Genomic DNA, 264,655 nt, shown 5'->3' with positions numbered 1-264,655 from the left:
TATGGACTGGATTCTTCAGCGTTTTGTCCAATGTAATGGGGTCACTCTTCCAGAGTACCACTTCACCGACCTGGACTACACCGACGATGTTGCACTCTTGGATGTCGCACTCTTGGATGTCACACTCTTGGATATCGCATCTAATAATCTGAGACACTCATTGGAACAGCTCAATTTTGAGGCATCCTGTCTTAGGCATACATCTCCTGGCAAAAAACCAAGCTGCAGAATCTAGGAGCCGGCACAATCCCTCCGGACCTAGACGTAAACGGCAAGAGAGTTGACACTTTCAGTGAGTTCGTGTACCTTGGAAGCGTTCAGCACACAGATAGAAGGGCGCTTCCAGACATCCTGTGAAGAATAGCACTGGCAGTCTCGGTGATGAGTTTCCTGGATAAACTCTGGCGGAGGCAGAACATAACACTCAGGACTAAGATTCGATTTTATCAGATCTGCGTAATGCCAATATTACTGTACGGCTCGGAGACCTGGACCTTGCTGTTACAAACGACTGAACATCTGGAGTCCTTTTACATGCGATGCCAACACCAGATTCTTTTGTGTCAATTGGTTTGACTTCATCAGAAACAATGAGATACAGGCTCACACGGGGCTTGAGTCAATCACAAAAACAATAACAAGGAGACGACTTGCACCTTTTGGTCATGTTGCACGCTTGTCAGAAGCTGTTCACGGTGCTCTAACCACAGCAATTGCTAGGAAAGTCAAGAGACGACCCCCTGCCGGATGGCGGAGGCCTCCTGGTTGTCCGCAACGCTTGTGGGTGCAACAGATAGGCAACGGTACCTCCTCCGACATCAACACTGAATGGAGCAATGCTCTTGGTCGTGGTCATTCTAGATCGGCGCTACGGATCCTCGTTGTTCAAGCGAGATAACTAACTAGCTATCTATGACATACAGTTACATCATGGTGTATTAAAGAAATCACTGAAAGGCAATTAGGATGAAAAGATCAAGAAAAGCTAGAAAAATTTACAGAATAAATCCCTAAAATATAACTTTTTATATTAATAATTTTAAAAAAAGGGACATGGTTAAACAATTAGTCAAAAACTAAATAAACTTTTTTAAGTTCCCATAGAAGAGACTGTAGTTACCCAACCAAACCTTTATTGAGGCCAATAGTAGGGCCTCAGAGTTCCAAAGTCAAGGCAGTAACCACTTAACCAAGTAGTTACCTTATAAGGGTATTGCGTTTATAAGGTAGCTACTTAGTTAAGTGGTTAAGAAAATTCCTATAGTGGGAAAAAGGTGAAAATCAAAGAATGCTGAAGCCCAAATAATAAGAAACCATCCATAAGATGATACAATAGTAAATATACACAAACCTACCTTTAGATAGTTCACAGGAAAATAAAAGCTTTCTCCAAAGAGGCTCGAACTCATAACACAGTATCCCAAGGCCAAAGTGCTAACCACTACCTCCACAACACTTTCCTAAGAAATTTTTCAACGAAACAGGCTAGTACTAACTACAATCTCTGAGCACAAAGCTAGCTAATCATAGCATTTATTAGCAGCCTGCCATATCAAAGACCATTTGGTTCCTGTTTCCTTAAGAGACATAATAAATACACAAATTTATTGATAAACAATCTGGATACCCTGGTTTTGATATAGAATTACCCTCCAAAACCCAGAGGTCCACTAGACTCAAAAGAGAACAAAAAATAAAGTGCAAAAACAAGACTGGCTTGTGCCCCAGCCTAAGGCCGCCTGCAGATGGCCGGGTCGGATCCCGACCCGAGCCCCTGCAGGGACCAGTGTGGCGCTCACCTCTCCCGCGGCTCCGCTCTCTGATGTGCTGGCTGCTGGCCCGGGAGTGACATTTCTGTGCGGGCCTCTGCGAGACCCGCACAGAAATAGAGTATGCCGGGATTTGTTTTCCGCGTGCAAATTGCGTCTGTCTGCATAGGATTGCGTATTGTAATGCAATCCTATGCAGGCTGTCAGGGGTGGAAATTCTGCAGGCAATCCCGCCGCAGGGGGCCTAACACTGGAAAAACAAGCCAGAAAACTCAACATGTATCTGTTGGTCTTGTTGAACACTAAATCATCAGGAATAAAAGTCTTTGAAGCATAACCAAAAAGACAGTCGTGATACAAAACAGAGTCCAAAAAATAGTAAATGATAGCCAGTCCTGATGGTGGACTGGCAGTGGGTAGAAAGACACTGACACAGTGGCCAGACACATCGTAAATAACCCTCACAAAAGACTGCCCAAAGAAGGGGTCTAGTGGACCTTGTGTTTTTTGGGGGGAATTCTATATCGGGACCAGGGTTTCCAGATTATTTATCAATAATATTGTGTATTTATTATGTCTCTTTAAGAACCAGTCGGTCTTTGATATGACAGGCTACTAACAAATACAATGCTTAGCTATCCTTGTTCCCAGAGATTGTAGTTAGCATTAACTTAATCATAGAATCATAGAATGGTAGAGTTGGAAGGGACCTCCAGGGTCATCCGGTCCAACCCCTTACTTAGTGCAGGATTTACTAAATCAACACAGACAGATATTTGTCCAGCCTTTGTTTGAACACTTCCATTGAAGGAGAACTCATCACCTCCCGTGGTAACCTGTTCCACTCATTGATCACCCTCACTGTCAGAAAATTTTTTCTAATATCTAATTTGTGTCTCCTCCCTTTCAGTTTCATCCCATTGCTTCTAGTCTTTCCCTGTGCAAATGAGAATAGGGCTGATCCCTCTGCACTGTGACAGCCCTTCAGATACTTGAAGACCGCTATTAAGTCTCCTCTCAGCCTTCTTTTTTGCAAGCTAAACATTCCCAGATCCTTTAACCGTTCTTCATAGGACATGATTTGCAGACCACTTACCATCTTGATAACTCTTCTCTGAACTTGCTCCAGTTTGTCTATGTCTTTTTTAAAGTGGGGTGCCCAGAACTGTACACAGTATTCCAGATGAGGTCTGACTTAGGAAGAGTAGAGGGGGATAAAGACCTCACGTGATCTAGACTCTAAGCTTCTTTTAATACATCCCAGAATTGTGTTTGTCTTTTTGGCTGCTGCATCACATTGTTGACTCATGTTCAGATGTTTCTCTTAAAAACATCTTAGGAATAACATTATGGTCTAGTGGTTAGCACTGTGGCCTTTGGATGCTAAGGTCCTGAGTTTGTGCCCCATTGTCTGTACTTACTCATCATCTTATGAATTGTTTCTAATTTGGGTTTCAGCCTTTTTTGATTATCACCCTTTTCCACCTATATGAATTTTCTTTTGGGCAGTACCTTTATACGGTAGCTACTTGGTTAAGGGTTCTTGGCTTTGGAAATCTGGGGCCCTGAGTTCAAATCCTATTATTTACTTTAATAATGGTTTGTTTGGGTAGCTACAGTCTCTTCTATTAAAAAAGGTTCTTTAATTTTTGACTAAGTGTTTAATTATGTCCCTCTTTTTAAAATAAATTATAAGTTATGTTTTAGGGTTTTATTCTGTGAATTATGATGTATTGAAGGGTTAAAATAAACTAAAAAATGATATATATTTGGAAAAAATTGAATAAGAGAAGGGACAGCAAGAGTATGGTAGTATGGTAGGCCAGTGTCTGTCTTTTAAACTGGTCAAGTTTGGCTACCTTTGTATCTTGTGAATACAGCAGTCCATGGCATGCCAACAACTTCTGGTGCTAGGGAGTCTATGTAGATTCTGACAGTAGCTTAAAGGGGTTTTCTGTGATATAAGAAAAAAAGTAAAAAAGGGCATACGATTCTTAACAACTGAATACTCTCCTGCAACAGTGGTTCCCTGTCCAGTGCTGTAACCCACCACACGGAACCTGTAAGAAGTGTCGAGCAGTCACCTGCTGTTCATTATGCACATGACTGCTCATTCCCTCACAGGCTCCGTGACATATTCTTCTAAGGCCACTGAAGCCTGTAAGTGGCTGAGCGGGTCCCAACTCAGATCTCAAATAAAGTGTAGCAAATCTGTTTCTGTGAATGGGCAAAGGTATTGTTCTAAAATGAATCTCCATCTAGCGGTATGGTTGTTTTTCATTGTCACATTCATTAAAAGGGTCGTCTGAGATTTCAAATTATGCTGGGTTAACACGGTAGAATGTTGGGCAAACGACGCCCAACATTCCTCCCCGCATATGCTAGCTCCTGTGAACCTGCGCAGGAGCTAGTATTGTAAACTCTCAGCGGGGAGGCAGCAGGAGATTTCTCTCCTATTGCTCTCCCGCCCCTCTCTATTGACATAACACAGTGGCTGTTCAGTACTGAACCGCCGCAATTTAAACTGAACAAGTGATGAGCTGATCATCCATCATTTATGCAGCATAAATGATGGACGACGAGCTGATCACTCCTCGCTCAATGTAACTAATGGCCGTTCAGTACTGAATGACCACTTTGTTATGTCAATAAAGAGGGGCAAGGGAGTGAGAGTAGAGAAATCTCCTGCTGCTGCCCCGCTCCCCTGCTGGCCGCTCCGTGAGTGAGCCAGCTATACTAACTCCTATGTGACAGCACGGGAGCTAGGACACACAGGGATAAGTGTCGGCATCGTTTGCCCAACATTTGTCCTGTGTAAATCCAGCATTAGCCAGACAGCAGGAAATGGGACAAAATGAAAAAGTGCAATGGGATAAAATGAAAAAAAAAAACCCAATTACTTACCCATTCAATTTCCCACCATTCCAATACCCACGTCCTGCTGGCCCCTGCTCATCATTATTTACTTTTCAGCAACAATGACATACTGTGCATTCACATGACCGCTAAAGCTAATCACTGGCCCTAGCGATCTTGTATCATACATTCAAGTAACACCAATGATATGCAGCACATCATTGCCACAGCAAAGTAAACAATGACCAGCAAGGGACCATTAGAGCAGTGGTGGATTTTTATCATATTTCCTGCTGTACAGCTATTTTTTAATCACATACAACCCCTTTTATTTCTTCACATCATGACTGACTATGCTTCCACGCTGCCAGGAAACAATTGTGTCCAATTTGTACAACCGCTCCAGTCCTTGGATCAGAATGTGACAATTGCTTCTAGTGGAAATACTGCGTAATTTGTAGCTGAAAGTTTGCAGCATTTCCGCCATGTTTAAATATACCAGCTTGAGGTATGCTGCCACATGAAGAGTGACCCCAGTAATAATAGTGTGCCCTATATAAGCCTCAGCAGTAATAGTGACCCCCCACAGCAGTCTCAGAAGTAATAGTGTCCCTTACATTCACCCCAGTAGTAATAGTAACCCCCACAGTGGCCTAAGTAACAATAGTGCCCCCTATATTGGCCTCAGTAGTAATACTATTACTACTGGGGCCAAAAGAGGGGACACTGTTACTAGATGGAGAAGTGCAGCTGCTTCAGGAGGAGAGAGAAGAAGCTCTGCAGGGCTTTGGGATTTCCTCAAAGCAGGAAGAGTGAGCGGAGCCAATGGGGGGTTTCCCCATAGCAGGGGGAGACGGAGCGGGACTATGTGTTAATCTCATTCATTTCAATGGGCTGTTCACTCAATCGTTTTCGGCCCTGCATCGCCCATTGAAATGAATGAGCAGCGGTTCCAGTGTCAGGGTCCCCACCGCTGCTTTCGGAGCTTCTGGCCGGCTGCCGGGCACTTGTCAAGCCAGCAAAGCATCTGTTGCTAGTGTTGGGGATTGAATTCCCCGCCTCCCAGCAAGTGATTGCTCTGATTGGCTGAGTCGACTGAGTGACAGCCTTCTCAGCCAATCACCGCCAGCGCTGAATGCCATGAATGGCTGTGATTGGAGCAATCCATGAATGGCTGTGATTGGACAGCGAGGTCACGTGGGCTGCCAGCGAAACTAGAAGCGGGCAACGAAAGTAGAGGGGCAATTCTGCGCTGAAGAATCAGCGAAACTGGAAATCGGCGAAGAAGAAGGCGATGAAAGTAGAGGTATGACTGTACTTGCCTCCTAAAATAACAAAGTACAGTTTAGGTGTAACTAACTTTCCTTTATATTGTACACATTAACATCCAAGATAAAGCAGGGATAACAATATATTTTAAAACATATGTTTCCTATTGGTGTCTAAAAACCACTCTAGTTAAAGAAGGTTTTCCGGGATTTTGATATTGATGGTTTATCCTTAGAATAGGTTATCAATATCAGATTATTGGGGGTCTTACTCCTGATATTTCTACTGGTCAACTGATTGAAGTTGCTCCTACAAACTCCTTTACTGATCATGTATTTATGGGGCATAGCAACATAATAGATTAATGAGTAAAGAGTGTCTGACACATCATAGAGCCTCTAGCAAAACTGAAAATTAATGTCCATCATTCAATTTTATAATTCCATGCTGATTACATTCATAATATATCTTTATAGGGGAATTCATGCAGCAACCACTAGAGGGAGATAACTACATATGGACTCAATGGAAGTTATCCAAATTTAAGTGCTGTGTGCTCCCCCAAGTGGTAGCAGTAGGTATATAACAGTATTATAGCAAGCAGGGAAGCAGTTCTGTTGCAGTTCTAATAGCAACAGAATGTGGCTCCCAGGGAAACGGCTGCTGTTAAATGTAGAGGTTTCATCTACGGTAATCTTCAAAATTACTGTATATGTTTCAACTGTGTACAAAGAAAATAAAAATCACCTGTTGTGAGCATACAGAAGGTTAGTTTAAATGCTTCCGTTTTGCTGTTTATTGCCCCTTTACATCTTTATTGAGCCACATTGGTTTTCTCCTATTCCTTACTCTTTTATGCCTGTAAGGAATGAACTGCTTACAATGAGTATTTAAGATGGTATTAAAAATTTCCAAAGCGGTTGATACTGTACCGCATAAAAGGTTGTTATATAAAATGAGAATGCTTGGTCTGGGTGAGAATGTGTGTAAGTGAGTAAGTAACTGGCTCAATGATAGAACACAGAGGGTGGTAATTAATGGTAGAAACTCTGATTGGGTCATCATTACCAGTGGGGTACCACAGGAGGCAGTACTGGGCCCTATTCTTTTAAAATATTTATTAATGACCTGGCAAATAAGGTTTAACATTGCTAAATAATAAGGTCATGCACATGGGCAGGAAAAAATATGTCACCATTACACTAAAAGGCGAAACACTGGATAAAACTGATATGGACAAAGACTTGGGGAGTTTAGTGTTACCTGTAAACTTTATTGGAGCAACCAGTGTCAGGCAGTTGCTGACAAGGCATATAGGATAATGGGGTGCATCAAGAGAGGTCTAGGGGCACATGACGAGAAAGAAGGTTTCTACACCAACATAAAAGATGGTTCTTTACTAGAGATGAGCGAACGTACTCGTCCGAGCTTGATATTCGTGCGAATATTAGGGTGTTCGGGATGCTCGTTACTCGTAACGAGCACCACGCGGTGTTCCGGTTACTTTCAGTTTCCTCTCTGAGACGTTAGCGCGCTTTTCTGGCCAATTGAAAGACAGGGAAGGCATTACAACTTCCCCCTGTGACGTTCAAGCCCTATACCACCCCCCTGCTGTGAGTGGCTGGGGCGATCAGATGTCACCCGAGTATAAAAATCGGCCCCTCCCGCGGCTCGCCACACATGCCTTGTGACTTAGCTGAGGGAAAGTGCTGCTGCTGGTGCTGCTGTAGGGAGAGCGTTAGGAGTCAGTGTAGGCTTCAAGAACCCCAACGGCCCTTCTCAGGGCCACATCTACTAGTGTGCAGTACTGTGTTAGCACAGTATTTTATTTTATTTTTGTCCAAAATTGGATCTGCAGAGCATTGCGCCCAGCAATAGGGACAGAAGTGGGGGTTAGGCAGGGAGAGTGTTAGGAGTTAGTGTAGGCTTCAAGAACCCCAACGGTCCTTTCTAGGGCCACTTCTATCCGTGTGCAGTACTGTCCAGGCTGCTGTTAGCAGTGTTGCATATTTTTTTTTCTTCTCAAAACCGGCTGTGCAGAGCATTGCACCCGGCATTAATACTACAGGGATAGAATTGTGTAGGCAGGGCCAGAAGACATTTATTATTCATTGAATACACGTAGTGGGGTCTTCCCTTTGCTAAAAAGGAAAAAAATTATATTTGGCCTGCCTGTGTCAGTCCTAAGGTCTCAGTGTACGTGTGTGCTGCGTGTACAACGTACAAAAATCAGACGCAACCAGCTACGCTTTACTGCAGGCTTGCGCCATTGTCTTTCCTGACTGGCAAATACCTGCTCTGCTAGAGTTAATAACTCTGCTACACTATAGTTGTGTGACACTTTTTGAGGGCCACACCACAGATATTAAACTTCTTGTTCATTGAATATACGCAGTGGGGTCTTCCCTAAGCTAAAAAGGAAAAGAAATTATATTTGGCCTGCCTGTGTCAGTCCTAAGGTCTGCGTGTACGTGTGTGCTGCGTGTACAACGTACAAAAATCAGACGCAACCAGCTACACTTTACTGCAGCCTAGCGCCATTGTCTTTCCTGACTGGCAAATACCTGCTCTGCTAGAGTTAATAACTCTGCTACACTATACTTGTGTGACACTTTTTGAGGGCCACACCACAGATATTAAACTTCTTGTTCATTGAATATACGCAGTGGGGTCTTCCCTAAGCTAAAAAGGAAAAGAAATTATATTTGGCCTGCCTGTGTCAGTCCTAAGGTCTGCGTGTACGTGTGTGCTGCGTGTACAACTAGAGATGAGCGAACACCAAAATGTTCGGGTGTTCGTTATTCGGAACGAACTTACCGCGATGCTCGAGGGTTCGTTTCGAACAACGAACCCCATTGAAGTCAATGGGCGACCAGAGCATTTTTGTATTTCGCCGATGCTCGCTAAGGTTTTCATGTGTGAAAATCTGGGCAATTCAAGAAAGTGATGGGAATGACACAGAAAAGAATAGGGCAGGCGAGGGGCTACATGTTGGGCTGCATCTCAAGTTCACAGGTCCCACTATTAAGCCACAATACCGGCAAGAGTGGGCCCCCCCCCCCTCCCAACAACTTTTACTTCTGAAAAGCCCTCATTAGCATGGCATACCTTTGCTAAGCACCACACTACCTCCAACAAAGCACAATCACTGCCTGCATGACACTCCACTGCCACTTCTCCTTGGTTACATGCTGCCCAACCGCCCCCCCTCCCCCCCACAGCGCACACCAAAGTGTCCCTGGGCAGCCTTCAGCTGCCCTCATGCCACACCACGCTCATGTCTATTTAGAAGTGCGTCTGCCATGATGAGGGACCGCAGGCACACACTGCAGAGGTTGGCACGGCTAGGCAGCGACCCTCTTTAAAAGTGGCGGAGCGATAGCCCACAATGCTGTACAGAAGCAATGAGAAATAGAATCCTGTGCCACCGCCATCAGGAGCTGCACACGTGGGCATAGCAATGGGGAACCTATGTGCCACACACTATTCATTCTGTCAAGGTGTCTGCATGCCCCAGTCAGACTGGGCTTTTTAATTCATAGACACAGGCAGGTACAACTCCCTATTGTGAAGTCCCTGTCGACCCACAGCATGGGTGGCTCCCTGGAACCCACCGGCGGTACACAGAAATATCCCATTGCATTGCCCAACACAGCTGAGGTAGTAATGTCGTGCTTAATGCAGGTGGGCTTCGGCCCACACTGCATGCCCCAGTCTGACTGGGGTTCTTTATAAGTGTACAGATGTAGTAAAAACTCAGTGTGCACCTACAGCATGGGTGGGTGCCAGGAAGCCACCGGCGGTACACAGAAATATCCCATTGCATTGCGCAACACAGCTGAGGTAGTAATGTCGTGCTTAATGCAGGTGGGCTTCGGCCCACACTGCATGCCCCAGTCTGACTGGGGTTCTTTATAAGTGTACAGATGTAGTAAAAACTCCGTGTGCACCTACAGCATGGGTGGCTCCCTGGAACCCACCGGCGGTACACAGAAATATCCCATTGCATTGCCCAACACAGCTGAGGTAGTAATGTCGTGCTTAATGCAGGTGGGCTTCGGCCCACACTGCATGCCCCAGTCTGACTGGGGTTCTTTATAAGTGTACAGATGTAGTAAAAACTCAGTGTGCACCTACAGCATGGGTGGGTGCCAGGAAGCCACCGGCGGTACACAGAAATATCCCATTGCATTGCGCAACACAGCTGAGGTAGTAATGTCGTGCTTAATGCAGGTGGGCTTCGGCCCACACTGCATGCCCCAGTCTGACTGGGGTTCTTTATAAGTGTACAGATGTAGTAAAAACTCCGTGTGCACCTACAGCATGGGTGGCTCCCTGGAACCCACCGGCGGTACACAGAAATATCCCATTGCATTGCCCAACACAGCTGAGGTAGTAATGTCGTGCTTAATGCAGGTGGGCTTCGGCCCACACTGCATGCCCCAGTCTGACTGGGGTTCTTTATAAGTGTACAGATGTAGTAAAAACTCCGTGTGCACCTACAGCATGGGTGGCTCCCTGGAACCCACCGGCGGTACACCGAAATATCCCATTGCATTGCCCAACACAGCTGAGGTAGTAATGTCGTGCTTAACCCTTTCCAATTCAATTTGTATATGGTTTTCCTAGGGGGCTTACTCTTTTTCTGCCGTTATACAACGGCGCTATATGCTGGCTAAAGCCAGTACTGCATGAGCTGACACGTAGGATAGGCTCCGACAGCAGAGAGGCTGGCAATATACAGTAAGAGAACCCCGACGGACGTCTACCAACAACGGAGCTGTACAGCCTTAAACCCTAATGTCTTCACAGGTCAGACAGTGGACTGGAAAGGGTTAATGCAGGTGGGTTTCGGCCCACACTGCATGCCCCAGTCAGACTGGGTTTCTTTATAAGTGGAAACAGATGCATTTATAATTCCCTGTGGACCCACAGCATGGGTGGGTGCCAGGAAGCCACCGGCGGTACATAGAAATATCCCATTGCATTGCCCAACACAGCTGAGGTAGTAATGTCGCGCTTAATGCAGGTGGGCTAAAAATTAATTTGATTACACTGTAGGCGAGGGCCCACAAAAATTGCTGTATCAACAGTACTAATGTACATCAGAAAAATTGGCCATGGCCAGCCAAGAGGGCAGGTGAAACCCATTAATCGCTTTGGTTAATGTGGCTTAAGTGGTAACTAGGCCTGGAGGCAGCCCAGTGTAACGAAAAATTGGTTCAAGTTACAGTTCCAACGCTTTTAAGCGCATTGAAACTTATAAAAATTGTTCAGAAAAATTATTTGAGTGAGCCTTGTGGCCCTAAGAAAAATTGCCCGTTCAGCGTGATTACGTGAGGTTTCAGGAGGAGGAGCAGGAGGAGGAGGAGGAATATTAGACACAGATTGATGAAGCAGAAATGTCCCCGTTTTGGATGGTGAGAGAGAACGTAGCTTCCATCCGCGGGTGCAGCCTACGTATTGCTTACGTATCGCTGCTGTCCGCTGGTGGAGAACAGAAGTCTGGGGAAATCCAGCCTTTGTTCATCTTGATGAGTGTTAGCCTGTCGGCACTGTCGGTTGACAGGCGGGTACGCTTATCTGTGATGATTCCCCCAGCCGCACTAAACACCCTCTCCGACAAGACGCTAGCCGCAGGACAAGCAAGCACCTCCAGGGCATACAGCGCTAGTTCAGGCCACGTGTCCAGCTTCGACACCCAGTAGTTGTAGGGGGCAGAGGCGTCACCAAGGATGGTCGTGCGATCGGCTACGTACTCCCTCACCATCCTTTTACAGTGCTCCCGCCGACTCAGCCTTGACTGGGGAGCGGTGACACAGTCTTGGTGGGGAGCCATAAAGCTGGCCAGGCCCTTAAAGACTGTTGCACTGCCTGGGATGTACATGCTGCTCGATCTCCGCACCTCCCCTGCTACCTGGCCCTCGGTACTGCGCCTTCTGCCACTAGCGCTGTCGGCTGGGAATTTTACCATCAGCTTGTCCGCAAGGGTCCTGTGGTATAGCAACACTCTCGAACCCCTTTCCTCTTCGGGAAACAGAGTGGGCAGGTTCTCCTTATACCGTGGATCGAGCAGTGTGTACACCCAGTAATCCGTCGTGGCCAGAATGCGTGCAACGCGAGGGTCACGAGAAAGGCATCCTAACATGAAGTCAGCCATGTGTGCCAGGGTACCTGTACGCAACACATGGCTGTCTTCACTAGGAAGATCACTTTCAGGATCCTCCTCCTCCTCCTCCTCCTCTTCCTCCTCCTCAGGCCATACACGCTGAAAGGATGACAGGCAATCAGCCGGTGTACGGTCAGCAGCGGGCCAAGCTGTCTCTTCCCCCTCCTCCTCATCCTCCTCATGCTCCTCCTCCTCCTCCTGTATGCGCTGAGAAATAGACAGGAGGGTGCCCTGACTATCCAGCGGCATACTGTCTTCCCCCGCCCCCGTTTCCGAGCGCAAAGCAGCTGCCTTTATGGTTTGCAGGGAATTTCTCAAGATGCATAGCAGAGGAATGGTGACGCTAATGATTGTAGCATCGCCGCTCACCACCTGGGTAGACTCCTCAAAATTACCAAGGACATGGCAGATGTCTGCCAACCAGGCCCACTCTTCTGAAAGGAATTGAGGAGGCTGACTCCCACTGCGCCGCCCATGTTGGAGTTGGTATTCGACTATAGCTCTACGCTGTTCATAGAGCCTGGCCAACATGTGGAGCGTAGAGTTCCACCGTGTGGGCACGTCGCACAGCAGTCGGTGCACTGTCAGCTTAAAGTGATGTTGCAGGGTGCGCAGGGTGGCAGCGTCCGTGTGGGACTTGCGGAAATGTGCGCAGAGCCGGCGCGCCTTTACGAGCAGGTCTGACAAGCGTGGGTAGCTTTTCAGAAAGCGCTGAACCACCAAATTAAAGACGTGGGCCAGGCATGGCACGTGCGTGAGGCTGCCGAGCTGCAGAGCCGCCACCAGGTTACGGCCGTTGTCACACACGACCATGCCCGGTTGGAGGCTCAGCGGCGCAAGCCAGCGGTCGGTCTGCTGTGTCAGACCCTGCAGCAGTTCATGGGCCGTGTGCCTCTTATCGCCTAAGCTGAGTAGTTTCAGCACGGCCTGCTGACGCTTGCCCACCGCTGTGCTGCCACACCGCGCGACACCGACTGCTGGCGACATGCTGCTGCTAACACATCTTGATTGCGAGACAGAGGAGGAGGAGGAGGAGGAGGAGGGTGCTTTAGTGGAAGAAGCATACACCTCCGCAGATACCACCACCGAGCTGGGGCCCGCAATTCTGGGGGTGGGTAGGACGTGAGCGGTCCCGGGCTCTGACTCTGTCCCAGCCTCCACTAAATTCACCCAATGTGCCGTCAGGGAGATGTAGTGGCCCTGCCCGCCTGTGCTTGTCCACGTGTCCGTAGTTAAAGGGGTTGTCCCGCGCCGAAACGTTTTTTTGTTTTTTTTTCAACCCCCCCCCCGTTCGGCGCGAGACAACCCCGATGCAGGGACGTACAGAAAGCTTACCGGAGCGCTTACCTTAATCCCCGCGCTCCGGTGACTTCTATACTTACCTGTGAAGATGGCCGCCGGAATCCTCTTCCTCCGTGGACCGCAGCTCTTCTGTGCGGTCCATTGCCGATTCCAGCCTCCTGATTGGCTGGAATCGGCACGTGACGGGGCGGAGCTACACGGAGCCCCATAGAGAACAGGAGAAGACCCGGACTGCGCAAGCGCGGCTAATTTGGCCATCGGAGGGCGAAAATTAGTCGGCACCATGGAGACGAGGACGCCAGCAACGGAGCAGGTAAGTAAAAAACTTTTTATAACTTCTGTATGGCTCATAATTAATGCACAATGTACATTACAAAGTGCATTAATATGGCCATACAGAAGTGTATAGACCCACTTGCTGCCGCGGGACAACCCCTTTAAGTGGACCGTGGCAGTAACCGCGTTGGTGAGGGCGCGTACAATGTTGCGGGAGACGTGGTCGTGCAGGGCTGGGACGGCACATCGGGAAAAGTAGTGGCGACTGGGAACTGAGTAGCGCGGGGCCGCCGCCTCCATGATACTTTTGAAGGACTCCGTTTCCACAACCCTATACGGCAGCATCTCAAGGCTGATGAATTTTGCTATGCGGACGGTTAACGTTTGAGCGTGCGGGTGCGTGGCGGCGTACTTGCGTTTGCGCTCCAACAGTTGCGCAAGCGACGGCTGGACGGTGCGCTGAACTACACTGCTGGATGGGGCCGAGGACAGCGGAGGTGAGGGTGTGGGTGCAGGCCAGGAGACGGTAGTGCCTGTGTCCTGAGAGGGGGGTTGCATCTCAGTGGCAGGTTGGGGCACAGGGGGAGAGGCAGGGGTGCAAACCGGAGGCGCTGAACGGCCTTCGTTCCACCTTGTGGGGTGCTTGGCCATCATATGTCTGCGCATGGTGGTGGTGGTGAGGCTGTTGGTGTTGGCTCCCCGGCTGAGCTTTGCGCGACAAAGGTTGCACACCACTGTTCGTCAGTCGTCAGGCGTCTCTGTGAAAAACTGCCAGACCTTAGAGCACCTCGGCCTCTGCAGGGTGGCATGGCGCGAGGGGGCGCTTTGGGAAACACTTGGTGGATTATTCGGTCTGGCCCTGCCTCTACCCCTGGCCACCGCACTGCCTCTTGCAACCTGCCCTGCTGATGCCCTTGACTCCCCCTCTGAAGACCTGTACTCCTGAGTAAGCGTTGCACACCAGGTGGGGTCAGTCACCTCATCGTCCTGCTGCTCTTCCTCCGAATCCTCTGTGCACTGCTCCCTCGGACTTACTGTCCTTCCTACTACCTCACTGCAAGACAACTGTGTCTGATCGTCATCGTCCTCCTCACCCACAGAAAGTTGTTGAGACAGTTGGCGGAAGTCCCCAGCCTCTTCCCCCGGACCCCGGGAACTTTCGAATGGTTGGGCATCAGTGACGATAAACTCCTCTGGTGGGAGAGGAACCGCTGCTGCCCAATCTAAGCAGGGGCCCGAGAACAGTTCCTGGGAGTGTTCCCGCTCCTGAGCAGGTGTCATTGTAGTGGAGTGAGGAGGCTGGGAGGAAGGAGGAGCAGCAGACAGAGGATTCGGATTTGCAGCAGTGGACGGCGCAGAACTGCGGGTTGACGATAGGTTGCTCGAAGCACTTTCTGCCATCCAGGACAGGACCTGCTCACACTGCTCATTTTCTAATAACCGTCTCCCGCGTGGACCCATTAATTGGGCGATGAATGTGGGGACGCCAGAAACGTGCCTCTCTCCTAATCGCGCAGCAGTCGACTGCGACACACCTGGATCAGGAGCTCGGCCTGTGCCCACACCCTGACTTGTGCCATCATATGCCTGCGCATGCTGTTGGTGGTGCCTCTCCAGCTGATCTTGGCGCGACAAAGGTTGCACACCACTGTTCGTCAGTCGACAGGCGTCTCTGTGAAAAACTGCCACACCGTAGAGCACCTTGACCTGTGCAGGGTGGCATGGCGCGAGGGGGCGCTTTGGGAAACAGTTGGTGGATTATTCGGTCTGGCCCTGCCTCTACCCCTGGCCACCACACTGGCTCGGCCTGTGCCCACACCCTGACTTGGGCCTCCGCGTCCTCGCCCGCGTCCACGTCCTCTAGGCCTACCCCTACCCCTCAGCATGCTGTATTACCAGTGATTTGATTTCACAGGCAGCTAATAGATTGGCGCAAGACTGCAGGCCAAATATAATTTTTTCCCTTTTTTGAAAACAAAAGGCCCCACTGCCTCTAGTGAATGTATAATCTAAGTTTAATAACTGTGCTGTTTTCCTGCTAATGTGTCACAGAACGTGAGGGTAGCAGAGTTATTAACTCTGGCAGAGCAGGTATTTTTTTTCCCAATTAAGGAAAGCAAATGGCGAAGCCAGCAGTAAACCGTAGCTGGGTGCGTCTGATTTTTAAAGGTTGCACACGCAGCCGACACGTGTCCACCGCCCTTAGGACGGACAGAGGCAGGACAAATAGAAATATTTTCCGTTTTTTTGCACCAAAAGGCAGCACTGCGTATATTCAATGAACATGAGAAGTTTAATAACTGTGCTGTTTTCCTGCTAATGTGTCACAGAACGTGAGGGTAGCAGAGTTATTAACTGTGGCAGAGCAGGTATTTTTTTTCCCAATTAAGGAAAGCAAATGGCGAAGCCAGGAGTAAAACGTAGCTGGGTGCGTCTGATTTTTAAAGGTTGCACACGCAGCCGACACGTGTCCACCGCCCTTAGGACGGACAGAGGCAGGACAAATAGAAATATTTTCCGGTTTTTTGCACCAAAAGGCAGCACTGCGTATATTCAATGAACATGAGAAGTTTAATAACTGTGCTGTGTCCCTGCTAATGTGTCACAGAACGTGAGGGTAGCAGAGTTATTAACTGTGGCACAGCAGGTATTTTTTTTCCCAATTAAGGAAAGCAAATGGCGAAGCCAGGAGTAAAACGTAGCTGGGTGCGTCTGATTTTTAAAGGTTGCACCGCAGCCGACACGTGTCCACCGCCCTTAGGACGGACAGAGGCAGGACAAATAGAAATATTTTCCGTTTTTTTCCACCAAAAGGCAGCACTGCGTATATTCAATGAATAATAACTGTGTTGTGGCCCTGCCTACACAATTCTTTCCCTGCAGTATCAATGGAGGGTGCAATGCTCTGCAGAGGCGATTTTGAGAAGTAAAAAAAAATGCAACACAGCTAACAGCAGCCTGGACAGTACTGCAGACGGTTAAATATGGCCCTAGAAAGGACCGTTGAGGTTCTTGAAGGCTACACTCACTCCTAACACTCTCCCTGCCTATGCAGCACTTCTGTCCCTAATGCCGGGTGCAACGCTCTGCAGAGGCGATTTTGAGAAAAAAAATTGCCACTGCTAACAGCAGCCAACACACAGCTATCAGTGGCCCTAATAAGGACCTTTGGGGGGTCTTGAAGCCTACACTAACTACCAATTCTTTCCCTACAGCAGCTCCGGTACAAACAGCACTGTCCCTCATCTAACTCACACGGCATCTGAGGCGAGCCGCGGGAGGGGCCGACTTTTATATTCGGCAGACACCTGATCTCCCCAGCCACTCACTGCAGGGGGGTGGTATAGGGCTTGAACATCACAGGGGGAAGTTGTAATGCCTTCCCTGTCTTTCAATTGGCCAGAAAAGCGCGCTAACGTCTCAGGGAAGGAAGTGAAAGTAACCCGAACACCGCATGGTGTTCGTTACGAATAACGAACATCACGAACACCCTAATATTCGCACGAATATCAAGCTCGGAAGAACACGTTCGCTCATCTCTATGTACAACGTACAAAACTCAGACGCAACCAGCTACGCTTTACTGCAGCCTAGCGCCATTGTCTTTTCTGACTGGCAAATACCTGCTCTGCTAGAGTTAATAACTCTGCTACACTATACTTGTGTGACACTTTTTGAGGGCCACACCACAGATATTAAACTTCTTGTTCATTGAATATACGCAGTGGGTGCTTCCCTAAGCTAAAAAGGAAAAGAAATTATATTTGGCCTGCCTGTGTCAGTCCTAAGGTCTGCGTGTACGTGTGTGCTGCGTGTACAACATACAAAAATCAGACGCAACCAGCTACGCTTTACTGCAGCCTAGCGCCATTGTCTTTCCTGACTGGCAAATACCTGCTCTGCTAGAGTTAATAACTCTGCTACACTATACTTGTGTGACACTTTTTGAGGGCCACACCACAGATATTAAACTTCTTGTTCATTGAATATACGCAGTGGGGTCTTCCCTAAGCTAAAAAGGAAAAGAAATTATATTTGGCTTGCCTGTGTCAGTCCTAAGGTCTGCGTGTACGTGTGTGCTGCGTGTACAACGTACAAAAATCAGACGCAACCAGCTACGCTTTACTGCAGCCTAGCGCCATTGTCTTTCCTGACTGGCAAATACCTGCTCTGCTAGAGTTAATAACTCTGCTACACTATACTTGTGTGACACTTTTTGAGGGCCACACCACAGATATTAAACTTCTTGTTTTTCATTGAATACACGCAGTGGGGTCTTCCCTTTGCAAAAAAGCGAAAACATTATATTTGGCCTGCAGGCTTGCGCCAATTTATTTCCTGCCTGGGAAATCAAATCACTGGTAATACAGCATGCTGAGGGGTAGGGGTAAGCCTAGAGGACGTGGACGTGGACGTGGCCGAGGACGCGGAGGGCCAAGTGAGGGTGTGGGCACAGGCCGAGCTCCTGATCCAGGTGTGTCGCAGCCGAATGCTGCGCGATTAGGAGAGAGGCACGTTTCTGGCGTCCCCACATTCATCGCCCAATTAATGGGTCCACGCGGGAGACCTTTATTAGAAAATGAGCAGTGTGAGCAGGTCCTGTCCTGGATGGCAGAAAGTGCTTCGAGCAAGCTATCATCCACCCACAGTTCTGCGCCGTCCAGTGCTGCAAATCCGAATCCTCTGGCTGCTGCTCCTCCTTCCTCCCAGCCTCCTCACTCCACTACAATGACACCTGCTCAGGAGCGGGAACACTCCCTGGAACTGTTCTCGGGCCCCTGCTTAGATTGGGCAGCAGCGGTTCCTCTCCCACCAGAGGAGTTTATCGTCACTGATGCCCAACCATTCGAAAGTTCCCGGGGTCCGGGGGAAGAGGCTGGGGACTTCCGCCAACTGTCTCAAGAACTTTCTGTGGGTGAGGAGGACGATGATGATGAGACACAGTTGTCTTGCAGTGAGGTAGTAGTAAGGGCAGTAAGTCCAAGGGAGCAGCGCACAGAGGATTCGGAGGAAGAGCAGCAGGACGATGAGGTGACTGACCCCACCTGGTGTGCAACGCCTACTCAGGACAGGTCTTCAGAGGGGGAGGCAAGGGCATCAGCAGGGCAGGTTGCAAGAGGCAGTGCGGTGGCCAGGGGTAGAGGCAGGGCCAGACCGAATAATCCACCAAGTGTTTCCCAAAGCACACCCTCGCGCCATGCCACCCTGCAGAGGCCGAGGTGCTCTAAGGTCTGGCAGTTTTTCACAGAGACGCCTGACGACCGACGAACAGTGGTGTGCAACCTTTGTCGCGCCAAGATCAGCCGGGGAGCCACCACCAACAGCCTCACCACCACCAGCATGCGCAGACATATGATGGCCAAGCACCCCACAAGGTGGGACGAAGGCCGTTCACCGCCTCCGGTTTGCACCGCTGCCTCTCCCCCTGTGCCCCAACCTGCCACTGAGATACAACCTCCCTCTCAGGACACAGGCACAACCGTCTCATGGCCTGCACCCACACCCTCACCTCCGCTGTCCTCGGCCCCATCCACCAATGTCTCGCACCGCACAGTCCAGCCGTCGCTAGCGCAAGTGTTGGAGCGCAAGCGCAAGTACGCCACCACGCACCCGCACGCTCAATCGTTAACCGTCCACATAGCCAAATTTATCAGCCTTGAGATGCTGCCGTATAGGGTTGTGGAAACGGAGTCCTTCAAAGCTATGATGGCGGCGGCGGCCCCGCGCTACTCAGTTCCCAGTCGCCACTACTTTTCCCGATGTGCCGTCCCAGCCCTGCACGACCACGTCTCCCGCAACATTGTACGCGCCCTCACCAATGCAGTTAGTGGCAAGGTCCACTTAACTACGGACACGTGGACAAGCACAGGCGGGCAGGGCCACTACATCTCCCTGACGGTACATTGGGTGAATTTAGTGGAGGCTGGGATAGAGTCAGAGCCTGGGACCGCTCACGTCCTACCCACCCCCAGAATTGCGGGCCCCAGCTCGGTGGTGGTATCTGCGGCGGTGTATGCTTCTTCCACTAAAGCATCCTCCTCCTCCTCAACCTCTGTCTCGCAATCTAGATGTGTCAGCAGCAGCAGGACGTCGCCAGCAGTCGGTGTCGCGCGGCGTGGCAGCACAGCGGTGGGCAAGCGTCAGCAGGCCGTGCTGAAACTACTCAGCTTAGGAGATAGGAGGCACACGGCCCACGAACTGCTGCAGGGTCTGACAGAGCAGACGGACCGTTGGCTTGCGCCGCTGAGCCTCCAACCGGGCATGGTCGTGTGTGACAACGGGCGTAACCTGGTGGCGGCTCTGCAGCCTCACGCACGTGCCATGCCTGGCCCACGTCTTTAATTTGGTGGTTCAGCGCTTTCTGAAAAGCTACCCACGCTTGTCAGACCTGCTCGTAAAGGCGCGCCGGCTCTGCGCACATTTCCGCAAGTCCCACACGGACGCTGCCACCCTGCGCACCCTGCAACATTGCTTTAATCTGCCAGTGCACCGACTGCTGTGCGACGTGCCCACACGGTGGAACTCTACGCTTCACATGTTGGCTAGGCTCTATGAGCAGCGTAGAGCTATAGTGGAATACCAACTCCAACATGGGCGGCGCAGTGGGAGTCAGCCTCCTCAATTCTTTTTAGAAGAGTGGGCCTGGTTGGCAGACATCTGCCAGGTCCTTCGAAACTTTGATCAGTCTACCCAGGTGGTGAGCGGCGATGCTGCAATCATTAGCGTCACCATTCCTCTGCTATGCATCTTGAGAAGTTCCCTGCAAACCATAAAGGCAGCTGCTTTGCGCTCGGAAACAGAGCCGGGGGAAGACAGTATGTCGCTGGATAGTCAGAGCACCCTCCTGTCTATATCTCAGCGCGTTCAGGAGGAGGAGGAGGAGGATGAGGAGGATGAGGAGGAGGGGGAAGAGACAGCTTGGCCCACTGCTGACGGTACCCATGCTGGTTGCCTGTCATCATTTCAGCGTGTATGGCCTGAGGAGGAGGAGGAGGAGGAGGAGGATCCTGAAAGTGATCTTCCTAGTGCGGACAGCCATGTGTTGCGTACAGGTACCCTGGCACACATGGCTGACTTCATGTTAGGATGCCTTTCTCGTGACCCTCGCATTCAACGCATTCTGGCCACTACGGATTACTGGGTGTACACACTGCTCGACCCACGCTATAAGGAGAACCTTCCCAGTCTCATTCCCGAAGAGGAAAGGGGTTCGAGAGTGATGCTATACCACAGGACCATGGCGGACAAGCTGATGGTAAAATTCCCATCCGACAGCGCTAGTGGCAGAAGGCGCAGTTCCGAGGGCCATGTAGCAGGGGAGGTGCGTAGATCGAGCAGCATGTACAGCCCAGACAGTGCAACAGTCTTTAAGGGCCTGGCCAGCTTTATGGCTCCCCAGCAAGACTGTGTCACCGCTCCCCAGTCAAGGCTGAGTCGGCGGGAGCACTGTAAAAGGATGGTGAGGGAGTACGTAGCCGATCGCACGACCATCCTCGGTGACGCCTCTGCCCCCTACAACTACTGGGTGTCGAAGCTGGACACGTGGCCTGAACTAGCGCTGTATGCCCTGGAGGTGCTTGCTTGTCCTGCGGCTAGCGTCTTGTCGGAAAGGGTGTTTAGTGCGGCTGGGGGAATCATCACAGATAAGCGTACCCGCCTGTCAACCGACAGTGCCGACAGGCTAACACTCATCAAGATGAACAAAGCCTGGATTTCCCCAGACTTCTCTTCTCCACCAGCGGACAGCAGCGATACATAAGCAATACGTAGGCTGCACCCGCGGATGGAAGCTACGTTCTCTCTCACCATCCAAAACGGGGACACTTCTGCTTCATCAATCTGTGTCTAATATTCCTCCTCCTGCTCCTCCTCCTGAAACCTCACGTAATCACGCTGAACGGGCAATTTTTCTTAGGGCCACAAGGCTCACTCATAATTTTTCTAAACAATTTTTAGATGTTTCAATGCTCTGAAAAGCGTTGGAACTTTAACTTGAACCAATTTTTCGTTAAACTGGGCTGCCTCCAGGCCTAGTTACCACTTAAGCCACATTAACCAAAGCGATTAATGGGTTTCACCTGCCCTCTTGGTTGGCCATGGCCAATTTTTTTCAGGTACATTAGTACTGTTGATACAGCAATTTTTGTGGGCCCTCGCCTACAGTGTAATCAAATAAATTTTTAGCCCACCTGCATTAAGCACGACATTACTACCTCAGCTGTGTTGGGCAATGCAATGGGATATTTCTATGTACCGCCGGTGGCTTCCTGGCACCCACCCATGCTGTAGGTGCACACGGAGTTTTTACTACATCTGTACACTTGAAAAGAACCCCAGTCTGACTGGGGCATGCAGTGTGGGCCGAAGCCCACCTGCATTAAGCACGACATTACTACCTCAGCTGTGTTGGGCAATGCAATGGGATATTTCTATGTACCGCCGGTGGCTTCCTGGCACCCACCCCTGCTGTGGGTCCACAGGGAATTATAAATGCATCTGTGTCCACTTGTAAAGAACCCCAGTCTGACTGGGGCATGCAGTGTGGGCCGAAGCCCACCTGCATTAAGCACGACATTACTACCTCAGCTGTGTTGGGCAATGCAATGGGATATTTCTATGTACCGCCGGTGGCTTCCTGCCACCCACCCCTGCTGTGGGTCCACAGGGAATTATAAATGCATCTGTTTCTACTTGTAAAGAACCCCAGTTTGACTGGGGCATGCAGTGTGGGCCGAAGCCCACCTGCATTAAGCACGACATTACTACCTCAGCTGTGTTGGGCACTGCAATGGGATATTTCTATGTACCGCCGGTGGGTTCCAGGGAGCCACCCATGCTGTAGGTGCACACGGAGTTTTTACTACATCTGTACACTTGAAAAGAACCCCAGTCAGACTGGGGCATGCAGTGTGGGCCGAAGCCCACCTGCATTAAGCACGACATTACTACCTCAGCTGTGTTGGGCAATGCAATGGGATATTTCTATGTACCGCCGGTGGCTTCCTGGCACCCACCCCTGCTGTGGGTCCACAGGGAATTATAAATGCATCTGTTTCCACTTGTAAAGAACCCCAGTCAGACTGGGGCATGCAGTGTGGGCCGAAGCCCACCTGCATTAAGCACGACATTACTACCTCAGCTGTGTTGGGCACTGCAATGGGATATTTTTATGTACCGCCGGTGGGTTCCAGGAAGCCGCCCATGCTGTCGGTCGACAGGGACTTCACAATAGGGAGTTGTACCTGCCTGTGTCTATGAATTAAAAAGCCCGGTCTGACTGGGGCATGCAGAGACACCTTGACAGAATGAATAGTGTGTGACACATAGGTTCCCCATTGCTATGCCCACGTGTGCAGCTCCTGATGGCGGTGGCACAGGATTCTATTTCTCATTGCTTCTGTACAGCATTGTGGGCTATCGCCCCGCCACTTTTAAAGAGGGTCGCTGCCTAGCCGTGCCAACCTCTGCAGTGTGTGCCTGCGGTTCCTCCTCATGGCAGACGCACTTCTAAATAGACATGAGGGTGGTGAGGCATTAGGGCAGCTGAAGGCTGCGCAGGGACACTTTGGTGTGCGCTGTGGGGGGGAGGGGGGGCGGTTGGGCAGCATGTAACCCAGGAGAAGTGGCAGTGGAGTGTCATGCAGGCAGTGATTGTGCTTTGTTGGAGGTAGTGTGGTGCTTAGCTAAGGTATGCCATGCTAATGAGGGCTTTTCAGAAGTAAAAGTTTTTGGGAGGGGGGGGGGCCCACTCTTGCCGCTATTGTGGCTTAATAGTGGGACCTGTGAACTTGAGATGCAGCCCAACATGTAGCCCCTCGCCTGCCCTATCCGTTGCTGTGTCGTTCCCATCACTTTCTTGAATTGCCCAGATTTTCACACAAGGAAACCTTAGCGAGCATCGGCGAAATACAAAAATGCTCGGGTCGCCCATTGATTTCAATGGGGTTCGTTACTTGAAACGAACCCTCGAGCATCGCGAAAAGTTCGTCCCGAATAACGAGCACCCGAGCATTTTGGTGCTCGCTCATCTCTATTCTTTACTGTAAGAGCAGTGAGACTATGGAACTCTCTGCCTGAGAATGTGGTGATGGTGAACTCATTAAAAGAGCTGAAGAGGAACATGAATGCCTTTCTTGAGTGTAACAATATCATGTGTCATAGTAAATGTTACCTGTTATAGTCACTGATTACCTCAGAAGGGTTGTTGATCCAGGGAGTTATTCTGATTGACAGACTTGAAGTTGGGAAGGATTTTTTTCCCTGAAATGGGAGAAATTGGCTTCTACCTTATTAGGGTCTTTTGCCTTCCTCTGGATCAACATTGCATGAAAATGGGCCGCACCAGATGGACATGTCTTTTTTAAGCCTAAAATACTATGTTGCTATGTAACACTGGTAGTGCTGAATGATCACAAGACCGTTATTTATTCCTCTTCTTCTGCACAAATATAACACTCATGCCTTCAGCCATCCACTGGTCTGTCAACTAAATGCAAAACTGTCTAATTTGTTGGCTCAACAACTAGTGAATTGTAAGCCTTATGGAGGTTTACAACACTGACACAGCTAAGATGAAGACTCTCCTAGGGAGAACAGCAACAGTGCTGAATTTTCTCTATTGGTAGATAATATGTCTAACCATTGGTTGATGTGCACCGCAGTCTTTAGCAATGTTACTGTAGATTTTTCTAGCTTCATACATGTCTTTAACACATCTTTTGAGGTCTTCTGAAAGTTTGAATCAAGGCATGGTTCAGTGACCAGGCTTTGTGTGCCTATAGCTAATGGGCAAAGCACCTGTGAAACCCACACGTCCAATTTTATCTATTTAAAGGTCATTAATATCTGATTGGTGTGGGTCCACTGCTCCACTTTTGCCATTTAGTTCTTGGAGAAGTCATAAACACGGAGTTTTACTCATTGTACTCAATAAAAAACACGAATGGTACTGTCTGTTATTAGATTGTTTGTCTAATTGTGAATTGGGTAAAAATCAGACCACATTTTATTAGCAATCAATGCAAAAATCCAGGATATTCTAAAACATTAACTTTCCTGGTCTTCCTGCACCGTGGGTTTACTCAGTGTTCTCAATAAAATACCTTAATACTACAACTATTGCATTGGTTAAAGGGGTTGTTTGGGACCAAAATATTGATGACCTATCTTCAGGATAGGCCATCAATATCCTTCGGCAGGTGTTTGCCACTTGGGACCCATGCTGATCAGCTGTTTGAAGACACTACAGTGCTCTTCGCAGGCCTATGGAGTCATGTTCATTTGTCATGTGGCCTTAGAGCAGAGCTGTCCCAGTTGAGGGAAAGCGACTGATCTGCTATACCGACTCGAAATGTACAATGTTGTTCATGATATACACTGGAGAGGTTGCAGCGCTCATTGTCTTTTCAAATAGCGGAGCAGTGGACCCACACCAATCAGATATTAATGACCTATGCAGTATATGAAAGTGTCTAAAAACTGGTGATAAATGTATTGCAAATCATGTAAAACAGTGTTCTGGTGCAAATTTGTGCCAAAAAAGTCACATTTTCAAAAATAAATCTTTCTGTTTGTGTGTGAAAATCCTGCCTACAGTGGATGTCCAGGATTTAAAAAAAAGTGTTTGCTCATATCCAGAGACAGCACCAGTCCTGTCCATGGGCCATATCTGGTACTGCAGCTTATCGCCATTCAAGCTTCCAGATCAGGGGATTGCAAACTGTCGCTCACATGGAAGATTTCAGGGGATGCTGGGAGTTATAGGTTTTTAACAGCTGTTGAGGCACAGATAGTAACAGATCACTCATTTAGATAGAACTATAATACAAAGGATCTATATATATTTTGCACACATTTATAAATTATCCTATATCTTTAACCAATGATATTAGAGAGGGCAATTTATTAAAAGCCGTGCATCTCTCAAAAAATATGTGCACTTGGTGTTGTCTGTTTGAACTCAGTTCAGTGCGCAATTTTGTTCGGGACAAGTGCACATTTGGGCACCCCATAGACTACTATGCGCCGACTGATAAACACTCGCGGGAAAGAGGCCTTGGGGGCTATATTTGCAAAGATCATAGAATGATAATACATTGCCTAATATATGGACAGAGCTCCAAACCCCCAAAATAAGCAGATTTAAAGGAGTTTGAAGCCCTGTATCAGAAAACCAGAGCTCCCACCGCTATAATGATAAGATATTAATAAACGAATCAGTGTAGAATTGAACCTATTTAGATTAAAAAAGTGAAATGATATCCCAGGGCCGACATTCACTATAAGGTTATTCCTAAAGATGTATGTAATATTCTTTAAAATGTTGGAAATTAAGACACAGTTGTTTGGCAAATTCCATTACTTTATGGGTATATTTGTGGCCTTTCAAGGATACAGTTAATCACTCCGATGTAAGAATTCAGATAATATTACCCTTTATTGTCCCAAATATACAATCAATATGGCAGGAACGCTAAAGATAATCACTGGAAGACATTAATATTCTATATACAAAGATGTTCAATACAGGTCATCCTTTCTTCACAATATTCCAGCAGTATGCATCTTTTTGCAAGTTTTCATTGTCCCATTGTGAATAACCCTCCTGAACAGCTTTTCTCATCACCATTCACAGTATTTGTAAGCCATACCTGGAATAACAGTGGCTCAGAGTCTCTGGCCACTATGAAAAGGATCTGATTTCTTCGTCCGATCTATGAGCTTTTTATTCCATTCAAACACATTGGTTCTGTCCTCTGAAATATTTTTTAGTGGTTTTCTGAAATGATCATACCTGAAAACCTAAATAATTCAGTGTTTGACTCATTTTACAGTCTATAAACCATCTATCCCGCCACTTCCATAGACCTCTATTAAATTATCCATCTTGCCGCCAGACCAGTACTACCTTGCATTGTCTTTCAATTTGATCAGTTCATTGGCTTCTTATGAAATGATTCCCTGGTCCCAAATGTTTGTTACAAAGTTCTTATTGATTACTTCATAATTTAGTCTTTAGTTGTTCCTTCACAGTTGCCGGCTCCACCCCTGAGTATCTTGGCACCGTTTTCTCGGGGCAAAGTTCCAGTGAATGCTTCCTCTTGGGTCCTTTTCAGGCTCAGAACCTCAGCCTGAAGTTGTGCTCTTCCCTCTTGTTCCTATGCAAAAGTTAGTTAAGATGCTATTAGAACATATTAGTACATTTAATGAATTTTCAATATCTCTATCAAGAGCTACATGTGTAAAGAATGAAAAGACGTTTAAATTGCACATATAGGGCTATTAATCTGATATATTTCATTATCAACCTGGAGCTGCTGGCATTTCAAACCCAGTCATTGCCATTCACATCTGTTTTCTGGTTGTGGACCAGTTAAATCTGGCAAGTGTAAAAAACAGTTCTATGAAATGTTTCTAAAAATGCTTTGATGGTAAACAGTATTGTGCACATACAGTTGCAAGAAAAAGTAAGTGAGCACTTCAAAATTATCTGGATTTCTGCATTGATTATTAACAAAATGTGGTCTCATTGTTAACTCAGTCACAAATACAGACATACTTGAGGAGCGTCACCAACTATGTTATGTCTTTATAAATACCTCTCCTTTTATTTCGAGTATGCTTGAGAAAGGCGCATGTTGGTGGCTAAATGCGTTGCATCCTTGTTCCCCATATTGGAATAAAGAACCAGTATATTTGACATTGGATTCTTTTCCTACTTGTTGGGCTCCAATTGTGGTGGGTGGGAGAAGAGTACCCTTTATTTCGTCATGTATACCCTCTCCTCCTTCATGTAAATTATATGGACTTTTATTTCTTTTACACCAACCCTTATGAGCACAGTTTTTTTTTATTTCTTGTGCATCATTCCTTACCGAATCTCTTTTTGATTTTTGGGTCCTCTGCTGCTCTTCATTTAGATTGAATGCCCTATGGGGCATAAGAAGTGTTGGCTATCTTACTGAGTACCAGGACTACAGGTGCTAGCGGGCTAGTCCCTTCTGGTTGTCCTCCCTGCTTGCGCCAGGTAAGCATTCATTTGCTTTTATTTTCATTTTGGGGCATTTCTGTGGCGCTGTCCTGCTCACATTTGATATGATCTGAAGAGGACTGTGCATGACAGGTATCCCAGAGATATTAATGAACTGAAACAAGAAAAATGGTCTAATATTCCTTCTCAACATTGTGCAAACCAACTTCAGAAAAAATTTGGTGGAGCTGATTGCTGCTAAAGGGGGATTTACAGGCTATTAAATTAAAAACGGTTTACTTATTTTTTCTTGCAACTGTGGGTATTTGCTCAATGTGCTCAATGAAAGACATGAACAGTACAACAGTTTGTGTGTTACTAGTTTAGTTAAAGTGTGTTGCTCTATGATTTTGACATTGATAAAAATCCAACACATCTATTAGTAATCAATGCAGAAATCCAGGTGATTCCAAAAGGTTCACTTGCTTTTTGCAATTGTACTAGTGATTTGTACAAGTGGTTCTGATCGAACCTCAAATGCTAGTTCTACTGGAGCCTAGCGCAGTGGAAAGTAAAATAAAAGACGTGCAGCAGTATGTAAGATTTGGGTATGTTCATTCATACTACTTTTTGATTCTTTTGGCCACTGTAGTTCTTTATCACAGTAACCAAATTACAGTTCCATTCAATTTTTTCAGGGTATGCTGATTTTTTTTGAAACATTGTATATCTGATTCTTTAACTGCAGATTTCCGTACATGTCACTTTTGCCTCCAATAACGAAAACTGCAAAACTGCAGAATTAAAAAATTTATGTAGGTCTAGGAACATTCACTACACATGAGTCTCTTCAGCAGTCTACTGTGGAGCCTTAGACATTCAATGTGTCACTATATAGTACCTCCATTTCTAACGCTTCTAGAGAAGAATACTCCATAATATGACATCCAATTGAATATGCCATGTTTACTGTCAGATTCAGAACAGCAGCACCCATTATACAGAGCTAGAATAAGCTTATATGCAAGGGTCTTAGACCGGAGTCCTTAAAGGCATTATCCAGGACTTGGAAAATGTAATAATAAGCTCATAAATTCAAAAAAACTGTATGGAATAAAGATGTTTCACTTACAAAAAAACTGTCTTTTTTTCTTTCTTTTCATGGCTCCATACCATCTGCTGCAATATTTCTCAAGGCACTACTGGATTGTGGGCTTGTCAGACCTCTAGCAGTGAATTCCAACCTGCTAGTCCTACAATTCATTGTGCCTGCTTAACACAACAATTCAGTAACTACTCACTAAACCTCTGGTGTGACTGCAATGCCCGCCTAATACTGCACCTCCTTCATACGTTACAAACAAGGACTGTGCATGCGCAGCCCCAACTTCAGTTGCCTACATTGCACAGTTGCAGCTCTACTGCTGGCCCACGTATGTGACATCATTAGTAATGACACTTACATTGGGCTGGAGGTATGAAAGCATAGCTCATGTGCCGGGTGATTTCTTTAGCGGTTTTAGAGGTGGAATCTTTGTGGAAAAATTTGACTCCCATGCAAATATACCCCAATAATCTGCGTTTTCCTTACCTTTTTAAGGTCTTCCTGAAGTTTCTTCAGTTTCATTTCCAGCTCTGTAACTTTGTCATTAAGATTTCTAGAAGCAAAATGACATTTTTTAGTCCGGTAAATGTCACCTGGACATGTGATTGTGTAAAATGTGTGAACCTGACAATTAAGGTGTTTGCCGCTTACCCTGATGCTGCTGGGAGTGAGCTTTGAGCTCCCAAATCATTTTTTATAGCTTGTACCTGCTCTGTAAGAACACAGAAAGTTTAACAACAAGTAATAATCTCTGTGTCTCATACTTACACAAGAATTAGTAGCATTGCTGGATGGATTTTATGACAGAACACCACACTGGTGCGGAGACATATGTACACATGAAATACTCTTCTCTATGGAGTAACAGTGTGATTATCAGCTTGGCCATATTACCTAAGCTACTTGGTTTTTGGACCACAAATTCACCAAGTACAAATCTGATCTTTTGGCCGGTTTAGGCCCCCTGTCAACGGGTGAGGCGGAATATCGCTAGCGATATTCCTCCGCCAGGGAGCAGGGAAGAGAACTGTCAGTTCTCTGCGGTGAGCCTATCTGACAGATAGGCTCACTGCAGAGAATAGTGGCAAATCACAGCATGCTGGGATTTGAGTCCCACGAGCAGAGAATCGCTATGATTCTCTGCTCATGGACAGGGAGCTGCGCTTTCCATAGGAACGCTATGGAAAGCATGCACTGCGTTACTCGCGGCCAGATTATCGCCGCGAGTAGCGCAATGCAAGATCGCCTGTGGACAGGAGCACTTAAGATGAGCGTATTGTAACACCTCCGTTATACAGATCTGTATTACAGACATGTTACAGATGATATTACTGTGTGTCACTATTTGATCAGCACTTGCTTCCGTATATTTTACTTTCTACTAAACAAATACTCATCCGTATTTGCCAAATAGAAAATAATAGCAATATGGATGCAAAAACAGAAAAAATAGATCACGCTGTGTTTAAAAAAATGATCATAAAAAATACAGCCATGTGAATAGGTACATAGAAAAACACGCAAAACATGGACTAAAATATATGCATGTCTAAAAGTAACCTTTACGGCATTAGAAAGTGCTTCTCTATCTTGATGAATTGACCCCTTAATTACATCATGGAGATTCGAGGTTTATATGGATTGGGGGGGTCAATCCCATTTCATACAATGCAGGTGTCAGCTGTCGGCTCATGCTGATTGCAGCTATTAAACCTTTGAATGCTGTTGTCAATTCTGATTGCGGCATTTAAATGCCCCAATCAGAAATCAGGGGTTCCGAATGCCTTCCCCCATGTTGGGATTGCGGACTATCATTCGGTTGAGAAGAGCCTTCTGAAGGCCCAGTGCTGCCATTGTTGATTGCCTTCTAAGCCCAGCCTGTGGCATGGCTTGATGGACTGCTTGTCATATTGTGGTATAATGTAGAAGTATGCATTATACTGCAGAAGCGATCAAACGATCTTAAGTTCGAGTCCCCTAAGGCGATTGCAAAAAAAATGTCTTTAAATATTAAAAAAATGAAAGGTAATAAAAATTTTTATAAAAAAAACTTTTCCCATATTTACAATTAAAAAAAAACAACAAAAAAAACATATTTGGTATTGCTGCATCCATAAAAGTCTGGCCAATCAAATTAATACATCGAACGTCATCAGAAAAAATAAACGTTGGAATCACACTTTTTTTGATCACCCTGTTGCTAAGTAAAAATGTAATAAAAAGCGATTATAAATTCATACCAATGGAAACTACAGGACATCCCGCAAAAAACGAACCTTCACACAACTATGTTAATGGGGAAAAAAATAATTTTATTTTTCCCAAAGATATTTTATTTTTTAAAAGTACCACAGCAAAATCAAAAATCTATATAAGGGCGGCTTCAGACGATATATATACGGCGTCTCTCTCTGCAGGGAAAGGAGGCTGGAAGAGCCGGGAGCAGTGCACTGAGCTCCAGCGCCCTCTCTGCTTCCTTTCCACCCCTTCTCCACCCCTCTGCACTATTTGCAAAGAGAGGAGGCAGGACGGGGGTGGGGCTAAATTCCGGAATTAGCCCCACCCCCGTTCCACCTCTTCTAATTGCAAATAGTGCAGAGGGGCGGAGAGAGGGTGGAGAGTTGGTGGAGATGGGGCAGGAGCTCAGAGCACTGCTCCTGGCTTTTCCAGCCTCCTCCCACTGCAGAGAGGGATGCTGTATATCGGCCGGCGTGAATACGCGGCCGATATACGGTAGTCTGAATAAGCCCTAAATTTGGTATCAAAGTAATTATACTGAATCGTAGAATAAAGTTATCATGTCATTTTTGCTGCAGTGTATACACAGTAGAAAATGGTGTAATTGCGTTTTTCCCCAATTTTCTCCACTTCAAATTATTTTAACGTTTTTCAGTACGGTATATGATATATTAAATAGTACGACTGAAAAATACAAAGTGTCCCACATAAAACAAGCCCTTAGACAGCGAAATTGATGGATAGAAAAAGGGTTATGACTTATGATCTTTTGAAAGTGCGGAGGACCATAAAATGGCTGCGTCCTTAAGAGGGTAATTTACAGAGCTGTGATGTATTTATGCCCCCTCTTCAAGATGTCTCACTTCTCTGTCACACTGAAAAATGTCTCATTTTTAACACCAGCCCTAATATTTTGCTAAGGCAGCCTCCGTCTTCGGAGCATGAAAGATTTGATAATCCGGCTGCTCTAACCAGAGACTCTTCAATCCGTACACTACATGCTAAGAAGTGGTGTACAGATTAACCCCTTAACTATCAGTTTTCATTTCTCTTCTTAATCCCCACGTCCCAAGAGCTATAACTTTTTACTATTCCGTTGACAGAGCCGTAATCAGTGCTTTTTTTGCAGGATAAAGCCCCTTTTACACGCAAAGATGAGCGAGCACCAAAATGCTCGGGTGCTCAATGCTCGAGTCGAGCTTTCCGTGATGCTCGAGGGTTCGTTTCGAGTAACGAACCCCATTGAAGTCAATGGGCGACTCGAGCATTTTTGTATATCGCCGATGCTCTCTAAGGTTTTCATTTGTGCAAATCTTCAAAACCTACGTAAGTGATGGAAACGACACAGAAACGGATAGGGCAGGCGAGGGGCAACATGCTGGGCTGCATCTTAGGTTCCCAGGTCCCACTATTAAGCCACAATAGCGGCAAGTGTGAAACCCCCCCTAACAATTTTTACTTCGGACAAACCCTCATTAGCAAGGCACACCTTAGCTAAGCACCACACTACCTCCAACCAAGCACAAGCACTGCCTGCGGGACACACCGCTGCCTCTTCTCCTGGGTTACATGCTGCCCAACCCCCCCCCCGCGCGCGCACAACCCTGCGTCCGCAGCGCACACAAAAGTGTCTCTGCGCAGTCTTCAGCTGCCCTCATGCCACACGCTGGCCTCATAGCCACACCACCCTCATGTCTATTTATAAGTGCGTCTGCCATGAGGAGGAACGGGAGGCACACACTGCAGAGGGTTGGCAGGGCCAGGTAGCGACCCTCTTTAAAAGGGGCGGGGCGATAGCCCACAATGCTGTAGAGAATCGATGAGAAATTGACGTTCGATTTTCATTCCAATCCTGTGCCACCTCCGTCAGGAGCTGCAAACATGGGCAGGAGTTACATAGCAATGGGGAATCCATGTGCCCACACAGTATTCATTTTCTCTAGGTGTCGCATAGCTCAATCGACACTGCAAGGGGAAAGCCATCTGCACTCTGCCTCCTACCCAAATCAGTCAGTGTCTTTGTGCCAGACAGGTCAAACACCGCGATGGGAACTAGGTGTGCACTAACAGCATAGGTGGGTCCTAGGCAAGCGAAGACATGAACAATAAATAAATCAGAGTGGCCAAACATGGCAGACTTGCACCGCGCCGACGACATAGGCCTCGAGCCACAGCTTCAGCAATCGTAGGCATGAAGCGGACTTCGATGCTAGTTCTTCTGTGACGGGCTCATTAAATCAGTTAGCTTTCCTTTCACCGCTCCAATGACTGGATTAGCAGGAAAAAGCTCCACAGCCCAAACCTGGTGTACTTGCACTTCCCCCGGGACATAGGCCTCAGCCCACACCCTCAGCAAACGCGGGCATGAAGCGGACTTCGATGCTAGTTCATCTGTGACGGGCTCAGCAAATCAGTTACCTTTCTTTTCCCCGCTCCAATGACTGCATTAGCCAGGAAAAAGCTCCACAGCCCCAACCTGGCGCAGTTGCAGTTCCCCCGGGACATAGGCCTCGGTCAACAGCTTCAGCAATTGTAGGCAGGAAGCGGACTTTCAGTGCACCCAGGACATAGGACTCTGCACAAACCCTCAGCAATCGCGGGCCTACAGCGGACTCCAATGCTAGCGTAGCTGTGAACGTCTCATTAGCGCTGTATCGCTCCTCTTGTTTGTCCCAATGCAGTGCCCCGGATAGCTGTGGTAACGTCAGATAAAATACAGGTTGGCTTCGGCCCACACTGCATGCCCGAGTCAGACTGTTTTTTTTTAAATTAATAGTCACAGGCAGGTACAACTACGCTCTGGGAAGTCTGTGTGGACCCACAGCATGGGTGGGTCCCAGGAAGCCACCGACGGTACATTAATAAATCCCATTGCAGTCCCCCGGATAGCTGAGGTAACGTGAGATAAAGTAGAGGTGGGCTTCGGCCAACACTGCATGCCCTAGTCAGACTGGGTTTTTTTTAATAGTCACAGGCAGGTACAACTCCGCTATGGGAAGTCTGTGTGCACCCACAGCATGGGTGGCTCCCTGGAACCCACCGGCGGTACATAAATAAATCCCATTACAGTGCCCCGGACAGCTGAGCTAACGTCAGATAAAATACAGGTGGGCTTCGGCCAACACTGCATGCCCGAGTCAGACTGGTTTTTTTTAATTAATAGTCACAGGCAGGTACAAATACGCTATGGGAAGTCTGTGTGGACCCACAGCATGGGTGGGTCCCAGGAAGCCACCGACGGTACATAAATAAATCCTATTGCAGTCCCCCGGATAGCTGAGGTAACGTGAGATAAAGTACAGGTGGGCTTCGGCCAACACTGCATGCCCTAGTCAGACTGTTTTTTTTTATTAATAGTCACAGGCAGGTACAACTCCGCTATGGGAAGTCTGTGTGCACCCACAGCATGGGTGGCTCCCTGGAACCCACCGGCGGTACATTAATAAATCCCATTACAGTGCCCCGGACAGCTGAGCTAACATCAGATAAAATACAGGTTGGCTTCGGCCTACAATGCATGCCAGAGTCAGTCTGGCCTTTTTTCATAGTCACAGGCAGGTACAACTCCGCTATGGGAAGTCTGTGTGCACCCACAGCATGGGTGGCTCCCTGGAACCCACCGACGATACATAAATAAATCCCATTGCAGTGCCCCGGACAGCTGAGCTAACGTCAGATAAAATACAGGTGGGCTTCGGCCCACACTGCATGCCTGAGTCAGACTGGGTTTTTTCAATTAACCCCTTAACGACTAGCCCATAGTGTTTTTACGTCCTCCCGAAGTGGGCTTTATTCTCTGAGGACGTAAAAACATCTGTACTGCAGAGAATAAAGCCCCTCGGGCTGTGGACGTGACAGCTCCATGCTGTCGGTGTCCGCAGGTTGCTGACAGCATGGAGCTGTCATCCCGGGCTGTTCGGAACCATCCCCCCCCCCCCGGCATTGCGATCGGCGCTATCCAATCGATAGCGCCGATCGCAAAAAAGTAAATAAAAGTTTGAAAAAAGTTAAAGATTCAGCTGCTCTGATGGATCAGATCCATCAGAGCAGCTGAAATTACTCACCGAGGTCCGCGGCACGGCTCCCCGATGGCCCGATGCTTCGGGCCCCGTAGCCGTCCTTCTGCGCATGCGCGCCAGGCGGCATTACGTCAGCCGCATGCGCAGAAGGCCCGGCGGCGTGGGAAATTTAAAATCTCCTGGCTCCCGGCTCCTGTAGGTAGCCGGGAGGCAGGAGATGTCAGCGGGGACCGCGGTGAGCGGTCCACGGTACCGCGATCGCCGTTATACAATGGATAACGGCGATCGCGGAAAAGTGCAAAAAGTGTAAAAAAAGAAGTTTCACCTCCCCTCATGGATCGGATTCATGAGGGGAGGTGAAAATACTCACCTCAGGTCCGCCGATGTCCTCCAGCCGGTGTTGGGACCCCCCCCCCGCTGGCTTCTGCGATGTGCCGATGTGGCGCACATGCGCAGAAGCCGGCGAGCCCGGCAAATTCAAAATCTCCCTGCACCCGGCTGTCACAGTTAGCCGAGTGCAGGGAGATATGACTGGGGACCGCTGTATGCGGTTTCCAGTCATATGATCATCGCTATCCATCGGATAACGGTGATCATATAAAGTTAAAAAGTAAAAAAAAATATGTTTTGTTATAGTTTTGTGAGAATTTTTAAAAAATCTTTAACATTTTTCATTTACAGTTTTTTAAAAATGTTATTTCATTTACATCCTACATTAATTTTAGTCCCCTGAGGGGACTTGAACTTGCAACCATATGGTTGCTTCTACAATATACTACAATTTTTTAGTATTGCAGTATATTGTATTTTACACCTTCACATTTAAAGGGGTTGTCCTGTGAAAGAAAGTGGGGTAAAGCACTTCTGTATGGCCATATTAATGCACTTTGTAATATACGCGCTTGCGCAGTCTGCTCTTCTGTTCTGTTGAATGGGGCCGCTCCGGCGTGCTCGCGCCGCACAGGTCTTCTGCGCATGTCGGAGCGGCCCCATTCAACAGAACAGAAGAACAGAAGAGCAGACTGCGCAAGTGCGTCTAATGGAAGGAGAAGAAGGCTTCGGTCGGCGCCATGGAGACGGGGACGCCAGCACCGGAGGGGGTAAGTGTATAACTTCTGTATGGCCAATATTTAATGCACGATGTATATTACAAAGTGCATTAATATGGCCATACAGAAGTGCGTTACCCCACTTGCTTTCACGGGACAACCCCTTTAAAGCTTTGCTATAAACAGCACTTAATATGGTTAAAGGGATCCCATCACTGGGTTCATGCTGCCTGAAACACAGGCAGCATGAACCCAGGACAGATATGTCCATTGCCCTCATGTAAGTGTTATTCTGAACACTGCAGCATTTCAGGATAAACACACTTAAAAGCTTACCTGTTTGACTTGGGAATGTAACTCTCGAGCTAAAGAGGCAAACTGCATTTGCTTCTCCCCACCTACAGCATAAAGACTGATTGATCCTCTCCATGCTTGTGTATAGGAAGAGAGCTGTTAGTCTTCATGTTGCAGTCAGGGACAGCCTGGTGTGACCACCTCTGTGACTCACTCCTGAGTCAAACAGGCAAACATTAAAGTGCTTTTATTCTGAATTGTTGCAGTGCTTCATCAAAATACTAACGACCACCTGTCCATCCGTGCATGAGTAATACGTGGGTTTGTGAGTGATTACATGCTCTGCCCCTGATCACATGGCGGTGATGTGATCAAAGGTCCTTTATCCCTAGTGAGGGAGTTACATGCTCCGCCCCTGATCACATGACAGTATCACAGGTTCCGTACGCACACAGCTGCTGTCCGGCCAGCTGTTTGTCAATAATCCATAGCAACTGAGGCTACAGGGGGTTTGTAGTCTGCCCATAATCTGCACAAGGATGACCGTCAAGTCACCGACATGTGATAAGGGGCAAAGCATGTAACTCCCTCACTGGCGATGAAGGACCTTTGATTATGCCACCATCATGTGATCAGGGCCGGAGCATGTAAGTCATTCACTCGGGATGAGCGTCACCACCATGTGATCAGGGTACTATAATTTCCTAATAATTACTAGTAATAACATGTACACAAGGGCACTGCCCATATCTGTCCAGGTTCCCTTAAAACACATGTCCACACTGGAAGAGTTCACCAGGTCCAGGGCAGCCATAGCAACCATTGTCACTCAGTGATCGCTTCACGTGGCAGATAAGGGGGGTCTGATGGTAAGTTGGAGGGAACCTCTCCTCCCGGCTGACAATTTATATGCCATATACAGGACTGACCACGCATGTAAGCGATCAAACAACTGCGATCAGAGCTAGTTCTGACCACGGCTGTTTGTGGTGGGTGTCAGCTGTCAAACAGCCATCAGGTATGCAGTGGGCTCGGCTGCCAAGCCCTCTTCGTGCCCACCCTGCAGGTACGTCACAGAGGGGTAAAGGGTTAAACATGGGAACAGTGATCTGCAGCATCTGGAAGAAGCTGTTTGCAGGGAGATTCACCAACATTATGAACAAAAGGGAAGAACAATTCTTGTTATTAAATATAAACAAAGTTTATTAAAGTCATATTTACAAATCAACTTCCCCTAAAAAAGTACAAGTACTCTTTAACTATATATTGTATGATTCATTCAATTGTATACTCTGACTTACTGATTTGTCTGAAGAATGGGCTCCACCTGAAATGTGTTACATATTCAGATTATTTATCCCCGTCCTGCCCCATTAAGTACAAGACCGTAGGAGGGAAAGGGTTTACGTGAAATGCTAGACACGTAAGCCATGCATATGGCGTGGGCTAAGGAGTCGAGCCCATGCCATCTGCAGTAACTGACTTCAGGGATCCCACTGCAATGGCAGGAATGGCAGAGCACTCTGATTCCTGCTGTTAATCCCTTACATGTTGCGATCAATGTTGATCTCACCATGTAAGCAGTTAACAGAGGGGGTCACCTCCCCCAGTGATGTCCTCGGCCCTCCGCCATCCAACTGCAGAGTGGCAATTGGTTGCCATAGCAACTAGACACCTGACAATTGCTTCTGGAATATGCCATGGCTTTTGAAGATAAAAGATAATATAATGCAGTACAGAAAAACTGCAGTGCATTATCTGAGTGATCATAGGATTGCAGGTTGAAGTACTCCTTGAAAATTAAATAATAAAAAATAAAACAAAAAATGCAAGGAAAGAGAATTACAAATATTTTAAAAATTTGGCACACTTTTCCTTGCTTTTTTTTAGAAAAAGGATTAAAACATATTTGGTATCTCTGCATTTGTAACAACCCATACTATAAATTGAACATGCTTTTTATACTGCACAGCAAAAACTGTAAAAAAAAAGGGGAAAACTGCCCAAATGCTTTTTTGATAATTTCACCTCCCCAAAAATTTAACAACAGTGATGAAAAATATAATATGTACCCCAAAATGGTACCAATAAAAACCCCAGCTTGTCAAACAAAAAACAAGCCCTAGAACACAGTAAAAAAAATTATGGTTCTTTGAATGCACAGATGCAAAAAAAAAAATATTTTCCAAAAAAGAGGTTTTTTTTATTGTGCAATAGTGAAAAACCGTAAGAAATACATCATTTTGGTATAGTCGTAATCATACCAACCTGTGGAAAAAAGTTATTTGGTCACTTATACTGCACAATGAATGTTGTGAAAGTGAAAAGACCCCAAAATTGCTGCATCCTTAAGTATCAAACTAGGTTTCAGCCTTAAAGGGTAAGTTTATTTTTACTCTTTTAAATAGTTATTCTACAGTGTTGTACAGAGACTATTATCAATCACTTACATTGGTCCTTGTCCCCATTGAGGCTCTCAATATAAATTTCAAATTAACCTATTAGTATGCCATTAGTATATTTGGAGAAAACCAACACAAAAATGGGGAGAACTCCATGCAGTTATTGCCCTTGGTTAGATTTGAACCCAGGACCCCAGTGCTGTGATGTAACCATTAAACCACCATACTGCCCTAAATGAATGAATCATCACAAGAGGATTCCCTTATGTACCAATGAATCTTTATTGGGCGCTCAGTCCCCATACATCTAGAATTTCCTATCAACCTTTAACATTTAGGCTGCCTGTCCATGGGCATTGCGATCTAGCTGACGGATCTCCGCGGTAAGCCTATATGCGATTTGCTGGCCTCGAGCGGAGAATCTCTATGATTCGCTGCTCGTGGACAGGGGGGTTGCGCTTTCCATAGCAACGCTATGGAAAGCATGCACTGCGTTACTCGTGGCCGGATTATCACTGTGGAGAACGCAATGAAAAGTCGCCCGTGGACAGGAGCCCTAACATTCAGTGGAGCACTTCTTGGTAGAAGTGTTTTCATGGAGCTACATTAGAAGGTTGGATACATTTAGCTGATAAATATGCAATATTGTGGATGTGCTAAATAATTTGTCACAGCAGTTGTTTCCCCAATAACATTGTGCTGTAAACGCTACACTTTATAAGGAAATAAAAACATTTCATACTGTTTTATAGACTACTATCTAAGTCACAAGATGTAATTCAGACCCTTAAGGCTTGTTTACAAGGGCGTAGAGCGCATTTCCGTCGCGTAAATACGTTGTGGATTTATGTGATCAAAAATCGCTTAGGGCTCCTTCACATGGGCGTATTTGCGCACGTTTTTGCATGTAGAAAAAAAAAAAGCTTGCGCAAACAACATAAATTAGAATCCATTGATTTGAATGGGTTTCCTCAGATTACTCGCTTTCGCACGCGCATTTCCGTCAGGCTAAAAAAAATGTGACATGCTCTACTTTTGTGTGCATATGCTCACCAAAGGCCCCATAGGAGTCTGTGGGGGTGCGCACAAACATGCATAAAAAATGGTGTAATTGAGCAGCGACCTGTCAGGATGCTATAACATTTGCAGCTAATTACAGGGAAGGCACGGCAGCCATTTTGAAAATTGTTTAGGATCATCTCATTTTTGGAAGCGTCCTCAACCAAGTTGAGATGGAAATGCACTCTGGGACACCAGAGGATGAACCCGGAACCACTGATTCCTGCTTCTAGGAACATTGTCTGCCATCTCATGTGACTAACTAAATCTACGCCAGAGTAACCAAGGCAAAAGAACATCCTCGTCATCAGAAGATGCATCTCCAACCTCAGCTGCTCTCTCAGAGAGAACCAGAATCACCCAGGACGCGCCGCATGCCTTAACTGTTTATGGGTGATTACAGGGGGCTGGGTCAATGATGACAGCATGAGGTAGCGCTAGCGTGTTTTCATAGGAAGCTATTGTGAACAGAAAAAAAAAATATATATATACAATGTTAGGCACGCAAAAGACAACATAGATGGGCCCACTGATATGCTGCACAAATATGTAGTGAACACACAGGTTTCCTGCATATTTGCACCCATTTACTTCAATGGCCTATAATGGTGTATGATATGCACCCAAACAGGCCATGCCACATATTTTTTTAACGTGATCATACATTGCGTAAAAAATACGCACATATAAACGAACCCACTGAAATCAATGGGTTCTATTCATTGTATATTATGTGCACAATAATTGCGCGCATAATACATGGTGTAAATACGCCCCTGTGAACGAGTGCTAAGAGCCTAAGTAGTAGGGAAGCAAGCATAGCAGATGTTACAGGACCCAGCAGCTGGAGGGCGCACTTTCACTGTTAAAGGAGGTGGGAGGTAGTCAGTGATTAGAGTGTTAATGTCACATGCAAATATTAATCTGGTCGGCTGAGGCGGAGAGAGAAAATAAATGTGCAGGAGAAAGAGGGGTGAAGTAGTGAATAATGGAACACTTAAAAGTCAAGCAAGAGGGGAAATGATGAATCAACTTAATGATGAGAGAAGTCATGGTGGAATAGGGCCTTATTCTAGCGTTTACTGTGGGTACCCATTATTCGGCCCCTGACTTTATCTGAAGTCGACTGATATTTAGTAACATCTCATTAACTAAGAGTCTTTTCTTAATTGCATACATTTATTTAAGCAGGAAAGCATTATTAAAAGGTACACTTATATATAAAGGTACCGCTAAATACAGTTTGCTCACTCCTTTGCCAAGTCCTAAAACCTAGTGTTTTAAATAAAAAATAGCAACTTACCCTCTTTAGACATGGCTTCCAGTATGCTGTTACAGGCCAGAGTGAGGTCAGAAATACTCTGCCATTCATCTTCAAGAGACTGTGGAGCTGGTGAGATCGCTGAGGGAAAACATATGCAAAATGCTTACAAACGGTTATATAAAGCTTGGAAACCAGCGCACAATTACTGTCCTCATATTTCTTGCCGAAAACAGAAGCAGATAATATCAGAGCAAAGTTGATACATACTTAAGTCACCTGCAAAGTAGTTTGTTTTCCTTATGTAAAACTGTATACACATATATAGTTAAAGGCTTTTGTAACAGCTCTTAATGGATCAATTTGACTTGTACTGAGTCAGGTTTTTGTTTTAATTTACTCGGTTACCCAGTGCCCCTTATCCAAGCTGAAGACTTTGCCACATATTTGAAATGCAAGATCACCAACATTAGATAAAACATGAGAAAACATCAACGTACAGAATCCACAACCCCTGTACACAACTACTCTGTTCTCCTATCATATAACTTGGTTCCTTACCATTACTGTCAGAAGCTTTACACACTATTCTCCAAATTATACCGCCCCACCTATGCCTTTGAGCCACTACCACACCTCATCCCCAATCTTACTACTGTGTTTCTCCCAACCCTAATCAACGTATCACTACCCAATGACTTTTTATCTTTATTAAAACATGCGACCAACACAATGTGACCAATGTGACTTAAAGTTGTCATCTACTCAAGTGAATTTAATGCAACCTATGTCATCACTGCAACATCAAGTACTCTCTATCTCCCTGCCAATAAATGGTTAAAAGTTGTTTCATTATCTAAAATCTGTTGCCTGGAGTCTCTTTCCCATCACCGGTATACTGCACTGAGGTACCGCACTAATGCTCCGGGAACAAAGACTACTACCCCCATTATTGTTTATTTATCCACTTTTTATATTTATAATATTTTTAACGTAATGGGTCCCTACCCATATACGGACTGGCGTCACTACAAACTAACATCTTCCCCAACCCAACTCTGTGGGTAGCAGGCTATAACAGCTGCCTATTTTATTTGTTTTTACCAAAAACCACATGTAACTTACCGGCCCAGATCACGATTATACACGTTTTAGGGGAGCAGCAGAACCACCATAGACAGCCATCTTATTCCCCGCTGTTTTACCCTTATTGTTAGTCAGTGCTCGGTCTAGTTCACTGCGTTCTCAACTCTTGTCAAAGTCTCATTTCAAGCATCTACAGTCTGACTTCTGATCCTCCTACTCCTCTGAAAGAGCCTTAACCAAAGTCAATAATGATCTGCTAACTACCAAAGCCTTACGACATTTTGCTCATTTAGACAAAAGGATTATTCAGAAAATCATTCAAATGAACAAAACTGAATGATATAGTTCAGTTTAAACATGGGTAAACGACTGAACGATGAGTGAGAATTGTGAGGCTCTCATTCGGGGTTCAGTTTCAGCCAACATAAAAGCCAGCGTCGGCTCGGGCACTTATTGAGCAGTTAAAACACTTATCTTCAGTATAACACATAGGAATGTGAAACTCTAAATGATAGTTGCCCAAGAACTGCACGATTCTTAATGTGAATCACCTGCTTGTTCTGTCAGCCAAACTCGAATCATGAGATTCTCGGCCCGTGTAAAAGAGCCTTTACTTCGCGCTCATCGTTCTAGACCTGCCCTCTGCTTTTGACACAGTTGACCACTCCCTTTTGTTATGAATTCTCTCATCCCTTGGCATCTCAGACTTGACCCTCTCCTGGATCTCTTCATACCTCACCAATTATACATGTTGTGTCTCTCATATACTTCTCTATCTATACCTTTGGACTGGAATGGCTCATAAAATCCCATGATTTTGAATATCATTTTTATGCCAATGACACTCAAATTTACCTCTCCGACCCAGATGTAACTTTTGTGCTATCCAGAATCCCAGAGTGTCTATCAGCTATATCCTCCTTCTACTCCCACTGAAGCCTTCAGTGAATTCATCATCTTTGCTCCATCTCACTCACGACCCCCACCAGACCCCACAGTTAATGGCTGCACAGTACCCAGTCTCTCAAGTCCTCTGACTTGGAATAAACTTTGATTCCGTGTTGTCTTTCAGGCAGCATATTCAAGCCCTTACCCCATCATGCTGCCTCTACCTTAAAGACATTTCTTCAATTGGTTTTTTGTCAACATAGAGTTAACATAAATGCTATCACATGCCCTCCTAATTTGTCGTCCTGACAACTACTACAGTATATCTTTCTCTGCGGTCTTCCATCAAACACTTTTGTGTTCTTCCACAGTTCTGACTTACACTACAGCTGTCAATCAGACCTGTGGAGCAGCTCAATGGAGAAAGTGGAAGGAACTTCCGGAAGAAGCATAGTTTTCTCAATGCAGGGTGTCATACCATCATTCACAAAGGAATGCCTAATCACTGCTCCACAGCCCCTGCATAGCACTATCAGCAGTTTTTCAGCATCAAAACTAACAAATTGCCTTTAAATACTGAAGGTAAGACACTCTTTTGGCAGTCTGTGCACGAGAAGATCAAATCTATGCCAGATAAGAGCTATCATTGATGCCAGTTTCTGGTGTTCATTTAGTAAAATTATTTGGTTGTGGGACGACTTTTTTTTAAAGAAGGGTTAGCATAATATAAAATTGAAAAAAAAAAAGCGGCAGCTCTGGGCAGCTTCTTACACATAACTGGAAGTCGGGGATATCATTTGTATTCATAGATAATATCAGTCTTTTGTAGACAGGAGTCACTGAGACAATCTGACCCTCTTCCAAGGATGGTAATGTTACTGAAACTATAGACTACAATTCCTGTATGGAATAGAAAATGCTATCTTTACCATTGTAATAATAATACCTGGCATACAAATGGGCAAAATACTGTACATGACCTTCTATCCAGGATAAGAGATATTGTGTCATAAAGTTGGCAATTGCAGCAGTATTTCTCGATGCAGCTACAATATAAAAGCATTAGCTCAAACGCTGAAAAACCGTCTGTGTAAGAGGGCCTTAGACACATGCCGGAGGAGTAGGCACAGCCGTAGGCCCTTATGCACATGGTAGCGCCATATGTAGAAGCTGAAGCGAAGGGACATAGAGTCCCTGCACCTCTGTACATGTCGCAATGTTACCAGTTTACTTCCATTTAAAAGCAAATGCTTCTATGGGAGAATACTTCTGCAACAAGGTGTCTGATGCAGCATGGCAACATTTTGTATCTGTCTATGTAACATTTTGCCAATTTACACCAAAAGAATTGTTCTTGCTGTCAAAAACTGTCAGTTATTACAGCACTATTCATGAATATGCCCCATTATGTATTCAGTATGATGACCATTGGTTGAAGGAAGAAGGGTTTAACTTGAACTGCTCAGTAGACACATTCCTACAGTACAACCAGCTGTACCCACAGCTCTGCCTGCATCAAAACTGAGTTGAATGGAAAGTAATTGCGCTCACAGTCTTGTTCGTGTTGGGGTGCGTTCACACATCGCAGATGACTGTTCTGTTCTGTTTTGGCTGTGGATTTCATGATGAAATTCGGCAGAAGTGTAAAGTACAATGTAAGTGTATCAGGTTTTTAAAATCCGCAGCCTGCTCTATTTGCTGCTGACATGGCACAAGTTATCACTGTGGAATTCATTCATTGCAATACAGTAAGGTCGGCTGCACACGGGCGGATTTGCATTGTGGAATCTGGAGTGGGCGTCTGCCACTGGATTACTCAGGAAATACCGCCCATAGCATGATATGGCAAAATGCGTTTTTCTCTATACGAGCGGATATCAAATGCGATTTTCCGCTCACGGAGGAAAGATCGCAGCATGTTTTATTTCTGTGCGGATTCCACATGGACAGCTTCCATTGAAGTCAATGTAAGCCGTCCGACCTGCGGGCCTTCCGCAATGACACAGCAGAAAGGTTGCGGGTACTCGCGTCATCGCCTAGCGACAATGTGGCAAGAGTTGGGATTTAAAAAAGTAAAAACTGTACTGTGCATGTCCGACAGCTTGCTGTGCGGACCATCTGCAGTACAGCCTGTAAAAGAAGAAAGTAGGTATGCACGGATGCCGGATGGGCACAGAGTCAGATTCTGACTCTTTTTTTTATGTCAATGGGTTCGTTCATATAAGCATGTTTTGCGCACGCATTTCACACGAGTGGAAAAAAAGTAGGGCTTGTTTCATTTTTCGACGTACCAGGGGCTCCATAGAAGTCTATGGGAAGTGCGCAAATACACAAGGGGAATCATTAACACTGTGAAAAATCCATGGAAAAGAACACATCTGGACCTCATTAGTCTAACTAGCCTTTTAATGCATGGAAAGGGTGCGTCACGCGTGTGTGCAAAAAGTACAGTAATATGTGCAGACACGCACATAAGTGTACCTCATCCTTCTCGTTCATGCACTAAAACGTTTTGCTGAGCGTTTTTGCACAAACGGTTGCCTGAGTAAGCCCTGAATAAAACAAAGGTTAAAATGTAGTGTTTAACCCCTTAGTGACCACCCTATTGTGTTTTTACGTCTTGCCATTGCAGGACGTGTATGGAGGAAGATAGCACTGCTATCTCCCTCCATACATTGCAGATGTCAGCTGTTTATTACAGCTGACACCTGCGGGTAACAGCCCCGTTCGGCCGTGCGGCTGATCGGGACTGCTAACCCTTTAAATGCCACTGTCAAATCTGACAGTGGCATTTAAATAGCCCGAACATCGGTCCCGTACGGCCCCCTCCCGCCGTTAGATCGGGGGAGCCATGCGGGTGTCATGGCAGCTGGTGGCTTAATAGGCTGCCTGTCAGAATGAAGTATGATGTAATGCTATGGTATTACATCATATTGCATGAGTGATCCAAGCATCGCTAGTTGATGTCCCCCAGGAGGACTAAAAAAAAAAGTAAAAATAAGAACACTAACATTTTATTAATTATTTTTAAAAAAAGTTATAAAAGTAAAAAAAAAACCCTTTTGCCATATTTAAATTAATAAAATCTAAATAATAAAACAAACATACATATTTCGTATCGCTGCATCCGTCAAAGTCCGTTCAATCAAAATAACACATTATTTGCGGCGCAAATGGAACGTTGTCCGAAAAAAATCCCGCCAGAAATGCGCTTTTTTGGTCACCCTGCTGCCAGGAAAAATCTAATCAAAAGCGATCAAAAAGTCCTATGTATTCTAGAATGCGACTAAACTACAGGATGTACCGCACAAAATGAACCCTCACACAACTATATCAACGGAAAAATAAAAGAGTTATTGTGCGCAGAAGATGGAGATAGAAAATTATTTTAAAAAATTAAATATCTTAAAAAGAATATATAAGTAGTACAGCAAAAAAAAAGCTATACAAGTTTGGTATCGCAGTAATTGTACTGACCCATAGAATAAAGTTACCATGTCATTTTTGTTGCAGTTTATGCACTGTAGAAACAAGACGCACAGAAAGATAGCGGAATGTCGTTTTTTTTCCATTTCTCTCCACCTAGAATTTTTTAAAGTTTTTCAGAACATTATATGGTACATTAAGGCTGGGTTCACACGGGGCGGATTTGCCGCGGAAATTCCGTGTGGAATTGCGCCGCGGCAAATCCGCATGCGGTCGCTAATCCCGGGATTAGCCAGCCATGTGGACGAGATTTCTCAGACCGCAGCATGTTTATTTTTTTTTCGGCTGCGGTTTTTCGCTGTGGCCAAACCGCAAGATTTCCGCCGAGAATCCGCCCTGTGAGAACCCAGCCTAAATAGTACCTTTGAAAAATACAACTCTTCTCAAAAAACAAGCCCTCATACAGCGACGTCGATGAATAAATAAAGGAGTTATGATTTTTTAAAAGCGGGGAGGAAAAAACGAAAATGGAAAAAAGCAAAACTGTGTGGTCACTAGGGGGTTAAATCACTTAACAACTCTGATATTGAGGGGACAACATGTCATTGAAAGTACAGATTTCTAACCACCCTTACATATAAATATCATTATTACTTTGGACGTATCACATAGATTTTGATTAAACAAAACCCAAAATATGATCTGATAATGTAGCTATACGGTAAAAACAGCCCGAAAATCGGAGTAGAGGTTCTCAAGTTATCAAAGAATAGAGAGCCATTATGCTTTATAATAGGTAGCGATTCCTCTGTAGGGCCGAGCAGAAAAACATTTGGCGCCAGCCACTCTTCACATGACTCCCAACATTCAGCTAGCAACACAGTTCCATGACACAAGTTTAGTCTTATTCAGTTAGCTGATAGAAGTGTCCTGGGTATCACGTGGCACTTGTCCTATGTCATCTATGCCTGCTGCTGAGGCTCTATTCACACCACGTTAGTTCTTTTCCAGCAAGCTACAATCGCTCTTTGTTGGACACAACAGTGCAGCATGGTGCAGTATTATATAATGCAACCTGAGTGACCCAATATAAGTCAAGAAAAACAAATATGTCAATTGCTGGCCTCAGTGGTCAGGAGAATGATTAATGTGATGTCAGTAAGGACCAGAGTGGCTGTGCTGGAGTGGAGCGACAGTTAAAGGGCAAGTAACGGTTATTTAATTATTTTACACCGTTACTTACCCTGCGGCAAACTCTTTTAAATCTTGGAAAAATACTTTAAATCAAAATGACGAAATTATAGTACTATATATAAGTACAGTACTGTACTTATAAACTTTTATACAGGTGTGGAAAATGCTGCAAAGAGAAATTAAATCAATATTGTGTGACCAACGCCTTCAGAACAGCATCAATTCTTCAGCAAAAAGAAGAACAAGAAGTCCTGGAAGTGCTGGATATAGCCCCACAGAGCCCTGATGTCAACATCATCAAGTCTGTCTGGGGTTACATGAAGAGACAGAAGGATTTGAACAAGCCTACATCCACAGAAGATCTGTGGTTAGTTCTCCAAGATGTTTGGAACAACCTTCGTGCCGAGTTCCTTCAAAAACTGTGTGCAAGTGTACCTAGAAGAATTGATGGCCTTTTGAAGGTAAAAGGCGGTCACATCAAATATTGATTTGATTTAGATTTCTCTTTTATTCTTTTTGTTCAATTTACATTTTTTTGATTAATAAGAAAAAAACAATTAACACTACTAATTTTGAAAATATTCATATTTTGCATCACCTCCTCCACATCTGCCAAAGGCCAGCTTCACACAAGCTGATTTTTACAGCAGAATCCACGGTCATCGTCCGCACAGAGGAGCCGCAGCAAATCACATGCTTTGAAAGGTATGTAAACTTGCGTATTTCGTGATAGGAGGAAAACTCGCAGCATGCTCTATTTTGCTGCAGACTCCACACGGACGGCATTCATTGAAGTCAATGGAAGATGTCCCACCCGCAATTGATATTGTGGATAGGCTGCAGGTACCTGCATTATCGCCTAATGACGGCACACGCAAAACAAATATTTAAAAAAAATCTGTACTGTGCATGACTGACAGTGGGCGTCTGTGGTCATCAGCAGTACAAAAATAGCAGGTACGCGGGGTCGCAGCTGGATTACGCTGCTTGAACCTGCATGCTGAATCTGGCCCTGCCGTGTGCAGCCGGCTTAAAGCTTTTGAAGAGGACAAGGTTCTTTGTTAATATAACTACACATAAAGCGATGATGACAGTAATATAATTTGACTTTACCGTTTTTGCTGTGTTTCTGAGTAGAGGGTGCAGGAGAGAAGGTCTCTTCATGTACAAGAGTCTCTGAATCACTCATCTCTGCCTGAGGCTCTTCAAAAGTGTCATCCATCATCTAGGACACAAAAATCATTAGCATGTACGCAGTACAATGACATTAGGGGTTTTATGTAATGAATGACTGTCCTACATTATCCTGACAGTGCATTCACAGGATTCTCGCACAAAACTTGCACTGAAATAGACCCCACTTTTTTTCAATAGGTCTATTCACACATTTGATTTTCTTTCAAAATGATGCTGCGAGATAGAAAAATTACAGCACACTCTATTTTTGTGCGAGTCCACAGAAATCTCGACTATTGTTTCCAATTGGTGGGGAGAAAAAATCACATCGCAATCGCATTAACATGTGACTGCTATGTGATTTTTAATTTCTCCTATTCAAAATACATGTGATTTTCACACCTGTGAAAGTCGCATGTTCAGCGATGTGATGCAATTTTCTTGCAAACTGTAACGCACTCACAGTAAACATCGAATTTTACAAGCGCGATATTGCAATATTGCACTCGCCTATGTGAATGCAGCTTAACTGTAGAAATGAACATTATGTAATGGAATATTTTCAGTACTATTGTCATAAATATAGAAATCAGGCTACAGTATCGGATTGGGCTACTAGGGGGTCCACCAATAAAATTCATTATGGGGGCCCACTCTAAAGCTACATGCTAACATTACCTGACCCCTGTTCACAAATTTTTGTCCACCACATTCCCCATGCACTTCAGTTGAAAGGTGGCTGCGTTTGTATGCAGCCCTGCATTGAAGTCTATGGAGCTGGAATTGGTGGACTTCTGTTCAGCCAATAGGAACAGATTCCAGACGTGGCATTTATGGCATGCCCTGTGTAAAGTGACACCACAAGTAACAGCTATAATGTGGCAGAAAACTGCACCAGTACGCAATTTTATTGCAAAATAGCAAAGCTTTCAAATAGATTTTTAATCACTGCACAGTTCTGCAGGCAAATAGCAATTTTATCCACACAGCCATATGGCTATTGGCAATCAATTTGAAAACCATAGCAATTTACAGTAAAAAAGAATATCAGTGGGGTTTTTGTGTGATCTCACCTTAAGGGCTCAGTCACACGGGCATTTTTACACTGAGGCCCTCTCAGTATTCTGCTGCCTGGACTGTTTCAGTCCTGGAGGCCCTCTCTGTAGTCTGTTGCTTGAACTGTTTCAGTCCTGGAGGCCCTCTCAGTAGTCTGCTGCCTGGACTGTTTCAGTACTGGAGGCCCTCTTAGTAGTCTGCTGCCTGAACTGCTTCAGTCCTGGAGGTCCTCTCAGTAGTCTGCTGGATGGTTTCTGTTCTGGAGGCCCTCTCAGTATTCTGCTGCCTGGACTGTTTCAGTCCCGAAGGCTCTCTCAGTATTCTGCTGCCTGGACTGTTTCTGTCCTGGAGGCCCTCTCAGTAGTCTGCTGCCTCTACTGTTTCAGTCCTGGAGGCTCTCTCAGTGGTCTGCTGCCTGGACGGTTTCTGTCCTCGAGGCCCTCTTAGTAGTCTGCTGCCTGAACTGCTTCAGTCCTGGAGGTCCTCTTAGTAGTCTGCTGGATGGTTTCTGTTCTGGAGCCTCTCTCAGTAGTCTGCTGCCTGGACTATTTCAGTCCTGGAGGCCCTCTCAGTAGTCTGCTGCCTGGACTGTTTCTGTCCTGGAGGCCCTCTCAGTAGTCTGTTGCTTGAACTTTTTCAGTCCTGGAGGCCCTCTCAGTAGTCTGCTGCCTGGACTATTTCAGTACTGGAGGCCCTCTCAGTAGTCTGCTGCCTGGACTGTTTCAGTCCTGGAGGCCCTCTTAGTAGTCTGCTGCCTGGACTGTTTCTGACCTGGAGGCCCTCTAAGTAGTCTGCTGCCTGGACTGTTTCTGACCTGGAGGCCCTCTAAGTAGTCTGCTGCCTAGACTGTTTCTGTTCAGGAGGCCCTCTCAGTAGTCTGCTGCCTGGACTGTTTCAGTACTAGAGGCCCTCTTAGTAGTCTGCTGCCTGAACTGCTTCAGTACTGGAGGTCCTCTCAGTAGTTTGCTGGATGGTTTCTGTTCTGGAGGCCCTCTCAGTAGTCTGCTGCCTGGACTTTTTCAGTACTGGAGGCCCTCTCAGTAGTCTGCTGCCTGGACTGTTTCAGTCATGGAGGCCCTCTCTGTAGTCTGCTGCCTGGACTGTTTCTGACCTGGAGGCCCTCTCAGTAGTCTGCTGCCTGGACTGTTTCTGTTCTGGAGGCCCTCTCAGTAGTCTGCTGCCTGGACTATTTCAGTCCTGGAGGCCCTCTCAGAAGTCTGCTGCCTGGACTGTTTCAATCCTGGAGGCCCTCTCAGTAGTCTGCTGCCTGGACTGTTTCTGACCTGGAGGCCCTCTTAGTAGTCTGCTGCTTGAACTGTTTCAGTCCTGGAGGCCCTTTCAGTAGTCTGCTGCTCGAACTGTTTCAGTCCTGGAGGCCCTTTCAGTAGTCTGCTGCCTGGACTGTTTGAGACCTGGAGGCCCTCTCAGTAGTCTGCTGCCTAGGCTGTTTCAGACCTGGAGGCCCTCTCAGTAGTCTGCTGCCTGGACTGTTTCAGTACTAGAGGCCCTCTTAGTAGTCTGCTGCCTGAACTGCTTCAGTCCTGGAGGTCCTCTCAGTAGTCTGCTGGATGGTTTATGTTCTGGAGGCCCTCTCAGTAGTCTGCTGCCTGGACTTTTTCAGTACTGGAGGCCCTCTCAGTAGTCTGCTGCCTGGAGTGTTTCAGTCCTGGAGGCCCTCTCAGTAGTCTGCTGCCTGGACTATTTCTGACCTGGAGGCCCTCTCAGTAGTCTGCTGCCTGGACTGTTTCTGTTCAGGAGGCCCTCTCAGTAGTCCGCTGCTTGGACTGTTTCAGTACTGGAGGCCCTCTCAGTGGTCTGCTGCCTGAACTGTTTGAGACCTGGAGGCCCTCTCAGTAGTCTGCTGCCTGGACTGTTTCAGTCCTGGAGGCCCTCTTAGTAGTCTGCTGCCTGGGCTGTTTCAGACCTGGAGGCCCTCTCAGTAGTCTGCTGCCTGGACTGTTTCAGTCCTGGAGGCCCTCTCAGTAGTCTGCTGCCTGGACTGTTTCTGTCCTGGAGGCTCTCTCAGTAGTCTGCTGCCTGACTCTTGCTTCAGAATGTTGGCCCTCTCAGTTTTGTGAGTTGGGGATATATTCTTATGTACCGCAAGAAGATTGGTAACGTGGGTCTCCTACATCATCATCAAGAAGACGAGGCCCAGGAAGGGAGGATACTAGATGCTTCTAGATGTCACTGCACTCAGCCAATGCATCCATATAAATAGGTAAACTAGCCAGGTCATTACATCGATGTATAGGCTTGCTGAAATGTTGTATGCTGCCTATGTGCTGTAGAGATAAGAATGTATGGTGCGGTGCGCCACTCGTGTACATGTGGGGGGCTGTTCACCTGTGGAAAGAATTGAGCCTGGGCTACATCATAACAGAAAATGTGAAATAGGCCAGTCAATTCTAGTAAAAAATGGATCTCACCACTTCATCTCTTGATGGATCTGGTTGAGGAATAATATCTGGTGGAGCCAAATCAGCTTTATTGAACCTTTGAAAAAAAATTCAACTAAATCATAAAATATAATCTACATTTATTACAATATAATGCAGAGTGATGACAGTATGTGCTCTATCGTGACACTGAACTAGTGAGAGCTGCAATGGGATGTGAGGGTCTTTATCTTGTGCTTTTCTTTTTCTTAACATGACATCTAATAATAATATAATACTAATCTTTATTTGTATAGTGCCAACTTATTCCATAGCGCTATACAGTCATTTTCCTTTATGTCCCTACAATTCAAGCAAATAGATTCTCCTTATATAGGCTGAATACACATTGTTTGCTCTGTCCATTTGCTGTATGCGTAGAAAAGCTACTAATAGATCAATTTATTCAGTCAAGGCAAAAAGAGCTGCTTTATGTTAATAAGTCATTATTAAGCTGTATAAAACAGCACAATAGACTACCTTGCTCTAAGAAGAGGCATCCCACATCCCAAGGTATACTATAAGATTTTGTTTTTAAACATGGGAGCCTATGGCATTCATTGTCAGCATCAGACGTGAAATCCTCCCGATGTATACCTATGACATACACTGCAAATGCAGTGTGGATAGACCCTAGCCCTGCCATGTATGCCAGTGATTAAGGATAACATGTAGCCAATACAAATACTAGTAATTAGAGATGAGCGAGCACACTCGGTAAGGGGGGCAGCAGGGGAGAGCGGGGGGGAAGAGTGAGAGAGATCTCTTTCTCCCCGCCGCCCCCCTAAGCACACTCAGAGGAGAAGGCAGTTACTCGAGATGAGCGATGCTCGCTCGAGTAACTGACCTTACCGAGTATGCTCGCTCATCTCTACTAGTAATGCAGAATTGGAGTTTCAGGTCACTCTCTTTTTGAAAAATTGCAAGAAAACCACTTTTGTTTTGGCTTTAGCATCCTAAAACATTGCAGTTGCAATGTTTCCATTAGCTTGTAATATTATTGTTGAGTGAATTACCAAGTAAATTTCAAGTATTTTCTAATATTCTATATTTAAGACATTGTGTTACCTGAACTCTGTCCTCTCTTCCTGAACAGATAAGGTGCGCAGGATGTTCTTAGTCTCCGGAGCAGTTTCTGCCTTTCTTGCTATCACATCTTCCTTCTCTATATCCCCTTCTGAGCGTCTCAATATTCTCTGTTCTTGCAATGACTTTACGTATAGCTCAGAGAAGCTCCTAAGGACCAAGCACAGTAAAGGTTAGGACCATGTGACGCTTGTAGATAGGACTCAGCTCAAACTGTAATTGTGCTGCTATTACCTGCGGGGCTTCCCTGCTTCATCAGGAGGCAAAGTGGTTACTGTCACTTTTTTTGCACGAAGGAAGAGGCTGCGGACATCATCAGGAGTCAATGAACAGAAAGGTTGACCACAGATCGCAACAAGCCTTGCTCCAGGACATAGTCCTACAGTCTCTGCCATGCTGAATCTTTCCACTTCTATCACAAAACCTCCAGAGTCGGCATTAAATCCAAGCTGCCCAAGACCATTCCTTAGTAGAGGAATCTCGCGTGTCTCACAGCCACCAGAGACAACCTGTAGGGAGAAGTACATCTAGAATTTCTAATGCTGATACGAACTGCAGATCAACTGACATCAAATTTGGTCATTTGTTCCATGTATTTTCTCTGATTTTTTAACCATTTTTAAGTATTTCTTGTGTCCAGTAGCATGTTAAATGAGGATTCCTGTTATGAAGATTTGGTGTCCAGAAAATTAAACATGATCACTGTGATAATTAATTTTTTATTGCTACCCACTGGTTTCCACTCATGCTAAATCATGTCACTGCTATTATTATGTACACATTTGTGCTCTCACCTCTACTCTGGTTTACTATGTAAATATTTGCTTGCCAGATTGCCTCTCCTATATTTCACAGCTTATTCACATTATGCTATATTAACCATTTGAGAAAATAATCTCAAGTATTAAAATACTGTGAAGGGGGAAAGAAGGAAAATAAAAGTTTGGGGGTTATAAATTCAATGTATGATCTTAGATCAGTTGAAAAACGAATTGTTTCTAATTTCAAATGGCACATTTACCCATCAGTCTCCAAACCTGGCTTTGGTAGAGAAGGATAATTTACCATGACTGACAATTTAGCCTTATACAGATGTATTAAAACGTTAATCTGTACAGAATTTTACATGTTTGGATGGTCTACTGAAGACATTATCATGTTGCTTATATGTGTGGTACCATTTGGATGGTCTGCAGAAGTCATTATCATGTTGCTTATATGTGTGGTACCATTTGGATGGTCTGCAGAAGTCATTATCACGTTGCTTATATGTGTGGTACCATTTGGATGGTCTGCTGAAGTCATTATCATGTTGCTTATATGTGTGGTACCATTTGGATGGTCTGCTGAAGTCATTATCATGTTGCTTATATGTGTGGTACTATTTGGATGGTCTGTTGAAGTCATTATCATGTTGCTTATTTGTGTGGTACCATCTAAACTTTCAAATACGACTGCACTATGCCCTTACAAATATAGACATTAAAAATTTTTTGTCCATACTGACACATTTCTCATGTAACTAAGTATCTGTTTGGCATAACTGCTTATGCTACAGCATAATGTCAGAATTGATAGCTGTTGCACTTTTAGAATTGATTCAACAATACAACCCTTTAACAATGACTAAACTGCATCATAATAGGCTTCCTGAAATGTATTTCCTGTTTTTATTACACAAATTTCCTGATTTCTACATTTGTAAAGGAGTTGTTTCCTAGAAAAAAAACTGAGCTGATGCTTTCCCATAATGAACACACAGAACATGGGAAATAAAGTCTACATGCAGTGGATAAGGAATGAGTTTGCTGATGATGCTAATTGTATGCCATCTAGGGCTGAATTCACAGTGTATTTACTGGGTCTATTCTCTGAAGCTCTCCTGATGCATACAAGATACGTATCTACACGGCCCCGTTAACCCAACAGAGGCCAAAATAGTGTTCTTTTAGCCGATATGCATGGAGACACCTTTTCTTTTTAGTTGTGTGGCATAGCATAGCCTGTATACTGTGTGGTATACTTTTTTAATAACATAGAGAATTATGGCAAACCAGGTGAGTGGAGAGGTGGTCACATGCATGGCCACTGCTCTTATTCACTTCTAATGGGCTGACAGAGATAAGGCTAATTTAGACATTATTGAGATTATCGCTCAAAATTCGCTCAAAAGCCATCTTTTGAGCGACAATCATTGTGTCTAAACGCGCGTCCATCGTGCACTTTTCGTGCACTATTCGTTCATCGCTAACTTTTTGCAAGCTGAAAGTCAGCGATTACTCTTATCAGCGCTGAGCTCTGAGCGGGATACTGCTGATACTATTCTTATCCAGCTCAGAGCTCTCACCGATAGCTCCGAGAACAAAGCAGCTGTCAGCACTCCTGCTGTTCTGGGAGCTATCAGCTGGATACTAGCTGATAGCTGTGAGAACAAAGCAGCTGTAGGCAGATGACAGCCCTCCTGCTGTCTTCTGTATACAGCGGCTGCCTTCATTTACACACTAATAAAACTCTTAAGTAGGTAATTAGCTACTTAAGAGCTTATGCAAAGTGATCGCTAAAAACAGTCACTCAAATAGCTGTTTGAGCGATTTTTGAGCGATCATCTTTCCGTGTAAATGGGCCCGTAGCCAAGTGCTGCACTCAAGTATTTCCATAGACAATGAATGAAGCAGTAGTCGTGCATGTTAACCACCATTCCATTCACTAAAAGGGACTTGGGGTGCACCGTTCTCAATATCGTAGTGGGTCACAGTGGTTAGACCCCTGCGAATAGGTGATTATTTTCGCAGGATAACCCCTTTAAGACCTCTGTTTGTAATCACTGAATGAGCAGCATCATTGTTTACTTTCAAAGGTGAATATCTGTCCTGGTCATATGGTGATCACACATGTAACGGCTCATTACATCTACAGGACAATTATCAGAACTCAGTCAGCATTTTTTCATTTGGAATGAAGCAGCGGGCACAGAACCTGTATATGTGAATTCTCATAAAATCCATGATAAAAGAAAATCATTTGGCTTGCCTATGTAAGTGACCGGTACCTCTATGAAGTGTTTATGAACACTGCCCGAGGTTTGGTGTTTTATATATATATATATATATATATATATATATATATATATGTGCACTGTGCTTTAAGCGGGTAATAGTGACGCTGTGTGTAATCTGTTCCTCTTGAGAGAACAGCGAAAGGGGCGATGCCCGGAGTGAATTGTTGTACGCTGTGAGAAGGAGTATCATTCAGTCTGCCAGTTCACTTTTGGAGATACTTCAGGAATTCATCTTGCAGACTATGTCCACTTCTGAACCCTCTACAAGGGAGCTAAGCAGCAAAACAGGGAACTAATACGTCTGCTACCTGCCTTCATAGAATGAACTGAACACCGCCCTCTCCATCACTCCTTCGCTGAACAGCTCCGAGAGTGTTATTCTGTTCAACACTGACCATTCTGACACTGGTGATCAGATTTGCCAAGTTCTTATATTAAAAGACATTTGTTGAGCATGCAATTTGGACTGTCTTTTACCATGTGGCCGCGCCCAATTACTTCTCCTCTGTCTATGTCATACCTGGTAGGAAGTAGAGATGACTAGGCTTACATGCAGAGGCATAACTGAAAGCTTCTGGGCCCCAATGCAAAACCTGTAACAAGGCCCCCAACTATAATGCTTCATTCATAGTACTGGGCTCCCTATGTGGAAAAGACAGGCCTTATGGGCAAGCGCATCCTCTGCATCCCCTACAGTTACGCCCCTGCTAACATATCAGCCCAGTGGTTCCAACTTACACCCTTCTGCCTACATGAGCTGCAGTGCCTTGACCCCCTCCTGTCCATCTACCCGAACCCTGTCTTGCTTGTTCACCTGCATATAAAACCAGTGACACTCACAAGTACAGTATTAGTCAATAGGAGGCTGTGAGTGCCATCTTAGGTGTTATTAAAACACAGATCCATACTTTGCATGAGTCGTAAATTTATACATATTTTCATCCCTTTTATCAGAATTCCTTTTGTTTGTGACAAACAGATTTAACTATAAATTCAATATATTGCCATCACGCTATATAAAATTTGCTTAAATTACTTAGAATTATTAATCTCTATAACATGTTAAACACTGTGATATTCTAATTCTCAAATGCATACAAGCTCTAACAGAATCACGTCTTTCATTTCCACATTCTGCCTTCCATAAAGGTGTGTGCTTACCTGTAGACGCTTGACAATGTGGTTGATTTCATTTTCCACTTCTGTCTCATTGCTTGCAATTGGGCAAATTGCTAATCTTCCTGCTCGACCATAGTAAAGATCCAGTCCCCCTTTAGAAGAGTAAGTCCAGCCAAGTACATCTCTGCATGAGCAATGGAAGCTGACTGCCCCCTCACGTTCCTTTTTTGGATCAACTAACACCAGCATCTCAGAAGATATCCCCAGCATATAAATACTTTCGGGGATGGTGACACTTACAGCTTTCACTGTCCACACCAACGAACCAGAACTATGGAATTCTGGAGGAACACTGTATGCCCAACGAGTTCCTTTTCCCCCTTTGTCTCCAGTGCCAGTGCTACCTGATCGATCCCTTTTCTTGGAAAGGCCTAAAATAGCTAGTTTAGAGGAGCATGAATCCAGAGTGGTGGTGGTAACATGATCTCGAGCCAAGTCCCTTAAGTATTCTTCCCTGGTTCTTGTAGCCATAGCTAGAAATTTACCTCCACGTTCAGCTGCATTCTCACCATTTACAGCTTTGGAAAGTAAAAAGTCTCTAAGTTCAGGAGAGTGTCGAAATAAGGTAGTGGGCAGAGGAGGTCCAAAGGATGGCGTGTCGGCAGTGCGGGTAACGGCAACACTATAGCTGGTATGATTGCTGCATGGATTGTGAACATGAACCACAATGAATACATGTTGGAAATGGGAACGAATAGTCTGTGGCGTAAATGGGAGGGCACCGGGTTCTTGGAAGACAATTGTTACAATGTCATTACCAATATGCCTCTTCCGAAGTAACTACAAAAACAGAAAATAGCATTATTTTCTCAAAAAAATCATTATAATCAAATTTCTTTAATCTATCACACAATAATTATATTTTACTCAGTTTATTTTACCAACCCAATAGTTATTGCCCCACTAACTAAATTAATGGTTTATTAAAAATATTTTAGGTTTCCCTGAGGCCCTTGAGAAATTCACATATAATATATATTTTAAGGGTACTGCACCATGTATAGCTATAGCATAACTGAATTTGTCAGTAAATAATATTTTTCTATAGTTTCTTCTATAGTGCACATAAATGAGGATGTTCTTTGTTAAGAAACATACTAGTTGTGGCCCTAATCTTATATCTGCATGCACAACAGGGCCCAAAACAAAAGGAGCAGCCATTCTCTTTCAGAACAGAACTTTTGCTTAAAGGTGATTTAGGCCCCATTGCCCACTTGTAAAGCCCTTGAGCGGCCAAGACGAAAAAGAACCCCCACAAATTACCCTATTTTGTAAACTAGACCCCTTAACAAATTCATCTAGGGGTGTACTGTGTATTTTAACCCCACAGTTTTTGAATGAATCTAAGCAAAGCAGATGGAAAAAAATTATGATTTTTTGGCAATTGTGTAATTTTTCAAAATATTTTTTTTGTACAGCACACATATGAATGTAGACTTTGACCCCAAAATGGATACCCCCGTTTGTCCTGTGTTCAGAAACATACCCATTATGGCCCATATCTTATATCTGTATGGACAACGGGGCCCAAACCGAAAAGGAGCATTAAACTTCAACTGTTTTTTAACTTTTACGTGATCGCCATTATCCGTTGGATAATGGCAATCACGTCACCAGGGACTGCTCACTGCATCCCTCGGTCACTGCTTCAGGCTTTAGTAGCCAGGAGCAAGGAGATTTTAAATTTCCCAGTGCCTTCTCAGCTTCTGCCCTTGCGTCCACCATTTTGCAGATGGGCGCATGTGCCGAAGCTCGGGAGAGGTCCGAGGATGTTGATCCACGTGATTGCTGTTATGTATTGTACCGCGACCCCCTGTGAAATCTCCGGGCTTTTCGGCCACGTTTGGTAGCCATAAGCAGGGAGATTTTAAATTAACCCGGCAATCCGTGGCTTTTGCACATGCATCTGCCATTTTGGCGACGGGTGCGTGCGCAGAAGCCGTGGTACGGTCTGCGGATAAGTCCGGGGGCCTTCGGTATGTAATTTCATCTCCCCTTATGGATATGATCCATGAGAGATGAAACTTGAACTTTTTAAACTTTTCTTTCTGCTTTTACAATTTTTTTTTACTTTTACATGATTGCCATTATCCATTGGATAACAGCAATCAAGTGACTGGGAACTTCATACAGCGATTCCGATCTGATCCGTGAGGGGAGCTTAAACTTTAACTTTTTTAAACTTTCAATTTACTTTCGTGCGATTGCCGTTATCCATTGGTTAACGGCGATCACATAACCTGCGGTCGCTCCCCGCGTCCCCCCATTACAGCTCCAGGTTGTCGGCTACCTCCGGCAGCCGACATCATGGAGCTGTCACGTCCACAGCTCACGTGGTTTTTAATCCCCAGAGCGAGCGTGTTTTTACAGCCCTGGGGATGAAAGTCCACTTAGGCAGGACGTAAAAAGACTATGGGGTGGTCACTAAGGAGACAAATAGCACTTTGAAAAAAAAAAATAGATGCGAATTAAAGAGGTGTTCCAGGACTAAACTATTGATCACCTATCCTCAGGAAAGGTGATCAGTAGTTAATTGGTAGGGGTCGGTCACTTAGGATCCCCGCTGATGAAATGATTGAAAAGGCCACTGTGCTTGGGTAAGTGTCACAGCCTCTTCTCAGGCATGTTATGTCACATTCCTCAAGTCACATGGCCTGAAAACAGCTCAGTCCTGTTCAACTGAATGGGATTGAGCTGCTTCTGTATATCAAGAACAAATCACTGAGGCAGAGGGATACAGAATAGTATTGCAATTTATTCACTGTGTGGATCCCTTAAAATATAACTTTTATGAAATAATTTCTAAAATTGTAATGCCTCACAGACACAACAAGGAACAAAAAAACAAAAAAGAGGACAAGATTAACCCCTTAACGACTGCCCCATCGGGAAACTAGAAAGTGGGCTTTAATCCTAGAGGACTTAGTTTTATGCATCCTCTTTGGATTAATGCCCACTTGCCTGAGGACGTGACAGCTCCATGCTGTCGGTGCCCGCAGGTAGCCGACAGCATGGAGCTGTCATCCCAGGATGCGGGCAGTCACCCCTGGCATTGTGATCGGCGCTATCCAGTGGATAGCGCCGATCGCAAAAAGTAAATAAAAAGGTGTAAAAAGTAAGATATTCAGCTGCCCTGATGGATCGGATCCATCAGGGCAGTTGAAAATACTCACCCGGCTTGTCGGCGGTGTCCCCCGGAGATCTGGTCCTCCCGGACCCGCTGCCGGCCTTCTGCGCATGCATGCCAGACGATGATGTCACGCGCACGCGCAGAAGCCCGGGAGCCCTCGGCAAATTTAAAATCTCCGGGCTCCCGGTTCCTGAAGGTAGCCGGGAACCAGGAGATGTTACTGGGGACCGCTGAGAGCCAATGGTAAATGCTAGGCTAACTAATGGGGATGAGTCTCGGTTAGACCCTAACTCACTCTAGCTTGTTGGGAGAGGGAAGACGAGACAGCATCTCCAGTCTACAATCCAGACTGGAACTTAACACCAAACCCCGAACCGACTAACCACAAGTCAGTCATTGTTGTAAATTAGAAACTTTAGGTGACCATCAATGGGTCACAAACCCCGAATCGCATAACTAGGGGTATATATTACAATTTCTCCCCCCAATTGGTCTCCAAAAGTGTAACATACATCCGTTAGGGTGACATTAAAGATTTTGGTGGTAAGGAGAATTCTGTAACTCGCTCGTCCAGTCAGGCTAGGGGCTGCCACTTAGTGGGCTTTAGTTTTTTGTTTTCATTTAATCTTGTCCTCTTTTTTGTCCTTTTGTTCCTTGTTGTGTCTGTGAGGCATTACAATTTTAGAAATTATTTAATAAAAGTTATATTTTAAGGGATCCACAAAGTGTATATCAAGAACAATCGCTATACAATGTATGGCACTGTGCCTAGTATGGACTGAAGCAGCTGTGGTGCTCACCTACTGCTGTCACTTTAGGCCGGTTTCACATGGGCGACACATATATGCTACAAATCGCATATATGTGAAGCCCATGCTTTCCAATGGATTCCTTCACATTAGCGATGTTTTGTAGGCAGCTATAACCCGGGTTGTTGAATATTGCCGCGATTTGCGAGGTTTTGTAGCCCATGTTTTTCTATGGAGCCCTCCTTTCTGTTGCATCGCATCGCACAAAAACGCGGTTTTCGTGCGGTGCGATGCAACTTTTATAGTAGTCCTACGCTAAAAGCCCTAAAATAAGCCCTAGCTGCGTAAAAAAAATACAATACCTAATCACCGCTGTCAGGTCTGCCACACGTCTCCTTTTCAGCTCCAGCAGACTTGCTTGAAGTTTTTACAAAGCGTTTCCTGGTTTGGAGGTTCAAAATCCCCTCCTCCAGGAAGCGCTGGCTGTCATTAGTTCTTGAGCGCCATAACTCAGCCAATCAGAGCCAGTGCTTGATGAACCAATCACAGCCATTCAATGAATGGCTGTGATTGGTTTATTGAGCACTGGCTCTGACTGGTTGAGCCACAGCGATCGAGAATAAATCAGAGGCAGTGCTTCCTGCAGGAGGGTTTTTTCAAACCCCTGACCAGGAATTGTTGCTTGAAGACTGAAGACAAGTGCCGGGGAGCTACAGAGAAGACGTGTGGCAGACCTGACAGCAGCTGTTAGGTGATGCATTTTTTTTACCTTTAATGCAGCCATAGCTTATTTTCAGGGTAGGGCTTATATTTCAAGACCCCCTAAAAATCCTGGCAAAAAGTAGCGCGACTTTGTAGCAACACAAAATAGCAATATTGCGGCGAGAATAACGCAGCAATATTGTAAAGAATACAAATGCGATATTACTGCGATTTTCTCGCAGGCGATGTTGCTGTCGCCTGTGTGAAAGAGGCCTTAATCCGCTGATTGCCGAGGATCCCAAACTGCAGCCTCCACAGATCAACCATCGATGACCTATTCTAAGGATAGATCATGAATAGTTCTGGAAAACACCTTTAAAGAGCAATTCTGAGAACAGCCTTAAATAGTAGCCATATTCCTTGTACTATTAGGATTAAAAAATAAACTGAACACTGAATGTGTTTCAAAACATTGAACAATTATTTCTGGCTACCTGCTGACTGTTGCTTGCTGTGAATGGAAGCATTGTTGAAACATGGAACATGATCTCATAGTCCTGGTAGCGGGTATACAGAGAGTGTGTGCCTGTACTGTCAGCTGTGAACAAGTAAATGGAATTAGTGAGAGAAGATGGAAAACTTGTTCTTGTGAAAATATGTTGTAAATGAGAACGCCTACTTTTGTTGTCCAGCTGTGCTCTGTACTTGTCAAACCCCTTTAGTTGGACTTTGTCTCCAAGTATGCTCAGGAACTCTTGGAAAGCTGGTCCCGCTGTCTCATTATTATACATCTCCTCCTCTGATGACTGTCCACCCTTGCAATACAAAATGCCAATCTTTCGCTGAAAGCTGAGCTGGAAGAAGTAAGATACAAGACTGATTTATTTGTTGTAAGGCTGATCTCACATTCTAGTTCATTAACGTCATCAGGAACCTAAATCTGCAGCTACAAATAAAACATTCCTTTGTCTGCATGTTGGGCTGCCCACACCAAAACTGGAGGGTCCTTCAACAGTATTTTGACAGAGTGGCAATTGATCCAGTCCAGGAAGTAAGTCAGAACTCCAAAACTCAAACTACCCATATATATTAGGTAGATATTGATTCATTTAGTCAGCAGCTATTCCTTACGTCTCCCCCATACACATGTATGCTTGGCTTTGCCAAGTGTGCACGTGCTTTCATTGAGGAGAACAGAATCAGCAACGGCCAGATTCTTCAAGAACAACTGGTTCTTACGCAGGAACAAAAGATTGACTATGTTGAAATCCACCCCCATACACATTAGATAGTTATCCAATCCCGACAAAATGACTGAAATCTAATGTTTTTGGGCACCCACACGTCTCATGCATATGGCTCTATTGCTGCATACCATTTTAAAATTGTACAGAGCTATAAAATGGTGCCACCTATTCCAGGGAGATATACAGAGTTTCTCATTCTTTTAAACGTCAATCAAATCAGACGAAAAATTGTGTTGTGTTCCCTCAAATACAGTATCACGACAGTACACCACATAAGGGAACTGTACTGTGGCAGCCACGGGTAACCCTGTGCTACCATAAAGCCTTCCACGCATGGCTCATCCAGGTGTATAGGGCTGCCTGTCCATGGGTGGTTTTGCATTGCGTTCCCTGCAGCGATAGGCTCACTGTGGAGATCCGTCTGCTGGCTCCTGCTCCCGGGCAGCGGCTCCCGTGGTAGAGCTCTGCCGTGGGATATCGCAATGCCATGGACAGGCAGCCTAAGGCTCCTTGTACCTGAAGCCAAAAATCGTTTGCATGAGTGCACGAGGGAATGATGACAAAGTTCGCTCGTTCCCTCGTGCAGCCAGTTAAAGAATGCAGATAAATAGTTTACATTTAGTTTGCTCGATCCGGTGTGCAGGTAATGTGAACAACTCAACGATCGCTATTTACATGTAATAAATCGCAAATGAGCAGACAGTGAACAACAAACGATAAGCGAACGAATTGTCGTTCATCATCCAATCGTTGGCCATGTTTACACTGAAGATTATGGTTCAAATTCGCACAATCCAACAATTTTTTGAATGATCACACTGCTACAAAAAAATGTTTTTTATTTTTTCTGGGTAAAATTTGTGTGTTTCTGGCGACTTCTTCAGATGACTGTATTTGAACGTGTTTTTGTGCACATTGCAAAGAGAATGGAAGCCATTCATGTCAATAGGTTCATTCTCATGAGCATGTTTTGCATGCACATTTCATTAGCACACAAAAAAATAGGTCCTGCTCTACTTTGCTGCATATTTGCGCACAAAGGGCTGCAAAGATGTCTATGGTAGGTGAGCAAATACTCACTCAATATGTATGCGAATGCGCAATAAGCTGCGTTATTCGGTGAAAAAAAGAGCACATCTGGATGTCATGAGGCTAAATATCCTTTTAAACCATGTGATGAGGGGTGTGTCGTGCGCATGTGGGAACTGGCCCTGCGTGCACAGAAAGCACAGTAATAAGCATTGATAAATGCACAAATCTACCTCATCAAACCTCGTTCACTGCACAAATATGTTGTGCTAAAGCATGCACAATCGCGCATATGGTTGTCTGAAGCCGTCCTTACTGAGTTTTGGGTGCTGATTCTAAATTTTGCTCAAATTTTGACTGTCATTTAATTGCAATTATATCTACACTTCTTTATTCTACTGTTAAGGTTATTGTCTGTAAATCTGTTACTATGTTTCATAACATAAATGTACTTATAAACAGTAAATCCTGAATAGGGTAAGATCCAAATACTAATGACGACCTGTCCGTCCATGAGTGAGTGGGTTTGTGAATGACCTACATGCTCCGCCCCTGATCACATGATGGTGACATCATAAAAGGTCCTTTATCCACACATCCTGTACGCACATGGCTGCTGTCTGGCTAGGTGTTCGTTAGTATTCCATAGCAACGGAGGCCACAGAGAGTTTGTAGTCCACCCTGTGATGACGTCACCGTCATGTGATAAGGGGTAAGCATGGAAGTCATGCATTAGGGATGAGCATCACCGTCATGTGATCAGGGGCACGCATGATGGTGTCATCCTCACAGGTCCTTGATCTCCAGTGCTATGCTGCTTTTGATCCCTGTTCTGTGGGATGAACAATGTATGTAGCAGTGCTGTGTGTAGCATGCATGTAGCACAGCTGTGTGCGCCAACTGAAACACTGGTACTATAATTTCCTAATAATTACTACCATGTTTCCCCGATAATAAGCCCTACCACCAATAAGACCTACCCTGATATTCAGTGGATTGGTGGGGTGCTTGAAATATAAGCCCTCCCCGGAAATAAGCTCTAGCTAGGCTACATGTAAAAAAAAAAATACTCACCTAGCCTACTGCGTTCGGGGTCCCTCGTGTTGGCCTGTGGCGCTGCTGCAGGCTGCCTTATCCTCCTTCACGCCGACAGAGAAGTTCTTCCTGGAAGTGGGGCTTGAATCCCTCGCTTCCAGCAAGCTAATGCTCTGATTGGATAATTGAGCGCCGCGTCAACCAATGAAAGCTGGCACTTGATTAAACAATCATAGCCATTCAATGATGTAATTTAATGAATGGCTGTGATTGGTTAATAGAGCGCTGGCTCTCAATGGCTGACGTGGCGCTCGATTAACCAATCAGAGCATTAGCTTGCTGGAGGTGGGGTATTCAAGCCCCGCTACCAGGAAGAAATGCTCTTCTGGCGTGCAGGAGGACACGGAAGCCTGCAGCAGCGACAGAGACCAGCGCAAGGGACGGGAACGCCGGATGCTAGGTGAACGCTGGCTGCTAGGTATTATAAGACCCACCCCAAAAATAAGACACTGTATCTCTTTTGAGGCAAAAATTAATATAAAACAGTTTCTTATTCTTGCAGAAACACAGTAGTACAGTTATATGCAGGACTTAAGATCACCAGATGGCGATGTATAATAAAGAACTTGCATAAGTGGCATGAAAATATGGGAAGTTAGATGCAATGTTTGCAGAAGTCACTTGTTTTTTTCTGTCCACCAGTGTTCTCGCTTGGAATATTCCAGCTGTAATTAGCCAGCAGCACAGGCATCCAATTTCATTCATACCGTTTTTCAATTGCACGTATGTCCTGGTGAAAACATTCACCATGCTTATCTGATAAATCACGGAATCTCTCGGGAAGTACTATTAGATAGTTTTGGTAAATGAGACCCATGGATTAAATGGTCAATACACTGTAACAAATTGGTACAATATTGAATATCCTACTTTCTTATGTCTAAAACTTCACTATCTTGCCTAACAGATACTCTTGGTTACCGTTTTGGATTCAGCACCTTGAATATAGGTAAGAACATTGATTTTTACACGAGAAACTATACCCTTATAACACAGTGTATTTGTCACATATGAAGGGATCCTAAACCCTTACTGAGACTTGGATGAGTATTTTTTCATTTGCTGGGCAAGAATGCAGTACACTCACTTACTACATAGACCAGATCAAATAATGTATGCAGTGAGATTCAAGTAATGGTAAAAATGATGAATAGAAATGGATATTGAGGATGCCACATACAGATGCAGGAATATTTTATTCACGACTCGATATAAGAAAATCATCTTGGGCATATAAGTTTCACAGCACATAATTACAGAAGTCCTACCAGAAAGAAAATATAAAACGCCTTCATTCTATATTATATCTTACATCTATACTGGGATATATGGTTGCTTGAAGGGAATGTGTCATCAGAAAATGACCTACTGTATAAATCAAGTTTTTATATCAAACCAAGAATTTGGGGTGATTTTTTTTTATTTGAGATGTCATGATCTATATTTAAAAATGAAATCTAAAAATTCTGCAGTTTCCACACTGATCATTAGACCTATTAATAGGCTTAGATATTTCCTGTTCTATAGAGAAAACCTTTCAGCAGTCATCACACATACAATTAAAAAGTAACACTTTTTATAACACAGGATTCACCATTAACACTAGATGGCAATCACAGTTTATCTACTCCCCTCTCTACACAATGACCTCTGTACATGCCACAGAACAAGTCTAGAACAGTCACCTATAGAAGTCAATGGGTTCCCTCATGTCTATTGTGTGAAGGGTCCATGTATCTATCTATCTTCATCTGTTTAGTTGGGACCCACTCTCGGACACTTTATGGATCAGCTCGCTCCATGCAATTCGTTTTGTACTGCTTCTTTAAGTTCAATTATTTGCATGTTGGTGTTGGCTTTGATTGTTTCAAGAAAGCGCGTTCTTTGGCGGCCAGGTCTTCTTTTGCCGACGATCACTCCATGCATTATTGATGTTTCTAATGAATTGGCTCCCATTATGTGGTCGAAGTATGAGAGTCTCGGTTTTGTAATTTTGGTGATGTGATCTAGGACTGTTTTGTTTGTGTTCTTGGTCGTCTGAAGAATTCGTAGGAGTTTCTTCCAGCACTAAAGTTTGAAGCCATCAATCTTCCTCCGGTCCATTTTGTTCAGTGTCCACCTTTCGCAGCCGTAAGTTGTGAATAGAAAGATGATTGCGTTGACTATCAGGCATTTTGATCCAATGCTTATGTTTTTCCAGATCTTATACATACTTAACATTGCGCTGCAACCTAGCGTGATTCGTTGTTTTATTTTGAGCCCTGATTCGACATTGCTGTCAATTATTGATCCAAGAAAGATGAAGTCTTGAACTGCTTTGATTTCTTCATTGTTGATTTTGATTTTTAATGTACCATTACCAGGTGTTGTCATGATCTTATTTTTCTTGATATTCAAGTTTAGGCCTCCTTTTTCACTTTCTTCTTTAACTTCTCGTATCGGTTGTTCAAGATCTTCCTGGCTTTCTGCCAGCAATGTTGTATCATCCTCATAACTGAGATTGTTGATGTTTTTTCCCCCGATCTTGGCTCTGATGTAAGATTCGTCTAAATTGCATTACCTCAAGATTGTGTCTGTATACAGGTTGAACAATGCAGGGCATAAGATGAAGCCTAGGCGTACGCCTTTCGCGATTCTCAACTATTCTATGTTACCGTTAGAGGTCCTGTGCATAGCCTCTTGGTTTGCATATAACGACTATATGAGTTGCCCCATTCATCTTAGGTATGGCCACAACTTGTCATATTCATAGCAATTGAAAGCTTCGCTGTAATCGATAAAGGATATGTACACCTCCTTCTAGTATTCCTGGGCCTTTTTACCTGAACCATCAGAGATTTGCAATGTTATCTCTTGTTCCTCTTCCTTTGTGAAAACTGACTTTTGCATCAGGGAGTTCCCGTTCCACTACAACTGTTATGCATTTTTGCATAATCTTGTGCAGTAGTTTGAGCATTTTCTTGGGTCACCTTTTTTTGGGAAACAGCACGAAAACTGACCTTGCCCAATCTTTTGCCCAAATCTTGTGATAGAGTGCTGTTAGTGCCTGAACTGGTAAGGGCTTAAGCAGCTCAGCAGGTATCCAATCAATTCCAGGGGCTTTCCAATTTGTTAGCTGATTCAGTCCTCACTCACGTCATCCCCCAGGATATCAGGTTCTAATTTTGTAAGTTCTTCTGTTTGTGGTTGATGGTTTCCACAATCATTTGCATATAATTCTTCTGTATATTCCCGCCATATATGCTTGATTTGGTCATGCCTGAATGGCCCATAAGGCTCTAAATATCTCTAAATATATGCAGCTTAGGAAAGATGGCTGCCCCACAGCCATTTACAGACAACAGAATAAAAAAAATTATAATAAAATAAAACATTAGAAAAATCGAATATGTCTCATTATCTGTTTTTTTTTTTTTTGTTTTTTTTAAACATAGGTAATACATTCCCTTTAAAGCTACAGGCAGACCTTTAAAAATAATGCATGCAACTGTGTATAGTTGCATTTAGGCTACACTCACACGGGTAAGCCTGATATTGGGCCAAGAAACACTATATCACGCTTGCCAATGTGCAATTTTCACGGCAATACAAAGCGTTTTTGATTAAAAATTGCATCACTTCTGTGAAATTGCGATCTTCAAACGTATGTTTGACTTTAATAGGAAACCCCATGTCACACTTACATGCACATGACATTACATGCGAGTGCCATGCAATGTCTTTCATGGTTCCATTGAAAACTGTGGGCGAGGCATTCTGAGGGAACAACCAAATCTACAACATGCCTCAATTTTTTCTCTCTCAATGCTGCGAGGAAAAATCGCTCATGTGAATAAATCAATTCAAAAGAATGTATTTCATATTTGCGTGAGTTTTGAGCGCATCACACACAACTCATGCAATAATCTTGGTCGCGAGAAAAGAGCTCTCAGTTGGCAACCACTTAACGGATCCATTTTTCTTTTCTGAAGTGAATTTGAACATGGTTTTAGCTTTTCTTTTCTTCTTATGGGTCCAAACGTTTACTGTGCGAATGTACAGTCTTATAGTTGGATACATCTACCATTGACTTAATATATATTTTTTGTGGTGTCTTGCAAAGTTTTTTTTATCCCACATACTACACGATAAAAAACTGTCTGAATGAAAACCTGTTAGATACAGTATATGCGCTTTTTGACATATTTCCCTGTAGTTGTACATGAACATTGCACAGCATATGTCTAGATACATTTGTTTTGTGTTCCATCTGTATACCACCATCTGTATGGTAAAACTTGGCCTGAATTGAGCCTTAGAGAATTCCTGAAAATTATGGAGATACAAATCTTGGCATAAATGTTTTATACCAGAGAATATATTAAATGAATATAAAAATTCTAACGTAGTAAAATTCCTTCCATTCAGCGCCAATGGTTCTGATTATCAGATGACCATAACAAAACTCACTATTGAGAGTAGAGAAGAAATGTATTGTCAGAAAATGATCTGCTGTATAAATCTGTTTTTTATGTTAAATGTTTTATTAAATTGTTGGTGATTTTTGTGTAATTTTTCATATTAGTATCTATTTGTAAAAATAATCCTGAAATCTTTAGGTTTTCACTTTGTCCACCTAGCCTCATAATAGAGCGACATTCTGTGTTCTGTAGAGATCACTTCTCAGTAGTCATCTCATTTATAGGCAAAATTACAATGAAAGGTGACACTTCATTATAACGCTGGAGAATGATAACATAGGATCCACCACTGACAATAGGTGAATGAACAGGTTAAAGGGGTTGTCCCGCGAAACAAAGTGGGTCTATACACTTCTGTATGGCCATATTAATGCACTTTGTAATGTACATTGTGCATTAATTATGAGTCATACAGAAGTTATCAGAAATTTTTCACTTACCTGTTCCGTTGCTAGCGTCCTCGTTTCCATGGAGCCGTCTAATTTTCAGCGTCTAATCGCCGGATTAGACGCGCTTGCGCAGTCCGGGTCTTCTTCTTTTCTCAATGGGGCCACTCGTGCCGGAGAGAGGCTCCGTGTAGCTCCGCCCCGTCACATGCCGATTCCAGCCAATCAGGAGGCTGGAATCGGCAATGGACCGCACAGAAGAGCTGCGGTCCACCGAGGGAGAAGATCCCGGCGGCCATCTTCAACCGGTAAGTAAGAAGTCACCGGAGCGCGGGGATTCAGGTAAGCGCTGTGCGGATTTTTTTTTAGGTCCCTGCATCGGGTTTGTCTCGCGCCGAACGGGGGGGGGGGCTGTTAAAAAAAAAAAAAACCCATTTCGGCGCGGGACAACCCCTTTAAGTGCCATTTAGATACAACGATTATCGCTCAAAATTTGATCAAAAGCAGTCTTTTGAGCGATAATCGTTGTGCCTAAACGCGCAGCCATCGTGCAGTTTTCGTTAATGATTCGCTCATTGTTGTCTTTCAGCTAGGTGAAAGACAACAATGAGTCTTATCAGGACCGTGTGCTGAGTTCTCAGAGGGATACCACTGATACTATTGTTTCAGCTGGTAACCCGCTCAGAGAACACAGTAGGAGTATGCAGAAGACAGCGCTCCAGCTGTGTTCTGCATACCCCGCTCAGAGCACTCAGCTGTATACCAGCTGAGTGCTCCGTGAACACAGCAGGAGTATGCAGAAGACAGCACTCCAGCTGTCTTCTGTATATCCCGCTCGGAGCGCTCACCTGTATACCAGCTGAGCGCTTTGTGAACACAGCAGGAGTATACAGAAGACAGCACTCCAGCTATGTTCTGCACACCCCGCTCAGAGCGCTCAGCGGGATACCTGCTGAGCACTCCGAGAACACAGCAGCTGTATACAGAAGACAGCGCTCCAGCTGTCTTCTGTATACAGCGGGAGCCTTCATTTACACACTAATGAGCTCTTAAGTAGCTAGTTAGCTACTTAAGAGCTTATGCAAGGTAAATGCTCACTGCTGTTTGAGCGGATTTTGAGCGATCAACTTGTGGTGTAAATGCACACAACGATTATCGCTCAAAAGATTGCCTTTGAGCGAATTTTGAGCCATAATCGTTGTGTCTAAATGGGTCTTTATAGTTCCCTTCCACAGACTTCATTGAGTCATCAGTAGACTACAGTCTCAGATGGCCTATGTGGCTGCTGTAATGCAAATCTCTGAACTGCTATTAACAGACCATCATAGCAGCTCAACAAAATTGCTGCTCTATTTACAGGAAATAGAATAAAAAATCTAATCAGAGGGTAAAAACTGATTAGATAACAAGAATATGTTTCAGTCTATGTTTCTAATTAGCAAAAATATCTTTCTTCCATTTAAAGACGAAAGCCAAGACTAGAAGTATGTTACTATAACTTTATTTAGCAAAGTCAGTCTCTGGTCTTGTGAACTTCCCCATTATAGTGCACTTGTGTTCCGGTATGTGCTTTATTTTCAGAATTTCTCTATTAGGGAATTTCAGACTGTAAAAAAAAAATCACTGTAAGGGTACATGCACATGGACAAATTAAAAGTTGCACCCGAGATTCTCAGGCGCAACTCACATCAGATAGCACTCTGTGTGCTGTCCAATGATATGCTATTCTCGTCTAAAAATCGAACAAGAATAGGGAATGCTGTGTTTTTTTCCCCCTGACTATTTGTAAAAAAAGCCCACGAGTACTATTTTTTGTCTGATTTTCGGACTGAAAAGATGAGCGAACGTACTCGTCCGAGCTTGATACTCGTTCGAGTATTAGCGTGTTCGAGATGCTCGTTACTCGAGACGAGTACCACGCGATGTTCGAGTTACTTTCACTTTCATCTCTGAGACGTTAGCGTGCTTTTCTGGCCAATAGAAAGACAGGGAAGGCATTACAACTTCCCCCTGCGACGTTCAAGCCCTATACCACCCCCCTGCAGTGAGTGGCTGGCGAGATCAGGTGTCACCCGAGTATATAAATCGGCCCCTCCCGCGGCTCGCCACAGATGCATTCTGACAGAGATCAGGGACAGTGCTGCTGGTGCCGGAGCTGCTATAGGGAGAGCGTTAGGAGTTATTTTAGGCTTCAAGAACCCCAGCGGTCCTTCTTAGGGCCACATCTAACCATGTGCAGTAGTGTGGAGGCTGCTTTTTGCAGTGTTGCACTTTTTTTTTTTTTTTGTATATCGGCCGTGCAGAGCATTGCGTCCTGCAGTAATTTTACATTGTCCAGGGCTAGTAGTGGTGAGACAGGGACAGAAGACATATTTAGTGTATATGGGCAGTGGGCCTTTCCAAAAACATTTGGGAAAAAAAATCTATTTGGGCTGCCTGTGACCGTCCTCAGTGTACTGGGTCTCTACTGGGGGTAGTTGTCCTAATTCATACGCAGCCAGCTAAGTAATACAGCAGGCTTGCGCAAAATTCTTTCCTGCCTCTGTGTTGCCTCTTATATCACCGCTGTATTCCTGTCCACAAGTGTACTGGGTCTCTGCTGGGGGTAGTTGTCCTAATTCATACGCAGCCAGCTAAGTGTTACAGCAGGCTTGCGCAAAATTCTTTCCTGCCTCTGTGTTGCCTCTTACATCACCGCTGTATTCCTGTCCACAAGTGTACTGGGTCTCTGCTGGGGGTAGTTGTCCTAATTCATACGCAGCCAGCTAAGTGTTACAGCAGGCTTGCACAAAATTCTTTCCTGCCTCTGTGTTGCCTCTTACATCACCGCTGTATTCCTGTCCACAAGTGTACTGGGTCTCTGCTGGGGGTAGTTCTCCTAATTCATACGCAGCCAGCTAAGTGTTACAGCAGGCTTGCGCAAAATTCTTTCCTGCCTCTGTGTTGCCTCTTATATCACCACTGTTTTCCTGTCCACAAGTGTACTGGGTCTCTGCTGGGGGAAGTTGTCCTAATTCATACTCAGCCAGCTAAGTGTTACAGCAGGCTTGCGCAAAATTCTTTCCTGCCTCTGTGTTGCCTCTTACATCACCGCTGTATTGCTGTCCACAAGTGTACTGGGTCTCTGCTGGGGGTAGTTGTCCTAATTCATACGCAGCCAGCTAAGTGTTACAGCAGGCTTGCGCAAAATTCTTTCCTGCCTCTGTGTTGCCTCTTACATCACCGCTGTATTCCTGTCCACAAGTGTACTGGGTCTCTGCTGGGGGAAGTTGTCCTAATTCATACGCAGCCAGCTAAGTGTTACAGCAGGCTTGCGCAAAATTCTTTCCTGCCTCTGTGTTGCCTCTTACATCCCCACTGTATTCCTGTCCACAAGTGTACTGGGTCTCTGCTGGGGGTAGTTGTCCTAATTCCTACGCAGCCAGCTAAGTGTTACAGCAGGCTTGCGCAAATTTTTTTCCTGCCTCTGTGTTGCCTCTTACATCACCGCTGTATTCCTGTCCACAAGTGTACTGGGTCTCTGCTGGGGGTAGTTGTCCTAATTCATACGCAGCCAGCTAAGTGTTACAGCAGGCTTGCACAAAATTCTTTCCTGCCTCTGTGTTGCCTCTTGTATCACCGCTGTTTTCCTGTCCACAAGTGTACTGGGTCTCTGCTGGGGGTAGTTGTCCTAATTCATACTCAGCCAGCTAAGTGTTACAGCAGGCTTGCGCAAAATTCTTTCCTGCCTCTGTGTTGCCTCTTACATCACCGCTGTATTCCTGTCCACAAGTGTACTGGGTCTCTTCTGGGGGTAGTTGTCCTAATTCATATGCAGCCATCTAAGTGTTACAGCAGGCTTGCGCAAAATTCTTTCCTGCCTCTGTGTTGCCTCTTACATCACCACTGTATTCCTGTCCACAAGTGTACTGGGTCTCTGCTGGGGGAAGTTGTCCTAATTCATACGCAGCCAGCTAAGTGTTACAGCAGGCTTGCGCAAAATTCTTTCCTGCTCTGTGTTGCCTCTTACATCACCGCTGTATTCCTGTCCACAAGTGTACTGGGTCTCTGCTGGGGGTAGTTCTCCTAATTCATACGCAGCCAGCTAAGTGTTACAGCAGGCTTGCGCAAAATTCTTTCCTGCCTCTGCTGTGCGTTCCGTAAGCGAAGTCAGCCTCCAACCACAGGCCAATAAGCGGCACATTTAATTACAGCATTCTGTTTCTGCACTACTGGTAATACACTATGCTGAGGGGTAGGGGTAGGCCTAGAGGACGTGGATGCGGCCAGGGACGCGGAGGCCCAAGTCAGGGTGTGGGCTCCTGATCCAGGTGTATCACAGCCGACTGCTGCGGGATTAGGAGAGAGGCACGTTTCTGGCGTCCCCACATTCATCTCACAATTAATGGGTCCACGCGGTAGAGCTTTATTAGAAAATGAGCAGTGTGAGCAGGTCCTGTCGTGGATGGCAGAAAGTGCATCCAGCAATCTATCGACCACCCAGAGTTCTGCGCCGTCCACTGCTGCAACTCTGAATCCTCTGGCTGCTGCTCCTCCTTCCTCCCAGCCTCCTCACTCCATTACAATGACACATTCTGAGGAGCAGGCAGACTCCCAGGAACTGTTCCCGGGCCCCTACCCAGAATGGCCAGCAATGGTTCCTCTCCCACCAGAGGAGTTTGTCGTGACCGATGCCCAACTTTTGGAAAGTTCCCGGGGTCCGGGGGATGAGGCTGGGGACTTCCGGCAACTGTCTCAAGAGCTTTCAGTGGGTGAGGAGGACGATGAGGATGAGACACAGTTGTCTATCACTCAGGTAGTAGTAATTGGAGTAAGTCCGAGGGAGGAGCGCACAGAGGATTCGGAGGAAGAGCAGCAGGACGATGAGGTGACTGACCCCACCTGGTTTGCTACGCCTACTGAGGACAGGTCTTCAGAGGGGGAGGCAAGTGCAGCAGCAGGGCAGGTTGGAAGAGGCAGTGTGGTGGCCAGGGGTAGAGGCAGGGCCAGACCGAATAATCCACCAACTGTTTCCCAAAGCGCCCCCTCGCGCCATGCCACCCTGCAGAGGCCGAGGTGCTCAAAGGTCTGGCAGTTTTTCACTGAGAGTGCAGACGACCGACGAACAGTGGTGTGCAACCTGTGTCGCGCCAAGATCAGCCAGGCAGCCACCCCCACCAGCCTCACCACCACCAGCATGCGCAGACATATGATGGCCAAGCACCCCACAAGGTGGGACAAAGGCCGTTCACCGCCTCCGGTTTGCACCGCTGCCTCTCCCCCTGTGCCCCAACCTGCCACTGAGATCCAACCCCCCTCTCAGGACACAGGCACTACCGTCTCCTGGCCTGCACCCACACCCTCACCTCCGCTGTGCACGGCCCCATCCATCAATGTCTGTCAGCGCACCGTCCAGCCGTCGCTAGCGCAAGTGTTGGAGCGCAAGTGCAAGTACGCCGCCACGCACCCGCACGCTCAAGCGTTAAACGTGCACATAGCCAAATTTATCAGCCTGGAGATGCTGCCGTATAGGCTTGTGGAAACGGAGACTTTCAAAGGTATGATGGCGGCAGTGGCCCCGCGCTACTCAGTTCCCAGTCGCCACTACTTTTCCCGATGTGCCGTCCCAGCCCTGCACGACCACGTCTCCCGCAACATTGTACGCGCCCTCACCAACGCGGTTACTGCCAAGGTCCACTTAACAACGGACACGTGGACAAGCACAGGCGGGCAGGGCCACTATATCTCCCTGACGGCACATTGGGTGAATTTAGTGGAGGCTGGGACAGAGTCAGAGCCTGGGACCGCTCACGTTCTACCCACCCCCAGAATTGCGGGCCCCAGCTCGGTGGTGGTGTCTGCGGCGGTGTATGCTTCCTCCACTAAACCATCCTCCTCCTCCTCCTCCTACGCAACCTCTGTCTCGCAATCAAGATGTGTCAGCAGCAGCACGTCGTCAGCAGTCGGTGTCGCACGGCGTGGCAGCACAGCGGTGGGCAAGCGTCAGCAGGCCGTGCTGAAACTACTCAGCTTAGGAGAGAAGAGGCACACGGCCCACGAACTGCTGCAGGGTCTGAGAGAGCAGACCGACCGCTGGCTTGCGCCGCTGAGCCTCCAACCGGGCATGGTCGTGTGTGACAACGGCCGTAACCTGGTGGCGGCTCTGCAGCTCGGCAGCCTCACGCACGTGCCATGCCTGGCCCACGTCTTTAATTTGGTGGTTCAGCGCTTTCTGAAAAGCTACCCACGCTTGTCAGACCTGCTCGGAAAGGTGCGCCGGCTCTGCGCACATTTCCGCAAGTCCCACACGGACGCTGCCACCCTGCGCACCCTGCAACATCGGTTTCATCTGCCAGTGCACCGACTGCTGTGCGACGTGCCCACACGGTGGAACTCTACGCTCCACATGTTGGCCAGGCTCTATGAGCAGCGTAGAGCTATAGTGGTGTGAAGGTATATATATATATTGCCATATGTGTTTTTTATGCTTTTATACCTATATGCAAGTTTTATTCAATTCCAAATGAGAAAAAACTTAAATGTCGCCTTAAATCAGATATGCCAAGGCTTTGCAAGAAGATGTTCTAGAAGTTCAGAGAAGATACCGAACCAGACGCAAGGACGCATGTACTTGGCCGATTTCCCAGAAGCGCTGGAACAAGATATCAAGATGTTCAAATGTATATGACTGTTATATGATTTTCACTGTCTCAGTCCGCAAATCCGGACTGCCCATATATGGTTATAAGCCCATCACCCCCTAGTGGTGAGAGGGCAGAGGGTATAAGATCTCATCTAATCTGTAATAAAGTGCGCAGTTTTTTTCTCCCGTGTGAGGAGCTAGACCAGACTCCTGTGTGTGGTGTCTCTTCTTACGGCCGGCAACGGGGCAAGTGGGGTGGACCGGATTGGTGTTGCACTTAGAATTTTTAACCCTCATAAATGGCGCAACCAACTGGGGCGGTAAAATCGGAGCTTACAGCGCAATTCACCCGGATCCACGCTACTGAGAAACCGTCCTACTGCAAACCGAGCCTGATCAACTCACTTAGAACTCCAGGTAAGACAAACATATATTTATGTTGTGTTTTACACTGCGAAGTCTTGCAGCAGGACTGACTATCTGTGGTTTGTGACCGGACGGGTTGGGTTAAGAGTTCTACACGGTAACTCGTGTGGGCTCCGGGTTTGCCGTCATGGACCACTGACCGTGATATGCGCACCAATGGCTCACCCAGAAACTAGTCTGTAGTCTATTTGTTGTTGAAGTCCGTAGTGTTTTAGCGATAGTGGAGATTGTTTGATTGTTTGTTGTATCTGCAGAATTTTTTTTCTCTCTTACTTTTCATTTGGTCTCACAGAAGGAGGAACCCTCGGTTAGTTTAGTTGTTAATGGTTTAGAGGAGAGGGAAGCACTCTGTAAGACAGGTCCCATTGACGAAGGAACCCTCGGTTAGTTTAGTTTAGTAGTTAATGGTTTAGCTGAGGAGAGGGATGTACTCTTTGGGACTGGTTCCATAAGAAGAAGATGCCTTCGGTTGTATTGCCATATATAAGGGGCTGACAATTCGGGTCAGAAGGATTCACTCTATGGAGCGTGTTATTATTTTTATTATTGTTGATGTTCTAATATGCGTAAGATCTTATTAAAGAAGATAGAGCCCCTCAAGGGCTGCCGCCGTGTGGATGAATCTGTAAAATGTAAGAAAGCTAATGAAAATGTGTGACACCGACCCGCATGGCAAATTACAAAATGGTGTCTGGGAGGAGGTCTTTAGGACCGAGAGGTGCCTTGGAAGACCAAGGTTTGCTAGAAGCAGAGAGAGAGACAGTCAGAGTAAGTTACGTATATACACATTATTTGTTTAAGAAAGTGTCCGTAAGTGAAATGTTGAAAAGTACAGTAAGTGATCAAGAGGGCGTCAGGAGAGTGTCTATTGAAGGTTATATTGGCAGTTAGGTAGGGGAGAGAAGTACAATGCACGTGATTTGTTGGCAAAGAAAGGAAGAAAATGTGTATAATACAAGATAGATAATAGATAATATGTATAATCCATACTAGGTGGATATATATGTGTATATATATATACTGTATGTGCAAATAGTTAACAGCTTGCTCTTAGGGGAGAAGAGGTTGTTGACATATAGCTGCGACTCTGTGTAGCCTTCCAACGTCAGGAAGATAACAGCGAGAGAGAAAATGTAATAACATCCTTGGTTAATATCTTGGCTTGCTTGCAATGAATTGAAATGAATTTAATTAGTTATACTGTCTTAGTAGGCAGGGAAATATAGTAATTTCTAATGTATATTCTTACTTATACAGGGGTTGAAAATGAATGTTGCAAGGTCCCAGCATATGTGTTAATTATGATTTCAAAATGTTTTTTCAATAGTTTGAGCTCAAAATTATTCAGTATGTGTTTCATAGTCGCGGAGAGATAAGAGGTTTGTTTTAAAAAAGGGTGGGGGCTTTCAGAACTCACTCCAAATTCAGGGTCACAGAAACTAAATACTTCAGCGTTTAATACAGCATATAATAGCTTCAGTAGATAAGAAATATAGAATGTATCAGCAAACTTTTTTTCACATAATTTGTCAAAAATAGCGCTCATTCACAATCTCATCTCAATAGAATTATGTATTTTATAAAAATTATAGCACTCACCTCGGTGTTTTTCAGCTGATGTATGTATGTTTGTCAAACTTTTTTTTTGTCCGTGCATCTGTGTGTACTGGTACACCTTCAAGGGGGGCGACGGAGCAGGCTTGGGAGCATGGATGGATGTGAGTTAGTGACCCGTGTTCAAGCTGTGGTGGAATGTGTGATGTGGAAATTGACTGGGGGTAAAAGTCCTACCCCATGCATGGGACTTTGCTTGGTTGAGATGTGGACGTGTAGACGGTTAAGCTGAAATTAAGTTGAGAAGACGGACGCAATGTGCCAATATTGAAGGGGTGGAGCTAGATGATGTAATAGTACGTAATAATGTTTCATCCCTCCTGCACAAGGGAGGGGGGAGAATTTTGAGCAGCTAGTTTTTTTTGTTTGTTTTTTTTTTTTTTTTCTCCTGTCTGAGATTTGATAAGAAATTGCAGGCAGGAACAGACTAATAATGAATTCACTTAAAGGGATATCACATTTCAAATATTAATAGATGTTTTGTAGATTATTCTTCCCCGTTGTAACTCATGTTTCTGTTATTGGTGTTAACATCTTACAGGCCTTATCTGCATCCATCAAATCTTTTTACAATGTTGTACTACCTTGAAACCGGGTGCTCTTGTTCCAATTGCGTACCCTGTTTCAAAGGGGGGGAGGAATAGGCGTAGGTGATCTAGGTATTGCAAGTCAGCCATTTTAGGTATTGCAAATCAGCCATTTTTAAATTTTTTGCAAGTCATTTTTACATTTTTAAATTTTTTGCAACAAGGTTCTGATCTTTTTGAAATAGAATATCAGCCTGATTGTCTAGCAGTGATGCAACAAGAAAATTTAAGTTTTAAAAAAAAAAAGTTACTCAAAGCCCTTGTTAATAATGCATATTTTGAGTTGTTTTTTATAGATGGTACCCAAGGTGATTGACGACTCCACACTGGATATACGGTGGTTACACAACAAGATGTCCCAAAAAGCAGAATGTCTCCGCATGTCGCAGTACAAGAAGCGGAACTAAAAGCACTCACAGAGGCGTGTAGAGTGGAGGAAGGTAAGACGGCAAACATTTACACTGACTCCCGGTATGCATTTGGCATAGCTCATGATTACGGCCCAACATGGAAGGCCAGACAGTTTTTTACCTCAGCAGGACAGCCAATTAAGAATGATGCAGCGGTGCAGTCTCATGGAGACCCTACTTCTACCTGACAAAGTGGAAAGCTCACACCAATTCCTACACCGGAGAAACAAGAGGCAACGCCATCACAGACCACACAGCAAAAGCAGCGGCCCTCAAGCCGTGGAAGAAAGAAGAAAAGAAGAATTTGATAATTTTGGACTTTGACTACACTTGGACTTTGATAACAACTTGACCTTTGATAAAAACTTGAACTTTGATTTGAACTTGGCCTTTGATATGCTAAAGACTTTACAGTTAAGAAAAAGACAAATGGACTAAAAAGGGACGGCGTATGGTGAACAGTCAACAGAACTTGTTTACCATAGTCCCTGTGCCTCATAATGGCCCAGCTGACGCACGAAAAGACGCACCTCTTAAAGCAGTAATGATGTCGATGCTTGAACAAGGACGAGTGGCTCCTTGGTTTTCTGTAGCTGCTGCATCATTTGTCCAGTTTTGCATGATCTTTGCCGTAAAGCAACAGGGCAGAAGTAAAATTTGCCACATCACACTTGCCTAGACCACTCTACCCATTTCAGGGATTGCAAATTGGCTACACTCAGCTCCTACTTGTTGGGAAGCATGAATATGTGCTTGTTGTTGATGTTAATGTTTTTCAGGTTGGAGACCTACTCTGTTACCAAAGTAAATAAGCAGGTAACCGTACAGAAGCTCATGAATGAGGTAATCTGCAGATATGGGGTACCGGAAGTGATTGAGTCAAACAAAGGTACACACTTCACAGGTGAAATAATGCAACACATCATGTCTGTTTTGGGTATTTTCCAGGCTTTTCACACACCCTACCATCCGCGGAGTAGGGGGAAAGTAGATACAAAAGGCAATAGAGGAAACGGGTAAATCTTGAATTGAGTGTCTTTCATTAGTTTTTTTCCTTAGGAGGATACATGCCACAGTATCAGAGTTTGGTGAATGATTTTCTTGTTAATTTTGTCATAGGCTCCTCCAAGGAATTGTTAGTAAGGTATTCTGTAGTCTCTGCTTTTCTCTCAGGTCCTACAGATGAGTGTCACAATCTAAAACCAGGTGACAGGGTCTATGTGAAAAAGTTTGAGCGAGAAACCCGGTTTAAAGGTCCTTACCAGATGTTGTTCACCACCCCAACTGCAGTCAAGCTCGAAGGAAAGCCCACTTGGATCCACACTTCGCACTGAAAGAACTAATGATCCTGCATATCCTTTACATGCTATAATGTGGTACAATTCCTCTAACACACACCTTTGACTACTGTACACTAGCCCCCTGTTTCAGAACAAATTAATACAATCGAATGTGCAATATGTAGACTACACTGAGGGTGAGAATCCAACACCGCATCGTGCTAAGAGAGAAGTTAACGTTCAAGATGGTAACTTTGACCCACATGTATCAATAGGAGTGCCAAGGGGGGTGCCAGATGAATTTAATTCTAGAGATCAGGTTAAAGTAGGTTTTGAGTCCTTATTTGCTTTTGTCACTGTTAATAATAATGTAGATTGGATGAATTATATCTTTTACAATCAGCAGAGGTTTGTAAACTACACCAGAGATGCTTTGCAAGGTTTAGCGGACCAATTAGGGCCCACTGCATCCATGGCCCTAAAGTGGCCCTGGATATGATTTTAGCAGAAAGAGGTGGGGTATGTAATTTCTTGTATGTGTATTATCCCTTTGATCAAAAAGAATATGAGTAAGGGACTGGATAATGTGACACCAACGTTTCCCTTGTTTGAAAAAGATGAAGAGCCAGTTCCGATAATGCCAACCACGTACGTTACCAGAAGAATGGAGAGATGGACTAGTACTGTGTCTGCCTCAGTCTCATAAGATGGACTGTCAGTGGACTTCCCATTTGCCTAGGGAAAGTGCAGAAGACCTTAGGTTCCGGCGAGGGCACACCCTGTGGGGTGTTAACTTGTACAGATAGAGGGTATGGAGGCCCGGAAATAAGCCCAGGGAATCCATGGCCTCCTTCTGAGGTGAGGTAGGGATCCCCTCCCTTTTATGAGTAGGGACTTACGAGCAGTGGAGAAACCCTGACGCAAGGGAGAGACGACCGAGGAAGAGTGCAAAGTCTGATGCTTGATCTCCATATTAAGTTTTTTAGGGGGGTTTGTGAGGGTATATATATATATTGCCATATGTGTTTTTTATGCTTTTATACCTATATGCAAGTTTTATTCAATTCCAAATGAGAAAAAACTTAAATGTCGCCTTAAATTAGATATGCCAAGGCTTTGCAAGAAGATGTTCTAGAAGTTCAGAGAAGATACCGAACCAGACGCAAGGACGCATGTACTTGGCCGATTTCCCAGAAGCGCTGGAACAAGATATCAAGATGTTCAAATGTATATGACTGTTATATGATTTTCACTGTCTCAGTCCGCAAATCCGGACTGCCCATATATGGTTATAAGCCCATCACCCCCTAGTGGTGAGAGGGCAGAGGGTATAAGATCTCATGTAATCTGTAATAAAGTGCGCAGTTTTTTTCTCCCGTGTGAGGAGCTAGACCAGACTCCTGTGTGTGGTGTCTCTTCTTACGGCCGGCAACGGGGCAAGTGGGGTGGGCCGGATTGGTGTTGCACTTAGAATTTTTAACCCTCATAGTGGAATACCAACTCAAACATGGGCGGCGCAGTGGGAGTCAGCCTCCTCAATTCTTTACAGAAGAGTGGGCCTGGTTGGCAGACATCTACCAGGTCCTTGGAAACTTTGAGGAGTCTACCCAGATGGTGAGCGGCGATGCTGCAATCATTAGCGTCACCATTCCTCTGCTATGCATCTTGAGAAGTTCCCTGCAAAGCATAAAGGCAGACGCTTTGCGCTCGGAAACACAGGCGGGGGAAGACAGTATGTCGCTGGATAGTCAGAGCACCCTCCTGTCTATATCTCAACGCGTTGAGGAGGAGGAGGAGGAGGTGGAGGGGCATGAGGAGGAGGGGGAAGAGACAGCTTGGCCCACTGCTGAGGGTACCCATGCTGTTTGCCTGTCATCCTTTCAGCGTGTATGGCCTGAGGAGGAGGAGGAGGAGGAGGATCCTGAAAGTGATCTTCCTAGTGAGGACAGCCATGTGTTGCGTACAGGTACCCTGGCACACATGGCTGACTTCATGTTAGGATGCCTTTCTCGTGACCCTCGCGTTACACGTATTCTGGCCACTACGGATTACTGGGTGTACACACTGCTCGACCCACGGTATAAGGAGAACCTTTCCACTCTCATACCCGAAGAGGAAAGGGGTTCGAGAGTGATGCTATACCACAGGACCCTGGCGGACAAACTGATGGTAAAATTCCCATCCGACAGCGCTAGTGGCCGTAGGCGCAGTTCCGAGGGCCAGGTAGCAGGGGAGGCTCAGAGATCAGGCAGCATGTACAGCACAGGCAGGGGAACACTCTCAGGCCTTTGACAGCTTTCTGGCTCCCCAGCAAGACTGTGTCACCGCTCCCCAGTCAAGGCTGAGTCGACAGGAGCACTGTAAAAGGATGGTGAGGGAGTACGTAGCCGATCGCACGACCGTCCTCCGTGACGCCTCTGCCCCCTACAACTACTGGGTGTCGAAGCTGGACACGTGGCCTGAACTCGCGCTGTATGCCCTGGAGGTGCTTGCTTGTCCTGCGGCTAGCGTCTTGTCAGAGAGGGTGTTTAGTGCGGCTGGGGGAATCATCACGGATAAGCGTACCCGCCTGTCAACCGACAGTGCCGACAGGCTTACACTCATCAAGATGAACAAAGCCTGGATTTCCCCAGACTTCTCTTCTCCACCAGCGGACAGCAGCGATACCTAAACAATACGTAGGCTGCACCCGCGGATGGAAGCATTGTTCTCTATCACCATCAAAAACGGGGACCTTTTAGCTTCATCAATCTGTGTATAATATTCATCCTCCTCCTCCTGCTCTTCCTCCTGAAACCTGGCGTAATCACGCCGAACGGGCAATTTTTCTTAGGCCCACAAGGCTCAGTCATATAATTTTTGTAAACAATTAAAGCGTTGAAACTTTCACCTGAACCAATTTTTATTTTAACTGGGCTGCCTCCAGGCCTAGTTACAAATTAAGCCACATTAACCAAAGCGATTAATGGGTTTCACCTGCCCTCTTGGTTGGGCATGGGCAATTTTTCTGAGGTACATTAGTACTGTTGGTACACCAATTTTTTGGGGACCTCGCCTACAGTGTAATCCAATTAATTTTTTGCCCACCTGCATTAAAGCTGACGTTACATCAGCTGTGTTGGGCACTGCAATGGGATATATTTATGTACCGCCAGTGGGTTCCAGGGAGCCACCCATGCTGTGGGTCCACAGGGAGTTGTAACTGCATGTGTCTACTTCTAAAGAACCCCAGTCTGACTGGGGCATGCAGTGTGGGCCGAAGCCCACCTGCATTTAATCGGACGTTACCTCAGCTGTGATGGGCACTGCAATGGGTTACATTTATGTACAGCCGGTGGGTTCCAGGGAGCCACCCATGCTGTGGGTGCACACGGAATTCCCATTGCGGAGTTGTACCTGCCTGTGACTATTTATAAAAAAACGCGGTCTGACTGGGGCATGCAGACACCTTGACAGAATGAATAGTGTGTGGCACATAGGTTCCCCATTGCTATGCCCACGTGTGCAGCTCCTGATGGAGGTGGCACAGGATTGGATTTCTCATTGCTTTTGTACAGCATTGTGGGCTATCGCCCCGCCCCTTTTAAAGAGGGTCGCTGCCTAGCCATGCCAACCCTCTGCAGTGTGTGTCTGCGGTTCCTCCTCATGGCAGACGCACTTATAAATAGACATGAGGGTGGTGTGGCATGAGTGCAGCTGAAGGCTGCGCAGGGACACTTTGGTGTGCGCTGTGGACACTGCGTTGTGCGCGCGCGCGCGGGGGGGGGGGGGGGGGGGGTTGGGCAGCATGTAACCCAGGAGAAGTGGCAGCGGAGTGTCATGCAGGCAGTGATTGTGCTTTGTTGGAGGTAGTGTGGTGCTTAGCTAAGGTATGCATTGCTAATGAGAGCTTTTCAGAAGTAAAAGTTGTTGGGAGGGGGGGGGGCCCACTCTTGACGCTATTGTGGCTTAATAGTGGGACCTGGGAACTTGAGATGCAGCCCAACATGTAGCCCCTCGCCTGCCCTATCCGTTGCTGTGTCGTTCCCATCACTTTCTTGAATTGCCCAGATTTTCACAAATGAAAACCTTAGTGAGCATCGGCGATATACAAAAATGCTCGGGTCGCCCATTGACTTCAATGGGGTTCGTTACTCGAAACGAACCCTTGAGCATCGCGATAATTTCGTCCCGAGTAACGAGCACCCGAGCATTTTGGTGCTCGCTCATCTCTAGTATCTACCCTACTTGAGGAAATAATTAAATGAAAATTCAGTTCATCAGCAGGTAACTCCCGGCTTTGTTTCCCACCTTCTACAAATTACAAATTGGTTGAGCAACTAGCAATTAGCAAATATTGCTGCAGACTGATAACTACCGTGTTTACCCGATAATATGCCCTACCCCAATAATAAGCCCTACTCCGATTTACCCTGGGGGGAGGGGGAAGGGAGGGGCTTGAAATATAAGCCCTCCCAAAAAAATAAGCCTTAATTAGGGTACATGTAAAAAAAAAACCAAAACAATGATATCATTCAACGAATCGCTGTGATTGGTTAATCAAGCACCGATTCTCATTGGCTGATGTGGCTCTCGATTAACCAATCAGAGCATTAGTTTGCTAGAGGCGGGGTATTCAAGCTTCACTTCCAGGAAGAACTGTTCTGTCAGCGTGAAGGAGCTTGGCAACCTGCAGCAGCACCGCAGGTCATTGCAAGGGACCTGAACGCCAGCTGCTAGGTAAGTATTATTACGCACCCCCCGAAAATAAGACACTGTGGCTCTTTTGAGGCAAAAATTAATACAAGACAGTGTCTCATTTTGGGGGAAACACAGTACTAAGGTTAATTTCACATCAGATTATCTTTAATACATGAACAAGCATTGCTAATGAATGGTGGCAGAGTGGTCAGGGAGTTATCCAGTTCATAAGTAAGCGACTGTCTTTTTACATGGAACGATATGTCGTTTGGTCTTCTGCATACAGAAACTGAACAACGAATGAGAAGTGAAAACCGTCTCGCTCATTATTCAGTCAGGGCATTTACACTGAACAATAACCACTCAGATTCTCAATGTCTCTTTGACATTATCGGGCTGCCGTGATGCAATTACAGAGGGCCAATGGGTTGCCATGGCAACTGGATGCTAGAGAATACTGTCTGGGTGTACTATTGCTTATGATCATTATTATTAGCAATAATGCATTGCAAAAATGAAAAGGTAAAGAAAAATGGGCCAAAAAATAATAATTTTGCTTACTTCCCCCTCTAAGAAAAAAAATAAAAAATTAAAAAGCCACATCCGTAACAACCTGTACAATAAATTAAACACACTTTTCATCCTGCACAGGGAATGCTATAAAGTAAATGTATAAAATAGTGCCAAAATGCTTTTTTTGTTCATTTTGCTTCACAAAAAATGCAATAAAACTTTAAAAAATCCATATGTACACCAAAATGGTACCAACAACAAAATCTATAGCCCTCAAGTAGCTCCATACATGGAAAAATAAAAAAGTTATGGGACTTTTAATGCAGCGATGCAAAAATATAAATAATTTCCAAAAAAGGGTTTCTACTGTGCAAAAGTGCAAAAATCTAATTCTTCTTCTTCTTCCTCCTCCTCCTCCTACAGAAGAATGAAGGTGGCTCAGTGGTTAGCACTGTTGCTTTGCAAAGCTGTGGTGTTAGGGCTCAGTCACACGGGTGACGATACGTGTAGATTAGCGGCAATACGCATGTATTTCCGCGCAGAAAAACGCTTGCACCGCAGACGTCCGTACTTGAAAAAAAAACAAAACATATGGGTGGCAATGGAGCTGGTTATGCGGATTTTCGTCCGCACACAGTGCGGGCATTTTTCCGTGCAGAAATACGTGCGGATCGTCGCCCGTGTGACTGAGCCCTTATATTCAAATCTGACCAAGTACAAGGTCTGTATGTGCTCCCTGTATTTGTGTTGGTTTCTTCTTCATAATAAGAATCACCTTTATTTATATAGTGCATACATTTTCAAGAAGAGGAATAGGTACTGTATGGCAGTCCTAGGTGTATTGGTTAAGTTTCGGTTGGGTTCAATCTAAATAGGACCAACCAAAACTTTGCTCAACATTAATTTCAAGACCACTAGTGTTTTTCAATGGAAACATATGCAAGAAAAATGGCCATAGATATGCAGTGACTTTTGGCCTAATGATCTTTATAGTCTTTAACCCTTTCCAATCCACTGTCTAAACTCTGAAGACATTATCATTTAAGGATGTATAGTTCCCATGTTGGAAGACGCCTGTCGGGGTTCTCTTGCTGTATATTGCCAGCCTCTCTGCTGTCTGAGCCTATCCAACGTGTCACCTCATGCAGGATTGGCTTTAGCCAGCATATAGTGCCGTTGTATAACGGTAGAAAAAAAGAGTAATCCCCCCTAGGAAAACCAGGATACAAATTGGATTGGAAAGGGTTAAATTCAATGGAAACCCCTGAATTCGTCACTGATATGCACAGACATGATTACCTATGAGATGCAAGATACCCTACTATGTGTGAGCAATACCGTGTTTTCCCGATAATAAGACCAACCCTGATAAGAAGGCCTACCCCGGTTTTCAGGGGAGGCTTAAAATATAAGCCGTCCTGAAAATACGCCCTAGCTAACCTGCATTAAAAAAATCAATACTCACCTGGTCTGCGACGTCCTGATGCCTCGCGATGGTCTCTGGCGGCACTGTGGCAAACAGAAGTGTCCTCCGTGCTGACATCTCGGCTTCTCTCTGGTGACAGGGCTTTGAATACCCTGGCTCCAGCAAAGCGAGCGCTGTGATTGGTTCGAGCGCCAGCCAATCACAGCCGGCGCTCGATCATTCACAGGCATTCAGTGAATGACATCACTGAATGGCTGTCATTGGTTCATCGATGTCAGCGCGGAGGACACTGCAGCTTGCCACAGCGCCACCGGAGACCATCGCGAGGCATCGAGACGCCGTGAATCAGGTGAGTACAAGCCCATCCTAGCCAAAAATAAGACACTGTGCCATTTTTGGGGGCAAAAATTAATACAAGACAGTGTCTTATTTTAGGGGAAACACAGTAATACTAGACATCCTAGATCTCTGATTTATTTTCCCCACAAAAGAGACCTGAGTGTGAGTAACAAACCGCATAGACAATAGATCGCCAACAATGTAATGTCTTAATTGAAGAAAAATGTCTGCACTATGGTCACCAAAATTATTTCAAAGAGCTCTAGTTCTGAAAAGCTTCAAAAACACTTACATACGTATGTTAAGGTCTGCTTGCATCTTGTTGTGACATCCGTTCATAGTGGAAACCACAGCACTGTGACAGATCAGTATTTTTAATGGTCGTTAGGTCAGTTGATGGACCCCACTGACTTATTACAGGGTGAGGTATATAGAGGTACAGAAGGATCCTACCGCTTTCTATTACTGCTATATTATTCGCAGAACTCAGATGGTTAATAGAATAGTATACATGAGGTTTATTGGCACTGCTAGCCGTCTTGTAAATATAAAGCACTTGGCTTGATTCTTACTAAAATATAAGTTCTGTGTATTCTGTATTTCCCCTTCTGTCTATGTGAATTTCCGCTGGATGATCTGGCTTCCTCTCTGGCAGGTTAATTAGCTTCTTGAAAGCTTCACTGTGTTAAGAACAGATGTGCTTGAATAAAGATCAGGCTGCATAATTCTGTAGACTATTTTGGCACTGTATACATGGAGCAGCAAAAAGTGCAGCATAATCAAACTATCCTTTATTTCCTTGCCAGCAGAAAAGAAAATATCCCATGTTTTTATTTAACGGGTGATGATAATGTGTGTATAAAATAATTCTAAAATGAACGTCCTTACAGATAAAGTCGTTACAATCAGGTGTAAGAGACACTATTTACTGCATGTAAGTATTACAATGAAAAGGGTAATACAAACTTACCCCCTGCTCATCCAACTTCAGGAGAGTTTCTGGTACTTTAGGAGAGTTAGAGGCTAGACGTAGACACTGCAGGTTAACTTCTGGTACAATGTGTTCAAGAAGCTTTTTAGGTGAAATTGCCCTAGAAGAATTGGGTCTTATGGATGAAGGAAAGGCTTCCTCTAGGATCGACCCTCGAAGCGTCTTCAACTTTAAACAGAAAATTTAGTGAATAGTTAAATAGTTCCCTAGCTTGTTAACTACAGCTACACCTCCAAGGACACATGCATATAAAAATTTTACGCTAGCCAAGTTATTTTAGTTTTTTGTGCTTCCAAGCAATAAAACATTTAAATGGGTACACACTTAAAAAGTAATGGCATATCACTAAGATTACTTTGGGGGTTTCCACTGGTCCTGAAAAAAAATTGATCACATAGCTAATTTAGCGCTGTCTACCCTGCTAAGTTTTCCCTAGCGATATGCCATCACTTGTATAGGTAGCACTGCTATTACAGTGACCTAGGTAAATAAGAATTCACTCCCCCAGCAGTTTAATATGAGTTCTGTTCATTCTGAAGAAAACGGACATTACAGTTTCAGACAAACAAAGGCCTTTTTTTTTAAAAAAAAAAGGCGGTAGCTCTGGGGCTATTAGGGCTACCAACATACTTTTCGTGTCCCTTTAACACTAAGACTATTGGCTTTAAAATGACAAAGAAACATAGAGCTGGGCCTTATAGAACCAGAGATACAGCTATTTAGTAGGGGATACTGTCAGTTTCAGTCAGTGTGTACAGTGCAGAAAGAGTGGGTGTGGGGCGACCAGCCAACGCAGAGAAGATCTGTCATTCTTCTGTACATCTCCTTGTCCCAGTGAAGGGGCACATGAATTTCTGTTTATCTTATCACACCCCCATGAGGACTTACTCAACTAATCTCAATTTCACCCAACAAATATTGCAGTCATTGTTGGCCATGGCATCCAAAACAGTTTTACAGGAAAAAAAATAAAAAACTTTTTTTCCCTTACACTTTAAATATTGAGAAAATAAAAAGAACAAAAAAAAAACTACATATAATTGTTATCATCACATTTATAACAACCCATTCTATAAAATACTACATTATTCATCCAGCACGGTAAAGTCTGTAACAACAACAAAAAATAGCCGTCTTCTGATCATTTTGCTTTCCCAATAAAAAATAAATAAAAAGTAGTATATACCTCAAAATGGTACCAATAAAAATTACAAGTTGGCCCACAAAAAAACAAGCCCTTATACAGCTTTGTTGACTGAAAAACTAATAAACTCTGGTCCTGGGATGTGGTGCCCACAGAAAAATTATTTTTGCAAAAAGTGGTTAATATTTTGCAAAAGTGGTAAAACAAAATAAAACCTTTATAAAGTTGGTGTTGTCATAATTGTAATGACCGGTAGAATAAAAGTAACAATATTCTAGCCACATGGTGAACACCATAAAATAAATTGCAAAAAACAATAGTGAAATTGCTTTCTTTCCATTGCCTCCAGCCAAATTAATAAAAGTAACTCTAACAAATTATTGTACCCAAAATTGGCCCCTATAAAACCTAGAACTGAACCTACAAAATACAAGGTCTCATACAACTATATTAATAGACTCTTAAGGCTAATATTAGTTATTACTAGAGATGAGCGAGCATACTCGTCCGAGCTTGATGCTCGTTCGAGTATTAGGGTGCTCGAGATGCTCGTTACTCAAGACGAGCATCACGCGGTACTCGTCTCGATTAAACGAGCACTGACCATTGAATTCAATGGAGCCGGCAATACAGCCGGCTCTATTGAAAGCAATGGGCTGCCGGCGTACGCGGGATGAATTGTCGGGAAGAGCTTAAATATATAAGCCCTTCCCTGCAATTCCTCTAGAAATGTGTAAAAATAAAAAATATATATATACTCACCTGGTCCCGGCAGAACGATGTTAGCCCATTGAATTCAATGGAGCCGGCAATACAGCCGACTCCATTGAAAGCAATGGGCTGCCGGCGATCGCGGGATGAATTGTCGGGAAGGGGTTAAATATATAAGCCCTTCCCTGCAATTCATCCAGAAATGTGTAAAAATAAAAAATATATATATACTTACCGGGTCCCGGCAGACGGAGTTCAGCGTGGCAGGCTGCAGTTCTCCTGAACTGCTCTGAACAGCTGTGAGTAGTATTCAGCAGCCGGGGATTTAAAATCCCCGCCTGCTGAATGAGATGCCTCTGATTGGTCACAGCCTGACCAATCAGAGGCATCCCTCACTCACACCCATTCATGAATTCATGAATGGGTGAGTGAGGGCTGCCTCTGATTGGCTTAGCGCAGAGACAGCTGAGAGCTGCCCCTGAGCCAATCAGAGGCAGCCCTCACTCACCCATTCATGAATTCATGAATGGGTGTGAGTGAGGGATGCCTCTGATTGGTCAGGCTGTGACCAATCAGAGGCATCTCATTCAGCAGGCGGGGATTTTAAATCCCCGGCTGCTGAATACTACTCACAGCTGTTCAGAGCAGTTTAGGAGAACTGCAGCCTGCCGCGCTGAACTCCGTCTGCCGGGACCAGGTAAGTATATATATATTTTTTATTTTTACACATTTCTGGATGAATTGCAGGGAAGGGCTTATATATTTAACCCCTTCCCGACAATTCATCCCGCGATCGCCGGCAGCCCATTGCTTTCAATGGAGTCGGCTGTATTGCCGGCTCCATTGAATTCAATGGGCTAACATCGTTCTGCCGGGACCAGGTAAGTATATATATTTTTTTTATTTTTACACATTTCTGGATGAATTGTAGGAAAGGGCTTATATATTTAAGCCCTTCCCGACAATTCATCCCGCGTACGCCGGCAGCCCATTGCTTTCAATAGAGCCGGCTGTATTGCCGGCTCCATTGAATTCAATGGGCTAACATCGTTCTTCTCTGCCACAGCTGTTACAGCTGTGGCAGAGGAGAACGATCTTTACGCTGACAGTGGGGGGGGGGGGGGGGTCTCACTCTTGCCGCTATTGTGGCTTAATAGTGGGACCTGGGAACTTGAGATACAGCCCAAAATGTAGCTCCTCGCCTGCCCTATTCGTTTCTATGTCGTTTCCATCACTTTCTTGTGTTTTGCAGATTTTCACAAATGAAAACCTTAGCGAGCATCGGCGATATACAAAAATGCTCGAGTCACCCATTGACTTCAATGGGGTTCGTTACTCGAAACGAACTCTCGAGCATCACTGAAAGTTCGACTCGAGTAACGAGCACCCGAGCATTTTGGTGCTCGCTCATCTCTAGTTATTACACTAAGGGGTTAAAAATGCACTTAAGGCAACCGACGTCTGCGCCACATATATTTACATGAGACATAAATTCAAACTCTACAATAAAAAGGTGACATATTTGGGAGGGTTTTTTAAATTTTAGTGTGACTGTTGTAGGGTTAAAAGCACGCTACGTTCTTAAATAACTTTTACCTCAGTGGTTCGGAATACGATTCTGTAGTTATACTGAACACCATTAGCTCCTTCCCTCTCATCCCTCCGTAAGCTTATTGCCACAGGTCCCAGTTTTTCATCCATTCCAAAAAAATTCTGATGTTCTGGAGAAAAAAATAAATGCATAATGTTATGTAAAGTGTTAATAAACTATTAACGTACTTAGTAATTAAAAGATGTTACTGACCTTTTCCATAAAAATACTTTCGGTAATACAGTGCACCCAGATCTTGATATTCCACAAAATAGCTGCTATCTCTTATCCTTTCTCTAGCTTCTTCTAATACTGATACCGAGGCATTGGGCCCACGAACTGGAAAACTGATTAGTGGTGCATGGATAGATAAAACACAACAAAAATCCCATCCCTGATCTTTTTGGCCTTCTGCTTCTTCTCCTCCTACCTCATTGCGAAAATATGGACAGCTAAGCAGAAGCTCATTGTCTTTTCCATCTCCAGGGTCTCCGGGATCTTCTGGAGATGACAAAGATCTTCTGGGTGAAGAATTATTCCTGATCTGAGAGGCAGCTGATGCTCCACTTCTCACATTTTTTCTAACTTCTGATTCTCTCCTTCGAAAAGGATCAAATAGAATACTCTGGATGTCATGGTGAGCAAAACTCTTTGGTCTAGGAGCTACAGGATCTCCTTCAGGAGGCTTCTCTTTTATTTCATGGGCCGATGGCCCTTGGCTGTTTCCAGCCAGCCCAAGCAGTATAAATGGATCTTTAAACCGTGGGGCAGATGGGCTTCCAGATCCTTTAAGACGAGGATCAAACTCTGACTCTGAAAGGGAACGTCCTCCACCGTTTTGTCTAGTGTTCCCAGAGGATATTAATGATTTAGCTTCACGAGAGCTCTTATGAGGTGAGTGAGATGGAGGCTGGCGAAGCTTCCGCACAAAGAGATCATCGGACTGCATCTCATGAAGAGGGACTCATTTATGATATTTGAAAGGTTCCAGGTTTCAACTGTTTGGAAGGATTTGCGAAACTAAAATTACCTGTGTCTCTATTTCTGATGGGTTTTTTGATTTTCTACCAGTCTTTCTTTTTTGTGCTTTATATTTAGGTTTCTTGACATGTGCTATGTTTTAATATAAGATTTCAACTTGTATTATTTACGATTTTATGATTTTACTTTTCTTGTATGTAACAGCTTGTTTATTGTTTCTCATTATGTATTTGCAGAAAGCTTATATTTATGTCCTTGCTTGGTTTGTCCTTTAGTCCTGTTTCTTTTTTATTTATTTTCACATACTGTACTAGCTGCATTTAATTTACTTTGTCCTCCTATTATACTGGGTGCTTCTTACTGCCTTCTCATTTGGCCACTTTTTTTTTTCATCCTTTTTTGAAGTTTTGGTAAATGTTTTCACCCCCATGTGCTTTATTGTCTAAATACTAATGGGAATAAAGATGGCAACAAACAAGTGTATCTTTTCCACATCCAGGCCTAGCTTTGGTAGATATCCACAAAATCAGTTCACGCCTAAAAAACAATAGAAAACAGTAAATTGCAGTTAGTGGATGACATCTATTTAAAACAATGCAAATTAGTTCCTACAAAAAATACATATTGTAATTTATATAAAGAATGATATCTAGAGACGTAGTAGATGTCAACTTGACATTTAACATGTTAGCTACAATATACTACAATGCTGTAAATAGAGTTATGATGTGCCAGTCATGTTAATGATTGATGCATCTGTACTTGTAATGCAAGTCAAGCATTGAAGGTACAAGTACAAATGGAATATTACTTTCAAACACATATACTGAACAAAAACATTTTTATAGCTTTTCCTAAATTGCCTGCTGATCAATTCTGTACTTATCTTCAGTATCTTAAGGACTAAACTTTCATGTAGAAAGTTTGGTAGATGTCCAGTGAGGTAGCTGTAGTTTATAATCATCAACTTTAATATATTTTTGCTTCCTGAACTTTTTAGACATTTTAGTATACCCTTATTTTGCAAATAGTTTACATTACAGAAAATACTATTCTTTTTTACATAGTGCAGGAACAAGAGTGCTATTCTGCCCTGTGAACATGATCAGGTTGACTATATAACAATCCATGCTAATTCAGTATGGTCACCTTCACTTAGATAAAATTTTTGTCTAGGCAGTGTGGCAGGAGACTGCACAGCTGCAATAAATTCAGCAGAAGTCGTCTTTTAATAGCAAATATAAACCACCTCCATAAGAATGGTGGAGAAGAATGTTTTTTCCATTATTGGTCCTCCATTATACCACCATCAGTCAAGATAGAGATGAATCGCATGGAAGCCATATGTAAACTCTGCCCCACACAACCAGGCACCCTATCCCACTTCTATAATATTCTAAATGGAACATTACAAGATTCCAAGCTTCCCTTTATGTTACAATGGGAGTCAGATTTGCATTCCTCCTTGTCATTAGACCGTTGGCACCACTGCTGTGACACTTTGAGCAAAAATAGCTGGCAAGTCTCTTAGACAGAGACATCCTAAAAGTTGTTACACAGAACTTATCTGGTACCCGAGAGGCTAAATGCTATCTACCCGGAGATCTCCAATTTATGTTTCCGAGGCTGCGACGACATAGGCTCACATCACCACATTTGGTGGACATGCTCAATAGCGCAAGCTTTTTGGAGAAGGGTCTCCCATCTTATAGCTTCTGTGACTGGGAAGAGTCTTGGACTCAACCCCTATGTCTTGCTGCTGGGAAATAAACCCGCGGGTATACGCAATGCCCCCTTTAAATTGCTGCAATATATTACTATGGCAGCACGTATTTCGATAGCACAGCAGTGGTGGACACCAACACTCCCATTTGAATCTTTTATATCCCGCATAAATAAAACTCTTTTGAATGAAAAACGCATAGCTATACGCCAGGACACAATTTCGCAATTTGAAAAGATTTGAAGCCCCTGGATAACCTTTGGTAATGTTCCTAACTTATACTATTTTGTAAGACTATAGAAGGATGATGAATCAATAACATACCTGCAGATTAAGGATAGTATTCTAGCAGAACTATGCCCATATGTTTTATGTGTTTAAAAACACCATAAAAAATTGAGATATTGGGTTTTATTTCTTGTGTGATGTATGGAGAGATAATCAATATTCCCTGTGTACATTTAAAATCTTACTTTGTTTGCTTTTTCTGTTAGTTTAATAATTTAGCTACATCCCCCTGCATGGGGTCTATGCGGCAGAGTGTTGCCAACTTTCTGATTGAACTCAAATAAAATCTTTTGAAACATAAATGCAGCTGAAGAGACTTAAAGGCTATGGATACCATACCATAAACACACTCTTGTAAAGACCCAGAAGTGTCACCCTTTATAGAAGAAGAAACAATATGAAGTACTCGTGAAAATTACAGTTGTTCCTGCCTAGAATGAATGCTAGCTTTAGAGTGAATGCACACTGGCGGAAATTCCGCAACGAGATATCCCGCAGAATTTCCACCGTGCACGCTGCTATAGGATTGCATTGGTTTATGCAATCCTATGTAGACAGCCGCGATTTGACCACGTGAAAACTCGAGCAGTAAATAAATCGCAGCACGTCCTATTTCTGTGCGAGCCTCGCAGAGGCCCACACAGAAATGTCACCTCTGACTCGCCAGCTGTGCATTGCGCATGTGCGGCTGTGCGCCAGCCGTCACATTGCAGAGCAGAGAGAAGACACTGCAGGAGGGGTGCAGTGAGTCGCTGCAGGGGCACAGGTCATATCCCACTGCGAGAATTCTACCTTCTACCCTACATTTACTATGTGAAACACACTAGCACACATGCAGTTTCATAGAAGGTAAATTAATTTATTAGTATTCATTTAGCGTGTGGTAGGAAACCGACATACAAACTCTGTGCAAGTGTTGTCCTTGGTTAAAACTGAACCAATCATATAATTTACATTTGATCTTTATTCACTTATTTTCCCTTCCCATGTGTATTACACAGGGAAAAGTGGGTCAGAAGCGGTGTCGTATCTCCTTAAAGGGGTTGTCCCGCGAAAGCAAGTGGGGTTATACACTTCTGTATGGCCATATTATTGCACTTTGTAATATACATCATGCATTAAATATGTGCCATACAGAAGTTATATACTTACCTTCCCTGCGCTGGCGTCCCCGTCTCCATGGTGCCGTCTAATTTCAGCGTCTAATCGCCCGATTAGACGCGCTTGCGCAGAAGGGTCTTCTCCCTTCTGGTCGGTCTGGGCACGAGCAGCGTTCTGGCTCCGCCCCCTTCTACGCATCATCACGTAGCTCCGCCCCGTCACGTGTGCCGATTCCAGCCAATCAGGAGGCTGGAATTGGCAATGGACCGCACAGAGCCCACGGTGCACCATGGGAGAAGACCCGCGGTGCATCGTGGGTGAAGATCCCGGTGGCCATCTTGGAGGAAAAGAAGGAAGAAGTTGCAAAGAGGGGATTCGGGTAAGTAAAATTTAAAAAAAAAATTTCAACACATTCCCTAGGTCTGTCCTGCGCTGAACGGGGGGCCTATGAAAAAAAAAAAAAAACCTTTCGGCGCGGGACAACCCCTTTAAGGAGAGCAACCAAAAAGTGTGCGGAGACACCCATGAAGCAAGTGTATCAGGGGATGGCACAGTCTCTCCCCAAGGAGAGCCCCCAGAAGGGTTGAGGGGACACCTAAAAGCTAAGAAAGGAGACTTAGAAGGCAATGCTCTTCTGGCAAATTTATGCAAATAGGAAAGATGGAAAAACACCTCTACAATAGATGGCGATGTAGAGGTATTTTTTTCATCTTACTTATTTATAGTGAAAAGTGGGCACGAGTACCTAGTATAAGAGCTGGTCTCCCAAAAAGGAAACTTGCAAGAGGAAAATTTAAGAATATATATGCATGTTATATATTCATAGCAAATTTACAGCACGAGAGGCATATGAATGGCCTTCAAATGATAGTCTTCCACAAGTAGAGGTGTCTATTTTGCCTCAGGCTAACTATGGGGAAGAAGGCAGCAGTCTATTCCTGCACTTTCCAAACCACTTGGGAAGCAGGCACCATTTTACTGAAAAAGGCCACGTTCACACAGGCGACACGGCATCGCTGCGAGAAAATCCGTGCGATATCGCTGCTATTTCTCGCGGTGATATCCTGTGTACTTGGTTCAATCACTGCCATTCATCGAGCCCTGGCTGTGATTGGCTGATGCTTAGCCAATCACAGCCAGCGCTTTCAGAAGGCGGGGATTTTTGAAACCCCGGCCAGAAGAGGAGAAGATCACTGCCGGGAACCCGGGGAGAAGATGCGGCCGAGCTGACAGCGCGGGACAGGTGATGTATGTGAGTTTTGTTTTTTTTTCTGCAGCCAGGGCTCAAATTTTACCTTTGACAGTAGGATTTCGTTTTTGTGCGATGCAATGCAACAGGGAAGAAGGATCGATAGAGAAACATGGACTACAAAACCTCAGGAGCCGCGTGCATATAGCAAGACCCGTGAGGTTTTTGTGTCTGGTTGTTGCATGCTACAAAACATCGCATGTGTGAAGGAACCCATAGGAAAGCATGGGCTTCTCATACATGCGATTTGTAGCATTGTAGCAACGCTACAAAATCGCGCGAGTTTGTCGCCTGTGTGAACGAGGCCTAAAAAAGATTTCTTCATTTGATTCACTGCAACCAGCTTCTTGCATTTTCTTGCACAGGTATAAACTATACAAATTACTAAAATTCTGTAAATTATCCTTGCTATTCTGAAAGTGGAAACAGAGAACTTACCAAAGTCTGAGAAAAACAGATGCAATTCTAATGAACTTATGAAGCATTTTCCTGTCTTTGCATAACTATTACGCAACTGTGGTTTTAAAAAGGAGAACAAACACCTCTAGATTAAAATATAGGTTCATGTTTACTGAACCTAGCAGAATATATTAGATCATTGCTTGAGCAACAATTCTATAATGTACTGTTATTAATGCAATATCTTCCTTTAGACATGGATGACATTCAGTGATATAATATAAGATATACATGTGCAAGGGAAGGGCTCAGACTCTCACATTCCCTGCAATTTGCATAAGGGTGCCTACCCACTAGCGAAATCTTTTCTAGCGATGCGAGATGGAGTGCCTCGCAGCACAGAGAAAACGCTGCGATATCACTGCGATATTGCTCATTGTTTTCAATGGGGCCAGCAGCAGCACCAGCCCCATTGAAAACAAATAAAGAATACATCGCGGACTTCTGCCACAGCTGTGACAGCTATGGCAGAGGATTCCTTCATACCTGCGGGGACCGTCATACCCGCAGGGATCGTCTGCCTGTGATTGGCTGAGCGCTGTGACCAATCGCAGGCAGGGCTCAGCTGTTGTTCAATGGCTGAGCACTGCCTGTGATTGGCTGAGTGCTGCAGCAGTGCCGGTCCCATTGAAAGGAATAGGATAGCATCATGGACTTCTGCCACAGCTGTGACAGAGGATTCCTTCATCTCCACGATGAAGGAATCCACTGCCATAGCTTTCACAGCTGTGGCATAAGCCCGCGATGTACTCCCTATGTTTTCAATGGGGCTGCCGCTACCGCCACCGACCCCATTGAAAACACTGAGCGATATCGCAGATTTTTTCTCTGCTTAAGAAACTTAAGAAAAAAGATCGCAAATGAGTAAAGAAGAGCCATTGAAAATCATTGGTTTCATAATCATCGCTCTTGCATCCCAAGAAAATAAATATTGCTAGTGGGTAGGCACCCTAACAGCACCATATATTGGAGAATTAAAGCAATATATTATATCACCTCAGACTGTGGTAGGCTGTTTTGCAGTATTTTGTGCAACTAATCTAAACTGATCTGATCTAAAAACTGATTGGAAATTCACCTAAAAATTATCACTTGTATAAAAGTGAATATAATATAAACCGTGAAAAGCTTGTTTAATGAAAAAAATTGCAGGTGTTTGGCCTAATGTCCACGGGTGGATTTGATTTGTGGAATCCGCACGAGTCACCCGTGTGGAAGATCTGTAATGCAAAGTGCCCATAGGGAAGCACTAGCATCCACAACTGAATTTAAGCATGCAAATTTGATTTGCGGACCATTTGGTGCGGAGAACAAGTCACAGCATGCTCCATTTCAGTGTGGATCCCATGCGGAACGGCTCTATAGAAGTAAATGAGTGCGGACGATCCGCAGTCCATCCGCAAATACAATTGCGGATGCACTGCGGATTTGAAGGTGAAAATCAACTACGGAGTTGGGGGAAAAGCCAGGAGGTGGGGTTTCGGACTTTTTCCAGGTGGAGAGATCTGTAAATCAAGCCGCCTATAGGGATACATGGGCGTTCGCAAGTGAAATAAAGCATGCAGATCTGATTTGTAGACCTTTTGCTTCGGGAAAAAAATTGCAGCATGCAATTTCACTGTGGATTCTGCACGGATGGTTTCCATTGAAGTCAATCCGCGGCCTGTCCACAATTCAATTACGGGCAGGCTGTGGATTCCATGGCAAACCAGGAATTTAAAGAAAAACAACTGCACTGTGCATGTCCGGCGGTGCGACGGCCGGCGCTTACGCACACATCCGCAGTAAAGAAAAGAGAAGACCCGGACTGGTAAATGGAAGTCCCGCAGCGTCCTTGGCCACAGGCAGGGTCAGATTCCACTGCGGGCTCTCGTATGCAGAATCCGATCCGCCCGGGGACATGAGGCTTGAAAGAATGACACTTTCAGTGTTTTAGTATATCCAACGCATTATTGATATAGCCAAAATGCTTATATAGTTTTTAGTTGATGTCTTTAAGTTTGTATGACTGAGTTACAAATTTTCTATGTGTGAGCCTTCTTGCTACACCGGCGCTCGTATGATGCTAACGTCACAAGAAAGCTCCAGTTGTAAAAACTTTAATTACAGCTCAGTGCTGCTACGCATATTCCATGTCTACCCATTAAACGGTTTTGGTTCAATGTAACATTGAAAATGTCTGTTTTTTTGTGGCAACCCTGTATATTTTTGCAGCTCCATTATCTTCTTTGGTATTTTATAAAGAACAGTGATTAACAGGGGTATAACTAGAATTCATGCCACCCCATAACAAGGTCATAAACAAACTGCTTTGAGGTGCCCCAACGATCCCTTTAACCCATATGAAGAGACCAGTACTATACAGGAAGTGTAATAGTCGCGGGCCCTAATACAGATTTTGAATTGGGGACCAGGAGTTTTAAGCTACATCTCTAGTCATGAGAAAATAATAATAATAAAAATAAATTATTATTGTTATTAGTTACTTATGACTAGAGATGCAACTTGAAACTTCTGGGCCCTAATTCAAAATCTCTAACAAGATAATAATAGTACAACCCCAATTCCAAAAAAGTTGGGACGCTGTGTAACATGTAAATAAATGTAAAGAAAAAAAGAATGCAATGATTTAGAGATCTCACATAACCATATATTATTCACTTTCGAACATAGAACAAATATCAGAAGGTGAAAGTGAGACTTTTTTACGTTTCACTTTAAAAATGAACTGTAATGTAGAAATTAATGGCAGCAACACATCTTAAAAAAGAGAAAAACAGGGTTAACAAAAGGCTGGAAGAGTGGCATTAATGAAAAACATCTGGAGCATCTATTTTCTACTATGTCATAAACTATATATAAAAATAACAGGTTACAGAGGTAGAGTCTCATAGAAGTAAAGATGGTCAGAGATTCACCAATCTGTGAAAAACTGCATCTGAAAATTGTGGAACAATTTCAGAAAAATATTCCATAATGTAAAATTGCAATACTTTGAATATCCCACTATCTACAGTCATAATATTATCAAAGGATTTAGAGATACACTGTAAACATTAAACTGGAAAGTTTACATGGGTATCTAATGGTGAAGCCACTACTGTAATCAAAACATGTATTTTGTGACCACGATTTTCTGTAATTGTTATGACCTGCTCATGTATGTTCTTCTTAAATGCCAATAAAAAAAGAGTTGAAAAAAAAAAGATTCAGACAATCTGTAGACATTCATGTGCACAAGAAACTTGTGGCTGACAGTCAATGTTGGATGCTTGAGATCTAAGGGGCCCTCAGGCAGCACTGTATTAAAGCAGGTAACACAAATCACTACACGCATTCAGGAATACTTCCATAAATCATTGTCAGATGAACACAGTTCAACGTTCAATCCACAAATACAAGTTAAATCTGTATCATGCAAAGAGGAGGCAATGTATTAACACAATCCAGAAACGCCCGCATCTTCTCTGGGCCAAAGTTTATTTAAAGTTGACTGAGACAAAATGGAAAACTATTCTGTGGTCAGATGAATTAAATTGAAATTCATTTTGGAAACTTCGGACGCTGTGTTCTGTGGAGTCAAGAGAAGTGGGACTGTCCAGATCGTTATCAGTGCACAGTTCAAAAGCCTGCATCTCTGATGGCGTGGGGTTGCTTTAGTGCCTATGACATGGGCAGCCTACACATCTTGAAAGGCACTATCAATGCTGAAAAGTATATAGAGGTGTTAGAACAACATATGCTCCTATCCAGACAATGTGTCTTTCAGGGAAGATCTTGCAAATTTCAGCAAGACAATGTTTAACCACATACTACATGTAGCATTTTCAGGCACTAGGGTAGAGCCTCAGATGTAGCAGCTGCAGGTATGGAGAGTAGACGGGGAAGAGCCAAAAGTCAGCAACAGGTAGTCTCGGTGTGCAGTACAAATGGATGAGGTGAAGTACGTAGTAAGAAGGGAAGCCAGAAGTCAGCAACGGGAGGTCTCGGTTTGCAGTACAAATGCATGAGGTGAGTAGCATAGTCAGAAGGGAAGCCAGAAGTCAGTATCAGGAGGTCTAGTAGTAATAGTAGAGGAGCATGCAGAAATGGAGCTTGACTAAATGCTGTGGAGCAGAATAATCATGCAAGCAAGGAGGGATCAGGGCCCAGTTTATATTGCAAGCCTAATTAGAGACAAAGGTGGGGAGAGGACTAGGAGGTAGGAACTGGATAACTGGGATCATGGAGCAAGGCTGAGAGTCATGCAGGGGAACTGTCCACAGGCTGGATTGCTCAACAGGGAGAGTCGCCGGCTGGAGTACAGGTGGTCCCGGTTTTGATTCCTGACTAGAGATGAGCGAACGTACTCGGTAAGGCCGATTTCGCAATCGAGCACCCCGATTTTCGAGTACTTCACTACTCGGGTGAAAAGTACTCGGGGGCGCTGTGGGTGAGCGGGGGGTTGCAGAGGGGGGTGGGGGGAGAGGGAGAGAGAGAGAGCTCCCCCCTGTTCCGCGCTGCTACCCACCGCTCCACCACACCACGCCCCGCCACACAGCGCCCCCGAGTACTTTTCACCCGAGTAGTGAAGTACTCGAAAATCGTGGTGCTCGATTGCGAAATCGGCCTTACCGAGTACGTTCGCTCATCTCTATTCCTGACACTACATCGCTCACAACAGCATGACTTTGTAGAAGAAGAGGCCAGATGCTGAACTGGCTGCCTGCAGTTCAGACCTTTCACCAGTGGAGGACACTTGCTACATTATGAAACAAAAATCTAGCAAAGACCCAGGACTGTTGAGCAGATATCATCCTACGTCAGACAAGAATGGGATAACATTCCTCTCCCAAAACTTCAGCAAGTGGTGTCATATCTTCCCAAAATTTACAGATTGTTGAAAACAAAAGAGGGGATGCTACATAATGGTAGACAAGGCCCGGTCTCAACTTTTTGATATGTGTTGCTGCCATCAATTTTTAAATTATTATAATTTTTTTTAATGAAATGGAAAAATGTCTTACTTTCAACTCCTGACATGTATTCTATTGTGAATAAAATGTGGTTATATGAGATTTCCAAATCATTGTAAATAAATGGGAAGAAAAACAAAATAATCAATTTTACAATTTCTCTTGGAATTAGAGTTTTATTAATAAATACATAACTATTGTGATCTTTTTTCTATTGTGGTACTGTGCAGTGTGGGCTAAAAGTGTAATACACAAACAATACAAATAAGGAAGATGGAACAATAGCGCTGCAGAAGAAGGTGTGTGAGGAGACATCTAGGAGGTTAGTGAGTGAGACTTGTAAGGCCATCCATGCAGGAATGCTGGCACCCAATAGGTGGTGGTGCAGAGGTATTGTTCAATTTTCCTTATTTGTATATTTCTCAGAGAAACATGGCTTTTGGTTTTCAATTCCCAATCATTGTTATAAAGACTTGCATAAAGAATCTGACATTAACTTGCAGGAATACTACCTTTCAATAGGCAGCGCTGAAGAGGTATTGTTCCATCTTCCTTATTAACATATTTCCCAGAGAAGCATGACTTAGTAGATGCAGTTTAAGGGAATGCGAACGTAGGCAGAGTATATCTATATATATTAAGACGAAAGCCCTTACTGGCTCACTGACTGACTGACTCGCCACTAATTCTCCAACTTCCCGATGTCGTAGAAACTTGAAATTTGGCACAAGCATTGATTATGTCACAAATAGAAAAAGCTAATTAGACCCAACTCGATTATTCAATTCTAAGCGCAAAAGAATTAGCGTCCAAATTTTACGTACGTAATCTAATTCTCTCACTTGAAATTTGGCACGAGCATTGATTATTATGTCATAAATAGGAAAAGTTAATGGATCCTAACTCGATTATTCAATTCTAAGCGCAAAAGAATCAGCGTCCAAATTTTATGTACGTAATATAATTCTTTCACTTACCGATGTAATAAAAACTTGAAATTTGGCACAAGCATTGATTATGTCATAAATAGGAAAAGCTAATGGGTCCCAACTCGATTATTCAATTCTAGCGCAAAAGAATTAGCGTCCAAATTTTACGTACGGAATCTAATTCTGTCACTTCCCGTTGCAACAAACAATAACACAAATTTGTACCACACAAATGTGAAATTTGCCATGACCATTCTTTGTGTACTAAATATTGGAAATTTAAAGGGTTGCAACTTGATTATTCAATCCTATGCATAAAAGTAAGTGACCCCCTATGTAATGTAACTAATAACACACATCTGTACTTCCTAGACTTGAAATTTGGCATGACCATTCCTATGTTATGTAACTAATAACATATCTGTACCCCGCAATATATAAGACAGTTATCTTCTCAGCAAAACAAAACGCATTTAGAAATAGGAGCATATACTGACAGGAATAAAGCTGACTGTCGTATGTATTGAAAGGCTGTGAAGTACAAAAGTAAGTGGACGTGGACTGCTGGGATGGAGTATGCCTTTAAGTATAACAAGGGGCTGCAACCTTCAGTCTGGGTAGGAAATTTGAATTAAAAGGGGCGTTACCTTCCAGGGTAAAAATGAGTGTGTGAGGTGGTACATTCTCTGTAGTGGCATTTTCACATACAGTCTGAGATAAATCTCTCTCCTATCTGCCTATACACTGAGGAAACGTCGCATGGTTACCTCCACGTGGTGTTTTCTGGGTAGCGCAAAGAACCATGCAAAATGGTGAACATATTTTTTCCTCGGTATCTCTAAAGTAACCACGACTTCATAAGATTTTCCGCGTGAACACCAGATAAACACCAGTACCAAATTAACTCGGGCGAAGCCGGGTATATCAGCTAGTTTTAACATACATTGTTCCATAAGCACATCTTTAATAAAGCAGGTTAAAATATACTCTGCCTACGTCCGCATTCCCTTAAACTGCATCTACTAAGTCAAGTGTAACCATCCAATCCGAATGGTGGAGGAAGTGAGTATATACCTGAATGCATAGAAATCAAATGAGCACTGATAAGAAGGAACAAGAGTTTTGCTTTCTTCGGCCAGAGGAGCATGGATGGCCTTATAAGTCTCCTCACTCACCTCCTAGGTGTCTCCTCGCGTAGCTTCTAAGTCCCTGATAGCGAACCTTTTAGAGACTGAGTGCCCAAACTGCAACCCAAAACCCATTTATTTATCTCAAAGTGCCAACACCTGAGGGGGCGGGGCTTATCACAACGTAGGATTTTACCTTTGTCGTTATAAAAAGGACAGGGCTGTTTCAAAATAGACAGGGTGCAGATTTTGACTGCTTTTTCGATGCGAAAATGATACACAATTTGCCAGGGAAATTTTCACTGAGGACATTCTGCAGCATTTCCATCACGTGGGACTGCCACAGTGGCCCCAGTAGTAATAGTGACCCCCACAGCGACCACAGTAGTAATAGTGACCCCCACAGTGGCCACAGCAGGTGATAGAGCCCCCCCTCCCCCCTAAGACCCATATACTTACCCCCTCCTCCTCGTTGAAGCACCACTGCTCCTCTGCTGGGGGATGCTAGTGGCGCTGATCCCAGGTGCACACTGTGACATCAGTGTGTGTATCCAGACGCCTCCTCCCCTCTGCTCTTGCGAAACCAAGGAGGAGGCATCAGAGGAGGAGGATCCCAGGAGCACTGTCGTGGTCTGCGTGCTGCCTCTGGAACACGTGCCATAGGTTCCCTACTACTGTTCTAGGTGTTTTCTTTAAATAGAGATATGATACCCTTCCCGAAGAACAGTACAAAAACTGTTTAAAAACTTAACATCAACAAGACAGAGACAGCCCTGTTTATATAAGATTAAGGCAGCTTGTCCACGGTTGATGATCCGCGGGCGATAAATCGCCACGGATCATGCTCTGCGAAGCTTTCCACAGGGTTGCTATGGAAAGCGCAGTGCCGGCGTCCATGGGCAGAGAATCATAGCGATTCTCTGTGAGCGGGATTTAAATCACGGCATGCTGCGATTGTGCGTTTCTCCGCTAGCGATACTCTGCCTCGGCCGTGGACAGGGGGCCTACGATGTAGGTCTATGGATGATGATTAAACAAGCAGATGGAGCAGTCCTTGATAAAAAGTTATTTGATTTTCTCCAGAAGAGTGTACCAAAGAGAGACAATGCCAGTACAGTCTAAGCTGACATCTCTAATAAGATGAATACAAAGTTTCATCTATTAGGACAGACAATGTGATGACATATTTCCTTCCGTTTTCTGTTAGGGCACAATGTTATGCTGTGTTATAATTACCGTACTAAACTAGTGTAAAAATAATGTATGTAGTCAGATTTAAGACAACATGAAGAGGAGTGTGTCTTATATTTAACAAAATACTATTGCTTTCCCGCATCTGTAGGTTGTCAGTTATAGATGATATGTAGATAAGATGACTACAGCATTGTTGAAGACAATAGCAACTTGTTCACTAGTTAATTCAAAATTTGTTAGGGTGGACATACACATCAGGGTGCCTTCACACGTGCAATCACATTATCGCTGCATTTCTTTAACGCGAATGTCAATAGGACTTTCTAATGCTTTGCGATTTTTGTGCGATGCGTTTTTAGCATAAGAAAGCCCTAATGACATTTGCGTTAAAAAAAAACACAGCGATATCGCAATTGCAAGTGTGAAGGCATCTTCAGATAGTGCTCGGCTTAAGCGTTCCTTCACATTGGCAAGAAAATTGTGCCAGATTTGTGCACAAATCATGCACAAATATGAAACCCATTCTTTTGCGATGCAATGCAGAGAACAGCATGTTCTTTTTAGCTATATCGCCCATTAAAATCAATGGGAGTAGATCGCAAAACAGTCTCGCATACCAGCGGGGCTGAAGGAATCCAACATAGCAAGGAGAGAGGGGGGGGGGGGGGGGGCGGAGATACAGGGGATCTGCTAGACATCTCCCCATATTTGGTGAGATAGGGGCGGGGCTAGAGGCTTCTTTCAGAGCAAGGTGAGAGGAGGTGGGGCTAGAAGGATCCACCCTCTAGCCCCGCCCCTATATCTCTAATATTGGGGAGATCTCTAGAAGATCCCCTTGTAACTCCGCCTCCCACTCTCTCCTCATTGCCTCATATCGCCCTCGCCAGTGTGCAGGAGCCCTAAGGAGCTTTGACAAAACACCTGCCCTGCCAGTCTTGCCCCACACCTACATGCAAATGCATGCTTGACCAAGCGTGCATATGTTTAAAATGAAGAGAAGGTGAAAAGCTGCTGCGGGTCACCTCTGATAGTGGCTTATCTCCACAAAAATAAAAAAGGACCAGGCAGTTGAAATCCAACTGCCAGATTCTTATTTCAATGACATTTGCTGTTGGAGAAGTTGGGAGATCACCATACACATTAGCTGATTGGCCATAACTGCCCAAATCAGCAAGATCAGGTATTAAAAACATCTAAAGTGTATGACTAGATATGGGCATATCAATCTGCATTTTTTAGATCTCATGCACAAAGTTGGTAAACTGAACTTCTTTAGTAATGATTTAAAAATTAATTAGAAACTGAAAATTATTAAAGTTAAATAAATCTGCTTTTGACTATTGTCTATTCTTTTGTGGGGGCGGATTCGGATGAACATGTATTTGACCCCTTATGTGGCAGTGATAATCACGGCCGCATAACGGGACAAAACAAAACCACTGTTTTCAATGGGATTTCAGTGGTTTCGTTTTAACTAGCTCTTTTCTTGGCCTTTATTGTACCGCTGAGAAACGATAGGACCTGCCCTACCTTTTCTGCACGTAGTGAATATATCCTGCGGGGAAGATCAGGCGGCACCTATCTTCCTGCAGCTTTTTTCAAACTCCTACATTCTGGCCCAAAGTTTAAAAAGCAGATGATGGGAAAGAAATTCCTCTTGTTCAGGCGCAGCTACGTCCGTGCTGGTGAGCGTAGTTGTGCCTACATTCATCTCAATCTACCTTTATGACATCCTAATTCTTGGACATCCAAAAACTGATGCAAAGTAAGACTTTAGATATGACCTTAGAGCTGAGAGGCAGTGAGTGAAATACATGAAAATTACACAAAAGTAAAAAATACTAATACAGTATTTACCCAGATTGAGCAGTGAATCTATTTCTAGAGATAGCAATTAGAAGATTGGCTTCAGAAGAAACTTATGTCAGGCAAGAAAAGCAAGTCACAAAAATATTACAGTACCTTGAGGCAGAATTGCAGTCTTGTATATGAGACAGAGACACACAAATTGTGAGTGCGTGCAACAGATGAAAACACCAGAAGCTTGTGGTTCATGAGAGGTAGAGGGGAACTGAAATTTAGAGACCAATAAAGGAGGAACCAAAATAATGAAACTTGCCTAAGTAGAGTCATAAACCTGAGCTGAAGTATAATGTGAGTCATGGTACTGCACCAGTTATGGGTCACCTAAAGCCCTGCTTGACTGATTCAGACTCCATGCAGCATATGCAGGACCAGGAGTTTGCTATCAATAAAAAAGTGCAAAATAAAACCTTTGCTAAACTCAGTTCAAGCTGCAATGTAAATGTTCAAATAGCACTGACTGTGCAGATGCAATGACACTTGGGGTCTGAAGGTGCAAAGCTATTTGTATACATGTCATACTGCTACCGATATTTGTGTTTATATGCTGATATGATTCCAATAGGACTGATGGACTCCATGTACATGGTTATTTTGTGTGGACAATCATAATAATATTGCTTTATTTATGTTTTGTTTCTTTTCGCTGCATTTTAGGCTGGGTTTTCACAGGACGGATTCTTGGCGGAAATCTCGCGGTTTGGCTGCAGCAAAAAAACGCGAGATTTCCGCCGGGAGAACCGCTACTGCAAAACCCACGGCAGCTTGGAAGCTGCCCGGCCGCTCGCTATTGGCCGGTGCTCCCATAGAGGAGAGCATGGCCGCAACGGGAAAAAAAAATGGACATGCTGTGGTCGGCAAATCCGCGACGCAGCGGCGGCTTCTGCAGGCTTAGGCGCAGCGGATTTGCCGTCCCGTGTTGACGAGATTTCTGAGAAATCTCGTCCACATGGCTGGCTAATCCCGGGATTAGCAGCCGGATGCGGATTTGCCGCAGCGAAATTCCGCACGGAATTTCCGTGGCAAATCCGCCCCGTGTGAACCCAGCCTTAGAGATCGAAGTCAAACTTTAAAGTGTGTTTATTTTATAAACTTTCTATCTTAAGCTGTATATACATTCATTCATGGATGGTCTATGAAGCTGGGCATTTTGAAATTAAATGCCATAAATTAAAATGGCTAATTATCTAATGGGCTTTCTTGCAGATGATGTAGATCTGTTGTTTTGTATGTACAACTTTCCAACCACAGCACCCAACAATTACAAAAAAAAAAGCCAACGTTGCAGATCAACTTTTCCACAGATATCTGACATCTGCCATGCTCGTTCATGTTACAAGAAGGCTTCAATGCTCGGGAGAAAATGTTTTGAAGTGTTTGGTTCCAAACAAAATCTTCTAAAAATATCAACATAGAGCAAAGTACTTTCAAAGCAACTGATCTTTTAGACTGAATCGAACCAGTAACCAGACAAAGTTTTGTGGAAGAGTGCAGTACTGGATTGGGTACTACAGAGATCCCCTATTTCAGGTGATAATAAGGGTTACCAGCAGTCAGTATCCCCACTTATCGAACAGAGGGAACTTGGAACAACACTAACTCAGCAGTTGACACCAGAGAAGGAACATAACTGTTGATGCTCAGTGTGCAGCAAGCTTAAAGGGATTTTTTCATTAAAAGAAAACCCGTCCTCCAGCTGATCCCTGTCTAAAACAACAAATAAAGGTATACTCACCTCCCCTGAGGCCCTGAGACGCAGCTGACAGCTGGCAATGGCATCAGCGGTGACTTCCAGGAAGACGGCCAGGCAGAAGCATGTCAACCCTGTGGCCAATCAGAAACCACAGCGTCATGTCCCCACACTCTTGGCATCATGGCAACCAGGATATGAGTGCTGATTCAAAGAGCTCTGATTGGTCACAACGATCACATGCTTCTGCCCGGCCTGTCTACCCTGTCAACGCCAATGCCAGTGCTTGCTGTCAGCTGCATGCCGAGGCTCCAGGAGAGGTGAGTATACCCTTGTATAATATGTTAGGCAGGGCCCAGCTGGGGGTGATGGTGTTTTGTTTTAATGTCAAAACCCCTGTAGGCTGTTGTTGAAGACTCCATGCCAGTATGTATTTTAACTCACATCTTAAGCCGCTCTCACACGTGTTCACAAAATGTGGGAATTTCGAATGCATGTTACAGTATTGACAGTGTTTTTTAACGCACCCCCTCATTGTGATGGGTGATGAGTTGCGTTAAAAAGCACTAAAATGGAGCAGACAGCACTAGAAAATCTTGGTGTTAGAAATGCCATGTTCAAACGCTGGTATGTGAGGCCCCATTGAAATCAATGGAGGTGCTTTACAGCAGTTAGCGCGGTGTTTGAAACGCAGTGCTAATCGCGGTAAAAAGCAGCCTAAGTGTGATTGTCTAAACTAATTTAGGTTATGCATAATTTAAGATCATACAGACACAAGATAAAATTGAAGGACAAATTGAGAAATACTTTTCGTCTCGGGTCATGATTGTTATCAACTTCTTGTGAGACCAGATGCCAGTAGGCACAAGTAGTGACATTTCAGTGCACTGATCAGTAATATGACACTGCTACTTGCATCAATCCTGACCAAATACCAAACAGGAGTGCATAAAATATAACCTTCAATCAAAACAGCTAAAATACAGCATAAATATGTAAAAAATCAAATCTATCATTTACTTATCTTGAGCTTACTTTTAATAGAATTACCAGATTACCATAAATATGTAAAACATCTCAGAATGTAATGGATACTGGAGTGGTTTTACCATGTTTACAGACATGTTGATACTTTTAACATCAGTTGCACCAGATTGCCTATTTGCCATTCTATACCTCCCTGATTTCGGATTTTGCAAAGTAGGGAGTTCAGACTGAAAAGATCTGAAACCCTACCATATTTAACCCTAAACCTGCCCTTATCCTCTCTAGCATTTCCTTCGGAATTGCTACAGGGCTCCCTAGGGTAGATAAAGATTGGGACTCGGCTTCATGAGCCAAAATATGTTCATGACTTCATAGTGTAAAGAAACAGCTTTTAACTTTGTGAATTAAAACACTTAAATAAATTTGCTTTATACACCTGGCAAGTTTTAACCACAAGCTGCTTACATCAGTGACTTGCATGCACCACACCGGTACATACTCTACATTTATTCCAATATACAGAAGACCATTCATCCTGTGACCATAGCCACATGTGCTGCTTTTTCTTATATGTGCAGTTTTTACCATTATTGCAGTTTTATTCCAACCTATTGAAAACAGCTATTTGTGGGCCAAACCAACATTAACGATAATGAAGCCTTATCAATTTACCTGGTAAAAGAGAATGCATATTTATGAATAATTTATACCAGTATATGCTTGCCTACAGAATGTTTAGGCTTCATGCCATATGTCTACTAGTCAAATGTTTATGTTCATTTTGATAAATTGCCATTGAAAACTATGTCATAAATACAATACAATAGTGTTCAAAGTTAGCAGGGCTCTCCGCTCTGCTAACGAAACTAGACTGCACGCCCCTTTAATTCGAACTTCTCATTCCTGCCTCTAAGACTTCTCCAGAGCAGCACCAGTCCTCTGGAACACACTACCAAAGGCTACCCAGGCAATCCAGGACTCACAAAACTTCAGGCATGCTCTAAAAACACACCTCTTCAGGGAGGCATACCGCATTTCCTAAACAAACCCCCCTGTACGCCGCCTGATAACATGCTCCCTGACCTACTGACTGCAATCCTTGCCAGCCATTATCAACTGCCCCTGCAGTTATACCGATTCTGCCGTCACACGGCTAAATGCCTGATCATTGTCTATGTTTAGAGCATCCCACACTCTCCACCCCGCCATACTGTGCACATTTCCAGCCCCTTTACCTTCTGTCTCACCCCATTACTTGTAGTATGTAAGCTCATTGGAGCAGGACCCTCACCCCTACTGTTTCCATCAACTGATTACTATGTAACCGTGGTTCTGAAATTTTTGTACTTTTGTCTTTCTGTATCCCCTATCTATGTAAGCGCTGCGGAATATGTTGGCGCTATACAAATAAAGATTATTATTATGATTATATTCATCAACACACTCAAATTGGTTCACATCCACTTCAGTGAAAAAACAGTTAAACCATGTTAGTAGATCAAATTTACCCCATTCGTAGTACTATAGTACCCACAGCTAGGAATCCTCTGATTCGGAGTCGTAACATTTCTGTGCCGTTTCTGGTGCTATCTACCATGGCATAAGAAGCATAGCGATGCCCACAGACATAATAAAATGTATTATGACGCCCTATTGTTTTATATACAGTTGTTTCATATAACATAGTCTGTTCCATGTGCTCATGGAAGTAGTTGTCTTCATCCAATCATAACAATTGTCTTCCTTGCCAAAAAAAATAATTTCTCTCAAGAGAAAATGATCATAAGGTTGCTATTGTTCATCATTCAATACTCCAAATATGCACACCTTAGGGAGTAGGAGGCTGAGGCGGAGAGTGTTCTAGACAATAAAACAAAATCTAGACTCGCTTTAGAACATTATTAGATCTTATGATAAAAGTTATCCCCTTCAGGGCTCTTTCACACGAGCGCTGTCCACCTGCAGTATAGCCATGTGCAAAGATCGCGGCTATACTGCTCTAAAAATCGTGTGAACGGGCTACTTGCAGCTACTTAAAGTAGCTCGTTCACACGATCTGAGGTGCGTGCTGCGTGCTTCCTAGATCCCGTGTGAACGGGCTACTTGCAGCTACTTAAAGTAGCTCGTTCACACGATCTGAGGTGCGTGCTGCGTGCTTCCTAGATCCCATAGATGTGTATGGAAAGCGCGGAGCAAAGATAGGACGGGTCCTATCTTTGTGCACACCACAAAGCTTAGATGCGAGTTTGCACTCTCATGTCCTATCTTTGTTAGAAGCATGTCCTGTGCAGTCTCTAATGCGCGCGGACAGCGCTCGCCTAAACGAGGCCTCAAAATGCGATTGTCAAGCAGTAGGACAAGTCATCTCATACAATACTACTAAATAGTGGGAACAGCAAGAGTGACTCCATACATGGTTACTCATCACTTTTCTAAATACGTAATCATCAAATCAATAAGCACAGGACACTCAGATCTACTGACAAGTTTGTGTTGCTGCTGACACTTCAGTGATTCAGCAGCAGGGTTTACAACTGTTAGGCCTCATGTCCACGGGGACAGATCCGCAGTGGGTCACCCGCATGCGTGATCTGAGCCCCATAGAGATGCATTGGACACCCGCAGGTAATTAAATACCTGCGGATGTCATTTTCCCTAGAGGCGCGGATTGGGTGTGCGGGAAAACACCCACAGCATGGTCCATTTTAGTGCAGGTCTCCCGCGGGGACGGCTCCCGCAGGCTTCTATTGAAGCCTATGAAAGCCGCCCGGATCCGCTGCACACACGCAGCTGGATTTCTGCTCTCTGGCACGGGAGCACGGGAGAGCAGGAGTTTAAAAAAAAAAAAAGAATGCACGGCGCATTCGCGCGGCACGCTGCCGGCGTGCTGAGCAGACCCGCTGGGCCGAAGAAAGAAGATCCAGCCACGACGGAGGGCAGATCCGCAGCGTCCGAACAGGTAAGTAAATTCTTATTTTTAGGCTTCATGTCCATGGAAAAGGAGGGACCTGCTGCGGGATTCTGCATGAAGATGAAGTATCTGCTAGCCAATCAACAAAGATTCATGAGACCCCAGGATAACCACGGGATGTTCACATGGGACGGAAATGCAGCAGAATTTTGCAGCAAATTACGCAGGATTACCACATCCAAAACAAATACAGCTCTCCCCTCCCAATTCTTTGCGTCATCAGCCTCTATTGAGTGCAGCGCCGCTGGTCAGGTGATGCAATGCTGATGTGAATGAACCCTAACGCAGCCAGCCCCTTCATAGCCCCTTGCTGCTTTTGTCAATTATTATGTCTGATCAAGTGTTGTAGTTGAATAGTTGGTTATATGATTGTGCCTTTTTTTGTAGATAGGTGATGCATGAGGTAAGCCATTAATATAATCAACAAGACTACTGTATCCAGCTAGATTACTAGGATCTTAAAAGAGGTGAAGTAACAAGAGGTTGCAGAGTAACTATGTCAAAGATAATAATTCTTCCCCATAAGGTCATTTGAAAACAAGAGTGTTAAAACATTCTCATTAACAAAACATACATGGTGGCAAACAAGAAATTTACTATACAGTCCTTCCATGTCCTCATGTGATAAACTTGTGATGACCTCTATTTACGGTCTTCCAAAAGTGGATTAAACATGAGTTATGTGTTACTACTATGTGTTACTACTATGAGTCCTCTTTCAACTTCATCAAACTATAAACCCAGCCGAAAGTGTATTCCAGCCTGAATCCTTGAACATTTCTTATTCAATCAACGCCAAATTTAGTAATATATTTATTTTACCTTACAGCAAACACGGTGACATTACCCTAGATAGTTGATGGATCTAGCCAAAATTGGTGGGCTCTTCAGACAATTTAAAGGACCACTCCAGCAAGAACACATTTTTCCATGCCTGCCCACCCCGATTGTCTTTCACATTCTGGTGGTATCCTATGTATATTACAGGCACTTCCCTGCAGTGCAGCCCCCTGTCTGATGCTTAACAGGCTTCATCTTGAGGCTGAGATTTTTTACTTTATCCTATGATGCAAAAGCACAGCATTAGCTGAGACTATTTTTTTGCCTGCTGGGGAGACAGTTTAATAATCATTACTTACTGTGGGATGTGCAGCGAGCGCCTTTAATTTTAATAACATTTATGGGTTTTTTTCAGATTTTTATTGTGTCTCCTAAACCCTCCAAACAGATACTGTAATTGTATATTTGATGACAGTTCATTTCTGGCATATCAGAACAGAATATAGAATTATCATATTTTTGTGTACTTTTGAATCTTGTGAACAAAGGTGTCACATACGATTAAAGTCCTTTACCACCCATTGTAAAAAAGATGGTTGTTAAGTGTAGCGGTGCTTTCCAAAAACTTTGACATATCACAGGAACATGTCAAAAGTTTTGATTGCTGGGGGTCTGGGTGCTGAGACCCCCAATGATTACCAAGATTGAAGCAACTCAAGCACTCATCTAATTGCTGTCACTGCTCACGAGATGAAGGCCAGTAGACTTTCTTGTGAACCCCTCTTCAGCTAGCAAGCAGTGACAGTATTCGGATAAGTGCTTCAGCTGCTTTGTTCTAGAGATTGGTGGGGGTCTCAGCTATAAAATAACTTTTGTCATGTCCCTATGACCTATCAAAAGTTTTTTGAAAGCACAGGTACACTTTAAGGGCTTAAACACATGGAAAATTCTGATCATGTTACCATTGTGATGTTGTGGGATTGATGTTTACCAGTTTGAAGTGTAGACTTCCACATTGAGCTCTTTACATAAATATGAATCTTGGAATACAAAGGTGCTTCTTTATTGGTTTGATGCTAAATATTTCTGTGAAAATCTGCCACGGACTCCTAGGAGAACCTACTTCTAACAAATGAAGACGTAACATGAAAACAACAGTTTTACAGCTAAGGTGAAGCTAAAAAGCAATAAACAACAAACATGCCATACTACAGTATTTTCTGGGAGTCTAATTCCATATTTGGTAGTCTTCTCACGACCCCTTCTAAAGCTGAAAGTAGGTTTCTGCAAGACTATTAGCTAATGATGACCATATATATAAAATAACTATCTCCCTGGTATACCATACAGTCAGTGCTTATCTCCTGAAAGAAACCAAAATAAAGCCCACATACACCTAAGACTGGCAGTAGATCTACACTTAAGACCCTTTTACATGGAACAATTATTGTACAAAAAAGATGTGGGAATGCAGTCTTAAGGCCCATTTACACGGGACGAATGTTGGGCAAATGATGCCTGACACTCATCCCTGTGTCTCCGCACTCCCGTGCTCCTGCATGGGAACTAGCAGTGGAGGAGATTTCTCTCCTCTTGCTCCCCCGCCCCTCTCCATTTAGATAACACAGCCACCGTTCACTAATGAACGGCCGCTGCTTAAACTGAACGATGAGCGATGAGCTTCATCGCTGATCTTTTAAGCAGCATAAAAGATCTAAAAAATTAGAGATTTTAAAACCTGAAGTTAAGAAATTTTAGTAACATAATAGCATAGTATGTAAGGCTGTACAAAGTCCATGGCTGTACAAAGGGAAAAAAATTCCTTCCTGACTTCAATCTGGTAATCGGAATAATCCCTGGATCAACCACAGAGATTTATGTACCCCAAAATGATACTAATAAAAACTAAGCTCACTGCACAAAATAGAGCTCCCATACAACCTAATTGATGAAAAATGTTAAAGCTATGGGTCTCAGAATATTGTGACAGAATTTTTAATTTTTTTTTAAAGAGAAAAGTTTCTTTACTTTTTAAAAGTAGAAAAACATAAAGAACTATATACCGTATATACTCGAGTATTAGCCGACCCGAGTATAAGCAGAGACAATAAGTTTCTCCACAAAAAACTGGGAAAACTTATTGACTCGAGTATAAGCCGAGCTATACTCAAGTATATACTAGGTAAAAAAAACAAACTACATACTCACCTCCCAGCCCACGTCTGTGTCTGTGCGACAAGCTGCTTGAATCCTCCCTGCTATGATCCCCCGCTGTCCTCTCTGCTTGGCTCTGTCAGCGCTGTGTAAGTAAGCGCTGTGATTGGATTGAGCACCAGCCAATCACAGACGGCTCTCGATCCAATCACAGCGCTTACACAGCACTGACGGCAGGAAATTTGAAAGCCGAGCAGGGAGAATTCTAAAGCAGCTGGATTGGCTGTGAATGATCGAGCACCGGCTGTGATTAGCCGGCGTTCGATCCAATCACAGCTCCTACTTACACAGCGCTGACGGCGGAGGATGACAGAGCCGAGCAAAGAGGACAGCGTGGGATGACAGCGAAGAGAATTCAAGCAGCCTGCTGCACCGCCGCCGAAGACACAGATACCGGCTGGGAGGTGAGTATGGAGGGTTTTTTTTTTAAGCCCTCTCTGACTTGAGCATTAGCTAAGGGGGGCTTTTTCAGCACAAAAAAATGTCCTGAAAAACTAGGCTTATACTCGAGTATATACAGTCTGGTTTCGAGATAATCATACAGACCCACAGAATTAAGATCGGTAAATATTACCACTGCATCATGAACACTGCAAAAACTAACCTTCCAAAAGACGGTGCCAATTACATTTCTTTTTCACTTCATTTAAAAATTTGTAAATGTTTTTCAGTAGATTATATGGTACATTAAAGGGTACCATTAAAAAATACAGCACATCTTGCCAAAAAATAAGGTCTCATACAGCTATGTCGAGGTTAAAATAAAAAAATTTATGGATCTTGGAAGGAGGTTTCGACAAAACAAAATTAATAAAAATAAAATCTGCTCCTGAAGGGGTTAAACAAGCTGGCTGTAACATTGATCAATGCTCATTAACAACAATTTATCTGTCCATGTGAAAGGGCAGACAAGTGTATTGTAATATGGATCCATATTACAGACGTAGTTCAGATGACATTACAACCGTGTGTCATCGGAATTTCATCAGTATTTGCTTTCTTATAGTTTTTATTTTCCGCTAGGCAAATACTGATCTGCATAGAAAATAATATAAAAAACGAGGCAAAAATGGAAAAAATAGGTCATGCTGGGTTTTAAAAAAACAGCCATGAAAAATACGGCCACGTGAATAGATAAATAAAGTTACACTAACTCCGTATTACAGTCCACAAACCATGGACCAAATATGTGTGTCTAAACCCGGCCTAGGTGGTGGTAGATCTGTACTTTTAATGTGGACATGTGTTCGGCCTCTCCATTGGTGCATTTACTGATATTTATCGCTTTTTTTGCTTGTACAGCACTGCAAAATGCTAAACTACAGCACCTTAAAGAGAAAGCAAACAAAAAAGCCCTGAAGAATGAAAGGCTGTAAAGGCCCTTTTACACGGGACGATTATCATTAGTGGTTGCTCCATACCGCCCTGCCTCTATGCTGGCCGCTCTGTGAGCAATCCAGCGATACTCGCTCCTGTGTAACAGCACGGAAGCCAGTATACACAGGGACGAGTGTCAGTGAATGACATCATTAAATGGCTGTGATTGGTTCATTGAGCGCAAACTCTGATTGGCTCAGCCACGGCGCTCGTGATCCAATAAAAGCAATCTCTTGCTGGAGGTGGGGTATTCAAGCCCCGTTACCAAGAAGAGAATGCTCTCTCCGCGCTGAGGATTACATGGAAGACTGCCGGAGCGCCACAGCCCAGTGTGAGGAATCAGATGCCGCCTGCGAAGTAAGTAGTAAGACACACCCGAAAATAAGACACTGTGCTTCTTTTCGGGGCAAAAATTAATATAGGACAGTGTCTTATTTTCGGGAAACACGGTAGCTGAGAAACCCCCTTTAAAGTATACGTAACCTAGTTTGTAAAGAGAAAAATGCCAGATAAAAGTATTATATTTGTTTTATTTCAAGTGAAATAGTTCTCACTTGGCGCCGGGAAGCTTTATGTTTCCCAATCCAAAACTGTGCCAGGAATGTGTGTGACAGAAGGAGTCCTTGTAAGAAGAGCTCTATTATGAGCGGGAGTTCACAGCCTGTAGGTCTCAGCTTCCATGGCTGTTAGCCTCTTAAGGATCTCAGAATATGAAATCAATTAGCTATTGATTTTATTTTAATTTGCTCTATTGATTGCAATGTTTTTATCACTTGGGTTTGCAAATGATTTTTCTTGTGTTTACAATGTGCCTGCCTACAGGAGGCATCAGAGGCTAAATCATCGTTATGAAACGTAAAACAGAGATCTTTTCAGCATTCAATTTATAATTGGATAAGTTAAACTTTACTTTAATGTTTTTGTGGATTTATTTGCAGGTTCAATCTTATTCCGGATTTGTGGTTCCTCTTTTTGCTTCCCCATTTGCCTCTGCTCACATTTTCCTTTTTTTAAGGTTTTGGATGAAACATATTCTTGCTCGTTGTGTGATTGTTTTGCTTTTTTTTGTGTAGGATCTCGGTTGGGTCTACAAAAGGGGAGTAGCAATGCATGCTGTCAAAACGACACTGAGGTATTTGAATGGATCTTGAGTATTGTCTATTGTGATGAGAATCGGCTCTCTGTCGGGTACAGGGGAGGAAACATTTTTTTTGTGAATATGGAGCTATTTAAAAGATTCATATTGCTGCCATTGACTATTTGGCAATAGTTTGAAATATAGTTCATGTAAATTTTTCCCATGTAAGGCCTCGGTCACATGAGCGATTTGCGCATGCGCATGCGTCCGGCGATTTTATAGAACCATTGCTTTGCAATGGTATCGGACACATGGGCGCTTTTTTATGCGCTTGTCCGATAAATTATAGACCAGAAATCGCAGATCGCGCCTATCTGCGATCTGCGATTCCTTGTGTTCTGTATATGCGCTCAATGGGGCCGGCGGCAGCAGCGCCAACCCCATTGAGAACATATACTACAAAGATCATTCTCCTCTGCCACAGCTGTAACAGCTGTGGCAGAGAAGAACGATGTTCGCCCATTGAATTCAATGGAGCCGGCAATACAGCCGGCTCCATTGAAAGCTATGGGCTGCCGGCGAGCGCAGGATGAATTTTCGGGAAGGGCTTAAAAATATAAGCCCTTCCCTGAAAGTCATCCTAAAATGTGTAAAAAGTAAAAAAATATATATACTCACCTTGTCCCCGAAGACGGAGTTCAGCCACGGCCAGCCGGCAGTTCTCCTGAACTGCTCTGAGTAGTATTCAGCAGCCGGGGAATTAAAATCCCCGCCTGCTGAATGGGCTGCCTCTGGTTGGTCATAGCCCTCACCAATCAGAGGCAGCTCTCACTCACGCATTCATGAATTGGTGAATGAGTGCTGCCTCTGATTGGCTCAGCGCAGGGACCAATCAGGCGCAGCTCTCAGCTATTGAATGACAGCTGAGAGCTGCCCCTGATTGGTCCCTGCGCAGAGCCAATCAGAGGTAGCACTCACTCACCCATTCATGAATTCATGAATGGGTAAGTGACAGCTGCCTCTGATTGGTGAGGGGTGTGACCAATCAGAGGCAGCCCATTCAGCAGGCGGGGATTTTAAATCCCCGTCTGCTGAATACTACTCAGAGCAGTTCAGGAGAACTGCCGGCCGGCTGCGGCTGAACTCCGTCTGCGGGGACAAGGTGAGTATATATATTTTTTTACTTTTTACACATTTTGGGATGATTTTCAGGGAAGGGCTTATATTTTTAAGCCCTTCCCGAAAATTCATCCTGCGCTCGCCGGCAGCCCATTGCTTTCAATGGAGCCGGCTGTATTGCCGGCTCCATTGAATTCAATGGGCTGGACAGCGCTCCGGTGCTCCAGCCCGTTTCAAAGGAAACGCGGCTAGGAGCAGATTTTTCTGGCGATTTTTCGGCCCTGGTCACACGATTTGCGGATGCGCATCTGTCATGCGATCCGCAAATCGCGGCAAAAAACACCCGTCTGACCGAGGCCTTACTCTGTAAAAGGGGTTTGCTTTAGGGAATCCATTTTTGTTCGTAAGGTTCCCTAAAATAGGCTGACAATAGGGGGTTCCACTGCTATACCTGCCATAACATGTTTCCCTACAGCGTTATCACAGGGAAAGTAAAGTATAGTACAGTTCCCACTGGACCAAATGGCTGCTCCATGCTTGATCGGGAAGTCTTCCATACTGAAGGACATTCTTTGAAGTCACTCTGGCTGACTGATGACAGTCTTGAACATGGGGCTCTGTATTTTCTCAGAATTTCCTAATGGCTTATTTAAAAATGGCTTTTCTAAACCAGATAACCAGCTTGATCTTTAATTTACAGCGTTTTTGCCCTATTAGCGGATATTCATGAGGCTATCAGGGCAGGGCATGTGCAGCACTGAACTGACTTGTCCCGAAACATTTCCTTTAAATAGAATTCCTATTAATGTTCTTGCTGTGCTTAAAGGACATCTGCCAGCTACCAAGCCAGTAGTCCAACAGGGATGCAGACATGGCGGACAGATTGCACATATCTCCTGCGCTGTTCAGCCTGCTTCTGAAGCTGCTGCACATCATATGTAAATGATGTTACAGCAGTCTGATGGGCGGTCCATTGCTGAATAGTGGTCTTGGGCTTTCTGCATTAAATGTTTGACAGTGTTTTCTCCTGGGTCTTGATGTATGGCTCAACTATGACCCTAGCAGCCAACCAAGAACCAGGGCGAGAGATTGACAATTGTTTAATGCAGAAGGCCCAGAACCACTATCCAGCAATCAAACGCCTATTGAACCAATGTAGCGTAATTTACATATGGTGTGTAGTGGGTTCAAAGGCTGATTTCAGAACTCATGAAGAAGGCTGAGCAGCAAGGGAGCTATGTGTATTCTGCATCTTATCTAGCTGCAGAGACATTGACAGATGTCCTTTAAAGGAGTTGTACCCTCAGGACAACTCCTGTCTATTTGCCTATTAGGGCATATGGACATTATTGAGGGGGTTCAAGCACCATCACAAAATGTACCAGCAGCACTACAAAAATATCCTGCCTAGGAGAGCAAATAAAATGAATGTTGCACGGTCTGAAAATGGATCTGGATTTCTAGATCCATACACAAACAGTCCCAATGAATATATAGTATAGAGCAGCAACAGAGGTGCAACAATATGGATGAATACTCACATCCAAATCTTCATGTTATATACTTCATTCTAATTACAAGTCCACCGCAACATTTCGACTGGACTCACCAAAGACTATACTATATATTCATAGAGGGGGTTCAAGTCATTCTGAGGAGTTTTGTTCAGAAAGGTTGGGAAGTATGTACAATACAAGGTGGTTGCCTTAATATTATAGAAGTACCATATTTCATATATTTAATATATAATACATTTATCTATTGAAGTTAATTAGTAATTAGTATGCAGTAAAGACGGTATTGATGCTGAGTGCAGTTATTTTCTTACAGCAGACTTCATGTTACTATTCCCACTAAGGTCCAGAAGAATTAGTAAAACAGCGAGACATTTACCATACAAATTTACTTTTTTTCTTCTTATATCTTTTCTCACAGCAGCATTACAGTCCAGCATAGGCATTTGCACAGTGCTACGTAGGTGCAGACAGTAAAGCTTATTGACACTGAGGTGTATATAGTTGAGAAGTTGTGAATAGTTATGAGTGATCAGTGGAATAAATGGTTTGTGTCGGAATACTTGTGAATCGGCATGGTCAATTCCAACTCCCATTAAAATCAATGGGAGTAGAAATCTGGTTCACTAATTTGCCCTCCAGAAGGACCCTAATGCAGCAAAAGCACCCCAAATTGCATAGGACTACAGCCACACATCCGGGGAACACTGTACTGCTCCCCAAAATGGGTAACATTAGTGTACAGTGGTGTGAGGGTCATCTTAGCACAGGGGTGTCACTGAAAACAAAAGGTCTCCTACTGTAGATCACAAACAGCATGTGTATTGCTTATTTTAAAAGCAATGTCAAAAATTTTCCAAGGACAAATTCTGTCAGTGGCACAGAACAGCCAGCCCAGACCTCCAATTTTTCCTTCTCCTCTAAGGAAAAGCAGTAGAGCTACTACAAATTATGCCAAGGGAGACAGCAGGTGTGCTGCTTGTTTTAAAAGCAATGTCATAAATTTTGAAACAGACAAATTCGACCAGGTGAACACAACACTCAAGCACAGACCTGCGACAATTTCTACCTATTAAACAGAACAGCCACGCATGGGCCTCCTACTCCTCCTTCTCCAAGAGAAAGCAGTAAAGTTACCAAAAATTACAGCAAGGTAGACAGTAAGGCCGGCTGTCCACGGGCGATGCGAAGTCCCATGGCAGATCTCCGACCGCGAGAGACGCCGCCCAGGAGCCGGAGCCGCTGCCGAATCTCCGCCGGTCAGCCCTATCTGATTGATAGGCTGGCTGCGGAGAATCGGGGCAATTCGCAGCATGCTGCGAATTGCCCGCCGTGAGCGGACAATCGTAATGATTCTCTGCTCGTGGACAGGGGCCGGCACTGCCGTGGACAGGGGGCTTTAGTGTGGTGCTTGTTTTAAAAGCAATTTCATAAATTTTGCATATACAAATTCTACTAAGTGAACAGAACAACTAAACATGGGCCTTCTGCAAGGAAATGCTGTTTGTGTTGCTTTAGAAAATTTTCATTTTGGTTGAATGAGGAGGAGACAGAAACATGGCGGAAGTAGAAGTAGAGCAGCAGCAGTTCCAGTAACAGCTCCCTGAGGAGCTCTAGCTCTGTATTTTCTTTTTGACATGTTTTTCATTTGAGGGGGAAATAGATGGAGGAAACATGGTGGAAGAAGGAGTGCAGCAGCAGAAGTACCATCACCAGCAGCAACAGAACCTTGAGGGCACAGTGTGCTCTTTGATATAAATCTTTGCTATGTAATTAAAAATTGCCAGTGTGCTAACTAATCAATGGAATTTACCATGGAGGTACAGAAGTCAGGTGAAATCCACACCTGGGTAATTTTTATAAATGTCAGGCAATCCACATTGTCTGTGGACAGGTAGATGCATTTGTCAATTATCACACCCCCAGCTGTGCTGAACACCCTTTCCTATAGCACACAGGCAGCAGAGTAGGCAAACACCTATAAAGCATGTTGTGCAAGCTGCAGACACTCATCCAGCCTAGACACCCATTAGTCAAAGGGGCCAATGCCATGTCTGAGTACATAATATGTTAGGATGAAAAAAAGACATGTTCATCTAGTTCAACCTAAAACAAAAAAAGGGGGTTTAGTACCCTGTTAGCCAGTAGAGCAAAGTGTGATTGTTCTCAGTAAGAGAAACCAAATAATTTTGTAGATATGATACCTTTCAATGACTAACAAAAATACATAATGTTACAGCAAGGTGTTCCTGCCTGTTACCATCTAGGGAGAGCCAGGCCCCTAGACTCTAGCGTGGGGCTGTCCCTATTGGGATGATCGCCCCGCTTGTAGACAGGGTCCCCTTTTTATGGTTTTAGTTGTCTTATTAGAGTAGGGACTCACAAGATGAGGACCCTAGATGTGGGCTTGTGAGCTTACGTATTCTGGCCAAAATGCAAGCCAATACCTCGTACGTACTTATTAGCATTTCCATCTTTTTGAGTTGCAGTACATTGGTATTTTGCCACTTGTTGTTGTCTGTTCTTGCTATATGCAAGTTTCGTTTATGTTTTGCATCTGTGCATGTATGCATGTCCCCACTTTCCTCTTTTCACCTTTTCAGCCCTGATTGCGTTACGTTCGTGTAGGTCGTTGTTCCCATGGCCCACATGGACATAGCACACAGACTCCCTGTTCCATCACCTTCGAGCCCCATAAGATAGTTTATGAGGCTCAGAGGTGATGACAGGTTGCCTTTAAGTTACAACAGCCGAAGCTTCTTATTGGCTGCTGTAACTTGATTCAAGCAGCAGCTATGTTGGGATGACAAGGATAGGGAGGGAGAAGGAGTGCAGATAGTAGATCAGGCAGGAAGTATGTTCTGCTTTGTTAACCACAGCTCCTCTCTATCACAGTGAAGTAAGAGTCCTGTAGGAGAGCTAAGTATGTGAAATGTGTGTAACTATATGCTCACGTAATGTGTGTGTACTCAGTATGTATGTGTTTGTAAGAAATGCATCTGAGTGCATCAAATAACAGTATATATATATATATATATATATATATATATATATATATATATATATATATATGCGGTATAGTGGCAGGACGTATATGTGCTTTATAGAGGTATAATGGTACCATGTGTGCATGCAGTTCAGTACACAAATTTATGTTTGGGATATAGCACCAGCATATGTGTATTGTCATTTCAATTTGTAACTGCTGTCCTACCTCTGTAGTGTTATGGGAATAAGTCATATTCCAGAAGATTTCACTGATCTGCTCCAAATTGATTATAATGAGAAGCTTCATGAATGAATATATGTATTTGAACTGACTGGTGTTATCCATCAGTCCCCAATACCTTCTGCTTTATTCAAAAGAAATACAATACAGATATAGTTGAACATGATGCACCAATTACATGCACGCCCCCCAACATCATAACAACTTATGATTGGCCTAGTATGTAATGACGCTAAGGACGCCCCAGGTGTATGTTGCTATGTGAACACGTAATTCCTATATATCCAAGTAGCATAGACTTTATTAATATTCCAATCTGGACTGAAAGAATGCAGTCAGAGATAGGAAGTTCTTCCCCTTGTGAGCTAGCGCTGAAAAGATGCATAGGGGGTTTAGCTTCAACATTGTACTTGTACATACCAGGGTATAATATTGAGCTCGTTAACCCTTTAACTGCTAGCTATTTCCTATGAAGGTGGATATATTAATATATATATATCTATATATACGGTATATGTTTGCCTAGGCTGATTTAAGAAACACATATTATTATCACTACAACAGTAGATAGGAGTGTATTCTAATGTTTGTACGCATATAGTATTTTAGAGGTCATGGCACATTGAATCGTTGCCTCAGGTAAAGAAAATCATAGCTACAGCTTTGAAAGAAGGGGGCCTCAGAGGTGCTCCCCTTTGTATGCAACACAAAAAAAGGAGTAAGGGCTCATATCCGTGGGCATATTGGTAAAATGCTGCGGGTCTCCTCTCAGCGTTTTAGCAGGGCTTGTAAACAGTGGGTATGCTGGCAGAGACTACGTATGGCTGCGAGTGCTCTGCGCATGACCGCATATCACATGGACAAACGCAGTGGGACTTTCTTTTTTAATTCCTTACTCTGTTTCATAGCAGAGTTGCATATGAAAATGCCGCCCATACACAATGTATTGCGTATGTACAGTGTTGCTACGCTGTCTATACAAATCTATGGTGCTCACACTGAGCATGTTGCGATATACCATGTTTATTCCTCCTTTTTATATATATTGAATGATAACACACATATTTAGTTTTAAGCATGGAATCTTAGGTAAGTTACACATATGTGGACCCAGCATGCCACCGCTATTCGGTCACAGTAACATATCACCCTCTGTAGATAAAGATGAAGGCACACTCCAGTTGATGCAACATCTTACATGTAAGTTCTATTTTTCCTACAGAACTTCTGCATGGGATAAAAATAAAGGGTTCATAGTGTCATTCCAAAAGTTCAGCCTGGAAGTGTAATACACTTTGTCCTAAAAAAAAGTCCAGCCCCTACAAGGAGTTGTCTGTCACTTTGATGCAAAACTCAGCATGCAGTTACATCTCAGGCAGATATACAAATTATGAGAGTTGTGAGATTAGATGATCGGTCTTGCCACCTGAGGCTCTAAAAGTTTTTCCAAACTTAGGGCTCCTTCACACTGGCGAGTGCGATATTAAGCTGTGAATCACGGCCTGATATCACACTTGCCACTATGTGATCCCTGTGGGCGCAAGGAGTATTCATTTGAAAACAGCCTCGTATCACTGTGGGGATAAAGGGAATCCCCACCGTGGCTGTGACAGCCGCAGCAGAGGATCACGGAGTTTTCCCATTGCTTTTAATTGAAGACAATGCACAGCAAGATAGGACATTCTGCTATATATTTCCCGCATCGCATCACGGTACCATGCAGGAGAACATTGCTAATGTGAATTAACCCATTCAAAAGAATGCGATTCATATTTGTGCGTCTTGCAATACACAAATCTGGCGCGATTTTCATGCCAGTGTGAAGGCAGCCTTAGAACTGGCTCTCTACCCTAGTGACTGCAATCCCTGCTAGCCATCATAAACCGCTCCTGCAGTCACACCGTTTCTGCCGTCACACGGCTAAATGTCTGACCTTTGTGTATGTGTATAACATCGCTCTCTCTTCCACTTCACCATACTGTGCACATCTCCAGCCCCTTTACCTTCTGTATCACCCCCTCATTCATAGAATGTAAGCTCGTTGGAGCAGGGCCCTCACCCCTATTGTTTCCATCAACTGACTACTATATGTAACCGTGGTTCTGTAATGTTTGTATTTTGTCTTTCTGTATTCCCCCTGTCTATGTAAGTGCTGCGGAATATGTTGGCGCTATACAAATAAAGTTTATTATTATTATTATTATTAGCATATAAAAAGGCTCACATAGGTTATTTGTGTGTAGTGGACATCTTTTTCTACTTGTGTAGAGCTTGTTGACCACTAGACGCCTCTACGATATTGCCCAGTTAACAGAATTTGAGAGGGAGAGCATTATTGGAATGTCAGAAGCTGGATGGTCATAACGATGAATCGCCCACCACCTGGTCCATTGTGACCAGACTGATAGGAAATTTTGGGATCAGTGGATTCGTGAGCGCATGTATACAAGGCTCCTGGGCTCAGGACGCCCTCGACAGACCACCAGTAGAGAAGATCTGAGTGATATTCACGAGCACCTCCAACTGTTTCATTGTCCACCATCCAGAGACAGGTGGCACCATCGCTACAGGCCCCTGTGTCAGTCAGAACCATTTTCAGGAAATGGCTGATGGATATTTGGTCTAAAAGCAACCATTACGTGTACTGCCTTTGACACCCACTATCACCTCCGTTTGTAGTGAGGTTGTAAAGGACGAAACTGGACTGTTGCTGAGTAGAACTGGGTTGCCTTCAGCGATGAATACAGGTTTAGTTTGGACACGGACGATGGCCATGTTCGTGTCTGGAGACCTAAGGGTAAGTATCTCAATCCTCCCTTTACTGTGAAGTCGCACATTGACCCCATTGCTGCTGTGATGGTCTGGGGGAAGGGCATCGCATATGACAGTCAGTTACCCCTAGTAGTGTTATGAGGGACAATGACAGTTTGCAAATATGTTCAGCACATCCACATGTGTTGCCTCTCATGGAAAGGCTTCCAGCAGGACAATGCTCGGCCGCACACAGCAAGGATGTCACAGTAATGCCCCCACAACATTGCCACATTTCCGTGGCTGTCCAGTCACCAGATTTATCACCAATAAAACATGCATGGGACCATCTGGGGCACCAACTTCGGCAGACTACAATTTGCATAAACTAGAGGCTCAGTTGCAGCAAATGTGGACCAGTATTCCACAGGATACCATACAGAACTTGTATGCCTCTATGCACGCCCATATCACATTTTACACCCAAGCTGGAGGCGGTACAGCAGGGTACTAAAGCCTCCCTTCCAGTGTTCAGTTTTATGCAATAAATTATCCTTTTGCTCTGATATTGTGATTACTTATATCAAATCCTACAATCACACAAAGAAAGTATAATTGAATTCCAACAACTCCTTCTAAGTGCTTGATTTTTTTGACAATGAGTGTAGATAGTCCTGTGACAAAGTATTCACTGCAGATTAATAATGTAAGGAACACAGTCTCCTTCACAGTTCTCACAGTTTTCACACGTCTCCAGTCAGGCAAGTGGAACACTGAGCTATTCCGTTGTCTCCCTTCATTGTGAAGAACATATGTACACCTTATGAATAAATAATTATACTACAGGATGGAAGAAAGAAAGATGGAAGAGAGAGAGAGCAGAGGAACACATGGAGGGATAAAGTGTTAACAATGATTAGTATTGAGCAATGAACAGAGGACCCTCTGTAGAATAAAACTGCCTCCTAACATGACATACTGGCCTACAGAATATTATCCGACCCTGAAAACCAGCCTGTTCTGTATATTGAAATAGCCAAATAATAATAACACAGAAAACTAATAAACACATGACTGGGAGTTCGGGTAAGACGTTTACATTACTGGAATATGCAATATACAACCCACTGCATGACATTGATACATCCTGCATAGAACAGCAACTGTACCATATTGTGTGTGTGTCCTCTATGTACATAGCACATTGTACAAAGGAAAATGTGATACTAATGTGAAGTCATTAGAAGAAAAGACCACAAATGAACTGCAAATAACAAGAGACTGGACTAATACACCATGAAAATATACTGACTGCCAAGGAAGATTTAGGACTCCAGGGACCAGATTGGGTTTCAGATATGGCCAAGACTACAAAGACCACAATGCACTGCAAGCTGGAAGAGTGTCTGATTTGTGAAGATGCAATTTACACATTAGAGTGTAATAATGTTGCCATAAATGACAGCTCCCATTCATGTATCACAGCCCCCACAAGGCAGTGTTACTCGCATGCACCTCTTCCCCTCCTCTCTCTCGCTCCCCACACATCCATTCCCCCCCTGTCTATGTCTGTCACTTCCTCTGTCTGTTTCTGCTCCACATGCCCTTTTTCCTCTGTCATCCGAGCGGAAATCAAAGAGACAGAAAGAAGAAAAAAATGACTTTCATGGATGGCAAAAATAAAGCTAGAGCTGCAGAGCACTTCTGAAATCTCTGCCCAGCTCATAAGAGACCGGCGGGCTCCACTCACTCGATATAATAACCCCAGCGGTATAATGTGACACGTGTAGTCCACAGGCAGGACCCGCAGGATTGTTCAGCATGCATGGCAGTTCAGACCATATCTGTTACACACTTGTTACATTGTATTTACAAACATGATACAGTATATGTAAACATGTGCAATAAAGCAAGTACTGCCGGCGCCCCCAATTACACCAAGGCCTTCATACAAACACAGTGCTAGGGACAAGCATCATGTGCATGCAGGCTGCTAGGCAGTGTTGTCCCAGCCGTGCTAGTCATGTAGCAGAGCACACATTACATACAGACAGAGGACATGTATGCGGTCACCTACCTCTGCGGTCATCCGCTCTCCTCTGTGCTCTGCGCTCTCTCCACTCCCCCCATCCACTCTTTCTCTCAAACAGCTGCAGGCTGCTGCTGCTCCACTCTGTCAGTTTCCTCCCATCAGCATCTCCTCCTCTGACCTCTCTCTTCCTCCACCCCCCTTCCACTTCCTCACTCCCTTCCTCCCATCCTCCCCCTGATGGGTGTCACGGTGACAAGGGAGCCATGAACCTCTCCTTCCTCACACCGGCTGACACATCACTCATTTGTTTTGTCCTTTTTACAAAAGTCGGATTCAGGAAAAGAGAAGCTGCTAATCAGCCTCTGGCTCTGAGCAGTATATATATATATATATATATATATATATATATATATATATATATATATATATATATATATATATATATATATATATATATATATATATATATATATATATATATATACACACACACACACATATATATATGTGTGTGTGTGTTGTGTGTGTGTGTGTGTGTAACTTCAACACCCACAAACCTGCTTCTTCCAAATACCCGTTTCTATCTGCTCAATGCCAGATGGATGACAAAGGTCATTGAATGAATACAGTGCTGTGCAAGGAAAACAAACGCATCTGCTTATCACAAACGTGACAGACTGTGCACTTCTTGCTTTTGTGATCATTAAATCCAACAACTAATTGTGACAAAAACAATCAATTCTTAACTGTGATTATCCAGTGGGAAAAAAATCTACTTGTGTGATGCTTGCTTGTGTTAAAAAGGCTTACCTTTATTTATTTTTCATCTCTATGGCCAGCTGCACACGGGCGGGTCGGGTTTAGCATGAAGAATCCCGCTGCGGGATCCGACCCTGTGCCCAGCTGGCATCTGTTTGTACCTGCCTTTCTTTTATCTTGTCTGCACTGTGGATGGTCCACACGGTGAGCTGACGGACATGCACAGTACAGATTTTTTCGTTTTAAACCTTTGCTAGGCGAAGACGAGGAATCCGCGCCTTTTACATAATGTCATTGCGGAAGGGTGGTTTTCATTGACTTCAATGGAAGCCGTCTGTGCGGAATCTGTGCAAAAATAAAACATGCTGCAATTTTTTCCCTGTGAGCAGAAAATCGCAATTTCTGCTCATGTAGAGGAAAAAGCATATTTAATACCATGTTATAAGCAGTATTTGCTGCGGAATCCGGAGGTAGACGCCCGCTCTGGATTCTGCAATGCAAATCCGCCCGTGTGCAGGCATCTTAAACCAGAAACCAAAACTGCAACTGTAGCCAAAGAATGGACTGGGGACTGATCAGGGCTGCATGCAGTCGCCATATGCTGTACATACTTATACTTTCTACAGGCCTGTTCCTTCCAAAATACTTGGATTAGGGTGCTTTTACACTTGCATTGGGGATTCCACTTTTCTGCTTAGTTTGGGGAGCAAAAAAGTGGAATCTCTGCAGCTAAATAACTCTGTCTGTGGACCGAACTGAACAGGGTCAGGCAGACCCCATTGACTATAATGGGATCTGCTCATTTTCCGCCCCGGTGGTCGGCTTTTGGACCGAAGAAAAAGCGCTACATGCAGCGCTTTTTCTTTCGGTATTTTCAGCCGGATCAGCGATCTAACCTCCAGCCGTTAGTTCCAACGCAGATGTGAAATCAGCCCAAGGCTGCTTTCACACAGCTGTAAATCTCAGGCCAATATGATGCGGGAAAAAATCATTGAACGCTCTATCTTATCACATTCCTCGGAACGCATCGTCCATTGATTTTAATGGGACCTTTCATGCATCGCATGGCTCTCACATGCCGTGTAATGTGCATGCAAGGTTCCCAATTGAAATCAATGGGAAACACTTCCGATCCTCTATCACCCTTAAAACTCGTTTGTAAGGATCAGAACTTCACAGATGCGATGTGAGGTGTTTTTGCCTGAAAAACATCCGCATTGGTGAGTAAATCACACGTTCACGAGCACAATACTGGGCGAAGTTTCACAGCCCAATATTGCGCTCGCCCATATGTAGGTAGCCTAAGGCACACAGCCTAGTCACTTCCTATCCTCAGAAATAAGGAGCTCCTGACCAGAAAACTATCCGGCAATTACAAATTTTTCATGAATTTAACAGGCATCCATGTTATGGCATAAATAGAATCTGCCTTGTTTTCCAGAAACAGAAGCACTCTTGTCCATGAAATGTACTTGGTATTGCAGCTCAGCCACATTCACTTGGGGAAAAAAATAGAATATCAATGTGTATTAAAATAACAATAAATGATATACTCATGCCCATGGAATGCCAGCCCTTCAATGGTCTTTGTTTATACCACTGCAGCAATGATGTGCACAAGTCCATAGAAGCTAATGACTGGATCTCTCTACTTTACTGACATTACTGCTATGACCAATGATTTTTTGGGGAGGGCTTATATTTCCAGCCAACACCCCGTGGTAGGGCTTATTATTAGAGATGAGCGAGCACAAAATGCTCGGGTGCTCGTTACTCGAGATGAACTATTCACGATGCTCGAGGGTTCGTTTCGAATAACGAACCCCATTGAAGTCAATGGGCGACCTGAGCATTTTTGTATATCGCCGATGCTCGCTAAGGTTTTCATTTGTGAAAATCTGGGCAATTCAAGAAAGTGATGGGAACGACACAGCAACGGATAGAGCAGGCGAGGGGCTACATGTTGGGCTGCATCTCAAGTTCCCAGGTCCCACTATTAAGCCACAATAGCGGCAAGAGTGGGCCCCCCCCCCCAACAACTTTTACTTCTGAAAAGCCCTCATTAGCAATGGATACTTTAGCTAAGCACCACATTACCTCCAACAAAGCACAATCACTGCCTGCATGACACTCCGCTGCCACTTCTCCTGGGTTACATGCTGACCAACCCCCCCACACGACCCAGTGTCCACAGCGCACACCAAATTGTCCCTGCGCAACCTTCAGCTGCCCTCATGCCACGCCACACTCATGTCTATTTATAAGTGCGTCTGCCAGAGGAACCGCAGGCACACATTGCAGAGGGTTGGCACGGCTAGGCAGCGACCCTCTTTAAAAGGGGCGGGGCGATAGTCCACAATGCTGTACAGAAGCAATGAGAAATCCAATCCTGTGCCACCTCCATCTGGAGCTGCACACGTGGGCATAGCAATGGGGAACCTATGTGCCACACACTATTCATTCTGTCAAGGTGTCTGCATGCCCCAGTCAGACCGCGGTTTTTTATAAATAGTCACAGGCAGGTACAACTCCGCAATGGGAATTCCGTGTGCACCCACAGCATGGGTGGGTGCCAGGAAGCCACCGGCGGTACATAAAAATATCCCATTGCATTGCCCATCACAGCTGAGGTAATAATGTCATGTTTAATGCAGGTGGGCTTCGGCCCACACTGCATGCCCCAGTCAGACTGGGGTTCTTTAGAAGTGGACACAGATGCATTTACAACTCCCTGTGGACCCACAGCATGGGTGGCTCCCTGGAACCCACCGGCGGTACATAAATACATCCCATTGCAGTGCCCATCACAGCTGAGGTAATAATGTCTTGTTTAATGCAGGTGGGCTTCGGCCCACACTGCATGCCCCAGTCAGACTGGGGTTCTTTAGAAGTGGACACAGATGCATTTACAACTCCCTGTGGACCCACAGCATGGGTGGGTGCCAGGAAGCCACCGGCGGTACATAAAAATATCCCATTGCATTGCCCATCACAGCTGAGGTAATAATGTCATGTTTAATGCGTGTGGGCTTCGCCCCACACTGCATGCGGCAGTCAGACTTGGGCTCTTTAGAAGTGGACACAGATACATTTACAACTCCCTGTGGACCCACAGCATGGGTGGGTGCCAGGAAGCCACCGGCGGTACATAAAAATATCCCATTGCATTGCCCATCACAGCTGAGGTAATAATGTCATGTTTAATGCAGGTGGGCTTCGGCCCACACTGCATGCCCCAGTCAGACTGGGGCTCTTTAGAAGTGGACACAGATGCATTTACAACTCCCTGTGGACCCATAGCATGGGTGACTCCCTGGAACCCACCGGCGGTACATAAATACATCCCATTGCAGTGCCCAACACAGCTGATGTAACGTCAGCTGTAATGCAGGTGGGCTAAAAATTAATTTGATTACACTGTAGGCGAGGGCCCCCAAAAATTGGTGTATCAACAGTACTAATGTACATCAGAAAAATTGCCCATGCCCAACCAAGAGGGCAGGTGAAACCCATTAATCGCTTTGGTTAATGTGGCTTAATTGGTAACTAGGCCAGGAGGCAGCCCAGTTAAAATAAAAATTGGTTGAGGTGAAAGTTTCAACGCTTTAATGAGCATTGAAACGTATAAAAATTGTTTACAAAAATTATATGACTGAGCCTTGTGGGCCTAAGAAAAATTGCCCGTTCGGCGTGATTATGTGAGGTTTCAGGAGGAGGAGCAGGAGGAGGAGGAATATTATACACAGATTGATGAAGCGAAAAGGTCCCCGTTTTTGATGGGGATACAGAACGATGCTTCCATCCGCGGGTGCAGCCTACGTATTGCTTAGGTATCGCTGCTGTCCGCTGGTGGAGAAGAGAAGTCTGGGGAAATCCAGGCTTTGTTCATCTTGATGAGTGTTAGCCTGTCGGCACTGTCGGTTGACAGGCGGGTACGCTTATCTGTGATGATTCCCCCAGCCGCACTAAACACACTCTCTGACAAGACGCTAGCTCTAGGACAAGCAAGCACCTCCAGGGCATACAGCGCGAGTTCAGGCCACGTGTCCAGCTTCGACACCCAGTAGTTGTAGGGGGCAGAGGCGTCACGGAGGACGCTCGTGCAATCGGCTACGTACTCCCTCACCATCCTTTTACAGTGCTCCCGCCGACTCAGCCGTGACTGGGGAGCGGTGACACAGTCTTGCTGGGGAGCCATAAAGCAGTCAAGGGCCTTAAAGAGTGTTGCCCTGCCTGTGCTGTACATGCTGCCTGATCTCCGCGCCTCCCCTGCTACCTGGCCCTCGGAACCGCGCCTTCGGCCACTAGCGCTGTCGTATGGGAATTTTACCATCAGTTTGTCCGCCAGGGTCCTGTGGTATAGCAACACTCTCGAACCCCTTTCCTCTTCGGGTATGAGAGTGGAAAGGTTCTCCTTATACCGTGGGTCGAGCAGTGTGTACACCCAGTAATCCGTAGTGGCCAGAATGCGTGTAACGCGAGGGTCACGAGAAAGGCATCCTAACATGAAGTCAGCCATGTGTGCCAGGATACCTGTACGCAACACATGACTGTCCTCACTAGGAAGATCACTTTCAGGATCCTCCTCCTCCTCCTCCTCCTCAGGCCATACACGCTGAAAGGATGACAGGCCAGCAGCATGTGTACCCTCACCAGTGGGCCAAGCTGTCTCTTCCCCCTCCTCCTCATCTTCCTCCTCCTCCTCCTCACCGCGCTGAGATATAGACAGGAGGGTGCTCTGACTATCCAGCGACATACTGTCTTCCCCCGGCTCTGTTTCCGAGCGCAAAGCGGCTGCCTTTATGCTTTGCAGGGAACTTCTCAAGAGGCATAGCAGAGGAATGGTGATGCTAAGGATTGCAGCATCGCCGCTCACCACCTGGGTAGACTCCTCAAACTTTCCAAGGACCTGGCAGATGTCTGCCAACCAGGCCCACTCTTCTGAAAAGAATTGAGGAGGCTGACTCCCACTGCGCCGCCCATGTTGGAGTTGGTATTCCACTATAGCTCTACGCTGCTCATAGAGCCTGGCCAACATGTGGAGCGTAGAGTTCCACCGTGTGGGCACGTCGCACAGCAGTCGGTGCACTGGCAGATTAAACCGATGTCGCAGGGTGCGCAGGGTGGCAGCGTCCGTGTGGGACTTGCGGAAATGTGCGCAGAGCCGGCGCACCTTTACGAGCAGGTCTGACAAGCGTGGGTAGCTTTTCAGAAAGCGCTGAACCACCAAATTAAAGACGTGGGCCAGGCATGGCACGTGCGTGAGGCTGCCGAGCTGCAGAGCCGCCACCAGGTTACGGCCGTTGTCACACACGACCATGCCCGGTTGGAGGCTCAGCGGCGCAAGCCAGCGGTCGGTCTGCTCTGTCAGACCCTGCAGCAGTTCGTGGGCCGTGTGCCTCTTATCTCCTAAGCTGAGTAGTTTCAGCACGGCCTGCTGACGCTTGCCCACCGCTGTGCTGCCACGACGCGCGACACCGACTGCTGGCGACGTGCTGCTGCTGCTGACACATCTTGATTGCGAGACAGAGGTTGCGTTGGAGGAGGAGGAGGAGGAGGGTGCTTTAGTGGAGGAAGCATACACCGCCGCAGATACCACCACCGAGCTGTGGCCCGCAATTCTGGGGGTGGGTAGGACGTGAGCGGTCCCTGGCTCTGACTCTGTCCCAGCCTCCACTAAATTCACCCAATGTGCCGTCAGGGAGATATAGTGGCCCTGCCCGCCTGTGCTTGTCCACGTGTCCGTTGTTAAGTGGACCTTGGCAGTAACCGCGTTGGTGAGGGTGCGTACAATGTTGCAGGAGACGTGGTCGTGCAGGGCTGGGACGGCACATCGGGAAAAATAGTGGCGACTGGGAACTGAGTAGCGTGGGGCCGCCGCCGCCATCATACTTTTGAAGGACTCCGTTTCCACAACCCTATACGGCAGCATCTCCAGGCTGATAAATTTGGCTACGTGCACGTTTAACGCTTGAGCGTGCGGGTGCGTGGCGGTGTACTTGCGCTTGCGCTCCAACACTTGCGCTAGCGACGGCTGGACGGTGCGCTCAGAGTCATTGGTGGATGGGGCCGAGGACAGCGGAGGTGAGGGTGTGGGTGCAGGCCAGGAGACGGTAGTGCCTGTGTCCTCAGAGCGGGGTTGGATCTCAGTGGCAGGTTGGGGCACAGGGGGAGAGGCAGCGGTGCAAACCGGAGGCGGTGAACGGCCTTCGTCCCACCTTGTGGGGTGCTTGGCCATCATATGTCTGCGCATGCTGGTGGTGGTGAGGCTGGTGGTGGTGGCTCCCCGGCTGATCTTGGCGCGACACAGGTTGCACACCACTGTTCGTCGGTCGTCTGCACTCTCAGTGAAAAACTGCCAGACCTTTGAGCACCTCGGCCTCTGCAGGGTGGCATGGCGCGAGGGGGCGCTTTGGGAAACAGTTGGTGGATTATTCGGTCTGGCCCTGCCTCTACCCCTGGACACCGCACTGCCTCTTGCAACCTGCCCTGCTGCTGCCCTTGCCTCCCCCTCTGAAGACCTGTCCTCAGTAGGCGTAGCAAACCAGGTGGGGTCAGTCACCTCATTGTCCTGCTGCTCTTCCTCAGAATCCTCGGTGCGCTCCTCCCTCGGACTTAATGCCCTTACTACTACCTCACTGATAGACAACTGTGTCTCATCGTCATCGGCCTCCTCACCCACTGAAAGGTCTTGACACAGTTGCCGGAAGTCCCCAGCCTCATCCCCGGACCCCGGGAACTTTGCAATGGTTGGGCATCAGTCACGATAAACTCTGGTGGGAGAGAAACCACTGATGCCCAATCTGAGCAGGGGCCCGAGAACAGTTCCTGGGAGTCTGCCCGCTCCTCAGAATGTCTCATTTTCATGGAGTGAGGAGGCTGGGAGGAAGGAGGAGCAGCAGCCAGAGGATTCTGAGTTGCAGCAGTGGACGGCGCAGAACTGTGGGTGGACGATAGGTTGCTGGAAGCACTTTCTGCCATCCATGACAGGACCTGCTCACACTGCTCATTTTCTAATAAAGGTCTACCGCGTGGACCCATTAAATGTGCTATGAATGTGCCTCTCTCCTAATCCCGCAGCAGTCGACTGCGATACACCTGGATCAGGAGCTCGGCCTGTGCCCACACCCGGACTAGGGCCTCCGCGTCCTCCGCCGCGCCCACATCCTCTAGGCCAACCCCTACCCCTCAGCATGCTGTATTACCAGTAATGCAGAAACAGAACGCTGTAATTAAATGTGCTGCTTATTGGCCTGTGGTTGGAGGCTGACTTCGCTTACGGAACGCCAGGAAATAATTTGGCGCACGCCTGCTGTAACACTTAGCTGGCTGCGTATTTATTTGTAGAACTACTACACCCAGCACACACAGACCCAGAACACTGAGCACAGTGACAGGCAGGCCAAATAGATTTTTTGCCCAATATTTTTTAGAAAAGGCCCACTGCGTATATTCAATCAATAATATATGTTTTCTGTCCCTGGAGTGTGTCACAGAACTGCAGAGTGTTGCACTGTTATTAACTGCAACAGAGCGGTGATTTCAGAGCCAGGAAATAATTTGGCGCACGCCTGCTGTAACACTTAGCTGGCTGCGTATTTATTTGTAGAACTACTACACCCAGCACACACAGACCCAGAACACTGAGCACAGTGACAGGCAGGCCAAATAGATTTTTTGCCCAATATTTTTTAGAAAAGGCCCACTGCGTATATTCAATCAATAATATATGTCTTCTGTCCCTGGAGTGTGTCACAGAACTGCAGAGTGTTGCACTGTTATTAACTGCAACAGAGCAGTGGTTTCAGAGCCAGGAAATAATTTGGCGCACGCCTGCTGTAACACTTAGCTGGCTGCGTATTTATTTGTAGAACTACTACACCCAGCACACACAGACCCAGAACACTGAGCACAGTGACAGGCAGGCCAAATAGATTTTTTGCCCAATATTTTTTAGAAAAGGCCCACTGCGTATATTCAATCAATAATATATGTCTTCTGTCCCTGGAGTGTGTCACAGAACTGCAGAGTGTTGCACTGTTATTAACTGCAACAGAGCGGTGGTTTCAGAGCCAGGAAATAATTTGGCGCACGCCTGCTGTAACACTTAGCTGGCTGCGTATTTATTTGTAGAACTACTACACCCAGCACACACAGACCCAGAACACTGAGCACAGTGACAGGCAGGCCAAATAGATTTTTTGCCCAATATTTTTTAGAAAAGGCCCACTGCGTATATTTAATCAATAATATATGTCTTCTGTCCTTGCCTCCACAATTCTGTCCCTGGAGTATTACTGCAGGGCGCAATGCTCTGCACGGCCGATATACCAAAAAAAAAAAAAATGTGCAACACTGCACAAAGCAGCCTCCACACTACTGCACACGGTTAGATGTGGCCCTAAGAAGGACCGTTGGGGTTCTTGAAGCCTACAATAACTCCTAACGCTCTCCCTGCCTCCACACTTCTGTCCCTGGAGTATTACTGCAGGGCGCAATGCTCTGCACGGCCGATATACCAAAAAAAAAAAATTGTGCAACACTGCAAAAAGCAGCTTCCACAGTACTGCACACAGTTAGATGTGGCCCTAAGAAGGACCGTTGGGGTTCTTGAAGCCTACACTAACTCCTAACACTCTCCCTACAGCAGCTCCAACATGATAGCACTGTCCCTCAGCTATGTCACAACGCATCTGAGGCGAGCCGCGGGAGGGGCCGATTTTTATACTCGGGTGACACCTGATCTCGCCAGCCACTCACTGCAGGGGGGTGGTATAGGGCTTGAACGTCGCAGGGGGAAGTTGTAATGCCTTCCCTGTCTTTCAATTGGCCAGAAAAGCGCGCTAACGTCTCAGAGATGAAAGTGAAAGTAACCCGAACATCGCGTGGTGCTCGTTACGAGTAACGAGCATCTCGAACACGCTAATACTCGAACGAGTATCAAGCTCGGACGAGTACGTTCGCTCATCTCTACTTATTATCAGGGAAACGCGGTAGCAGCACAGGATGGTGTCTGGAACAGTCTATACAAATGATTGCACCATTGTAAAGAAGCTGTCATACTTCCACTCTTGTATGCAAGCACACTGAGCATCAAATCTTACCGTGTGCAAGCTAAATGGAAAATTTACCAGCACCTTTCCACATTCTGATATTTTGAGATACATTATTGAAATAAAAAGCGTAACTGAAATATGAAGTATGTTGGAAAGTTGTAAAACTCTTCATTATATAATCATTAGGGCTTATTTGCATGCATAAAGGACATTCATGGAGTCCTCTTTATGCTGCACTTATGTACAAAAAACAAATATACACTATATGGACAAAAGTATTTGGACACTGCGGAAAATCAGCAAATATGCAAATACTGAATTTGCCAAACAGTATGCTGGGAAGGGCATGGGTAAAATAAAAGCTGCTCATTTTGTGATAACTATTCATTCATCCGATTGAGCACTTGTGGGACGAACTGGAGCGACGGGTACAACACCGCCACCCACGCCCATCCTCACAACAATCTCTTCTCACAGCCGAGATCCCCCGATTGAGGAGTGATGCTACAATATCCGGTGATGTATTGATGCTCACTTTTTGATTACCCATGATTGTGCATGCTTAGAGTGTATTCCAGGCTATATATCATAAATAAATTGTTATACTTATCTTACCTCAAAACTGACTCAGTATGCTTAACTAGTATGCTAATGAGGGTAAGCTGCAGTCTAATCTTGAGCAGGTAAGACACCTGGGGTTTGCAAAATAGTTTAATCATTATACTATGCAATAGGTTTCTAGTGGCTTACTGAGGCTGCCTGTGAACGGGCAATAGTCATAGCGTGATCCGCAGTGAAAAATCACCCATGGATTACACTATGAAAAGTTTTCCATAGGCTAATATGGAAAGCGCAGCCTGACATCCACGAGCGGCGAATCATAACAATTCTCCACTCGTGGGATTAAAATCGCGTCATGTAGTGTTTTGCCACAATTCTCCGCGGTGAGCCTATCTGTTGTCCCAATGTTTGCCAATTTTAATTTTAACCTCTACCCACTGCCAAGTTGTACAGGTCTCTTCGAAGAGCTCTCCTTCTCTTCCAGGCCCTGCAAATCTTCCCTCTTTGCACAGTGGGAGTCATTTTCATTTCCACTTGCTCAAAAAGTGCAGCAGTAAAACATAAATTATAATTATTGATAGTTTCATTTTAAAGATGCAGGCCCACCATTACTGTAAATATCATACATTAAAATGTAACTTTTTTCTAAAATTACAATGAGAATATAAAAGTAATTAAAGAGTTCTGTAAGGTTGATTGGTGGGTTTAGGAGGTTCTCTGTGACTCGGAAATTACTATCGTTTTAGTAGCTTGCACCATAATCCCAAAAAGCATGCATCTTGTGAATACACAGTACACACAACCCTGTAAATTCCAATTAGGGTACCTTAGAGAAGTACACCAGCCTTATATCTACACCATTGTTGCTACTGTCTTCCACCTCAATGATGGAGACCTATCATAATACAAACTACCAGCAAGGTGGACCATAGAAAAGTAGCCCGCCACCAATCCCAGCACCACACACTTTCACACTGTCTGGCAAAGTCATGTCCTTCCATGTGCAGTTTTGGCCCTATTTTATCCTGCTATTTAGTTCTGTGCATGCTACATCAGAAAGATGGGGACTAGAGATGAGCGAGCACCAAAATGCTCGGGTGCTCGTTACTCGAGACAAACTTTTCGCGATGCTCGAGGGTTCGTTTCGAGTAACGAACCCCATTGAAGTCAATGGGCGACCCGAGCATTTTTGTATTTCGCCGATGCTCGCTAAGGTTTCCTTGTGTGAAAATCTGGGCAATTCAAGAAAGTGATGGGAACGACACAGCAACGGATAGGGCAGGCGAGGGGCTACATGTTGGGCTGCATCTCAAGTTCACAGGTCCCACTATCAAGCCACAATAGCGGCAAGAGTGGGCCCCCCCCCCTCCCAACAACTTTTACTTCTGAAAAGCCCTCATTAGCATGGCATACCTTTGCTAAGCACCACACTACCTCCAACAAAGCACAATCACTGCCTGCATGACACTCCACTGCCACTTCTCCTGGGTTACATGCTGCCCAACCGCCCCCCCTCCCCCCCACAGCGCACACCAAAGTGTCCCTGCGCAGCCTTCAGCTGCCCTCATGCCACACCACCCTCATGTCTATTTATAAGTGCGTCTGCCATGAGGAGGAACCGCAGGAACACACTGCAGAGGGTTGGCACGGCTAGGCAGCGACCCTCTTTAAAAGGGGCGGGGCGATAGCCCACAATGCTGTACAGAAGCAATGAGAAATAGAATCCTGTGCCACCGCCATCAGGAGCTGCACACGTGGGCATAGCAATGGGGAACCTATGTGCCACACACTATTCATTCTGTCAAGGTGTCTCTGCATGCCCCAGTCAGACCGGGCTTTTTAATTCATAGACACAGGCAGGTACAACTCCCTATTGTGAAGTCCCTGTCGACCGACAGCATGGGTGGCTCCCTGGAACCCACCGGCGATACACAAAAATATCCCATTGCATTGCCCAACACAGCTGAGGTAGTAATGTCGTGCTTAATGCAGGTGGGCTTCGGCCCACACTGCATGCCCCAGTCAGACTGGGGTTCTTTACAAGTGGAAACAGATGCATTTATAATTCCCTGTGGACCCACAGCATGGGTGGGTGCCAGGAAGCCACCGGCGGTACATAAAAATATCCCATTGCATTGCCCAACACAGCTGAGGTAGTAATGTCGTGCTTAATGCAGGTGGGCTTCGGCCCACACTGCATGCCCCAGTCAGACTGGGGTTCTTTACAAGTGGACACATGTAGGTTAAACTCCGTGTGCACCTACAGCATGGGTGGCTCCCTGGAACCCACCAGCGATACACAAAAATATCCCATTGCATTGCCCAACACAGCTGAGGTAGTAATGTCGTGCTTAATGCAGGTGGGCTTCGGCCCACACTGCATGCCCCAGTCTGACTGGGGTTCTTTACAAGTGGAAACAGATGCATTTATAATTCCCTGTGGACCCACAGCATGGGTGGGTGCCAGGAAGCCACCGGCGGTGCATAGAAATATCCCATTGCATTGCCCAACACAGCTGAGGTAGTAATGTCGTGCTTAATGCAGGTGGGCTCTGGCCAACACTGCATGCCCCAGTCAGACTGGTAATATGTACCTTAACAGTAACCGCGTTGGTGGTAATGTGGTGGTGACTTCGGACCTAGTAGCGCGGTTTTATTTTGTTGGTTTTTGGAATGTGGCGAGGATTAAGTGGGCCGTGGCGGGGGATGTTTTGGAGGCACTACGTGGAGACGTGTCCGTGGTTATATGCACCTTGACAGTAACAGCGTTGGTGGGAAATGGCCTCGCCGCCATCATGTCTTTGGGAAGCCTCTGTTTCCACACCCCAGAGACATACCATTAGCAGCGGTATAGGCAGAGCCCAGAATTAGTAACATTTCAGCCGTAGCATTAGCGACAGGCCCCACTAACATATCACTAGCAGCATTATAGGGGGAGCACAGTCTTAGTTCCATTTCAGTAATAGTAGCAGCCTACACAGGCCCCAGTAACAATTCCGAAGCAGCAGTATAGTGGGAGCGCAGTCTTCGTTCCATTTCAGTAATAGTAGCAGCCTACACAGGCCCCAGGAACAATTCCGAAGCAGCAGTATAATGGGAGCGCAGTCTTCGTTCCATTTCAGTAATAGTAGCAGCCTACACAGGCCCCAGGAACAATTCCGAAGCAGCAGTATAGTGGGAGCGCAGTCTTAGTTCCATTTCAGTAGCTGCAGTATAGCAAAGGCCCAAGTTACATTTATGTAGCTAAAGTGTAGGCCAACCCCACACACACTTCTGTACCATGAGTGCAGGCGAAGAACATACAAATTGCTATGATTACACTGTAGGTGAGGGCCCCAAAACATTGGTGTACCAACAGTACTAATGTACCTCAGTAAAAATTGGCCATGTCCAACCAAGATGGCAGGTGAAACCCATTAATCGCTTTGGTTAATGTGGCTTAAGTGGTAACTAGGCCTGGAGGCAGCCCAGTTTAACGAAAAATTGGTTCAAGTTAAAGTTCCAACACTTTTAAGAGCATTGAAACGTATAAAAAATTTTTAGAAAAATTATATGAGTGAGCCTTGTGGCCCTAAGAAAAATTGCCCGTTCAGCGTGATTACGTGAGGTTTCAGGAGGAGGAGCAGGAGGAGGAGGAGGAATATTAGACACAGATTGATGAAGCAGAAATGTCCCCGTTTTGGATGGTGAGAGAGAACGTAGCTTCCATCCGCGGGTGCAGCATACGTATTGCTTACGTATCGCTGCTGTCCGCTGGTGGAGAAGAGAAGTCTGGGGAAATCCAGGCTTTGTTCATCTTGATGAGTGTTAGCCTGTCGGCACTGTCGGTTGACAGGCGGGTACGCTTATCTGTGATGATTCCCCCAGCCGCACTAAACACCCTTTCCGACAAGACGCTAGCCGCAGGACAAGCAAGCACCTCCAGGGCATACAGCGCTAGTTCAGGCCACGTGTCCAGCTTCGACACCCAGTAGTTGTAGGTGGCAGAGGCGTCACGGAGGACGGTCGTGCGATCGGCTACGTACTCCCTCACCATCCTTTTACAGTGCTCCCGCCGACTCAGCCTTGACTGGGGAGCGGTGACACAGTCTTGCTGGGGAGCCATAAAGCTGTCCAGGCCCTTAAAGACTGTTGCACTGCCTGGGCTGTACATGCTGCTCGATCTACGCACCTCCCCTGCTACCTGGCCCTCGGAACTGCGCCTTCTGCCACTAGCGCTGTCGGATGGGAATTTTACCATCAGCTTGTCCGCCAGGGTCCTGTGGTATAGCAACACTCTCGAACCCCTTTCCTCTTCGGGAATGAGAGTGGGAAGGTTCTCCTTATAGCGTGGGTCGAGCAGTGTGTACACCCAGTAATCCGTAGTGGCCAGAATGCGTGTAACGCGAGGGTCACAAGAAAGGCATCCTAACATGAAGTCAGCCATGTGTGCCAGGGTACCTGTACGCAACACATGGCTGTCCGCACTAGGAAGATCACTTTCAGGATCCTCCTCCTCCTCCTCCTCCTCCTCCTCCTCCTCAGGCCATACACGCTGAAAGGATGACAGGCAAGCAGCATGGGTACCGTCAGCAGTGGGCCAAGCTGTCTCTTCCCCCTCCTCCTCATCCTCCTCATGCTCCTCCTCCTCCTCCTGAACGCGCTGAGATATAGACAGGAGGGTGCTCTGACTATCCAGCGACATACTGTCTTCCCCCGCCTCTGTTTCCGAGCGCAAAGCGGCTGCCTTTATGCTTTGCAGGGAACTTCTCAAGATGCATAGCAGAGGAATGGTGACGCTAATGATTGCAGCATCGCCGCTCACCACCTGGGTAGACTGCTCAAAGTTTCGAAGGACCTGGCAGATGTCTGCCAACCAGGCCCACTCTTCTGAAAATAATTGAGGAGGCTGACTCCCACTGCGCCGCCCATGTTGGAGTTGGTATTCCACTATAGCTCTACGCTGCTCATAGAGCCTAGCCAACATGTGGAGCGTAGAGTTCCACCGTGTGGGCACGTCGCACAGCAGTCGGTGCACTGGCAGATTAAACCGATGTTGCAGGGTGCGCAGGGTGGCAGCGTCCGTGTGGGACTTGCGGAAATGTGCGCAGAGCCGGCGCACCTTTACGAGCAGGTCTGACAAGGGTAGCTTTTCAGAAAGCGCTGAACCACCAAATTAAAGACGTGGGCCAGGCATGGCACGTGCGTGAGGCTGCCGAGCTGCAGAGCTGCCACCAGGTTACGGCCGTTGTCACACACGACCATGCCCGGTTGGAGGCTCAGCGGCGCAAGCCAACGGTCGGTCTGCTCGGTCAGACCCTGCAGCAGTTCGTGGGCCGTGTGCCTCCTATCTCCTAAGCTGAGTAGTTTCAGCACGGCCTGCTGACGCTTGCCCACCGCTGTGCTGCCACGCCGCGCGACACCGACTGCTGGCGACGTCCTGCTGCTGCTGACACATCTAGATTGCGAGACAGAGGTTGAGGAGGAGGTGCTTTAGTGGAAGAAGCATACACCGCCGAACATACCACCACCAAGCTGGGGCCCGCAATTTTGGGGGTGGGTAGGACGTGAGCGGTCCCAGGCTCTGACTCTGTCCCAGCCTCCACTAAATTCACCCAATGTGCCGTCAGGGAGATGTAGTGGCCCTGCCCGCCTGTGCTTGTCCACGTGTCCGTAGTTAAGTGGACCTTTCCACTAACCGCATTGGTGAGGGCTCGTACAATGTTGCGGGAGACGTGGTCGTGCAGGGCTGGGACGGCACATCGGGAAAAGTAGTGGCGACTGGGAACTGAGTAGCGCGGGGCCGCCGCCGCCATCATAGCTTTGAAAGCCTCCGTTTCCACAACCCTATACGGCAGCATCTCAAGGCTGATAAATTTGGCTATGTGGACGGTTAACGATTGAGCGTGCGGGTGCGTGGCGGCGTACTTGCGCTTGCGCTCCAACAGTTGCGCTAGCGACGGCTGGACTGTGCGGTGCGAGACATTGGTGGATGGGGCCGAGGACAGCGGAGGTGAGGGTGTGGGTGCAGGCCATGAGATGGTAGTGCCTGTGTCCTGAGAGGGGGGTTGGATCTCAGTGGCAGGTTGGGGCACAGGGGGAGAGGCAGCGGTGCAAACCGGAGGCGGTGAACGGCCTTCGTCCCACCTTGTGGGGTGCTTGGCCATCATATGTCTGCGCATGCTGGTGGTGGTGAGGCTGTTGGTGGTGGCTCCCCGGCTGATCTTGGCGCGACAAAGGTTGCACACCACTGTTCGTCGGTCGTCAGGCGTCTCGGTGAAAAACTGCCAGACCTTAGAGCACCTCGGCCTCTGCAGGGTGGCATGGCGCGAGGGTGTGCTTTGGGAAACAGTTGGTGGATTATTTGGTCTGGCCCTGCCTCTACCCCTGGCCACCGCACTGCCTCTTCCAACCTGCCCTGCTGCTGCCCTTGCCTCCCCCTCTGAAGACCTGTCCTCAGTAGGCGTAGCAAACCAGGTGGGCTCAGTCACCTCATCATCCTGCTGCTCTTCCTCCGAATCCTCTGTGCGCTCCTCCCTTGGACTTACTCCAATTACTACTACCTGAGTGATAGACAACTGTGTCTCATCGTCATCGTCCTCCTCACCCACTGAAAGGTCTTGAGACAGTTGCCGGAAGTCCCCAGCCTCATCCCCCGGACCCCGGGAACTTTCCAATGGTTGTGCATCAGTGACGATAAACTCATCTGGTGGGAGAGGAACCACTGCTGCCCAATCTGAGCAGGGGCCCGAGAACAGTTCCTGGGAGTCTTCCCGCTCCTGAGCATGTGTCATTGTAGTGGAGTGAGGAGGCTGGGAGGAAGGAGGAGCAGCAGACAGAGGATTCGGATTTGCAGCACTGGACGGCGCAGAACTGTGGGTGGATGATAGCTTGCTCGAAGCACTTTCTGCCATCCATGACAGGACCTGCTCACACTGCTCATTTTCTAATAAAGGTCTCCCGCGTGGACCCATTAATTGGGCGATGAATGTGGGGACGCCAGAAACGTGCCTCTCTCCTAATCGCGCAGCAGTCGGCTGCGACACACCTGGATCAGGAGCTCGGCCTGTGCCCACACCCTCACTTGGGCCTACGCGTCCTCGGCCGCGTCCACGTCCTCTCGGCCTACCCCTACCCCTCAGCATGCTGTATTACCAGTGATTTCCAAGCCAGGAAAGAAATTGGTGCACGCCTGCAGCCAAAATAGAATTTTTTCCCTAGTTTTTCAAAGGACAAGCCACACTGCGTGTATTCAATGAATACTACTAAGTTTAATAACTGTGTTGTGGCCCTGCGAATGTGTCAGAGAACTGCAGTGATGCAAAGTTATTGGCTCCAGCAGATCAGTGATTTCCCATGCAGGAAAAAAATTGGCGCAAGCCTGCAGTAAAACGTAGCTGGCTGCGTCTGATTTTTTTTTAACGTTCTGCACGCAGCACACACGTATCCAGAGCCCTGAGGACTGTCAGAGGCAGGCAAAATAGAATTTTTTCCCTTGTTTTTCAAAGGACAAGCCACACTGCGTGTATTCAATGAATACTACTAAGTTTAATAACTGTGTTGTGGCCCTGCAAATGTGTCAGAGAACTGCAGTGATGCAAAGTTATTGGCCCCAGCAGATCAGGGATTTCCCATGCAGGAAAAAAATTGGCGCAAGCCTGCAGCCAAAATAGAATTTTTTCCCTTGTTTTTCAAAGGACAAGCCACACTGCGTGTATTCAATGAATACTACTAAGTTTAATAACTGTGTTGTGGCCCTGCAAATGTGTCAGAGAACTGCAGTGATGCAAAGTTATTGGCTCCAGCAGATCAGGGATTTCCCATGCAGGAAAAAAATTGGCGCAAGCCTGCAGTAAAACGTAGCTGGCTGCGTCTGATTTTTTTTTACGTTCTGCACGCAGCACACACGTACCCAGAGCCCTGAGGACTGTCAGAGGCAGGCGAAATAGAATTTTTTCCCTTCTTTTTCAAAGGACAAGCCACACTGCGTGTATTCAATGAATACTACTAAGTTTAATAACTGTGTTGTGGCCCTGCAAATGTGTCACAGAACTGCAGTGATGCAAAGTCATTGGCTCCGGCAGATCAGGGATTTCCCATGCAGGAAAAAAATTGGCGCAAGCCTGCAGTAAAACGTAGCTGGCTGCGTCTGATTTTTTTTTACGTTCTGCACGCAGCACACACGTACCCAGAGCCCTGAGGACTGTCAGAGGCAGGCGAAATAGAATTTTTTCCCTTGTTTTTCAAAGTAAAAGCCACACTGCGTCTATTCAATGAATAATGTATGTGTTAGGATTAGCAGCATCTGCACTTGCTGCTGCAGGTCTGGGATCTGCACTCGCTGCCTTTTGCCTAGGTCTGGCTGCTGGCAGACTCCCCGCCCCAATCAGCTGCTGGGGCGGGAGTTCTGACAGCATTTAAACGTGCCTGTTTCTCTCTAGCATTGCCAGTGTTAGATTTGGATTTCCTGCTACACCAGCGTATTGCATACGCCTGACTCCTGTTACTGACCTTCTGCCTTTGGACCTGACGTTGCCTTTGCCTGACCCTCTTGTACCGCGTACCCTCTTGTTGCTGACCCGGATTTCCTGACCCTCCTTGCTGTTGTTTGTTCCAGTGCCTGTCTGTTCGTTAGTCCCCGTGTCCCCCTTCCTTAGTGAGTGTAGGGACCGTCGCCCAGTTGTCGCCCTGGGGCTTAGCCCAGGGGGGCAAGTAGGAAGGGACAGGGGTTGCGGGTATTTTCAGGGACCTCCAGTTTCCCGGACCCCGAGCCCTGACAGTAACACTGGCCGAACGGAAGTCGGATCCCTACATCCGACCAGCAACCTTGAAACCCACTATGGAGGCTGTGGCGGCCCTAGCCAACCAGGTACAGAATCTGACGGACCTGTTCCAGGACCTGACTGCTCGCCTGCAGCTTCAGGAGCAGCGAGGGGCTTCTAATATTATGCAGCTCCCGGCCACTCCTGGTACGGTTTCTGAACCCCGAGCAACACCTCCTGACTTCTTTTCTGGTGAGAGAAGTCAGTTTTTTGTGTTCAGAGAAGGCTGCAAGCTTTATTTTGACCTCCGACCCCACACCTCTGGCACAGAGTACCAGAAGGTGGGTTTCGTGATAACTCGCCTGAGGGGAGAACCCCAAAATTGGGCCTTCTCCTTACCAGCTGACTCCCCCACCCGACAGTCACTAGACGCCTTTTTTGCTGCTTTGGGCCAGCTGTATGACGAACCCGACCGTGCTGCCTACGCTGTCGCCAAACTGTTGTCCTTGCGACAGGGTCAGAAGGTGGCAGAAGATTATTGCTCCCAATTCAGACAGCACTGCACTGAGTCGGGGTGGAACGACTCAGCCCTCAAGGACTTGTTCTTGACTGGTCTATCTGAAGACCTAAAGGAGCTGCTGGTGGCCCAGCCGGAGCCTGGTACCCTGGAACAAGCAATGTCGTTAGCCATCCGAGCCGACCGGCGCCTGAGGGCCAGACTATCTGCTCGGCCCAGTCTGATCCATCCGGCCTTCCCGGCCACTTCTGCGGCTAGACCAACAACCTCACCTCCCCCCGCTGAACCCATGGAACTGGGGACGATGTCACCTAAACAGCGAAGGGAATATCGGTTAAAGAAGAACCTTTGTTTCTATTGCGGAGAGCCTGGTCATCGCATCGCTACCTGCGGGAAAAGACCTCGGCAGGAGAAACTTCCGCTCCTAGGCAGTTGTCAAGAGGACTGTCTAGGGGCTCAGGTACCCCCTGTTGTGTCTAAAATGTTCTTGCCCTGCGTTTTGAAGCTCCGTTCCTTCTCTCGTGCAGGACAAGCCTTTGTTGATTCTGGGGCAGCAGCAAACTTTGTGAACTTTGATTTTGTGGCTCAGATTTTTGGTTCCTTGCTACGTTTAGATCCTCCTATTCAGATTGCAGGGGTAGACTCCACTCCCTTGCATGCCGGCCTCGTCAATCTTGTTACCCCAGAGTTGACATTCACCATTGGAGCCCAGCATACTGAGACTTGCACCTTCCTCGTTATGAAAGACTTGTCGGTGGACATAGTCTTAGGGCTCCCTTGGTTAAGAGAACACAATCCCATTATTAATTGGGACACGCTGGAGCTGGTCAAGTGGGGGTCCCACTGTACTAATCACATGAATCCAGTGCACCTGGATACTTCTGTTTTGGAGGGGGTCGAGTTACCAGACTATATTAATGAGTTTTCTGATGCTTTCTCCAAACAACTCTCTGAAGGATTGCCTCCTCTTAGAGAATTTGATTGTGAAATTGATCTGACCCCAGGTGTTAAACTCCCAAAGGGTCGGATCTACAATGTAACTGTTCCTGAGAGAGAGTCCAGAAAGGACAATATTCAGGACAGTTTGACAAGGGGATATATCACTACACCATGTGATATTCAGATGGATCCCAGTAGGGTGAAAGCTATCACGGAATGGGCTCAGCCAGTTACCCTAAAAGCCCTGCAGCGCTTCCTGGGGTTTGCTGAGTATCATCGTAAGTTCATTAAGAACTTCTCCGTGGTGGCTAAGCCTTTAACGGATCTCACCGGAAAGGGGGCGGATGTGAGTAATTGGTCGCCAGATGCACTTGCGGCCTTCACCACCCTGAAGGCTGCTCTCTCTTCAGCGCCCGTCCTCATCCAACCTGATCTATCCAGTCCGTTCGTGGTGGAGGTAGACGCCTCCGAGTTTGGAGTAGGAGCGGTACTGTCCCAAGGTACCTCCACACTCACAAACCTTAGGCCTTGTGCCTACTTTTCCAGAAAATTCTCCTCTACAGAGCGTAATTACGACGTAGGTAACCGGGAGTTACTAGCTATTAAATGGGCTTTTGAGGAATGGAGGCACGTCCTGCAAGGTGCCCTCCATCAAATCACTGTACTTACAGACCACAAAAGCCTCATGTATCTAGACTCCGCCAAGAGGTTGAATGCTCGACAAGCCCGCTGGGCCGGGTTCTTTTCACGGTTCAATTTTGCAGTGACTTACAGAACTGGCTCAAAGAATGTTAAAGCAGATGCCTTGTCTAGGAGTTTTTGTACCCCGGAACCTGCAGAATCCACTGAATTTGCATTCAATATTCATGACAATTCGTCTTCCCAAGTTTCGCCGTTTCTCTGTAATTATGGTTTCCATCCTCGATTTGCACTCTCTACGCCTCCTGTTTCGAACACTCCACCCGCTAATACTGCTATTGATGAACTGCGCACAGTTTGGGCCCAGGTTCATAAGAACCTTCAGGGTTCCCAGGAGAAGGTACTTAGTGCGTTTCTTATTAGACTGCCTATCACTGCACCTTTTTTGGTTGGGGAGCAAGTTTTATTGTCTTCTAAGAATTTGAGACGGAAGGTTCCGTCTTTAAAACTTGCACCGCGGTTTATTGGTCCTTTTTCTATTTTGCAGGTTATTAACCCACTGGTTTATAGATTGTCTCTTCCTGGCTCTTGGAAGATTCATAATGTTTTTCATAAAAGCTTGCTAAAAAGATATGTGACTCCAGTTTTGCCCACCCGTGACCCGCCCTCTCCTACGCTGGTGCAAGGAGAATTTGAATTTGAGATGGAAAGTATTCTTGACTCCAGGCGGGTACGGCGCTCTTTACAGTATCTGGTCCACTGGAGAGGGTTTGGCCCTGAAGGACGGACGTGGGTTCCTGCCAGAGATGTTCATGCCCCACGTCTGGTCCGATTATTCCACAGGGCCTTCCCTCTTAAGCCCGCTCTGGGTCTTGGGGGTCCAGTGTCCCCCCGTAGAAGGGGGGGTACTGTTAGGATTAGCAGCATCTGCACTTGCTGCTGCAGGTCTGGGATCTGCACTCGCTGCCTTTTGCCTAGGTCTGGCTGCTGGCAGACTCCCCGCCCCAATCAGCTGCTGGGGCGGGAGTTCTGACAGCATTTAAACGTGCCTGTTTCTCTCTAGCATTGCCAGTGTTAGATTTGGATTTCCTGCTACACCAGCGTATTGCATACTCCTGTTACTGACCTTCTGCCTTTGGACCTGACGTTGCCTTTGCCTGACCCTCTTGTTGCTGACCCGGATTTCCTGACCCTCCTTGCTGTTGTTTGTTCCAGTGCCTGTCTGTTCGTTAGTCCCCGTGTCCCCCTTCCTTAGTGAGTGTAGGGACCGTCGCCCAGTTGTCGCCCTGGGGCTTAGCCCAGGGGGGCAAGTAGGAAGGGACAGGGGTTGCGGGTATTTTCAGGGACCTCCAGTTTCCCGGACCCCGAGCCCTGACAGTATGTCTTCTGGCCCTGCCTACACAATTCTATCCCTGTAGTATTAATGCCGGGTGCAATGGTCTGCACAGCCGGTTTTGAGAAAAAAAAAATAAAATGCAACACTGCTAACAGCAGCCTGGACAGTACTGCACACGGATAGATGTGGCCCTAGAAAGGACCGTTGGGGTTCTTGAAGCCTACACTCACTGCTAACACTCTCCCTGCCTAACCACCACTTCTGTCCCTATTGCAGGGCGCAATGCTCTGCAGATCCAATTTTGAAAAAAAAAAAAATATACAGTGCTAACACAGTACTGCACACTTTAAGATGTGGCCCTGAGAAGGACCGTTGGGGTTCTTGAAGCCTACACTCACTCCTAACGCTCTCCCTACAGCAGCTCCAGCACGATACCACTGTCTCTCAGCTAACTCACAAGACATCTGAGGCGAGCCGCGGGAGGGGCCGATTTTTATACTCGGGTGACATCTGATCGCCCCAGCCACTCACAGCAGGGGGGTGGTATAGGGCTTGAACGTCACAGGGGGAAGTTGTAATGCCTTCCCTGTCTTTCAATTGGCCAGAAAAGCGCGCTAACGTCTCAGAGAGGAAACTGAAAGTAACCGGAACACCGCGTGGTACTCGTTACGAGTAACGAGCATCCCGAACACCCTAATATTCGCACGAATATCAAGCTCGGACGAGTACGTTCGCTCATCTCTAATGGGGACACATTTATGAAAGCTGTCTAAAAGAAAATTTGTCTTTGTTGCCCACAGCAACCAATCACACAGTACAGCTTTCATTTTACCTCAGCAGCATAAGAAATTAAAGCTGCACTGTGATTGGTGTACTTAGTGTTCTTCATGAAACAGCGAATAGGTATTGTGGAAGGCTACATATAAAGTGGATCAAATAAGGAAATGCAAGACAAATACCCACCTGCTAAAAGTTGTACTTACAGCTTGGTTCAGAAATGGTGCCAAACTGGGTCTGTCGCAAACATTAAGAAACCAAAGTCTCCATCATTCTGGACATCCAAAGTTGTCTGCAGCGGATTGCAAATATCCCTTGAAAATTAACTCTGAGACTGTCCCCACAGATTGCTGCATCATGAGCAATGTGTCAACGAGTGCTGAAACCTCTGATCCTCAAACAGTACCGAATAACATGTGCAGGAACTGAAATAGCTTGACAAAGCTAAATGTGTAAATTACTGTACATGTTTGTTAATTAGACTAAGGTGACTAGACGTCCCGATTTAGGCAGGACAGTCCTGCTTTGGGACCCTGTGTTCTGTTTTATGCTGGGACCCCAGCCGGACAGCCATTTCTCCCACTTTCGGGACATCAGGTCTCCATTTTAGTGATTACCAGCTGGGATGCCACAACTCCCCAGCTGGTAATCACTCTGCAGCACCGCTGGACGGATGCATACACTGCTGGCAGTGTGTGCATCCGGGATCTTCGTCTCCTCCTCCCCTGACCTCTTCTCTTTTGCTCCGAAAGAGGAGAGGAAAAGGGAGAAGGCGCTGCGGGTGCAGATACTTCTGCCCACCGGCAGCAGCGCTGAGAGGAGCGTCGGCGCTGTGAAAACCAGAAAGAGGTAAGTATGGGGGGCTTAGTGGGAGAACTAATACTATGCATCTTCTGTGGAGGGGTCACTATTGTTGCTGGGGCTACTGTGAGGTGTCACTACTATTGCTGGGGATACTGTGGGGGTCAATACTATTGCTGGGGCTAGTGTGGGGTGTCACTATTATTGCTGGGGCTACTGCGGGGTGTCAGTATTATTGCTGGGGCTTCTATGGGGTATCACTATGATTGCTGGGGATACTGTGGGGGGTCACTATTATTGCTGGGGATACTGTGGGGAGTCACTATTATTGCTAGGGCTTCTGTGTGGTGTCACTATTATTGCTGGGGCTTCTGTGGGGGGTAACTATTATTGCTGGGGCTGGTATAGGGTACACTATTATTACTGAGGCCACTCTGCACGTGGCAGCATACCTCAAGCTGACTTAGGGTATGTTTTCACATGGCAGAAATGCTGTGAAATGTCCACAGCGTAAATGTCTGCATCAAATTCCGCATCTAAAAAAAGCTGTCAAAATCTGTACCATTGGTGCGGATTTTAACTAGAAATCAGCTACAGATACGCAGCACTCCCCCTCACCTCCTCTGAAGGCTTCCCGCTGTTATCACTCCTCAGCTTCTGTTTCCCAGCGAACTGGTCAGATCTGGCGACGCTGGTCAGGTGATGCTGGTCAGATGAGGCCACTACAGGCCGCTGGGAACCGGAAGCTGGGGAACGCTGACAATGTGAAGCCTTTGGAGCGAGTGAGGGGGAGCACCACATGGTATGAAATGATTTGCAAATATGCAGCTGATTTCCAGCCAAAATCCGCACCAATGGTATGTTTTTTGGATGCAGAAATGCTGCAGAATTTGCTCTGTCTTTTTTTGAACTGACCCTGTACTTTTTATAACGACGCAGGTAAAATCATATGCCATGATAAACCCCTGACTACACCCCTATGTCCCACTTTGACCCTAGGAAAATCTGTTCACCTTAATTAGACTCATAAGCAAAGATTTTGCTACTGGGAGTAAATGATGCTATTTACATCAAGTTGGGTGCGCTAAATCGGAATCTGAAGTCAAAATTCGCCTAGGGCGTCTAGATTTAAAGTTATAGGTCAACTACAGTTTGGCAAAAGCTTGTTAGACTAGCCCATGTACTGATGCATGGCAACATTATAATTGCTGCAGTATCACCTGCATCCTGCCTTACAACGCCTCGTTTGCAACACATCCTGGCATCAGGGGGTTCCTGCAGCATCTGGGAACGTCTGAGTATGTCGGTAAGCTGATGTCAGCAGTTGCTAGGCCTATATAGTGTGAGATGGGATAAGCGCGAGCTTCTAGTTGACAATACTGTTTTCTTATATAGACAGTATGTCTGTTTTAGCCTAAAGATGAGGAGGCGAAGCTGTGTTAATAGAGATGAGCGAGTATACTCGCTAAGGCACTACTCGCTCGAGTAATGTGCCTTAGCCGAGTATCTCCCCGCTCGTCCCGAAAGATTCGGGGGCCGCCGCGGGGCGGGGAGCTGCGGGGGAGAGCAGGGAGGAACGGAGGGGAGATCTTTCTCTCCCTCTCTCCCGCCCGCTCTGCCCCGCTCCCCGCCGCAACTCACCTGTCAGCTGTGGCGGCCCACGAATCTTTCGGGACGAGCGGGGAGATACTCGGCTAAGGCACATTACTCGAGCGAGTAGTGCCTTAGCGAGTATACTCGCTCATCTCTATGTGTTAACCATCCAAACAATTTTTGCTACACTTGCGGTAAATACACCACATGTGTTCAGCGTATAAACCTGACAAAGAGAGTGAAGATTGCTTACAAGTATTATTTTGGGTGTAAAGTTGGAGATCAAGACAAAAGCTGCACCGTGTGCTACTCTGGCCTCACACAGTGGGTCAAATGGCATGAGGAAGGCAATGCTGTTTGCTGTGCAGATGATTTGGCCCAACCCGAAAGACCATCACTCGCACTGCTATTTCTGCATGTCTAAACTGTATTTTATTGGAAACTTTTTTTTCAGCAGTACTAAAATAATGAACAACGCAGAAAATAAAACAAAAAGACATGTAAAGGCATCACATAAAGCAAGTACAATGCTGATGATAAATAAAGAGAAATTGACCATCTAAAAACAAAGGAGGAAACTTTTTGCTATCATATACGATCCATCAGTTTCACCTAGAAAATGTAGAAGTGGGGAAGACCTGACAAGATAATACACAAAAGAGAAGGGACATATAAGCTTTTTAGAGTTCACGTTTTATCCAGAAAGTATCCCACCGATCCCAAACAGCTGTGGATTGGTCAACTTTATTGTAATGAAGAGATGAATGATACTCCAAAACCTTAAAATACTGTATGCTGCTGAAAAAAATCCAAAATAGATGGTGAAGAATTCTGGGCTGGGCTGTAGTTAACATATGGAGCAAGAGTTTAGCAAAAGTGTGTAAATGAAGGCTCACGCTATATGCATACAGCTGTTGTCTTCTCAGAACGCCCAGCTGGTATCCAGCTGAGAACTCTGAGCGGGGTATGCAGAAGACAACTGGAGCGCTTGTCTTCTGCATGCTCCTGCTGTGTTTATGGAGCGCTCAGCTGGTATACAGCTGAGCGCTCTGAGCGGGGTATATAGAACACAGCTGGAGCACTGTCTTCTTCCAAGAATAGTATCAGCGGTATCCTGCTGAGAACTCAGTGCACGGCACTGATAAGGCTCATCGTTCTCTGTTAGCTTGCTGAAAGACAACGATGAATGACTCATTAACGAAAACTGCATCATGTCCGTGCAGTTAGACCCAACGATTCTCACTCGAAAGACAACTTTGAGCGATTTTAGATGCTGGAATAGCAAGAGCAAAAGAAATTGTGGAGATTGTTATGATGGTGTCTGCAGATCTGTCAGCATGCAGCTTCTGAGTACATGGGATCACCCTGTGAAAATAGCTCCACCGCCTGTTGCTAAGGAAATGTCTCTGTCTTTGTTACTACAGAATCTCTGTAACGAGATAGAGTGGATTGCAGAGAAGCTGGAAGGGAGCCTGGTGGCAGCCACTTCAAATGTGATTTACAGTGGTAAAGCAATCAAATTTGTAATGCAAGTATATTACAGAAATGATGAGACTAACACAAGCTATTAAATGAGCATTAGGTTGTTTGAAAAGGTAGTGCCCCTATAATGGGAAAAATGTTAAGATGATATGCCACAGAGGACAATGGAATCCTGAAGTCAAACACCCGGTGAATAATCTGACGTATCTCCATACAAAATGGTCTTATTAAGGGATAATCCCAAAAATATGAAATGCAGGACCTGTGGAACCTCCACACCTCCAACAATCAGAGGGATTGTAGGGTTCCTTACATTTTGTCATATATGAGTGTCTATGAAGCAACTCTTGAGGAAGGATTATGAGGTGTGACACATGGCAAATTTGAGGCCTCTTGTGCGGGAAGTAAATCTACATAAACTCTTAAATGATGTGTAAAGGGACATCCGAACACCTCCAAATATTGAAACCGCAAAACATTGAATAGAAAAGTATTGGAATCGGCTTTGGCTGAGGAGATGATATTTAGCTTGTAAATTTTCAAATGGGACCAGAAATCTAGTGACAAGGTTCATAATGTAAGCAAACATGAACAAAGAGTTTTGCAACTAGGGCTTAAATAAATCAGAGACTATCTAGTAGGTTCAGATGGAACAAGAATAAAGTCAATGGAGAGTTGGAGGTCATTAGCAGGAAGCCCCTTACACGTGTCTTCCAAACATCCCTCAATAATTCAATGAGTCCTAGCAGTTCACCAGATGGAGGGTCATAAAGACTTTTTCAAAGAAGGGAATTGGGATGGACAGGAGCCAGCCATAGCTTTTCTATTGCCATCCATCTGGTGCAGGCTAAAGGGAGGGACAGGGTTAGAATTCTCTGAAACTGAGTAGTAGTATAACAAATTAGGGACTCATAAGCTCCTAGCTGAGCCCCATTTACACAGGACGAATGTCGGGCAAATGATGCCTGACACTTGTCCCCGCATGTACTCACTCCCATGCTGTTGCACAGGAGTGAGTATTGTTGGCTCGCAGCGGGGTAGCTGGAGGAGATTTCACTCCTCACACTTCCCCGCCCCTCTCCATTCACTTAACACAGAGGCCATTCAGTACTGAACGGCTGCTGTTTACACTGAACGATCATCGTTCAGGATTTTATGCAGCTTAGATGATGAGCGATGATCCTGAACGATGATCGTACATTGTTACAGCAGCCGTTCTGTACAGAACGGCTGCTGTGTCAAGTGAATGGACAAGGTCGGGGGAGAGCGAGGAGTGAAATCTCCTCCAGCCGCCCCGCCTCCCTGCTAGCCGCTCTGTCAGAGAGCCAACGATACTTGCTCCTGTGCAACAGCACGGGAGCGAGTACATGCGGGCAATCATCATGCGAGTATCATTTGCCCGACAGTCGTCCTGTGTAAAAGAGGCTTTACTTTGATAGATAGCAAAACTGCTTTAACTACGTATGGCGTTTTCACAACCAGATAAACTGCATAAAGGCTGTCTGAAGAGCTGTCCTGAAAGGAGGCTGGGTAAGGGAAAGTCTCAAATAAGTAAAGAAGTTTGGATATTATAGTCATCTTAAGTGCTGAAATCCATCCAAATAGTGAGAGTGGAAATTTCCTCTATTTATCAAAAAGGCAATGGATCTCTATATATAGAGAAGGAAAGTTATTATGACTAGAGATGAGCGAACGTACTCGTCCGAGCTTGATGCTCGGGCGACTATTAGGGTGTTCGGGATGCTTGTTACTCGTAACGAGTACCTAGCGATGTTCGGGTTACTTTCAGTTTCCTCTCAAGGGACGTTAGCGCGCTTTTCTGGCCAATTGAAAGACAGGGAAGGCATTACAACTTCCCCCTGTGATGTTCCAGCCCTATACCACCCCCCTGCTGTGAGTGGCTGGGGAGATCAGATGTCACCCGAGTATAAAAGTCGGCCCCTCCCACGGCTCGTCTCAGATGCCTTGTGAGATAGCTGAGGGACAGTGCTGCTGGTGCCGGAGCTGCTGTAGGGAGAGCGTTAGGAGTTAGTGTAGGCTTCAAGAACCCCAATGGTCCTTCTTAGGGCCACATCTAACAGTGTGCAGTAGTGTGGAGGCTGCTGTTAGCAGTGTTGCACTTTTTTTTTTTTCCCCAAATCGGCCGTGCAGAGCATTGCGCCCTGCAGTAATGCTACAGGGACAGAAGTGGTGGTTAGGCAGGGAGAGTGTTAGGCGTTAGTGTATGCTTCAAGAACCCCAACGGTCCTTCTTGGGCCACATCTAACAGTGTGCAGTACTGTGGAGGCTGCTGTTAGCAGTGTTGCACATTTTTTTTTTTCCAAATCGGCCGTGCAGAGCATTGCGCCCTGCAGTAATACTACAGGGACAGAATTGTGTAGGCAGGGCCAGAAGACATATTTTATTGATTGAATATACGCAGTGGGCCTTTTCTTTAAAAAAAAAGGGCAAAAATTCTATTTGGCCTGCAGGCTTGCGCCAATTTATTTCCTGCCTGGGAAATCACCGCTCTGCTGTAGTTAATAACTGTGCAACACTGCAGTTCTGTGACACACTGCAGGGCCACAAAACATTTATTATTGATTGAATATACGCAGTGGGCCTTTCCTTTAAAAAACAAGGGCAACTACTATTCTATTTGGCCTGCCTCTGACAGTCCTCAGCGTTCTGGGTACGTGTATGCTGGGTGGAGAACGTAAAAAAAATCATACACAGCCAGCTAAGTTTAACAGCAGGCTTGTGCCAATTTATTTCCTGCCTGGGAAATCACCGCTCTGCTGTAGTTAACTGTGCAACACTGCAGTTCTGTGACACACTGCAGGGCCACAACACATTTATTATTGATTGAGTATACGCAGTGGGCCTTTCCTTTAAAAAAAAAGGGGAACTATTCTATTTGGCCTGCCTCTGACAGTCCTCAGCGTTCTGGGTACGTGTGTGCTGGGTGGAGAACGTAAAAAAAATCATACGCAGCCAGCTAAGTTTAACAGCAGGCTTGCGCCAATTTATTTCCTGCCTGGGAAATCACCGCTCTGCTGTAGTTAATAACTGTGCAACACTGCAGTTCTGTGACACACTGCAGGGCCACAAAACATTTATTATTGATTGAATATACGCAGTGGGCCTTTCCTTTAAAAAAAAGGGCAACTACTATTCTATTTGGCCTGCCTCTGACAGTCCTCAGCGTTCTGGGTACGTGTGTGCTGGGTGGAGAACGTAAAAAAAATCATACGCAGCCAGCTAAGTTTAACAGCAGGCTTGCGCCAATTTATTTCCTGCCTGGGAAATCACCGCTCTGCTGTAGTTAATAACTGTGCAACACTGCAGTTCTGTGACACAGTGCAGGGCCACAACACATTTATTATTGATTGAATATACGCAGTGGGCCTTTCCTTTAAAAAAAAAGGGGAACTATTCTTTTTGGCCTGCCTCTGACAGTCCTCAGCGTTCTGGGTACGTGTGTGCTGGGTGGAGAACGTAAAAAAAATCATACGCAGCCAGCTAAGTTTAACAGCAGGCTTGCGCCAATTTATTTCCTGCCTGGGAAATCACCACTCTGCTGTAGTTAATAACTGTGCAACACTGCAGTTCTGTGACACACTGCAGGGCCACAACACATTTATTATTGATTGAATATACGCAGTGGGCCCTTCCTTTAAAAAAAGGGCAACTACTATTCTATTTGGCCTGCCTCTAACAGTCCTCAGCGTTCTGGGTACATGTGTGCTGGGTGGAGAACGTAAAAAAAATCATACGCAGCCAGCTAAGTTTAACAGCAGGCTTGCGCCAATTTATTTCCTGGCTGGGAAATCAAATCACTGGTAATACAGCATGCTGAGGGGTAGGGGTAGTCCTAGAGGACGTGGACGCGGAGGCCCAAGTGAGGGTGTGGGCACAGGCCGATCTCCTGATCCAGGTGTATCGCAGCCGACTGCTGTGCGATTAGGAGAGAGGCACGTTTCTGGCGTCCCCACATTCATCGCACAATTAATGGGTCCATGCGGGAGACCTTTATTAGAAAATGAGCAGTGTGAGCAGGTCCTGTCGTGGATGGCAGAAAGTGCTTCGAGCAACCTCTCGTCCACCCACAGTTCTGCGCCGTCCACTGCTGCAAATCCGAATCCTCTGTCTGCTGCTCCTCCTTCCTCCCAGCCTCCTCACTCCACTACAATGACACATGCTCAGGAGCGGGAAGACTCCCAGGAACTGTTCTCGGGCCCCTGCTCATATTGGGCAGCAGTGGTTCCTCTCCCACCAGAGGAGTTTATCGTCACTGATGCCCAACCATTGGAAAGTTCCCGGGGTCCGGGGGATGAGGCTGGGGACTTCCGGCAACTGTCTCAAGACCTTTCAGTGGGTGAGGAGGACGATAACGATGAGACAGTTGTCTATCGGTGAGGTAGTAGTAAAGGCAGTAAGTCCGAGGGAGGAGCGCACAGAGGATTCTGAGGAAGAGCAGCAGGACGATGAGGTGACTGACCCCACCTGGTTTGCAACGCCTACTCAGGACAGGTCTTCAGAGGGGGAGGCAAGGGCAGCAGCAGGGCAGGTTGCAAGAGGCAGTGCGGTGGCCAGGGGTAGAGGCAGGGCCAGACCGAATAATCCACCAACTGTTTCCCAAAGCGCACCTTCGCGCCATGCCACCCTGCAGAGGCCAAGGTGCTGTAAGGTCTGGCAGTTTTTCACAGAGACGCCTGACGACCGACGAACAGTGGTGTGCAACCTTTGTCGCGCCAAGATCAGCCGGAGAGCCACCACCAACAGCCTCACCACCACCAGCATGCGCAGACATATGATGGCCAAGCACCCCACAAGGTGGGACGAAGGCCGTTCACCGCCTCCGGTTTGCACCGCTGCCTCTCCCCCTGTGCCCCAACCTGCCACTGAGATCCAACCCCGCTCTGAGGACACAGGCACTACCGTCTCCTGGCCTGCACCCACACCCTCACCTCCGCTGTCCTCGGCCCAATCCAGCAATGTCTCGCACCGCACCGTCCAGCCGTCGCTAGCGCAAGTGTTTGAGCGCAAGCACAAGTACGCCGCCACGCACCCGCACGCTCAAGCGTTAACCGTCCACATAGCCAAATTTATCAGCCTTGAGATGCTGCCGTATAGGGTTGTGGAAACGGAGTCCTTCAAAAGTATGATGGCGGCAGCGGCCCCGCGCTACTCAGTTCCCAGTCGCCACTACTTTTCCCGATGTGTCGTCCCAGCCCTGCACGACCACGTCTCCCGCAACATTGTACGCGCCCTCACCAACGCGGTTACTGCCAAGGTCCATTTAACAACAGACACGTGGACAAGCACAGGCGGGCAGGGCCACTATCTCTCCCTGACGGCACATTGGGTGAATTTAGTGGAGGCTGGGACCGAGTCAATCCTGGGACCGCTCACGTCCTACCCACCCCCAGAATTGCGGGCCCCAGCTCGGTGCTGGTATCTGCAGCGGTGTATGCTTCCTCCACTAAACCACCCTCCTCCTTCTCCTCCTACGCAACCTCAGTCTCGTAATCAAGATGTGTCAGCAGCAGCATGTCGCCAGCAGTCGGTGTCGCGCAGCGTGGCAGCACAGCGGTGGGCAAGCGTCAGCAGGCCGTGCTAAAACTACTCAGCTTAGGAGAGAAGAGGCACACGGCCCACGAACTGCTGCAGGGTCTGACAGAGCAGACCGACCGCTGGCTTTCGCCGCTGAGCCTCCAACCGGGCATGGTCGTGTGTGACAACGGCCGTAACCTGGTGGCGGCTCTGCAGCTTGGCAGCCTCACGCACGTGCCATGCCTGGCCCCGTCTTTAATTTGGTGGTCCAGCGCTTTCTGAAAAGCTACCCACGCTTGTCAGACCTGCTCGGAAAGGTGCGCCAGCTCAGCGCACATTTCCGCAAGTCCAACACGGACACTGCCACCCTGCGGACCCTGCAACATCGGTTTAATCTGCCAGTGCACCGACTGCTGTGCGACGTGCCCACACGGTGGAACTCTACGCTCCACATGTTGGCCAGGCTCTATGAGCAGCGTAGAGCTATAGTGGAATACAAACTCCAACATGGGCGGCGTAGTGGGAGTCTGCCTCCTCAATTCTTTACAGAAGAGTGGGCCTGGTTGGCAGACATCTGCCAGGTCCTTGGGAACTTTGAGGAGTCTACCCAGATGGTGAGCGGCAATGCAGCAATCATTAGCGTCACCATTCCTCTGTTATGCCTCTTGAGAAGTTCCCTGCAAAGCATAAAGGCAGACGCTTTGCGCTCGGAAATGGAGGCGGGGAAGACAGTATGTCGCTGGATAGTCAGAGCACCCTCCTGTCTATATCTCAGCGCGTTTTGGAGGAGGAGGAGCATGAGGAGGAGGGGGAAGAGACAGCATGGCCCACTGCTGAGGGTACCCATGCGTGTATGGCCTGAGGAGGAGGAGGAGGATCCTGAAAGTGATCTTCCTAGTGAGGACAGTCATGTGTTGCGTACAGGTACCCTGGCACACATGGCTGACTTCATGTTAGGATGCCTTTCTCGTGACCCTCGCGTTACACGCATTCTGGCCACTACGGATTACAGGCATTGAATATGTCATAAATAGAAAAAGTTAATGGGTCTCAACTAGAGATGAGCGAGCACCAAAATGCTCGGGTGCTCGTTACTCCTGGGTGTACACACTGCTCGACCCACGGTATATGGAGAACCTTTCCACTCTCATACCCGAAGAGGAAAGGGGTCCGAGAGTGATGCTATACCACAGGACCCTGGTGGACAAACTGATGGTAAAATTCCCATCCGACAGCGCTAGTGGCAGAAGGCGCAGTTCCGAGGGCCAGGTAGCAGGGGAGGCGCGGAGATCAGGCAGCATGTACAGCGCAGGCAGGGGAACACTCTCCAAGGCCTTTGACAGCTTTATGGCTCCCCAGCAAGACTGTGTCACCGCTCCCCAGTCAAGGCTGAGTCGGCGGGAGCACTGCAAAAGGATGGTGAGGGAGTACGTAGCCGATCGCACGACCGTCCTCCGTGACGCCTCTGCTCCGTACAACTACTGGGTGTCGAAGCTGGACACATGGCCTGAACTCGCGCTGTATGCCCTGGAGATGCTTGCTTGCCCTGCGGCTAGTGTCTTGTCAGAGAGGGTCTTTAGTGCGGCTGGGGGAATCCTCACGGATAAGCGTACCCGCCTGTCAACTGACAGTGCCGACTGGCTTACACTCATAAAGATGAACAAAGCCTGGATTTCCCCAGACTTCTCTTCTCCACCAGCAGACAGCAGCGGTACCTAAACAATACATAGGCTGCACCCACGTATGGAAGCATCGTTCTCTATCACCATAAAAAACGTGGACCTTTTAGCTTCATCAATCTGTGTATTATATTCATCCTCCTCCTCCTACTCCTCCTCCTGAAACCTCACGTAATCACGCCGAACGGGCAATTTTTCTTAGGCCCACAAGGCTCAGTCATATTACTTTTGTAAACAATGTTTATACGTTTCAATTCTCATTAAAGCGTTGAAACTTGCACCTGAACCAATTTTTATTTTAACTGGGCTGCCTCCAGGCCTAGTTACAAATTAAGCCACAGTAACCAAAGCGATTAATGGGTTTCACCTGCCCTTTTGGTTGGGCATGGGCAATTTTTCTGAGGTACATTAGTACTTTTGGTACACCAATTTTTTTGGGCCCTCGCCTACAGTGTAATCCTAGTAATTTTTATGGGCTTCGCCTGCACTCATGGTACAGCAAGGTGTGTGGGGTTGGCCTAAACTTTTGCTACATAAATGTAACTGGGGCCTTGTCTATACTGCAGCTGCTGAAATGTGAAAGAGACTGTTATCTCCCTAAACTGCTGCAACGGGAATGTTACTGGGGCCTGACTTGACTGCTACTACTACTGAAATTGAACTAATACTGTGCTTCCCCTATACTGCTGCTGGTGATATGTTACTGGGGCCTGTCTAGACTGCTACTACTACTGAAATGGAACTAATACTGTGCTCCCCCTATACTGCTGCTAGTGATATGTTACTGGGGCCTGTCTAGACTGCTACTACTACTGAAATGGAACTAATACTGTGCTCCCCCTATACGGCTGCTAGTGATATGTTACTGGGGCCTGTCTAGACTGCAACTACTACTGAAATAGAACTAATACTGTGCTCCCCCTATACTGCTGCTAGTGATATGTTACTGGGGCCTGTCCAGACTGCTACTACTACTGAAATGGAACTAATACTGTGCTCCCCCTATACTGCTGCTAGTGATATGTTACTGGGGCCTGTCTAGACTGCTACTACTACTGAAATGGAACTAATACTGTGCTCCCCCTATACGGCTGCTAGTGATATGTTACTGGGGCCTGTCTAGACTGCAACTACTACTGAAATAGAACTAATACTGTGCTCCCCCTATACTGCTGCTAGTGATATGTTACTGGGGCCTGTCCAGACTGCTACTACTACTGAAATGGAACTAATACTGTGCTCCCCCTATACTGCTGCTAGTGATATGTTACTGGGGCCTGTCTTGACTGCTACTACTACTGAAATGGAACTAAGGGTGCGGGCAGACGAGCGCATAAACGGCGCGTTTTTGCGACCAAACGTATATACGTGACCATCTGAGGCAATGGTTTCGAATGTATTCGTTCACATGGGCGATTTTACGGCGCGTAAAAACGGCAATTCGAAAAAAAACGGAACATATGCGACCGAAATACGCGCCAACGCATATTCGATCGACGAAAAGACCGTTTGCAAAGTAGGAACAAACGAAAATACGCTTTCTAGCTCTGGTCGTGATCGGTGAAAAACGATCGCTCGGGCGATTATACGTTGCGCTCGTGCGAACGTAAATACGCCTACGCTCGTCTGCCCGCACCCTAATACTGTGCTTCCCCTATACTGCTGCTTTGGAATTGTTACTGGGGCCTGTCTTGACTGCTACTATTACTGAAATGGGCGGTTGGGCAGCATGTTACCTAGGAGAAGTGGCAGCAAAGTGTCATGCAAGCAGTGATTGTGCTTTGTTGGAGGTAGTGTGGTGCTTAGCTAAGGTATGCCTTGCTAATGAGCGTTTATCAGAAGTAAAAAGTGTTTGGGGGGAGGGCCCACTCTTGCCGCTATTGTAGCTTAAAGGGGTTGTCCCACGCCGAAACGGGTTTTTTTGTTTTTCAACCCCCCCCCGTTCGGCGCGAGACAACCCCGATGCAGGGGTTAAAAAAGAACACCGGACAGCGCTTACCTGAATCCCCGCGCTCCGGTGACTTCTTACTTACCCGGTGAAGATGGCCGCCGGCATCTTCTCCCTCGGTGGACCGCAGGGCTTCTGTGCGGTCCATTGCCGATTCCAGCCTCCTGATTGGCTGGAATCGGCACGTGACGGGGCGGAGCTACACGGAGCTACACGGAGCCCCATTGAGAAAAGCAGAAGACCCGGACTGCGCAAGCGCGTCTAATTTGGCCATTAGACGGCGAAAATTAGACGGCAACCATGGAGACGAGGACGCCAGCAACGGAACAGGTAAGTGAATAACTTTTGATAACTTCTGTATGGCTCATAATTAATGCACAATGTACATTACAAAGTGCATTAATATGGCCATACAGAAGTGTATAGACCCACTTGCTGCCGCGGGACAACCCCTTTAATAGTGGGACCTAGGAACTTGAGATGCAGCCCAACATGTAGCCCCTCGCCTGCCCTATCCGTTTCTGTGTCGTTCCCATCACTTTCTTGAATTTCCCAGATTTTCACAAATTCCCATACAAAAATGCTCAGGTCGCCCATTGACTTCAATGGGGTTCGTTACTCGAAACGAACCCTCGAGCATCGCGGGAAGTTCAACTCGAGTAACGAGCACCCGAGCATTTTGGTGCTTGCTCATCTCTAGTTACTAACATTTACAATATGTCAACTATTTGCTGGCATCATTTTGTAAATGTTCTTTTATTTATTTTGGATGTCAGAAAGTTTATAGGTATAATGCCAATTTTTCTTATTTTGAAGGAACTACCCTAAACTTATTTTTAAGGGATCAATTTAGTTGTGAAATGATTCTGAAAGGTCTGTGCATTCAATCAATCTATTCATTTAGTCATTAAACTGGAGTAATGAATGCCAGTCAGCTGCTGCAAAAGCTAATAAAGTCTTGGGGTGTATTAAAAGAGGTATAGGGGCGAGGGACGAGAACATTATCCTCCCACTGTACAAGGCACTTGTCAGGCCTCACATGGAATACTGCACACAGTTCTGGTCACCAGTGCTCAGGAAAGATGTTACAGTGCTGGAGGGGGTTCAAAGAAGGGCAACTAAACATGGAATGAAGGGACTGGAATACCCTGGAAAAAAGACGACTAAGGGCTCATGTCCACGGGCAAAATAAGAATTAAAATCCGCAGCGGATTTTAACTCTTCTCCCGCGCGTGGATCCGCACCCCATAGGGATGCATTGACCACCCGCGGGTAGATAAATACCCGCGGATCGTCAATAAAAGTGATTTTAAAAAAAATGGAGCATGAAAAAATCTGGACCATGCTCCATTTTCATGCGGGTCTCCCGCGGGGACGGCTCCCGCGGGCTTCTATTGAAGCCTATGGAAGCCGTCCGGATCCGCGGGAGAACTAAAATAGGAATTTAAAAGCATTTACTCACCCGCAGCGGGCCGGGAAGGTCTTCTCTTCCTTACAGCCGCATCTCCCTTGCTTCGCTCGGCGGATGTGCCCGGCGCATGCGCGCGGCACGTCGACGACGTGCCGGCGACGTGCCGCCGGCGTGACGAATTCATCCGCCGGCCGAAGAAAGAAGATCCGGCCGCGACGCAGAGAAGAAACGGAGCGGATGGGAGGTGAGTTTATTCTCATTTATTCTTATTTTCAGCGCTCATGTCCGCGGGGCAGGAGGGACCCGCTACGGATTCTACATATAGAATCCGTAGCGGGCCCGATTTTCCCCGTGGACATGAGGCCTAAGGGGTGATCAAATAACTATGTATAAATACATGAGGAGACAATACAAGGATCTCTCCCACAATCTGTTTATACCCAGGACTGCGACAGTAACAAGAAGGCATCCGCTACGTCTAGAAGAAAGCAGGTTTCATCCCCAACACAGAAAAGGGTTCTGTAAGAGCAATTAGACTGTTGAACTCTCTGCCTTTGGATGTGGTGATGGCAAAATCCGCAGAGGAGTTTAAAAGGGGGCTTGATGTCTTTCTAGAGGGGAAGGATGTTATAGGATATAAATCTTAGGTTAATTGTTAATCCGGGTATTCAGGCAGGTAAGAACTATTAGAGGTTGCTCCAGGGATTAGTCTGATTGCCATTACGGAGTCGGGAAGGAATTTCCCCCCAAAAGGGCTAATTGGCTCCTGCCTCTTGTTTTTTTTTGCCTTACTCTGGATCAACAGCAAGGAGGATTAATAGGCTGAACTAGATGGACATTGTCTTCATTCGGCCTTACATACTTTGTTACTATATTACTATGTGGTCACGTTCAACTCTCGGTGACTTTATATGTGAGCATTTTCCATGCTTCCTTGTGAAGCACTGCTTCTTTTAACTGCTTGATGCACATATTGGTATCCATTTTAATGATGTCGATTCAGCTTGTTCTTTGTTGGCCTTTTCTTCTGGTTCCACTGGCCTTTCCCAAAATTATTGACTTCTCTGGTGAGTTTGCACGCATGACTTGACCAAAGTAAGTCAGTCACAGTCTAGATTACTGGAGCCGGAAGTGACTTCAGGCGGGAATCTAGGGAGCAGGAGAACAGAAGCAAGGGATGCATCGGAGCTGCGGGAGGATCCATCGGCGGGGAGAGAGAAGTGGGGAGAAGATGAGCGGGTCCCAGAGTCAGCCAGAGCAGGTCCCGGAGCGGCAGTGTGAACAATCATTGTGTGCAAATTTAACAGATGAGGTGGATGCTATTACAGGGTTAGCACTGCTGCAGCACGATATGCCCTCTGACAACCAGAGAGATGACTGCTTCAGTAGGAAGGGGAACGCAGGGCAGGCTAGACAGGTCCTAGTGGTGGGGGACTCAATTATTAGGAAGATAGAAAAAGCATCCTGCCACAAAGACCAGGATCGTCGAATGGTGTGTTGCCTTCCTGGTGCTCGAGTTCAGGGGGGGGGGGGGCATCAAAAGAAGAAAGGGGGAAGACAGTGTAGACAGAGTTCTGGGATTAAAGGGGTTGTCCCGTGCCGAAACGTTTTTTTTTTTTTTTTCAATAGGCCCCCCGTTTGGCGCGAGACAAACCCAATGCATGTGTTAAAAAAACAAAACGTTTAGTACTTACCCGAATCCCCGCGCTGCGGCGACTTCTTCCTTACCTTAGCAAGATGGCCGCCGGGATCTTCACCCACGATGCACCGCGGGTCTTCTCCCATGGTGCACCGTGGGCTCTGTGCGGTCCATTGCCGATTCCAGCCTCCTGATTGGCTGGAATCGGCACACGTGACGGGGCGGAGCTACGAGGACCAGCTCTCCGGCACGAGCGGCCCCATTCACCAGGGAGAAGACCGGACTGCGCAAGCGCGTCTAATCGGGCGATTAGACGCTGAAATTAGACGGCACCATGAAGACGAGGACGCTAGCAACAGAACAGGTAAGTGAATAACTTCTGTATGGCTCATAATTAATGCACGATGTACATTACAAAGTGCATTAATATGGCCATACAGAAGTGTATAACCCCACTTGCTTTCGCGGGACAACCCCTTTAAGGAATGGCAATGGGGGTGGAGCGGGAGGTGAGGTTAGTACAGTTAAAAATGATAGAGCAGCAAATAGGACCCTAAGTAGCATAACTACAAACAGCAAGCACAACTGTATAAATTGTATGGCTGCGAATGCAAGAAGTCTGGTCAGTTAAATAAGTGAGCTTGAAGCGAGAATATCTGAGGAAAGCTACAATACAGTAGGAATAACGGAAACATGGTGTCAGGTTGTGCTGCTGGGATCTGTTGTTCTACAGGGTTCCAGGAGCACAGCTTCACAGGTGAGGATAATTGAGCTGGCTGGGTTTGGAGTTCCTCCTGCCAGCCAATCCCCACGGGTCTGCTGCATATATATACACCAACCCCTCTGCAAGAGGAAGCTGGTATCCCTTCACTTTGGGTTTGTTGGTCCTGCATGCCTGTATATGTGTTATGTGTGTGAACAGTGTCTTGTCCAGTGTTTGTGCAGGTGGCCAGACATTAGGTGTGGACAGTCCTATTCTGTGGGTGTTCTGTCTTGCATGCTAGCCCTAGTGTTTTGGTGTGTGAACTGTGTGCTGTTCTGCTGGATCATATATCATCTCTAGGCTAATGTGGCCCTTAAGTTTTAGTGCAGGGTCACCTTTATCAAGGTGATCGCTCTGCTTGCAGCAGGGCTCTGGTTTATGTTGTCTTGTTAGAGTAGGGACCGCGAGACACAAGGACCCTTGAAGCTGGGCTCATGGCTTAAGTGACTTGGCCAATTCACGTAGTAATTCCTCATATTTATTACAGCAATTCCATCTGCTTATGCGTGCAGGGATGTTTGGTGAGTGTGTTGGCCGTTTTTCAGTTTTTCTAAAGGAGAGGTTGGTGTTGGTGATCATCTAGGCTGGATGAATTGCTCCTTAACAGATAAGTGCTGCTCTATTTTAGTTACCTATATTGTCTTGCTTTGTGGTGTCAGTTCATCTCTCCAGGGGTTTCTATAGGGAGTCAGGGCCCAGAAAGAAGACAGTGGGGCTGTCCTTATCAGGACAATTACTCTGCTTTTAGGTAGGAACTCTTCACCTCCCTGTTAGGTTAGGGACATGCTTCTATCTTCCTGGAGTGGTGCTCACTGTCCAGCATAGCATGGTGTACTACTATTACCATCAGTGTGTACATCACCATGTGTCCGTGCTGAGCGTGGTGCTCTTGTGCTGCACGGACAAGACATACAGGCTTTCATCTTCCTGGAGTGTTGCTCACTGACCTACATGTGCTTTGTGGTGTCAGTTCATCTCTCCAGGGGTTTCTATAGGGAGTCAGGGCCCAGAAAGAAGACAGTGGGGCTGTCCTTATCAGGACAATTACTCTGCTTTTAGGTAGGGCCATGGTGTACTATAACTGCATTAATTGTGAACTTCACCCTGCACCCATGCTGAGCGTGGTGCTCAGGTGCCACATGGCTTGATGACAAATGCGACTGGGCGGTGAACTTACAGGGTTACAATCTCTTCAAAAGTGACTGTGGAAACCAGAAAGGGGTAGCAATAAGTCTGTATGTTAAATCCTACTTAATGCCAAGGCTATGAGAAGATATACTGTAGGTATAGAAGATGAACACGTGGAATCTCTATGAATGGTAATACAGGGAAAAAAGACTAAAAAGCAGTTTTCTATAGGCCAGGAAAAACTGAAAACCTAATAAGACAAATAGAAGAAGTGTCAAACCGCAATGAAGTAATTATTATTGGAGATTTTAATTATCCAGATATAATATGAGAAGACAAAATTTGTGAATCTCGCAAGGGCGATAAGTTCTTGAGAACAATTAAAGATAACTACCTTACCCAACTTGTACGGGAGCCAACTAGAGGGAGGGACATTCTGGACTTATTATTATCCAACACACCAGACAGAATCACAGGGGTGCAGAATGAAGGACATTTGGGGAATAGTGACCACAATATAATTAATTTCCAGTTGTCATTCAATAAGAAGCCTTATCAGGGAGCAACAAAAAACTGAAGTTTAGTAAAGCAAAATTTGATCACCTCAGAATTACTATAGGCAACATTAAAAATTTCCTCAAAAATAACAGTACAGACGACAAATGGGAGAAGTTCAAAAACATCCTAAATACCTCATGTGAGCAGTTCATACCCTTTAAATATAAAAGAACTACGCATGGAAGGAAACCAATGTGACTTGACAAGACTGTAAGGGGGGGAATAAGTGAAAAAAAGAACGTGTTTAAATTACAAAAACAAGAAGGCAGTGAAGAAGCACTAAAAGCATGCAGGAAAAAAAAGAAATATGTATGGAAAAGATAAAAACTGCCAAGGAGGAGGCAAAAAGACTAATCGCCAAAGAGACCAAAAATAACCCTAAACTATATTTTCAATTAAATAAACAGTAAAAGGATTTGCACTGAGAGCACTGGCCCTTTAACAAATAATGCAGGAACCATAGAAGATGATGGGGGAAGGTGAATCTATCAAACATTTTTTCTCAAGTGTATTCACAAAAGAAAAAGAAATGTCACACGAGGTGCAACGGGATAAAATGAACCCCCCCACTAAATATCAACTGCCTAATACAGTAGGAAGTGCTGAGCTGGCTAATAATGATTAAAATCAACAAATTGCCGGGCCCAGATGGAATACACCCAAGGGTTCTGGGAGAACTAAGTGACGTGATAGACAGGTAGCTATTTCTTATATTTAGGGACTCTATTCATACCGGGGTTGTACCATTGGATTGGCGCATTGCCAACATGGTTCCAATAAACAAAAAAGGGTCAAGAAAAGAGCCTGGTTACTACAGGTCGGTAAGAGTCATTTCAATAATTGGAAAAAAAATTTGAGGGGTTTCTCAGAGATGCCATCCTAGAATACCTCAAGGAAAAACACGATATAACTCCTCATCAGCATGGGTTTATGAGGGATCGATCATGTCAAACCAACTTGATTAGCTTCTACAATGAAGTAAGTTGTAGACTGGACCTGGGAGAGTCTATTGATCTCATATATCTGGATTTTTCTAAAGCATTTGACACAGTGCTACATAATAGGTTAATATTTAAAATGAAATCGTTCGGTCTGATCGAAAACGTGGGTATATGGGTAAAGAACTGGCTCAGAGATAGAAAGCAGAGGATGGTAGTTACTGGTTTGTACTCTGATTGGGCCACCGTTGCTACTGCGGTGCCACAGGGTTCAGTATTAGGTCCCATTCTGTTTAATATATTTATTAATTATATTTATTCATGACCTGATAGAGCGATTGCACAGACTATATGAAATTATACAAGGTAATTAACGCAACGGAGGACAATGTACGGCTACAAATGGACCTAGATAAATTGGGGGCTTGGATAGAAAAATGGCAAATGAAGTTCAACATTGATAAATGTAAGGTTATGCACATGGGCGGGAGAAATGGATGTCACTAACATACACTAAATGAAATACTGCTAGGGAGAAGTGATATGGAAAAAGACCTGGGGGTACTAGTTAACTGTAGACTTAACTGGAGCAACCAATGTCAGTCAGCTGCTGCAAATGCAAATAAAGTTTTGGGGTGCATTAATAGAGCTATAGGGTCGAGGGACGAGAGCATTATTCTTCCACTATATATGGCACTTGTCAGGCCTCACGCGAGAAAGGCATTGCAATGCTTGAGGGGGTTCAAAGAAGGGCAACTAAATAAATAAACAAAAAATAAAATTTCATATTTTTTCAAATATGTCATTTTAAAGACAGTTTTTTTTCTATGGTGCACATGAAAATGAGAATTGACACCCGAAAATAGATACCCATTGTGGTCCTAATCTAATGTCTGGATGCCCAATAGGGCCCAAAATGAAAGGAGTAGTCAGTTTCTTTCAGAACAGAAATTTTGCTTGAAGACTAGAGATGAGCGAATGTACTCGTCCGAGCTTGATACTCGTTCGAGTATTAGCGTGTTCGAGATGCACGTTACTAGAGGCGAGCACCACGCGATGTTCGAGTTACTTTCACTTTCATCTCTGAGACGTTAGCGCGCTTTTCTGGCCAATAGAAAGACAGGGAAGGCATTACAACTTCCCCCTGCGACGTTCAAGCCCTATACCACCCCCCTGCAGTGAGTGGCTGGTGAGATCAGGTGTCACCCGAGTATATAAATTGGCCCCTCCCGCGGCTCGCCACAGATGCATTCTGACAGAGATCAGGGAAAGTGCTGCTGATGCCGGAGCTGCTATAGGGAGAGCATTAGGAGTGATTTTAGGCTTCAAGAACCCCAACGGTCCTTCTTAGGGCCACATCTGACCGTGTGCAGTACTGTTGAGGCTGCTTTTTGCAGTGTTGCACATTTTTTTTTTTTGTATATCGGCCGTGCAGAGCATTGCGTCCAGAGCATTGCGTCCTGCAGTAATTTTACATAGTCCACGGCCAGTAGTGGTGGTGAGGCAGGGACAGTGAAAGACATATCCATTCTATATACGCAGTGGGCTTTTCCAAAAAAATTTGGGAAAAAAAATCTATTTGGGCTGCCTGTGACCGTCCTGACTGTACTGTGTCTCTGCTGGGGGTAGTTGTCCTAATTCATACGCAGCCAGCTAAGTGTTACAGCAGGCTTGCGCAAAATTCTTTCCTGCCCCTGCATTGCCTCTTACATCACCGCTCTCATCCTGTCCAGAGTGAAACAGTCTGCAGTAATTTTACATAGTCCACGGCCAGTAGTGGTGGTGAGGCAGGGACAGTGAAAGACATATCCAGTCTATATACGCAGTGGGCTTTTCCAAAAAAATTGGGAAAAAAAATCTATTTGGGCTGCCTGTGACCGTCCTGACTGTACTGCGTCTCTGCTGGGGGTAGTTGTCCTAATTCATACGCAGCCAGCTAAGTGTTACAGCAGGCTTGTGCAAAATTCTTTCCTGCCCCTGCGTTGCCTCTTACATCACCGCTGTCATCCTGTCCAGAGTGAAACAGTCTGCAGTAATTTTACATAGTCCACGGCCAGTAGTGGTGGTGAGGCAGGGACAGTGAAAGACATATCCAGTCTATATACGCAGTGGGCTTTTCCCAAAAATTTGGGAAATAAAATCTATTTGGGCTGCCTGTGACCGTCCTGACTGTACTGCGTCTCTGCTGGGGGTAGTTGTCCTAATTCATACGCAGCCAGCTAAGTGTTACAGCAGGCTTGCGCAAAATTCTTTCCTGCCTCTGCGTTGCCTCTTACATCACCGCTGTCATCTTGTCCAGAGTGAAACAGTCTGCAGTAATTTTACATAGTCCACGGCCAGTAGTGGTGGTGAGGCAGGGATAGTGAAAGACATATCCAGTCGATATACGCAGTGGGCTTTTCCAAAAAAAATTGGGAAAAGAAATCTATTTGGGCTGCCTGTGACCGTCCTGACTGTACTGCGTCTCTGCTGGGGGTAGTTGTCCTAATTCATACGCAGCCAGCTAAGTGTTACAGTAGGCTTGCGCAAAATTCTTTCCTGCCCCTGCGTTGCCTCTTACATCACCGCTGTCATCCTGTCCAGAGTGAAACAGTCTGCAGTAATTTTACATAGTCCACGGCCAGTAGTGGTGGTGAGGCAGGGACAGTGAAAGACATATCCAGTCTATATACGCAGTGGGCTTTTCCAAAAAAATTTGGGAAAAAAAATCTATTTGGGCTGCCTGTGACCGTCCTGACTGTACTGCGTCTCTGCTGGGGGTAGTTGTCCTAATTCATACGTAGCCAGCTAAGTGTTACAGCAGGCTTGCGCAAAATTCTTTCCTGCCTCTGCTGTGCGTTCCGTAAGCGAAGTCAGCCTCCAACCACAGGCCAATAAGCAGCACATTTAATTACAGCGTTCTGTTTCTGCACTACTGGTAATACACCATGCTGAGGGGTAGGGGTAGGCCTAGAGGACGTGGACGCAGGCGAGGACGCGGAGGCCCAAGTCAGGGTGTGGGCACAGGCCGAGCTCCTGATCCAGGTGTATCGCAGCCGACTGCTGCGGGATTAGGAGAGAGGCACGTTTCTGGCGTTCCCACATTCATCTCACAATTAATGGGTCCACGCGGTAGAACTTTATTAGAAAATGAGCAGTGTGAGCAGGTCCTGTCGTGGATGGCAGAAAGTGCATGGCAGAAAGTGCATCCAGCAATCTATCGACCACCCAGAATTCTGCGCCGTCCACTGCTGCAACTCTGAATCCTCTGGCTGCTGCTCCTCCTTCCTCCCAGCCTCCTCACTCCATTACAATGACACATTCTGAGGAGCAGGCAGACTCCCAGGAACTGTTCCCGGGCCCCTGCCCAGAATGGCCAGCAATGGTTCCTCTCCCACCGGAGGAGGTTGTCGTGACCGATGCCCAACCTTTGGAAAGTTCCCGGGGTCCGGGGGATGAGGCTGGGGACTTCCGGCAACTGTCTCAAGAGCTTTCAGTGGGTGAGGAGGACGATGACGATGAGACACAGTTGTCTATCACTCAGGTAGTAGTAATTGGAGTAAGTCCGAGGGAGGAGCGCACAGAGGATTCGGAGGAAGAGCAGCTGGACGATGAGGTGACTGACCCCACCTGGTTTGCTACGCCTACTGAGGACAGGTCTTCAGAGGGGGAGGCAAGTGCAGCAGCAGGGCAGGTTGGAAGAGGCAGTGTGGTGGCCAGGGGTAGAGGCAGGGCCAGACCGAATAATCCACCAACTGTTTCCCAAAGCGCCCCCTCGCGCCATGCCACCCTGCAGAGGCCGAGGTGCTCAAAGGTCTGGCAGTTTTTCACTGAGAGTGCAGACGACCGACGAACAGTGGTGTGCAACCTGTGTCGCGCCAAGATCAGCCAGGCAGCCACCCCCACCAGCCTCACCACCACCAGCATGCGCAGACATATGATGGCCAAGCACCCCACAAGGTGGGACGAAGGCCGTTCACCGCCTCCGGTTTGCACTCTGCCTCTCCCCCTGTGCCCCAACCTGCCACTGAGATCCAACCCCACTCTCAGGACACAGGCACTACCGTCTCCTGGCCTGCTCCCACACCCTCACCTCCGCTGTGCTCGGACCCATCCACCAATGTCTCTCAGCGCACCGTCCAGCCGTCGCTAGCGCAAGTGTTGGAGTGCAAGCGCAAGTACGCAGCCACGCACCCGCACGCTCAAGCGTTAAACGTGCACATAGCCAAATTTATCAGCCTGGAGATGCTGCCGTATAGGGTTGTGGAAACGGAGGCTTTCAAAGGTATGATGGCGGCGGCGGCCCAGCGCTACTCAGTTCCCAGTCGCCACTACTTTTCCCGATGTGCCGTCCCAGCCCTGCACGACCATGTCTCCCGCAACATTGTACGCGCCCTCACCAACGCGGTTACTGCCAAGGCCCACTTAACGGACACATGGACAAGCACAGGCGGGCAGGGCCACTATATCTCCCTGACGGCACATTGGGTGAATTTAGTGGAGGCTAGGACAGAGTCAGAGCCTGGGACCGCTCACGTCTTACCCCCCCCAGAATTGCGGGCCACAGCTCGGTGGTTGTATGTGCGGCGGTGTATGCTTCCTCCACTAAACCACCCTCCTCCTCCTCCTCCTACGCAACCTCTGTCTTGCAATCAAGATGTGTCAGCAGCAGCACGTCGCCAGCAGTCGGTGTCGCGCGGCACGGCAGCACAGCGGTGGGCAAGCGTCAGTAGGCCGTGCTGAAACTACTCAGCTTAGGAGAGAAGAGGCACACGGCCCACGAACTGCTGCAGGGTCTGACAGAGCAGACCGACCGCTGGCTTGCGCCACTGAGCCTCCAACCGGGCATGGTCGTGTGTGACAACGGCCGTAACCTGGTGGTGGCTCTGCAGCTCGGCAGCCTCACGCACGTGCCATGCCTGGCCCATGTCTTTAATTTGGTGGTTCAGCGCTTTCTGAATAGCTACTCACGCTTGTCAGACCTGCTCGGAAAAGTGCGCCGACTCTGCGCGCATTTCCGCAAGTCCCACACGGACGCTGCCACCCTGCGCACCCTGCAACATCGGTTTCATCTGCCAGTGCACCGACTGCTGTGCGACGTGCCCACACGGTGGAACTCTACGCTCCACATGTTGGCCAGACTCTATGAGCAGCGTAGAGCTATAGTGGAATACCAACTCCAACATGGGCGGCGCAGTGGGAGTCAGCCTCCTCAATTCTTTACAGAAGAGTGGGCTTGGTTGGCAGACATCTGCCCCGTCCTTTGAAACTTTGAGGAGTCTACCCAGATGGTGAGCGGCGATGCTGCAATCATTAGCATCACCATTCCTCTGCTATGCCTCTTGAGAAGCTCCCTGCAAAGCATAAAGGCAGACGCTTTGCGCTCGGAAACAGAGGCGGGGGAAGACAGTATGTCGCTGGATAGTCAGAGCACCCTCATGTCTATATCTCAGGGCGTTGAGGAGGAGGAGGAAGAGGGGGAGGAGGATGAGGAGGAGGGGGAAGAGACAGCTTGGCCCACTGCTGAGGGTACCCTTGCTGCTTGCCTGTCATCCTTTCAGCGTGTATGGCCTGAGGAGGAGGAGGATCCTGAAAGTGATCTTCCTAGTGAGGACAGCCATGTGTTGCGTACAGGTACCCTGGCACACATGGCTGACTTCATGTTAGAATGCCTTTCTCGTGACCCTCGCGTTACACGCATTCTGGCCACTACGGATTACTGGGTGTACACACTGCTCAACCCACGGTATAAGGAGAACCTTTCCACTCTCATACCCGAAGAGGAAAGGGATTCGAGAGTGATGCTATACCACAGGACCCTGGCGGACAAACTGATGGTAAAATTCCCATCCGACAGCGCTAGTGGCCGAAGGCGCAGTTCCGAGGACCAGGTAGCAGGGGAGGCGCGGAAATCAGGCAGCATGTACAGCACAGGCAGGGGAACACTCTCTAAGGCCTTTGACAGCTTTCTGGCTTCCCAGCAAGACTGTGTCACCGCTCCCCAGTCAAGGCTGAGTCGGCGGGAGCACTGTAAAAGGATGGTGAGGGAGTACGTAGCCGATCGCACGACCGTCGTCCGTGACGCCTCTGCCCCCTACAACTACTGGGTGTCGAAGCTGGACACGTGGCCTGAACTCGCGCTGTATGCCCTGGAGGTGCTTGCTTGTCCTGCGGCTAGCGTCTTGTCAGAGAGGGTGTTTAGTGCGACTGGGGGAATCATCACAGATAAGCGTACCCGCCTGTCAACCGACAGTGCCGACAGGCTTACACTCAATCAAGATGAACAAAGTCTGGATTTCCCCAGACTTCTCTTCTCCACCAGCGGACAGCAGCGATACCTAAACAATACGTAGGCTGCACCCGCGGATGGAAGCATTGTTCTCTATCACCATCAAAAACGTGGACCTTTTAGCATATCAATATGTGTATAATATTCCTCCTCCTCCTCCTGCTCCTCCTCCTGAAACCTGACGTAATCACGCCAAACGGGCAATTTTTCTTAGGCCCACAAGGCTCAGTCATATAATTTTTGTAAACTATTTTTATGCGTTTCAATGCTCATTAAAGCGTTGAAACTTGCACCTGAACCAATTTTTATTTTAACTGGGCTGCCTCCAGGCCTAGTTACAAATTAAGCCACAGTAACCATATTTATGTATATTTATGTACCGCCGGTGGGTTCCAGGGAGCCACCCATGCTGTGGGTCCACAGGGACTTCACAATAGGGAGTTGTACCTGCCTGTGTCTATGAATTAACCCCTTCATGACATGGCCTATTTTGAGCTCAAGGACGCAACAATTTTTGGCGGATTTTCTTCTCCGTTTACCAAAAGTCATAACTTTTTTATTTTTCCGTTGACGCGGCCGTATGAGGGCTTGTTTTTTGCGTGTCGAACTATAGTTTTTATCGGTGCCACTTTTCGGTACATAGACTATATTGTAAAACTTTTTTTTTTAATGATAGCAGGGAGAGAAAACGCATCAATTCTGCCATAGATTTTTTTAATTTTTTTTTACAGAGTTAATCATGCAGCATAAATGAGACATTCCATTTTTTCTGCGGGTCGGTACGGTTACAATGATACCAAAATTCTTACATTTTTTTTAGGTTTTCCCACTTTTCTGCAATAAAAACCCTTTTTCTTGGAATTCTTTTTTTTTCGAAATCGCTGCATTCAAAGTCCTGTAACTTTTTTTTATTTTTTGATGTACGGCACTCTATGAGGGCTTATTTTTTGAGAGACAAGCTGTAGATTTTATTGGTACCATTTTGGGGTACATATGGCTTTTTTGATCACTTTTATTGCGTTTTTAGTGAGGCAAAATGCTAAGAATTTAGCGTTTTTTTTTAGCGTTTTTTTCCGTGCACAGTCAAAAGCATGTGCAACTTATTATACGTGTTGTTACGGATGCGACAATACCAAATATGTAGGATTTTATTTTATTTTTTTACCTTTTTTTATGCTAATCTGAGAAAAAGCATAAAAAAAGGTTTTTTTACTCTTTTTTTACATTTTTTTAATTCATTTTTTTAATCTTTGTTTTTTTTACACTGTTTGTGTCCCTCTGAGGGACTTTAACCACTGCCCTGATGATCGCTGTTATAAGGCATGGCAGAGCTACTGCTCTCCCATGCCTTATCGCTTATACAGCAATCCTAGGCATAGGCAATACAGGATGCCAGTGTCTGGCATCCTGTTGCCATGGTGACAGGCCGGGCTCTCGCGATGACATCGCGAGTACCGGCCGGAGACACAGAGGGAGCCGCGCTCCCTCTGTGAACTCTTTCTCTGCCGCGATCTACTTAGATCGCGGCAGGGAAGGGGTTAACAGCGGGGGCGCAACTCCGATGCCCCCCCCCCCGCTGTTGCAGCGGGACGCCGGCTGTGACTGACAGCCGGCTCCTGCTGCGGGATAGCGCTGGATCATATGTGATCCCGCGCTATCTCCAGGACGTAAGTTTACGCCCTGTTGCGGGAAGTACCAGGCTGCCAGGACGTAAACTTACGCCCTGCAGCGGGAAGGGGTTAAAAACCCCGGTCAGGTTGGGGCATGCAGTGTGGGCCGAAGCCCACCTGCATTTAATCTGACGTTAGCTCTGCTGTCCAGGGCACTGCAATGGGATACATTTATGTACAGCCGGTGGGTTCCAGGGAGCCACCCATGCTGTGGGTCCACATGGAATTCTCATAGCGGAGTTGTACCTGCCTGTGACTCTTTATAAAAAAACGCGGTCTGACTGGGGCATGCAGACACCTTGACAGAATGAATAGTGTGTGGCACATAGGTTCCCCATTGCTATGCCCACGTGTGCAGCTCCTGATGGCGGTGGCACAGGATTATATTTCTCATTGCTTCTGTACAGAATTGTGGGCTATCGCCCCGCCCCTTTTAAAGAGGGTCGCTGCCTAGCCGTGCCAACCCTCTGCAGTGTGTGCCTGCCGTTCCTCCTCATGGCAGACACACTTATAAATAGACATGAGGGTGGTGTGGCATGAGGGCAGCTGAAGGCTGCGCAGGGACACTTTGGTGTGCGCTGTGGACACTGGGTTGTGCGGGGGGGGGGGGGGGGGGTTGGGCAGCATGTAACCCAGGAGAAGTGGCAGCGGATGTCATGCAGGCAGTGATTGTGCTTTGTTGGAGGTAGTGTGGTGCTTAGCTAAGGTATGCATTGCTAATGAGGGCTTTTCAGAAGTAAAAGCCCAAAATGAAAGTAAGAGCCCAAAATGAAACGAGTAGTTGGTGGCTTTCAGAAGAGAAATTTTGCATGAAGGTGATTTAGGCCCCATTGCCCACTTGTAGAGCCCTTGAGCAGCCAAAACAACAGAGAACCCCAACAAATGATCCCATTTTAAAAACTAGACCCCCTTAACGAATTTATCAGAGGGTGTACTGTGTATTTTTACCCTACAATTTTGAAAAAAAGCAAAGTAGTAGGAAAAAATTACGATTTTCATTTTTTGGGCAATTGTGTCAATTTAAAAGAAGGTTTTTTTGTACAGTACACATATGAATGAAGACTTTCACCCCAAAATGGATACTCTTGTTTGTGCCCTGTTCATAAACATATCCATTGTGGCCCTAATCTACTTACAGGACACATGGTTAGGCCTGTAATGGAAGGAGCACCCGTTGGATTTCAGGGTACAGCTGAATAAATTATAGGCCCCATTGCCCACTTGTAGAGCCATTAAGTGGCCAAAATGATAAAGAATCCCGACAAATGATCCAATTTTAAAAACTAGACCCCTTAACGAATTTATCTAGGGGTGTACTGTATATTTTGACGTCACAGTATTTAAATTAACCTAAGCAAAGCAGAAGGGAAAAATTACGATTTTCATTTTTTGGCAATTGTGTCAACTTAAAAACAGTTTTTTTGTACAGTGTACATAGGAATAAAGACGGTCACCCTAAAATGGATACCCCAGTTTGTCCCGTGTTCAGACACATACCCATTGTAGCCCCATTGCTTACTTGTACGGATAAAAAATTGACTCCCTAAAAATAATCCTCCCCTCTATGTCCTTTTTGGCGTTCCCCAAATCTTAGAGAAAAGTAATAATATTAAATGTGTGGTATTTCCTAAGACAGGGGTAATTACGGGACCTGCTTGGGATGGGTTCATGGGGCAATAAAACCGGGTATCCCCCCTCCTCTCATGCTTTTGATGGGGATGGGGTGTAAAAAGTGGCGCTCTATGAGGCTTTGTAAGCTTGCTAAGGTGCGGCGTTCTCACACAGAAGGCGCTCAACAAGCATCTCCCCGGGAACTGCAGGAAGGTGAACATTTCCGGGGCTTCTTGTAAATTAGGTATTACAGGTAGCGATCTGAATAACGCCAGGCTCACACAGCCATATGTGAAATTTGCTTGTGGAGCTCTGCAGCAGATCCCAGCTGTGAGCCCGGCCATGACCCTGTGTACGGCCGTGTAATGTGCTGCGCACAATTCACACAGGCGATCATGTGCAGTATACCTTTGTTTGTTTGTATTTCCCTTACCGTCGTTTAGCGATGATGCGGGTACCCGCAGCCTGTACACAGTGTAGTTACGTATGAGCTGTGGGTATATTCATGACCATGCAGCACAATGGGCTCTATGTTGTGTATATCTGCGGTAAAATACAACCTGCTGTGTTCTGTTTTCTGCGAGTAGATTATGCAATTCCAACCTGCTAACATGAGCGGAATTGTGTAATCCAATGCGATTGATCTGCTTATTACTGCGGATCAGACGCATGCGGAATCTGTAATTCCTATCCAGTCATGTGAGACCGGCCTAAGGTAGATCGCTACCTTTTGATCGCTCCTGAGCATGTGTCCAGTATTTTGCAGGTGATCGCATGTGCAGAATGCAGGAAGGCTTACGGTGGAGGATCATGTCAGGGTTAAAATATGGAGGCCTGCGGTAAAAAGTTTCATCTCCTCTTACCAATCGCATCTGTGAGGGGAGATGAAACTTCAACTTTTTAAAAAACTTTTATGTGATCCCCATTATCCATTGGACAACGGCAAACACGCAATCAGGAACCGCTCACCACGGCCCTTCATGAAATTTCCAGGCTCCTGGCTCAGTTTTGTAGCCAGGAGCAGGGAGAATTTAAATTACCCTGGCAATCCGTGGCTTTTCCGCATGCATCTGCCATTTTGGCGACGGGCGCGCGCAGAAGCTGGGGTAAGGTCCACGGATAAATCCGGGGGCCTTGGGTACGTAATTTCATCCTCCCTCACGAATATATTCCGTGAGAGGAGATGAAACATAAGCTTTTTAAACTTTTTAAAAACTTTTTTACACTTTTTTTTACTTTAAATGATCACTGTTATCTATAGGATAACAGTGATCACATCCCCGGTGACATCTGTCTGCTCCTGGTTACACGTGATAAACAGCCAGAAACAGAGGGATTTTGAATTTCCCCTCTGTGAACTCGCCTGATGAATGACATCGGGCGTGCATGCGCAGAACAGGACTTCAGGTCCCGGAAGACTGGCAAATTGCAGAGGACCCAGGGTAAGTATTTTCACCTCTCCCATGGATCCGATTCTTTAAACTTTTTTTTTAGTTTTTAAAACTTTTTCGTGATCACCGCTATCCTTTGGAGGCCCGGGGACCGGTCACCACAATCCCTGGTGACATCTCCTGCCTCCTGGCTACCTTCAGGAGCCGGGAGCCAGGAGATTTTAAATTTACCATGGCTCCCAGCCTTCTGTGCATGCGCGCGATGGCGACAAGTCCCGGAGGACCAGTTCACCGTGGGACATCACAGACAAGGTGGGTGAGTAATCTCAGCTGACCTAATGGATCTGATCCATCAGGGCAGTTGAATCTTAACCTTTGTATTCACTTTATTGCGATCGGCGCTATCCATTGGATAGTGCCAATCGCATTTCTGAGGGGGGCTCCCCACAGCCCGGAATAACAGCTCCAGGCTGTCGGCTACCTCTGGGCACCGACAGCCTGGAGCTGTCAGGTCCTAAGCCAACAGGGATTTAATCCAAAGAGGAGGACAACAATTCTTTTGCGCTAGAATTGAATAATTGAGTTGGGACCCATTAACTTTTCCTATTTTGGACATAATCTATGCTTGTGCCAAATTTCATGTTTCTATGACTTCGGGAAGTTGGAGAATTAGTGGCGAGTCAGTGAGGGCTTTCGTCTTTATATATATAGACTAGCTGATATACCTGGCTTCGCCTGAGTTAATTTGGTACTGGTGTTTATCTGGTGTTCACACGGAAAATCTTATGAGGTCGTGGTTACTTTAGAGACACTGAGGAAAAAAATATGTTCACAATTTTGCATGGTTCTTTGCGTTACCCAGGAAACACCACATAGAGGTAACCATGCGACGTTTCCTTTATATAAAATTACATCAGGAAGTGAGAGAATTAGATTACGTACGTAAAATTGGGATGCTAATTCTTTTGCGCTAGAATTGAATAATTGAGTTAGGCCTCATTAGCTTTTCCTATTTATGACATAATCAATGCCTGTGCCAAATTTCAAGTTTCTATGACATTGGTAAGTAAGAGAATTAGATTACGTACGTAAAATTTGGACGCTAATTCTTTCGCGCTTAAAATTGAATAATCGAGTTGGGATTAATTAACTTTTCCTATTTATGACATAATCAATGCCCGTGCCAAATTTCAAGTTTCTATCACATCGGGAAGTGAGAGAATTAGATTCCGTACGTAAAATTTGGACGCTAATTCCTTTGCGCTTAGAATTCAATAATCGAGTTGGGACCTATTAACTTTTCCTATTTATGACATAATCAATGCCCGAGCCAAATTTCTATGACATTGGGAAGTGAGAGATTTAGATTCCGTACATAAAATTTGGACACTAATTCTTTTGCGCTTAGAATTGAATAATCGAGTTGAGACTAGAGATGAGCGAACGTACTCGTCCGAGGTTGATATTCGTGCGAATATTAGGGTGTTCGGGATGCTCGTTACTCGTAACGAGTACCACGCGGTGTTCCGGTTACTTTCAGTTTCCTCTCTGAGACGTTAGCGCGCTTTTCTGGCCAATTGAAAGACAGGGAAGGCATTACAACTTCCCCCTGTGACGTTCAAGCCCTATACCACCCCCCTGCTGTGAGTGGCTGGGGAGATCTGATGTCACCCGAGTATAAAAATCGGCCCCTCCCGCGGCTCGCCACACATGCCTTGTGACTTAGCTGAGGGAAAGTACTATCGTGCTGGAGCTGCTGTAGGGAGAGCGTTAGGAGTTAGTGTAGGCTTCAAGAACCCCAATGGCCCTTCTTAGGGCCACATCTACCTGTGTGCAGTACTGTGTTAGCACAGTATTTTTTTTTTTTTCTTTCCAAAATTGGATCTGCAGAGCATTGCGCCCTGCAATAGGGACAGAAGTGGGGGTTAGGCAGGCAGAGTGTTAGGAGTTAGTGTAGGCTTTAAGAACCCCAACGGTCCTTTCTAGGGCCACATCTATCCGTGTGCAGTACTGTCCAGGCTGCTGTTAGCAGTGTTGCATATTTTTTTTTTTCCCTCAAAACCGGCTGTGCAGAGCATTGCACCCGGCATTAATACTACAGGGATAGAATTGTGTAGGCAGGGCCAGAAGACATACATTATTCATTGAATACACGCAGTGTGGGTGTTCCTTGTAAAAAGCAGGGAAAAAATTCTATTTGGCCTGCCTCTGACAGTACTCAGGGCTCTGTGTACGTGTGTGCTGTGCGCTGAACGTTCAGAAAAAATCAGACGCAGTCAGCTACGTTTTACCGCAGGCGTGCGGCAATTTTTTTCCTGCATGGGAAATCCCTGATCTGCTGTAGGTAGCGAATTACTTTGCATCACTGCAGTTCTGGGACAAATTGGCAGGGCCACAACACAGTTATTAAACTTAGTATTCATTGAATACACGCAGTGTGGGTGTTCCTTGTAAAAAGCAGGGAAAAAATTCTATTTGGCCTGCCTCTTACAGTACTCAGGGCTCTGTGTACGTGTGTGCTGTGCGCTGAACGTTCAGAAAAAATCAGACGCAGTCAGCTACGTTTTACCGCAGGCGTGCGGCAATTTTTTTCCTGCATGGGAAATCCCTGATCTGCTGTAGGTAGCGAATTACTTTGCATCACTGCAGTTCTGGGACAAATTGGCAGGGCCACAACACAGTTATTAAACTTAGTATTCATTGAATACACGCAGTGTGGGTGTTCCTTGTAAAAAGCAGGGAAAAAATTCTATTTGGCCTGCCTCTTACAGTACTCAGGGCTCTGTGTACGTGTGTGCTGTGCGCTGAATGTTCAGAAAAAATCAGACGCAACCAGCTACGGTTGAGTGCAGCCTTGCGCCAATTTCTTTCCTGCCTGGGAAATACCTGCTCTGCCACAGTTAGTAACTCTGCAACAGTAAAGTTCTGTGACAGTTTTGCAGGGCCGCAACACAGTTATTAAAATTATTATTCAGTGAATAGACGCAGAGGGCCTATCCTTTTAAACAAAAGGGAAAAAAGTATATTTGCCCAGCCTCTGACAGCCGTCAGGGCTCTGGGTACGTGTGTGCTGCGTGGAGAACGTAAAAAAATCAGACGCAACCAGCTACGGTTGAGTGCAGCCTTGTGCCAATTTCTTTCCTGCCTGGGAAATACCTGCTCTGCCACAGTTAGTAACTCTGCAACAGTAAAGTTCTGTGACAGTTTTGCAGGGCCGCAACACAGTTATTAAACTTAGTAGTATTCATTGAATACACGCAGTGTGGCTTGTCCTTTGAAAAACAAGGGAAAAAATTGTATTTTGGCTGCAGGCTTGCGCCACTTTCTTTCCTGCCTGGGAAATCAAATCACTGGTAATAGACCATGCTGAGGGGTAGGGGTAGGCCTATAGGACGTGGACGCGGGCGAGGACGCGGAGGCCCAAGTAAGGGTGTGGGCACAGGCCGAGCCAGTGTGGTGGCCAGGGGTAGAGGCAGGGCCAGACCGAATAATCCACCAACTGTTTCCCAAAGCGCCCCCTCGCGCCATGCCACCTTGCACAGGTCAAGGTGCTCTACGGTGTGGCAGTTTTTCACAGAGACGCCTGACGACCGACGAACAGTGGTGTGCAACCTTTGTTGCGCCAAGATCAGCTGGGGAGGCACCACCAACAGCATGCACAGGCATATGATGGCCAAGCACCCCACAAGGTGGGACGATGCCCGTTCACCGCCTCCGGTTTGCACCACTGCCTCTCCCCCTGTGCCCCAACCTGCCACTGAGATCCAACCCCCCTCTAAGGACACAGGCACTACCGTCTCCTGGCCTGCACCCACACCCTCACCTCCGCTGTCCTCGGCCCCATCCAGCAATGTCTCTCAGCGTAGCGTCCAGACGTCGCTAGCACCACAGTTTGAGCGCAAGTGCAAGTACGACGCCACGCACCCGCACGCTCAAGCGTTAAACGTGCACATTGCAAAATTGATCAGCCTAGAGATGCTGCCGTATAGGCTTGTGGAAACGGAGGCTTTCAAAAGCATGATGGCGGCGGCGGCCCCGCGCTACTCGGTTCCCAGTCGCCACTACTTTTCCCGATGTGCCGTCCCAGGCCTGCACGACCACGTCTCCCGCAACATTGTACGCGCCCTCAGCAACGCGGTTAATGCCAAGGTCCACTTAACAACAGACACATGGACAAGCACAGGCGGGCAGGGCCACTATATCTCCCTGACGGCACATTGGGTGAATTTAGTGGAGGCTGGGACAGAGTCAGAGCCTGGGACCGCTCACGTCCTACCCACCCCCAGAATTGCGGGCCACAGCTCGGTGGTGGTATCTGCGGCGGTGTATGCTTCCTCCACTAAAGCACCTTCCTCCTCCTCCTCCTCCAACGCAACCTCTGTCTCGCAATCAAGATGTGTCAGCAGCACGTCGCCAGCAGTCGGTGTAACGCGGCGTGGCAGTACAGCGGTGGGCAAGCGTCAGCAGGCCGTGCTGAAACTACTCAGCTTAGGAGAGAAGAGGCACACGGCCCACGAACTGCTGCAGGGTCTGACAGAGCAGACCGACCGCTGGCTTGCGCTGCTGAGCCTCCAACCGGGCATGGTCGTGTGTGACAACGGCCGTAAGCTGGTGGCGGCTCTGCAGCTCGTCAGCCTCACGCACGTGCCATGCCTGGCCCATGTGTTTAATTTGGTGGTTCAGCGCTTTCTGAAAAGCTACCCCCACTTGTCATACCTGCTCGGAAAGGTGCGCCAGCTCTGCGCACATTTCCGCAAATCCCACACGCACGCTGCCACCCTGCGGACACTGCAACATCGGTTTAATCTGCCAGTGCACTGACTGCTGTGCGACGTGCCCACACAGTGGAACTCTACGCTCCACATGTTGGCCAGACTCTATGAGCAGCGTAGAGCTATAGTGGAATACCAACTCCAACTTGCGCGGCGCAGTGTGAGTCAGCCTCCTCAATTATTTACAGAAGAGTGGCCCTGGTTGGCAGCCATCTGCCAGGTCCTTGGAAAATTTGAGGAGTCTACCCAGGTGGTGAGCGGGGATGCTGCAATCATTAGCGTCACCATTCCTCTGCTATGCATCTTGAGAAGTTCCCTGCAAAGCATAAAGGCAGACGCTTTGCGCTCGGAAACAGAGCCGGGGGAAGACAGTATGTCGCTGGATAGTCAGAGCACCCTCCTGAGGAGGATGAGGAGGAGGGGGAAGAGACAGCTTGGCCCACTGCTGACGGTACCCATGCTGCTTGCCTGTCATCATTTCAGCGTGTATGGCCTGAGGAGGAGGAGGAGGAGGAGGAGGAAGAGGATCCTGAAAGTGATCTTCCTAGTGAGGACAGCCATGTGTTGCGTACAGGTACCCTGGCACACATGGCTGACTTCATGTTAGGATGCCTTTCTCGTGACCCTCGCGTTACACGCATTCTGGCCACTACGGATTACAGGCATTGAATATGTCATAAATAGAAAAAGTTAATGGGTCTCAACTAGAGATGAGCGAGCACCAAAATGCTCGGGTGCTCGTTACTCGGGACGAAATTATCGCGATGCTCGAGGGTTCGTTTCGAATAACGAACCCCATTGAAGTCAATGGGCGACTCGAGCATTTTTGTATATCGCCGATGCTCGCTAAGGTTTCCATTTGTGAAAATTGGGGCAATTCAAGAAAGTGATGGGAACGACACAGCAACGGATAGGGCAGGCGAGGGGCTACATGGTGGGCTGCATCTCAAGTTCCCAGGTCCCACTATTAAGCCACAATAGCGGCAAGAGTGCCCCCCCTCCCAACAATTTTTACTTCTGAAAAGCCCTCATTAGCTATGCATACCTTAGCTAAGCACCACACTACCTCCAACAAAGCACAATCACTGCATGCATGACACTCCGCTGCCACTTCTCCTGGGTTACATGCTGCCCAACCCCCCCCCCCACACACGACGCAGTGTCCACAGCGCACACCAAAGTTTCCCTGCGCAGCCTTCAGCTGCCCTCATGCTGCACCACCCTCATGTCTATTTATAAGTGCGTCTGCCAGAGGAACCGCAGGCACACACTGCAGAGGGTTGGCACGGCTAGGCAGCGACCCTCTTTAAAAGGGGCGGGGTGATAGCCCACAATGCTGTACAGAAGCAATGAGAAATATAATCCTGTGCCACCGCCATCAGGAGCTGCACACGTGGGCATAGCAATGGGGAACCTATGTGCCACACACTATTCATTCTGTCAAGGTGTCTGCATGCCCCAGTCAGACCGCGTTTTTTTATAAAGAGTCACAGGCAGGTACAACTCCGCAATGGGAATTCCGTGTGCACCCACAGCATGGGTGGCTCCTGGAACCCACCGGCTGTACATTAATGTATCCCATTGCAGTGCCCATCACAGCTGAGGTAACGTCCGATTAAATGCAGGTGGGCTTCGGCCCACACTGCATGCCCCAGTCAGACTGGGGTTCTTTAGAAGTGGACACATGCAGTTAAAACTCCGTGTGGACCCACAGCATGGGTGGGTGCCAGGAAGCCACCGGCGGTACATAAATATATCCCATTGCATTGCCCATCACAGCTGAGGTAATGTCATGTTTAATGCAAGTGAGCTTGGGCCCACACTGCATGCCCCAGTCAGACTGGGGTTCTTTAGAAGTGGACACATGCAGTTATAACTCCGTGTGGACCCACAGCATGGGTGGGTGCCAGGAAGCCACCGGCGGTACATAAATATATCCCATTGCATTGCCCATCACAGCTGAGGTAATGTCATGTTTAATGCAAGTGGGCTTCGGCCCACACTGCATGCCCCAGTCAGACTGGGGTTCTTTAGAAGTGGACACATAGAGTTACAACTCCGTGTGGACCCACGGCATGGGTGGCTCCCTGGAACCCACCGGCGGTACATAAATATATCCCATTGCAGTGCCCAACACAGCTGATGTAATGTCAGCTGTAATGCAGGTGGGCAAAAAATTAATTGGATTACACTGTAGGCGAGGGCCCCCCAAAATTGGTGTACTAACAGTACTAATGTACCTCAGAAAAATTGCCCATGCCCAACCAAGAGGGCAGGTGAAACCCATTAATCGCTTTGGTTAATGTGGCTTAATTGGTAACTAGGCCTGGAGGCAGCCCAGTTAAAATAAAAAATGGTTCAGGTGCAAGTTTCAACGCTTTAATGAGCATTGAAACGTATAAAAATTGTTTACAAAAATTATATGACTGAGCCTTGTGGGCCTAAGAAAAATTGCCCGTTCGGCGTGATTATGTGAGGTTTCAGGAGGAGGAGCAGGAGGAGGAGGAGGAGGAATATTATACACAGATTGATGAAGCAAAAATGTCCTTGTTTTTGATGGTGATAGAGAACGATGCTTCCATCTGCGGGTGCAGCCTACGTATTGCTTAGGTATCGCTGCTGTCCGCTGGTGAAGAAGAGAAGTCTGGGGAAATCCAGGCTTTGTTCATCTTGATGAGTGTAAGCCTGTCGGCACTGTCGGTTGACAGGCGGGTACGCTTATCCGTGATGATTCCCCCAGCCGCACTAAACACCCTCTCTGACAAGACGCTAGCCGCAGGACAAGCAAGCACCTCCAGGGCATACAGCACGAGTTCAGGCCACGTGTCCAGCTTCGACACCAGTAGTTGTAGGGGGCAGAGGCGTCACCGAGGACGGTCGTGCGATCGGCTACGTACTCCCTCACCATCCTTTTACAGTGCTCCCGCCAACTCAGCCTTGACTGGGGAGCGGTGACACAGTCTTGCTGGGGAGCCATAAAGCAGGCAAAGGCCTTGGAGAATGTTCCCCTGCCTGCGCTGTAGATGCTGCCTGATCTCTGCAGGGCTACCTGGCCCTCGGAACTTCGCCTTCTGCCACTAGCGCTGTCGGATGCGAAGTTTACCATCAGTTTGTCCACCAGCGCCCTGTGGTATAGCATCATTCTGGAACCCCTTTCCTCTTCGGGAATGAGAGTGGAAAGGTTCTCCTTATACCGTGGGTCGAGCAGTGTGTACACCCAGTAATCCGTAGTGGCCAGAATGCGTGTTACACGATGGTCACGAGAAAGGCATCCTAACATGAAGTCAGCCATGTGTGCCAGGGTACCTGTACGCAACACATGGCTGTCCTCACTAGGAAGATCACTTTCAGGATCCTCCTCCTCCTCCTCAGGCCATACACGCTGAAAGGATGACAGGCAAGCAGCATGTGTACCCTCAGCAGTGGGCCAAGCTGTCTTCCCCCTCCTCCTCATTCTCCTCCACCTCCTCCTCCTCCTCCTCCTCAACGCGCTGAGATATAGACATGAGGGTGCTCTGACTATCCAGCGACATACTGTCTTCCCCCGCCTCTGTTTCCGAGTGCAAAGCGTCTGCCTTTATGCTTTGCAGGGAACTTCTCAAGAGGCATAGCAGAGGAATGGTGATGCTAATGATTGCAGCATCCCGGGTCACCATCTGGGTAGACTCCTCAAAGTTTCGAAGGACCTGGCAGATGTCTGCCAACCAGGCCCACTCTTCTGTAAAGAATTGAGGAGGCTGACTCCCACTACGCCGCCCATGTTGGAGTTGGTATTCCACTATAGCTCTACGCTGCTCATAGAGCCTGGCCAACATGTGGAGCGTAGAGTTCCACCGTGTGAGCACGTCGCACAGCAGTCGGTGCACTGGCAGATTAAACCGATGTTGTAGGGTCCGCAGGGTGGCAGCGTCCGTCTTGGAGTTGCAGAAATGTGCGCTGACCCGGCGCACCTTTCCGAGCAGGTATGACAAGTGTGGGTAGCTTTTCAGAAAGCGCTGAACCACCAAATTAAAGACATGGGCCAGGCATGGCACGTGCGTGGGGCTGCCGAGCTACAGAGCCTCCACCAGGTTACGGCCGTTGTCACACACGACCATGCCCGGTTGGAGGCTCAGCGGCGCAAGCCAGCGGTCGGTCTGCTCTGTCGGACCCTGCAGCAGTTCGTGGGCCGTGTGCCTCTTCTCTCCTAATCTGAGTAGTTTCAGCACGGCCTGCTGACGCTTGACCACTGCTGTGCTGCCACGCAGCGCGACACCGACTGCTGGCGACGTGCTGCTGCTGACACATCTTGATTGCGAGACAGAGGTTGCGTTGGAGGAGGAGGAGGGTGGTTTAGTGGAGGAAGCATACACCGCCGCAGATACCAGCACCGAGCTGGGGCCCGCAATTCTGGGGGTGGGTAGGACGTGAGCGGTCCCAGGCTCTGACTCTGTCCCAGCCTCCACTAAATTCACCCAATGTGCCGTCAGGGAGATATAGTGGCCCTGCCCACCTGTGCTTGTCCACGTGTCCGTTGTTAAGTGGACCTTGGCAGTAACCGCGTTGGTGAGGGCGCGTACAATGTTGCGGGAGACGTGGTCGTGCAGGGCTGGGATGGCACATCGGGAAAAGTAGTGGCAACTGGGAACCGAGTAGCGCGGGGCCGCCGCCGCCATCATGCTTTTGAAAGCCTCCGTTTCCACAAGCCTATACGGCAGCATCTCTAGGCTGATCAATTTGGCAATGTGCACGTTTAACGCTTGAGCGTGCGGATGCGTGGCGGCGTACTTGCGCTTGCGCTCAAACAGTGGCGCTAGCGACGTCTGGACGCTGCGCTGAGAGACATTGCTGGATGTGGCCGAGGACAGCGGAGGTGAGGGTGTGGGTGCCGGCCAGGAGACGGTCATGCCTGTGTCCTCAGAGGGGGGTTGGATCTCAGTGGCAGGTTGGGGCACAGGGGGAGAGGCAGTGGTGCAAACCGGAGGCGGTGAACGGCCTTCGTCCCACCTTGTGGGGTGTTTGGCCATCATATGTCTGCGCATGCTGGTGGTGGTGGCTCCCCAGCTGATTTTGGCGCGACAAAGGTTGTACACCACTGTTCGTCGGTCGTCAGGCGTCTCTGTGAAAAACTGCCACACCGTAGAGCACCTTGACCTCTGCAGGGTGGCATGGCGCGAGGGGGCGCTTTGGGAAACAGTCGGTCTGGCCCTGCCTCTACCCCTGGCCATCGCACTGGCTCGGCCTGTGCCCACACCCTGACTTGGGCCTCCGCGTCCTCGCCCGCGTCCACGTCCTCTAGGCCTACACCTACCCCTCAGCATGCTGTATTACCAGTAGTGCAGAAACAGAACGCTGTAATTAAATGTGCCACTTATTGGCCTGTGGTTGGAGGCTGACTTCGCTTACGGAACGCACAGCAGAGCCAGGAAATAATTTTGCGCAAGCCTGCTGTAACACTTAGCTGGCTGCGTATGAATTAGGAGGACAACTACACCCAGCACAGACCCAGTACACTGAGGACAGTCACAGGCAGCCCAAATAGATTTTTTTTCCGAAATGTTTTTGAAAAGGCCCACTGCCTATATTCAATAAATATGTCTTCTGTCCCTGCGTCACCACTACTGGCCCTGGAGTATGTAAAATAACTGCAGACTGTTGCACTGTGGACAGGAATACAACGGTGATGTAAGAGGCAACACAGAGCCAGGAAATAATTTTGCGCAAGCCTGCTGTAACACTTAGCTGGCTGCGTATGAATTAGGAGGACAACTACACCCAGCACAGACCCAGTACACTGAGGACAGTCACAGGCAGCCCAAATAGATTTTTTTCCCCAAATGCTTTTAGAAAGGCCCACTGCCTATATTCAATAAATATGTCTTCTGTCCCTGCGTCACCACTACTGGCCCTGGGGTATGTATAATAACTGCAGACTGTTGCACTGTGGACAGGAATACAGCGGTGATGTAAGAGGCAGCACAGAGCCAGGAAATAATTTTGCGCAAGCCTGCTGTAACACTTAGCTGGCTGCGTATGAATTAGGAGGACAACTACACCCAGCACAGACCCAGTACACTGAGGACAGTCACAGGCAGCCCAAATAGATTTTTTTCCCCAAATGTGTTTGGAAAGGCCCACTGCCTTTATTCAATAAATATATGTCTTGTGTCCCTGCCTCACCACCACTACTGGCCCTGGAGTATGTATAATTACTGCAGGGCGCAATGCTCTGCACGGCCGATATACAAAAAAAAAAGTGCAACACTGCAAAAAGCAGCCTCCACACTAGTGCACACGGTTAGATGTGGCCCTAAGAAGGACCGTTGGGGTTCTTGAAGCCTACAATACTCCTAACACTCTCCCTATAGCAGCTCCGGCACCAACAGCACTTTCCCTCCTCTATGTCAGAATAAATCTGTGGCGAGCCGCGGGAGGGGCCGATTTTTATACTCGGGTGACACCTGATCTCGCCAGCCACTCACTGCAGGGGGATGGTATAGGGCTTGAATGTCGCAGGGGGGAAGTTGTAATGCCTTCCCTGTCTTTCTATTGGCCAGAAAAGCGCGCTAACGTCTCAGAGATGAAAGTGAAAGTAACTCGAACATCGCGTGGTACTCGTCACGAGTAACGAGCATCTCGAACACGCTAATACTCGAACAAGTATCAAGCTCGGACGAGTACGTTCGCTCATCTCTAGTTGGGACCCATTAGCTTTTCCTATTTATGACATAATAATCAATGCTCCTCCCAAATTTCAAGTGAGAGAATTAGATTACATGCGTAAAATGTGGACGCTAATTCTTTTGCACCAGAATTGAGTAATTGAGTTAGGCCTCGTTAACTTTTCCTATTTATGACATAATCAATGCTTGTGCCAAATTTCAGGTTTGTATGACATTGGGAAGTGAGAGAATTAGATTACTTATATAAAATTTGGACGCTAATTCTTTTGCGCTAGAATTGAATAATCGAGTTTGGACCTATTAGCTTTTCCTATTCATGACATAATCAATGCTCGTGCCAAATTTCAAGGTTCTATGACATTGGGAAGTGAGAGAATTAGATTACGTACGTAAAATTTGGACGCTAATTCAATTTGGACGCTAATTTTTTTGCGCATAGAATTGAATAATCGAGTTGGGACCCATTAGCCTTTCCTATTTATGACATAATCAATGCTCATGCCAAATTTCAAGGTTCTATGACATTGGGAAGTGAGAGAATTAGATTCTGTACGTAAAATTTGGACGCTAATTCTTTTGCGCTTAGAATTGAATAATCGAGTTGGAATCCATTAACTTTTCCTATTTATGACAAATTCAATGCTTCTGGCAAATTTCATGTTTCTATAACATTGGGAAGTGAGAGATTTAGATTATGTACGTAAAATTTTGATGCTAATTCTTTTGCGCTAGAATTAAATAATCGAGTTGGGACCCATTAATTTTTCCTATTTATGACATAATCAATGCTCGTGCCAAATTTCACGTTTCTATGACACCGGAAAGTGAGAAAAATACATTCCGTATGTAAAATTTGGACGCTAATTCTTTTGCGCTTAGAGTTGAATAATTGAGTTGCGACTAGAGATGAGCGAGCACTAAAATGCTCGGGTGCTCGTTACTCGGGACGAAATTTTCGCGATGCTCGAGGGTTCGTTTCGAGTAACGAACCCCATTGAAGTCAATGGGCGACCCGAGCATTTTTGTATTTCGCCGATGCTCGCTAAGGTTTCCTTGTGTGAAAATCTGGGCAATTCAAGAAAGTGATGGGAACGACACAGCAACGGATAGGGCAGGCGAGGGGCTACATGTTGGGCTGCATCTCAAGTTCACAGGTCCCACTATTAAGCCACAATAGCGGCAAGAGTGGGCCCCCCCCCTCCCAAAAACTTTTACTTCTGAAAAGCCCTCATTAGCATGGCATACCTTAGCTAAGCACCACACTACCTCCAACAAAGCACAATCACTGCCTGCATGACACTCCACTGCCACTTCTCCTGGATTACATGCTGCCCAACCCCCCCTCCCCCCCACAGCGCACACCAAAGTGTCCCTGCGCAGCCTTCAGCTGCCCTCATGCCACACCACCCTCATGTCTATTTAGAAGTGCGTCTGCCATGACGAGGAACCGCAGGCACACACTGCAGAGGGTTGGCACGGCTAGGCAGCGACCCTCTTTAAAAGGGGCGGGGCGATAGCCCACAATGCTGTACAGAAGCAATGAGAAATAGAATCCTGTGCCACCGCCATCAGGAGCTGCACACGTGGGCATAGCAATGGGGAACCTATGTGCCACACACTATTCATTCTGTCAAGGTGTCTGCATGCCCCAGTCAGACCGCGGTTTTTAATTCATAGACACAGGCAGGTACAACTCCCTATTGTGAAGTCCCTGTGGACCCACAGCATGGGTGGCTCCCTGGAACCCACCGGCGGTACATAAAAATATCCCATTGCATTGCCCAACACAGCTGAGGTAGTAATGTCGTGCTTAATGCAGGTGGGCTTCGGCCCACACTGCATGCCCCAGTCAGACTGGGGTTCTTTACAAGTGGAAACAGATGCATTTATAATTCCCTGTGGACCCACAGCATGGGTGGGTGCCAGGAAGCCACCGGCGGTACATAGAAATATCCCATTGCATTGCCCAACACAGCTGAGGTAGTAATGTCGTGCTTAATGCAGGTGGGCTTCGGCCCACACTGCATGCCCCAGTCAGACTGGGATTCTTTACTATTGGAAACAGATGCATTTATAATTCCCTGTGGACCCACAGCATGGGTGGGTGCCAGGAAGCCACCGGCGGTACATAGAAATATCCCATTGCATTGCCCAACACAGCTGAGGTAGTAATGTCGTGCTTAATGCAGGTGGGCTTCGGCCCACACTGCATGCCCCAGTCAGACTGGGGTTCTTTACAAGTGGAAACAGATGCATTTATAATTCCCTGTGGACCCACAGCATGGGTGGGTGCCAGGAAGCCACCGGCGGTACATAGAAATATCCCATTGCATTGCCCAACACAGCTGAGGTAGTAATGTCGTGCTTAATACAGGTGGGCTTCGGCCCACACTGCATGCCCCAGTCAGACTGGGGTTCTTTACAAGTGGACAGATGTAGGTTAAACTCCGTGTGCACCTACAGCATGGGTGGCTCCCTGGAACCCACCGGCGATACACAAAAATATCCCATTGCATTGCCCAACACAGCGGATGTAACGTCAGCTGTAATGCAGGTGGGCTAAAAATTCATTTGATTACACTGTAGGCGAGGGCCCACAAAAATTGCTGTATCAACAGTACTAATGTACATCCAAAAAATTGGCCATGCCCAACCAAGATGGCAGGTGAAACCCATTAATCGCTTTGGTTAATGTGGCTTAAGTGGTAACTAGGCCTGGAGGCAGCCCAGTTTAAGGAAAAATTGGTTCAAGTTAAAGTTTCAACGCTTTTAAGAGCATTGAAACATATAAAAATTGTTTAGAAAAATTATGAGTGAGCCTTGTGGCCCTAAGAAAAATTGCCCGTTCAGCGTGATTACGTGAGGTTTCAGGAGGAGGAGCAGGAGGAGGAGGAGGAATATTAGACACAGATTGATGAAGCAGAAATGTCCCCGTTTTGGATGGTGAGAGAGAACGTAGCTTCCATCCGCGGGTGCAGCCTACGTATTGCTTACGTATCGCTGCTGTCCGCTGGTGGAGAAGAGAAGTCTGGGGAAATCCAGGCTTTGTTCATCTTGATGAGTGTAAGCCTGTCGGCACTGTCGTTTGACAGGTGGGTACGCTTATCCGTGATGATTCCCCCAGCCACACTAAACACACTCTCTGACAAGACGCTAGCCGCAGGACAAGCAAGCACCTCCAGGGCATACAGCGCGAGTTCAGGCCACGTGTCCAGCTTCGACACCCAGTAGTTGTAGGGGGCAGAGGCGTCACGGAGGACGGTCGTGCGATCGGCTACGTACTCCCTCACCATCCTTTTACAGTGCTCCCGCCGACTCAGCCTTGACTGGGGAGCGGTGACACAGTCTTGCTGGGGAGCCATAAAGCTGGCAAAGGCCTTGGAGAATGTTCCCCTGCCTGCGCTGTACATGCTGCCTGATCTCTGCTCCTCCCCTGCTACCTGGCCCTCGGAACTGCGCCTTCTGCCACTAGCGCTGTCGGATGGGAAGTTTACCATCAGTTTGTCCACCAGCGCCCTGCGGTATAGCAACACTCTCGAACCCCTTTCCTCTTCGGGAATGAGAGTGGGAAGGTTCTCCTTATAGCGTGGGTCGAGCAGTGTGTACACCCAGTAATCCGTAGTGGCCAGAATGCGTGTAACGCGAGGGTCACGAGAAAGGCATCCTAACATGAAGTCAGCCATGTGTGCCAGGGTACCTGTACGCAACACATGGCTGTCTTCACTAGGAAGATCACTTTCAGGATCCTCCTCCTCCTCCTCTTCCTCCTCCTCAGGCCATACACGCTGAAAGGATGACAGCCCAGCAGCATGTGTACCCTCACCAGTGGGCCAAGCTGTCTCTTCCCCCTCCTCCTCATCCTCCTCATGCTCCTCCTCCTTCTCCTCAACGCGCTGAGATATAGACATGAGGGTGCTCTGACTATCCAGCGACATACAGTCTTCCCCCGGCTCTGTTTCCGAGCGCAAAGCGTCTGCCTTTATGCTTTGCAGGGAACTTCTCAAGATGCATAGCAGAGGAATGGTGACGCTAATGATTGCAGCATCGCCGCTCACCACCTGGGTAGACTCCTCAAATTTTCCAAGGACCTGGCAGATGGCTGCCAACCAGGGCCACTCTTCTGTAAATAATTGAGGAGGCTGACTCCCACTGCGCCGCGCAAGTTGGAGTTGGTATTCCACTATAGCTCTACGCTGCTCATAGATTCTGGCCAACATGTGGAGCGTAGAGTTCCACTGTGTGGGCACGTCGCACAGCAGTCGGTGCACTGGCAGATTAAACCGATGTTGCAGTGTCCGCAGGGTGGCAGCGTGCGTGTGGGATTTGCGGAAATGTGCGCAGAGCTGGCGCACCTTTCCGAGCAGGTATGACAAGTGGGGGTAGCTTTTCAGAAAGCGCTGAACCACCAAATTAAAGACATGGGCCAGGCATGGCACGTGCGTGAGGCTGCCTAGCTGCAGAGCCGCCACCAGCTTACGGCCGTTGTCACACATGACCATGCCCAGTTGGAGGCTCAGCGGCGCAAGCCAGTGGTCGGTCTGCTCTGTCAGACCCTGCAGCAGTTCGTGGGCCGTGTGCCTCTTCTCTCCTAAGCTGAGTAGTTTCAGCACGGCCTGCTGACGCTTGCCCACCGCTGTGCTGCCACGCCGCGTTACACCGACTGCTGGCGACGTGCTGCTGACACATCTTGATTGCGAGACAGAGGTTGCGTTGGAGGAGGAGGAGGAGGAAGGTGCTTTAGTGGAGGAAGCATACACCGCCGCAGATACCACCACCGAGCTGTGGCCCGCAATTCTGGGGGTGGGTAGGACGTGAGCGGTCCCAGGCTCTGACTCTGTCCCAGCCTCCACTAAATTCACCCAATGTGCCGTCAGGGAGATATAGTGGCCCTGCCCGCCTGTGCTTGTCCACGTGTCCGTTGTTAAGTGGACCTTGGCATTAACCGCGTTGGTGAGGGCGCGTACAATGTTGCGGGAGACGTGGTCGTGCAGGGCTGGGACGGCACATCGGGAAAAGTAGTGGCGACTGGGAACCGAGTAGCGCGGGGCAGCCGCCGCCATCATGCTTTTGAAAGCCTCCGTTTCCACAAGCCTATACGGCAGCATCTCTAGGCTGATCAATTTTGCAATGTGCACGTTTAACGCTTGAGCGTGCGGGTGCGTGGCGTCGTAGTTGCGCTTGCGCTCAAACTGTGGCACTAGCGACGTCTGGACGCTGCGCTGAGAGACACTGCTGGATGGGGCCGAGGACAGCGGAGGAGAGGGTGTGGGTGCAGGCCAGGAGACGGTAGTGCCTGTGTCCTCAGAGGGGGGTTGGATCTCAGTGGCAGGTTGGGGCACAGGGGGAGAGGCAGTGGTGCAAACCGGAGGCGGTGAACGGGCATCGTCCCACCTTGTGGGGTGCTTGGCCATCATATGCCTACGCATGCTGTTGGTGGTGCCTCCCCAGCTGATCTTGGCGTGACAAAGGTTGCACACCACTGTTCGTCGGTCGTCAGGCGTCTCTGTGAAAAACTGCCACACCGTAGAGCACCTTGACCTCTGCAGGGTGGCATGGCGCGAGGGGGCGCTTTGGGAAACAGTTGGTGGATTATTCGGTCTGGCCCTGCCTCTACCCCTGGCCACCGCACTGGCTCGGCCTGTGCCCACACCCTCACTTGGCCCTCCGCGTCCTCGGCCGCATCCACATCCTCTAGGCCTACCCCTACCCCTCAGCATGCTGTATTACCAGTGATTTGATTTCCCAGGCAGGAAAGAAATTGGCGCAAGGCTGCACTCAACCGTAGCTGGTTGCGTCTGATTTTTGTACGTTGTCCACGCAGCACACACGTACACGGAGACCTTAGGACTGACACAGGCAGGCCAAATATAATTTCTTTTCCTTTTTTGCAAAGGGAAGCACCCACTGCGTATATTCAATGAACAAGAAGTTTAATATCTGTGGTGTGGCCCTCAAAAAGTGTCACACAACTATAGTGTAGCAGAGTTATTAACTCTAGCAGAGCAGGTATTTGCCAGTCAGGAAAGACAATGGCGCAAGCCTGCAGTAAACCGTAGCTGGTTGCGTCTGATTTTTGTACGTTGTCCACGCAGCACACACGTACACGGAGACCTTAGGACTGACACAGGCAGGCCAAATATAATTTCTTTTCCTTTTTTGCAAAGGGAAGCACCCACTGCATATAGTCAATGAACAAGAAGTTTAATATCTGTGGTGTGGCCCTCAAAAAGTGTCACACAACTATAGTGTAGCAGAGTTATTAACTCTAGCAGAGCAGGTATTTGCCAGTCAGGAAAGACAATGGCGCAAGGCTGCACTCAACCGTAGCTGGTTGCGTCTGATTTTTGTACGTTGTCCACGCAGCACACACGTACACGGAGACCTTAGGACTGACACAGGCTGTCCAAATATAATTTTTTGTCCTTTTTAGCAAAGGGAAGACCCCACTGCGTATATTCAATGAACAATAACTGTGTTGTGGCCCTGCCTACACAATTCTGTCCCTGTAGTATCAATGGAGGGTGCAATGCTCTGCACAGACGATTTTTAGAAAAAAAAAATATGCAACACTGCTAACAGCAGCCAGCACAGTACTGCACACGCTTAAATTTGGCCCTAGAAAGGACCGTTGAGGTTCTTGAAGGCTACACTCACTCCTAACACTCTCCCTGCCTATACACCACTTCTGTCCCTAATACCGGGTGCAATGCTCTGCACTGCCGATTTTGAGGAAAAAAACAAAACAAAACACTGCTAGCAGCAGCCTGCACACAGGTAGATGTGGCCCTGAGAAGGACCGTTGGGGTTCTTGAAGCCTACACTGACTCCTAACGCTCTCCCTACAGCAGCACCAGCACGATAGTACTTTCCCTCAGCTAACTCACAAGGCATGTGTGGCGAGCCGCGGGAGGGGCCGACTTTTATACTCGGGTGACATCAGATCTCCCCAGCCACTCACAGCAGGGGGGTGGTATAGGTCTTGAACGTCACAGGGGGAAGTTGTAATGCCTTCCCTGTCTTTCAATTGGCCAGAAAAGCGCGCTAACGTCTCAGAGAGGAAACTGAAAGTAACCAGAACACCGCGTGGTGCTCGTTAAGAGTAACGAGCATCCCGAACACCCTAATATTCGCACGAATATCAAGCTCGGACGAGTACGTTCGCTCATCTCTAGTTGCGACCCATTAACTTTTTCTATTTATGACATATTCAATGCCTGTGCCAAATTTCAAGTTTCTATGACATCGGGAAGTGAGAGAATTAGATTACGTACGTAAAATTTGGACGCTAAATTGTTTGTGCTTAGAACTGAATAATCGAGTTGGGACCCATTAGCTTTTCCTATTTATGACATAATAATCAATGCTCGTACCAAATTTCAAGTGAGAGAATTAGATTACGTGCGTAAAATTTGGACGCTAATTCTTTTGCGCTAGAATTGAATAATCGAGTTTGGACCCATTAGCTTTTCCTATTTATGACATAATCAATGCTCGTGCCAAATTTCAAGGTTCTATGACATTGGGAAGTGAGAGAATTAGATTCCGTACGTAAAATTTGGACGCTAGTTCTTTTGCGCTAGAATTGAATAATCGAGTTGGGACCCATTATCTTTTCCTATTTATGACAAATTCAATGCTTCTGGCAAATTTCATGTTTCTATAGCGCATAGAATTGAATAATCGAGTTGGAACCCATTAGCTTTCGTATTTATGACATAATCAATGTTTGTGCCAAATCTCACGTTTCTAAGACACCGGAAAGTGAGAAAATTACATCCATACGTAAAATTTGGACGCTAATTCTTTTGCGCATAGAATTGAAAAATCGAGTTGGGACCCATTAGCTTTTCTTATTTATGACATAATCAATGCTTGTGCCAAATTTCGAGTTTCTATTATACCGGGAAGTGAGAGAATTACATTCCGTATGTAAAATTTGGACGCTAATTATTTTGCGCTTAGAATTGAATAATCGAGTTGGGACCCATTAGCTTTTCCTATTTTTGACATAATCAATGCTTGTACCAAATCTCACGTTTCTAAGACACCGAAAAATGTGAAAATTACATCCATACGTAAAATTTGGACGCTAATTCTTTTGCGCATAGAATTGAATAATCGAGTTGGGACCCATTAGCTTTTCCTATTTATGACATAATCAATGCTCGTGCCAAATTTCACGTTTCTATGACACCGGGAAGTGAGAAAATTACATTCCGTACGTAAAATTTGGACGCTAATTGTTTTGCGCATAGAATTGAATAATCAAGTTGTGACCTATTCACTTTTCCTATTTATGAAATATTCAATGCACGTGCCGAATTTAACGTTTCTATGACATTGGGAAGTGAGAGATTTAGATTATGTACGTAAGATTTTGACACCAATTCTTTTGTGCTAGAATTGAATAATCGAGTTGGGACCCAATTACTTTTCCTATTTTGGAGATAATCTATGCTTGTGCCAAATTTCATGTTTCTACGACATCAGGAAGTTTGAGAACTTTTGGTGAGTCAGTCAGTGAGTGAGTCAGTCAGTCAGTGAGTCAGTGAGGGCTTTCGTCTTTATATATATATAGATAATCAATGCTCGTACCAAATTTCAAGTGAGAGAATGAGATTCCGTATGTAAAATTTGGATGCTAATTCTTTTGTGCTAAAATTGAATAATTGAGTTGGGACCTATAAGCTTTTCCTAATTATAACATAATCAATGCTCGAGTCAAATTTCAAGGTTCTATGACATTGGGAAGTGAGAGAATTAGATTCGGTATGTAAAATTTGGACGCTAATTCTTTTGCGCTTAAAATTAAATTATTTAGTTGGGACCCATTAACTTTTCCTATTTATGACATAATCAATGCCCATGCCAAATTTCAAGTTTCTATGACACCGGGAAGTGAGAGAATTAGATTCCGTAGGTAAAATTTGGCCACTAAATTGTTTGCGCTTAGAACTGAGTAATCGAGTTGGGACCCATTAGCTTTTCCTATTTATGACATAATCAATGCCCGTGCCAAATTTCAAATTTCTATGACATCGGGAAGTGAGAGAATTACATTACGTACATAAAATTTGGACGCTAATTCTTTTGCGCTTAGAATTTAATAATCGAGTTGGGACCCCTTTCGTTTTCCTATTTTGGAGATAATCTATGCTTGTGCCAAATTTCAAGTTTCTATGACATCTGGAAGTTGGAAAATTAGTGGTGAGTCAGTCAGTCGGTGAGTCAGTGAGTCAGTGAGGGGTTTCATCTTTATATATATAGATAATCAATGCTCGTGCAAAAATTTCAAGTGAGAAAATTAGATTCCGTACATAAAATTTTGACGCTAATAGAGATGAGTGAACGTACTCATCCGAGCTTGATACTTGTTCGAGTATTAGCGTGTTTGAGATGCTCGTTACTAGAGGCGAGCACCACGCAATGTTCAAGTTACTTTCACTTTCATCTCTGAGACGTTAGCGCGCTTTTCTGGCCAATAGAAAGACAGGGAAGGCATTACAACTTCCCCCTGTGACGTTCAAGCCCTATACCACCCCCCTGCAGTGAGTGGCTGGCGAGATCAGGTGTCACTCAAGTATATAAATCGGCCCCTCGCGCAGCTCGCCACAGATGCATTCTGACAGAGATCAGGGAAAGTGCTGCTGGTGTCGGAGCTGCTATAGGGAGAGCGTTAGGAGTGATTTAAGGCTTCAAGAACCCCAACGGTCCTTCTTAGGGCCCCATCTGACCGTGTGCAGTACTGTTGAGGCTGCTTTTAGCAGTGTTGCACAATTTTTTTTTTGTATATCGGGCGTGCAGAGCATTGCGTCCGCAGTCTGCAGTCATTGTACAGAGTATAGGGCCAGTACTGGTGAGGCAGGGAAAGAGATATTCAGGCTATATAGGCAGTGGGCTTTTTCCAAAAAATTGGGGAAAAATACTATATTTGGGCTGCCTGTGACCGTCTTCAGTTTACTGCGTGTCTGCTGGGGGTAGTAGTCCTAATTAATACGCAGCTAAGCGTTACAGCAGGCTTGCGCAAAATTGTTTCCTGGATCTGCTGTCTCTGTTACATCAGCGCCGTCATCCCGCCAGAGGGAAACAGTATACATAATATTATACGCTGCCTACAATATCTATCAGCTGGGGGTAGTAGTACTAATTAATACGCAGCTAAGCGTTACAGCAGGCTTGCGCAAAATTGTTTCCTGGATCTGCTGTCTCTGTTACATCAGCGCCGTCATCCCGCCAGAGGGAAACAGTATACATAATATTATACGCTGCCTACAGTATCTATCAGCTGGGGGTAGTAGTACTAATTAATACGCAGCTAAGCGTTACAGCAGGCTTGCGCAAAATTGTTTCCTGGATCTGCTGTCTGTTACATCAGCGCCGTCATCCCGCCAGAGGGAAACATTATACATAATATTATACGCTGCCTACAGTATCTATCTGCTGGGGGTAGTAGTCCTAATTAATACGCAGCTAAGCTTTACAGCAGGTTAGCGCAAAATTGTTTCCTGGATCTGCTGTCTCTGTTACATCAGCGCCGTCATCCCGCCAGAGGGAAACAGTATACATAATATTATACGCTGCCTACAGTATCTATCTGCTGGGGGTAGTAGTCCTAATTAATACGCAGCTAAGCGTTACAGCAGGCTTGCGCAAAATTGTTTCCTGGATCTGCTGTCTCTGTTACATCAGCGCCGTCATCCCGCCAGAGGGAAACAGTATACATAATATTATACGCTGCCTACAGTATCTATCTGCTGGGGGTAGTAGTCCTAATTAATACGCAGCTAAGCGTTACAGCAGGCTTGCGCAAAATTGTTTCCTGGATCTGCTGTCTCTGTTACATCAGCGCCGTCATCCCGCCAGAGGGAAACAGTATACATAATATTATACGCTGCCTACAGTATCTATCAGCTGGGGGTAGTAGTACTAATTAATACGCAGCTAAGCGTTACAGCAGGCTTGCGCAAAATTGTTTCCTGGATCTGCTGTCTCTGTTACATCAGCGCCGTCATCCCGCCAGAGGGAAACATTATACATAATATTATACGCTGCCTACAGTATCTATCTGCTGGGGGTAGTAGTCCTAATTAATACGCAGCTAAGCTTTACAGCAGGTTAGCGCAAAATTGTTTCCTGGATCTGCTGTCTCTGTTACATCAGCGCCGTCATCCCGCCAGAGGGAAACATTATACATAATATTATACGCTGCCTACAGTATCTATCTGCTGGGGGTAGTAGTCCTAATTAATACGCAGCTAAGCGTTACAGCAGGCTTGCGCAAAATTGTTTCCTGAATCTGCTGTCTGTTACATCAGCGCCGTCATCCCGCCAGAGGGAAACAGTATACATAATATTATACGCTGCCTACAGTATCTATCAGCTGGGGGTAGTAGTACTAATTAATACGCAGCTAAGCGTTACAGCAGGCTTGCGCAAAAATTTTTCCTGGATCTGCTGTGCATTCCGTAAGGGAAGTCAGCCTCCAACCACAGGCCAATAAGCGGCACATTTAATTAGAGCGTTCTGTTTCTGCACTACTGGTAATACAAGATGCTGAGGGGTAGGGGTAGGCCTAGAGGACGTGGACGCGGCCGAGGACGCGGAGGCCCAAGTCAGGGTGTGGGCACAGGCCGAGCTCCTGATCCAGGTGTATTGCAGCCGACTGCTGCGGGATTAGGAGAGAGGCACGTTTCTGGTGTCCCCACATTCATCTCACAATTAATGGGTCCACGCGGTAGACCTTTATTAGAAAATGAGCAGTGTGAGCAGGTCCTGTCGTGAATGGCAGAAAGTGCATCCAGCAATCTATCGACCACCCAGAATTCTGCGCCGTCCACTGCTGCAACTCTGAATCCTCTCGCTGCTGCTCCTCCTTCCTCGCAGCCTCCTTACTCCATTACAATGACACATTCTGAGGAGCAGGCAGACTCCCAGGAACTGTTCTCGGGCTCCTGCCCAGAATGGGCAGCAATGGTTCCGAATCCTCTCCCACTGTAGGAGTTTGTCGTGACCGATGCCCAACCTTTGGAAAGTTCCCGGGGTCCGGGAGATGAGGCTGGGGACTTCCGGCAACTGTCTCAAGAGCTTTTGGTGGGTGAGGAGGACGAAGACGATGAGACACAGTTGTCTATCACTCAGGTAGTAGTAATTGGAGTAAGTCCGAGGGAGGAGCGCACAGAGGATTCGGAGGAAGAGCAGCAGGACGATGAGGTGACCGACGAACAGTGGTGTGCAACCTTTGTCGCGCCAAGATCAGCCGGGGAGCCACCACCACCAGCCTCACCACCACCAGCATGCGCAAACATATGATGGCCAAGCACCCCACAAGGTGGGACGAAGGCCGTTCACCGCCTCCGGTTTTCACCGCTGCCTCTCCCCCTGTGCCCCAACCTGCCACTGAGATCCAACCCCCCTCTCAGAACACAGGCACTACCGTTTCCTGGCCTGCACCCACACCCTCACCTCCGCTGTCCTCGGCCCCATCCACCAATGTCTCTCAGCGCACCGTCCAGCCGTCGCTAGCGCAAGTGTTGGAGCACAAGCGCAAGTACGCCGCCACGCACCCGCACGCTCAAGCGTTAAACGTGCACAAAGCCAAATTTATCAGCCTGGAGATGCTGCCGTATAGGGTTGTGGAAACGGAGGCTTTCAAAGGTATGATGGCGGCGGCGGCCCCGTGCTACTCAGTTCCCAGTCGCCACTACTTTTCCCGATGTGCCGTCCCAGCCCTGCACGACCACGTCTCCCGCAACATTGTACGCGACCTCACCAATGCGGTTACTGCCAAGGTCCACTTAACAACGGACACGTGGACAAGCACAGGTGGGCAGGGCCACTATATCTCCCTGACGGCACATTGGGTGAATTTAGTGGAGGCTCGGACAGAGTCAGAGCCTGGGACAGCTCACGTCCTACCCACCCCCAGAATTGCGGGCCCCAGCTCGGTGGTGGTATCTGCGGCGGTGTATGCTTCCTCCACTAAACCACCCTCCTCCTCCTCCTCCTCCTATGCAACCTCTGTCTCACAATCAAGATGTGTCAGCAGCAGCACGTCGCCAGCAGTCGGTGTCGCGCGGCACGGCAGCACAGCGGTGGGCAAGCGTCAGCAGGCCGTGCTGAAACTACTCAGCTTAGGAGAGAAGAGGCACACGGCTCACGAACTGCTGCAGGGGCTGACAGAGCAGACCGACCGCTGGCTTGCGCCACTGAGCCTCCAACCGGGCATGGTCGTGTGTGACAACGGTCGTAACCTGGTGGCGGCTCTGCAGCTCGGCAGCCTCACGCACGTGCCATGCCTGGCCCACGTCTTTAATTTGGTGGTTCAGCGCTTTCTGAAAAGCTACCCACGCTTGTCAGACCTGTTCGGAAAGGTGCGCCGGCTCTGCGCACATTTCCGCAAGTCCCACACGGACGCTGCCACCCTGTGCACCCTGCAACATTGGTTTCATCTGCCAGTGCACCGACTGCTGTGCGACGTGCCCACACGGTGGAACTCTACGCTCCACATGTTGGGCAGGCTCTATGAGCTATAGTGGAATATCAACTCCAACATGGGCGGCGCAGTGGGAGTCAGCCTCCTCAATTCTTTACAGAAGAGTGGGCCTGGTTGGCAGACATCTGCCAGGTCCTTGGAAACTTTGAGGAGTCTACCCAGATGCTGAGCGGGGATGCTGCAATCATTAGCATCACCATTCCTCTGCTATGCCTTTTGAGAAGTTCCCTGCAAAGCATAAAGGCAGACACTTTGCGCTTGGAAACAGAGGCGGGGGAAGACAGTATGTCGCTGGATAGTCAGAGCACCCTCCTGTCTATATCTCAGCGCGTTGAAGAGGAGGAGGAGGAGGGGGGGAGGATGAGGAGGAGGGGGAAGAGACAGCTTGGCCCACTGCTGAGGGTACCCATGCTGCTTGCCTGTCATCCTTTCAGTGTGTATGGCCTGAGGAGGAGGAGGAGGAGGAGGAGGAGGAGGATCCTGAAAGTGATCTTCCTAGTGAGGACAGCCATGTGTTGCGTACAGGTACCCTGGCACACATGGCTGACTTCATGTTAGGATGCCTTTCTCGTGACCCTCGCGTTACACGCATTCTGGCCACTACGGATTACTGGGTGTACACACTGCTCGACCCACGCTATAAGGAGAACCTTTCCACTCTCATACCCGAAGAGGAAAGGGGTTCGAGAGTGATGCTATACCACAGGACCTTGGCGGACAAACTGATGGTAAAATTCCCATCCGACAGCGCTAGTGGCTGAAGGCGCAGTTCCGAGGGCCAGGTAGCAGGGGAGGCGCGGAGATCAGGCAGCATGTACAGCACAGGCAGGGGAACACTCTCTAAGGCCTTTGACAGCTTTCTGGCTCCCCAGCAAGACTGTGTCACCGCTCCCCAGTCAAGGCTGAGTCGGCGGGAGCACTGTAAAAGGATGGTGAGGGAGTACGTAGCCGATCGCACGACCGTCCTCCGTGACGCCTCTGCCCCCTACAACTACTGGGTGTCGAAGCTGGACACGTGGCCTGAACTCGCGCTGTATGCCCTGGAGGTGCTTGCTTGTCCTGCGGCTAGCGTCTTGTCAGAGAGGGTGTTTAGTGCGGCTGGGGGAATCATCACGGATAAGCGTACCCGCCTGTCAACCGACAGTGCCGACAGGCTTACACTCATCAAGATGAACAAAGCCTGGATTTCCCCAGACTTCTCTTCTTCACCAGCGGACAGCAGAGATACCTAAGCAATACGTAGGCTGCACCCGCGGATGGAAGCATCGTTCTCTATCACCATCAAAAACGGGGACATTTTAGCTTCATCAATCTGTGTATAATATTCCTCCTCCTCCTCCTGCTCCTCCTCCTGAAACCTCACATAATCACGCCGAACGGGCAATTTTTCTTAGGCCCACAAGGCTCAGTCATATAATTTTTGTAAACAATTTTTATACGTTTCAATGCTCATTAATGCGTTGAAACTTGCACCTGAACCATTTTTTATTTTAACTGGGCTGCCTCCAGGCCTAGTTACCATTTAAGCCACATTAACCAAAGCGATTAATGGGTTTCACCTGCCACTTCTAAAGAACCCCAGTCTGACTGGGGCATGCAGTGTGGGCCGAAGCCCACCTGCATTAAACATGACATTACCTCTGCCACCCATGCTGTGGGTCCACACGGAGTTGTAACTGCATGTGTCCACTTCTAAAGAACCCAGTCTGACTGGGGCATGCAGTGTGGGCCGAAGCCCACCTGCATTAAACATGACATTACCTCAGCTGTGATGGGCAATGCAATGGGATATATTTATGTACCGCCGGTGGCTTCCTGGCACCCACCCATGCTGTGGGTCCACAGGGACTTCACAATAGGGAGTTGTACCTGCCTGTGTCTATAAATTAAAAACCCTGGTCAGGTTGGGGCATGCAGTGTGGGCCGAAGCCCACCTGCATTTAATCTGACGTTAGCTCTGCTGTCCAGGGCACTGCAATGGGATACATTTATGTACAGCCGGTGGGTTCCAGGGAGCCACCCATGCTGTGGGTGCACACGGAATTCCCATTGCGGAGTTGTACCTGCCTGTGACTATTTATAAAAAAACGCGGTCTGACTGGGGCATGCAGACACCTTGACAGAATGAATAGTGTGTGGCACATAGGTTCCCCATTGCTATGCCCACATGTGCAGCTCCTGATGGCGGTGGCACAGGATTATATTTCTCATTGCTTCTGTACAGCATTGTGGGCTATCGCCCCCCCCCCCCCCTTTTTAAAGAGGTTCGCTGCCTAGCCGTGCCAACCCTCTGCAGTGTGTGCCTGCGGTTCCTCCTCATGGCAGATGCACTTATAAATAGACATGAGGGTGGTGGGGCTATGAGGCCAGCGTGTGGCATGAGTGCAGCTGAAGGCTGCGCAGGGACACTTTGGTGTGCGCTGTGGACACTGCGTCGTGCGGGGGGGGGGGGGTTGGGCAGCATGTAACTCAGGAGAAGTGGCAGCGGAGTGTCATGCAGGCAGTGATTGTGCTTTGTTGGAGGTAGTGTGGTGCTTAGCTAAGGTATGCATTGCTATTGAGGGCTTTTCAGAAGTAAAAGTTGTTGGGAGGGGGGGGCACTCTTGCCGCTATTGTGGCTTAATAGTGGGACCTGGGAACTTGAGATGCAGCCCAACATGTAGCCCCTCGCCTGCCCTATCCGTTGCTGTGTCGTTCCCATCATTTACTTGAATTGCCCAGATTTTCACAAATGGAAACCTTAGCGAGCATCGGGGATCTACAAAAATGCTCGGTTCGCCCATTGACTTCAATGGGGTTCGTTACTCGAAACGAACCCTCGAGCATCGCGAAAATTTCGTCCCGAGTAACGAGCACCCAAGCATTTCGGTGCTCGCTCATCTCTAGACGCTAATTCTTTTGCGCATAGAATTGAATAATTGAGTTGGAACCCATTAGCTTTTCCTATTTATGACATGATCAATGCTCGTGCCAAATTTCACGTTTCTATGACACCGGAAAGTGAGAAAATGACATTCCGTACGTAAAATTTGCACGCAAATCCTTTTGCGCATAGAATTGAATAATCGAGTTGGGACCCATTAGCTTTTCCTATTTATGACATAATCAATGCTCGTGCCAAATTTCACGTTTCTATGACAGCGGAAAGTGAGAAAATGACATTCCGTATGTAAAATTTGGACGCTAATTCTTTTGCGCATAGAATTGAATAATCGAGTTGGGACCCATTAGCTTTTCCTATTTATGACATAATCAATGCTCGTGCCAAATTTCAAGTTTCTATGACACCGAAAAGTGAGAAAATTACAATCCGTACGTAAAATTTGCACGCAAATTCTTTTGCGCATAGAATTGAATAATCGAGTTGTGACCCATTAGCTTTTCCTATTTATGACATAATCAATGCTCGTGCCAAATTTCACGTTTCTATGACAGCGAAAAGTGAGAAAATGACATTCCGTATGTAAAATTTGGACGCTAATTCTTTTGCGCATAGAATTGAATAATCGAGTTGAGACCCATTAGCTTTTCCTATTTATGACATAATCAATGCTTGTGCCAAATTTCACGTTTCTATGACACCGGAAAGTGAGAAAATTACATTCCGTACGTAAAATTTGGACGCTAATTCTTTTGTGCATAGAATTGAATAATCGAGTTGGGACCCATTAGCTTTTCCTATTTATGACATAATCAATGCTCGTGCCAAATTTCATGTTTCTACGCTGTCGGAAAGTGAAAGAATTAGTGGCAATGATGGAAATCGAATAGAGATGAGCGAACGTACTCGGTAAGGGCAATTTTGCAATCGAGCACCGTGATTTTCGAGTACTTCACTACTCGGGTGAAAAGTACTCGGGTGCGCTGTGGGGCGGGGGGTTGCAGAGGGGAGTCGGGGGTAGCAGCGGGAAACAGGGGGGAGCCCTCTCTCTCTCCCTCTCCCCCCCACTCCCCTCTGCAACCCCCCGCTCACCCACAGCGCCCCCGAGTACTTTTCACCCGAGTAGTGAAGTACTCGAAAATCGCGGTGCTCGATTGCGAAATCGCCCTTACCGAGTACGTTGGTTCATCTCTAAAATCGAATGATCTACGTGGGGGGGGGGCATAACTGTCGGCGACGCTCGCACACGCGCCATTTATCATAGGATAGTTGTACTATGCCTATAATCTTCCCAGGAGTGTACTCAACAACTTCCTAAAGTTTCATGGCGATCGGATGAATAGTGTAGTAGCGCATAAAGGACAAACAGACAGATACGCAGACATACATTCAATTTTATATATATAGACTAGCGTACCCGTCGCGCGTTGCCGCGAAGACAGACATACATACATACATACATTTGTTTTTATATATCTAGATAACAACCAATCACAGCGCAGCTTTCAAGTTACCTCAGCGGTATAATATATAACAACCAATCACAGCACAGCAGCTTTCATGTTACCTCAGCAGTATAATATATAGCAACCAATCACAGCACAGCTTTCATGTTACCTCAGCGGGATAATATATAGCAACCAATCACAGCACAGCTTTCATGTTACCTCAGCAGTATAAGAAATAGCAACCAATCAGAGCACAGCTTTCATTTTACCTCAGCAGTATAAGAAATTGCAACCAATCACAGCACAGCTTTCATTTTACCTCAGCATTCTCAATATCCAGCAATTGCCTTGCGAAACGTTCGGCGGATGCATCATTTTGTAGTTGAACACGCATCCCGTTGCTCGTAATGCCTTTTGCTTTTGTGCTTGAGATGGAAATCAAACGATCTTTGTCTGGGGGGCATAACTGTCGACGATGATCGCAGGATAGTTGTACTATGCCAGTAATTTTCCCAGGAGTGTACTCAATAACTTCCCAAAGTTTCATGGCAATTAGATGAATGGTGTAGTAGCGCAAAAAGGACAGACAGACATACATTCCTTTTTATATAAATAGATGACATCAGGAAGTGAGAGAATTAGATTCTGTACATAAAATTTGGACGCTAATTATTTTGCGCTTAGAATTGAATAATTGAGTTGGGACCAATTAACTTTTCCTATTTATGACATAATCAATGCTCGTGCCAAATTTCAAGTTTCTATGACATTGGGAAGCGAGAAAATTAGATTCCGTACGTAAAATTTGGACGCTAATTCTTTTGCGCTTAGAATTGAATAATCAAGTTGGGATCTATTACCTTTTCCTATTTATGACATAATCAATGCTTGTGCCAAATTTCAAGTTTCTATGACATTGGGAAGTGAGAAAATTACATTCCGTACGTAAAATTTGGACGCTAATTCTTTGGCGCTTAGAATTGAATAATCGAGTTAGGACCCATTAACTTTTCCTATTTATGACATAATCAATGCTCATGCCAAATTTCAAGTTTCTATGACATTGGGAAGTGAGAAAATTTGATTCCGTACGTAAAATTTGGACGCCAATTCTTTGGCGCTTAGAATTGAATAATCGAGCTGGGACCCTTAAATATTTGCTATTTATGACATAATCAATGCTCGTGCCAAATGTCAAGTTTCTATGACATTGGGAAGTGAGAGAATTAGATTACTTATATAAAATTTGGACGCTAATTCTTTTGCGCTTAGAATTGAATAATTGAGTTGGGACCTATTAACTTTTCCTATTTATGACATAATCAATGCTCATGCCAAATTTCAAGTTTCTATGACATTGGGAAGCGAGAAAATTAGATTCCGTACGTAAAATTTGGACGCTAATTCTTTGGCGCTTAGAATTGAATAATCGAGTTAGGACCCATTAACTTTTCCTATTTATGACATAATCAATGCTCATGCCAAATTTCAAGTTTCTATGACATTGGGAAGTGAGAAAATTTGATTCCGTACGTAAAATTTGGACGCCAATTCTTTGGCGCTTAGAATTGAATAATCGAGCTGGGACCCTTAAACATTTGCTATTTATGACATAATCAATGCTCGTGCCAAATGTCAAGTTTCTATGACATTGGGAAGTGAGAGAATTAGATTCCGTACGTAAAATTTGGACTCTAATTCTTTTGCGCTTAGAATTGAATAATCGAGTTAGGACCCATTAACTTTTCCTATTTATGACATAATCAATGCTCATGCCAAATTTCAAGTTTCTGTGACATTGGGAAGCGAGAAAATTAGATTCCGTACGTAAAATTTGGACGCCAATTCTTTGGCGCTTAGAATTGAATAATCGAGTTGGGACCCATTACCTTTACCTATTTATGACATAATCAGTGCTCGTGCCAAATTTCATGTTTCTACGACATCGCGAAGTGAGAGAATTAGTGGCAGTGATGGAAATCAAACGATCTACGTGGGGGGGCGTAACTGTCGACAACGCTCGCACACGCGCCATTTATCATAGCATAATTGTACTATGCCTATAATCTTCCCAGGAGTGTACTCAACAACTTCCCAAAGTTTCATGGCGATCGGATGAATGGTGTAGTAGCGCATAAAGGACAAACAGACAGACAGACAGACACGCAGACATACATTCAATTTTATATATATAGATAACTTCTGCTAGCACCACATTTTAAATGCATCGATTCTCCTTCTGTCGGCCTTTCTTAGTGTTCAACTCTCAGACCCATACATCATCAATAGAATGGCTCTATTTAGTCTGTTTTTGGTAGTAAGAGTGATATCTTTGCTCTTCAAAATCTTGTTCATGCCAACCATTGCAGAGCAGCCCAATGTGATTATATCTTTGATTTCTGGGATGGAATTGCCATCGCAGTCGATTTTTGATCCAAGGAAGATGCATTTCTGAACTGATGCAATTTCTTAAGTGTTAATTTTAAGCTTCAATTTGCTTAAAAGGTGCAGTCCCATTTTTTCACTTTCTTCCTTAAAGGGGTTGTCTCGCGGAAGCAGTGAATTTTTTTTTTTGCCCAGTCCCCCTTATTAAGCATACATTACTAATTACCCCTGTAAATGACTTTTCTAGCTGGTTTGTACTTACAGTTCCAGCGTTTCAGCAACTTATAAAAAGTTTCCCCAAGATGGCCGCCGGCTCTTTTCCCGTTGCTTGCTGTAGCCCGACGTGCGCGCTCCCGAGACGCTACCAGCTGTGTCTCCCTGACAACCAGACGCCCCGCAGCCGCCGACCGGACCCCGGGATTGAACGTGGCCGACCAGTCACCCACCGCCAGGCAGCAGGCAACCGGCGCTAGGCCCCGGCTCCCCCCGCGCTAGGCCCCGGCTCCCCCCGCGCTAGGCCCCGGCTCCCCCCGCGCTAGGCCCCGGCTCCCCCCGCGCTAGGCCCCGGCTCCCCCCGCGCTAGGCCCCGGCTCCCCCCGCGCTAGGCCCCGGCTCCCCCCGCGCTAGGCCCCGGCTCCCCCCGCGCTAGGCCCCGGCTCCCCCCGCGCTAGGCCCCGGCTCCCCCCGCGCTAGGCCCCGGCTCCCCCCGCGCTAGGCCCCGGCTCCCCCCGCGCTAGGCCCCGGCTCCCCCCGCGCTAGGCCCCGGCTCCCCCCGCGCTAGGCCCCGGCTCCCCCCGCGCTAGGCCCCGGCTCCCCCCGCGCTAGGCCCCGGCTCCCCCCGCGCTAGGCCCCGGCTCCCCCCGCGCTAGGCCCCGGCTCCCCCCGCGCTAGGCCCCGGCTCCCCCCGCGCTAGGCCCCGGCTCCCCCCGCGCTAGGCCCCGGCTCCCCCCGCGCTAGGCCCCGGCTCCCCCCGCGCTAGGCCCCGGCTCCCCCCGCGCTAGGCCCCGGCTCCCCCCGCGCTAGGCCCCGGCTCCCCCCGCGCTAGGCCCCGGCTCCCCCCGCGCTAGGCCCCGGCTCCCCCCGCGCTAGGCCCCGGCTCCCCCCGCGCTAGGCCCCGGCTCCCCCCGCGCTAGGCCCCGGCTCCCCCCGCGCTAGGCCCCGGCTCCCCCCGCGCTAGGCCCCGGCTCCCCCCGCGCTAGGCCCCGGCTCCCCCCGCGCTAGGCCCCGGCTCCCCCCGCGCTAGGCCCCGGCTCCCCCCGCGCTAGGCCCCGGCTCCCCCCGCGCTAGGCCCCGGCTCCCCCCGCGCTAGGCCCCGGCTCCCCCCGCGCTAGGCCCCGGCTCCCCCCGCGCTAGGCCCCGGCTCCCCCCGCGCTAGGCCCCGGCTCCCCCCGCGCTAGGCCCCGGCTCCCCCCGCGCTAGGCCCCGGCTCCCCCCGCGCTAGGCCCCGGCTCCCCCCGCGCTAGGCCCCGGCTCCCCCCGCGCTAGGCCCCGGCTCCCCCCGCGCTAGGCCCCGGCTCCCCCCGCGCTAGGCCCCGGCTCCCCCCGCGCTAGGCCCCGGCTCCCCCCGCGCTAGGCCCCGGCTCCCCCCGCGCTAGGCCCCGGCTCCCCCCGCGCTAGGCCCCGGCTCCCCCCGCGCTAGGCCCCGGCTCCCCCCGCGCTAGGCCCCGGCTCCCCCCGCGCTAGGCCCCGGCTCCCCCCGCGCTAGGCCCCGGCTCCCCCCGCGCTAGGCCCCGGCTCCCCCCGCGCTAGGCCCCGGCTCCCCCCGCGCTAGGCCCCGGCTCCCCCCGCGCTAGGCCCCGGCTCCCCCCGCGCTAGGCCCCGGCTCCCCCCGCGCTAGGCCCCGGCTCCCCCCGCGCTAGGCCCCGGCTCCCCCCGCGCTAGGCCCCGGCTCCCCCCGCGCTAGGCCCCGGCTCCCCCCGCGCTAGGCCCCGGCTCCCCCCGCGCTAGGCCCCGGCTCCCCCCGCGCTAGGCCCCGGCTCCCCCCGCGCTAGGCCCCGGCTCCCCCCGCGCTAGGCCCCGGCTCCCCCCGCGCTAGGCCCCGGCTCCCCCCGCGCTAGGCCCCGGCTCCCCCCGCGCTAGGCCCCGGCTCCCCCCGCGCTAGGCCCCGGCTCCCCCCGCGCTAGGCCCCGGCTCCCCCCGCGCTAGGCCCCGGCTCCCCCCGCGCTAGGCCCCGGCTCCCCCCGCGCTAGGCCCCGGCTCCCCCCGCGCTAGGCCCCGGCTCCCCCCGCGCTAGGCCCCGGCTCCCCCCGCGCTAGGCCCCGGCTCCCCCCGCGCTAGGCCCCGGCTCCCCCCGCGCTAGGCCCCGGCTCCCCCCGCGCTAGGCCCCGGCTCCCCCCGCGCTAGGCCCCGGCTCCCCCCGCGCTAGGCCCCGGCTCCCCCCGCGCTAGGCCCCGGCTCCCCCCGCGCTAGGCCCCGGCTCCCCCCGCGCTAGGCCCCGGCTCCCCCCGCGCTAGGCCCCGGCTCCCCCCGCGCTAGGCCCCGGCTCCCCCCGCGCTAGGCCCCGGCTCCCCCCGCGCTAGGCCCCGGCTCCCCCCGCGCTAGGCCCCGGCTCCCCCCGCGCTAGGCCCCGGCTCCCCCCGCGCTAGGCCCCGGCTCCCCCCGCGCTAGGCCCCGGCTCCCCCCGCGCTAGGCCCCGGCTCCCCCCGCGCTAGGCCCCGGCTCCCCCCGCGCTAGGCCCCGGCTCCCCCCGCGCTAGGCCCCGGCTCCCCCCGCGCTAGGCCCCGGCTCCCCCCGCGCTAGGCCCCGGCTCCCCCCGCGCTAGGCCCCGGCTCCCCCCGCGCTAGGCCCCGGCTCCCCCCGCGCTAGGCCCCGGCTCCCCCCGCGCTAGGCCCCGGCTCCCCCCGCGCTAGGCCCCGGCTCCCCCCGCGCTAGGCCCCGGCTCCCCCCGCGCTAGGCCCCGGCTCCCCCCGCGCTAGGCCCCGGCTCCCCCCGCGCTAGGCCCCGGCTCCCCCCGCGCTAGGCCCCGGCTCCCCCCGCGCTAGGCCCCGGCTCCCCCCGCGCTAGGCCCCGGCTCCCCCCGCGCTAGGCCCCGGCTCCCCCCGCGCTAGGCCCCGGCTCCCCCCGCGCTAGGCCCCGGCTCCCCCCGCGCTAGGCCCCGGCTCCCCCCGCGCTAGGCCCCGGCTCCCCCCGCGCTAGGCCCCGGCTCCCCCCGCGCTAGGCCCCGGCTCCCCCCGCGCTAGGCCCCGGCTCCCCCCGCGCTAGGCCCCGGCTCCCCCCGCGCTAGGCCCCGGCTCCCCCCGCGCTAGGCCCCGGCTCCCCCCGCGCTAGGCCCCGGCTCCCCCCGCGCTAGGCCCCGGCTCCCCCCGCGCTAGGCCCCGGCTCCCCCCGCGCTAGGCCCCGGCTCCCCCCGCGCTAGGCCCCGGCTCCCCCCGCGCTAGGCCCCGGCTCCCCCCGCGCTAGGCCCCGGCTCCCCCCGCGCTAGGCCCCGGCTCCCCCCGCGCTAGGCCCCGGCTCCCCCCGCGCTAGGCCCCGGCTCCCCCCGCGCTAGGCCCCGGCTCCCCCCGCGCTAGGCCCCGGCTCCCCCCGCGCTAGGCCCCGGCTCCCCCCGCGCTAGGCCCCGGCTCCCCCCGCGCTAGGCCCCGGCTCCCCCCGCGCTAGGCCCCGGCTCCCCCCGCGCTAGGCCCCGGCTCCCCCCGCGCTAGGCCCCGGCTCCCCCCGCGCTAGGCCCCGGCTCCCCCCGCGCTAGGCCCCGGCTCCCCCCGCGCTAGGCCCCGGCTCCCCCCGCGCTAGGCCCCGGCTCCCCCCGCGCTAGGCCCCGGCTCCCCCCGCGCTAGGCCCCGGCTCCCCCCGCGCTAGGCCCCGGCTCCCCCCGCGCTAGGCCCCGGCTCCCCCCGCGCTAGGCCCCGGCTCCCCCCGCGCTAGGCCCCGGCTCCCCCCGCGCTAGGCCCCGGCTCCCCCCGCGCTAGGCCCCGGCTCCCCCCGCGCTAGGCCCCGGCTCCCCCCGCGCTAGGCCCCGGCTCCCCCCGCGCTAGGCCCCGGCTCCCCCCCGCGCTAGGCCCCGGCTCCCCCCCGCGCTAGGCCCCGGCTCCCCCCCGCGCTAGGCCCCGGCTCCCCCCCGCGCTAGGCCCCGGCTCCCCCCCGCGCTAGGCCCCGGCTCCCCCCCGCGCTAGGCCCCGGCTCCCCCCCGCGCTAGGCCCCGGCTCCCCCCCGCGCTAGGCCCCGGCTCCCCCCCGCGCTAGGCCCCGGCTCCCCCCCGCGCTAGGCCCCGGCTCCCCCCCGCGCTAGGCCCCGGCTCCCCCCCGCGCTAGGCCCCGGCTCCCCCCCGCGCTAGGCCCCGGCTCCCCCCCGCGCTAGGCCCCGGCTCCCCCCGCGCTAGGCCCCGGCTCCCCCCGCGCTAGGCCCCGGCTCCCCCCGCGCTAGGCCCCGGCTCCCCCCGCGCTAGGCCCCGGCTCCCCCCGCGCTAGGCCCCGGCTCCCCCCGCCAGTCCGGCACCCATCACTTACCTGGGCGGCTGGGCTGGGCGGTTCTGCTGGGCGGCTGGGCGGCTCTGCACCTTCCTCTAAGAGAGGATGGTAGCAGAATGGCCGCTCCAGCGCGGTCCCGAGAAGATACAGCTCTTCTGCGCATGCGCAGAAAAGCTGTAGCGGCGAGCACACTGAAGCGGCTCGTGCTCAGAGCAGAAGACCGGACTGCGCAAGCGCGTCTAAAAAAGCAAGCCGCCAGCGAATTTAGACGGAACCATGGAGAAGAGGATGCTAGCAACGGAGCAGGTAAGTGAATAACTTCTGTATGGCTCATATTTAATGCACAATGTACATTACAAAGTGCATTAATATGGCCATACAGAAGTGTATAACCCCACTTGATTTCGCGAGACAACCCCTTTAAGTATCAAAATCATATTTATCAGCCACAGCGGCCCCCCACAGTGTAACAGCAACATCCCACAGCGGACCCCAGTGTAACAGCGACATCCCACAGCGCCCCCCCCCCCAGTGTAACAGTGATATCCCACTGTGGCCCCCCGTGTAACAGCGACATCCCACAGCGGCTCCCAGTGTAATAGCGACATCCAACAGTGGCTTCGCAGTGTAACAGTGACATCCCACAGCGGCCCCCCAGTGTAACAGTGACACCCCACAGCAGCCCCCCAGTGTAACAGTGACACCCCACAGCGGCCCCCCGTGTAACAGCGACATCCCACAGCGGCCCTCTGTGTAACAGCGACATCCCACAGCGGCCCCCAGTGTAATAGCGACACCCCACAGCGGCCCCCAGTGTAATAGTGACACCCCACAGCGGCCCCCCGTGTAACAGCGAAATCCCACAGCGTACTCCCGTGTAATAGTAACAACCAACAGTGGCCCACATAGAAGGGGGACGCCTGCTGCAGGCCCCCATTGCTTTTTACCTGGCCTTGAGGGTCCCCTTTGCATCAGCGCCGCCTCTGCAGCCCCTACTGCTGCCGATAGGATAGCACTAGAAGTGGCTCCGCTGCCAGTGCTTACACTCCCAGAACGGATCTTCAATAGGAGCCGCCACCGCCGTCTCTGCCGCCCATGCCACTGCCGCGGTTCAGCCTCTCCTCGAGAAGCAGTACGGTACTGAAATTGCCCCCCCCCCACTGATGCTTCCGCTGCTCCCGCTGTGCTCCACAACCAGGACGGGAGTTGTGGGAATAAACATGCCCCCAGCCAATCAGAAGCTGGGGGCGTTAACTAGTGTCAATGCTGGTGTATTATGTTACCACTCCTAACATCCGGTGGTGACATAATACACCAGTACCCAGTGCTGCTAGCAGCGCAGCTGTGTGATTGCCGGCAGGGAGCCACGGCCCCTGCCGGTATTCACAAGTGGTGAGCGGCTGATGGCAGCGCTTGCCAGTAGGGAGGGCTGTGCATGCCGCCTCTGGCACACGTGCCATAGGTTCGCCACCACTGCCATAGAGTGTTTACTTCTTAATTGATATACAGTGATCTGATATACTTGATCAAGTAAACTGAGACACCAATGTCATGCAGAGCCACTCAGAGCTTGTCATTCATATTCAATACAGTCAAAAGCCTTGCTTTAGTGAATAAAACATATGTATAGATCTTTTTGATATTCGCACGTCTTTTCTATTATACATCTGATGTTGGCGATGTGATCTCTAGTACCTCTTCCCTTCCTAAAATTGGCTTGGATATCAGGCAGTTCCCAATCAATGACCTGCTGCAACTGTTTTTGAATAATCTTCAATTGGATATTACTGGCGTGGGAGATCAGTGCTATTGAGGAGTGGTTGGAGCAATCTTGGGCATCACCTTTATTTGGTAGTGGGATGAATTTTGATCTTGTCCAATCCTTTGGCCATTCAAAAGTGGACCATATGTTTTGGCAAAAGGCTGTGAGGGTACTGACTGGTATTGGTTTCAGAAGTTGCACAAGTATCCTATCAATTCCTGGGTCTTTTTTATTTGGCAGCTGTCTCACAGCCCATGCTATTTTGTCTTCCAAAACGTTAGGTTCCATGTCTATCTGGCTATTATCATTATCTTTTTGATGCTCAGGCTAGCTAGCATATAGCTCTTTTGTGTATTCTCTACATCTATTCTTGATCTTCTGTTGATCACTCAATTCATTTCTATCACAATCCCTGACTGTTCCTTTTCGGGCAGAGAAGCTGGATCACATCATCTTTACTTCATCAAACATGGCTGTAGTATGTCCCCTCCTATTTCCCTCTTTCAGATGTTGACATTGTGCATCCAGCTGTCTTTTGTTGTCCTTCCTGGCTTCACGTTGGAAAACTGTGCTCAGCTACTTGGCTTCCTCCATGTTGCCCCTGGCTTTGGCCACTCTTTGCTGATTGGCTATTTTGATAGTATTATCAGCCACTTGCTTACTTCTTTGGCTTTTGGTATTATAGCACATGTCTCTCAGCAATTTCAATGATTGTATCTTGGATTTCTTGCCATTGCTTATCCGGATTTCCTACTAGGGTGAGTAGGTCAACCTGTTTTTAATTTCCACAGCATACATTAGTGATATGTTGTCAACATTAAATTTCTTCTGGTTGGTACTCTTCTTGAACTTGCCCTTCACCTTAGCCATTAACAGTTGATGGTCTGGGCTGTAGTTGGCACCAGGGAGTGTCACCGTGATGGCAATGTATTCATCAGTTAGATGCCATCCCAAGCCCGAACAAATGGAGATGGTTGGGGAAAGCAATGGGGAACTACCTTTCAAAAAACAAATCAGAAAACTTTATTGCAAAACTTCAGTCTGTTTCAAATATGGCTACAGACTGTGGACCCTCCAGGTGGACGGTAGCCTACGAGTGATTGGGGAAGAACAAGGGCATTTGCCTAATAGTCAGGGAGTGTATGACGCAATTGAGGGAAACCCCATTATGGGAAGCCCAATGGCTGATGGTATTCATCATGAAAGGAACAGCCTGCGCAGCACAAAGTATTATACAATTGGAACATGGAGTGTCAGAGGCATGTCCCTTTGCAAACTGGAAATTGTGAAATGGGAAGTGATGAGAACTGACGCTGATATCCTGGGCATTAGTGAACAACACTGGACTGGAAATGGTCAATTTCGAACAGATGATTTTGTGATATACTTTTCTGGAAATTACATCAGAAGGAAGGGAGTCGCCTTTATTGTAAACAAACGGGTGCTAGATGAATCGAAAATCACAGAGCATACAGCAATCAGGTAAGATCTATCTGAATCCGTGGTAAACCACATCACCTGAATACAAGTCTATGCGCCAACTTCAGATGCAAGAGAAGATGAAATCAACTATTTGATAGCGAAGTCCAAGGTACGCTGAACCAAATACCAATACCAATACCCTTCTGTACATTATGGGCGATTTCAATGCAAAAGTAGGTAAAAAAGAACATGCAGCGATTATAGACAAGTTTTGGTTGGGTGAAAAGAATGAAGTAGTGGATCGTTTAGTGCGATTTTGTCAGGAGAATTACCTCAATATTTCCAACACTTGGTTCATTCAGTCCAAGTGTTGCTTGTACACAAGGACCTTGCAAAATAGCAACATCTAAACCAGGTCAGTACATTAAAAACCCTGCAAAACCGTCTAGTTTCGTCGTTCATGACACAACTGCGAACAGAGGTGATGATGAGTGGGTATCAAAGACAGTGGAGCTGCTTGTGCTTGTCAAACGATCAGATGATTTTCTCTGCTGGTGGCCTGTCGAGGGTATCCTGAGCCTGGTCGCCTTGTGTGCATACCCTCACACATCCAATGGTCCCAACACTTCCTAACAGTCTGGAATTAATGGCCCAGTTGGTGGACAATTTGTCGATACAACATTCCAATAATGCTCCCCCTCTCAAACTCTGTTATCTGGGCAAAATCTCTGATTGAATCGTAGAGGCGTCTAGTGGTCAACAAGCTCTACACAAGCGGAAAAATAGGTCCACTACACAGAAGTAGCCTCTGAGAACCTTTTTATAGGCCAAGAGTGGAATCACTTTTAGGGCCTCGAGTGGCAAGACTGTTCATCTAATAACTCTACAACTCTAATCATCTGCATATCTGCCTGAGATGTAACTGCATGCTGAGTTTTGCATCAAAATGACAACTACTCCTAGGTGCTTGATTTATTTTGACAATGAGTGTACGAGTTCTGTCAACATTTTATACACCATTCACCATAAATTTGAATGATAAATGATCCATGTTATCCTTATTCTGTGGATCATTATGGTTGGGGCAATACTAAATGTAAAATTTTTTTTAATGTTTTTTCCCCCCTTTGCACAATAAAAGCATTTTTCATAGAATTTTTTTCTTGCTTCAACATGTTCAGAGACATAATTTTTTCTTCTTCTATGCAGCTGGGTTAGGGCTTGTTTTTTGCAGGTTAAGCTGACATGCTGATAGGTACCATTTTGTGGTGCGTGTGACTATTTGATGTCTTTTTGTTGTTTTTGGAAGGTGTAGTAATCAAAAAAGAGGCAATTGTGGCATTGATTTTTATTTTACATCATTTACCATGCAACATAAATGATACATTAATTTTATTCTGTGGATCAATACAATTAATACCAAAACATTCATATCCAATTTATATAGTTTTTGTATGTTTTACTATATAAGCACAAAAAAACAGTTTCTCTATATTTTAAATTACCATATTCTGGAAACTATAACTTTTTATGCTTGTGTCTACTGATCTGTTTAGATGGGTATTCCAGACACATACTGACATTTTAAAATTTAATGTACATCATCACAATAAGTCATTTTTTAATAGGTTCTCTCTACCTGATATAGCTACCTTCTTCATTTTCTATTCATGTCTAGTGACCCTCTGCCTGTCTGCATTTACTACTTTCTCCGCTGTCCATAGCCTCCAACATCTGGCTGTGAGCACTGAAGGATGGGAGTGCCGGAAGGTCCAGCCTGCCTGTCTCATCAGGCTTTCTCTGGCACTCTGAATGAGAGTGAGGTTGGTGATAATAAATTGTAGGACCTGTGCGCTGTGGGCGGAGCTACAACACAGGCCTCGAGACAAACATGCCGGAAGTTGTAGGTAACAGTCTGCTGCTGTGTTTACCACAAAAGTGATGCATGTAAACAGTGGCAAATTGCCAGCTGCAAGTGATAAAAAAAGAGGGTCCAAAGTGGCAGATAAAAGTTACAGGTTGGCATTTACTTAGCTGTGCTTCCTAGATTTCAGCATTTTAGAATTTCCATTTTGTGCTTGGAAAACCCCTTTAAGGGCATGTTTATTGTAGGACAAACTTACATTTTCATTCGTATAATTTTCAGGTACAGATGACTTTTTGAGTTTTTGCCACCTTTAGTGCGGGTTTGGGGAGCTGAGATATACAAAAAACACAATTATAACATTGTTTACACTTTTTCTTGTATGCCATTTACCATGTCGTATGAATGGTATGTTATCCTTATTCTGCAGACCATTACAATTTCAGAAATATCAAACAAATGTTTTTTTAAATATATTTTACTACTTTTGCACAATGAAAACATTTTTCATAGAATTGGGTTTTTTTGCATGGCCATATTCAGAGAGGTGTAACTTTTTTGTGTTTCCATCTGTAGAGCTATGTGAGTGCTTATTATTGTGGGATGAGTTGGCAGTTACCACTCTGGTGTATGCAACTTTTTGATCTATGGGACACATAACATAACTTTAAAGTATGGGTCAATACTAGAGAAGAGCGAGCATGCTCGGTAAGGTCAGTTACTGGAGCGATCCTCGCTCATCTCGAGTAACTGCCTTCTCCTCCGAGCGAGCTCGGAGGTGTGGCAGGGGTGAGCGGCGGGTGGTAGCAGGGGGGAGAGAGAGTGATTTCTCTCACTCTCCCCCCTGCTCCCCTCCGCTCTCATCTCGAGTAACTGACCTTACCGAGCATACCAATGTATTATTTCAAACTGTCACTTTCTTCACTGACAGTAAGGCCTCATGCACACGGGTGGGTCAGATTCTGCATGCGGAATCCGTCCCTGGCAGCAGTGGCAGCCATGCATACCTGCTTTTCTTTTCTTCAATCTGTATTATGGTTTTTGTTTTGTTTTTTAACTCCTGCTAGGCGATGATGCAGAATGTCAATTGCGAAAGGGCTGCAGGTCAGACAGCTTCTATTGACTTTGTGTAAAAATGGAGTATGCTGCAATGTTTCCTTTGCAAGCAGAAACCGTAATTGGTTTCCACACGTGCGCATGAAAAGTCACTTTTCCATAGCGTGTTATAGAAGGTATTTGCTGCGGAATCCCAAGACATGGAATCACTGTGCACCACCCAGCTACTGGGATGAGATTGTACCCCATTTTGCACCTTTTTAATAAGTTGGAATTCTGAAACTAGTCCAAAAATTTCACTCCACTGAAGCACTGTCCCCTTCTCAAGGCACTTTTCATAAGTAAATCAAAAGTATATCTGTCTAATTTGGTTTGTGACAAAAAAAGAGAACTTACACCAGAATTCTGGCGCAATCCCAGTAATAAATGTGCCCCTTTGTCTATTTACTATAGTGGTTTTTGAACTATTGTCCATGCATATAGGTGCATTGCTATGGCAGTGATAAAGCCTGGAAAGTTTGTCGCAGTGTACTGAGCAAGTCATCCTTCTAACTGCCTCTGTATTAATGAAAATCTTGCGTGCAGAGATAAAAGTAGTGCCCAATTATAAACACATATGCTGAAAATCTGCAACACTCTGGACAATAACTAGAATTTTACAGCTATATTAAGACTTAAGAGTTATTATCATGAAAACTGGGCCCTAGTCTTCTAGGATGTTCTGAGAATTAAAGATGAAGTTATCAGTCACTCTTTTACCAATTAATGTGACACGATGAAACAAAGAAGCTACATTGTGAGCCTGCATTTCCCCTTTGAGAATTACACAATGTCAGAAAAAAGCTGTGCATTCATTCTGTTCTATAGCTAAGACAGTGACAAATAGAAGATTAAGTCACAGAGAGGCTGCACTCTCCTCACAAGGTGACACCAAGATAATTGAGCATTTTTCTCCGCTTAATGACACAGTTGCACACACAGAGCAGAGATGCTTGACCATCTGTGCTCAGCCCCATTGCTTCAAAAACTAAACAAAGTGAAGGCAGAAATGGAAGCTAATTTTGCACCTGCATAATAAAATGAACAGCAGGAAGCCACAAGCTCATTCACTGGTTACATGGGGGGTGCAGAACTCGGCAACTGTGACCTAAGCTGAGTTCTTCAATTTCAGCATAAAACCTCAGTGATCAATTTACCTCTCAGAGACCCTGATCCTGTCTGGTCTCCTCACCACTTGCATACCTCTCAGACATGGCCTTGCACCCTGTTAGTGACCACAGCTTCCTTTATTTCTTACCGGCAACCCACCCACTGTGCCTGCAACAATCATATCCTGAGACTGCCAGGAAGTTTGAAACAATGAGAAAGAGAGAAATAAGAAGAGCAGCACAGTGTGTGTCAGTGGGACAAACATCCTGCAGTTACCATGCTCATATACCCCAATATGATGCCACCCCCACCGTTACTACTTATTAGACTTGTTCCCAAGTACTGCAGCACATGGCGAGGTCTTCCCAGAAAGTACAATTCCCAGTCGACGCTCCCAGGGGAAACACTGCTTGGCAGCTGCTCTAGTGCTCCAGTTTAATAATAACTGCTTCATCGAGCCTCATAAGCATTATCTCCAATCAGAGGCATTTCTTCACTGACAGTGTTATAAATAATTATGTGATTGAAACATATTATGGTGATACTTTAGCAATTAGATATTTTATTGATATTTTTGATAATTACTGATCATTTTGGATCTTGGCATTTAAAAGATTTGTTGACTGGAAAAGGAATATTTTCTGATATAAAGCTATATATTGTTCCTTGCTAATCAAAAGAAAACTCACTTTTAAATGGTAGCTCCTTCCCTGGTCATCAGCAGTCACTGCTGGCGGAAGATGCTGGTGAAGTAGGGCTATGGTGTTGTGTAGGGTGCGGCAGTGACAGATGGAGGCAGAGGCAGTACTTTTTATAAAAATAAACCTTACTAAACAAACTGCTTATCATTAATGCTTTCGCTCCATAGGAGGGTATTGCATACTTGAACATTACGTACTTTTAATCATAAGTAACACATAACAGCTGTATCCACATGTCCATATCAAGGGGCTCTCTGCAGAACAAGACACTTCAAACCACACACTACTAACACTGGCGTACCACTGGGGGTCGCAATTGCGACCCAGTCCCGTAGCGAACGGGGGTTCATGGGCCCCCGCCATACGCTATTCAACCACTGCGGCCCACAGGTCGGCTGTAGGTGGCACCCAGGGAGGGAAGGGACTGCAGAGACGAGCGCGTACTCACCCGCGCCCAGCGGCCCCGGCTTTTTCATGTGCCGGCTGCCGGGCAGCCGGCGCATGCGCGGATCGGAGCCGGCGGCCGGGTGAGTGACGTTTCTGTTTGAGGCTCTGCGAGCCCCGCACAAAAAAAAATCCTGCTCAAGAGGGCCGACTGCAATAAGATAATAAACTGAAAAACACAGGCCTCATGTCCACTCGAAAAATACAATCCGCGCAGAATCTGCAGCGGATTTGCTTTAAATGGCATTTTTTTTTGCATGCAGATATCCGCACACATTGCTATCAATGTGATAGCAATGTTGCCGATCCGCATGGAATTTGCGGCAAAATGGAGCATGCCGCGTTTTTTCACCGCGCGTGAAAAACGCAATTCTTTTAAAATGCCATCCGCGGGTGCAAAAATCTATTTAATGGACCGCGGATGGCCTATGATTCCCTATGGGCAAAATCCGCAATTCCATTTAGCTAGTGGACTTGAGGCCTTACCCTCCGCCACTGGGATCCAGCTCTGCAGCCCTGCTCTGCTCCCAGCGTTTGTGGTGACAGGTGATGCTGCAGAAATTGGGCTACAGCGTCATGGCTTGTTCTCTTGACATTGGCGCTTACATCCTGAATGCTATGATGCCAGGAGTTCAATAATGTGACACTGCAGCCTCTCATTGGCTACAGCTGTCACCTGATTTCCTGTGACACTATCTGTCTCAACAAACACTGGGACCAGAGCGGGGCTGCAGCATTGAATCCCAGTGGTGGCAAATGAGTAAGTATATTTTAGTTGATTATTTTAATGCAGTCAGTCCTTTTGAAGTGGGGTTGTCCAGTAACTGCACAATCCCTTTTAGTGAAAAGAATAAGCACTATATAATACAATAGTATACATAAAACTTTAGATATCTCTCAGTATTATGACCGTCTGTCAATACAATAAGCTTAGACAAGTGGCAGATGACCAATAAAATATCCTAGAAGAAACAATAGAAAAAGTCATTAGATTTAGATTGGAAGATATAATGCACAAATATCTGCTTCGGGGACTTCAAAACCAATTAAGTGATATATTAATATTCCTGTATTCTCTAGCTACACCACGCAATGAGTCATTTATGACTGACCAGTCAATAATAGATAGTTTATAATGGATGAGACACTTTTTTGTTGTTATTGGGGATATTTTATCACATAGTGATATTGCATTCCTTCCATTTATGATGTTTACACATTTTTTTGCATTATTCACTATCTACCTGGCACTATTGTTTTCTGAGAACTATCTGTGGGGCACTATTTTTGTTGAGGTAACTACAATTATGACACATTTCTGAAGTGCAATATTTGGGGGCTATGTGCAGCTATATACAGCAAATAAGGTACTGAGCGAAGAGGGCAGCAGGAGGCACAGAATTGTGGGTAACAGAAGAATAAGGAGTTTATGTAGGTTGGAAAAAGGTAGAGAACTTGCTAGAAAAGTGAGGAGTCATGTCTGGAAGAAGGCATCGTGGCAGTTTGGCCAAGATGAAAAAGATGGAAAAAGTAAACAACTATGTTTAGTGAAAACATTGGCTAGGCCGCCTGCACATGGGCGGATTTACATCTGCCTCCAGATTCCGCAGAAAATACTTCTCACAACATGCTATTGAAAATCACTTTTTCCTCTACACGAGCACAAATCAATTGCGATTTTCTGCGCATGGTGGAAAAATTAGCAGCATCTTCTATTTTTGCGTGGATTCAGCACGGACGGCTTCCATTGTAGTCAATGGAAGCCGTCTGATCCGCGGCCCTTTAGCAATTACATTGGGGAAAGGTCATGGATTCCGTGTCAGAAAAGCAGAGATTTAAAAAAAAATAAAAAATTTGTATGTCCAACGGCTCAACATGCGGACCATCCACAGTACAGAGAAGATGAAAGAAAAGTAGGTATGCACGGATGCCGCCTGGCATGCAGAATCTGACCCGCCCGTGTGCAGCTGGCCTGAGTCTGGTTTTTAAGGCACAGAAAATAATTCTCATCGCATTAAATGTACTCTTATCTGAAACGCGTTTAAGAGCAGCAAAATTAGTAAGGCCTCATGCACACGGGCCAAATTGAATTGCGGATCCCGTGCTTGTCACTGGCGTGGGCAATCCGCTGCTCAATTTGCCCATAGATGTGTGTGAAGATTCCTCTGCTCCACACACACATGTGGATTTTATTTGTGGACACAATGTGCTGAAAATAAAATCGCAGTATGCTCTATTTCAGAGCGGGCTACGCACCGTCGGCTTTCATTAAAGTCATTGAAAGCCATCTGTCCCACGGCCCTTCCGCCATGAGTATGGCAGAAGAGTCGCGGGATCCGTGTCATTGCCTAGAGACAGAGTCAGAAGACCTGTAGTGCGCTGCCAGCACATCCGCAGTTCAGAAGAAAAGAAGAAGTGTTAGGTAAGTAAGGTCGCTGGCAGTGGATTTTGGGCAGGATTCTCCATGTGGAATCTGTGTGTGCCGTGTGCAGGTGGCCTAAATCTACCCAATAGGTAAGCTCATTTTTAAATGTTGTAGCCATTAATTTTTCATTAATTATTTTCCTAGGCATGGATTCACACTTCATTCCAGTATTGTCTGTATAGACAATGCAGCAGTGGTATGTCCTTTATGGCAGCTGAAATAGGAATGTCGTAGATTTTTAGAATCTTCAGTAAGTACTGGAGTATGGCTCCCTTCCCCAGAGACTAAGCAGTGACAGTAAAGAGGGAAGTTTTATACCAAGCCTTATTTGGATGTATAGTGCTACTATTCTGTCTTATCTAGGACTTCAAAAGTGATCAGATGACTCTGCTAATTCAGTATCAGTCTATAAGCAAAGCTAACAAGTGTGTCACAGAGAACTAGAGGAATCTGTGTATTGTGAAAGTGGTAATGATCAGTGTGAAAAATGAAATATTTCAAGATTTTTTAATGTGGAAAGTAATATACTGTAAAACTACAGCACCAAATATGTAAAGAATGTTTATTTTCAAGGGCCTGTTCTGTTATTGGACAACATCCCTCACTGTAGAGAAATAACAAACTCATCAGTACTTATTCCTTTTCCACCGCCTGAGTCCAGTGTTGCAGCCCCGTCGTGGTCCTGGTGTCTGTTCATTTTCCTGGTATTGATACTCACACCTTGGGCACTATGATGCCAGGAGCACCAAATGGTGACGCTGCTGCAGCCTCTGGTTGGCTGCAGTGGTCACCTGACTTATAGTGACATCAGCTGTCATAATAGACACCAGGACTGGTGGGGCTGCAGCACTGGATACTGCTTGCAGAGGAGGGGTAAGTACTGCTCTATTTTTTATTTTACTATACTGAGCAATATTGAAGAAATGTTGTCCAGTTATCGGACAACCCCTTTAAAACCCTGATTTAAATATGTCCTTTTCTGTGGATGGATTTCATTTAACCCTTTGCAATCCAATTTTGGATTCAGGGTTCCCTAGGGATCTTTCTCTTTCTGTCATTATACAATGGCGCCATCTGCTGGCTAGAGCCAGTACTGCTTATGGGACATGCTGGAGAGGCCCATGACAGCAGAGCGGCCAGTAATATACAGTAAGAATACTCTGCCGGACGTCTTCAGACACCTATAGCTGCACAGCCTTCAATAAGAATATCTTCAGACTTCAGACAGTGGATTGGAAGGGGTTAATGTTATGATGCTTAGAAAATAAAATAAATGTTTTGCTTTCCCCAGGGACAGCACTGTTGACCAAGTTTTTACCCTGAAGTTACATTGAATTTACATTCTTCCATATTATTTTGACCAGTAGTAGGAAAGCTTTCAGACAAATCAATATCAAATTGTATGTTCTCAGTATTGTTACGGCATTCTGCATTTTCTTTGTGCATTTTCTTTGTGCAACACCAGATTGATTGATGCCATTGTTGCATGTATGGAATTGGGTCAGCTATGGGTCAACTGAAACAATTTTATGCTAATTCTGAGAATTGTTTGAAAACAAAGACAGCTTTTTGAATGGTAATCAGGAACAATAACTAATGAACAATGCCCCATCAATGTGAAGGAGTAAACGGCACGTCCAGAGGAACACAGACATCATTGGGGACCTTTTCAAAGAGCTTTTATACGGAAAGGGAACTCGGTATAGGAAGGAACACAGCAGAATATGCTTTCTGGAGTTGCAAAATTTGACCACCGACCATGCAATATATTCATGTAACAGTTGTTAACTGTAAATAGTATAAAAAAGTATTGGGGCACGTATATAAAGCATTTTGCGCCAGTTTCTGTTGTATAAAAGTCGCACATTTTTGTATGAACGAGTATTTGCACAAGAATTTGCACCTTTTTTGCGTTTTGTGCCAGCCTCGCCACTTGAAGGGTGATTGGGGCTTGTAAGGGGAGTGGTTGCCCTGGACCAACAGATTTATGTATATTTTATGCCAAAAACTGAATAAACTAGGCCAGCAATGTGCGCCAGGTCAGACTTGGCGTGCATTTCTGAGAAGCTGCACAGAGATGTTGGGATGTGTTTAATACATGAAGAGGCCTGCACCTATTCTTGTACTAAGTGTACCATGTGCTGGGGGAAGTTACTGTATATACTCGAGTATTAGCTGATCCGCGTATAAGCCGAGTCAATAAGTTTTACCACAAAATAATGGTAAAAGTTATTGACTCAAGTATAAGCCTAGCTTTACTTGAGTATATACTAGGTAAAAAAAAAACCTGATACTCACCTCCCAGCCTGCATCTGTGTCCCCGGCAGTGCAGGAAGCTACTTGAAAATTCTCCCCGCTGTAATCTCCCATCTCGGCTTTGAATTCACCCGCCATCAGCGCTGTGTAAGTAAACGCTGTGATTGGATCGAGCGCCAGATAAACCAATCACAGCCATTCAGTGATGTCATTCACTGAATGGCTGTGAATGATCGAGCACCAGCTGTGATTGGCTGGCACTCGATCAAATCACAGTGCTTGCTTACACAGCGCTGACGGCAGGGGAATTCAAAGCTGAGCAGGGAGATGACAGCGGGGTGAATTCTCAAGCAGCTTCTGCAATGTCGGGGAGACCATCACGTCGGGCACACAGATGCCGGATGGGAGGTAAGTATTGGGTTTGTTTTTTTTTAACCTCACTTGAGGATAAGCCAAGTGGGTTTTTTCAGCATTAAAAAATGTGCTGAAAAACTCAGCCTACACTCGAGTATATACGGTATATTAAGCCATAGGAAACAACAATGGAGTTCTTTTTTTACTTGTTAACATTGTAAAAGGGTAGAATTGCTCTTCCACACCATCACACAGCTAAAAAGTAGCAATTTTAACCCCTTAGTGACCAAGCCTGTTTGCGCCTTAATGACCAGGCCAAATTTTGCAAATCTGACACGTGTCACTTTAGCATGGAAAAACACCAGAAAGGTTTTGCATATCCAAGCGATTCTGACATTGTTTTTTTGCCACATGTTGTGCTTCATTTAGGCGGAAAAAAAGGCCGATAGAATTTGTGTTTATTTATTAAAAGCGCCAAAATTGGGAAAATTTTGAAAAAAATCGTCATTTTTTCATATTTCCAACTGCAATATCTCAAATATGTGCAAACATAATATAGAAATTTTTCTAAGATATATATTTCTATCCATTTACTTTATTTTGGGCGCACAACGGAAAAACTTTGGTTTTTTTTTAACCATTTAGGAGACGTACAAATTTAACATTACTTTTCAGCATTTTGAGGAACACTTTGTTTTCCTACACCAAGCCACGATTGGAAAGGCTCATAGGAGTCAGAATGATAGATACCCCCACAAGTGACCCCGTTTTAAAAACTACACCTCTTAACGTATTCACTGAGGGGTGTCATGAGTATTTTATCCCCACAGTATTTTTTAGGAGTCAATGCAATTTAGAAGAGAAAAACTAAAATTTCATATTTTTGCAAATATGTCATTTTAAAGACAGGACTTTTTTCTATAGTACACCTGAAAATGAGAATTTGGACCCCAGAATGGATACCCCTGTTTGTCCCGTGCTCAGAAACCTACCCATTGTGGCCCTAGTATTACGTCTGTATGCACAATGGGGCCCAAAATGAAAGGAGCAACTGGTGACTTTCGGAACAGAAATTTTGCTTGAAGGAGATTTAGGCCCTATTGCACACTTGTAGAGCCATTGAGTGACCAAAACGATGGAGAACCCCCACAAGTGACCCCATTTTGAAAAGTAGACCCCTTAACAAATTTATCTAGGGGTACGGTGACTTTTTTGACTTCACAGTTTTTGAATGAATCTAAGCCAAGCAGAAGGAAAAAATTATGATTCTCATTTTTTTGGCAATTGTGTCAATTTAAAAACAGGATTTTTTGTACAGTGTACATAGGAATGAAGACGTTCACCACAAAATGGATACCCCCATTTATCCCGTGTTCAGAAACATACCCATTGTGGCCCTAATCTACTTAAAGGAAACATGGCTAGGCCTATAATGGAAGGAGCACCCGTTGGATTTCAGGGTACAACGGAATAAATTCCAGGCCCCATTGCCCACTTGTAGAGCCATTGAGCGGCCAAAACAATAGAGAACCCCCACCAATGACCCCATTTTGAAAACTAGACCCCTTAAGAAATTCATCTAGGGGTGTACTACGTATTTTGACCCCACAGTATTTGAATGACTCTAAGCAAAGCAGAAGGAAAAAATTACGATTTTCATTTTTTTGGCAATTTTGTCAATTTAAAAACTGTTTTTTTTTGTACAGTGTACATAGGAATGAAGACGTTCACCCCAAAATGGATACCTCCGTTTGTCCCGTGTTTAGAAACATACCCATTGTGACCCTACTCTACTTACAGGATACATAGCTAGGCCCATAATGGAGGGAATGCCCGCTGGATTTCAGGGCAGAACTGAATAAATTCCAGGCCCCATTGCCCACTAATACGGAAAAAAAATGACTTCTTAAAAATAACCCCCCCCCCGCCATCCCCATTTTTTGGCATTCCCTAAATATTAGATAAAGGTAATAATATAAACTGCGTTTTATATCCGAAGACAGGGCTAATTACGGAGGCTGGTTGGGCACATGGGGCAAGAAAAACGGGTATTCCCCCTCCTCTCATGCTTTTTGGGGGGTATTTCGTAACCTCAGCGGCGGGGATGGGGTGTAAAAAGTGGCGCTCTGTGAGGCTTTGTAATCTTGCTGTGGTGCAGCGGTCTCACAGTGAAGGCGCTCAACAAGCTGCTCCTGGAACTGCATGAAGGCGAGCGTTCCCGGGGCTTCTTGTAAATTACGGATTACAGGTAGCGGTCTGAATAACGCCGGGCTCACACGGCCGTATGCAGAATCCGCTTGCGGAGGCCCGCAGCGGATTCCAGCTGTGAGTCCGGCTATGACCCTGTGTACGGCCACGAAATGTACTGCGTATAACTGCCTATTCACACAGGCGGTCATGCGCAGTACACCGTTGTTTGTTTATATTTCCCGCGCCATCGCTTAGAGATGACCCGGGTACCCGCAGCCCGTACACAATGCATTTGCACATGGTCTGCAAGTATATCCGCGGTCATAGAGCACAATGGGCTCTAGGTCGCGGATATCCGCGGTAAAATATAGCATGCCGTGTTCTGTTTCTGCGAGTGGATTCCGTAATTCTGACCCACTAATTGGGGCGAATTGTGTAATCCAATGCATGCGATTGATCCGTGGATTACCGCTGATCAAGCGCATGCAGAACCCGTAATTCCTCTCCAGTCATATGTGACCGACCTAATGTTATATCGCTAATTTATCATGTGACCAGTGACCTTTGGTAGCCAGGAGCAGGGAGATTTTAAATTTCTTGGGCAATATTTCACTTTTGCGCATGCGTCCGCCATCATGCTGACGGGCGCATGCGCCGAAGCTGGGGTAAGGTCCGCGGATCAGCATCCCATCAGGGAACAAATCCGGGGACCTTGGGTACGTAATTTCATCCCCCCTTACGGATACGATCTGTAAGGGGAGATGAAACTTTAACTTTTTAAACTTGTTTTTATCTTTTAACTTTTTTTTTACTTTTTAACTTTATATGATCACCGTTATCCGATGGATAATGGTGATCATATGACTGGAAACCGCATACAGCGGTCCCCAGTCATACCTCCCTGCACTCGGCTATCTGTGACAGCCGGGTGCAGGGAGATTTTGAATTTGCCGGGCTCGCTGGCCTTCTGCGCATGCGTGCCACATCGGCGCATGCGCAGAAGCCAGCGGGGGGTCCCGAGACCGGCCGGAGAACATGGAGGACGCGGGGTGAATATTTTCACCTCCCCTTATGGATCCGATCCATGAGGGGAGGTGAAACTCTTCTTTTTTTTAACATCTTTATTCACTTTTCCGCAATCGCCGATCGCGGTACCGGGGACCGCTCACCGCGGTCCCCGCTGTCATCTCCTGCCTCCTGGCTACCTACAGAAGCCAGGGCCTTCTGCGCATGCGGCTGACATAATGCCGGCTGGCGTGCATTCGCAGAAGGACGGCTTCGGGGCCCGGAGGACCAGGACAGCGGGGAGCAGTGCGGCGGACCTGGGTGAGTAATTTCAGCTGCAGCTGAATGTTTAACTTTTTAAAACTTTTAAAAACTTTTATGCGATCGGCGCTATCGATTGGGTAGCGCCGATCGCATTGCCGGGGGGGGGGGGTCCCCGCAGCCCGGGATGACAGCTCCATGCTGTCGGCTACCTGCGGGCACCGACAGCATGGAGCTGTCACGTCCAGAGCCCGAGGGGCTTTATTCTCTGCAGGACACATGTTTTTACAACCTCAGAGAATAAAGCCCACTTCGGGAGGACGTAAAAAGGCTATGGCCCGGTCGTTAATGGGTTAAAATACGTTGCATAGAAAAACTCATGGATAAGTGCAAATTGATTGCATTTCTGTCTATCTGGCCACCATTGTGCCTTAAAGGGGTGTTCCCATCTCCCTGGTTTACCTCTTGTGCAGCTCTGTGGCTGGCTATGTCCTGGTTCCCCCTGGGTGGGACCTCACCTCCTAATTGACAGCCTGACTGTGTACATTCCTGCTGCCCTGGTATAAGCTGCAGGCATAGCATTGTCAACATGAAAACCTCCCGACACAATTCATCCAACTGTGCTAGTTGTTGCCTTCCCCAATTCCTCCTTCCTCAGTCCTCCCTGCTGCTTAGTACCTTGTCCCCCTCACCTACTCCAGTTTGCTTTCACCTTCTATATCTGTTCTATTCAACTCACATGCAGCTCTACAGTTTGAACTGCTATCTCTGTAATTGACATAGAGATAACAGACACTTATAGCACACTGATGGCTTGTGAGCTACTGAGCATGCCCAGAAGCCCTCCTATTGAGATGAATTGCAGAGAAGTGGCCAGAATGTGGTCGTCGTCTTGACAACCAGTTTTATACAGTGAGATTAGGAAAGGCATGATATCTCTGCATTTTGGACACAGGAAGCAAATTTGTAAAATGCTCCAACTCGCTTATTAGACACAATGGACATTGATTGATGAAATGGGAATACACCTTAAAAGCAGTGAAGTCAGAAAGTTACTAAACATGAGTGCAAGAAGTATATCATGAATGCTTGATATAGAAACGCTGAAATTACAGTATATGATAGGTACATTGTAATAAGTGTTAACTGTGCATTCTTGTCACACTGCAACAGGGTAGCAAGATATAACTATTATGTTCGTAGTGTATATTTGGTTTAGTGCAACCAGAACTGTCGCTGATCACCAGTCTGAGGCGTAGTAATGCATTAAATATAATGTATTTCTGCATTTTCTTCTGACGAGTTATTTTGGTCCAGTGGACTGAGATTTAAAATGTGCCTAAGGCCTCCCTCACACAGGGCGTTTTATACGCGTTTAGCGCTGCCTTTTCAGCCCAGCGCTAAACGCTGTACAACACTCCCATTCATTTCAATGGGGCTACTCACACAGGGCTGAAAACGCAGCGCCTTCCAGCGCTGCGCTTTGACAGCAATGCATGTTCTATTTGCGGGCGTTTTCAGCCTTGCATCTCCCATTGAAATGAATGGGCAGCGGTTTTAGCACTGATTGGCTGAGACAGTCAATGAAGGGCTGTGATTGGGCATCGAGCAAGCACCGACAACCAATCACAGCACTCTATTGCTGGAGGCGGGGTTCTCAAACGTGGCCTTCGGCAATAGACTTGGGAGTGCCGAGGAACCCCGGATCAGCGGCAGAGACCAGCGGCCGCGACCCGGACTGCAGTGGCTAGGTGAGTACTGTTTTTTTTTGTTTCTTTTCAGCATTCTTGGCTGCATTTTCAGCCGAGCTGAAAACGCAGCCAAAACGCTGGCATAAAGTATACCAGCGCTGCTGAAACGGGGCGGAATCTGCAGTAACGCAGCGTTGAAAAACACTGCGTTTCTGCAAACGCCCTGTGTGAGGGAGGCCTTAGGCTCCCAAGGCTCCCATTAATTTCAATGGGGCTGCTCACACAGGGCTGAAAACGCTGCTTTGAAAAGCGCTGCATGTTCTATCTTTGGGCATTTCCAGCTGAGTCTTCCATTGAAGTGAATGGGCAGCGTTTTCAGCTGGCTGAAAACACAGCTGAAAAGGTAGCTGAAAAGGCAGCTGAAAAGGCAGCGTTTTGCAAACGCCCTGTGTGAGGGAGGCCTTAGTTTTCAGAATAAACTGCCATGTGTACATGGGGGATAACATTATTTCTGGCCTTTATATGAATTGTTTACAGCATTTAGCACCATTTTCCTCTTTGCAAGCTACATTTTCTGTTTTTCCGGTCTCTCTGAGCTGGTAGGATGAGTCTACTATTATATTTTCTATACACTGTCCACAGGAAAAAAACTGCAGATTCTTCTTCCTTCCTTGTTGTAGGACACTAGAGAAGTACAGAGCAGTGTAGATGGGTAATAGTGTTTCCTGACACCACTGGAATCTAGAGGTTTGACAGGAGGAACACCCCTGTTACAACCCTAGCTTCCAATTGGTGCAAGAATACAAAGTCCTGGAAGGTCCTAGGATGCATTGTTGTTAGCCACCGCCGCTGCCGTTGGTTGTCACTGACTGTCCCCTGCCTCTCTAGCCTCCCTGAGGCCACAAGTGACTGTCCCCCCTGTGCTATAAGGGCTCACTGCTGTCGTCCTCCTACTCCTACTGCGGTATTACTCTGCGCTCAGCGACTGGAGCAGTTCTCCCAGCGCCGGTCAGCAGCGCTGCATTAGACTGCTGGCTCTGGCCGGTGCCTTCGACAACACAGCTTGAGCCACCCCAGAGCCGCTCACCATGTCCTCCCCCCATGCAGGCCACCGCTGCTGACCATGTTCTCCCCACAATGCAGCCCACCGCAGCTCCCCATGTCCTCCACCATAAAGGGCAGCACCGCTCACCATCACGCTTCTGTCACTGTGCTTCAGAGAGCCGCTGGAATGCTAGCAGTGCATATATGTGCCGAACACCGGCTGTCTGCATATAGTCAAGCAAAATTGAATTTAAAGATTAATATTTACTTTAAGTTTTCTGTTTTTCTATGTACTAGAAGGAATCAATTGGCATCTTGTACTTTAAATGCAATCATGCTGGGTCAGTGGTTAGGTGTACAGGGTTGAAATCCCACCAAGGACAACATCTGCATGGAATGCATATATTTTCTGTGTGTTTCCTCTTACACTCCAAAAACATACAAATAGGCAAACTTACACTGTGAGCCCCATAGGGGGCCTCAAGTGCTGTACAGTGCTGCAGAATATGTATGTGCTATGTAAGGCCTAGTACACACGAGCGTGGATTTGCATGTACAGAAGCGCGTGCCAAACTATGCGTCCACGCACAAGTCAAAACACGCGTGAGCAAGGCTCCATACCCATTGCTCTCAATGGGGCCAGGGCTGCTGCCGGTGGCCCCATTGAAAGCAATGGGATGCCAGCAACCCCTACAATGATTTTCGGGGGAAGGGCTTTAAATATAAAATGAAAATCCCTGAAAACCAACCCTAGGTGGTGTTAAAAAAAAATACTCACCTGTTCGCCGCTGTTGGGGCTCGGAGTGTCTAGCCGCTAGGTTCCTGGCACTAAGATGAAGTTCTGTCAGGAGGCGGGGAATTAAAATCCCTGCCTCCTGAAAGGGCTGCGTCTGATTGGCTGAGCGCTCAGCCATTCATTGAGTGACAGCTGAGGGCTGCCTGTAATTGGTCGCAGCGCTCAGCCAATCACAGGCAGAGCTCTGTGGGGAATGGCAGAGTGCTGCCTGTGATTGGCTGAGCGATGTGACCAATCACAGGCAGCGCTCAGCTGTCATTCAATGAATGGCTGAGTGCTGCCTATGATTGGCTGAGCGCTCAGCCAATCAGACGTAGCCCTTTCAGGAGGTGGGGATTTTAAATGGAGAGGTGAGTGTATATATATATATTTTTTTATTTATTTATTTATTTTCATAAGCTAGGGTTGATTTTCAGGGAAGGGCTTATATTTAAAGACCTTCCCCGAAAATCACTACAGGGAATGCCGGCATCCTATTGCTTCCAATGGGGCCGCCAGCAGTGGATGCCCCATTGAAATCAATGGTAAAGCTTTGCAATCCTCTGCCACAGCTGTCACAACGGTGGCGGGGGATTCTTTACTCCCTGCAGAGAGCCCCATTATCACTGAACACTCTGACAATGCTGTCACAGTATTCAGTGATAAGGGAACTCCCCGCAGGGAATATTTACGCGCAGCACGGACATTCACAGTCCACTCATGTCCTATCTTTTGCAGGTGCGTTCATTTGCATGCCTGTAAAACACAGATATGTGAACACACCACAGGGAACCAATTGCTCTAATAGATGTGCATTTTTTGCATGCGCGTATGTACGTGCAAATACACGCTAGTGTGAATGAGGCCTAAATGTGTAAAATAAAAAACTAAGTAGCCTTCAATCTAGTGGTGAACATAAAAGAGATGGGACGCCATACCCAAAACTTTAATGGGTCCCCCATTATGGTGCCCATTTTTGCCACCACACCTAGGACAGGAGGGCTGGGTGTTTCTTTCAACTTCCATGCCCTTTAAAATGACCCTTGGGACAATTCTCTACCTCCTTGTTTGCTAACAATGTATTTCCTCTTTGGAGTAAGGTCCTGATTAGGGATGAGCGAGCATACTCGTCCGAGCTTGATGCTCGTTCGAGTATTAGGGTGTTCGAGATGCTCGTTACTCGAGACGAGCACCACGCGATGTTCGAGTTACTTTCACTTTCATCTCTGAGAAATTTGCGCGCTTTTCTGGCCAATAGAAAGACAGGGAAGGCATTACAACTTCCTCCTGTGACGTTCCAGCCCTATACCACCCCCCTGCAGTGAGTGGCTGGGGAGATCAGGTGTCACCCGAGTATATAAATCTGCCCCGCTCGCGGCTCTCCACAGATGCATGCTGACATAGATCAGGGAAAGTGCTGCTGATGCTGCTGCTGCTATAGGGAGAGTGTTAGGTGTTATTTTAGTCTTCAAGAACCCAAACGGTCCTTCTTAGGGCCACATCTGACTGTGTGCAGTACTGTTGAGGCTGCTGGGAGCAGTGTTGCACAATTTTTTTTTTTGTATATCGGGCGTGCAGACCATAGCGTCCTCAGTCTGCAGTCATTTTACAGAGTATAGGGGCAGTACTGGTGAGGCAGGGACAGTGGGAAAGAGATATACTGGCTATATAGGCAGTGGGCTTTTTCCCAAAAAGTTCAAAAAAATACTGTATTTGGCCTGCCTGTCACTGCCTTCAGTTTACTGCGTCTCTGCTGTGGGTAGTAGTTGGTGAATTAATACCCAGCCTTGCGCATAATTGTTTCCTGCCTCTGCAGTGCGTTACGTACGCGAAGTCAGCCTCCAACAGGGAAATTGAAATACAGTGTATTTCACAGGCAATGTGGTTGTTCACAAAAACTTCAAAAAAATACTGTATTTGGCTTGCCTGTCACTGCCATCAGTTTACTGCATCTCTGCTGGGGATAGTAGTTGGTGAATTAATACCCAGCCTTGCGCATAATTGTTTCCTGCTCTGCAGTGCGTTACATACGCGAAGTCAGCCTCCAACAGGGAAATCAAAATACAGTGTATTTCACAGGCAATGTGGTTGTTCACAAAAACTTCAAAAAAATACTGTATTTGGCCTGCCTGTCACTGCCTTCAGTTTACTGCGTCTCTGCTGGGGGTAGTAGTTGGTGAATTAATACCCAGCCTTGCGCATAATTGTTTCCTGACTCTGCAGTGCGTTACGTACGCGAAGTCAGCCTCCAACCACAGGCCAATAAGCGGCACATTTATTTACAGCGTTTTGTTTCTGCTACTCTCGTAATACACCATGCTGAGGGGTAGGGGTAGGCCTAGAGGACGTGGACGGGAGCGAGGACGCGGAGGTCCAAGTCAGGGTGTGGGCACAGGCCGAGCTCCTGGTCCAGGTGTATCGCAGCCAACTGCTGCGGGATTAGGAGAGAGGCAAGTTTCTGGGGTCCCCAGATTCATCTCACAATTAATGGGTCCACACGGTAGACCTTTATTAGAAAATGAGCAGTGTGAGCAGGTCCTGTCGTGGATGGCAGAAAGTGCATCCAGCAATCTATCGACCACACAGTCTTCTAGGCCGTCCACAGCTGCCACTCTGAATCCTCTGGCTGCTGCTCCTCCTTCCTCCCAGCCCCCTCACTCCATGAAAATGACACATTCTGAGGAGCAGGCAGACTCCCAGGAACTGTTCTCGGGCCCCTGCCGAGATTGGGCAGCAATGGTTCCTCTCCCACCAGAGGAGTTTATCGTGACCGATGCCCAACCTTTGGAAAGTTCCCGGGGTCCGGGGGATGAGGCTGGGGACTTCCGGCAACTGTCTCAAGACCTTTCAGTGGGTGAGGAGGACGATGACGATGAGACACAGTTGTCTATCGGTGAGGTAGTAGTAAGGGCAGTAAGTCCGAGGGAGGAGCGCACAGAGGATTCTGAGGAAGAGCAGCAGGACGATGAGGTGACTGACCCCACCTGGTTTGCAACGCCTACTCAGGACAGGTCTTCAGAGGGGGAGGCAAGTGCAGCAGCAGGGCAGGTTGGAAGAGGCAGTGCGGTGGCCAGGGGTAGAGGCAGGGCCAGACCGAATAATCCACCAACTGTTTCCCAAAGCGCCCCCTCGCGCCATGCCACCCTGCAGAAGCCGAGGTGCTCAAAGGTGTGGCAGTTTTTCACTGAGAGTGCAGACGACCGACGAACTGTGGTGTGCAAGGTTTGTCGCGCCAAGATCAGCCAGGGAGCCACCACCACCAGCCTCACCACCACCAGCATGCGCAGGCATATGATGGCCAAGCACCCCACAAGGTGGGACGAAGGCCGTTCACCGCCTCCGGTTTGCACCATTGCCTTTCCCCCTGTGCCCCAACCTGCCACTGAGATCCAACCCCCCTCTCAGGACACAGGCATGACCGTCTCCCGGCCTGCACCCACACGCTCACCTCCGCTGTCCTCGGCCCCATCCAGCAATGTCTCTTAGCGCAGCGTCCAGCCGTCGCTAGCGCAACTGTTTGAGCGCAAGCGCAAGTACGCCGCCAGTCTGATTGGGGCATGCACTGTGGGCTGAAGCCCACCTGCATTAAACCTGACGTTACCTCAGCTGTGCTGGGCACTGCAATGGGATTTATTTATGTACCGCCGGTGGGTTCCAGGGAGCCACCCATGCTGTGGGTCCACAGGGACTTCACATTGGGGATTTGTACCTGCCAGTGTCTATGTATTAAAAACCCCGGTCAGACTGGGGCATGCAGTGTGGGTCGAAGCCCACCTGCATTTAATCGGACGTAACCTCAGCTGTGCTGGGCAATGCAATGGGATATATTTATGTACCGCTGGTGGCTTCCTGGGACCCACCTATGCTGTCGGTCCACACGGAGTTGTAACTGCATGTGTCTACTTATAAAGAACCCCAGTCTGACTGGGGCATGCAGTGTGGGCCGAAGCCCACCTGCATTAAACCTGACGTTACCTCAGCTGTGCTGGGCACTGCAATGGGATTTATTTATGTACCGCCGGTGGGTTCCAGGGAGCCACCCATGCTGTGGGTCCACAGGGACTTCACATTGGGGATTTGTACCTGCCAGTGTCTATGCATTAAAAACCCCGGTCAGACTGGGGCATGCAGTGTGGGCCGAAGCCCACCTGCATTAAACTTGACGTTACCTCAGCTGTGCTGAGCACTGCAATGGGATATATTTATGTACCGCCGGTGGGTTCCAGGGAGCCACCTAAGCTGTCGGTCCACACGGACTTCACATTAGTGAGTTGTACCTGCCTGTGTCTATGTATTAAAAACCCCGGTCTGACTGGCGAATGCAGTGTGGGCCGAAGACCACCTGCATTTAATCGGACGTTACCTCAGCTGTGCTGGGCAATGCATTGGGATATATTAATGTACCGCCGGTGGCTTCCTGGGACCCACCCATGGTGTCGGTCCACACGGACTTCACATTAGTGAGGTATACCTGCCTGTGTCTATGTATTAAAAACCCCGGTCTGACTGGGGAATGCAGTGTGGGCCGAAGCCCACCTGTATTTAATCTGACGTTAGCTCTACTATCCGGGACTCTGCATTGGGACAAACTACAGGAGCAATACAGCGCTAATGAGACGTGCACAGCTACGCTAGCATAGGAGTCCGCTGTAGGCCCACGATTGCTGAGGGTTTGTGCAGAGGCCTATGTCCTTGGTGCAGTGAAAGTCCGCTTCCTGCCTAGGATTGCTGAAGCTGTGGGCCGAGGCCTATGTCGTGGGCGCGGTGCAAGTCTGCCATGTTTGGCCGCTCCGATCAATTTTTCGTTCATGTCTTGGGCTTCCTAGAACCCCCCTATGCTGTTGTTGCAAACTTAGTTCCCATCGCGGTGTTTGACCTGTCTGGCACAAAGGCACTGACTGACTTGGGTAGAGGGCAGAGCGCTGACGGCTTTCCCCTTGCAGGGTGGATTGAGCTATGCGACACCTTGACAGAATGAATACTGTGTGGCACATGGATTCCCCATTGCTATGCCCACGTTTGCAGCTCCTGATGGAGGTGGCATAGGATTGGAGTTCTCATTGCTTCTGTACAGCATTGTGGGCTATTGCCCCGCCCCTTTTAAAGAGGGTTGCTGCCTGGCCCTGCCAACCCTCTGCAGTGTGTGCCTGCGGTTCCTCCTCATGGCAGACGCACTTATAAATAGACATGAGGGTGGTGTGGCTGTGAGGCCATCGTGTGGCATGAGGGCAGCTGAATGCTGCGCAGGGACACTTTGGTGTGCTCTGTAGACACTGGGTCGTGCGGGGGGGGGGGGGGGGGGGGCTGGGCAGCATGTAACCCAAGAGAAGAGGCAGGGTTGTGTCCCGCAGGCAGTGCTTGTGCTTTGTTGGAGGTAGTGTGGTAAAAATTGTTAGGAGGGGGGGGGGGGCACTCTTGCCGCTATTGTGGCTGAATAGTGGGACCTGGGAACCTGAAATGCAGCCCAGCATGTTGCCCCTCGCCTGCCCTATCCGTTTCTGTGTCGTTTCCAGCACTTTCTTGGGTTTTGCAGATTTTCACAAATGAAAACCTTAGCGAGCATCGGCGATATACAAAAATGCTCGGGTCGCCCATTGACTTCAATGGGGTTCGTTACTCGAAACGAACCCTCGAGCATCGCGAAAAGTTCGACTCGAGTAACGAGCACCCGAGCATTTTGGTGCTCGCTCATCTCTAGTGCTGATCCTATGTATGTTTTCACTACCCAGTAGTAAAAGGGGATTATGCAATCAAAGCTGCGGCCCCCTCTTTCTATGGGCCACATAACAATTGCATGGTCTCCCTCTATGATAAGTACACCTTTGCTTCCAGCCATTTAAGAAATAATTTCTGATATGTTAGCACACATGGATGCAATATTATGACTGGAAATGGCTAAGATCACTTCCCATGTTTTCCTAGGAAGGTAATCAGCATATGTAGCCATAAGCTTTTATAGAAGGACCGCAGCACTAAATGGTAGATATGATAAATGTAGGCTTTTTTCAACCCCCTAACAACCACTCATATTTCTTTTTTACAGGCACCGTTAAGGGGCTCTATTCTGATGTACTGATCTTTTAACAAAACTATAGCAGAAGTCTCTTGTGCTGAGGGGGGGGGGGGGGGGGTGCTCGGCTGTTGAATAACAGCTTAGCACTTGTTCAAACAGCGGGGACTGGAGAAACCTCCAATTCTTGCTGTTTAGCCCTTTACATCCCACTGTCACCCATCGGACACCCACTATGTGATTGCGGGGTTGGGATTAGTCGCTATGGCACCTGGAAGCTTGAACATGGCCTCCAGGTCTGCCAGCTACAATAGCCTATGAGGTTCAGCCTCTGGACTCTTTCACATGAGTGTAGCTATTTTTGCTCGGCTGTGTCACAGCCATAGTGTGACCAAAAGTCGTGTGAACGGGCTCACAAATCTGTCGTTTCTGCACCCGTTCAGATGGTCCAGGCCCGGCGCATATAAGCTGAGCCCGGAATGCTGTCAGGCGGGTGAGCTCTGCTAAACTGCCTCCCCTTTCTGCCCCCTTGATGGCTCTTGGCAAGGAAAGGGGGAGGGGGGGAGCTATTGTGCTAATCTCCCACACCCTCTCCACCCCTTGTCGGCTGCCAACCATGGGAGGGGGCGGGACAGGGTGGGAGCTTAACAACTAGCTTCCACCCCATCCCGCCTCCTTTCATTGCAAACAGTCGGCAAGGAGTGGAGAGAAGGGGTTGGAAAGGGAAGATATGCTGCTAAACTCCCTCCTATCTCTCTTCTCCGGCAGCTACTATAGGCTCCCATAGGAGTCTATGGGAGCCATCGCCATATTCCAGCCAGGAAGATAGTTCCTGAACTATCTTTCCTGGACAACGTAAAAGCACCCAGCCGAAATGCGCTATGTTGGCCGGCTGGGTGTTTTTACGCCGCACGAATGCGCCTATCTGAACTGATACATTGTAAACCAATGCATTCAGATGGGCAGCGTATATTGGCCAGGCATGAAAGCACGGTTGATATACGCTTGTATGAATGAAGCCTCTGGCTGAGATTGATAGGCTTTCTAATGCACTACTATACTGAAGTATAGTAGTGTATTAAAATAATGATAAAATATGGTGATATTCAAGTCCCGCAGTGGGGAAAAAATGAAAAGTTAAAAAGTATTAAAAAAAATAAAATTTTCAAAACCCCACCCTTTCCATGTAAGAAAAAAATATGGAAAAAAAATCACAGATCTAGTATCGCTGCATTCATGATGACCCCCCAAAGTAGTTAGCACTTTATTATGCGACACGGTGCATGCCATGAAGAAAATGCAAAAAACATGGCAAAAATAGATAATAAACGGAATAGAAAGTGATCAAAACGTTGTATGAATCAAGAATAGAGATGAGCGAACGTACTCGGTAAAGCACTACTCGTCCGAGTAATGTGCTTTATCCGAGTATCGCTCTACTCGTTCTGAAAGATTCGGGAGCTGCCGCTGCTGACAGGTGAGTCGCAGCGGGGAGCAGGGGAGAGCGGGCGGGAGAGAAGGAGAGAAAGATCTCCCCTCCGTTCCTCCCGGCTCTCCCCTGCAGCTCCCCGCTCCGCAGTGCTCCCCGAATCTTTCAGAACGAGTAGAGTGATACTCGGATAAAGCACATTACTCGGACGAGTAGTGCTTTACCGAGTACGTTCGCTCATCTCTAATCAAGAACCATTAAAGGCACCATTAAAAATTACAACTCATCCCACACAAAACAACTCACACAGCAAGATTAATTAAAAAAAGAAAAATGTTAGGCGTCTTTGAATGCAGGGATACATTTTTTAGTTTTTAAAGTGTAAAAAAAGCTAAATAAAAAAAAAAGATTCGGTATTGACATAATTGTACCGGCCTGCAGAATTAATTTAACATATTATTAATACTACATGATGAACGTCGTTAAAAAAAAATAAACATGCTAAAATTGCAGACTTTGTTAATCTAACCTCTAGAAAATGGAATAAAAAGCAATCAAAATGTTATACATTCCTAAGCATTAAATAAATGAAGACTAGAGCTCATTCAGCAAATGATAATAACTCACAGAACTCTGTGATAGAAAAATTAAAATGCTATGGATCTTGGAATGCGGCAACACAAAAGCAAATCTTCAAACAAAAAGTGCTTTTAGGCCTCATGTCCACGGGCAAAAGAAGAATTAAAATCAGCAGCGGATTTTAACTCTTCTCCTGCCCGCGGATCCGCATCCCATAGGGATGCATTGACCACCCGTGGGTAGATAAATACCCGCGAATGGTCAATAAAAGTGATTTTAAAAAAAATGGAGCATGAAAAAATCCGGACCATGCTCCATTTTCATGCGGGTCTCCCACGGGGACGGCTCCCGCGGGCTTCTATTGAAGCCTATGGAAGCCGTCCGGATCCGCGGGAGACAAAAATCAGATTTTACTCACCCGCTCCGGTTCTTCTCTTCGCCGCGGCGCCATCTTCTCTCAGTCGCGGCCGGATCATTTTGCTTCGGGCCGGCGCATGCGCGGGGCACGTCACCGACGTCATCCTGCGCATCCGCCGGGCCGAAGAAAGAAGATCCGGCCGCGACGCAGAGAAGATGACGCCGCAGCGAAGGAAGTATCTGGAGCGGGCGGGAGGTAAGTTTATTCTGATTTATTCTTATTTTCAGCGCTCATGTCCGCGGGGCAGAAGGGACCCGCTACGGATTCTCCATGGAGAATCCGTAGCGGGCCTGATTTTCCCCGTGGACATGAGGCCTAAGTGTACAAAACTAGCAAAACAAAAATACTGCATAAACTTGGTGCCGCCGGATTTGTGGTGACCCAGAGAAAAATCTTATCGCATTATTTATTTTACATGGTAAACGCCGTAAAATTGAAATAAACAAACAAATGGCAGAATTTCTTTTTTTCCTAATCCCCCTAAATTTGTTTAATAAAAGTTATACAATACATTATGTACCCAAAAATGATGTAATTAAAATATACAACTTAAGGGCTTATTCAGACGGGTGTATATCGGTCGGGGTTTTCACGCCCGGCTGATATAGACTGCCCCTCTCGGCAAGAGGAGGAGGCAGGATGGGACAGGAGCTAGTGCACGGAGCTCCCGCCCCCTGCCACTGTTTGTAATGGGAAGACAGGACAGGGGCAGAGCTAAGTTCCGCGCTGTCCTGCCTCCTCCCACTGCAAACAGTGGCGAGGGGAGGAGACGGTGCGGGAGCTCAGTGCACTAGCCCCCATCCTATCCCACCTCCTATCGTAGCAGGAGGGGCAGCGTATATTGTCCGGGCGTGAAAACCCAACCGATATTCGCCTATCTGAATAAGCCCTAAGCCCTCATATGGCACAAGTGTACTTATCTCCATTTAAAATAATATGCTTCATTTCCATCAGATTTTGGGCCAATTCTTTTGTGTGAATAAACCCTAACTCTCAAGAATTGCTGATAGATAAACTTTACATGGTAATACTTTTCTGTCACATTTACAAATATCCTCTATGCATTGTGTATTTGTGGGTCATTTATATCTTTTCTTTTTTATTAGCATTTTCCAGGCCAATTTGTAAGTCAAGACAGACATATTTTAAGGGGCACAACTCCTCTGTGTCATGCATCCTCCATTTAAGCACTCTGCTGACAGTTTTCTAGGCTTAGATAACCAATTTGATGTTTATCAAATTAAATATTGGGCAACTTCCAAGTTATCTAACTTGCAGCATCAGCAGAAAAAGCATAACTTAGTGATTTAATTTCACAGATGCTATTGAAACAAAACAGGAAGAATTGAAGTATATCTGTTCTGCATACTGAAGCTCCATTAATATCAGTACATAGGCATTTTGCTTGCAGTGTCCAGTTTCAAGGAGTTGAGAATGTTTCATTTATTCAAAGTCATAGGCCTCATGTCCACAGCATGCACTGATATGTCATGTGGATTTCCGCAGCAGATGCACTGCGGGTCATCTTAAAGTAGTTTTTTTTTTCCTTGTGGGAGATCATGGATTGCAGATTTGTTTCTGCGCGGATGTATGCGGATTCACTGCAGCTCATTTGTGCGGGAAAAAAAAATGCAACACCACCTCCCAGCCTTTTCCCCACCTCCCTAATTGCTTTAAACTTTCAAATCTGCAGCGGATCTGCAAATGTATTTAAATGTATTTGCAGATGCACTGTGGATCCTAATCTCCCATAGAGATGAATGAAGCCAGATACACGCGTGATCCACGGTAAAATGGAGCATGAGATATTTTTTTATCTGTGAGTGGCATACGCAAATCATTTAAAATCAAATCCGTAGGACTTAAATGAAGTGGTCCAGGAGGGGTAGATAGCCTGGGCTGCTGGGTCAGAACAGTAGTTAGGCCCCATTCATTTTAATTTTATTTCATCTGATAAAAAAAATTTAAAAGATACATATATCCCCTGTTGCTCTTCAGAAGTTGCAGTTGGCACCGATTTCCCTGCTGATTTCTAGGTTGTATGATCATGTGACACCAATATGATCACTGCAGACATTCCTCAGCCTCAATGATTATGTGTGTGACACAAGATCAGACAACCCAGAAGTCAGCAGGGACATCTGCACTTACTGCAGCTGCCATGGAGCGACTGTTGTGCTGCTCCAGCCTCCTGGAACCCTGTGCACTGTGGACCCCCCAGACATAATGAGCCCAGTAATTTTATTGCATATCTATAAGGGGTACTGCATATTAAAGGGAGCAAAAGATGGCATGTACAAGGGCACAAAAGGCATGTAAAGGCATGTAAAGGTGGCAAAATGTGGCATCTATATGCTAAAGAGGTGGCATATCTAAAACATATTAATGCCTGAAGGGGTTATGCAGGGATTTTAAAGATTCATCCGGAGTAGTGGAGTAGTGGAGTCGGAACAGATACTTTCAGCTAAGTTCCGACAAGCGATCATGAAGTATTGCAGCCTCTCCTTTGTCGTGACATCATCACAGAGGTGTTGGCTGCTGGCTCATTATAATAACTAAGCCAGCGCCCTTCTGAGACTGAGACGCTATTGCCCAAGGGCCCACATAAACCTGGAGTCGTCTCTGCCAGGGAGAATACAAGTATTTACTAAAACAGACAAGTTGGGAGAAGCAACAGGTCCTCTTTAAACATCACATCCTGAGATGAAAGACACAATCTGATTAGTTGATAGCATTCAGTGTGATCTATATTTTGCACTGGGTTCTTTCTCTCCACTTTTGACAATGTACACCACAAGATGGCACCAGATTATCTGCAGTGTTTAAATCGCAGTGCTTAAAGATAAACTGTTACCAGAACAGACACTTCTATTAGATGCTCTATAACAAAAGTCCCCAAATTGTTGTACCTTGTGGTCATCAGGAGATACAGTTAATCAAAAAATGGAAAGATATTTTAAATGTGAAGAAATAAATCATGACATTTCAAACATATGTAGACATTTTAGTGCAAAATCTGACATGCTGTTATTATACCATCCAAATTCGCACTGTTTAAGGGCTAGGATATATTTGCAATATTATTAATGTGGCTATTGTATTGTAACCAGTGCAAATGGCCATAACTGAGGGTTCCTGTGGATAAAAGCCCATTAAGATACAAGAAAAGCAATCCTTTGAGCGATAATCGCTGCATCTAAGCATGTGCCCATTGTGCACTATTCGTTCATCACTGACTTCAAGCCAGCTGTCTGGGACTGCACGCTGAGTTCTCAGCGGGGTAGCGCTGATAGTATTCAGTCCCGCTGGAGAACAAAGCAGCTGAATGCAGATGACAGACCTCCAGCTGTTATCTGCATTCAGTGAAAGGCTTCATTTGCACGTTAATAAACTCTTAAGTAGGTAAGTAGCTACTTAAGAGTTTATGCAAAACGATCGCTCAAAACTGTCACTCAAACTGACGTTTGAGCGAATTTTTAGCGATCATCGTTGCGTCTAAATGGGCCTTAACTGTCCAAGAAAAAAATAGCTATTTTGGAGAGTTGGGGAGGAGGCAATTGTTTAAAATTAGGATCGATGCAAATTAAAATTACAACCTGGCGTGGTACATTCTATATTCCTCAATCACATGTATGACTATGGTGCACTGCACACAATACTAAAATTCAATACTAACATACTGTGTGGCTGGATTACCAGCACTCTACTGTATAGTCAATATGTCCTATTTCTTTCTCACTGATATTTACACTGATATGCCAAAACTCATGGGACAGGAGCTAAGTGCAGTAACTCAATGTGACATTGATTCCACAAATGGATTGCAGATATCTGGAGGGAGGTTGAGCCATACGTTCTGGATAGCCACTCACAGTTCAGTGGTATTTGTAGGTCCAGTATTTCATGTGTGAATGGACCTCTCCACCACATTACAAATGCTCAATTGGGCTCATGTTGGGTGAACATGCAGGTCACACCATTCGAAGGAACTTTCCAAAATACTCCTTGAACCAATTCTGGACAACATAGGCCTGATGGCATGGTGTATTATCCTACTGAAATATCCCATCATTGCAGGGATGTATGAAGTCCATTAGGGCTGCAAATGACCACAAAGCAATAAAATATAGCTGCCACCAATCAATGATGTATTTAGATATACCAGTAGATCCAACCCATGCCATCAGAACACACCTTACATCAGTATGGAACCATCACAAGCCTGCACAGTGTCTTGTTAACAACTGGGGTCCATAGTTTCATGGGGTCTGCACCACACATGAAGTCAGTCATCAGCCCACAACAAATGCTACCATGACTCATTGGACCATGTCACATGTGGCCAGTCCTCTAGGGTCCAGTAAACAGCCTCACAAATCCAGGGGAGACACTGTGTTCAGTGTCATTGTTTTAACAGAGGCACTCTGGTGGGTCCTCTACTTCCATATTCCATGGAAGCTAAAGAACACTGCACTGACTTGAATTGATACATGTATGGATCCTACTGCATTGAATTTGGATATGCTTTCTGCAAAAGTCATTTGTACAGACAATTCTAGCCAGATGCTACTAGTGCAGCACCTCAGACCTAGGAGAGGTTAAGTAGCAAGAGTAAATTGAGATGGTAGTCACGGTGGCTCTGCTGCCGCAGAAGATCTGGGGCTGGTATGACTGCAATTGTAATTATTGGCAATTATTACTGCATGCTACTGCGGAGTTGGGTAGGGTAACATGTTAGTTCGTTGTGATGTCAGCTCACATACAGGTTAGGGACCTGGTTCAAGCAAAACAAAATACAAAAAAATGGAGAAATAAACAAAAATGGGGATCCAGGCTGTCCTGTGGGTCTAGTGTTGTAGATGGTAGGAAGCCCTCCAGGAAGCAGACTTATATGGTGAAAACAATTTAATAGTTTTATTTAGAGAGTTCTTTTCTTGGTAGCAGTTACATAATTCGCATTACGGTTGCATGGAAAAGATCATTACGGGCATTATTAGAACACATACTCCACATACATCATTCATTATAGATTCTGTTAGCTGGTATGGACTGGAAAGGATTAACTTGTTACTCTCTTGTTCTTGACACTGACTCCGGTTTCTGTCTCTTTTCTTTGAACTTTTCTCTTCTCTCTCTCCTTCTCACTCTCTCTCATCTCTGCTAACACTCCAAAATGACTTTACTTTGAGTACTCACACTTAGATGTTTCACTTCCGACCGCACTGACTTTGGAGTAAAGATAGTCTCCTTGTTCCTCCCCGGTCACTATCTCAGACTTCCCTGAACTAGACTCTCTCCAGGCCTGGACTATACCCACTCCATCCCTTATACCCCTCTCCCTCACCCAATCCTGAGCTAGGGGAAATCTGACTATCCAACCCCAGAACTAGCTAAGGGTGATTGACAGGAATGATAGCAGGTTAGGGTGTATTCTACAAAGTCATTCAGGGTTAGGTGGTAGGAACACTTGAAATTAACACCTTAGTCATCAATTTAAGTCACACACACCTAAGAAATATGAACAATAACATTATAACATTTCACAATTATTAAACATCACTTTAACCCGATTGCAGAGATATTGTGGGCACAGACCATCCTGGAGTACCCGACTTTGGGGTACTGGTTACAATTATTAAGCACCAATGGATTGCCACTGTATTGCCCTCTGTGAGTAGCAATACCTTCTACGATGTATTCCTGGTACACATGTGACACTGTGGAGCAAGGAATGTTACATGCCCACGCAACTTCACAAAAGGAATGTCACTTTCATCTGGCACTCACTGTCATGACTCATTTGAACTCTAAATTCACATCACCTTGCCATGAGCATGCTGGACAATTTTCAACCTCATTCACAAGATAACACCTCACAATTTATACAGGTGTGGGCGTTCCCAAGCCATTACCAGAAATAACATTTCTTTATAATCAATTTACATACTGCTATCCCATAACTTCTGACATGTAAGTGTAAGTTGAACAGCCACTTAAAAACCTTAGTTGAAATATGTTCCTGTACATGAAACTCATTATATTCCTCTAGATATATACAGATGTGGCAAATTTGTTATAGACATTTCTGCAGTTCCATTCATCTGACTGCAGTATTTTCAAACACACAGATTTCTGCAACCCCCGTGTAGTTCAATAGGACACGGAAATTACTGAAACAAACTGATGCATGTAAATTTACACTATGATTCTAATTGATGAGGTGTAAAGCTTCACTGACAGAAATAATAAATTTAATGTACCGAATATGCATCTGCAAACCAAGGTTAAAGTATACAATATGTTTTGTGCTGTAATTATTACAATATAGAACACTAGGTTATTCTGAAATTATTTTGAAATAAACATTTTTTTAAATATATTTAAGAAAATGGTTTTAACTGTGGGCAGCTTCCAAAAAGGGGTTGTGGTCCAGATATTTTCATTATTATATTAAACAGAACACAGTTAATCTGGATACACAGCAGGTAAGAAATATTAGGGGTTGATCCTGGGAGTAGTCAGATTGCCATTAGGGAGTCGGGAAGGAATTTTTCCCCCAAAAGGGCTAATTGGCTCCTGCTCTTGTTTTTTTTTGCCTTCCTCTGGATAAACAACATAAGAGGATAAACAGGCTGGACTAGATGGACATTGTCTTCATTCGGCCTTACAAACTATGTTACTATAGTTTACCTTCTGTTTCCATCAAAAATTAAAATTAGGCACAGTAGTTTTCCATCACAAACTATACATTGCAGCTATATTGTAGAAGTCCTGGGAAGGGGTCCCAAAGTCTTGCACCACACTGGTGGAAGTGCTCTGAACAGCAGTCCCCCTGGAATACACATAAGGCCACACGGTGGTACATCTTCAGGCTTTTCCCAAGTTTTCTCATCAGGGCTGCAATGGGATCTGGTAACACCCATGGCCTGGCAGTTAGCCATCCTCTCCAACACGCACTCTCCATAAATAATAGTCTCGCTTTCTTATAACAACACTCCCAGATCCTGTTTGTAATGCCATATTACGTGATATACAGGATTGGGGAAGGTGAGGAAGAAGAGCAGATTCACTGTCTTTGCTTTCCAAACAGGATTAATTGCAGAAGTTACTGAAACTGAATGCTTTGTAAGCAAACAGGAAAAGCAAGTGTGTGTGTGTAGTGTGAACTAAAGTGGGTTTTTTGTTTTGTGTTTGACTTGAGATTAAGTGATTTTAGATTCAGGAATCACTTATAGTCACTTATAGTTATGCACTGTTTATCTTTGTTAATGATCGTTTTAATAAATTACTTGATTTTTATCTGTACTATCACCATTAATTAGAATGTGCACTCCAGTGTCCATCTTATGCAATATATGCAGTTCTTTAACAGCCGTTTGAGCTGTAAAAGATGTGCGCATGTTGAACATTTGGAAGCCCAGATACATTGGAGAACCTTGCAATTGCAAGTGGGAGAAAGGACAAGGACAAAAAATTCTGAAGTTAAGTAGAGGAGCAAGAGACACTGACCACAATCTAAAATGTTTTTTACACAAATGCACAGAGCATGGGAAACAAACAAGATCCGAAGACTGCTTGGTCACTCTTTATTGGGGCAATTTCCCTGCCCAGGTAGGTCCTTGGTCATCTTCCTTTGTAGAAGATAGGGAGAGGTGCTAATTGGTGGTTGTTTCACCTGGTGTTCCCTATCTTTGGTAATGTTTGTGTGGACCCGGTGCTCACTTGCCAACACGAACGTAATATAATGCCCCCCAGTTTTAAATGAGGTGCATTATGCTACATTCGTGTGGGCAAGTGAGAATCGGAAGTAGCTGAGTTGTGTAAGGCATTCCTGGAGACTTCTGTAGGAGACTGTGGACTGTAGAAGGTATATATGTGATGAGGAATAGTTTTATTGTTAAGGCCCATTTAAACTGGAAGAGGGTCGGGCAAACAATGGGGGGTTGAGGGGGATTGAATGTGCCTGGTTGGAGTCGGGCTGTCACTTAGGACATGGGGGGGTGCGGGCGCCAGCATATCACTGGTCTGGGTGGAGTACGGGGGTTGAATGTGCCTGGTTGGAGTCAGGCTGTCACTTTTCACGGGGGAGGGGGGGTACGGGAGTCGAGCGGGCAGTCTTAGCACTGGTCGGGGGGTGTCATCATGACACTGGTCTAAGGGGGGAAGGGTGCCGGGCTGGTCCTACGGGTGGCGGGGAAGGGGGTTCTATCACAGACTTTTTGCAGTGGGGGTGCTCTCACATAGACTTTTCGCTGGGGGTGGGGGTGCTGTCACATAGACTTGTCGCTGTTGGGTGCTGTCACATAGACTTCTTGCGGGTGAGGGGTGCTGTCACATAGACTTGTCGCTGTTGGGTGCTGTCACATAGACTTCTTGTGGGGTGGAGGGTGCTGTCACATAGACTTGTCGCTGTTGGGTGCTGTCACATAGACTTCTTGTGGCCTGGGGATGCTGTCACATAAACTTGTTGCTGTGCTGTTTGCTGTCACAGACTTGTCACTGTTGGGTGCTGTCACATAGACTTCTTGCGGGGGTGGGGGTGCTTTCACATAGACTTGTCGCTGTGGGGTGTGCTGTCACATAGACTTCTTGTGGGGTGGGGGTGCTGTCACTTAGACTTGTCGCTGTGCTGTTTGCTGTCACATAGACTTGTCGCTGTGCTGTTTGCTGTCACATAGACTTGTCGCTGTGCTGTTTGCTTTCACATAGACTTGTCGCTGTTGGATGCTGTCACATAGACTTCTTGCGGGGGTGGGGGTGCTTTCAAATAGACTTGTCGCTGTGCTGTTTGCTGTCACATAGACTTGTTGCTGAGCTGTTTGCTGTGGGGTGTGCTGTCACATAGACTTGTCGCTGTGGGGTGTGCTGTCACATAGACTTGTCGCTGTTGGGTGCTGTCACATAGACTTCTTGCGGGGGTAGGGTTGCTTTCCCATAGACTTGTCGCTGTGCTGTTTGCTGTCACATAGACTTGTCACTGTTGGGTGCTGTCACATAGACTTCTTGTGGGGTGGGGGTGCTGTCACATAGACTTGACGCTGTGCTGTTTGCTGTCATAGACTTGTCGCTGTTGGGTGCTGTCACATTGACTTCTTGCGGGGGTGGGGGTGCTTTCACATAGACTTGTCGCTGTGCTGTTTGCTGTCGGGTGTGCTGTCCCATAGACTTGTCGCTGTGGGGTGTGCTGTCACATAGACTTGTCGCTGTTGGGTGCTGTCACATAGACTTCTTGTGGGGTGGGGGTGCTGTCTCATAGACTTGTCGCTGTGCTGTTTGCTGTCACAGACTTGTCGCTGTTGGGTGCCGTCACATAGACTTCTTGCGGGGGTGGGGGTGCTTTCACATAGACTTGTGGCTGTGCTGTTTGCTGTCACATAGACTTGTCGCTGTGCTGTTTGCTGTCGGGTGTGCTGTCACATAGACTTGTCGCTGTGGGGTGTGCTGTCACATTGACTTGTCGCTGTTGGGTGCTGCAACATAGACTTCTTGTGGGGTGGGGGTGCTGTCTTATAGACTTGTCACTGTGCTGTTTGCTGTCACAGACTTGTTGCTGTTGGGTGCTGTCACATAGACTTTTGTTGGGGTGGGGGTGCTGTCACATAGACTTGTCGCTGTTGGGTGCTGTCACATAGACTTCTTGCGGGGGTGGGAGTGCTGTCACATAGACTTGTCGTTGTGGGGTGTGCTGTCACATAGACTTCTTGCGGGGGTGGGAGTGCTGTCACATAGACTTGTCGTTGTTGAGTGCTGTCACATAGACTTCTTGCGGGGTGGGGGGGGACACTGTGGGGGGACACTGTGGTAGGGGCACTGTGGGGGTGCACTGTGTGGGGTGACACTGTGGAGGGGCATGTGTGTGGTGGGGGCACTGAGGGGGTCATTGAAGCGGGTTCACTGTGTGTGGGCCCTGGAGGGGGCACTGTGAGGGGGGGGGGGCATGTGTGTGTGTGTGTAGGGCATGTTTGGTGCTACTTTCACTTTCAATAGCAGAGGATCGCGATCCTCTGCTATTAAAGTACTGCTAGAGATCACAATCTCCTGCTACTGCTGTGACAGCTGTAGCAGGAGATTTCTTCATCTCCCCGGCATGTCCCCTCGTCACTGGACTCTGCGTCCAGTGACGAGGGACATGCCAGGGAGAGGAAGGAATCTCCTGCTACAGCTGTCACAGCAGTAGCAGGAGATTGCACTGCTCTCCCTGCCCTCTCATTGCTTTGAATGGAGCCGGCTGGCTGCCGGTTCCATTCAAAGCAGTGAAGCGTGCGTCTCCATTATGATGCCGGTCCTCCAGTCATGTGACCGGTGTCATCAGGAGCGTGCGCGCTGAGGAGAGAGAGGCAGCAGTGCGTCATGGGAACTACGCAGCGGTGCCATCTTTGAAAAATCCTTCAGGCCAGCTTTATAAGGGGAATAAAAGGAATAAAAAGGTGAGCAAAATATCGTTTTTTATGTGTAAAGCTGTAGTGTATGATGCTTCTACTCTACAGGGCATTAATGGGGAAAAAAAATCAGTTTGGGTGGCGGGACAACCCGTATATACGCTTTCTGGGATTAGAGGTGCCGACAGGAAGGTTCCCCAGTGAAGTAAGTCTATAGCTTTAACCCCTTAGTGACGGAGCTTTTTTGCTTTTTTCCATTTAGTTTTTTCCTACTCCCTTTTAAAAAATCGTAGCTCCTTAATTTATCCATCGACGTCGCTGTATGTGGGCTTGTTTTTTGCAGGATGAGTTGTATTTTTCAATGGCACTATTTATTGTACCATATAATTTACTGAAAAACTTTTTCAAAATTCTTAGCGGAGAGAAATGGAAAAAAAAACGACATTCCACCATCTTTCGGTGCGTCCTGTTTCTACAGCACACAAATTGCAACAAAAACGACCTGATATTTTTATTCTATGGGTCAGTACGATTACTACGATACCAAACTTATATAGTATTGTTTTTGCTGTAGTACTTTTTTTTTTAAGATATTTAATTTTTTTCAATTATTTTCTGCGGTCATTTTGTGCGCGCAATACCTTTTTTATTTTTCCGTCGATGTAGTTGAACAAGGGCTCATTTTTTGCGGAATGTCCTGAAGTTTCCGATAGTATCAATTTGGAATACATAAGACTTTTGGATCGCATTTTATTGCGTTTTTTCTGGGAGACAGGGTAATTAAAAAAGTGTATTTCTGGCGTTCTTTATTTTTTTTTTCAGACGACGTTCACCGTGCGGGAAAAATAATGCACTACTTTGATAGATCGGACTTTTGCGGACGAGGGCGATATCAAATACATATTTTTATTTTATGATTTTGATTTTTTAATAATGGATATGGCAAAAGGGGGGGTGATTTAAACTTTTATACCTTTTTTTTTTAACAATTAAAAAAACTTTATTGATTATTTTTTTTACATTACATTGATGTCCCCCTGGGGGACTTTAACATGCGATGCTTTGATCGCTCCTGCAGTATGACGTAATGCTATAGCATTACGTCATACTGCTTTTTTACAGGCAGTCTTTCAAGCCACCCTGTGTGGATGGCTTGAAAGGCAGTCTGCTAAGGCAGCCCTGGGGCCATTCATTAGGCCCCCGGCTGCCATGACACTTGCACGGCTCCCCCGATCTCACCGCGGGGGGGGGGGAGGCGTGCGGGACCCCCGAGCAGCTATTGCCTGCGGGTGTCAGCTGTAATAAACAGCTGATGCCCGCGCTGTATGGAGGGAGATAGCGGCGCTACCTCCCTCCATACACGTCCTGCAACAGCAGGACGTAGCTTTACGATAGGGCTGTCACTAAGGGGTTAATTAATATAATCACTGGAGCGCTTTAATTGGAGCAACCAGTGTCAGGCAGTTGCTGCCAAAACTAGCAAGATCATGGGGTGCATCAAGAGATGTCTAGAAGCACATGACGAGAACATCGTCTTCCTCTTTATAAATCACTGGTTAGACCACACATGAAATATTGTGTACAGTTTTGGGCATCGGTATTCAAAAAAGCTATGTCAGAGCTTGAGCAGATTTACAGGTGGGCAACTAAAGCGATAAATGGAATAAAAGGACTACGATACCCAGAGAAGTTATCAAACTTGAGGTAATTAAGTTTAGAAAAGAGTGCTGGGCGGTGAACTAATAACCAGGGGCATAGCTCGGGGAAGCAGGAGGGGCATGGGCCCTGGGTGCATTGAGGAGGGGAGGCATCAGACTAAACTACAGTCAAAAGAGATAATCAGCTGTGTTCAACAGGACAGCATACGAAGACATAACTTTAGGGCTAAAAGGACCGTTTATATAATGATCAGGTGACCAGTCACATGTATAGACTGCTGGAGAATCTGTTAGAACTTTGTCATGAGCATGTGATCAGTCACGTGTGGGAAGAGTTAGACTTCGAGCTGTGCTGCTGTCAGGGAAGTTTCTTGCAGTTTTTTCTACAGTGCAGAAAATGTAGACCCTGATGAGGAGAAGGGAGAGAGCTAACACTGTGTGGGAGCACAAAGGGAAATGCTATCACCGAGGAGGGGGCATATAGGAGGACTCTATAACTGAGGAGAGGGCACAAAAGGGGACTTTATCATTGTGGAGGACAGCACAAAGGGGGATTATTACTGTGTTAGAGAAGGAAGGTGAAAATAATTCTTCAGGTTTGTTTCTGTGCTCTCTTAAGACCCTAGCAACACCCCTGGCCGCTAGTGCTGCACCAATGGGTCAATTAAAATGCACATGTGAGAGCGAGTTGTCTGTTTCGATATTGGACTGATTGGGAAAGGGCAATTACATTTTCACACAAGTTGCCATCGGCTTGCGCCACACAGGAAAAAAATATAAATTGCTCACCAGGTGGTATAGGTGTCCAGACCTCATTCACCATATTTATCCGGCAATATCGGACTCTTGTTGGCGATGTGGCTCTGCGAGAGGTACCTTGCTTCATGTGTGCAGTGGCTTTACCTGCAAAATTTCACAGCTAATAACAATTAAATTACAAACTATCAAACAAGGTATAAAATAAGTACCAAAAGAGCAAAACCGATCAAACTATGATAAGTTGATAGCCTTCAGGAAGGATCCGCTTATCATTCTTAATCACCCTTGGTTTTTTTGTACTTGTTTTGTACCTTTTCACTTGCTTTGAATATGTTTTTGTCTGCCTGTTTCTTTTTATGACCTGAGGGTGCATTCACACGAGCGTGTGCGTGTGCCATACATAGGTGCGCACAAAACCGCGCACCCACATACGTGCACAAACCCCTGCAATGATTTTCAGGGAAGGGCTTTAAATATAAGCCCTTCCCTGAAAATCATCCCTGTTTGTGTAAAAAAAAATTTAAAAAAATGTATATATACTCACCTCTCTGCCGCTGCCATGTAAATATTACCCACGGGGAGTCCCCTTGTCACTGAACACTGTGACAGCACTGTCACAGTGATTAGTGCCAAGGGGACTCCCCGCAGGGAATAAAGAATCCCCTGCAACAGCTGTCACAGCTGTGGCAGAGGATCGCTATGTATTCCTTGGCCATCTGGCACCTGGCCATTCATTGAATTCAATGAATGGCCAAGCACTGCCTATGATTGGCTGAGTGCTGTCACCAATCACATGCAGCACTCAGCTGTCATTCAATGAATGGCTAAGAGCTGCCTGTGATTAGCTGAACGCTCAGCCAATCAGATATAACCCTTTCAGCAGGCGGAGATTTTAAATCCCCGCTGCTGAAAGAGCTTCAGTGCAGTGCAGGGAGAAAACAGGCTGGACGCGCCTGAGCCCCAGCGGCTGAAGGGAGGTGAGTATAATTTTTTTTTATTTTTTACACATTCTAGGGATGATTTTTCAGGGAAAGGCTTATATTTAAAGCCCTTCCCCGAAAATCCCTGCATGGCTTGCCAGCAGCCCATTGCTTTCAATGGGACTGCAGAAGTGCTGGTTCTAATGAAAGCAATGGGAGAACATTGCGATCCTCTGCCACAGCTGTGACAGCTGTGGCAGGGGATTCTTTACTCCCCGGATTTGGAGTCCTCTTGTCACTCAAGACTGTGACAGTGCTGTCACAGTGTTCAGTGATGAGGGGACTCCTCGCTGGGGAATATTGACGTGCACCACAGATCTATGGTGCACGCATGTCCTATGTTTTGCAGTTAAGTGCGTTTGCACGCCTGTAAGACACGGACATGTGAACACCAATTGTACGCACATAAACAGGCTTGTGTAAATCCACCCTAAAGGATATATTCACACATAACAGATTTACCATAGACACAATTTTTAAAAAGAATCTACTGCTGAAATCTGGAGACAATGCTTAGATTTTTTGTAGATGTGCCAAAGATGTATCACGGATCTCCACCATGATATTCAAAAGATGCTTTAATAAACAAGAATTAATGGGCAGATGTGCACTTCATGTCCCTGTTACTCTTATCAGGGAGGGTGTGTGTGGAGGGAAGGGGCTGAACTATGCTAATTAGCACCTGAGAGTATTCTCAGCTGATCAGGTGTGAAAAAAGGTCTTGTGCGACTTCCATCTGCATAGACTCAGAAGAAGTTGAAGCGATGTGAGGGGGCCACAGCAAGCTTGCCCCTATCCCCATATTTTGTTGGTTTCTAGTGCACCTACTGCATATCTCTTGTATGTTATGGCAACATTGATGCACTAACATCAGAGGTTCTGTGAGAGAACATATGCCTTTTAAGCTTTACACACAAAATCTACAATCTGTTTGTTGAGATCTTTGAATTAATCCACTAATCTGTAACGGACTCTTTGGTATTAGTGGAAAGAGTAAGCAGAGAAGAGAAAGTAATCATGTGAGAAGAAGTTGTGGAAACTGATGTACCATCACTCTCCCGAGGACGGCAGTAAAGATTTCTATCATACAAATTATGGAAAGTGAGAGTGTGAGGATATTATCAGCAAAAGTAGCACCGGAAGCTCCTACATCTGATCCAACGATCAATGCAACAGAAGACGCCGGTGAGTGGGAGCACGAAGGATGCTTTTACTGGACACTGCTGGGAATGAGAACTGACTGATGTTTTTGCAAGTGAATCAGCTCATTTACCTCAATTTACATGGAGTAATCAATACCACTGTATGTGCCTGAACAGATTTAGCAGACATACATTGTTGATGGCAGCACATCTCTGCTTATATAAAGCAACTAGCTGATATACGCGGCTTCGCCGAGTTAATTTGGTACTCGTGTTTATCTGGTGTTCACACGGAAAATCTTATGAAGTTGTGGTTACTTTAGAGATACAGAGGAAAAAAATATGTTCACTATTTTGCATGGCTCTTTGCGTTACCCAGGAAACACCACATGGAGGTAACCATGCGACGTTTCCTTTATATAAAATGACAACGTGAAGTGAGAGAATTAGATTATGTACGTAAAATTTGGATGCTAATTCTTTTGCGCTTAGAATTGAATAATCGAGTTGGGACCCATTAGCTTTTCATATTTATGACATAATCAATGCTTGTGCCAAATTTCAAATTTCTATGACATTGGGAAGTGAGAGAATTAGATTATGTATGTAAAATTTGGACGCTAATTCTTTTGCGCTTAGAATTGAATAATTGAGTTGGGACCCATTAACTTTTCCTATTTATGACATAATCAATGCCCGTGCCAAATTTCAAGTTTCTATGACATCGGCAAGTGAGAGAATTAGATTCCGTA

At 46.7% G+C, this 264,655-nt stretch overlaps 1 protein-coding gene across 3 annotated transcripts; it reads right to left on the bottom strand.

Annotated features, from left to right (window-relative positions):
* Positions 1-26,052: 26,052 nt before the first annotated feature.
* SIPA1 (signal-induced proliferation-associated 1) lies at positions 26,053-130,541 on the bottom strand. Of its 3 annotated transcripts, XM_066582583.1 has the most exons (15): positions 130,413-130,541; positions 92,970-94,274; positions 92,762-92,886; positions 89,290-89,478; positions 62,885-63,059; positions 62,700-62,803; positions 57,607-58,404; positions 53,622-53,896; positions 53,370-53,537; positions 52,293-52,359; positions 48,745-48,856; positions 41,080-41,178; positions 29,367-29,427; positions 29,202-29,268; positions 26,053-26,798 (listed from the first exon to the last, which is right to left on the bottom strand). In XM_066582583.1, exons 2-15 carry the CDS (start codon positions 93,703-93,705, stop codon positions 26,649-26,651), a joined length of 3,126 nt encoding a protein of 1,041 aa, XP_066438680.1. In that variant the 5' UTR covers positions 93,706-94,274; positions 130,413-130,541; the 3' UTR covers positions 26,053-26,648. The 3 variants fall into 3 exon arrangements, with proteins under 3 accessions (XP_066438680.1, XP_066438681.1, XP_066438682.1); XM_066582584.1 differs by lacking the exon at positions 29,367-29,427 and having other exon boundaries at positions 26,661-26,798; XM_066582585.1 differs by lacking the exons at positions 26,053-26,798; positions 29,367-29,427 and having other exon boundaries at positions 29,201-29,268.
* Positions 130,542-264,655: the final 134,114 nt, after the last annotated feature.

Source organism: Eleutherodactylus coqui, chromosome 11, assembly GCF_035609145.1.
Source record: "Eleutherodactylus coqui strain aEleCoq1 chromosome 11, aEleCoq1.hap1, whole genome shotgun sequence".
NCBI lineage: Eukaryota > Metazoa > Chordata > Amphibia > Anura > Eleutherodactylidae > Eleutherodactylus > Eleutherodactylus coqui.
The sequence above is the reverse complement of the archived record's forward strand: the minus strand, read 5'-3'. Positions and strand labels throughout refer to the sequence as shown.

Bases quoted from the DNA above. Each gene is read 5' to 3' on its own strand.
- SIPA1 (XM_066582583.1), bottom strand. From the start codon at position 93,705: ATGCAGTCCGATGATCTCTTTGTGCGGAAGCTTCGCCAGCCTCCATCT. The intron at 53,897-57,606 runs GTAAGCACACAC...TTCTCCCTACAG, and splicing joins ACATTGTCAAGCGTCTACAG to GTTGTCTCTGGTGGCTGTGA. The intron at 52,360-53,369 runs GTAACACAATGT...TTTTTTTCAAAG, and splicing joins GAAGAGAGGACAGAGTTCAG to GTTCAATAAAGCTGATTTGG.